The following is a 256,547-nucleotide window of genomic DNA, read 5'->3' on the forward strand; positions in this document are numbered from 1 at the left end:
AAGTTGTTGTAAATGACAAGACCATGTAGTTTTTCAAGTATGAAATCAGTCACCTTGTTCTATGGTGTACACCACTTTCTAGTCAACAATTGTCCACTCTTGTGAAGCGCTGTGGAGAAAAAGAAGCTACATAATTGGGAATAAGTCTTATTTCAAAAACTAAGAAAAAATGCATTAGGTAGATAATCCATATGTGATTGTAGAGGTATTTTAAAGGGTAGATTACATTTAGCAGAGTCTCTGAGATAAACGCCATTTGTTTCAGCAGAGCTGCGCAAGGGATGACTGTGACTGGTAGCTTCTAGGCAGGACTGGGTCTGCCTTAATAACTGGCTATGCTAAGCAGAGGGGAGAAAAACCCCTCTACATTACACGCAAACGACACTGATGCTAGATACGTTCTGACTATAAACAAAGAACAATTTTTTAACACTGAGAGCATTTAAAGGTTGCAGTTACTTGCTCATTTCTGTCATTTTTAACATAGAATCATAGAATCATAGAATCATTTAGGCTGGAAAAGACCTTCAAGATCATCGAGTCCAACCATCAACCATGCCCACTAAACCATGTTCTGAAGTGCCTTGTCTATGCACTTTTTGAATACCTCCAGGGATGGTGACTCAGCCACTTCTCTGGCCAGCCTGTTCCAATACCTGACAACCCTTTCAGTAAAGAATTTTTCCTAATATCCAACTTCAACCTCCCCTGCCGCAACTTGAGGCCCTTTCTTCTTGTCCTATCTCCAGCCACCTGACAGAAGAGACCAACACCCACCTCACTACAACCCCCTTTCAGGTAGTTGTAGAGAGCGATAAGGTTCCTCTCAGCCTCCTCTTTTCTAGACTGAACAGCCCCAGCTCCCTCAGCCGCTCCTCATCAGACTTGTGCTCCAGGCCCCTCACCAGCTTGGTTGCCCTTCTCTGGACACGCTCCAGCACCTCAATGTCTTTCCTGTAGTGAGGGGCCCAAAACTGAACACAGCACTCGAGGTGCGGCCTCACCAGTGCCCAGTACAGGGGGATGATCACCTCCCTGTTCCTGCTGGCCACACTATTTCTGATACAGGCCAGGATGCGACTGGCCTTCTTGGCCACCTGTGCACACTGCTGGCTCATATCCAACCAGCTGTCGACCAGCACCCCCAGGTCATTTTCTCTGCTGGGCAGCTTTCCAGCCACTCTTCCCCAAGCCTGTAGCGCTGCGTGGGGTTGACCCAAGTGCAGGACCCGGCACTTGGCCTTGTTGAACCTCATACAGTTATCCTCAGCCCATTGATCCAGCCTGTCCAGATCCCTCTGTAGAGCCTTCTACCCTCCAGCAGATCAACACTCCCACCCAACTTGGTGTCATCTGCAAACTTGCTGAGGGGGCACTCGATAACATCAAGACAGGATATTTGTGCTCTAGTTTAGACAACAGCTAATGTCAGGCAGCCCTGTAGCATTTTATGCAGGAGGTCATACTACAATGACAAAATGGTTCTTTCCAGCCTTGTGAACAAAGAATATATACATCTGTAACTGACAGATGCTAGAGGTGCATAGGAAGAATGGAGCCGGCTCTCCCTAGACATCCAGAACTAAGGGAACTGCTTTCCCTGTCTTCTCCCTGCAAATGGAAGCCCAGTCTGAAGGATCTTCAGGTTCAATGCATTATATATCAGGCACTGGCTATCATTGACCTTATCACTTAATCAACGAGGAACCTATATACAACATTTCTCTCCAAACTTCAGTGTAAAGCTTTTACAGGCGTAAAATACTGAGTTGGATGAATTCGAGTAGAGGTGGGGTAGACAAAATACCCATCCTTATTACTCAGTTTGACGATTTAACTCCACTACAGAATTTAAATTATTTAAGCAGCTATATGTTAAACTAAATTTTTAATTAGTCACCTTGAAGACTGTATAAAGTAGTTGCTCATAAGCTTTAGAGAGAGCAAAAAGATTATGTCCACAAAGTGCAATGAAGTTTTGTAAGAAGCTTCCCAACCTCTCTCTGACTCAGCTCGTTCATCTAACTTGGTAAGCAGCATTAGCATGCCACTTCTGTGGTTATGACTGGCAAATTGCAGGCAAATTCCACTTCCTTGTCCAGATCTGCTCCTTGCCAGTCATTGAACTGGCTGAGAAATGGTATGCACTTCAGAGCTGGTACATGGCTGAAGGGAACTGGTGAAGCCTGGAGAAAGTTGGGAGCATGGGTTTGTTCAGCAACATGAGCCTGCAGTGAGCTCATTTAGAGCTAGCTTTAATATCCCTGTGCAGCAGAAAGACTGATGGAATGGAAATTAAGAATGCAAACCTAACTTTTATAGGAAAAGATCTGCATCATCTGGTGGGCAGAGTGCAAAGAAGCATCCTGCATTTTAATATTGACAAATAATTTAAGAGAATGAAAGGTCATACTTGTACAGAAGGGAACAGCAGCCTTGAAAATGCTAACCTTTTAAGTGCCTGCAAAGCAGCAGTTACAGTGAGTAACAGTTGAACATCCTGTTCTGTAAAGAGGTTGTGACTCAAAGTGTTCAGACACCAAATATATCAATAGATGCAAGAACTGGCATTACGTTTGCTAGGCCATGACTGGAATAATGGGCTAAATACTTCTTCACATCACACTCCAAGCGTCTCACATTATGTGTCTAAGAAATGAAAAGCTCTGATCAGTTCCACTGCTTGCAAGTATTTGCCCTAACTATCCATGTACCTCAGGTTCTCCATCAGTTAAAGACTAGTAAGACAGCTGTCTATATCAAGAATTGCTTTCTTCATGTACTTGACATGAAAGAAATGTGGGAATACAAGTGCTGAATATTTGATTTGATAAGGTGCATTATGTTTTCCCCTTCAAATGCAAAGTAGGTTTCCTCTGTACTCTCTATATTTTTATTTTGTTATTGAACTCATGTTCATTTTTACAAGATTGCTTTGCTCTTCAAGTATATTATCCATGGATGATCTGCAAATTGCATTGGTTATGATCTCAACCAAGTAAACTAGTATCTGAAATGACAGATATGTGGCCGTGTTAATCATTTACATCACATTGTTTTTATTAAGGATAACCGAATTGATTAATCCTTGCAGCACATGACAACAAAGTGCTTACAATACACAAAGGAGCTGCTATAAAAAATTCATTTTAGGCTCTGAGCAACAGAAATGCATAAAGAATGTTGATGGAGAATTGCAGGGGTGTGATACAAAAGGACAATTTTACATCATATTAGAAAACCTATCAAAAGACTTTTGATGCCTTGTGGATTGAATTTTTGGAAACAAGTCAGTGGTTCACAGACCATAATTAAATCAATCAGTTAATGCATATATAGCTTTCATAATGGATGATGGCTCTGCTCATACAACATAAAGTGTACGTTGTGTAGGTGACTTGTCTACACAGGACAGGGATTTGTGCTTGTTACTCCCTTCTAGCCATTGGATTTCACTGTCTAGCCCATTGCCATTGCTGCTGCAACCAGCCGTGACTCATACAAAATCTGCCTCCTTCTACCAGCTCTCTGCCAGCGATCCTTCTCAGGTGAGCATATTGCATCCACCTTTCGGTGTCCGCACTGGCTGCCATTATATATCAATAGGTGATTTCAAGGACTCACATTCATCTGTCTTTCCAAGAATCTAAGTTCTTTTTCAAATCTCTGGCTGTAGTGGCCTGAAGCTGATAGAGTCCAGCAATACTGCCCAAATTTGAAGATTCCTGTTTGAAATCGCTAAGAAATGCCCATAAAATTAGAAACATCAATGTAAATTCTGTAAAATGATAAAGAAATAACTTTGTTCTCATAGAATGCGCAAGTAAAAAACTACAGCAAAGTACTAATGTAACCTATATAACTCATCAGTGTTAGAGGACTTCTCTGTATCACTGGAAGATAGAGCTAAATTTTTACAATTAACTGGAAAAAGCTAACATGAACGGTTGGATGATCAGTATTAAATAGCATTTGCCTTCTGTATCTATTATTATATTGCTATCCCCTGGACATCTGTGATGATTCAAGCATATGACATCTAAACAGCTATGTTTTATACTTGTACCAGAAATAAAGAGCTTGTGTTAATATATACTTCTAAAAGAGTTTTCACACAAACAGAAACACACAAAAAATGAGTTTTCCTTATTTAGGAGACTAAAGTAGAAGCTTTATATAGATGAATAGTTGCATTGAATATGGAAAAATTACTTATCTGCATTTAACTAAAACCTAATCCTGCAAACGCAGTGCTTAAGTGTGAATTAAGATGCCTGCTGACCAAGTTGCAGTACAGCATCGCAGTATTGATAGCGAAGTTACAATATTAATCGCATTTATGTAACATCTGTTGCCTAAGTACCTCCAAGCACTTTACGAATGTTAACTAACGAGAAGCCTGCCCATGCTCTTTTTTAAGTCAATGGCAGCATTCCAGTTGTCCTCAAAGGGAGCAGGCACAGGCTCTGAGCCTCATAATAACGTAAAAGTAGGTTAAGGATCTCTGTGTTCACTGGAGAAGGGAGGGATAGCAGAGCTGAGGAACAGAACCCAAAAGGCTTTTCTCTAACTGTAGGGCTGCTTTTCTCTGGAAGAAAAAGTAATATAATTTACTGGTGAGACCACAAAATGAACCATAAAGAAGGAGCTGCTCACAAAGGCTTAAACTATTGTTGCCTCAGACTGTGACCTTTTTCTTATTCCAAAAACAACAACCGGAGACAAAGCTGGGCTTCCCAGGATGTTCCTCTCCAGGGGCTGCAACGGCCCTACAAATAGCTGCTCCTTGGAAAGGCATTTTTCTTTCTCTCTGAGGCTTTCTCTACAGAAGTATACGACATTTCTAGAAGTCTAGTTACTTTGCCTCTAAGTTTTCTGTGTCCATAACTGACATGTTTTCAAATCAATGCTCTTGGCTTCTTGAGCCATGGTAAGTAATCTTATGAGGAACAGAAGTCAATACGTATTTGCACTTTCACTCTTAAGCACTTTCCTGGTAGCCGTCCTCAGCACCGATTCCCATTTCAATCAAGTGCTCTGGCATCTCGTCTTCATTCAAATTCTCACAGGCAGCCGGTGGTGCCTCTTTTGTATCGTACCTCCCTACAGAGGTCCACATGGAGGCATGAGGGTCATGACTCTGTCAGAAGCTGTAGGCTTAACTGTCCCTTGTGCAAAGATAAATAACATTTAGTTAAATAGCACCATTTCTACAGTAACTGGAACACAGCCATACAGAGGATATTATCAGAGCCAATAAATAAAAGTGGGGGCTTTCACAGCTGATTTCAATGTTGTTTCAAAACAAAAAAGCCCCAACAACGTATCTGAAAAGAAGGAACCAGAAGATAGCCTGTAGTAATTTTCCTTTAGTCTGCCTATATTTTAGAAGATTGAATTAATTTTTTGCAAACGATGCCACCAGGAAGCCTATGGCCTGTTTCCAGGCAGCTATCCATAAAACACCCGTGTGATGTAGGCAATACATGTGAAGGCACTGGCAGGTCCTGTGATGCCATGTGTGTCACATTGTCCATGTGGTTCAGTGAGACTGCTGTAGCAGGTAGGACCAATATAGATTAGATTATCTGGACTTTACAGAAGACATCCTCACAGAAACTTGTTCCTGCTTAGCAGTGCTGTGGAAGGAAGCAATGCTCATAAGGATTAAGCACCGTATTATGAATCATCTGCACAAGGAGATTTAAATGGACATTTTATGTGAGTACAGACAGGACCATCTTCCTGCCTTACCAGTCACATCATTCCTTTTCTTTTAATATGCTCTAAATGGCATCAGCTTTAGAGATGTAAAAGTGTTACTTATCTCTGCAATATGAACCCCCCTCAATTTCTGGCCACATTTGCTTCCTGCCTCCCAGTTTGCATTCTGCTCACCATCCATCTTCATTGACTTTTCCCCCACACCAACGCGAGATTAGAACACCACAGGAAATTAAACACAGTGCACATAAATCATGTTTATTGTTGCCTTGGATACAGAAAGATAACAAGAATCAATAAGAAAGGCACGATGACTCACAGTTTTATTAGTATACTCAGTTTTTCATGAGCTGAGTCTTCATAAAGAAAATGGTTTAATTGGACCACTGAGATCTTGAAGAATTCATGTATTCCTGGCTATTTATCTTCTGAAACCTCAGTTTCTGATTTTCCATAGTACTTACAATCATGAGGGAAAGAGCTTTACTTCTCTCAGAGAACCTGACAAATTTCTAAAAGCTGGAGAGGTTTGTGAAGGCAGAATTCATCTTAGCTGTGGTACCTGAAGCAGAGAGGCCGTGCTCAGGTCTCTGAGGAGCCTTAACTGGGGAGGAAGGAGACTGCCAAAACAACAAACAGAACTGGTGGTTCAGATGACTGAAGTGTTGTCCTTCTGTCTTCTACCCTCAAAAAGCATAAAACCCCCATTGTTCACAGAACTACCAATTTCTCTCTGCCTAATTACAGGATCAGTGGATCAGGAGAACCTTATTTTGACCATTCCTCATGATTATTGGGTCTTTTATCGCAATCTTTGATAACTTCATTTCTGTGAAAGAATCATTGTCTTTTTTAAATTTGTTGCTACTATTTTTCTGGAAAATGTTATTCAAATACAGTTTAACCTATGCATGTCAGAATATGGACTCCATACAATTATCCCTAATAAAATCAGACACAAACATGTTTCCTTGCTTACAGCGTAGTCCTTAACCATGGTTTTCTTCTGGCAGGAAATAGGAGGATTTGTTTCCTTGACTGCTTCAGACACTTCACCTGCATCCTTTTGAGTTGTTCAGACTGTACCTGGCTTTTATCCCCCTCCCAGAAGTAATCCTTTGCTCTCCCCAATGTTGTACAATAGCAGGTGTTTCTCTCTGGAGCACATAATGATACAAAGGCAAAGGCCAATCTCTAGCCTTGCTGTAAGAGACATCATTTCTCTTTCAGCTTTTCAAAAGACCATCCCACAGACATTCAACAGTCCCTTAGGTTATGGCTAAACTCTTTTCTAATGGGCTAACAACTGTCACAAACTATGGAAGCAAAATCTCCCCAAATAAGAGAATATTCCACTAACGTGCCCAATAGCCTGAGGAGCAGATATTTCCTTCCTTGCTCATTTGGGTAAATGGGCCCATGTTTCCACACAGCTTGTTACCAGGGAGCTTTATATATCATTCCCACCTGAGTATTGGCTCTGTCTTCCAACACAGCCAATAATGAGCTCCCTACCATGGATTTCCCAGTTTGGTGACTGGCAAATTGTGCTGCAAACCCCTACTGTACCACCCTGGCAGTTGATTTACCATGACCGAACTTATGTGCTAACAGAAGCAGTCAACAGTGATGGGTGCGAGTGCTTGGGTCGTGCTGTCAGTATGCCTTTCCACAGGGTTGGTCTGTCACTGCATTTCTCTGCTTATTTCTGGGAAAATGGCTTTTATCATCCAAACTTCCTGGTTGTCTCTTTACTGCCTCATTCATTACCTTAACCCACTGACCACTGCAGGCTGGCTAGTGTTAAGGATTGATAATCAACAAGATGAAGATGCTCTAGGTATACTTTTTCCAGAAGCGACTCCTTTGTTACTTTCTTCTGTTCCCTGTAGTAGCTGCAGGGGCAAATACATTTGCGTCTTGGGGACAAAATGAGGGCTCTTAATCCATAACCGATCACCATAACAAAGGTTAATAACTTTAAAAGCTACTAAATCAAACAAGTTTTAAAAAGAATATGTACTTCTCTCTGTAAAAAAACAGTAGTCATTTCCTAGCACCTGTGTGTCATGCTAGGACATAAAATTATACAGCTATTATTTTTCACTGAAATTTGTTATTTTCTGAACTTAGAAAACAGTAATCTGTTTTGAAATCATAATGGAGGTTCCCACTAGTTCTGCTGAAGAATCTAATTTTCATGACAACCAAGCTCATGAGCAATACAAAGAAGTAACATTGAAACATAGGATCACTCAGTACCCATAGTCTTAACTCACAGCTGGAGGCTTCCTTGTTCAATCCGTGGTTTATTTGTGTTTTTACCTGACACGAAGGGGAACTTACTATGCGGATCAAGAAACACACCTGCTAGATGCCTGTGGGTATTTTATTAAGGTGGGGAAAGGTGGTGCAGCGCTAATTTAGCAGCCATGAAGATCTCAGCTTTTTGGGTCAAACATCGGCGCAACTGCTCATGTTGGAGCACTTCCAGCAAACATCAGAACAGTGGCAAAACTGACCAAAAATACACGTTTCTTCGGAAAGTCAGAATTTCTTCAGAACCTCAAAATGAAGCCTCGGAGCTTCAATTGTCATAATGGTGCAAGGCTCTACTGATCATGGGAGAAAACAGATTGCAAATGTGAGGTTTTGCAGCTGAGGCTTCCACCTGCCTGGTGGTGCTCCCTGAACTGGAGTTCAGCTCTCCCCAATGAAAGGTGACAGTGACAAGGCTGCTGATACGTCACGATCCAAGGCAGCACTGGAAAGCAAGGATGAGCAGTGTTTTGTAAGACACTGAATGGACACTGGAAGTGGGATGGCTCACAGTACTTACTCTGCACAATGCAAATGTCCTTGGAAATGCAGAAGGCCCCAAACCAGACATGAGAGGAGCACACTGGCAGCTTCTGGAAAGCCTGCTGCCTGTGCTAAAACCGGTCCAAGCTATCAGTGAGTATTTGTCAACTGAAGCTGCAACAACATCATTCAATGTCTATCTCAATAGGGCTTCTCAGTAGACATTTGATTGCAAAAGACGATGATATCCCAGCAGTATGCAAGTTTAAAACAAATTTATCTACAGAACAACTTTTAACTCAACATGAATGCTACAAGCTGCCAACTTCATATGCTCATTAAAGCTATTACGCTGGACTTGCTCCACAAACATAATCTTGTTTTCTAATAAGCTCAAGAAAAAAAGTTGTACAGCTTCATCTTCAATATGTTCAAAGATGAGATTCAGCAGCTGGTCAGTTAGGAGAGAACATGCAGGAAAACAGCCGTCAGTGAGCGAATACAAACATAAGAACTTGGAGGTGTTAACTTTTACTATATAGCAAAGAGCTTTGGAGATTTTGACCGATACTTCACACAACAGAATGTTAAAGTGCCCTGTAGTGTTGGGCTGAAAATAAAGCAGCCAAACTGGTGGCTAGTGTCTTGACATTCTGGGGAGAAATGTTGCATAGGACAGAGTGTTTTCCATTGCTGTAACAAACCTATAACCAACTATATTATTTGCTATAATAAACCTCTTTTGCTTGAAATGGTTCATTTTTAATTGCACTCAGGGAGAAAATCTTCATAAAATCACAATTGACTTACAGTTCTTTCAGTATTTTTCAAGTACAAATTCTTGAATATTTTGGCCAATTCTTTCTAGCAACTTTTCTTATTTTTCCACAACAAAGTTTAGTGACTGCAGCTAAAAGCAATTTATTACTAGATTAATTACTGACTTGCAGTGCATTTCATTCAGAACAATTTGTCATAACTATATCAACAGCCTAAGAAGGGGCCACCTAGCTGCATGGCAAAAACTGTCTACCACACAACATGCGCTCTTGCTTAATAAATACCAGAATAAAATCATTATAGTATTGGAGTTATATTGGAAGATGTTAATAGCAGAAGATGTTGAAAAACATCTAAATTGCATGAGGCATGCACTGGAATCTGTTAAGCTTAGGACTTACCTGCCTAGTGGCATGGAGTCGGTCACTGGCTGGTGACAGGTTGTGATTTATGTCAGGTAGCACTGGAAACTCTTGGCTTGTTTTTCAATCACATTTTATATTTGATTTTTAGCTGTACTTAGAAAGCAAAATTAATAAGCTATTCCAAATGCAAGTGCAACATTTTCTTCTTAAGAATAGCAGAGCTCAGCAGTAGATTCCCCTGGCTGTCTGACAGTGGTTTGAAAATGATTTAAAATGGATTGAATGGCTGAAATGACTCGAAATGTACAGCATTTATTTAATACCAGCAAAGGAAATGTACAGCTTTTTGTTAATTTGATCTCCATTCCTTCTGCTAAGAATCCATGAACATTGCCAATGGAAAAGAAAAAAATCCTGTAATGCAGGGCAGGACAAGTGGACACTGAATTCTGGGCTGTCAATCCAATCCAGCATGCTGAGTAGCTAAATCAAAATAATGCAGAAAGGTATCAATGGAATAATTAAGGAAAACATCTTAAACACACATAGCAAAGTGATGGCAAATGCAATTCACTGCAGTGAAATTGTTGCACTTAGGGCAAATTAGTTATACTGATTACTTTAGGGCACTGGCAACAAGTGAAGAAAATAACACATGAATGACTCAGAATACTGGAAACAGCAGCAATGCCAGGTGCTCCGTAAGGGCAGCTCCCAGTGCAGGACCATCACTGGGAATGGAACTTTAAAGTAATTTTTTAGTTAAAGCAGCACATGAAAGGAAGTGTGCTCTTCAAATTAAAGCACACAGTGGGTATCAAGGTACCCAAGTTGGTTTTTACTGACAGTAGAACAAACTAGTGAGCTTCTGAAAAAACTTTCCAATGGGAGTTATAAGGGCAAACAATGTAACAGTGCTTATAAATTGATTTGATCAATTTATAAAAGGAAATATGGTGGTTGTCAAATAAAGCCAGAGTCTGGCTTTGCTGAGGCGATACTTGCTGCTCCAGCGTTCCTCTTATGCTTTCTTCAAATCTCCCATCTCAAAGCAGATGCAGTTCTAATATGAACAGATGTTGAGCCCAACCTGCTCAATGACACAGTCAATGTAACTCGTCCCTTTCTGGAATTTGACAACCATAAAAAAGAAATAAAGTGAGGAAATACATATCAATTCAAGCTTTCTGCCTTGTGTTTACAGTGTCCCGCCCTAGCAAGCCCTTCTAGGGAGTACAGTGCTTGCCCCTTGTCCTACACAGCCACTCCCCAGTTCCTTTAATGGGGTTTTGGTTACAAAGTGAGTCAATGGGCTTAGTAAATCAGCATAAACCATTACATGCTTTCATTACACACATGTATTACCAGATTTGTTTCATGCTGAGTGCCCAAATTTATGCTTACTTACATTTTCTTGGCACTACAAGACTGACTCCAACAATATTTGTAAAAGTGCTATGCACTTGCTGTGTAAGAACTGTACACATGCAATTAGTAGTAATTACTGTTGCTTATCTTTAAACAAAAATCAGCATTTAAATCTGAACTCCTGAGTAATCCTGTGTTCAATCTAGAGACTTACTTCAGAACACTGAAAAGAAGAGGAAAAACTAAAAATAAGGACAACGGTTTTATGGTAGTGTCAAAAGTACATAATTAGATCATATGTTAAATTAAGAAATCTCAAGCTTAAAATCTGTGGGAAACAAGGGTGTAGTCACATAGTGAAAACATGTGCTGGATGAATCAGGATGATGTAGGTACTTGGTTCCCCTCTGCCATACATTTGCTAGTTGCTCTCTCAGCCATATCTTGGGAAGGTACCAGGGCCGCTCCATGAACAGCTCACTCAGGATAGTGCCTCTCTTCCTGGGACACTGCAAGAGCTACACAAATAAATAGAATGTGTGTTCGATTTTATGTTTAAAATCTTGCTTACGGGCAAAAAAGAAGGATTCCTTATATGTATAAGTAATGGCAAGAATTTATTGTTAGTATAATGCAAATCTTCACAGTTTAATTCAGGAATCATCATTAGTCTAGATCTAATTAGTACAGAAAAACAAAGAATAATAATGCAGGTAGGATATTTACGTATGGAAAAAGTTATACAGTAACAGCAATCTTCCTTCTGCTTAGGGTCATATACGTATGTTTGCTAACACACATTTACATCTTTGTCTTTCTTAATTGGTCTGTAGGTCCAGGTAACATCCAAATTTACTATATATGGTCCCATTTACGTATATTAGATACCATTTCTTTGTTGTCTTTGTTACTCCCAAAACCAGCTTTGTCCAGCTCCAGGTCTGCAGGTTCTTTTAACTGACTGTTACGGACCTGTTTATGGCTGTGGGGTCTCCAGTGCCAGCCTGTGCCCCATCTCTTACTCCTGCACACCTCTACGCCACATCTCGTGTCTCCACTTCTCGACGCCTCTGCCACCGTACCAGCCCTGTATTGCTCTACAGGACATCATGGTGTCAGAGTTGTAAACATCTCTTTCTACCCAGAACAACTGCTTGTTACTGTTGTCTATATAAAACTGCTGGTCTACCGCACAAAGATAAACTAAAAAGTAAAACACATTAGATACAGACACCTGGTCACTGACAGAAATTGCTGCCACAGCTAATCGAAGTAAAACAAAGCTGCAGGCAGGTCAAGAGAAGTTCAGGCAGAGTCTGAGGCCTTGCAGACTCGGGACAAAGCTGATGGCCGGTTACTGGCCATGGCGATGCTGTGCTTCAGGGCTGCACGGTCGCAAGTCTGCCTGACAGCACTCCAGCAGCTCCGCAAGCGCTGCCGTGGCTGGGGCTCCTTGAGCACACACGGGTAACTGTGTGCCTGGTCCGTCTTGGGTGTGGGCTCCTGCTCACGCTTCTGTCCGGATCACCCGAGAAGCAGCCCTCTGCGCTCCTATATTTGTTCTGTGGCGTAAGGGCAGCCTGACTTGGGGAGCTCAGATTTCACTCCTACACCTGCTTCAGCTGCTGTCCCCACTTTATCCTGCTCGTTTGCACTGGGGCTGCAGCAGAACCACAAGCTGTTGGAATTTAAGCCAGTCCATCCTTCACTTGCCATCCCCAAATCTCCCGCTCTTCTGCCTTTTGGACAAACTTTCCCATTCCACTGCTTTACTGAGGCAGTATTGTACAATTCTGTGTTTGGTCTTCAGCCTCTCATTCCTGTGGGCTGCCCCAGGCTGGCAGCCCGAGTCATACGTGTTCCTGACATACAGCTGATGGCTAGGAAGTGTGCAGTCAAATCCTGGTCAGATCCCGGCAGGGACACAACAGGCCTCATGACTTCAGCCGATATATTAAGCACATTGCAGCAATGCCATTTTCAGGGTGGTTGAACATAGCAATCCGAGGAGAGCAGCAGACATTTGGCACTAACTTCCTGAAAGGCAACGGTCTGAACCGTGCCTGGACATGTCGTGGCTTCAAGTCTTTGCTTCGTAGAGCCTAGTAAAGTGCTTATTGCCTTCAGCACAGAACTTTCTGCAATCCTATCTTTTTTCACAAGTCACTTTTTCAGAGGAGAAAAAAGGGAGGGGAGTAGAAGGGCATGCCTTGAAGTGTTACCGCAACACAAACGTGGCCAGGTGTCCCAACACACAATCTGGAGTAACTTCCGTAACAAACGGTTCCCCCAGATGCCAGAAGAATTCTCGGGGGGCCTGGTGCACTGGGAGAAATCCTTCTGTGCTCTGAATGAGACCCTCGAACAGCAAGTGCTGATTTTGTTACTGTTTGAGGAAAATTTCTGTACAACGGGGAGGAGATTTCTGGATAGACGGCTACAGGGAGCCTTGCTGTTAGAAAGGATTCTGTCCTCCTCACAGATTGACTGGGTTTGATCTATGGAAGAAACCAAGTAATGGGTTTATGCCTGCTGCTTGCATGGATGACTGCCAACAGGAGGTGTTTTTATATACATAAACTAAGCAGTTGTATCACTTTGAATTGCCATAGTGTGGGGGGTTTTTTAAATTATGTAATAAAACACATCTCAACAATTGCCACACAAAGGTTAAAATATTTTTAAATATGCAATTATGTGTATAAATATTCAAATAGCAAAAAAAAAGGCTGTTTTTGTCATGGTTGCAGTGTTTGCAGACAAGTACACTCAACTGACATGTAAAATAACTTTCAGAAGCCGCTGACAGCTTGTGCTGCATTACTTGGTTTGACTGCTGCCTCCACACAGGTGTGGTATAGTGATCTGCAAAGGACACAATCTAACCCAGTATTTTTCCCCTAAAAGAAACTGCCTTGGATACTCGTTGGCCAGTTTCTTCACAGTGAGACATCATTGGTGGATCTGCTGTTCCAGAACCCCTGAGAATGGCAGAGCAGCTTCTCCGACACTGTCTCAGTGACCCAACCCGAAGTCATGTAACAGCACCAATGCTGCAGAACTGTTAAGTCAACCTACTCCTTAAACTTCTTTCTCCTGGGTTAATTTATACTAATGATATCTGTTTTCATAGAGGGTTGTCCCCTAAGCGAAGAGGGTTTGTGTTGTGTGGGAAATGCTGCAGCCTGTACTTCACTAATAATAATAAAAATCATCATCATCTGCATAAGCACAGTGCTTGTGAATTAGTCTAAGGAAAAGTTTTAGCAAAGTTAAGTTGTCATTTAGCCTTTCAATTGTGAAGCTGCTTTAGTTGGTGACATTTGTTAATGTTAAAAGTCACCAGAGGTCTGTACTGCTGGTCTGTTTTAGGTGGAAGCTGTCCCAGGCAGTGCGGCAGCCAATGCTTTTTGGCAAGGGTTCCTTTGAGCATTCACAGTTGTAGAGCTGTATCATGGGAGATCCTGGTGATAAACTGCATAGCGCTCACTTCTCCCTCTGCTGTGGCAGATAAGCTGTCCTTGTGGGAAAGCTGGTTGGCAGGTATCATTCAAAAAGTAGTTACTTCCAATCAGCACTCTTCCAGATCCAGATATAAAGTAATAATTGACAATATTTAAGGGAGAAAGCATTTTAGGCAATGGATTTGGTCAATTAATAGCACAATTTGTGTTCAAGCTCTTGTAGTTCAGAATATTTCTCATTTTACTTACACATTATGTGCTCATAAGGCTATTAAAAAACCTTGCATGGCCTGAAGAGAATGCTCAGGCCATGCTGGCCTTGGAGATTTCCTCTCTTCCCCATTCAGGGATCTCTAAGACATTTATATCACCAGCGGGTTGCCCAGGCTCTGAGAAAGTCAAACAGGCCCAAGGCTGATTTAGCCACATTAATGCTGAGAGGCAAATCACTTTCCATTGGAAGTCAGTAAGCTTGTAAAAGTGATTTAAACAAAGCAACAAATAAAAAACACCTCCTCACAATATGGTCTGTTGTCATCTTGATATGTTTTACCAGAAACCTCTGAGGACTGCTGAGCTCAAAGGTGAAATGACACAAAATTAAATCTGCAGTCTGTGATCCTGTAATGTAATTAATTCTCGCATTGAAAATCCATGTCTTGCTATCTGAAAAAGAACACTGAAGGGACTGTTTTTTCCCATTGCAGACACTGTAAAAACACAGGAGCATGAGCACATGGTCACCATAGTGTGAGGCCAGGAGAAAATGCACCTCTATATCCAAATTAAGAGGCAAAAAATCGCAAAAGTTGTTGCAGGCATGTGGGAATTGCAAACCCTGGCAGGGTTCTTGAAAGAGAAATACTTTGGTGGAGGTAGACCAGAAACACTTTGAGCATTGGTTCAGTGATGAAGGTGCCTAAACACTCATGCAGGAACAATAATATGTGCAAGTCCCAGCACTGGCACTTTTGCCAGGCCTCTGAGAAACAGCTCCTACAGACACAAGGACACATGATCCTCATCTCACAAGTTTCCCTCCAGGTTCAGAGGCAGGCATCCCGAACTCTTCTGAATCTTTGGTCTGTTGCTTCTCAGAGAATGAAAAAGGCAAAGACGAGCATTTTGAGATGCTTGTGTGACCTCACATAGTGGTAAGCCAACCTCTTTAGTCCATGCCAAATAAAGAAGAGGTGTACGGGAAAAGAAAACCGTCAAATGCAGAAGAAATCACAATTCATGCCCCAGTCCTAGCATTTCAGAAGTTGAATTTTGGCTTGTTTGCATACATTCCCACAGTTAACAAGTATATTTACTTTTTCTTAGCCATCTGACGGGACTCCTTAAATATCTTCTCGTACACTTTGTGAATTTAGTACAGTTCTCTGTTTAAACATGTCCTGTTATTCCCACAGTAATTAAATGCTTGCCTAATGAAGTCCAAAAATTAATCTGTGACAAAACACCCCAGGCAAAAGAACAGCCACAGACACTAGAAGCTTAAGTAAATATAGACCAGACATCCTGCAACAAATGAGGGTAACACATTGCAAGGTATTTTGCAACTTAACACTGTACATGGTTGCAGGCAATATTAAAGTACCTGTAAAGAGCAGGGAAGTAAACATGTTCAACATTAATTTCACTAGCCTCTCTTGGCCTAGGTCAACATTGCTTACATGATTGCTTTATGACTGTGGAACTCTGCCACCTTTGAGCAGCTATGAACAAAATGTTCTGCACGTACCATGTTGTGTGAGGTTGCTTTCAGGCCGTGTCAGAAGATGACAGGCTCAGTTCCTCCTAAACTGTGACAGAGCGCTATACGTGTGGCATTAGGTTTCGGCTGTCCAAGGGAGTGAGTGCTCACTTGTGTCAGAACATGTTGAAGTGGAGCCTTCATCCAAATGGGTGTTTATGAATGTTTCCCAACAGTCTCCTAATCCTGCAGGACAAAGGAATACTACTTTTTGAGGTTAACTTGGCTCTTTCAATTGGTGCCATCAAGTGGACATTTGTATCCTTTTAGAACATTCTAAAAGCTAGCTAATATTTGAGGTGTGTTCCTGATAAAAAGTGGTTTATCTATTGAGTCTAATAGTTGACTTGCCAACCCCAGTCCAGGGTAGTCAATCTCTACCATTTCTTGACTGAGACACTAGAGATTTGAGGCAGGGTCCTCAGGCAGAGGTTCCGGGATCATTGATATTGTTCTGTCTGCTGGGAGAGGTATGAATAATGTAGGCAATGATAGTTACCCTGCTCTGAAAAGCCCACTAGGTAGCCATGTATTCAATCTTCCACATCTGTACTGCTTCCTTCCTTCCTGCTTTATCTCCCCCTCAGTGCTGTAAAGCCTCTATACAGTATGTCTCTGCATTGTTCCCCAAAAAGAAAACATGACTTGCAGACATAAAGAAGATCCATGCTTCCCCCCCCCCCCCCCCCCCAGCAGCAAGCATGAAAGTCTGAGTCTAGATCAGTAAAATGCAGACTTTGGAGGATTAAAATAGCATCTAGCTTTGGGCTAATAAAGAAACACAAATCACTTTCCCAAAGGGAAAAGGCTGCTCTGTTGGGTCCTGTAGGAAACCGGCAATGCTCCTCCCAGGATAATACAGCCAAAAGTTCCAAGCAGCACAGCATGCACATGGGTATTATGACCTCACATAAGTTTCAGAAAGCAGCATGTGGTAAAAAAAAAAAACCAAAGAGCTTTGCCCTTCCCAACTTGCAGGACAAACCCAAGTATATACATGAGCAAGTGGGAGAATGTTGCAATCGTGCAGCATAGACCTTGTAATCCCTTCAACACAAGCAGATCTGTCAACAGGCTTTTTCTGTCAGGTGTAAAACACATACATACGCTTCTATTCTATAGTGCTGCAAAATTTAATATACGAAATTTTGACAGGTTTTTTAGGATCTATGGGTGGAATTGTATACACGAGATATATAATTATGTCTTGCAAAGATTGAATGGCTGAGTATTTTCTATCTTACGTGATGCAGCTTTATCCCTGTTAACTTATACACCTATGTGAAGCCTCAATGATTTAACTGATTTTCATGGCATTTCTCTCTTTTTACTGGAAAATTTTAGAGCCAGAACCATGCCTTTTTGTTTATGTAGAACCATCATGCTGCAGACCCTGCTAGTCCTCTTCCATAACACAGTATAAAGAAAGAGGTCATCAAGGAAGCAGATGGCTGAGAAATACAGGTCCAGCCTTTATCTTCTTTCCCAAACACGCAAGCACCCATCTGTTACTGAAGAGAAAAGGGAAAGCCTTTGCAGTTGTTCTGGACAGACTAATTGCATGTTGGCCAAGAATTGGCTATTGGAGCCTATTATGAAAGAAAAGGGAAGTTGCTGAATCTCTGCTAAGGCCCGCAGAGCTGATGATGCAGATGCAAGAGAAATGTCTGAATTGTTGAAGAATGGCTGTAGAATCTCTCATCCAAGGGAGAACCTGAAGCTTAAATGTGGTGTGTCTCCAGGTACGTGCCACGCCATGCCCCACAAGGAGATGGGAGGGGAAATAAAGGACACAAAAAAAAAGAAAAAAGGGGAAGAGAACTTAATCCAAAGTAGGTGTAACCACAGCTAGCAATGAACTGCAGAAAAAGGAGTGATTTACCTGAGTACCACACCTAGCACTATCCAAAACACAGCATCAGCCCAGGCAATTCCGAAAGCCAGAACGTGTACGTAAGCTACTAACCAAAGATTCAGTAAAAGGGTAGAGAAGAGCATCTTTATGCTATTTCCCCTTTATTTAGTGACACTGTTGCACATATACGTAAAAGCTACAACTTGCAATTTCTTGGACTTGGCGGTTTAATCAAGTTCTTCAAACACACGTTAAAAAAACAAGTCTGTGCATGGTTGAATCATAGGGTTTCCCAGCAGGTTCCTTGAATTAACAGATTTCAACAGAAATTGAAGAAGATTTTAAATGACTTTTTCATTCAAAGGTCGCTCTACAATTGGAAATTCCCATCTGGAAGACGTCTATTAGCAACTTAGCATAGAGTGCCAAAATGAACTGTTGAAGTCTGTTCTGCAAGCATTTGTCCTTTTATAAGTATTTCACTCCTGATATGCACAAATCCTGTATTGTTAGAATCATAGAATGGTTTGGGTTGGAAGGGACCCTAAAGATCATCTAGTTGCAACCCCCCTGCCATGGGCAGGGACACCTTCCACTAGACCAGGTTGCTCAAAGCCCCATCCAACCTGGCCTTGAACACTTCCAGGGATGGGGCATCTAGAACCTCTTCCAGTGCCTCACCACCCTCACAGTAAAGAATTTCTTCCTAATATCTAATCTAAATCTACCCTCTTTCAGTTTAAAAAACTCTTGCTCCTTGTCCTATCACTACAGTCCCTGTTAAAGAGTCCCTCCTCATCTTTCCTGTAGGCCCCCTTTAAGTACTGGAAGGCCACTATAAGGTCTCCCCGGAGCCGCCTTCTCCTGGCCAACAATGTACCTCGAGGCTTTACCTGGCTTCTTATGCTCTTATGCTCCATTTATAAATGATGGAATTTATCTCAAACCTTTATGGCTACGCTAATTTGATAGAATCACAGAATAGTAATAGTTGAGGCACTATCAGCTCCCCTGCTGAGGGACCTCATCAGACTATCTATCTAGTTCAGGCCCCACCCTGCTCAAAGATAGGTCAGCTACAGCCAGTTGCTCAGGACCTTACCCAGCTGGGTTTCAAGGATCCCCGAGGCTGAAGACTCCACAACCCTTCTGGGAAACCTGTTTCAGTTTTTGACCACCCTCACTGTAAAGAAGTTATTTCTTATATTTAAGTGGAATTTCCTGTCTTTCAATTTGTGCCCATTGCCACTTGTCCTTTCTGGGCAGCAGTGAAAAGATGCTGGTTCTGTTGTCCTTTACTACCTCCATTTTGGTATTTACACACATTGATAAGATCTCGGGAGCCTTCTTTCCTCCAGGCAGAACAATTCCAGCTCTCTCAGCCTCTCCTTGTATGACACATGCTCCATTCTCTTAATTGTCTTTGTGACCCTTCACTGAACTTTCTCCACTACGTGCATGTATCTCTTGTGCTGGGGAGCCCAGAACTGGACACAGCACTCAAGGTGCGGTCTCACCAGTGCCTCACTAGAGAGGAAGAATCACTTTCCTTGACCTGCTGGCAATGCCCGGGATATTGTTGGCCTTCTTTTCTGTAAGCACGCATTGCTGGCTCATGGTCAACTTTTTGCCCACCAGGAGCCCTGGGTCCTTTTCTGCAAAGCTACTTTCCAGGCTTCAGTGTGTACTAGGGCACAGGGTCAATCCTCACCTGCTGCAGGACTTGGCATTTCCCTTTGCTGAACTTTATGAGGTTCATGAACAGGAGTTGGCCCATTTCTCCAGCATGTCAAGGTCCCTCTGAATGGCAGCGTATCCATGTGGTCTATCGACCACTCCTCTCAATTTTGTATTTTCTGCAAACTTGCTGAGGGTGCACTCTGTCCCCATCATCCAGGCCCTTAATGAAGAGGTTAAACAGTACCGGCCCCAGTATCAACCCCCGTGGTACTGCACTTAGGACTGGCCACCAGCCGGATGCTGTACCCAGCCCAACCCTTTAAGCCCAACAGTTCAGCCAGTTTTCAGTCCACCTCACTGTTCATTTATCTGCTCTGTACTTCATCGGTTTGTCTATGCCGATGTTACAGGAGGCGATGTTGAAAGCCTTGCTAAAATCAAGATAAACAACATGCACCGCTCTCCCTCATCCGCAAAGCCAGTTGTTTCATCACAGAAGGCTATCAGATTGGTCAGGCATGATTTCCCCTGCTTACATCCATGCTGACAACTCCTAATCATCTTGTCCATGATACATTTGAAAACAGCTTCCATAAGGATTTGCTCTATTACCCTCTTGGGGACTGAGGTGAGGCTGACAGCCTTGTAGTTCCCTGCATTCTCCTTCTTGCCCTTCTGGAAGACAGGTGGGACATTTGCTTTCTTACAGTCCCCAGGAACCTCCTCCAATTGCCATGACCTTCCAGATATAATTGAGAGCAGCCCTGAATGCAGGAATCCCACCAAATCCTATGGATTTGTGTATGCCCTATTTGTTTAAATGTTTCCTAACTTGATCCTCCTCTACTGAGGTCAAGTCTTCAGAGCTCCAGACTTCCACTGATCTCCACAGCCTGGGATCCCTGAAAGTAAATCTTACCAGTTAAAACCAAGGCAAATAATTTAGTTCTGCAGTATAAATAATTCAGTTTTATTTAGCCGTACTATTTCTTTTATCTATATTAGAAGTAGCAAATGAATACAGGCAGTGACTGAGGGTTGCCTCTTGAGCAACCTGCACCTGAACAGTATCCGTCTAAAACTACTCTTCTTGGTGGTGAACCACATATGGATATTAAAAGATTAAAAACCATTAGAAGTAGCCGAGGGCATTTTCCTGCAGAATCATATTGTGATATTGGCAACATAAATCTAGCCCAGGGAAAGAAAGAAAAATGACCAATCTCTCACAAAACTGGAACAATATTTTAACAATCATAAAAAAACGCAGATTCCTCCTTGTGAAAAGGATATGAGGAAAGCATTTTTTTCCAAACAAAACCTGTAACTTTTATACCTAAATACTGGAGATAATGCAAGAATGAAAGCAATCATCTTCATGCTGTCGAGAACTGAATTTTGAAGTTTCTGATCAAATTCCTGTTATTGTATTGTTAAGGAAGTGGCCTTGTTCACTGAACTGAAGCGATACTGGAAGAGCTTCCTGTTTAAAACAGCAGGGAGTGCAGCCCCGAGAACATCAATCACATGGTTCATAATATTAACTCAACTGGAGCATTGCAGGAACAGGGCTCTGTTCAGCTTCAGGGGTCCCCTGCAATGTTATATACTGCAGGATCCTGAAGTTAGTATTTCTTCACTGCGACACAGTAACTCTCTAATAGAAATGGATATAGTTAGGAAGAGATGGAACAACTTTACAGCGCTAGGGAATCAGGTCAGTGGTGTAGCATCATCTCTCTCTCTAGAATCTTTCAAAAAGGTGCAAAAAATCTGACGCCAATTACATCATAACCCACACATAAGTTTCTTCCACAGAACAGATAACAATTGCTTAGCTTCATAACTAAAAGTCCAAGGCTTAAAGATTTATATCCCTTGTAATTTTAAACTATGTCTACAGTTGCTGGTGTTTTTTAAAATACCTTTAAAATGGCTTTTATTTTCTAGTAGTTGTTTCCACAGAATAACTACATACTTTTAAATTTGTTTTCTGTTCTACATTCTTTCACAGAATTTCACTTCAGTGTGGTACTTTTAAAAGAAAAACAGGAACAGTTAAGCTCTTCACTGTTCTCTCAATTTTGTAATAATTGTACTTCACATTTAAACAAGACAAGGAGATATAGCCAGTGCTCCTATGAAATCTTCAGTACTCACAATTCCTTATAAAAAGTAAATGTAATCACAATTTGTCAATAACAAGCAGCAATGACAGACATATTTGCTCTCTACAACTAAGATATGTGGACAAAACATTATGAAGTGGACTATTCTGACCTCCATAACAGAGTACAGCAAGTTGATGTTATGATCAGTTTCTGTTATACGCAGACATATACTCTAATCTTCACAGAAGTGATAAAGGTGCTACAGACTTAAAGCAAGAGATGGAATACTGCCTATTCATTCAGGCTCTTTAACCTTTCACAGCCCTAAATATCCCCTCCAATTAAAGTACAGTTTAGAATCATGTTCAATTTACTATCATCATAAATATCAATTTCAAAAATCACGGAGGACATAATAGCCAAACTCTGCTCTTACATACAGTTTAGGGGGTCAAAAGAACAAAGCACTGTATGGAATACAGCAGGATAAATGTATCTAATGTGATAATCATTTAGCTGAACTGACAAGGAAAAAATTTGTATTTATATATATTGATTAGTGTACTCAATTTACTAAAATGCTTCTTCAGTTTCCTAGATAGGTTGTCTGAAAAAGAAATCTCTATCCTAGAGCGTTTCAGGTTCACATAGTACAATTTTAGAGAGACTGCTGCTTGACTGTATGGTTGAACAAACTCATGGCTTTCTTATGCAAATAACACCACTTATATAAACAGAACATACATCTGAAATTGTGTATGACTTGAAGTAACTCTCAGAAACAGGAATACTAAGATGCATCTTTGGCTGCTGTTCCCAGAACGTTACTCATTAAAACTTTGGGCATGTTGTGGTGCGGACTACCTTATGACTATTAGCTCACAAATTTGTGTTTGAACAATGCTCACATACTTGCAGAGGGACACTTAGCAGACAGGACATCAAGCTAAGATGCAACTAACAAAATTAAATCTCAAAAATACGTGGCTGACCAGTGTGAGGCTCTAGGTTCATATCCTCTCAGATCTCTAGATCTCTGAGTTGAGCAAAGCTTCCCCTATCCCGCTGCTCTGAAAAGCGAAGGCTTACCCACTAGAACAGACAGCAACAGTTTCTTGCTTGTCGTACAAAGCAGGAGAAAGGCATTGGGGAGGCAGGTGGGTCCTGGAACAACTGCAGAAACATTCAGGCTCTGACCCAGTGACAAGTTCAATTGCACTGGGCTGTTCCAGGCTGTGGCTGACAAGTCTGACATCCAGAGTATCTACTTTCCATTCATTACCTGACATTCACACCGACTCCGATGCACACCACCAGTTTTGGCCGCTAAGCAGTCCAGCATGACTTACTGGCTGATAAAGAGGAGGTAGCTCAAGCTGTGCTGACTGATGCTGCTGGACTTGGAAGCAGCAAGGGAGGAATTTTAAGAGCAGCAGCCTCAAAGTTGTGTGTGGAGAAGGAGATAGTGGGAATGATGAGAGGGGTGGGAATAAAGTGTTGTACAACCAACCCTGTCTTTCTAGTGTTGATATGTGCAATTTTTATAAAGAACTTAAAATAAATGGCAGACAATAAAGCTAATAAGATGCATGGACACTGAAGATGTCTTATGACAAAAACTTACAAAATGTTCCAAAAATAGGAGGGTAATTTAAGCTCAAATGAACGCACAAGGACTAACCCCAGAAAACCCCTCAAGGAAAAATTCCTACTTCTTACTGAACTGAAATACGATCAGGATTGAACATGGTAATTCACAGGAACAGGGAGAACCATCCCGAACCAAGTAGCAATGACCATATGGACTGAGAAAGCTATTTAGGGCGAGCCAGTCCTGAGGGACAGAAGAAGAAAATTCCGTAGTCCTCCCTTTCTCTCCCTTAAGTTAACTGTGAACATGAAGCAATGGAAAGGAAAACTTATTTGGTAAGCTTAATTTTAAATTGCATTTTTGTTATTTACTTTGCACCTGCTCCTACACTTCAATCTTTGCTCTTAGAATAAACTCACTTTACTCTGGAAGCTTATCTTGGCATTAAAAGCAACCCTTAAGCAACTCTGGGATGAATAAGGTATGTTACTATTTCAGAAACAGTTAATCCAAATAAAGAAGAGTCTTAGTCCTATCTTGTTGCACTCACCTAGGGCAAGTGGGAGGAACCTTGGGAAACTGAGCTCTCTAAGCAGCAAGGATCAGTTTGAGAACCTCTAACATCAGATATTGAGACAAGTCAGGTCTCCCCTTTCAGCCAAGGAGACACAATACAAAGCCCAGAAACCCAAGAAACTTGTTGAAAGCAGATATTTCCATGCCCTGCTGTTACAGTACAACAGGAAATTAAACTAAATCATGTATTTACTGTACATTCATATGCATTTAATATGAATTTGCTTTTTTAAATCTTTTTTTTATAGTTAAATCAATAAAAAAGGTAGACTTGTCAGTTCTTCACTTCTGTTTTATAGTAGCAGGTTCCTTACAAGGTTATCACCAGCCTCTCCCATCCACCATATTTCCCATAGTCTGGTAAATACCTAATTAAGGTCAAAACAACTGTTCTTAAACTCATAACTTAGCTTTGAAGTTCATTGCTTTTATTTCAGTCCTGAAAAAAGGGCTTCTATTCCCCAAACTTTTCAATCATCAGAGTGACAACAATACCCCAATTGTATGTGGCACTAGTTATCACACTTTGAAATGCTGTACACTGCCAGTTTGTATTGTTTCTCCATAAAGAACTTTAGAGTAGAATTTGCTTTGAAAAGGCAACTCACTCATTTATCAGAGTAACTTCTTGCTGAAGTCAGTTGTTTGTCCTTGTCATGAAAGCATGAAGTTCCTTTAGCAAGGAAATTATCATTTCTAAGATCTGTACCTGAGAGTTGATATTTACAGCTGAACAGTAAAGTGAGCTTTCACTCATCCTTCTTTAGCAGCTCTGCCTGATTTTGTTAACAGACTTCATGTTACAATTGAAAACCAAAATGGTCTGAGCTGAACATGAGTCTATGTTTTTGAGAGACACAAATGCATTTCCCCATCACAGAATTTACAAAACTTAAGCACTTAGAGGAAAGAAAGTTGGACCAAATCAGTTTTATGATAGAAACTGATTGCTGCCTTCTCTGCAAACAGAGAAGCTTGCTCGCTCTCAAAGCAGTTCTAAGACTAGAACAAAAGAACAAGTCAAAAATCTAAAGCCAAAGTGTTCAGCTAAAAGAGCCAAAGGGAGATTTTAGCTATCTTGTAGCTAAACTGTAGAAAGGTATTTATATTTTTCCTAATAAGTAGAGAGCCAAACAAATGTTACTTGAGCTGGCAATCAACAGTATCATCATGAAGAATTCCTACTAATATTAACAAGAATCACACTGGGCACTAAATTACTAATATAGCAGAACTGGCTAATTAAAGATTATATTAGTTCAGAAAACGGGTGATGCATGTGAGGCTTATTGTGCTGTACAGAATATTTGAAGGGATGGCAAACGACTGCTTTGGAGGAAGGGCGAGACAAAGATACAAACAAATGCCAAAATTTCAATAGTAGATTTTTTATGAACAGTAATTCACTTTGACTGGCATCAGCTTTTGCAGAAATATTCTTCTCTTCAGAATGAAGTCTCAAATATTTTAGGCTAAGCAAAGCCAGATAGGTAAGGCTAAAATAAGACTTTACTGTGGCAAAGCAGTCACCTCTCTATAGCTAATACTGAAACCCATTTTCCTTTTCATCTGTTTTGCTAAAAAGAGTTTCAGTAATTGTTCCTATTTTCTGTTAATGTGTTCCCAGAAGGACCTTATCAAACAAACAGAGGAACAAGAACTGTACACAATGGTGCATCTAGTAACTTTGTCCCATTGTCCCTTCCTGTCCTCTGCCACAGCTCTTCTCTTTTTGTTCTTTATTGTATATTGTCATATGGGAAGACTGGTATTGTAAACACCCGAATATCTTAAATTGTCATTCAAATAAAGTTGACAGGAAACCTCTAGTGTTTGTTACACCATTCTGACAGATGAAGTAATCTCTGCAGGGCTGAGAGATGCCTTTGTGATTATTTTTGTGCCTAAGAACTATGAGCACTTATGGGACCATAAAAGCTTAATCACAGACCGTCAGAAGTTCATGCTATGCCAAGCCACTCTCCAGGGATTATTAAATCAACATGTCCTCCTGCATTTTGACTGACAGCCTTTGGTGGAAAGAATTTCCTTGTGGAAGTACTACTTCTTGTTCACTTACATGCAAATATTTAAAACAGTAGGAAAGGAAGTAATGTTTAATGAAAACTGGCCCACTTACATGAAATGTTACAGATTCACTACTCTGGGTACATTAGCTTCTTTGTATCACTCCCCAGTCTTCTTTTTCACAGCATGATTTAACTTTCAGGACTAATTGCACTGTTACCGTGTCAATGGGATGTAGAATGCTACCTGTTGCCAGCCAATGCTTCATCTTCCCCCACACAACACAGTATTCTCACAGAGGCAGGAAGTTCTCTGAAAACATATGTAATGAAATCTTTCAAAAAAAAAGAAAAGCAGAAGACCTAGTTTTACTGCAGTGCCTGTGAAAGCCCTTACCAAACATTTTACAGCAGACATCAAAGACAAGCTACTTTTTCTCTTGCAGAAATTGCTTATTTTCCTGTTACTTTCGTCTCGACCAACTTTTGTATGCTTCAGTTTTAATTGCAAACATAGATTTTAAGCTCTGTGGGGCAGGATCTCTTTTGTTCTTTCATGTAACCAACCTCCCCTGTCACTACGAAGGGACTATTATTTTGTGACTATTTTCAAGATGTATTTCCTTGATGTTGTCTTCCCCAGCACACACCTTCCTAAATAAGAGCACAAGAACATCTTCCCAAAACACTGCATTTCTCCAGTGGAAACCTGTGAAAGATGTAATTATGAACCTTAATGCCATAGATGCAAACTATTTATAATGATACTGTGATTTACAGTATAGATAAATGTTCTCTTTTAAGTATGAACTCCTAAGATCCTAGGAGTCATGCAGGGAAGCATATTTTTGTATTTTCTGAGCATTGCAAGAACACATACATTGAAAAAAGAATAAAAATTACTAGAAAATTAAGGGCTGTGTTTTAAAACCAACTGACATTTACGCTGTGTTATCATGAGCTTGTTCTCAAGCATTTTGTTAATTGAAAGTAAGGAGTTCATTCAGTAGGTCAATTATTTGCTGCAAATGTTTCATGAAAGTCTCAGTAACACCACCTCCATGGATTTATATAGATGCACCAGAATAATTTCTTGTGACTAGACTATGATTCAGAATTAGCTATCAGCCTTTTCTAAAGCAGCTCTTTTGTGGCTTCATTTGAGAATGTTTAGGTTAAGATTTCGCAAGATTTGTGCGTAGGTATATGTCTCCCTACTAAAAGAAAATCAGATAAAATGAGCTTAGTCTTTATATACATATATACATATGTATAGTGTAATGCAGACTGTACTGAGCCTAGTGGCACTGCACTCCTATGAAGTTACTCACATCTATATATAATTTGCAGGTTTAGATTTAAGGGAATGACTCAGAATTGATTGGGAAAAGGGTTTTGAGGGTTTTTTTTCCCCTTTCTGAAAGCAGCTCTCTTTGCTTTACTACAAAAACATGCTATTGCTTCTGAAGTTGCAGATGCTACCACAATTGTAATTGCCTGTCACACAGTGAGGAAATCTAATTAAAACCACTTATTTGTACCTATTAACCAGTCTCTTTAAATGTAGACAAAAGACCTTACCACAAGCTAAAACATAAGTACAGAGTGTGGTCTGCAATTCAGTAAGAGAAACAACGGATGTTTTTAGATAATTACACTTACCTCCGTTTTCCTGCTACTACCAATTAGCATTAACTGTGAACTTAAATGGCTATATAAATCACTATACCTAGCCACTACTCCAGACATGGTTCAGACTGTTAGCATGATATTGGACAAGGCATTTCATCTTTCATGTACTTAAAATGGTGAAATTTTTGTGTTGAGGGTAAACTACTGATCGCAGCATGGTTTAGAGGTATAATATACAATAATTATAAAAAAATGTTTAATAAAGTGCAAGGAATAACCTGCAGTCTTCTCTCAAGACACCCGGGATTCTCGAGCAGTTTTATAGATAAGAGCAGTATATTCCTTTGGAGCCTCCTTCACCACATCATTTAGAACAACTAAGGTTACAGTTCAGTTATTTCATCAGAAAAAACTCTACAGAAAGGTCCAACGTGAAAGAGGCAGACAGGGCACTAAACCAGAATGGTTTACTAAGTAGCCTACTGCACAAGCTCATCTGGTAGAGTTTGCTGCACTTCCTAACATGAAGCCTTCACTCAAGATGTCACTCTATTTCAGACTGGATAGTGTTGACTGGACAGGTAGAAGAGTTGTGCTGCGTACCACCTTACTACTATTGGCATCACCACATCACTTCTTGCTGTCTTTAAGGAACCTGCACTGCTAGGCTGAACCTACTGAAAAAGTACTTGTGCTTGTCCCATTTCAGGTTTCTCTACGTAACAAACAGGCCATTAATAAACTAAAACCTGTGGCTTATAGCCATGATAGACAGGCTTCCTTAAGTCAACGGGTGGCTGCAGGAACAGTGGTTTTTTTACTCATTTTTCAAGACTTCTTCAGGGTGCCAGGCCGCCCTCACGCCCTGCGCGTATCCATCACTCATCCACCGTTGCGTTCGCAGCTACTGAGTGCCGAGCTCCCTCCCTGTCCCGGCAAAGGGGAGACGGTTAGGAGCAGAATGGGGGGCTGATCTCTTCATTACCTCAACATAACGCCTGCGCCCAGATGGTTTTGGGCTACCCTCGGTTTTGGGCTACCCTCGGTTTTGGGCTACCTCCACAGCTGCCACCTGGCCCCGACCCGGCCAGCGCTGCCAGCACCCCGCTTCCTTGGGGTGGGCTGGGGGGCTCCCCTGTCAGGCTGTCCCTGCTTCTCCGCCCCCGTCCGCGGTCAGGAAGGTGCCATTTCCCCTCAGGTGCCCCCATCCGTCCCCCCCATCCCCGCGCCCTCGGCGAGGTCGCGCACACCGGCGCAGGTAGGCGCTCCGCACGCCGCGGAGAGGCGAGGCGAGGCGAGGCCGGGCCCCTGCCCCTCGCAGCGCTGCCTGGCGCCGGGCGAGGCCGCGCCGGGCCCTTGCGCGGTACCTGCGCGCTGCGCGCAGCTTCTGCCCGCCTTCAGCGCGGAGCGGCCGCCGCCGGGCCGCTGCCATCCCCGCCGGGCCGCCCCCCTGCCCTGCCCCATGGTTTGCCTCACCGGCCCCCGTCCGCCTGCCCGGGCACCATTTTCCCCCTCCCGCCCCCCGAGCCGGGCCGCGGCCGCCGGAGGGGAGCCGCCTCGTCCCGCCCACCCCGGCGAGGGGCGGGGATTGGGCGAGCCCGCCTGTCACTCCGCGGCGGCGCCGCGCGCGGGTTGGCCGCTGGTGCTGTCCGTCAGCGGCGGGGCCGCGCCGGCCCCTTGTTGTCACGGCGCCGTGCGGGGCTGGGGCTCTTCGCGCCGCCGCCGCCGTTGTTGCCGCCGCCGCCGCGGGAGCCCGGGAGGGGAGCGGTTCCTCGGCCTCGTCGCCCGCTCTCCCGGCGCGGGAGGAGGAGCCCTCGCCATGGCCACCAGCACCACGGGCTCCACGCTGCTGCAGCCCCTCAGCAACGCCGTGCGGCTGCCCGTCGACCAGGTGAGGATGGGGAGGCGCCTGCTCCGCCGCTGCCTCCCGGGGGCTCGCCGGGGAGGGGCGGCGCCGCGCCGCGCTGGGCGAGCGCCCCCGCTCCGCGCTGTCCCGCCTCGCCCCATTCCCCCCCCCCCCCCCCGCGGCCCCTCCGTCCTCTCCGCCTCCGCCGGGCGGGGGGCCGGGGGGAGGGTGGGCAGCGCCCGGCGGGGCGGCGGCGGTTCTCCTCACGCGCCCGCGGCTGAGGGGAGAGGGGGGCGCGGCCGCGGCCCACGGGGGGGCGCCGGGGCGGGGAGCTGCGGCCGCGCTCCGCGTGCAGGTGCGCTCGCGCCGCCGCCCGCCCCGCCCCGCGCCTCGCCCGCCGCCGCCCGGTCCAGCGGAGCGGCCGCATCCCGGGCCCGGCCCGGCCCGGCCCGCCTCGCCTCGCCTCGCCCCGCCGGTACGCCTCTTCGGGGCGTGCCGGGGTCAGGCCGCGGGGGCTGCCATCGCGGCCGGGCTGGCCAACTTGTTGGCATCCCCTCCCTTTGGCCAGATGTGGCTCCGCAGCTGGGAACGGGGCCGGTATCGGCTCAGCAATGCAAAGGTTGGGTAGTAATTGCAAATGCAGAGCAGCGTGCTGCGCCGAGGCGCGCCTGCCAGGGGTTTTTAAATGCAGCGTTAAATAATAACGTGTGCTGCGCGCAATGCTGTTGGGTATTCGCACGTACTTTGTAGGCAGAGCGTTTCTGTGGTGTCTTTTGTCCGAGTGATCTAAAAATTCCTGAAGGTTGTTAATCCTGTCGCCTGCACAGAACCTCGGAAGATTACAAAATAAGATTGGGAAACTGAGGTTTGCAGAGTTTAATGACTGAAGTTGTACAAGAATGTTTGATCATGGGGGAGGTGGTCTAGACCTCCTAAATCTACAGAATATCTATGTGTTTATGAGTACATACGTAAAGTAACCGCAAGTAACTCCTCCTAGAAATTTTGTGGCACCAGGAAATTTCATTTGAGGAATTCCTATTTAAAAAAAAAAAACAAAAACCAAAAAAACCACCAAAAAAACAAAACCCCCAACTCCATTAATGTATGAATGAATGAATGAAGCGCATCAAGAAAAACAGTCTGTGCTTATGTAGAGGGAGATTTTGATGGTTTGGTTTTACAAAATACACCTAATAAGTGAGTAAAAGTAACCAGAAGCAAAATACAGAGGAATGAGCATGTCTAGTGAAAGAGTTTTGAAAGTGACTGAACTACACGCTCTTCCTTTTTTTCTTCCCCCAGCATTTGTTTGAATGGAACCTTAAGTTAAGGATACAGATAAAAAAGTATCTTCTAGAAAACTGACAAAAGTGGGCAAGTTGAAATTGAGCTTGCTGTGATGGAATAGATACTGCGCACAACTTGCAATGATACCTGTGGCTGGGATCAATGGCACCACATGGCTCAGTGCCTCATATGTGCAGGCTATAAGCTGCTCTTGGCAGGTGCCGTGTATTTATTTCCATAAAGTGTGTAGCTTCTAAGGGTACTGTAAAACAAATAACAGATAACCATCTTTTTATGGCATGGTGCTGGCGTTGTATAATTACCTATTCATAATAATAGTCATAAATTTAATGGCTTCGTGACATAGTGCAGCTTCTACCAAATTTATTTTAAATGTTGTGGATATGGCATTTTGATGATAATAAAGTTACTTTTTATCAAAGCCTGGAAAACTTCCCTGTATTGAATGTTTCACAACAGGTGCTCCTGTAAAGCTAAGATGTTTTTATAAAATACTGTTTGAGCTCTGTTGAAGCTTTTGGGAATAATCACAATGGAGGGTGGCTAAACACATGGTTTAAAAGATTTGTTATAAGCAGTTAAAAATCATACATACTTTGTTTTTAGACGTCAGTGGACTGTGCGTAATATAGGTCCAGTTGTGTATAAAGAGCACTGATTATGACTGGAGTATGAATTGCAGAGTTACAAAATTATGCTGCACTGAGGAGAATGCATCTGTAACTGATTAAAAAAAAGGCAAAGTTAGAGTTTTGTAACCTCTCAGCTTAAGAGTCTATCTTGATAGTAAGTTTGTAATACAGGAAGAATATGAAATGTGTTCAGTGTAATCAAATCAAAGGTATTAAAAGAGAATGAGGGCAGGGAAGAAAAAGAAAGTGCTGATACTCTTTGGTGTGTGTCCTCGAAAATTATGCATGACATTCGGTGATACTATACGCATGCTAGGTATGAAAATGTAGCAGTGCTTTGGAAAAAAAAAAGTTTTCTGATTAGTAGGTTGTTTCTATTACTTGATCCAAATCTGTACTCTGAGTACAGTCATACCAGTACAGCAGGTACTTGAAATGGGCACTCCAGAATAATAGTAGCACTTAGAACTGATGGAGATGAATGTGTTTTGTTTCTCCACTTCTATATTTCAGTTTTGATCACAAGTAGATACTAACATTTATATACAAAATGTTGCGATTGTGATTTACATTTAAGCTGTAACTGTCTAATTATCCTGCTATAAAGTTTCAGTGAAGGCAAAGGCATGTAACTCTGGGAGGACAAATCCAGGTAGCTTGTGTCAATGTTACTCTACTGTCTGGGCATTCAAACAAATGGACAGAAGAACCTTGCCTATTTGGCAGTGAATGGAAGTAGAAATTCAGTTAAAGGTGAAGCTGTTATCTCTAAGATTGAACTAATTAATAAGATCCACATCTGTGGATTGAGTGTGAGAAATTGATCACTTTTTGACTTAGTGCTTGGTAGAACTAGGGGCACAGATTTGTTTGAGAATGGGGTTGGTTATGTGCTAGTTGGAGATCAGTGTAAAAGATGGAGGATGATAGCTCCACCAGAGCCATTTGACACACTTGTAAGAAGAACAGTCTCCTCTGTGCCCAACTGTATTACAAGAGCAGAGCTTTGTTGCCTTACCAAATTGCTGCTCCTAGACCTTTCTTCTTGGTATTAGAGTACTAGTTAGCTATAGAAATGGAGAAGAACTTGTTTTCCGCTTCTGTGTATGTCCCCCAACAAGGTATTATGTGACAACTTGTCACTATGTTAACCCTTCCTTTGGCTCTTATTTTGTCTTGCACCAAGTTAACTGAAATGGCTACTTGGAAAAGGTAATGTGTTTTTGATAGGCTTCTTGTTCCAATGTTTCTGTTGCTATTTTTGGTCATTTGGTGCAAGGGAAGATGCTTGGTGTGAACAAGAACCTACGATTATCTCTGTAGATTTGGGAAGGCAAACTTGCACACCTTTCTTTTGTATTTTGTTATGGGGGGGGGGAGAATCACTCCTTGGGGTGAAAAGCCTCATAATAACAACTGTGTCACCTTGGGTCCTCAAAGTTAATGAATGAGTGAATCAATGTTGATGTACTGCAGTATTCCTTCTGTCTTGTTAGGGGAGAGAGGGAATAAAAGTAGTTATGTCCTTCCCACCCTGACAGCTATAGAGAAGTATAGGAAGGATTATCATAAAAACTTGTCTGCTAGAGAATCATGTGTTGCATAGTGCATCGAGGTTGCAACTTAAATTATTTTATTATAGTTAAAACTCTCACCTAGCCTTCTGTTTTTCCTGTCTGTACTCATGTCATATTTGTGTCTCTGCTGTTTTCTTCTTTCTCTGAGGTGAAGCCTCACAAATAGCATGTTGGACCTTGATCCATTTCTAGTTCTGGCACTGTCTTGCTGATTGTCTATTGACAAATGACTTTTCTTGATGGCAGGTCAGCTTACCTGTCATTAAATTGGAGGTACTTAAATTTGCTGTGAGATGAGAATTATTCTAGGAAAGCAAAGCTTTCTTCTTGGCTTTAGGTCTCTGCGGGGTAAGGTGAGTTCAGGAAATAATCTTTGCTTTCACTGCTTCCACCAGAGGGAGCAAAATTTTTATCTGAAAACTGGCAAAAATTACATGGGTTATTACTGCCCTTCATTTGCCATAAAAACAGATAACTGTAGTAGAGGAATAGCTGAGCAGGGGAGATGGGAGATTGGCTACGGCAATATGTGAGCGTCAACTTTTTGCATGGGTTGTCAGAGATTGATCTTGAGATCCTGAAATATGGTCTGAACAACTGAATTGACTAAGCTAACTTGTCGTCATAAGAAAAGAAAAAGCGTGGCTCCAACTGCTAACAGTATAGCTATGTGAAGATGTGTGGACTGAATAAAATGTCACGCTTGTGGTTATGCACTTTGCTTAAAATCCAGGATGTAAAGATAAGCAGTGTTTTTTCAACAAAAGTAAAAAAAATTCCTTGCTGTTTCCATACTTCTCTTGGGTTTTTTCAGTCTAATTTTAGCTGTTATGGGAATAAATTTGCTCATTTGTGTAGAATAAATATAATTTTCTACATGAGTGCCATCAACCTTCAAAGAATCTAATCTGACCTTTTTTTTAATAAGAATAGGCATAAAAATCCAAGTCCTTCTAAACATGAACTGTATAAACCGTATGAAATTCCTTAATTTAGTGATCACAGGCCAGTCTGCTGCATCTACATCTTTGCATTATTTTCTGCTTACGCTTCCTTGTGCAGAGCGTTAACCCGAGTTGCTTTCAACATGCCCTTAACCCACTCAGTTTCACATAAAAGCAATTATCATTGACGTATGTTGAGCCTTCGTGTTTCACCTTGTTGCCTTCAAGGAGAGTGGGCAAGATGGTTTCTTCCTCGTATATATGTATGAAATGTTTGTTTCTTACATGTGTGTGATTGGCAAGATGTATCTGCAGATTTTCTTACTTCATTTTGATGCTTTGGACAAGAGACACAGCTGGAGTTTAGGGAGATGGCCAGGCTTGGAGGTGGCATAGGGAATAATTTTGCTGAGAAGCAGTATGTGCCTGATTTGCCTGCAGGGAGCATCTGGATGTGTCTCCTAGTTAGATCTCTGTTATTTCACAAAGTTTTGGGCATTAGTGATGCCTTAGCCTCCCTCGTTTTCTGTCAAGGCAACCTAATGTAGCTTCCTGAGGACTAAAATGTTTAGATGGCCTAATACTTGTCTTAGGCATTATGAAACTACAAAAAAGAATAAAGCGAAGAGTGTCCCAAGTTTTATTCTCTTTCACCATTGATTCTTAGACCCTTGTGTGCAGCTGTGAAATACAGAGCAGCATGTTACTGATTTTTCTGATGTGACCCAGGAAACTTAGGAGTAGTAGAAGTGAGTGAAAGTAGCATTCATGGGTGTGTAAAATGCAAACACTGAAGAGAAGGGAGTGGTAGGATAAGAAAATTGTGCCCCTGCTTTGCTCTGTACTTTCCTTATCTGCTGCTAGTAGCAGTCAGAAGAACGAAGGAATAGCAAAGCATGATCTCCCATGACAATAGATGGAGACTGTAGTGGGTGAAAAGAAGCTGGAACAAAAAGTCCTGTTCTCCATTCTGTATGTGCTGTTCTCAATGATTGGATGTTTTGAATTGTTTGGATTCACTAGCAAAGTTTTTACTGGTTTCTTAACTTCCCTTTGACCTAGTGGAAAGGAGGGAATATATCATCAGAAGGGTCCTAGTCTCTGTGGTGACACCTTGCCCAGATTTTAGTATTAGTGTTTAGGTGTTGACTTAACTCTCCACTTATTGTTGAAATTACTCTGCGATAAAAAATGTGTAGAGAAGGATGAAACTGTTGGGATAACAGAAAAAATTGGCAAGAGAAAGGTCTGTCTTGAAGGAAGGAGTGGAAGCTGTAACGAACAGAGTTGGAAAAGAAAGCAGACACTGGTTACAGTGTTGGAAAAGATGAGCTGTCTACCAAGTTGTAGAAAGATTTAGTGCAAGAAATATCTATTGAATTCAGGTTCATGAATATTGTTGTGAGGATGTAACATATAGAGCTACTCAAATTGTTTAATTTTTAGGGAGCCAGCAGTGAATTTTCATTCTGATATACTCTTGCACATTTTCATACTGGGTGTGTTTTCTCCAGGTTTTTGTGAAGCAGTGGAAGAACTCAAATGTAATTACAGTCCAAGGTTTCTACAGTAAACATCTAAAATAAACAGTCTACTTGAACAGCCTATAGTCACCTGCTTTGTTTTGTCAAATTGTTTTTCCCATCCTTAGGCAATTCATTTAAGTGGTGTGTGAACACTTACTGACCTATGTTCACTACAGTACAAGCCATTTCTGAATTCAAAATGCAGTTCAGAAATTGCTACAAAAATACTGCAGTCCTGGGATGTTGAAATACTGGAGTGCCCAAAGAACAGCCTAATAAAAAACAGTAAGGTGTAAGGAAGATGACAAGAGTCACTTATTTGCTGAGTACATGGTTATTACTGTGTTGCTTTCTCTTTGTTCTTGAGGTGTTACTGCTGTAAATCTATTGTACCGCAGCAATGTAGGTCTTTTCCCTCCGTGGGCTTTTTCTTGGGTACAGTGCTGACTTAAAACAAGAGTTCTGAAAACTGATAGAACTGAAATGAATGAGTCATCTTTATCATTTATCAGCCCTGATATTTGTTGACTTTAACTCCTTTTTACCTGTTCCTGTGTTGACCTAATGAAGCAGTGTGATACATCCTTTGCAGCTTTGATTACAGCACATTGTCTTCACATTTATTATTTTGACTAACGTCCACTTTTCCGAAGTAATGGTTGCCCAGGTTTTTTTCTTGTTTTCCAAGCCTTTGAACAAGGGAGTTTAGACTGTGGGGTTTTATTTTTTCCTGGAAGGTGAGAAAAATTACATGTACCCAGGTGAAAACCTGTTTGCTTAATGTGTGCATCTTTATAGTGTTTATTTTACAAAGAATGTTGATGCTGTTCTTCAGTATGCATATTTCATTTTCCTTCTTTCCTTTGGAACGTACTTTACATTCAACATTAGTTATCGTTATTAGTCTTTTAGCGCTCGTTCAAGTGAACTGAGCTGTTTGGCAATTTCAATTTGTCTGCAAATTTAGATAAATGCTAGTTATGCCTGCTTGTTTTAGGTGATGTTTTTGGTAGCTAAGCCATCTTTTGCAAAGTAAAACATCTATAGCTCTGCCTTTTATTCGGGAGTAATATATGCAAAGGTGAAGAAGCTGTTTTGGTTTGGCTGTAATGGTGTAATTTGCTGTAGTTGGGATTTTGGTGTTTCCTTTTACTTCTAGTTAAAGTGGCCTAAGCTGAAGAAGCAGCAACAGTGACTCTTACTCTGAAACCTGGCTTGTGAGCACACTGGTTGTATAACTACAGTGGTATATTCTATACTGCTAATGCTACCTGTATAGATCATTCTTAATCTTTCTGACCTGCCTTCTGGTTGAGTAATGCTTTTGATTTTACTGCTTCCTGTCAATCGTTCATACATATATATATATATATAAAAATAATAATTCAGTGAAGACTAAGCATGTCACTCAAAAAGTGGACTGACAGTTCAGACTATAATGAATGGGTTTTTATTCTTCATGGTGGAAAAGCTAGAAAGAAGTTGAGGCCACCATGAAGCTGTAGGAATTTATTAGAAGCCCAGTGATGGCTACCAGATCTGTAGAAGGTCTAGCCTTAGAATAGGTTAACAAATGGTTATCTGTAATGGGATTGAATGTAAGAAGTTAGATTAAAATATTTTAGTATGGAAGCATAATTCTAAATGTTACTAAAATATTATAAAAGAAAATCAAATTAATTTGAAAAGCTGTAACAGCTTGAAGTAGTGTCCATTATTTCTGCGGGTTGCTGTGTATTGCAAGTGTTGACAGGGCTGCTGTTATGGTGCTCGGAGACTTTGTAGGTGGCTCTTTTCATGCAGATGATTCCTGAGTTGGGAAGAGCAGGAGGATAATAGACATGGAGTAGCAACTGTCCGCGTTGAACAGTAGTTCATTCAAGGGAGACCATGGTGAAGTCCTTTTCTTTTTTTTTTTTTTTTTTTTTTTTCCCCCCCATGGAGAACACAGAGAAGCTGACAGTTTTAAAGATGGGGAATATTTTACTTGCTAATTAAAATGACTACTACTGTTACTGGATTTCTGCGGGCTATATGGACAAGAGAGTGTTACTTTCTGTGTTTTGTTGCTTATTTTAAGATGGATTTCAGTTTCTCACTTATGAGCAGAATATAATAGTACTGAGGTAGATCTTAATGGAGAAAGTGTCTGTTTCTGGTTGCATTTGAGAAGGATACCTCCACAGATGTTAGTAATTTTGCTTTATTTTTAAAAGGCTAGGAAAGTGAGTAACTTGTAAAGTTTTTACAAGATTTCAGGCACTGTAGTGGTTCTCTGAGCATTAAAATAAAACCTTGTCATTCAAATACACATTTGAATATCCTGTATGCTGCTGATACTCATGTGACAAAGAATAGAGATTTTGAGGTTAATCACTATGTGCATGTGCACTGTATGTGTGTGATAAGTCATGCTTCTGAAAAAGCAGTAGCTGACTTGGTCTTTCTTTGGAACTGTGTTTTGCCAACATAAAGCCAGGGCGTTGTGTTTTGATGTTGTACACCCTTTTTCCCTGGTAGTCTGAGTTCGGCAAGCCTTAACTGGCCAAACCAGTTTTTGTTCAACAGAAGCTAGTGTTTTAGGTCCTTATTGTTTTTGAGAAGAAAACAAAACGCACAAGCAAAAAAAACCCCAAGCCAGCATTCTTAGTCCAATTTCACCTTTGAACCAAACTTGCTTCCTAGATTTTGGCTATTCCTGTGAGTAAGTAGCTGTTATGTGTGACAGCTCAGTATCTATAATGCTGAATCCTTAAGAGCCCATCAGAGAGAACACCCTTCAGCTGACATCTTCCTATCCTTTAATGAATTTGTTTTGGTTGTTTCACTAAAATGTGTACATTGATGTTTCATTTTACATCTTTAGTCATACAGTTTTTCTTAGAGTGATTCTGAGTAATGATTTAGTAAGCCCTGTTGAAAAAGCTTATTGGATTTGATGGTCATTTATTGCACAAACCAGATTATTAGTGCCTACATCATGTCTTCATGATGTTCCTCACTCTCTCCAGCATACTTAAGAACTACAAGCTAGAAATTGGAATTTAATACTGGAAGTAGAAATACTATTATTAATGCATGTCATGACTGACTGTGATGTTTTGGACTGAAATCAGCTTGGAAAGAAAGCATTCAGTATCTGATGAGAAGGTCCTTACAGCTGCCAGTAAAATCATATGAAGTATATTCGCACAACATTAAAAAGCTTTTGCCAATGTTGTTCAGGTTTGACTAATAAATGGTTAGAGTACGCACCTCAAAGAATTGGCTGCTATTAGAGGTGCTGTGTTTAGAAGTCTTATCTGGAAATGAGTGTCCCTTCACATTGGGTACTGTATAAACATGCAGTCTCTGCTACAAAGACCACACTGCCTTAACATAAACATCTTGCATACTGATAACTACCCAAAAATGACCACTGCTGCTTATCCTCCATTTCTTTATATTTCACCCATGAAGTGAGGTAGAAACTTCAGGGCGGAAGTGTTAATTAGTTAATTTTCATCATGTAAGACACTGGGTATTATGTGTATCCAAAAATGCATTTGAAAGCATTGCAACAAGATTTATGAGCTTTGAGTTGAAAGAGGAATACCTGTTCTTATCAGTTAGAGAAGAAATGTTCTCTGAATTACTCTCAAGTATCCTTTAGCATTATCACATACCTGTGCCAGTCTCTGGACTCGTCTTTCTGACACTTCCCAGTAAATTGAAGAAAATTACCAAACAATTTGATTTTGATTCTTGTCATGGAATTGCCTTTTTTCAGCTTTACAGTGGAAATTGTTGTTGTTGTTCTTTTTTTTTTTTTTTTTTAATATCAATGCAGCAATTTTCAGGAAATAGTTGGAAAATTGATTGTTGGTTTCAAATGATAGTTATTCTCACTCTTCAGTTCTTAGTGGTTTGGCAGTAGGCAATTATTGGATAATTGTACAAGCTGTTTCTTCTTTTTATACTGGATGAATGTTAGAAGTTGGACAGAAGAAGATCCATCTATACTGCTGTCTCGTTGCTGTGGAGAAGCATCAGCTCTCCTGTGTTATAAGTAGCTTTTTGTGAACATCTGCAGATGTTTTTAATTCCTCAGCTGACTGTTCTGGTGGAAAAGGGAAATGGTTTTGACCTAACAGGCAGCAGGAACAAGAAAATATTGACGTTTGAGAAACAAGGCACAACTGAGGCTTCATTAATTTTGATAACACTTGGCAATTTTTGACAAGCATGTGTCAAGAAATATGATGCTTGAAGGGGTTTGTGTTTAAAATGTTACTGCTAAAATAGCTCTATAGATTTAGAAAACAATCAAAGCCTCAGCTTGAAGTTCAGTGCTTCTTGTTAAAGAAAATGTACATTATTCTGTCTTGATCTCCTAGCTCTTGCAAGAGCTCTTTTCAAAGTGTTTTTGTAGTTCATATTCTAAAATGTTTTTTTAAATGTCTTTTCTCTCTAATAACTATAGTTGTTGAAAAGTAGGGCTAAAGGTGGAAGAATAGGAATGCTGCTCAATGCACCTTGCTCACTAGCCCTGTCAGACAAAGCAGAGAGCATGTGTGATAACGTTGTTTCTGTTGTGGACTGGGGGACAAAAAATGGCTATAGGCAGGGAGACAAGTAATGCTGGCATCTTGCAGCTCAGAAAAACTGAATTCCACGGAAGAAACATACCACAGTGTGGCAAAATTGGGAAAAGCCCCTAAATCTCTGGCTGCAGAATCATTGTCTCAACAGGTTCTTGACTGTTACCTATGAAGCATCTTGCTTCTAAAAACTGGGTTTTTTAGGCTCTGTGCATGATCACGTAGGCTTCAGTGCTTCTGCTTATATTTGGGTAATCTTTTTCCACAGCCTATTTCATCAGCAATAAGAATTAAACTTCCACCTTCTTTTTTTGAAAAGAACAGCTTAACCCCCCCCCCCCCCCAAAAAAAAAACAAACAACAAAACAAACCAACCAACCAACCAAAAAACCCACATGGGCTTTAATTCACCCAAAATGTGTTATTGAGGCTACAGGTATTCACTGCAGTTTACAGGTTTGAATACTTTTTTCTTCTGATGAGAGAAGATTTCTTTAAAATGAGAAAATAAAGAAGCACAAAGACAAGGTAACTTCCAAAGACTTTGTGTGGGTCATTGGTGGAAGAAAGAGTAAAATGCAGTATTCCTGAATCTTATTTGGTGCTCCACCTACTAGACCACTGTTTTTCTTGTGAGGTACTTTATAGTCCGTGTTGTTCTTATGAGTGCCTTGCTGGAGCTAGTAAGCAAAACTTTATACAATCATGTTGATACTTCTCATTGAATTCTAGGCTGTGTGGGCCTGTGTGATTAATTTGTGCCATCCAGTTAGGAATTATCTATATCAGTAAAATTCCCTCTCTGCTTTGGCTGCTTTTCTGAATGCAGGAAATGACTTCTGTGCTGTGAAGTAGCAGGATTTGGGAGGTCTTGGCTGCAACGATTGGCTTTTGATATTAAAATGTAGCTGATATGAAGAAGCAGCTTAGCCTAAAATCTGAATTAGTGGATACAAATTGCACGTATTAAAAATCAGTTTCATAGGAGAAATAATATTTTCTTCTATATTTCTTTCTAACATGAGCTTAAATTTCTTTAATGGTTTATTAAAGAAGCTGCTTGTGTTGGAAAGTTGGAAATTTCTAGCTGTTCAAATGAAATGTTTTGCCAAAACTTTCTCTTAATGATGAAAATCCTTGTAGCAGTCAGTGACCTTTTTCTCCTTTTCTTTTGCTTTATGTAAAGAATTGATCGCTCAAACACTCTTTTTCCTAAGAAATAATTTTGTTTTTAGAAATGCATGGCATAAATTACATTTAAATTTTAAAAAGACTAGAATAAATGTCTTTAAAAGTTTTATTACAAACTTTCCATTGACTTTTGCACAGGTCATGCAAATAGAAAATCTGTTATGTAGATAGCTTAATGCAGTTAATGATATAATGGATTTGCATTTTATGTAGCTACTCCAAACACTGAAACTGAATTTGTGCTCATGTCTTACTGTCACACACAAAGTGTGTCTGTAAACTGCACTGGCTGTACAACTGGTCTTGCACCAAAATAGTGGATTTAATTTTTAAATTGCTAGAATACATACAGCAGGTTTTGTAATAGCTTAGTGTGTCTAAGTGGTATTTAACACACCTACATTAATCATTGCTGAATAACCAGTGCTGATAATTTGCATTATCGTTCTAAGTTTTTTATTCTTATGTGCACATAACTTTCCATTACACATTTGTGTCTATATGGGACTTTGAGGTGTTACTCTCATAAGCTGAACTGTTGATATGACCCGCATCTGAGGAGGTAAAAAATTCTGTGTTTTTCTTATACATGTGCTAAATTATAACTATTCAGGGTGAAACTTGCCATTCCATGCATCTGCATCAAAATTTTTTTCCCCTGGGAAGTCTCAGCTTTAAGTGGATCAGTTGTTGGGGTGGTTTTGGGGGGTTTTGTTTTTTTGTTTTTTTTCTTTTGTTTAGTTTTTTTTATTTCTTCTATAAAACTGGAGCTGCTTATTCGAACAGGTTTTATGACTTTGGGGAGGCATGTCACAATTTAGTTTGAGGAATGAATCATGCAGCTTTTAGGAACGTGTCGTCTTTGTTCTTTGTGGGTGTTCTGCTCACATCTGACCAAGTCACGAGGTGCTTAACAGTTGTATTTTGCCCATACTCACAATGTTATAAGAGCTTGACGTAAGTTTCAAAAAAGTATGCAAGTATACCACTCCCAGATGTTGAAGTTACTGTATATAACATTTGCCAACAAAATAACTGCTTGGTTAAGCGCCTGGGTTTTGTGGAAGCTTTCAAGACGGTGATGTCCAGCTCTGTCTTTGTTCCTGCTCGCTTGCTATCTGAATGGCTGTTCCGTTTGTTTTCTAGGAAGCCGGGTAATTTTTGTGCTCTGTTGCAAGGCAAGTTGTGTATCTTCAGTTCTTCATGTATTTCAGTGTGTGGATACAGTGGAGCTGTATATGTCAGCTCCACACTGGTCAATGTGGGTAAAGATGGGAGATGTAATTAAGAAAAGGCTGAATGTTAAATTTTGGCTTTGTTTACTTCAGCAAATATATATATCTTTCCTTTAATGGATACAGAAGGGAACGTAGCAACCAGTGATGAGGAAACGGCCGAGGTACTTAATGCCTTCTTTGCCTCAGTCTTTAATAGTGAGTCCAGTCATCCTCAGGGTACTCCACCCCTTGAGCTGGAAGGTAAGGATGAAGAGCATAACATACCCCCCTTAATCCAGGAGGAATTAGTTAGGTACCTACTACGCCATCTGGACACTCACAAATCTATGGGACCTGATGGGATCCATCCAAGAGTACTGAGGGAACTGGCAGAGGTCCTTGCCAAGCCACTCTCTATCATCTGTCAGTGTTCCTGGTCAACAGGGGAGGTCCCAGAGGACTGGAGGCTTGCCAATGTGACTCCCATTTATAAGAAGGGTCGGAGGGAGGATCCAGGGAACTACAGGCCTGTCAGCCTGACCTTGGTACCGGGGAAGATTATGGAACGGTTTGTCTTGAGAGCACTCACACGGCAACTCCAGGAAAAGAGGGGGATCAGGCCCAGTCAGCATGGGTTTACGAAAGGCAGGTCCTGCTTGACCAACCTGATCTCCTTCTATGACCAGGTGACCCGCCTAGTGGATGAGGGAAAGGCTGTGGATGTTAACTACCTTGACTTCAGCAAGGCCTTTGACACTGTCTCTCATGGCATACTCCTTGAGAAGCTGGCGTCTCGTGGCCTGGATAAGTGCACTATTCACTGGGTGAAAAACTGGCTGGATGGCCGAGCCCAGAGGGTTGTGGTGAATGGGGTGAAATCCAGTTGGCGGCGGGTCACAAGTGGTGTTCCTCAGGGCTCGGTGTTGGGCCCTGTTCTGTTTAATATCTTTATTGATGATTTGGATGAGGGGATTGAGTGCACCCTCAGCAAGTTTGCAGACGACACCAAGTTGGGAGGCAGGGTCGATCTGCTGGAGGGTAGGGAGGATCTACAGAGAGATCTGGACAGGCTGGATCGATGGGCTGAGGCCAATCGTATGAAGTTCAACAAGGCCAAGTGCCGGGTCCTGCACTTCGGTCACGGCAACCCCATGCAGCGCTACAGGCTTGGGGAAGAGTGGCTGGAAAGCTGCCCAGCAGAGAAAGACCTGGGGGTGCTGGTTGACAGCCGGCTGAATATGAGCCAGCAGTGTGCCCAGGTGGCCAAGAAGGCCAATAGCATCCTGGCCTGTATCAGAAATAGTGTGGCCAGCAGGAGCAGGGAGGTGATCGTCCCCCTGTACTGGGCACTGGTGAGGCCGCACCTCGAGTGCTGTGTTCAGTTTTGGGCCCCTCACTACAGGAAAGACATTGAGCTGCTGGAGCGTGTCCAGAGGAGGGCAACCAAGCTGGTGAGGGGCCTGGAGCACAAGTCTGATGAGGAGTGGCTGAGGGAGCTGGGGTTGTTCAGTCTAGAAAAGAGGAGGCTGAGGGGAGACCTTATCGCTCTCTACAACTACCTGAAAGGGGGTTGTAGTGAGGTGGATGCTGGTCTCTTCTGTCAGGAGGCTGGAGATAGGACAAGAGGAAATGGCCTCAAGTTGAGGCAAGGGAGATTTAGGTTAGATATTAGGAAATTTTTTTTTACTGAGAGGGCTGTCAAACATTGGAATAGGCTGCCCAGGGAAGTGGTTGAGTCACCATCCCTGGAGGTATCCAAAAAGTGAGTGGACAGGGTACTCCAGGGCATGGTTTAGTGGGCATGGTTAATGGTTGGACTCGATGATCTTGAAGGTCTTTTCCAACCGAAATGATTCTATGATTCTATAAGTAGTGCAGTACAGGAGGAATGTTTCTGTGGAATGAACTGGTTGGCACTGGGGAGCCAGCACTGATGCTGTAATGCTTTTGGTAAATACGGCTTTTGCCTAGGTCAGTCCATGGGCTACATGTCCACTCACCTTTGGAGCAGATCTTCAGTTTAGCTTAAAAGAAATCAGGTTTGTGTGTTCGGACACCACTGTACAACACACACCACAGCATCTGAAGTGAGGACAACTGGAATTTGGGAGCCCACAGAGTCTGTTTCTCTTTCTATCCCCTATAGTATTATTGGCAAGGGATTAATCTTATTTCTGTGTGGAAATGAGTACATATTTCTGATAGCTGAAGTGGTAGAAGTCTGTGCTTTGGACTGAAAGCCACAGGTAATAGCAAATGGCTAAGCTTTGACTTTGTGGTAGAAACGCTGTGTTTCCTGTTTCTTTTTCAAATGTAAGAAATCAGATATTCAAAGTGTTTACCAAGTGAATATATGGCCTGTGATAGCAGATGCTCAAAAGTCAGAAAAAGTGTCAGATAAAGATTATCTATGTGACTGTAACACAGCCCAGTAATCGTCACAAACTCTTCCATACGAGCTCCTTCCCTTATTTGGAATACAAACCACTAGTAAAGCAGAGTTTTGGTGACCTGGAGAAACAATGTAATGAAAATAAGTTGTTGTGGTGATTTTCAATTTTGCTTGCATTTTGAGATACTTTGGGCCTGATTTATAGGCATGCTGGATATTCAAAATAGCAGCTGAGGTTATATTCTCAAAGCACATCTCCAGTTAAATTTCTGTTAAAAATGCTGACTGAAAAACTAGGCACTGGGTGTCTGAAATTGGGCAGTCAAAGTTAGTGGACATTTATTATACCCTTTGGGCTTTCATCATTGCATGCCAGTCACCCACCTTTAAAACAGGAATAGGAATACTGATCTTGCAAAGTTATTGCAAAGTTTACATTTATTGTATGTAGTCTTCCCACGTTACAGACACATCTGCATATACATGTATATGGGAAAATGTAAGGTTTTTCTATTCGGTGTAGGATGCAGATAGTAAGCATTTAATGGGTAGTAGGATGAGGGCAAAACTGGGCAATGTCCATTTGCTGAATGAATCAGAAATCCTGATGGGGAAAATGGAATAAAGCAGCAGAAAGAGTATTATCAGAAGCAGGTATGTATAAAGGCTAAACTGAAGTTGCATGGCTTTCAAACCTTAACTGCTGCATAGCTTGGTTTTACAAACATGTATTTAAAGCTTTGGGAGGATTTGATGTGATACAAGTCTGCAAAACCATTGGTGCTTTCTAATCTGGATTTCGGTGCACTGTGAGGCAAGTGTAAGGATTGGATTGGTAAGAGTAGAGAAGGAGTGCAGGGTGGTGTGTGAACATTGTGGTGATGTCTTTTATGTATCAAAGTATGCATGTGTTTGTGCACTTTTTGGGAAGAGCAGTTTAAAAATACCCACTAGTAGTTTTGGAGTCACTTGTGAGGAAGGCTTTCAGAACAAGATTGTGTTGCTTGAGTCATTTAGTTGTGTGTCCAAAACACCAACATCATGAATGTTTCAAGAGAAGTGTTCTCTGTAGTATACATAGCATAATTTTTGTAATAAATATCCCAAACCAATGTCGATACTGAATTCATAGTTAATTACTTTGGCTTTAATTTTTCTTTCTTGCCCTCTTTTTAAAATGTTATCAGTTTGTTTCCTTTTCAGTGGTTCATTAAACTTGACTGTTTTGCATGAAACTTTTCCACTAAATCCACAGATTCATCCTGAGTTATAAACCTCGCTCCATTTCATTTGCATCATTGCTTATAAAGGAGAGAAAACAGGTCAAGTTATGCCCTGAAAGAATGTCTCCTCATTTATTTAGGATTTTTCAAATACTGTTAAAAGCATAATGGAAATGTGGGAGTAAGAGAATGGATGGCAAAGTGTACATGATTGTTTAGTTCAGGGAACTGCTCCTGTTAAAAAGAGCAGCCCTGCCTTCCGAGCCTCTTTCCCTGTTAGCACTTAATGCTTGTGTAACTTGGTATTACAGAAGGTTTTAGAGTGGTTCCAAAAAAGGGGAATTATCCTTGGATTTGCAAATGGGGAATGTATGCAATTGTTATGAAGATGAGAGTTCTGTAGGTATTTTTTTGTTATTTAGCTTCTACTTTAAATATAACCGTGTTTGCATACTGTCATCCTTACCTGTTACTGCCTGAAGCTTGGCTGAAAAATGATGGACTAGCTGAATTACAGTACTAGAGGTGTGCACTGTGTTGCTGCAAACATCAGTACTATGCCTGCTGTCATGAACATAAAAATAGTATTGTCATTGTACCCTGTGGTATTAAGTATATATTTCAGCTAAGTGACATCAAACAGGCTAAAACACTGTTGTGCTAAGGATTAGTCAAGCATGCAGGGTGTGTAAGTTTCTTGCATTGAAGTGCTTATGACCTGAAGCAGTGGTCCCCAAGCTGTTGCTTGTGATGACTTGGGATGCTGCTATTGGACACAGAAAGTTGTTAGGCAGTTTTCTATGGAAGAAAAAAAATCCATGGAATGGGAAATGTTCTTTTCTAAATAAAGAAATTAATCTGGCTTTTTGTAGCTTAAACCAGTTTTGGTAGCAGTTGCTGTATTTGAAGAAATTATTTCGTTATCATGCTCTTACTGTTAAATTTTTTTCAGGCCACAGAACGATTCTTTTTACTCTGGTTTGCTTTTTTTTAATTCCGCTTTTGCTTTCAGTGCCCTAATGTCTTTAAATATTTAATATACAAGAGATTTTCTGTCTTCTAGAATAAACAGCCTGAAGGGAGGAGGAATCTCTGAAACTATCCTACTTGAATGTACAAGAAGAAAATCCAGTGTGCAACCAAGCTGTTTATCTGATTGCGTACCACTGAAATGCACTTCATTGAGCCCTGCTTCTGCACAGGCCACTGAAGTGATCTCCCAGTGATTTGTGTAGCTGATATGTATTTCCAAGTCATGCTCTCTTAAAAAACAAATAAAAACCCAACCCAGACCTTCACATTGCTGGGAGAGTAGAATTGATTCCATGGTTGATAGAGTAGTTTGTACATAGAAAATTTACAGGAAAATATGTAATTTTTTTTTTCTTGATTCATGGACAGACTGCCTCTACAGGTTTGATATATCTTTTCTTCTTAGCTGCTCAGGGGAGCTGCTTAGCTTCTTAGCAGCACATGTTTTGTGCTTTAGGAGGGGAGGGGCCCTCAAGAGAAGCTCTTTGAGGCTGACATGCTGTGGGAAGAGCCATGGCAGAGCCAGAGGTTCTGCAAATTGCTAATAGTGTGTGGATATATCTGTTTATTTTTGATACACAAGTGTGTGAGAACTTTTTTCTTTTCTTTTTTATGCAGGTCAACTTTGTAGTGTGCCAACTGTTTGCCTTGCTTGCGGCCATTTGGTTTCGAACATACCTTCATTCAAGCAAAACTAGCCCATTTGTAAGACATGTTGTTGCAACCCTCTTGGGCCTTTATCTTGCACTTTTTTGTTTTGGATGGTAAGTTGCACTTAAATTCACTTTTCAGGGACTAGTACATTTTCATTTCTTGTTTGCAGGGAAGCAAAGTTTTGTTATGAAGAACCTTATTACCTAATTCTGTGGTTTTTAGCTGCTGCAAATGTACAGAAAATAGCTTAAATTTTCTGATGTGGTGAACAAATTTTGAATGATCTTCCATTTGCAAACTGGTAACTAACATACTGTCTGCCTGTGGTTTTGGGAGGATGGAGCAGGTGCAGTTTGTCAAACTTGTACCAGTTTTTCTGTAAACTTGCTTAAGAAGTATTTTCTTGAGGCGAAACACAGGTGTGATGACTTAAGATAATTTCTCTTAAATATTCACTGCATGAGAACTTGCTGTGTTGTCTTCTGAATATTGAATATAATCTGACTTTTTGTAGGAAGAGTGGCCAGAACTGCAGTACTGATGATGCTCCTAATAATAGTATAAAACACCTGGAAAAGAGCTAGCCTTGACTTGAGAGTTTTTGGGCTGGGGGGTGGGGATGGTGGTGTGTGTGTCTTTTTTATGTTTTGGATGGAGGATGGGCTTTTTATTTGTTTGTTTGGGTTGTGGTTTTTTAATACAAGTTTGCTGTGACTGCTGTTTTCACATCTTGATCTTTTAACAGCATAGCAAGCCAGAATGTTAGTAGGGCTAATAAAGGGTATGCATTTAGTTTGGTGACATTTTTTTTTTCCCTTCAAAATTAGCTTTCTAAATGGTTCTCTTCCTCCCAAGATGGTTTAAGATTAATTAAGTGCCAGTTTTGTTTTATTGCATGATAAACAAAGTGCTTGCTCAGCTCTAAGCGTATAGAAGACTTATTTATACTGACTATTGTTGAGTACTACTGAACTAGGGGGAATTATCAAGCTGTTGTGCAGGTGGGAAGTTGCACACAGTGTGTGCACGCATGTGCCTGCGCACACAGTGTGTGTGTAAATAAATCTTGGAATTCTAAACCACAGATTTGGCCTCTACATTGGCATGTTGCAGAGGCTTCTCAACATTAGTTGATATGTAATACTTTTAAATTTAGGAAAAGAAAAATCAGTAAGTCTTATTCTTTGGATTTACACGTGCAATTTACTTGTGTATATATCATTCCATAACTCCCATGCATTTCTTAAACTTTTGGCCATGGTATTCTTCTTTGAGAGAATGATCTGATGTCAAAGACTTCCAGTCTTAGCACCAAATGAGGAGGATCATATGGGAGATAAGTGCTGCTGTGTGTGGTTTTTCTGAGAGCTGTGTAAGCTTTAGAAGCACATTCTGTATCCATTGTTTTGAAACAAATTGTTAATTGTAGCTTGTAATTAGAAAGTGTTAACAATATATTCATACCTGAAATTTGGGGATGCGAGACTTTAGAAAGAAACAGCCTCCACCCTCAACAGACATAAGTAAAGATTTGCAGAAGCCTCTCACTGGCAATATGCCTTGGAAAAGAAATCAGAGAGAAATTTTATGCCATAGTAGAAATCCAGATTATTCTACTTTGCTTTGGATTGTACTTAAAGCAATTACTTTAGCAATGAATTTCTCTTTTACTAAAAGGGCTTTTTTTCTTACAATCATGGAACTAGAAGCTTTTTAAAAATGCCAAAAAGAAAGAACATAATTTGAGATGTTGAAAGTATGCATTCTTTAAAAAGTTGGTACTTCTGTTGCACTTGTGCCAACTCCTTTTTCTGTTGCTTAAGTAGGTATTATATAGGCGTGTTTTTTGAGAGTTTTGTTTTGTTTGGTTCCCCTCACCCCTCCCCAAGGAATCAAGTATACATACAGGTTACAATCCTGTGGTACACCTTCAAGGACTCTTCAATTGTATTATAACGTGTGTATACAAAAGGGAAACTGTTACTGTTTCCTTTTGTAGTGTTTATAGTAAATGTGGATTTGCAGATAGTCTCATGCAAACCTAAATGTGGGAAATAGTTTGGAATCTGCACCTTTTTAAGAATATTTATTATTCATTATGTTGTCCATTTCAATTTCAGGTGTGTTAGTTTTCAGTCACCTCTGTAGTTCTTGTGATGGTGATATGGGACAGGAAGAGAAGGGATAATTCCCTTGGGATAATAGCAAATAGCATGAAAGGCCTAGAATACCCTTTGTATGTAGCTAAAATTTACTACTTCCTGTTGTATTTAAATGCATCCCTTTTAATTTTTGAATCGGAGATCAATCATATTGTTACTCTTGACTCTGAAAGAGAAATATTTTCAGAGACTGTAATCCTGATATGGTACTCCCATGTCAACCCATACTTTTTCAGCCTTTGATATCTTATTATGTCCCTTTCTCTGTTTAAGAAGCAAACCTCTTAAACTTAATTTTTTGTCATTTCACTAATGCCTGTCTTTGCTACACAGTGTTCCTAATACGTGGCTGATATGAAAACAAAAAGTGAATATTTTTTTTAATTGGCAATTGCTTATATTAAATGTGCATTTGAACTTTAGGTAGTCATATCTTAGATGAGACTAGCTAGTAGTGAAGCATGGGAGCATGTGCAGATTGGATCTGCCATAAAAAGTCAAGATTTTCAAGGTCAGTTAATATCCAAGTGAATTGTTTTCCCTCAGTTCATCTTGTGTAGACTTTGTAGGATTTTAGCTGGATAGAACTCACTTTCTTGTTGAAAGTCTTTGAAGACATTTCCTTGTGAATAGATGAGGAGTGAAATTAGGAAATAGCTGATGATAAGCTGAAAGAAAACAGAATCAGTATAACAAAATAGTAGCTGCTTCTTATGGGAAAAATTCCGAAACTAGATCAATGTGTTACTTGAGCACATATAAGTATGCTACTGAGGCACTTGAAGTACCAGAGTGAGAGAGAATCAACTTACTGAGGATCAGATGCTTTTCCCCAAACACTGGCAATGGTTTGCCACCAGTGCTCTACTAGCTTACTGAAGTATAACTCCTTCAAAAAAACAAAACAAACCCAAAACAACAGTGGTGTGGTAGCTATGGTGGTGAGCTGTGGAAAACAAATAAGGAGAAGAGGTTAGAGCACCTTTGTGAAATAAATCTGTGGGTTGTTGGCATGTAGGTTTTTTTGTTTGTGTTTTTGAGACCATCATCACCACCATCCCTTTATCAGTTATTGATGACCCAGGGCAAAGAGACTGGCTGGACAGTGTTACCATTTCTATTGACCGGGAAATCTTTCTATATACTGATATTGTGGATACTAAGATATTGTTGGCCTTATCTGAGATACCTATTGTTGCAAACAGGTAAAAAGATGAATATGGAAATTGAACCACAAAACATTCATGTTTTTTACACATGAAATAATGCCAAGTGGAAGTATTATAAGACATATTCTTTGTATTTTAAGGATTATCAGCATTTACTATATTGTTGTTTATGAGATGGAGAATTGTAGCTAAGTCTAGTTTTTGTTCATTACTGCTGTCTGCTATGCTAAAGGAGGAAGCTCTCAACAGAAAGGAGTGCTGCAGAAAACCTGACTAGAACAAAAGGGTTTTTTTGGAAGCAGTGATGGAGTTAAAATTTGAACCTCTTTAATTTCATGTTAAATAAATACATGCATGCAGTTTATTGTCATTAATTAAAATGCTGTCAGGGTTTTCTTTTTTTTTTTTTTTCCTAGGTATGCCTTACATTTTGTTATACAAAGTGGAATTTCCTACTATATCATGATCATAATAGGAGTGGAAAATATGCACAAGTAAGTTTCCATTCTAAAATATTTTTTTGTTTGCTTTTACAAGAATGCTACTATTTAGGTTTTTTTGTAACTGCATACATATACCATACTTCTGGTTGTATCATAATATTTAATTATCTGAATTCTGCTAACAATGGTTTTATTTCCAGGAGAGAAAATGGCTTATTTGGATATTTTTGCCAACTTTTTGGAATATCTAAAGCTTGTTACAATTGGTAATATTCCACTGAGACTTCTTTTGTGTTCTCAGCATTCTGATTTTTTTGTCATTACTTAATCATAAATAATTCTAGGTGTCTAACAAACAAGTTAATTATAAAAATGTAATTTGATAACAGCCAGTGCTAGCAGAAGGAAGATGTCTGAAGGCAACAGAATTTGTGTGAGAAATTTTTTTTAGGTACCAGGTGTTTGTAATTTCCTCTCTTTGTTTCGTTTTGTTAGAATAATACAGTGTGAATGCTGTCTTAGGTTAAGAATACTATTGTAAATTTATATATGTAGGGCATTATTTTAGGTTTGCTTGAATGCGTGATTAGATTAGCAGTATCTGAATCCATATAGAATGGCACTTGTTTCTCTTTTTCAATCATTCTTAAGAGCAGGAAAGACATTTATTTTATTACTGTATGCATATGTTTTACTATTCCACTAGTGTAGAGATTGGAACCAAATTAGGTTCCCACTGTGTTAATTCCTGCATAAATGTTTAGTAAAATAGCAAATCCTTTCTTGAATAGGTTCCTGAAGTATGTGAGGCTGTCAGGAAAGATGCTGGTAAAAGAACCAAAAAGGAAAATTACTTTACACAGAAAGTATAAAGCCAGGGTGGCCTTAGTTCATGATCCTGCCTGTTACAACACTCTACTTCTTTATACTCTGTTACTGAATATAATTTTTTTGTCTTTTGAAATAGCCCATATTAGGCTCTTGTTTTCAGGATTTTCTACAAAGGCTGGCGTATTCAAACTACTGCGGATGTGGGAGAACTTCATCTGGTTGGATGGCTGGTTTATATTCTAATGGTTTATTTGATTAGAAGTTGTGTTAAAGCAGCTTGTTCTTATCAATTTCTCTTTAAACGTGTAACAATGTAAGTTACAACTTAGGTAGCTTAGTATTTTAAAAGAAATTATTAGTGTAGTTAAATGCTGCAAAGGGAGGTACTACGCAGGATTACTTTGGTCTTTATCATAAAAAAATTACATTGGTTTCTCATAAAAGGAAATCTAGCAGTGGTTTACTTCCCTAATAGCGAGAGGCATGTAGGCATGTGTGTATTTAACATTTGTGCATTGAAGCAAGGAAACTTGCTAGTTCCTGTTCTTCCCAATTCATACCAGCTGGTTTAACTCCATGGTCTGATCTGCTGAAATGTTTGCTGTGCTAACATTGCTCTTAGTTACTGCCCAGTTGGGAGGGTAAAACCTAGATTTGACTACTGAGCTTATATTGCTCTATCACAGTATGAATTGATATACTGTTGGATAAAACTAGAAAGCTCTTCTTTCAGTGGGGAAAAAAGTGTAACAAATGGAGTAATTTGTTACTTCAAGTTGCGGACAAGTGCTTGGATGCTGTATGGGAAGCTCCAGGAGCCATTTCTAATAGGTGATACAGGCAAGACTACAAGGTTTGCTCCCTCTATTGCCACAGGATGCCAGAAGGGGTGATGCCTCTTGGTGTCCCTGTATGTCTGTACCTTTTACTGAAGGAATGCACCATGTACTCTTAATCTTCTTTCATGAAAGTGCTACTTAGAGCTTTCTGTTTGGCAGTCTGAACAGAAACTGATATGAATGACTCCCCTCCCCACCTAAATGTCTTCAGGGTACAAATGTGTCACATGGAGCCCAGGGGAGATTTAAAGTTAAGGGCTGTATAGTAGGATGCAGCTGGTACCACGTGACTTCAGGATTGGAGAAGACCCCTGTCAATGTTTTACTGGGGTGTGTGTATATATACAGCTAATCAGAGTACTTACATATACCTGCATAGCCCAAATTTTGGGATTTACTTTGTATGTTGTAGAGGGACCCATTGGCTGGCAGTCCTAGCTAGAGGTTATCTGCATTGTTCATAAGCTTCTTAAACTTGGAGGCTGTAGAACATCAAATACCTATGCGTGATGTAAACATGGTTTCAAGTGACTTTTGTATTGGAAAAGCACTTGTGTATTGTATAAAATATTTTTGTCTATTATCTAAATTCATTCACTGAAGTAAGTTTGCCTCTTCTTTTCTCTGCCCTGCTTGCTGTCCTGCAGACTTCATGAGTGTATGGATTGGGAACATCATTATCCCTCTCCTTCCTGCTTCCCCCACCCCCTAATATAGTTCCTCAGTCTCTCCAGCCTCTCTAAAAATTGTTTAAACAAATAAGAGACAACTGAAGGTCTTAGACTGCTTATCAGTTCAGCTGCTATGTGCTGGGTATACCAGCTTTCCTTATCTGAAGCAAGGAGAGGGGTTTTTTTTATAAACCAAAGCAGACTTTCAAGTCTGATACTGATGCTCTTCTAAACTTCTCTTGCTTTCCTAATGTACTTTCATTGGATCCTAAAAGTCTCTGCTCTACAAGGTTCCTACCTTTGTGATTTTCCCAAGGGAACCGAACATTTTGCAGCTCTTGCTTCTAGGTTGGTTTTGACAATACATGGTATGTTAAAGATGAAAGCCTTACTTGAACAACAGAAAAGGGAGCAGGGGAAAAAGAAAGAAAAAAGGTAAAAACCCAGGGGAGGGGGGAGCAGGAAGAACTGACCAGAACTGATCATATATTTTAGCAACTTTTAGAATAAAGTTAATTAGCAGAAAATTAATTACCTGAGACTTGGATTTAACTAAAATTGATCAATTATTTTTATACTTAAGTCTTATTTAAATGATGATACTTTAAATGAAAGATGGAGTGATAACACTAGCTCTCCTAAATGGTTCAAAAGCTCATATCTTTTAATTTATGACTAAGCTATCTTAATACTTATTTGATGCTTTCATGGCTCAGTTAATTGTGAAACTGAAAAATGTGTTTAAGCATGTTCTCAATTCCAGTGAATTTGCATTTGGTAACTGATGTGGTGCTAATTTTTTTTTTTTTTCTTATAAATTCTTCTGTTTCTTCTATGGTTGTGAAATTGCTACTTGTCTTAGAAGACAAAACCCCAAATGCCACAAGGTTTTTCCTTAAAGCATTTGGCTACCATTAGCTAAGAACTATGTAAGGAGTGCTTGCACAGGTGATTTGATGACAATGTTTTTAAGGTTTCTAGGTAACTCTTTCTCTTTTGACTTGATCATTCATTTTATGGTTGGTAAATAATGTCACTTAGCCTGTGGGGAAAGGAGAGTTAATTATAGGGCTCACAGGTGCTTCACTGAAGTCAGTAGTTTTCTCAGTGATTTCACTGACAAAATACAGAAGTCCCAGCTGTGTCAGTGTAGAAAATAAATCTGTTAATTTAAAATCATTCCTGTTAAACTGTTCACTGAAATTTCTTAGATGTGCTAATGTAAAAACAAGTGATAGACATGCTATTCATGTCTGATATCCTCTGTGTTATGCTTAAAGTTGCAGGATGATACTTTTCTTGTTCCAGAAGTCTAGAGTTGAACTGTTAAGACTTAAGGAGGTTATTTCTGGCTTTAGAAAAATTAATGAAGGACCCAGAGACCTGAGATAACTAGTAGCATTAAATACATAATGAGCTGATGTGTGTGTGCCACAAGGGCCACAAAGATGATGAAGAGACTGGAGCATTTCTCCTATGATGAAAGGCTGAGAGCTGGGACTGTTGAACCTGGAGAAGAGAAGGCTCGGGGGGATCTCATCAGTGTATATAAATACCTGGAGGGAGGGAGCCAGGCTTCCTTTCAGTGGTGCCCAGTGACAGGACCAGAGGCAATGGGCACAAACGGAAACACAGAAGGTGCCCTCTGAACAGCACGAAACACTTTTTACTGTGAGAGAGGCTGTGGAGTCTTCTTCCTTAGAGATACTCAAAAGCCATCCAGACATGGTCCTAGGCAGCTGGCTCTGGGTGGCCCTGCTTGAGTGGGAGGGTTGGACCAGTTGACCTCCAGAGATCCCTCCCAACCTCAACTCTTCTGTGGATCTATTTTATTTTGATGCATATACAATTCTTTGTACTGTACCTACACTCATGTATGGGAGCTGTTTGAACATGGTAATGTGAAGAGATACTTGAATTTGAGTAAACAAACTTTGGTTGTAACTGGTCTGGCCCCTGTTGAGATGTTTCCTGGTCATCCCTTTCCTTGGGATTTGGGAATGTTAGTCTTCATTAAATTCCCTTTCCCCTCCTAGCCAGAGCCAGGACAGAGCAATGCCTTGCTCCTCTTTTCCTTCACTCCTTGCTGTGGCTTTGACAAACAGTGGGAGACTTGATGATTTGATCTTGGGAATCTCAGATTAAGAAACAAATAAGTCTTGTTCATCTGAGTGAACTAATTCACTCAGCATGTTAATTGAGGCACTTAATTTGTCAGTCAGGTGTTTAATAATGCTGAATGTCATGACTTATTGATAGGTTTGATTGCTAGTTAGCCTACAACTTAGATTGCTGTGAAAATTAAGTTAGGTATTTTTTAAAAGTTATGGTTTCAGTGAAATATGAAATGGATCAAGCAAACTACTCTCTCATCCTGTGAGTTATTGGCAAGGTTTTCGTAAGCATCTTTGTATATTCAGAAGTGAGAGCATTCATAACCTGAAACAATTTTTCAAAATGGGAGTTAGGCTGGTTTTTGAACTTTTGTCTTTTCCAAAGGTCCTTGATCAAGGTAAATGTAAGTTTGTTGGTTTGTGGGGTTTTGTTTTTTGTTTTGTTTTGTTTTGTTTTTCTGTCTGCTTTTGGTTTGATAACAGGTGTCTTAGTCTATGAAGAACATATGTGATGTGGATAAAGATTTTTTTTTTTAATCTGCAAAAGAGGATCTGAAGCAACATCTAAAATTAGTCATCAAATCAACAGACTGAAATAACAATATCTAACAATCGTTAAGGGTTTGACTAAGAAATGCTAATAATTCTAATATTTCTAATAGTAATTTTTAACAAATCTAGGATTAGAAGCCTGCCAATATAATTACAGTTCTTTGAAGGCATGAGGGCATCGAGACAACTGTAAGCTAGCTGGTGTAACTTCTCAGTTACAAATTTGTAATTAATTTATGTAACGAGTAAAAATGTCTGGTACATAGGTAGCTGCCAAAAGACAGTGGGCACAGCACTGAGAATACCTGGATTTGTAATTTGAAGTATTAATAGCTGTGAACTGTTCTGCATATGCAAACATACTTTTTCTGCATTTCTGCTTCTACAGTTAGTGCAAATAAGATAAACTTATCTGAGATTAAGAAACTAATTGAGAGCTGAAAAATCTTAAGTATGTTCTTATTCAGCCAAGGATAAATACAAGATGGAGGAAGAGGAGATCTGCTGGTTCTGTAGCCTTAAATAATGCAAAGACTGAAAAAACAAGTACTATTCTGTCACTGCAAGCAATTTTTGTTGTCTTATCAGATCTATGTTAAATGCAAAAAAAGCCCCAAAACCCCAAACCTGTTACAAACTTTATAATTATAAAATTTGATTTGATCAAAAAACAATTTAAAATGATTCTCATCTATACAGAAAATACAATACATATTAAACAGTATCATTTCTACAGGATGCATAGAAATCTTATCCTCCCCTATTAGAAATAAACACCAAGGCTAATGAATGGCTGTATTTAGGAGCATATTTCAGTAGTTATCAACTAAAAAGAATGAGTTTTCCATTTTGAAGTGGTATGTCTTTTCCCAAAGAAAAGGGATTGCACTTGTTGATTTCCCTCTACGAAAGGGTAGATGGTTATTATATGTATCTGTCTCAGCATGAGCAGTGTTGTAGCTAAAATAGCTAATGTGAATCTTCAATATAGTAAAGATTATAAGTTTGTTTTTTATTCCCCAAAGTAGTGGTGAGATTGCAGAATTTTGTCCTGTTTTAGTCTTGTCCTCCCTTAATCCTGTTAAGGAACGATTTGGCAATACTGAATCTCACATGAAGAGCCATAGCAATGATTTGGGGAACTGAAACCAAGTATTGTTAAGAACCTTATTGGGTTCTTATCAAGGAACTACAAGACAGTGAAGTGTTTATATTGGAGATAAAAATGCAGAGAACTTCTATTTTAGCAGACAAAGCATTACAAGAAGTCGAGTTAATGGTATTGAAAGCAAGATTGCTGTTTTCCGTTAGATGGAAACTCTTTTCTGCTATCAGAAATACTATTATGGCTCTATGCAGAAGGATGCTTCACCTCTCTTGTTGAATTGGTTAGTACAGTTTTAAATTTTTTTTAATAGCAAAGCATATGGTCTGGCTGCTAGATGGTCTTTCTAGTTAGATAAAATCTTTGAGGTTTTGCTTGTGTAATGGCAAAGACTTTTCTTATTTGTTTTCAAAGGTGAACAATTTTTTTCTTCAAGAATGTAACTTATCTTGTACACATATATTAAAAAGGTAAAACCAGAGTTAAAATAGAACTATCACAGATAACCAAAATTGTGATCTGAAATAGGCTTCATGTTTTCATTAAAATTTCTCATGGCTGTTAATTTTGTCCTTAACTGCAAAGTTTCTTCTTTATATGGTTAAATCAGATGATCTACTTGAGAATGTCTTAACTTGAGTTAACTGTGCAGATGAGAGCTCTGCACAACTCAAATTCTTGTATCCTGCTGCTGCTACCTTGGTAATGTGTGGGGATAGAATTTGCATGAGGCATATCCTATAGTTCTTTGAAGTTTGATATCTGCCTCCCACATGCTCTTTGCATCACTTCTACATCAAATTCCTCTTTAAAACCACTTACAGTTTAAAACTGACCTACCAAATCTAAAAAACAAAACAACAACAACAAAACCCCCTATATCCCTGTTTACTTCTGTGGAGCTTGGAAATTGAGATTGATAGTGCTAGAGGTTTGGGGGCTTTTGAGTGTGCTTTATTGACTTATTTATCTTCATAATTTTTTATATGTTTGATTTTTCTGATGCTTACCTAGAGAGCAGACTTTTGTATTCTGAAGAGTGTGAATGGAAACACTGACTAGCACCAGGCAGTGATTCTCTGTATGCTGAAGATCTGACCATTACAAAAATAGCCATGTAAATGGATGACTGTCTTCAATGACTTGAAAAGTGAGCAATTGTTGAAGTAAACAGCTGTGAAGGAATTTCCTAGTAATCCTTATGAATTTCTTTTGAAAGTATTTGTTTTAAATGGCTATTATAAGTTCATCCACTTTGATAACTTCCTGTAACTCTCCTGGCTGTGCTTGGATAGAACATAATGCATTACTTAAAACAATAAAGGTGTAGGTTGAAAAATAACTTGATATATTATCCTCCTTAAAATTGGAATGTTCAAATGGAAAGGCCTGTATTGATCATATTTTTTGTAATTACAGAAATAGAGTGAAAAGAGAACTAGAATTTTCTTATCTTTAGTGTCTGTCACTTTTGCCTTATTTTTTAAATAAAGATTAAATACATTTATTTAATCTTTGGTGTATGTCCCCCATGTATATATAGGGAGAAAGAAGGAAGGACAAAGATCACGTAGTGTCTGCAGCTTTTTGTGAAGGTTGACACTTATGTAGAGAGGCTGATAAAAGATAATAAACAACAATGCAAAATAAGGCATTTTTGAAGTGTTGTAGCCACTTCATTTGCTTTGGTACAAAAGAGGTATATGTTGCCTTAAAGTAACTAGAAAAAATTCTGATTGTATACTTTGTGTTTCCAGGGAGAAGAGTCTAAATTAGTCCGTTTTTAAATCCCCTCCTCCCCGCCTTTTTTAAATTTTATTTTTGACTTGGTTGCTGATGTTATTCAAAGAACGGAGTTCTCAGAAGAACAGGCTTTTTAACAATGTTGTTGGCATATAAAACCTCTATTATCACACTTGAGAGAACTCAGGTGAAAAAATTTCTGGACTTCTGTTTTATGAAGTAGCTATACATTTTTGAGTATTGATGTTTACCTGAAAGAGGGTTCTTTTACTTCCCTAAACTTTAAATTGATAGGTAGTTTTTTCACACTGTGTACTTGGTTTCTATAAGCATATAGAGGACAACCTTTTCTTGAAGGGCAGCAGTAGTATAAAATGGCTGGGCGTGTTAGAAATCCTTTGGGACTGAGTAGCTGTTGCTTTTTGGCTTGCATAGACCTCAATTTTTTTTTAATCTTTGTGCTCTAAGTGAAGCTGAGCATGATCAATCAAGCAAAAGAAAATTGACAGAGTAAAGTCATGTTTTCTGGGCTCTGTATTTGTTTGGTAATCTCTGAAAGCTGTAGCACCTATATAGATATTTCTTCAAGGCACATTACTCTGCCTGTCATGCTGCCAAGCAACTTGACTGCTAGCAAATGAGCTCTGAGTCATGGTATCATTGCTGCATGGTTTATTACCTCAACAAACTATTGATGTCAAATAAATCAGGCTCCCTACAAAATGAAGTGGCATAATAAATTGTACCTAGGAGAGTTCAGTGAAAGCTGTGTTCTTCTTCAGCTCCTGGCAAAGACTGCCGCTAATAAGAGTTGATTAAAAATTCTGGCTGCATGGCATTGTCTGAATTGAACCAGTGGTGTTTGTGATAGAGAGATTAGATGCAAGGATTCTGTGTATTATAGTCAACTTTCTTCTCTAAGTGCATGTTTCTGCATAGTTTGTTTTTTTTTTTATTTATTCTTTGGTGAAATATCTTGTATTTGAGACAAATTTCACTTGAGTAATTATGACAAGCTCAGCAAACAATCATTTCATTGTCCTTAATGGAACTGTTGGCTGTAAATTATGCAAGATGCAAGTCAGTTTTGCCTGCAGAACTGCAAGTGGTGGTGTACAAAGTGCCTGGCTTGGAGCTAAAAGTTGTTTGAAGAAGTAAAAGATGAAGACCCTTTTTGTTATAGATGCACAACAAAACACAAAAAATCTATTTGTGTTTTGTTTCCTTTAAGGGAAGGTGGATGTAAATAAAAAGCATTGATATTTTAAAAATACAAATTTCTTCATTTTAAAATCCAGTATCTCAGTTAAACGTGTGGATAAGTTTCATATAGCTTTTAAAGCTGATGGGTTTTGCAGGTCAAATGCCTTTACTGGAAGTCAAAGATGAGATCGCAGAATCATAGAATAGCTGAGGAGGGAAGCATTTCTGAGTCCAACCTCCCCTGTTCAAAGCAGGAACAACTAGAGCAGGTTGCTCTGTGAAACCCAAGTCTTCCTTAATACGAACATGATCCTGGATAGCTCCAGTTGTCATAAGCATGCTAGCCATTTCCTTTTGGTGTCTTGCTTCAATGTCTGTTATAGCTTAAAATTTATTTGAGGTGACTTCATGCAGCTTAGTTTTCTGATCTGATCTGGACTTGCTACAAAAGGTTTTTTATTTTTTAATTCCCCCCCGCCCAGTAATCTCACAGTATTGTCAAATTTCAAGGAAATTGCACAGATTTAGCATTGTTAACTTAAATCTATTAGGCTCATTTCAATTTAAAGTGAAATAAAACAATTGCAATTGAGACAAATATTTTGGTAGGAGGAGACCACGTTAGCCAACAAGTAGTAGTAGTCTGTCTTCCTATCCCTCTTTTTTTATAAGAGAGAGTATCAATAATGAAAAGGGGGGGTAGGGGTGAAACACACAAAACAAAGACTGTGCCAAGAGAAAGTATGTAACTCCTCTGTCTTGAAGTCACTAGAAACAGGTGGAATCCAGGCTGAGTAAGAAGGAAATATCAGAGGAAGTATTTGATGCTTCAAGTTTGGTTTTACTTTCAATTCACTTTTCAATTGTGTTGGAAGACAAATGTCTTTTCAGTATTAAAACAAGAAAACCATTCTTTTTTTCTATGCCATGAGAAGATATGTAAAGGGTTTACTTACGCTCTCTTCAGTATGGATGAATTGCCTGGAAGTTTTAAAGAGGGCTATGTGCAAGAAGTCCTGTTTCCTTGTATGTCAGTTGGCATAGTTTTTAGCTGGGAAGCTTACTGTTTTATGACAGGAAATTTCAAACTTTGCTGATAAAAAGTGGCACCTGATTATGTTCGAAGAGAAGTGGGTAAATAAAGATATTGTAAATGAGACTGATTCCCATCTTAAATCTGACTTAAGTGATAGTGGAGCTTTTGGTGTGCTATTTTCTGGGAAATTTTGGCTATATGTTACTGAAGCAGGTTTGCTGTGTGTCTACATCCGGTAGGAAGACGCAGGTACCTTGGACAATGTAGTGTGGTGTTAATCTTTAAAACTGGATGAAATAGAAAATACTTAGTATAGCCAAGTGCTAAGCACTTTGCACAGTCATTACAGTCCTGTTGTGCCTGTGATTAGTAAAGTCAGTAGGCTTGCAAAAGGAGGCTCTGAGTATTTCAGTATATGATTCATTAAAGACTGAATAGTCTGTTTTATGAATAGATCATATCACATGGAAATGCACAATGCATACAAGTAATGCATAATTTCAAACAACAGTCATGTAACTGGCTTTCTATTTCTTGGTATTCTGCCCTTTCTAGGTGTGTCTGTGATGTTTTAAATCCCATATCCTGGAAACTCCTTAGTAAGTCTCAGGCTTTTTGGTTCATCAGGTGTCAGTCTTCTTTTTCCCTCCACCATGGTATCCATTTGTGACACCACATTAATGTATGCTGCGGCATCATCCATTTGTCTAATCACTGTCTTCTGGCTTTGATATCGAGTGCTAATTTTTTGTGATTGGTGTTATTGCTTCTGTAGAAAGCTTTTCATGTTCAAAGCAGCTCACAATCTATTGAATGTTTTAAGGACATCTTGTGAGGTACGAATGAGGTGGTATGTGTGTAGTGAGAACTAGTAAATTTCTGCCATTTCCCTATGTAAGGTATACAGGTGCCAGCTGAAACTTGGTAGATGTATTTTCATAAATGAAAAGAAAAACCTGTAGAGCCTTTTTTTTTTTTTTTTTTTTCTTTCTTTCTCCTACAAGATGGAGGCAGGTCGCATTGATCAGCAGTATTCACATTTTGTCTCCAAGTCCAGGCTTCTCTGGCTTTCTTTCTCTGTGTGACCCTGGTGCTCTGGAAAGCTGACCAGTAAATGCCATAGGCACATTCTTCTGCAGACAGAGGACATTCGTGTAAAACCATGGTCTTCAGGGCATTGGTTTTCAGTTGTCTTGACTACAGTAGTTTCACTGGAAGGTTTGCTTCAGAAATTCATGTAAGCAGCATGATCGCAATTTCTTAAGAATTGTCCCCACAGTAACTTCTTACCACTTTATATGGTAACAAAGTTAGAATTGGTCTATGTGAAGATGATGTGGTATGTATATTACTGGGCCTGAGGGAGCTTTCTGGAAGAACGGGCCTTGCTACCAAGCTGCTACCAGAGCTGTAGTCAGAAGCCAGTGGCTTCTTCATCATTCCTAGCTGCTGGAGAGCACAATCACACATTTTGCTGTGTTTTATAGAAATGTCTGAAGTAACAACATCCGTATCCAGGCAGGATATCTCCAAACTGAAATAGCTAAGGCTTTCTAAACCTTTCAAAAGGGTGTGAAAGCAAAATTGGTTCATAGGTGGCTTCTGAAAAGTGGGTTGCAATAAAGCTTTATTCTGATGTTGGTTTGATATGTGGCTTTGGAAGCTGCTTAGTTTCTCTGGCATTTTTCCACACTTCATGTGTGAGCAATTAGTGTATGTGACACAATCTGTATAAACAGTAGAAGGGTCTAAATAAAGGAGCCTAAGGCACCTAGAAACAGATTGAGTTTAGTTTGTTGTGCCAGCTATGCTTTCCTAGTCATATAACTATTCAGTGCATTTTTCAAAGATCTTGCAAAGGTATTCCCTTTGCAGTGTAGAAGTGCCTCAAGACCATGAAATGATTTCTGCTCCTCAATGCTACCCTCTTATGAATGAAGGCTGAGATATAAAGTACAACATCAATCATCTAAAACACACACAAAAATCAGAACTTCTGAGGGGCTGGAAGGAATGGAGTGGCTAGGGACTTTGGGCTTGTCTAGTTTGGAGAAGAGGAGGCTGAGCGGTGACCTCATTGCTCTCTACAGGTTCCTGAGGAGGGGAAGTGGAGAGGGAGGTGCTGAGCTCTTCTCCCTGGGATCCAGTGGTAGGACACATGGGAATGGTTCAAAGCTGTGCCAGGGGAGGTTTGGACTGGACATTAGGAAGCATTTCTTTACCAAGAGGGTGGTCAAACACTGGAACAGGCTTCCTAGAGAGGTGGTCAATGCCCCAAGCCTGTCAGCATTTAGAAGGCATTTGGACAATGGCCTTAATAACATGCTTTAACTTTTGGTCAGCCCTGAATTGGTCAGGCAGTTGGACTAGATGATGGTTGTAGGTCCCTTCCAACTGAAAGATTGTATTCTATTCTAGAAGAGAATTCTAGATGCAGTCACTGTCCAGTTCTTAAGGTAGAAGAGATCCTTTTTCTGGAAGTAGTAAACCCCACATATTTTAGCAATTAATAATAATGCATTGGGTTGTGAGGCAAGTGATGCTTTCTAAAATTGGTAGAATGGTGTCAACCCTTGCTGGACAGACCAGGGGGGTTGTGGTGAGTTCAGAATTCCTTCTGGCTAAATTAAAGAGAAATGACACCAAACGATCAGTTAAACATTTTATTTATGGCAGAAGCAACCTAAACTTCAAAGGAGTAATAGTAGGTGGCGTGGTTCCTATTGAAATGTCGACAAAGGTAAGGAACGCGATATCACCACCCTTGGATCCTGTGATGAAGTTAACGGTCGATGATGCTGACGGTCATGGTAATCCTCCGGTGATGAGTGTGCACAGGGCTCCTCATGTCTGTGTCTTTTATAGCCCAGTCTCTGCCTTTTCTCATGTCAGTCACGCCGCCCTTGGTTTTCTGCGCACTGCCCCTAAGGACTTCTATAGCTCTCGATTTTCTGTGCAGGTGCCATCATGGGGAGTGGTCGTGAGACCCTTCCCCAAATAAGCTCTGGGTGACCCCTGGCCAGATACAGTGAGTTGTTCCGCCCAGTTCATCAGGATAGAATCATTTAGGTTGGAAAAGACCTTCAAGATCATCGAGTCCAACCATCAACCATGCCCACTAAACCATGTCCTGAAGTACCCTGTCCACTCACTTTTTGAATACCTCCAGGGATGGTGACTCAACCACTTCCCTGGGCAGCCCATTCCAATGTTTGACAGCCCTCTCAGTAAAAAAATTTTTCCTAATATCTAACCTAAATCTCCCTTGCCTCAACTTGAGGCCATTTCCTCTTGTCCTATCTCCAGCCTCCTGACAGAAGAGACCAGCATCCACCTCACTACAACCCCCTTTCAGGTAGTTGTAGAGAGCAATAAGGTCTCCCCTCAGCCTCCTTTTCTCCAGGCTAAACAGCCCCAGCTCCCTCAGCCACTCCTCATCAGACTTGTGCTCCAGGCCCCTCACCAACTTGGTTGCCCTCCTCTGGACACAGTCCAGCAGCTCAATGTCTTTCCTGTAGTGAGGGGCCCAAAACTGAACACAGCACTCGAGGTGCGGCCTCACCAGTGCCCAGTACAGGGGGATGATCACCTCCCTGTTCCTGCTGGCCACACTATTTCTGATACAGGCCAGGATGCCGTTGGCCTTCTTGGCCACCTGGGCACACTGCTGGCTCATATTCAGCCGGCTGTCAACCAGCACCCCCAGGTCTTTCTCTGCTGGGCAGCTTTCCAGCCACTCTTCCCCAAGCCTGTAGCGCTGCATGGGGTTGCCGTGACCGAAGTGCAGGACCCGGCACTTGGCCTTGTTGAACTTCATACGATTGGCCTCAGCCCATCGATCCAGCCTGTCCAGATCTCTCTGTAGATCCTCCCTACCCTCCAGCAGATCAACCCTGCCTCCCAACTTGGTGTCGTCTGCAAACTTGCTGAGGGTGCACTCAATCCCCTCATCCAAATCATCAATAAAGATATTAAACAGAACAGGGCCCAACACCGAGCCCTGGGGAACACCACTCGTGACCCGCCGCCAACTGGATTTCACCCCATTCACCACAAAACACATGCCTCCAGCATCCCACATGGTGTTGCTATGCAGAACTTACCTTGTTGCAGTGCCTTGCAAGCAAGTTCCATTCCTTCCCTCAACTGCAAAAGCCAGGCCCTAGTCTCTGTCCATCACGATGGGTGTTGGAGGTGTTAACTCTGTCCAGCCTCTCACAAATGGGTGTCCTGGTTTCAGCTGGGATAGAGTTAATTTTCTAGTAGCTAGAATAATGTTACGTTTTGCATTTAGTATAAGAAGAATGTTGATAACACACTGATGTTTTCCATTGTTGCTCAGTAATGTTTAGACTAAGTCAAGGATTTTTCAGCTTCTCATGCCCAGCCAGCAAGAAGGCTGGAGGGGCACAAGAAGTTGGGAGGGGACACAGCCAGGGCAGCTGACCCAAACTGGCCAAAGGGGTATTCCATACCATGTGACATCATGCCCAGTATGTAAACTGGGGGGAGTTGGCCTGGGGAGGGCGGTCACTGCTTGGGAACTAACTGGGCATCGGTCGGCGAGTGGTGAGCAACTGCATTGTGTGTTACTTGTTTTGTATATTCTAATCGTTATTATTATTATTGTTGTTGTTGTTGTCATTTTAGTATTGTTGTTGTTATCATTATTAGTTTCTTCCTTTCTGTTCTATTAAACTGTTCTTATCTCAACCCACGAGTTTTTTTTCCCCGATTCTCTCCCCCATCCCACTGGTGCGGGGGGAGTGAGTGAGCAGCTGTGTGGTACTTAGTTGCTGGCTGGGGTTAAACCAAGACAATGGGCAATGGTAGAAGTAATGCTAGTGTTGGCTAATACATCCATTCCTCACAAGCATCACCTTGTATTTATGAGCAGAATCAATGAAGAAGTAAAATCATTCTTATTCTTTTGAATCTTCTGCTATATAGGTGTTAACTAGATGTAGGAACACTTGTTATTCAAGATATTTCTTGGAAACCTATTCTTCAGATCAGCACTGGTAGCCAGTTGTTTAAAATATCTTTTATCAGAACGGTAATGACCTGCTGTGTACTTGTGTTCATTGTGAAATGAAGCCATTATCTGATTATCCATAGTGTATTTCTCTGGTGTTGCATAATCACATATTTGATTTTGTTTCCTCATTTTCTCATAGTAAGAGTGAAAACATGTGAGCAATCAGCAGATAGTTTCTGTGTCTTAATTGTTGTTTTTCTCCTTGACCATCTGCAAACACACAGGAACATTGTGGCAGACTCTGGTTTGTTCTGGATACACTGCCTCAGTTTCCATGTCGCAGGACATTTAACAGTGATGACATATGTTTGAAATGGCATTTGATCAAGTCACTGAGCAGATACGTGACCAACCTGTATAGGTCACTTTCCTTTGCTCTCCTTGGCAGTGAGAATTCTTGCAGCGTTCCTGTTCCTCTGTGCAGGTGTGCTTAAGAATTGCAGTAGGTAGTGATTAACAGGTAACTCTTGCAACTTGTGGTCCATTTGGTAGTTGAGTGAAGATGGGATGGGAAAGAGGAGACCAAACAACCTAAGCAGCATAATTAGTACTTGAATTATGGACTTTGTGTATTTATTGTTGTCCTGACCTGTTGGTCTCTTATCTTTGAGTAATCAGGCTTTGTCATTGGGTAACTTCAGCAGACAATCCTTGAACTATCAGTGTGGTCAGTTAAGGATTCTCTGTCAAAGGGAATCTTTTGCAAATGGAAATATTGTTTAGTTTTGCCTGAGAGGTTCAGAGTCCCGCATCTCTTAGAGGGAGCCTGAAAGATTCCAGAATGGGACTCGTGCCAGATGAATGCTGGCTGCTGGGTGCTTTAGATGCCAAGGATCTGAGGAGGCAGAGGAAGAAAATGGATGGTAACCTCAACATAAGCCATACAGTTCTCATTAAAGGCTCAACAGTGAACCTTCCCCTGCAGCAACTGGTTGCTTTGTGTGTTCTGCCAGCATCTTATTTTCTAATGGCAAAATTTTGAGCTTGGGGTTCCAGGATTGACTCATGCAGGAGCAAGTCCTAGTTTTCTGATGCTTACCTGAAATAATCTTTTTTATTAATTGTAATAGGCTGAAAGTCTTTGCAGGATCAAAGAATGCTTGAGGGTGGAAGGAACCTCTGAATGTCAGGCCCCTGACCAAGCAGGGCTACCTAGGGCCACTTGTCCAGGACCATGTCCAGATGGCTTTTGAATATCGTCTAAGGAGGGAGACTCCACAATGTCCCTGGGGGACCTGTGCAAGTGCTCAGTCACCCTCACAGTAAAAAAGTGTTTCCTGCTGTTCAGACATCACCTTCTGTGTTTCAGTTTGTGCCCATTGCCTCTGGTCCTGTCACTGGGCACCACTGCAAAGAGCCTGGCTCTGTTCTCTTTGCACCTTCCCTTCAGGTATTTACATACATTGATGAGATCCCCCTGAGCCTTCTCTTCTCCAGGCTGAACAGTCTCAGCCCTCTCAGCCTTTCCTCCTAAGAGGGATGCTCCAGTCCCTTGTCTTAGTGACCCTTGGTTGGACTTACTCCAGTATGTCCATGTCTCCCTTGTGCTGAGGAGCCCAGAACTGGATGCAGTACTCCAGGTGTGGCCTCACCAGTGCTGAGTAGAGGGGACTGGTCACCTCCCTTGACTTGCTGGCAATACTTTGCCTAATGCAGTGCAGGGTACCTTTAGCTAGCTTTATGGTAAGGGCACACTGCTGGCTCATGACTGGAGTGGGCTGTTATTGAAGTAGAAGGAACTTTTCTTTTGGAAAACAAACATCTGAGTGTTTTCCCTTAAGAAAACCTATTAAGATATTTAGGTCTACCAGCTTCAAAACAGTCCCAACTTGCTTTTGTACAAATTTTTCTAGTCACAATATTTATTTGCCTATTTGCTGTATCTGAGGCCATGCTGGTTTATCTTATTGCGTGTTTGATTTTCCTTTTTAACTTTTTAATTCTAAAGCGATACCTTAAGACACTTGCATATTTCCAAAGATCAGGTCCTCATTTTGGTATTAATGGGGTTAACTGTTCCTTTACAGTTCAATTCCTCTCTGGTCCCCTTTCTTTCTTAAAAATGGAAGTACTTGATGAGCTTTATGAGCTTTGCATGGTTGGTTGGTTTCTTTTTTTTTTTTTTTCCTTCCCTTCAGTTTCTTAGTGAAAGGATGCTAATGCTATGCTTGTGCATTGGCCAACTGGTTTGATCAACATGGGCATTAATTTGGCTTTCTTCAAGATAATTTCCTTTGCATGTCATGAAAATTGGATGCTGGGTGGAGAAGAGAGTACTGACTGTCCTAAGTCTGTAACGCTTTCAAAACCTTCACCCATCTCTTGCAGATTTGTTTTGTCCTGCAGGCTGAACTTAGCCATCCTCTCGTACACACGTGTTCCCCTTCACTAGCTGGACCTTACATTTCCATTCCAAGAACCTGTTAATGACTGCATTCCTGTGAACCTGTGCAGCTCCTTGCTGTTCTCCTTCCACCTATTGCCTGCCTCTCCTGTATTTCTGTAGAACACTGTGTGGTGCCTTGACCTTTTGTCCATTGAACTCCCATGCCTTTCCGTGCTCTCCAGTTCATGAATGGCATGTTCATCTTTCTTGAATTTGAACTGGTGATATTTATCTGTTATGTACCGTAGCGCTCTCATGTTTTCCTGTATCCATGTCTGTTATAAACATTTTCTGCAGGTCAACCTCTGATCTAAGTTTGGGCAGAGGAAGGCCCTCTTGGCTTCAGGCAGGAAACAAGTTGTTGCATGTCTTTTCCAGGCTTTTGTGGTAGTAAGTGTTGAATGGTATTAGTTAGAGCGCCAACTACTTCCAAATGATTTTAATGCTCATGATGTTCTTTTTGAAGGGATCAACTGCTCTCCCAAATACATTATGCTAGCAGAGCATGTACCAGCATCTCATTTCCTTTAGGGTTCTTTATAAAAGATCACTTTGTGATAATCTTCCTTGCTTGGGTGTCTTAGCTGTAGAAAAAACCCAGGCAAGCAAACAAACCCCAAACCCTCCCAAAACAAACAACAACAACAAAAACAAACCCCCACAAATCCTTGGGTGTTTGCTGTCATTTTATAGTCCAACATAGTTCAACATAGCAAAAGTTAAGAAGGGGGAAGTACAACATGAAAGGCGAGTTGGGAGAAGGGCCTCTGGCTTAATTACTTTATGTATGGACTTCGGTAGCTGTTACTTTTTTCTACAAATATAGTCTGTGGGTGTTTTAAAAAAATAATTTTTGCATCATGCTTTCCAGCTAAACCTTGGGGAGAGGGTGACTTAATTTCTAAAAGGAGACTAGCAGCTTTACCCTTTAAATGTCATAGGCTATTCTGGAGATTATTTGGCTGCAGTAATGAAAGATATTATATCATTCATGAAACTTCAGATCTCCCTGCTACTTGAACTAGATAAATACAATGAAATGTGATTTCCAGAGGTTGCATAAATAGAGCTCCAAATCCATGGGAAATGTCTCTAGATAGTAAGAGAGCATTTCTGGACTTCCTTGGTGACCTAGAAATTATTTCAGACATCTGGCTGTCCTAGTCCCAGGTATTCCACTGGGACACAAAGCTGTCTAAAATGCAGGGTGCAGAAAATCTACCAACCAACTACTAGTGTGGAGGTCACCATTTAAATGAAGCAAGTATAAACCTTCCTTTCAGATGAGCATAGACTTTTAGAAAGAGATTGATTCTTGATGATTTGTCACTATTAAAATGTTAATTGGAAATTGAAGACTTTTTCTGAGCTGAAGAATATTACAAGTACTTTTTTTTTTTTCCTTAAAAGCAAAGAAAGCTTCTGTATTTAACTGCTTTACTTTGGTTTTGATTTTTATACCCTTTGGCAGACTAGGTAGACATTGAAGAGACCAGCAGGAATAAGCAGGAGTAGACCAGAAACAATATTCCATTTCTTCCTACACTGTCTTCTCCCAGTTGCTGAAAAGGAGAAAACAGTAAGACTTATGTCAACAGATTAACACTCCTGGAAGTGCCTTTTTGAAGGAAGAAGCCTTTGTCTTTCTTCATGCTTCTCTGCCTGCTTCTTTCTTACTGTACTGATCAGGGCATGTCTTGTGAGAATCAATGTGCGGGTGCAGTTCTGCTGCGGAGTCCAAGATCGCTGCTCAAGGAGGAGGAGCAAAGCTTTTGATGGAATGTAACTTTCAGGTTTTTAATCCACAACTTCTTTACATCTGTTCCTGAAGTAAATATGCATATTTGGGTTCTTTTATGAAAGTTTTAGAAAAAACTTGTCTCACAGAGGACTGCTGTCAATGTTGCTTTGGCCACAAACTTTATATCCTCATTTAGGACAGTGCTGACTCAAATGCCATAGTTCTATTATTCAACTCGCATCTTGCTCCGCTTTTTACGGAAACTAAGGAATCCAGTATTTTAAGCATCGTATTTGTTTTTCTGAATTTCTTCAGAGATTGTCCTCTTTCTTGCAGTCCCTGCTTTCCTAAAGGTATTAATAAGAAATGTTCTGTCTGGCTTTTCCAGGAGAAAAGCGTGTACAGTACATGAGAGATACATGTAGAAAGAAAAAAAAACATGTGTGAGAACTTCAGCTCAGTTAAATTTTCTACATTGCTTGCATTTTATTTTTGCATTTCATGATGTGTTCTATGGCTTATTGAAAAGAAATTTGATATACAAAGTATTTGAACAATCTGTAAATTGGAAGATAGAAAAAAGATTGTGGGTTACCTCCCTCTTACCAAACAAATGTTTCTGAAATTACTGGTGCTAAAGCCTCATTCCCACTCAAAAATATTTGTCTGCGTCAATCAGGAGTTAAGAGGTGTAGACTGCCTGCCCTCACAGCATAGCTGAACTCCTTAATCAGACAATGTTTAGTGTATGGAATATGTGTTCAAAACCAGCTATGTGACGATATAATGCAAAATATGAAATCTTTGCAGCAAATGTAACCTTGATTTGGAAACATTTAAAAGAAATCTGAGTAGTACTAAAATGTTACAACACAGAAACAGCTCCTGTGGGTGTGTCTCATTCCTATTCTTGAGTTTGTCTTGCCAGATCATCAGTGTCTTGCCTGGGTCCCACAGCTGTTTTTCCTCTCTGTTGCATCTGAGCTCTTAACAGACTCTAAATTATAAATCTTTAAATATAGATATCTTTTCATTTACATACTGGAGAATTTTTTAGGTAGATTGCTTTTCTCTCATTTCTAAAACTGTTTATTTGGGAAACAAAACCCAATAATAGAATTCTGAAAAAGGAGGCTGGAAGGTATTTGAGAGTTTATCTGGACCTTTAATCAAAGCCAGTTTGAGATCTTTTAAAAGCAATAATAATTAAAAAAAAAAAAAAATCACAAAGAGTTTCCAGTCTTGTTAGGCCGTCTGTATAGGTGCTTAACTATGCTTGCAGTTAGTTTCTCCTAGAAATTAGCCTAAGTTTAGCCCAAATATTCTGTAGTTTGAGCCCCTTCATCTGTGTAGGGAAGTGTATTCCCTTGCTGTTTGCAGCAGTCTTCTATTTATATTGTCTCCTTTCAGTCAAGTAAAGCCTGTACAAGTCTATTTAAATCTCTCCTCAGGTTGTGTTTTCAAGGCCTCTTTCCATTTTTGTGTAGCTGCTTTTGGACTTCTTTCAGTTGTTCTATGTCACTTGGAGATGTGCTTTTCAAAACAGGTTGAGGTATTTGTAACGCTAAGCAGGGTAAAAGCTTATTCTGTCTTTTTTGCAATGCTGTGACTTTCCGCAGATCCTTTTCTGCTCTAATGCTACCTAATAGTTGGTTTCCATTACAGATTTGTATGGTTGATTATTTACAGCCAAAATTGTGCTTTGCACGCAATTTAGTTCAATTCCATCTGATGCTTTTAAGCCTTTCTTAATTTCTTTTTTTTTAAGGTAACTTGATTTTCTGATTGACTAAGTGTTTGCAGTTTTTATAATTCAATGTCCACCTGCAGATTTAATTAGTGTATTTACTGTTACCAAAATACTTAATAAATGTTTCCTGTTGTTTTGACACGTTTGAGTTAGTAGAACTGTATCTGATACATCCTTATGATTTGATGATGTTTCATCAATACCTTTTTTTTTTTGTACAATTTGGATATTGGCAGGTAGTCACCAGCAACTCCAACATTAGGATTAAGACAGAGTAACTGGCTGTATGCATACCTGTACCTCACACTGGCTGTGCTAATAGGGTAGGTTTGATCATGGCAGTCACTAGGCTTTGGGTGTGCATGGTGTGGCTCATATGGCAGACCATGTCTGTTAGTTGCAGTCATCTAGCCAAGTCATTAGAAATAGGCTATTTTGATAGTACTTGTTCTGGACAAGCTTTTGACTCAGTTGTGTTGCACTGTTTACCTTCTAGAGATTTATAAATATACACTGGGTAAAAAAAAAAAGCAAACCAGCAAAACCCTTTATAGTATTTGATATCAAGTTTATAGGTCTATGATTTTCTGAGTTCCCCTTTCTACTTTTAAAGAAAAAGTTCTGAAGAACCGTAGCCCTTTTCCAGTTTCGAGGAAATCTTAACCATGCTAAATTTTTCTCAGTGGTTAATCATAGAATGGTTTTGGTTGGAAGGGACCTTAAAGATCATCTAGTTCCAAGCCCCCTGACATGAGCAGGGACACCTTCCACTAGACCAGGTTGCTCAAAGCCCCATCCAACCTGGCCTTGAACACTTCCAGGGATGGGGCATCCACAACCTCTCTGGGCAACATGTTCCAGTGCCTCACCACCCTCACAGTAAAGAATTTCTTCCTTTAATCTAAATCTACCCTCTTTCAGTTTAAAACTGTTACCCCATGTCCGGTCACTACATGCCCTTGTAAAAAGTCCCTCTCCATCATTTCCTTTAGGCCCCCTTTAGGTACTGGAAAGCTGCTGTAAGGTTTTCCTGGAGCCTTCTCTTCTCCAGGCTGAAGAACCCCAACTCTCTCAGCCTGTCTTCCTAGGAGAGGTGCTCCAGCCCCCTGATCATCTTCATGGCCCTCTGGACTCGCTTCAACAGGTTCATGTCCTTATATATTATAATATTATATATTACTAAATAATATATATTATTATAATATTATATGTTATATTATTTTAATATATTATTACAGTATTATATAATTAAATCATTACCAAATATGACTCATTAAGCTGCATTTAACATAATCTCTTTTACATTTTACTTGTATTTTGATTTGTCAACTCCTTTCTCTCCACACTGTCTCTGAAACCTATCTTTGAATTTGTTTTCTGAAGTTGGCAATAATGCCTTTATGACTTACAGGCTATTTGATTTGCATGTTTTTGAATGTATTGTAACTGTTAGAAGAGATGGATTGAAAGCAGCTTCTCGTGAGTTGCTCTTAAGCATTAAGTATTTGTTAGAGGCAAAGGACTGCTGTCTATTAAGTATCATCTACTAATAGGAAGCTAGTAGAAATAGACTTTTTCTGGGTAAAAGTTTAGCAACCCCACAAGTCAGAATTAGGTGTATTAATGATCTGAAAAAGACATTAAAAACCACAGAATGCTTGAGGTTGAGGTTGAGGAGGTCACCTGGTCCAACCCCCATGCTCAAGCAGGGCCACCCAGAGCCATTTGTCCAGGTCCATGTACAGATGGCTTTTGAGTATCCTGAAGGAGGGAGACTCTACAACCTGCCTAGGCAACCTGTGCCAGTGCTCAGTCACCCTCACAGTAACAAAGTGTATACTGATGTTCAGAAGGTACCTCCTGTGTTTCAGTTTGTGCCCTTTGCCTCTGGTCCTGTTACTGGGCTCCACTGTGAAGAGCCTGGCTTCGTTCTCTTTGCAGCCTCCCTTCAGGTATTTATGTACACTGATGAGATTCTCCCAAGCCTGTTCTGCAGGCTGAACAATCCCAGCCCTCCCAGCCTATTCTCATAGGAGAGATGTTCCTGTCCCTTCATTATCCTTGTGGCCCTTCATTGGACTTACTCCAGTATGTCCATGTCTCCCTTACACTGAGGAGCCCAGAACTGGATGCATTATTCCACGTGTGGCCTCACCAGTGCTGAGTAGAGAAGGATCACCTCCCTTGACCTGCTGGCAATACTTTGCGTAATTCAACAAACAATTGCAGGTAATAGTGTTTTCTTCAGACAAAGGAAGACTTTGAGGAACTTCAGAACTATTAGAAGACAATAAATGGACAAAAAATGACAGGCTTAGTTCAACACTGAAAAAGTAAACAAAACTTGAGTTGAGGCTGTTCAACTGTGCATACAACATAGTTGGCTTGAAATTAGGAATAGGATCTGTATATCACAGAGGACCTCCAAGAGAAGCTTCATAAAGCAAGCTCTGTGAAGTGGAGAGTAATAGGGAAGACAGTGTTCTTAGTTGAATGGGGTATGTGGTATCATACAGAGCCCAGTGTTGAGGACTTTATTTCACATGGAGTACTGCACAATTACTGAGGATTTGGAGAAGGTTAGTAAAAAAAACCAAGAGGCGTGGAAAACTCAGATGAGAAATTGAAGACATTTGAGTTGGTTATCTTGAAAAGAAAGTTAATTAGAAGGGACCTAAGATCAGAACCTGCCTAAAGCTGTTTGCATAGGAGAAATTGCACTTCTGTTGTAGGACAGTGAGGAGGAGACTGGGAAGGCATCTGGGATTGAAAGCTGGATTTGATATTCCTATTGCTACTGAGAAAATACAAGAAGCAGGAGTTATGACTGTCATGTCCAATAGGGATACCCATTTCTAAAAATAAGTTGGTGGTTTTTTTTCTGGCAATCTGTTGCCCTAAGCAAGTACCTACTTTTAATGATATACCTAGTTTGGGCTATGAATAGAGTTATATATAAATAAGATAGGAAAGTCAGCTTGTTAACTTTTCTTTCATGAAGAATGTAAACCCAAATTGCTTTTAAAATTCCACTTCCAAAAGGTGCAAGGGTTTGCTTCTAACTCAGTTCATAGTGGAGATCTAGATTTTAATTTTCTAGGATGTTCCTGGGGCTAAGACCCTAGGAAAATGCCAAGAGCAGCTTCAATATCCTTACTAGAGAGAAAGGATTCTGGAAGGCTTATAAATGCATCAAAATCTAAAATGGTTTCCAGCTATAAGGAATTAAGGTAAAGCCTTCATGAGGTAAACTTTTAAAGGGATATTTTTAAGTTCATCTTACCTAGTTTCTGATATAGCACAGACATAGTATTTCCCACGGTTAAACCAATAACTTGTTTAATTAAATGTATTTCAAAATCAAGATTGGATGCTTTTCCTGAAATTCTGAGAGTCAGAAAATGTTTTCCAGAAAATGTTGATTCCCATAATCACTTTTATTGATTCTAGTCTGAATTTTTTTTAAGCTATATTCCTGGCACTATTTCTTGTTAGGCCCACCTGTTTTTTGCCTTTTTAATAGGTCTCCTAACAGACCTCCCATTCTTTCACTATGAAAGTAATGTTTGTCTTCTAACCAGGTATTTTCTAGTCTGAGCTACTGTACCATGTGGTTCTCACAACTGCTTCTGATTTATCTGCTCCTGACAAGGATACTGAGTTAAGTGAGCCATTGGTTCGATCCTTTATGTAAAAAAAAAAAATAAAAAATTGCCTAAGTACCACCAAAATAAATTGCAGTGAACAAAATGCATCGTGACTAGTTTCTTCCTTTTAAGACAAGGATAGGTGGATATCTTGTATGGAGGGGAAATTGCTTCTTCCTGTGAATGCTTGCTTAGGTATTAAGGGACTGAGAAATTGCTGAAGTTTGGCAAAAGGAGAGTTGCAGGGGAAGCTGTGGATGCCCATGGCTCGTCTAGAGGCTGCAAGGCTTCAGTGTGGGGGACCAGGAGAGCTTCTGAGGGACTGGGGTAATTGAGCAGAATTCGCCTCTGTTCAGAAAATAGTAGAATTGGCTGGAAGTACGGGCCTGTCTGCCAAGGACACAATGAACAGAGGGAGGGATGTGGTTTTTTGTTCCGTCTGCCCTACTTGCTCTCAGATTTTTCTGTTGAAAATTTAAGCTTTTACTTCTTGTTATCATAATGCATGTGCGTGTGTTGCTTTTTGCTTTGTTGTGTGTTGCTTTTTGCTTTGTTGTGTGTTGTGCACTCCCCCCCCCCCCCCATCCCGTCCCCTGTCCCCAATTAAGAAGCCTTTATAATGCTTCTGGAAAGCTTTCGGGGGGGGGGGGGGGGGTGTAGATCCAGACGTGTAATTTTAAAACTGTGGCTAACCCCAGGTGCTTTGCATAACTCCTGTCCTTCTTTAAGTGGTTTGGGGCACACATGTGTAGAGATTTTTTTTTAATGATATTTTCCCCACAGTAAATCATAGTGACTGGTGGAGCATATGGTTGTTAAAGTAAATAATCTTTTAAACTCCTTTCTTTCAAAGTATCTTTACATCTGTTTGGCATCATTAATAAAAATGTGCATTTTTCAACAATCTCTGCCACCTATACTAAAAGTTGAGACGACACCTTTGCTCTCAGTTACAGGCTTCTGCCACTTAAAAATGTGTATTTGGGAGTAAATAGTTTTGTAGCTAGAGCACTAAGAGAAATCTGAGATTTAACTGCGATTCTTACAGTGCAACAGAATCGTCTATTTAAGTTCACATTTTAGGAATTTACAAGTTTGTATAGGAGGTACGTATTTCTACTATTACGTTAAAGTACTGGGATTTTAAAGCTTGGTGCTTCCAGTACAATTCCATAAATACAGCAGTGTTTTATAACTTACTATGTGGTGATGTATAGAGACTGTACAGACAAAACTATGTGCAAAAGTATCGTTGTTGCATTTACCCCATGTGGCAACATCTCAGTTGTGCTCCAGTATTGATCAGTGCAATGTAACTTCTTTCAGTAAGGTCTGTTTCACCTTGCATCCTGTGGTGCTCTTGTGCAACTCTTGTCTCTTGCAAGTGCTAGGAAGGATTTTGATTATTTGAGGAAAATTAACTTGTTTTGGGACAAAAAGCTGTTAGACACTACTGTTTTATGCTTAGAATGCAGCTATGTTGTTATTTGATGGCTGTCCTGGTTTCAGCTGGGATAGAGTTAACTGTCTTCCTAGTAGCTGGTACAGTGCTATGTTTTGAGTTCAGTATGCGAAGAATGTTGATAACACTGATGTCTTCAGTTGTTGCTCAGTAGTGTTTAGACTAATGTCAAGGATTTTTCAGCTTCTCATGCCCAGCCAGCGAGAAAGCTGGAGGGGCACAAGAAGTTGGCACAGGACACAGCCAGGGCACCTGACCCAAACTGGCCAACGGTGTATTCCATACCATGGGATGTCCCATCCAGTATAGGAACGGGGAAGTGGGGGCGGGGAATCGCCACTCAGGGGGACTGGCTGGGTGTCGGTCAGCGGGTGGTGAGCAATTGCACTGCGCATCATTTGTACATTCCAATCCTTTCATTATTGCTGTTGTCATTTTATTAGTGTTATCATTATCATTATTAGTTTCTTCTTTTCTGTTCTATTAAACCGTTCTTATCTCAACCCACGGGTTTTGCTTCTTTTCCCGATTTTCTCCCCCATCCCACTGGGTGGGGGGGAGTGAGTGAGCGGCTGCGTGGTGTTTAGTTGCTGGCTGGGGTTAAACCACGACAATGGCAAACTTTAGGAAAAAGTTGCTCATTTTCTTTACCACATTTTATCTTAAAAAATTAACAGTTAAATAAACTGAATAAATTCATAGAATGAGAGGTTTCAGGTGGAAGGGACCTCAAGAGGTGTCTGATCCAGCGTCTTGCTCAAAGCAGGGTCAGTGATGGGGTCAGATGAGGTTACTCAGAACTTTATCATGTTGGGTCTGGATAACCATCACCATCCTATGCTGTTCTCCTTCAAGCTGATAATCAGCTAGGAGTAAATCTATAAAAGATCAAAGTGGACCTTGAGAACAAAAACCTACCCTATGCCTCATTGTCCACATTGAATTAAAATTCACTGCAGTTAATGTATTTTATTACCACTTCATGAAACATACCTTAGGCTAATAAAAAAACTGCAAAGCTGTGGGCTTCTTAACAGCAGTTCTGATAGTCTGAGGTTTCCCTCTCTTCCTTGCAAGTCTGATCTCATGGGTTTTGCAGCAGTCCAGTGTGATTTGGGCAGTGATGAATAACTACTCCTTTGGATTAAAATCTTTGTCCTTTTATTCTTGCAGTCATAGATTTCATAAGAGACATATGTTCATATTTTTTCTACTCCATTACATTCACAGGCTTTATTGCTTCACTGTTGAAATAATTTGAGAAATTTGAGAAATTGAGTCATTGCAGAGGTGTAGCATGTCTGTATCTAGTGGCAATAATGAGTTTAGGCTACAGGTGTGCCAATATGTTCATGATCTCCTAAAAGCACCTTCTCTGGCAAAGCTACAAATAACTTAAGGCGGCGCTGCTAATTTTTTAGGTATGTCACTTATTTTGATTTAGTAGTAACTGAAGGCTAACCTACATGCTGCTTTCAGTTATAATAGAAATATCTGATCTGCATGGTAGAGCCTTCATATAGACTGAAAATATTTCAATAAACCAACAACTGAAAAGTTTAAGACTATTGTATTTAGCTATTAAGTAATTAATTCACTATGAATTGTGACAAGACTGAAGCTCCCTCTTGTAGGTGTTGTTTACAGTTGATGCTGCTTTAAGTAGAATGCTTTTTCTCATGATGACTTCTGTTGATTCTTTTTTTCTCCATCCTTTTTCACTCTACACTTTTCTTGTTATTTTTGCATCTCCAGAGATGAAGTATGACAAGGTTCTGGCATTCAGCTGAACTCACCAAAGTAAAATATGAATCTTACAATCTGTTGGCTTGTTTTTAATTCTGTGCTCTTCTCGCAAGACTGCCACCAACTTTTTTCTTCCTCTTGCCTCTTTCTAGTTTGAGTGTGTGTGCTGGTGTAAGACTATGTGAAATGGTGTTACAGCAAACAGTATTTGTCCCTAACACCTAGCAGAAGTTTGAAAAGCATTCCATCTTGACATTTTTTCAAATTAAAGCTGTTTAAATTTTCTCTTCTAAGTAACAAAAAGGCCTAAACAGACTATGTCTTCAGACTAATACTGTCTTTACAGAATGCTTTCTCAACTATTCCAACAACTAAAAGTGGGAGGAGAGTGATTACTAGTAGAGCAAGAGCGTTATAAATGGTTGCAGAGCTAGGACTGAGTATTTAATAGTAATTTAAATTTAGCCCTGGCTGGAGGGATACCTGGTGGTCTTAAGATCAAGAAATGAGGTTTATTCACATTTTGAAAACATAACTGATAATCAAATAACTAAGGCAAGAAATAGGAATATAAATATAGGAATATAAACACAGTGTGTTTTGTTTCACATTAATAGAATACAGCTGATTCAAGCCCCTCATGGGGGAGTTCTCATTACTCTGGTCTGTGACTATATAGATACCTATGGATTTCAGTGGCCAAAACAGTATGAAATTCTGTTTGCTTAAAAGATACAGTCCACTTCCCCTCACATTCTCGAGTCACTAATAAGCGTCATAAACCCCAAACATGTAAAACTTGGTTTGTTTTTTTTTTTTTTAAGGCATCTAGAACAGGGCATGCAAGTTTAGCTGAAACTTTTCTTCAAATCTGGTTTATAATGAAAACACAGAAGGAAGCTTAACTGCAGTGACACTGCCAGGCATCACAGTAATGAATAATCAGAGAGTGTGCACTGTGTGCTTGTGTTACAGATTAGTTTGTCTTGACTGTTATAATATATGTGACTTTTCAAAGTCTTGACATTCCTGGCAAGTGCAGCGTAGGAGCTTCTGGATGCATGCTAAATTTCTGGCTGACTGGCAATCACGCTATTTTTAGGCTTGAAGGGTTACAGTGTGGAGTTTAACATGCTTAGAATTAAATTAAAAGTTCTGTTCTATCTGAAAATTAGTGATTTTAATTAACTTGAACACAATATACATATGTTGGATGCTTTCTAACAAAACTTGTTTTGGAGAGTAGGCAAGTTTAGTGTTTAGGTGTTCCTATAATAGTGACCATAAAGCAGTTCAGTGAATCGTAATCTTTAATGCACTTACTCATAGAATGCTCTTCTGAACTAGGTAAGTGTTCTATTCCTGTTTTATAGATGGAGCAGTCAGAGGGATTGAAATAGCTCTGTAAATTTAGGTCCTAAATATCAAGGTTCTGTGGATTTATACAATGGGAATTTGAATACCTAAAGAACAACTATATAAATAGGAACACTTGCATTTGTGGATCTTGGTTTAAGTCACCCATTTGTAATCGTACGATGAGTCTGTGATGGGTCTCCCAGGCTGTTGGAGTTCAGTTCTTTTCCTTGATTGTTCTCCCTGTCTGTGCTGGCTGTTGAGCGGTGTGACTGTAATAATAGTAATCTGCTTCTATATGTATGTAATGTGTATTTCTTGCTATGAACAAATAGGTATAAACTATTTCATGTAAATTACTTTTTTGATTGTTGCTCTATGTTTAACAAACTGCTGGCGGAGCTTAAACCACAACAACTAGGCACCAGGCAGCTGCTGCTCACTCTGCCCCCCCTCCCACAGGGATGAGGAGGAGAATCAGAGAAAAAAACCTAAAACTTGTGGGTTGAGATAAGAATGATTTAATAACTAAAGTAAAATAAAATCTAATACTAACAATAATAATAATAAAATATAATAGTAATAATAATTGTAATGAAAAGGAATATAATAAAATAAATAAAAAATAAAACCCAATAAAAGACAAGTGATGCACAATGGATTTGCTCACCACCCACTGACTGATGCCTGAGCAGCTATCTGTGCCTCCCGGCCAGCTCCCCCAGTTTATATACTGAGCATGATGTCCTGTGGTATGGAATACCCCTTTGGCTAGTTTGGGTCAGCTGTCCTGGCTATGCTCCCTCCCAGCTTCTTGTGCACCTGCTTGCTGGCAGAGCATGGGAAACTGAAAAATCCTTAACTTAGGCTAAGTGCTACTTAGCAACAACTAAAACATCAGTGTGTTATCAACATTATTCTCACACAAAATCCAAAACACACTGTACCAGCTACTAAGAAGAAAATTAACTCTATCCCAGCCAAAACCAGGACACAAACTTACTTCTAAGTGATAATATTTGGCTTTTAGTAGTCTAAATACAGAGTTTTTCACTGCATAATATCTGGAATTACGATTAAAAAGAAATTTGAGTGTATTTCCTAATTCATACTAGTACCAGTCAATATACAAATACAAATAAAGACAAACTCTCTTCTCAGTCTCTTTTTTTGTAGTTCAGGTTTAAAATTCGTAAATGTCTCTTTAGAATTCCCTTGTGACTTTTGTGTTACCTGTAGATAAAGGAATTTAAGTAATGAAAACTTTCACAAAGGAAGCTTTGAGCTGCCAAAATGATTGCAGATACCTTGTATGTAAATTGCAGCCTCCAGGCAGTCCTGCTAGCAGCAAAAGATTTTGTTCATTGATAAGTCAGTGTTACAAAAGATTTGGGAGTGCGAAGTTCATTTGCTTGGACACCCTGTTTGTGATGAGAAAAAAACCCTGGTCTTAGCTCGCATAAAGAATGGCTCATTGTGTTTGGTCATATCCCTACTTGTACAAAACAGAATAAACCAGTAGTATGAGGAAATTTCCAGATAGTCACTGAGTATGAAAAGTGTTTGAATGCTGGGAGAAAGAAATTATTGAAGTAAGATTTATTATTATTTATTCCCTTGAGAAAATTTTAAGTGACTGTTCTCAGTTATATAAATTCGGTGAATTGAAAGGTGAGGTTTGTAGTGAGTTTTAAAAGGAAATATAAGAATAATTCAGGAAGGTAATGGAACACCTTAATGAGGAGTGATAGACAAAGGGCACTAATATGGGTGTACATATAGGTGAATAATTCATGATTTTGATTTCATATCTCAAAGGATAATTGATGAACAACTTGACATTCCTTATCCTTCTTAGCATTGACATGAAAACTGCATTTATACAGAAATGTAGCCTCTTCCACTAGTGCATATTGTGATTAAATCTACCCAAAAGTTTCTGCTAGTTGACTTTATACAATATGTTGTTAGGGACAAGTCATATGATTCTTTTGTCTGGAACAAACTGAGTTAGTTAATTTAGCTAGTGAGATAATTTGATTGCTCTAGGCATTTAGAGGGAAACTTTTGAAGGGCATTAGAAGATCATGAACACAAGTGGGTTTGTACATCTTTACTGAAGAGCATGGAGATTACAAAGAGTGCAAGCAGTTCAGTGGCTAGCGTAGGCTGAAAGTGCAGCTAAATTCAAATGTGTGTGGAGATAGGATCAAGACAGTATGCAAGTAAATTAAAACTAAAAAAAGTATAGTTTATATCATTATAAATACGTGTAATATATAAATATATACTCTGAGAATACAGTTAATTCCTAACTTAGAGATCATAAATGTAGTTTTGACTAACTATTGTTTGCCTGGGGTTAATGTATGACACTTCCATTAGTGATTGTGCCATGACTTGGACTGTCATTGAGTAGTTAACTTTCTTTTTTTGGTTTCTCATTGTTAACTGGAAGAAGGAAAAATGTTCCAAAAATAAATGCAAAGCTTTTTTCATAATGGCTTCCTTGTGTACTTGCATGCAGTAATCTACAGGTACTGATTCTTCCCAGCCATCAGTCTGAAGTATTTCCTTATGAGTGTACAGTAGGACTACTCTATGCCACAAATAACCATTATGCATAGAGTTCACTTTTGCTGAGGATTGGTTTCTTGCCATGCCATTTCTATTGCATATCACTCTTTTTGTGGAGTATCTCAAATTCACCCCTAGAAATATTCAGTAGTGTTTTTGTCATGTGGGAGAAAAGAAATCTGCATGAAAATAGAAGTTACCGTCCTGTATTCAGGAGTAACCTGTGTGAGGCTTCACCATGGAGCAAAGAAAATGGAGCTACCTACCCGTTTTCTCCTGGCTGGGAGCAGGAGACAGCTGACTTAGATCTCTACATGTGATTCTGCAGGAGCATATGACAAACACTGTGGCAGTGGTGAAGTTGATGCATCATGTGAATGTTATATACATTGCTATGCATTGATTAAAGGATGTAGAAGATATGAAATTGTTGTGTAGTTGTGGTGCTTTAACTTAGCTTGGTGGCAGGGGGAGGAAATTGGACAGAAATTAAACAGGTCATCTGAAGGGATAGGTCTTTCCAGGTTAAAGCAATGTTAAGCATTGGAGCAAAGCAGGCATTTCATTTAAGCTATATTTTAAGTAAATTGGATTTTTCAGAAAAGCTTTATTCCAGACGTTGTGCTGCTTGAGATGCGTGTGTGATTGCAAGATGGTGTAAATAGCTCAGGAAGGAACAGGGCTGCAGCTTTGGTGCAGGTCAGACCAGCTGTGGGGCTTGCGGTTGACTCAGCAGCCAGATGAAATCAAAGAACTGTTTGATTCCTTCCTGAAGGCGAAGCAAGAAATAGGGGGGGAAATAGAGTACCATCATCCCCTCTGATAAAGTACCTCTGTAAAAGAGGGCATTTTGTTTCGAGAAATGGTTTAAGAGGAAATGCAGCTGTGTTAAGTTGTTAACACAAACTCCTGGCTTTCCTTTGATATTGGAATCATTCAAATACTCCGTTCCTGTAACTAAACTTGATCCCTGTGGCCTTTCGCTTTGTATACTCCACCTTGCAGGGATTTGGGTTGTTTATTAATCTGCTAGCTGCCCCGTGTGCTGATTCTGGTGCACAACCACCTTCTCAGCAAATCATATCCCGTATGTTTCCCAGCTGCTGCCATCCTTAACACATGCACAAAATGTCTCCTGGCTGGCTGAACACAAATTCCAGCTGGCATCACCTCCTGACTGAGCAAAACTCCCCCCTCTCTCCCAGCGGTGTTTCAGTCGTGCTGTTTCTCTGTCTCAGGTGTTGTGTCTCCAGGCAAGGATGTAGAGTTGCAGGAGAGCTTGGGGGGCTGAGACAGCTGGGAATCTGTTCTGCTCTGCAGCCAGGAAGGAGCAACAGCTGTGGCACGTGGGGATGTGCGTGGGGTACGAGGGGGGGTGTCTGTCTAGAGCAGGGTGATGAGTGGGTGAATGATAATAACAGCTCACTCTTATCTTTATCCAAGATGATACTTGCCAAGTACCGAGTTTACGGCAGTAACAGGTTTAATGATTGACCTCACCGTGGTTTTGCCAGCAGAGAACTTGTTCTGTTTTACTGGCTGTGAGTTCTTGTATGAAGCTTTACGGTCCACTGAAACAAAATTATTTAGTCTTGCAAAATATTTTGTATTTGGCAGTTCTAGTTTACAGTTGCTAAACCATTATGACTAGTAGGGCTGTACTTCAAAACAGTCCTATTATTGTCAATGTTCTGTAATAACATCTTTATTTCCTTAAAAATATTCTACAGAAGTTGTGTTGCCGCCTAGTTACTAAAAGGAGACTGTTTTTTGGCTATGTACTCTATGGGTTTCTGCTGGTTTGCAAAAGCAAAGATAACCAGGCATGGTTCTGATGTTTGAAAGAATGTTACTTATATATCACATGGGAGAAAAAGGCAGGATAAAATCACTTGCATGCTGTGATGCTGAAACATCATACAGCTAGGCCAATATTATATAGAAAAATGCATTAAAAAAATAATGGGTGAACAGATGAAAATTCATGGTGCCAGCATAGAGGTGTTTGTGAAACTTAGCATCTATTTTATTTCTGAGTTGTTATGAGTACTCATCTTTGTCAGAAGATATGTCAAGAATCTCCTTCCTTCATCTGGGCTTTGTAAGGAGGATTCCAGCATCAGGGAGTTCTGCCTTTACATATTTTGTGTTGTGAAGCTGTTAGGCTTTCTTCTTTGTGCATGTTTTTAAGTGCTATGTACTATTGTCAACTTTAAAAAAAAAAAAAAAAAAAAAGGTCAGATCTGGTGTTCTTATCTGCATTGTTTACTGTTACACTTTCAAGCGATTGCAGAAATAGGGGTTGATATGACACACTATGGTTTTTCAAGTGACAGAGAACTTGGGTGATCTCTCATGTCTCATCTCAGTTTAACATTAAGATTTTGGACACGGTCAACTTCAGCTCTCAGCTTTGAGTCTGATAAGGGATAAAATAAATTTTTCTATTCCCATTCTTCCTGGCTCTGTGTTCCTTTGGAGACTTACAGGAAGAATGGAGCGCACGTTAGCACGCTTCCTCCTGCCCCCCTTTCAGTCGTAGATGACGTTTCTCCCTTGTACGAGAGCCTGAAGCTGATCTCTTTGTCCTTGACACGTTGCAGATTTGGAGGGGCAAGAGGTTGGAAGGCGAGAGAATGTAAACTTAGGGAGCATGTGAAAAATACCAAGTTTTTAGTATGCATTTTTGACAAGAATATCTGTGTTCTATTTGTTACATATTAATGTTGCATTTGGAATATGGCCTATAGCTATGAAGAAAACGATCGTTTAATTTAGCGTGGTTCAAGATTTACTTTACCAAGCTGTTATGTTGCCATTATGTAGCAAAACATCAAAATACATTAAGCAGGTGATAATGTCTACAGCAAATCTGTAGTAAACAAAACTAGCAAAACCATTGCAAATGGTTCTGGGTGCAGTTGAGCTAACAAAGCCTTGTGTCCCATGGCTTTGTGTGTCTGATTGTATGCAGGAAACTGATGGGCCTGGATCGCTTTTTCTCTACTGGCTCAGCAAAACCCAACAGAGACACTAGCGATCCGGAGGTGTGGGCCTGGCGTGTGGCCAGCACGTGCTGACCGGCTCAGCAAGCCGCTGTGCTGCAGCAACAGGCAGGCCAAGCAAGGGGCATTGGAGGCCGCGTGCAGCCATTGTGCCATATGTTTCGTAGCACTGCTGCTCCATCTAAATGTTGGAGAACTCTGTCCACTTGTTAAATTTGCTTTAAAATGGCTATCAGACCCAAAAATCTTCAGCTGAGGATTGAAGAGGGATGGGATAACCGGATTGCTCCTTACCAAAGCATAGTGGTATGAACGCTTCCTTCCCTGGAAATGGGCTCATAGGTAGTCTGGTTTTGTCTTTGTTTTGTTTTGTTTTGGTTTTTTTTTCCATGCATTTTGGATTTCTGCTTGAAGTTATCAGAAGGGACAGACTTGTGTGTGGATCAGAAGGCTACCAACTGGCTCAAAAGGATTAATATTGCTTACATTTTAGAGAGTAGTCTCTTGAAATACAGAGAGGACTGGGACTTGGTTAAGACCACACACTCTGTTACTGATTACATCATAAAACTGATCCATGTTATAAGTAATACTGATGATGTATGTCAATAGTTGCATAGTTTGAACAGGAATGGCGTAAATAGGAATCTTTTCTTGGTGTAACAACAGCAGGTTGGGGCAGGCTAGTTTACCTTGTGACTCTTAAACAGTCAAAACTAAGCTAATTCTAATTCAAAACTAAGCTAATTCTAATCAGTATTTTTATTGGCTTGAACTTGATGATTGCAGAATTAGATAGATGTTTAGCTTTGGCACTTTAGACCTTTTTGCTTGATGTATATTTTTCCCCCTGCAGTTTTGCAAACAAATATGGTTTGTTCTAAGTGCATAGAGTGGAATTTCTCTGTGTGAACCATGAAAACTAATTATGCTCATTAGAATTAAAACAATTAATATAGCTGCATTTTTATAAGAATTCAGTTCTGACCCGGCAGACAAGAATTTACTTTTTTAGGTTTTTTATGTTGGCACAAGCAGTAGGAAAACCAAACAAACTCAGGCAGCAGCTTTCAGCACAAGGCATGGGAAAACTCAGAGGCTATTCTGTCACCTTTTCTAAAAATCAAAGCAGAATGATGTTACATGATGGACAGGTCTGCTTTTTGGAACTGAATAATTACACATTTTAAAAAAAAATATTCCTAACATAATGGAAGGAGTGGATCTTGACTGGACATGAAATCTTTATCTCAAGGCTAAATCTGTAGTATGTGCCAACTAGCTGGTGGAAAAGTGCCCTGCCTTGATTGGTTTATTTAACTTTCTTGCAGCAAAATAGCATACTGTGCTGTTGTCCCTCCACTGCATGGGAAGAGCCTGAAGTAACAGAAGCTGTTATGACATCTCCCAAAGTGTGCCTTTGTCAAGGTCACAGTTCTATTTTTGTTGCATTTTGTGCAAACAGAGATAGGTATGGTAGGTACTTGACCAAATATTTTATAACTAAGATGCTGAGTGCCCCCAAAGTATAAAGCAAACAAAAATGTAACTCCCACCCTTGGTTATGCAAATACAATCAGCTAATATATGTTATGGTTAGCCTGGGCCTGTGTGCAGCCCAGCTTGCCCATCAGTGGACACAAAGCTCTAGAATTAACCTACAGATGTTCTTGCTCTGTCTTGGGCAGAAACCCAAAATTTCTGAGGGACACAGGTAAAAGCTGTGTGTTCTGCTGTCAAATCACAGAATATAAAGCTACAGAAGCTTTATATAAGCAGGTTCTGCTGGCTTATTCTGTGCTATCAAATTTGTACATAGTTATACTGAAAATTTAGAAATTAAGAGCTCTTCCTCAAGTGTATTTGGAGCAACAGAGTGGTAAAGATGAGGGTGCACTTTGGAGCAAAAAGCTGACAGAGGAGTAGTATGCTGAGGGTTATTAAATGCTTGCATGCCATGTTTGAATCCAGGTCTTTAAGGTGCTGATGTTTTGAGTCTGGAAGAGAGTTGGGAAGTAGTTTCTTTGCTTGTTCTGCTCATCTGCTTTCTTGGGCATCTGTGTGTTAGCTGCTGCTTTGGGGAGGACACGGTCCTGGATCCTGGGCTAGATGGAGATGTCGCCTGGCCTAGTACTGTGACTCGTGTGGGGCCTTTGTCCTTCTCTGTTATAGATGATGTGGTTGGCAAGATAGTAGGTGTATGACATGGAATGAATTTATGAGGCAACGCTGGATAAAAAGGGTTTGCCTGTAGGAAAAAAAAATAGCTGTTCAAACAAAATCAGATCACTTGGCACTGAAGTAGATGAGCAGTGCTGGTGTGAATGTTCTGTTGGCTCTGCTAAGCTCGTGAGGATGATGAAAAAGAGGGGTAGTACAGGGATGAGATTAAGGCTTTCTGCATTAGCAGAAATGGTGCTTCAGAAGTCTATTTAATGCAGCTGCTCCAGTTTAGCAGTAGAAAGTGTAATAGAAAATGTATATCGAATTCCATCAGGATGTTCAGAAACTAAAAGAAAGTTCATGTAATGTGAAAGAACTGAAGCCTGTATATCCATACGTGTGTATGGATATATATACACACACATACAGATACAAGGAAGCTTTTTGGCTTTGTATATATGCAGGTAAAAACACTAACGTTTATGTTGATTAATGTTACTTGACAAAAAACGACTGGACAAGAAATGATATAGGGCAATGTATTTTCTTTGCTAATAAGAGATTCTTTTGCCTTTTTTTTTTTTTTTTTAAGAGAATTAAACAGAAGTTCTCTTGATGAGCACCTTTTGTAGACTACTACATGGAGAGACTGCTGTCCTGGTTTCAGCTGGGATAGAGTTAATTTTCTTCCTAGTAGCTGGTATAGTGTTACGTTTTGCATTTAGTATAAGAAGAATGCTGATAACACACTGATGTTTTCAGTTGTTCCTGAGTAGTGTTTAGACTAAGTCAAGGATTTTTCAGCTTCTCATGCCCAGCCAGCAAGAAGGCTGGAGGGGCACAAGAAGTTGGGAGGGGACACAGCCAGGGCAGCTGACCCCAACTGGCCAACGGGTTATTCCATACCATGTGACATCATGCCCAGTATATAAACTGGGGGGAGTTGGACTGGGAGGATCGCTGCTTGGGAACTAACTGGGCATCGGTTGGCAAGTGGTGAGCAATTGCATTGTTCATTACTTGTTTTGTATATTCCACTCCTTTTATTATTATTATTGTCATTTTAGTATTGTTGTTATTATCATTATTAGTTTCTTCCTTTCTGTTCTATTAAACTGTTCTTATCTCAGCCCATGAGTTTTACCTTTTTTTTTCCTGATTTTCTCCCCCATCCCACTGGGTGGGTGAATGAGCGGCTGCGTGGTGCTTAGTTACTGGGTGGGTTTAAACCATGACAGCTGCTTACTTAGTATTTCCTGTATATTATAATATATATGTGCATAGTATGTTATAAATTATATTTTATGTATAATGTTAGAACGTACATTTTTAAAAACTCTTTGATTAGTTTACTTGATATATTTATTTTTAAAGGAATGATAGAATTTTATGGACAGACTATATTAAATACTATTTTTAGTGCTCTGGGAAGGTCAAAATAGTAAGGAATTAAAATGCAGTATGGCAGACTTGTAAAAGAAAAGCCCTTCTGTATAGTAGGTTATCCAGTATTGCTTGCTTAATATCGTCTTTTTTTTTTTTTTTAAGTTGAAATCAGAAGTTAGACTTATCAAACAATCTGTTCTGCTTTCTGCTACTTCCATTACTGCAGTGTCTCCCAGACATGTCTGACTTTGTTGCATCTGTTGATAAAGTAAGGTCATTTAGACAAACATCCTGTGAATTAGTCTCAAACATATTCTAAATGAATGTCTCTGTGTCTTTTTCTTATATATGGTACAAAATTCATTACAGGTCAGTTTATCTTAAAGTTATTCGTAATAATAACAACAATATTGTGGCTTGCTTCTAGTTGTTCGTGTCCAGTGTGAATTACTTCTGTCATTCTGCTCACAAGAACATTATTTACGGAGTAGCAGGTATAGAGTAACATTGACTTTTAAGACCAATTGCTTTGCTACTGGAGGAGAAAATTTAGCCTTGGGTAGAACCGTTGCATTCATGTACAGCCTGTAATTAATTGTTGTAGGCGGATAAAACTTCCTGTGATTGAGGTCTGCAAAACCTTACTCAGTTTTCGGATCTAAGGGGTGTTTTCTGGTGAATGGGTCTTTGAAGAGGGTAGGAAACATGCAGTAAGAGTACTTTAGAAAGTTTTCAAAGCATTTTCAAATATGTTTTGAATTTTTTAAAGTAAAGCTGGATTTGTACAAAAGTTAAAGTGATCAGCAAGTTGTACCACAAACCCACAGGAGAAACAACAGGAATGACGCAAGCTGTTGTAAACCTTTTAAATCTCCTTTAGGGAGAACGTGTTGCTGTACTTTACCTGGTTAAATGACATTTTTCATCAACAAGGGATGTGATGTGACATGGCAAATATGGAGAGATGAACTTGGAAGGTGAAAAGCATTGTATGGGTTGCAAGTTCCTGTGTTTTCCTCATCAGTTAAAAATTTGAAGTCTTCCAAGCTGTGTGTAACTTGGAGCTGGTGGCTGACATAGTTGGAAGGTAGTTAAAATTCATAGTTGTGTTTGGTGAATGCAATATAGCAGCAAGTTTCACTGCTCTGTGGGAAGACAGCTTTTGTTTTAGATTGTAAAATGGAATCTGGAATCTCAGCAAGAAGTTTAAGGTTTGGGGTTTTGTTGCTTTTTTTTTTTATTTTCTTCCATTTCTGCACTATAACTTCAGTGTGGATATTAACCGAATGTTGTGAGAAATCTCACCATGTTGGTCATGATGGCTAACATCTATTTTGAAGGATATCTGGAAGTGCTTAGGTGGCTGACATTTTGGTCAGCAGATACCAAAACCAGACAAATGCTGTATAAAAGTGAAGGAAAGAAAGGATGCGCTCATTTTGTTGCTGTTCTTTCTAACTGGACTTTTCATAGTAAAGTTAGGTTTTGGTTTGGAAGAGGGTATTGGGAAGGATGGTAGATGCTAGATCTGATAGATCTTTCTGGCCTTCCTCAAGGCAGGGTGCCAGTTGGGCTCCTGCTCAAGTGTCATAACAAATGATGTTTTCTCCTTCAAAGATGTTGGGAAAGCTCTCTCCCTGCCTACCTTGCTTTCTTTACTGCAAGAGTGTGTTGCTGGCTCATGTTCAACTTGGTGTCCACCAGGGCCCTCAGGTCCTTTTCTGCCAAGCTGCTTTCCAGCTGGGAGGCTACCAGCATATATTGGTGCCTGGGGTTGTTCTTCCCCAGGTGCAGGACTTTGCACTTCCCCTTGTTGACCATTGTGAGGCTCCTGTCAATCCATTTGTTTAACCTGTCAAGGTCCCTCTGGATGGTAGCAAAACCTTCTGGTGTATTAGCCGCTCCTCCCAGTTTGGTGTCATCAGCAAGGTTGATGAGGGTACACTCTGCCCCATCATCCAGATCACTAATGAAGATGTTAAAGAGGATTGGACCCAGTATTGACCCCTGGGGTACACAGTTAGTTACTAGCCTCCAAATCAAATTTGTGCCACTGATCACCACCTTCTGGGCCTGGCTGTTCAGTCTGTTTTCAATCCACTTGACTTCTCATCCCAGCCCACACGTCATCAGCTTGTCTATGAGGATGTCAGGTGTCAAAAGCTTTTATGAAGTCCAGGTAGACAATATCCACTGCTCTCCCCTCATCTACCAGGCCAGTCATTTCATCATAGAAAGTTAACTTGTAGAAGGTGGAAGGCGTTTAAGCCACAGGAACCTGCAAGTGAAGAAGTAACCTTTAAACTGCCCTACACATTTCACTGTTCCATAATTGGGTAGCATTGCTGCCTCAGTCTGTTCTTTAAGTGCAGGACACTACAATGTGGTTTCAACTACTTGCATTAGCTACAAATACAATCTTTCACCTTTTGTGGAACACCTGTGGTTAGATTTGTGGAAGTACAGAGCACTTGTGTGCGTGTGTGTGACTGAAATGTACCGGTGATGTCCTTTCTGTCAACTTTAAAAAAGATAAGTTAGCCCAAGAACTGACCTTGCATCTCCAGTTTGGTATTCGGACCCACGTAATCTCTTTATTTCGCAATTTCCTCACACACACACACACACACACACATATATATATATATAGAACTGGGTAACATTGAGTATCACTAAAATTCATCTCAGAGAGAAATGCAGTTTTTATGAAACACTTGAATGCATGGAGAATAATTGAGGAAATGCTTATGGGGAAACCCCGAACTTCTCGAGTGCAGCATGTGGAAGGTAGCAATGAGTAAAATCTCTGGATGTGTCTTGAACTTGAATGCAAAAACCTTTAAAAGATATCAAGAATAATGACCTGTTTCTTCAGTGAGACAGGAATTTGCAGTTGCATATTCACATAATGCTGCAGGGCTGTATCATAATGACTATATAGAAGAGAACCTAAGGTTTCCTGACCTCTCAGTGCTTTTCTTCTTTCAGGATATTTATTAGTTTTTCTTCAGTTGTACTTATCAGCATAGGTTTTCTGCTTGCAAAAGGAAGTCTTCATAATGCCTTGTTTAAAAACAGTGTAAATGTTTTACAATATAAACTGTATGAGGTGGAAACTGGTGTCTGTTTTCTTCCATCTGAGGGTGTGTACCTAATCCACTAATGTATTAAGTGTGTTTTTTGTCCTAACAATATATGTATTGCTGCTATGGGTAGCATTTTAAGTTATGAAAGCTGTAGTTAGCGTTACTTTTGTAATTCTGTTTATTCTAGACCTATTGCAATATACTGTTGAATAGACTGTCGTTAAAAAATACACGATCTTACCAGTGGGGATAAAATGAAATTTTCTTAAAGAAAACTACAGTATTTTAGTATTTCGTGGCTTTTTAGTATTGTATCTATGTGTTTTTAATCTGGGATTGTTTAGTATGTAAATCAAGAGGCTGGTAAAGCTGAAAATCATACTGAATTTTTAGTGAATGGAAGAACTGGAACTGATTTCAGTGTGGGCAAACTAAATCCAGATACTTCTCATTTGTGTGAAACCTGGGTGATTTTGGGGGGGTATTTTTTCTTTAAAATATCTCAGCAAAATTTTAATTCTAAACTTTTTTAAAAAGAATTCAACATTATATCATACTCCTGATATCTGCAGTCCACTACATACTACTTCATTGTGTTACATTGTTTTTCTTCCTGAAATAATTTGGTATAATTATGAGCCAATTATTGTGTAATTTTGTCGCATTCTTATCATAAACACTTTTGTACCAATTAACCACCCAATATAATATTGTTTCTAGATTGTTAATATTCATGAAAACAGAAAATAAACTATTGCTAAAACAGGCGCCCTAAACCTTTTTTTTTTTATAAAAAGTAACAAGTGTGTTCTTTAAAAAAGGAACAAGCTGCTGATTTATAAGGTAATCTATTTTGGAAGTTGGATGTTTTAAAATATTAAATGGTTTATATCTAGCACAATTCTTAAAGGTTAAACTGCAAGTGTTCTGTGTGGCAACTTCCAGACTGAAGAATCATTTCTAAGACTTTAGAATTTATTATGTTAACACTTTTTTTGCAAAAATATTTATTTGGAAAAGAAAGGAAAAGCATGTTCTAAGGTTTTCCCGTAGTATCCCTCACTATTTCACCTAAATCCAGTCCTAGTCATAATTTTCTATTTGGTGTATGAATATTTTCATTCTAACTGGTTTTTGAATGTATAATATGGTCTGCTGTAGGGGTTGCACATTAGTCTTGTGAACATGAAACAAGTGCTTGATTTCATTACCATGAATGTTTCCTAAGTTATGTGGAAATGTTCAAGACTGTCAAGTTCGTATGTAAAGTCCTAAACGATTAATTAAGTTCCTGCTGGCATTCACCCTCCTTTTTGACTGCAAAGAATATCTGGCAGATTCTGCGAGGTTTATTGGCAAATCAGTTCTCGCTAGTGTACTGTTGTACATCTTAAAAAGGGGCTGAGGGGGGGGATCCCAACCCTGACCTGAAAAAATGATATGTAAAGTTAAATTTATAGTACTTATATAAGGTGATTCTTATCTGTGTTTTTCTTACATTTGCTAAGGATCAGCTTTAACAGGAGGCATAAAGGCATCCTGTTCCTTTTTTACTCAGATATGTTTTAATATGCGTATTTGAAAATTAATTGCCTTTTCCAGGTCCTTTTGAAAACAGCAGCAGTGGGGTTTGTGGTGCTGAATTTTGAATGTACAGAAATACATTCAGTGGAAATGATGTTGATGTATAATGCAAAATTTCTATACTCCTATAGACAACAATTAACTTTGAACTAAAAAAAAACCCAGAAAACCTTAACAGTTTCATTTTCTTTTTATAGGACTTCCAGTTTTTACAGTGGTGCTTGAAATTATAAATCCTATGCTTTATTTATGTGAATAAATATTTTGGCTAATGGCAGTAGTTTGTAAGTTAGTACCGCACACTTTAAAAAAAAAAAACCAACCAACCAAAGTCTATGTGCTTGCATAGAATGTGTATTACCAAAAACCCCAGTCAGAATGAAGGTGTCATTACACACTCCAATTATGTAATATTTGCTAGAAATAATTGGAGACTAAACTCTACTTAAGAGGTAGTTTATTCAGTGGAGAAATGTTTATGGTTTTTAATTGAAAAGCTTTTTTTCTATTTTCCTTCCAGGTATTGCTTTGTTTTTGCTTTGGGATACCTCACTGTGTGCCAAATTACTAGAGTCTATATCTTTGATTATGGACAGTATTCTGCTGATTTTTCTGGGTAAGGAGAAAAATAATCTTTCCATCTTGTCCTCCTTAGTGATACTGTATCTGTTATTGGGGTTTTTTTCCCCAAGTGTGTCAAACTTTGAAACTTTGGGAGAAAGCTGGGCATGTGCATGCATATTGGCACACATACAAATATATACGTACCCATGCTTTAATAATGCAAACTGAGAATTTTGGGAACAGTTGTGTCTGTTAGAACCACGAATGTGTTATCTGCTGCCTCCTGCTCCTGTCTGAAGGGCTTGAAGGTTTTGGTGGCTGTGGGATTTTTTTTTTAATTTGCTTTTGCTTTTTCCCCTGAAATCTTTGTTACCGCCTATGACAACATGATGAAACTTGAATTGTGTCTGATGTACTTGCATGCCTGGCACAGTCTGATACAACTTTGTCAGGAAAATCTGAATGTTTTATGGAATTTAGCTTTTAGCTTCTTTCTTTTTTTGGTTTTATGTTAGATGTTCCAGAATGAAAAAGCTAAGGAGAGAGGTGCCTGTATGGTGGAGTAGTCACACAGCCTTTGGAAATAGAAAGTTTTGTCTATGTGTGTTCTTATTTTATATAATTAACTTAAACCTGTATTTGACTTGAGCTGTATAGGAGCAAACCAGAATTAAATAGGCAAAGGAAAAATAAACCATATTGGTGATTCTTTGTACTGCAGACGCAGAAGCGAAGCACAAAATTTCTGACAAATAAGTTTGCTACTCTGATGGTACATTTGTTGATTTAAAGGAGAGTATGTATTTTGGAAAAAAGAGATGGGGAGTGTTTGCTGGTCTGCTCAAAAAAAATGCATTAAATACTTTTCAGCAATACTATGAATGGCAGTGGTCTTTGTAGTTTAGTATTACCTGTCTTGTGTAGTAGAGTTGTGCTTGTTAGCCTTGTTGCTTTGCAGTCTTTATTGGTAACAGGCGTGTAGTCCAGAAACTTAACTTCCAGGCTGAAGCTGAAAGCTTTTATGTTTAAGTTCATCTTGCTGTCATTTTTAGTTGGGTCTTACCTTCTGAAACATCTTTCTACGTTTACACCTACATCCAAGTGTCTGCCTTCAAGCCAGATATCCAGGTTCAATTGGTAGTCAGTGGAGATCTGATCGATGTACACAGTAGAGCCTGGAGGGCATTTCAGCTGACCCACTGCTAAGTATCTACCTTAGCATGAACTGGGTCACGTGCTAGATGCCCCTGACTCTGTTGACTAGATCTCCACTGGCTATAATGAGAGCTTGCAACACAGACATATGCATAAAGACACTTTAAAACTAGGTTTACTGATGTTGAATTAAATTTCACCATTACAAGTGGAACTGTAATCCAAATGCTGTCCCTTCCAGTTCACTGTAGGGCCAAGGTGTACAACCTTGGCAGTGATCAAAGCTCTGAGCTGACTCTGGAAACAGTATAATTGCACTTGTTTATTGCTGCTCTCAAAACTAGTAGTAGAGCTTGAGGACATCATTGCTCAAATGCGACTGCACTGCTTTCAGATCGCAGCTGTCTTTGTGGCTCTGTTGGTTTGGCGTTAGCGCAGAGATTTCTGCTAGGTCTAAACATGTCCGAAGATTTATGAGATCTGTGCTCTGGATAGAACTGTTCTGAAGCATAGATCTAACTCTCTGTGTTTGAGCTGCCTGATTTAAACCACATTTTCATGCACCAGTTTGGGACCTTGATGTATGCATATCACATTAAATCTGTGGCGTATACTGTATCAGCTCCCTTGAGGCCTGAGACAAAGGTTATTTCCAAAACAGGAGGAGAAGGAAAATAAACCAAACGGTGCTATTTTCTGTCAATTTTGTCTGGTTCCAGGGGAAGAGAGTAAGTTCAAGAAAATAACAAAAGTTGCTTAAACAGCTGTTGAACCCCAGCACCAGCAAGTTTTTCCAAAGATATTGGCATGGATTCATATAGTGATTAGCCCCAAGAGAGCTTTGAGTGTCTGTTTACCTAGGTATTTCTCCTAGCATGCCATGCCCCTCTGAGGTGTCCAAGCCCAGGGAATCTGCAAAAAGTTTGAAGGAAGGTATCAATACACTGACAGTGGAGAAAGCTGAGGACATCTCATGCTGGAGGTGCAATTGCTTGTGCAGAGCTGTGTGGTCTTGGCTTCAGCAGTAACAGATCCCAGCTGCCAGTGAGATTTCTACCACCTCCTTTGCCTTTCTGCCAGCACCTAAAAGGGATCGTTAAAATCCTGATTCACAGCCTCACTGTTCCAGGAAGGACTCTTCCTCTTTTAGTCTCTAGATTGTTGTTCCTCAGCCAAATCCCTGATGATATTGGAATAGCCATTTGAGAAGGAAAAAAATACCAGGATCTGCTATAATAAAAATGACAGATGTATCAGCTAGAATTAATGTAAGGTCTGACTGAGCTCCTCCTGGGCTCCATCCTCCTACCAGGCAGGATCCATGCGGTCACATGTCCAGTTACAGAAGGAAAACCCATTATCTTCAGAATCAATCGGGGATTTCTGCCAGCACCAGGCAGGTCTACAGCTTAAATGCTAGAAAGAGATATGAGGGATTTCCTAGGCTGTCTGTTCTTGTTTAGTTTTCTTCCTTGCTGACTCTTGCCTGTCACTCTAGTCTTGATATCAGGATTTTGGGGCACTGATAATATGGTAGAAAAAACTTTTTCCCTGATTGCATTTTGAGGACTGGAAGTATTGTGTGCTTTGCAATAGCCATAACCTAAAAAAAAAAAAAAAAAAATTGACAGACTGAGCTATCTGGCAAAATACTGGCATAGCCCTGTCAGTGAAGGAGGACTTGATGGCTCTTCGATTTGTTTTTCTGTGCCAACTTAAATATGTTATAAAAAGGCAAAGTGCAGTCAAAAGGCTTGAACAAAACGATGTGCCCATCCTACAGTATGATTATTTTTTTGTGGGTAAAGTTTTTTGGTCTCCAGCTCAGATACTACTAGGTAAATACAGTCCCTGTTAACTTTGAAATCAGATTTCAAAAATACAAATTTCTGAATTCTGGTAGACTATGTTTTCCCCCATCCCCTCCCTCCCTCCCCCCAGTTAGGGGGTTAGCAATGCTGGGATTTACATCAGTCAAAAACTCTTAGATACTACAAAGATGGTATAATTTCTCAGTATAAAGCTGTCTCACTTAGCTAGGGAAGAATATCTCTTGAACAGTTTAACATCTGCTCAAGTGTACCAAATTCAAAACAAACTAAACTCTATTGGAGCCAGCATAATTATGGTGGGTTTTTGTTTTGCCAGATATGTTTACTTGAAGCAAATAATAATTCTAGATGGAAAAATTAAGCATAGGACCAGGTGTTAGTAGAAACAGTGGAAGTGGTCTGCAATCTAAATAAATTATAGTATTGTTCAACTTTGGTATATTTTTATTGTCCTTTGCTTACTGCTGCTGTAACTTAAAATGCATATAATTGCTCTTACTGCCCCTTTTTCTGTACTCTTCCCACTGTAAAAAAAAAAATAAACTATGTTAGTGGAAAATAAATGTGAAACACTTTGGCTGTGTTTGTGGAACCTGATGCAGCAATGAAAGGCATGGGTTATCAAATACTATATCTAAGGATTAAATTATTTTCATTACATTGAAAACTCTGTAATGGTTTGAGCTCCAAAAACTAATCACTTTGTCCTTGCATTGAAAATCTTCCAGTTGAGAGTAAGTAACCTGGACTATTAGTGTAAACTTTCCCTGATATTTACGTGTGAAAGAAAATCCTGAACTTCTTTCTAAAGTATTCTTTCTTCCTTTTTTGTAACAGTCCAATGATGATAATTACACAGAAGATCACTAGTTTGGCATTTGAGATTCATGATGGTAAGATTTCTTTAAACTGTGTTTAATTTTCCATAAAAAATTAAATTTAAAGAAAGTCATGAGTCAATGCATTACTTAAGTCCAGTTTGTCTTTTAAGCAAAATATATTTTTGTGTCTCAGTTGATTCTTATGATGCTTACTAATGGAAGTATCAAGAAATGTTGCTCAGACACTAGAAAAGCTCTGAAAATGCTTACGTTGTGCAGAAGATACTACTTAGAAGACCAATGACACTTCGGGGGCTAGTGATCAAAGACAACTGATGTTTTTTTGGACTGGGGTATTGATCTTGAGAGTTAACTAAATAATTTCCAGAGATCACTGTTGCTGGCAGATCAGTAGAAAAAGTACATGTAATTTCAGTTGTTGAGCACCTCTTGTTTTAAAATGCTGACTGTTAATCTCCCCCTAATTTGTGCCATGTATATTGATTTTTATAAAACCTTGTCTATGTTGCATTTTGTTTATTATCGTAATTACACTCACTGGTAACATATCAGTGTGAACAGGGAGATTGTCTAATTGTTTCTGTCTTTTCTCCTGTCAGATTTATCCATCAGATAAGTGGGCCCTAGTTGCGACAAAAATGAATATTAATGTCAGCTTTCGTGGGTAGGGTGTCTAGATTTTTAGTTACTTTTAAATTCAAAGGAGTAATTTTAATTTTGAAGTTTGAAAATGTCATCTGATAAACCTAGCCAATTAGCTTGAATCACTTGGAGCTACAGCTGTCAGTTGAAGATTTGGGAGTGTTGCCCCAGACACCTGGATCAAGCCACCGGTTTTTCTGATATTTCTTTAGTAACATTATGTATGGAGTTATGGAGTTTAATAATGTTTTTCTCATATGCGTCCTAGCTTTAGTGCTGTTGGTGTTTCATTTTTTTTCCATTCTCATTAAGTTATACTGTCTAGAGAATCTTGTAGGCAACAACATTCATGGATATGAAAAGGCAGGAAAACACCTTCTTGTAAGAATTCTTGATTGAATGAAAATAAATAATGCTGGGCATATCTAGTTGGTCAAAGGAGTTGATGTCTAACTTCCAGAGAAAATATATTCAGAAGTATTGTTCTTACAAGCTATAATCAGAGTAGAGAGTACACAAGTTAGAGGAAACAGCTTATTATAAGGAAGTAATAATTCTAGTATCAAAGATAAATGCTGCTTCTTACTATTATTTTGCTAGGGGAAAGAGCTTTTTTCGATTTGCTGACATCATGCACAAATAGTGGAGTTGTGCTATGGGACAAGCATGTGAGTGCTCCTTGTAATCTTGAAACAAATGTTTCATTTAGCTCTATTTTTAAGTTTCATCACAAAGTAAACTAGATTTTTTTTCCTACTTTAATTCAGATAATTTGTATTTTCCTCATAAGCCCAGCTTATTTTCTGTCTGAATTCCTTGTAGATATCATTGAATTATGAGTATCAATCTTGCAGTTTTGTTCCTTGTTGACTTCATATCAGAGATCCTCTAGAGTCTTTGGCAGCCTGTGGGGTGTAGCTGATAATATATTGGAAAACTTTTTTTCTGGTTGCATTTGCAGTTTAGCAGAGTCCTTGACTTGAGTTGGATGATCACCATTGCTGGGAGCACAGTGTGAGCAAGACTTTCAAAAGCTGATGTGACCAATGTGAATCCAGGAGCAACTGCTAGTTTGGTGTCAGGAGATGCTAAGAAAAGATATACAGGGGAAACTGAGATTGTATTAAAGCAATGATTTTTAACCATAGACAACTTAAAAGGGGTCCATCATGAGAAATTAATGAAAACAAGCCTGCTGTCAGTGGGCTTTTGTTCACTGTACAAAGGTCCATGCTTCCACTGAAAATACTTTAAGAGGTAGACTGGTGGAGGAGGAGATAATGTTGAAAATCAGTTTACTAAGTAATTAATGGCACTCTGAGCCTCTAGTCACAACAGCTTGGCTATATTAATCATCAATTACTTTATTTCCCCCCCTCATTTTTTACCAGTATGTCCAAGGCAATGTAATGAAAATAAACAGCTGAAAGAAATGTCTTGGTGTGTTGGAAGATGTAGTCATGAAGGCTGCTCACTCATGCTGCATATTAAAGAGTCTGTCTAGCTAAGTGGATATGCTTGATTCTACGTTGAACACTAGTATGGAATTCCATAAAAAAATAACAACTACTCCTATAACTGTTACAATCCTGTGCCACTTACTGTGGGCTTTTTTTTAAGCAGGAAAATTGTATGCAAGTTGCATAGGATTAATTTAAGCTTGCTGTATAATACTGACTTTTCAGAAGGTTGCATCAATCACAGATTTACACCTGAGTAAATTTGGAATATGCTTTTGGTGTACTCTGATTTACATTTTGAACTTAAGCCCTTGATAGTTCTTGCCTTGTTACAGTTTTTTGTTAGTCAAATGAGCACTGCCAAAAATGAGTAGTCAGTATGTTAAGATTTGGTTTGTATTTCTTGCTGATTATCTTTGGCATCACACATCTATATGCTAAACGCAGAAATGTTTTTACATGATTTGGAGACTGCTTGTGTCCATATTTATTCTTTACGGCAAGATTTAGATTTATTTATTAAACACTTTAGGCTAGAGATAGAGTTAAGAGAGAAAAGGAGTTTTTTGTACTTCAGATCCTATATTCCGGAGTACCTTTTCTTCATCAAATTTTAGACTAGCATATTTTGGAAAAGGAAAGGTGCATAGCAGTTATTCTAGAAGCAGAGGGCTTGTCTACAGGTGCAGTTTAGAAGGGCTATTAAATGGAGGATTGTACTTGCATGAGAAATTTCTAGCCAAGAGATGGTGGCAAGTAGAGAAGCTTTTGCAATTATAGTTGTAAGGTACTAAAAGTAAAGCAGGAGAGAAGAGGAGGGATGCTGTCACTGCTTAACTCTGTACCTTGCAATGAGTTCATACGGCGTTCTCTCTTTTTTGCATATAACCCACTCATCCCCACAGAGCCTCACTCATTTTATTGCAATTCTGTATGAGATCAGGGATCTTTACAGGAAAGACCCATATCCAAATCTAACCTCACTAATCTGTGTGCGCTTTGGCAGCTTGTTTTTAATTCTAGTGCTTAATGAATCTTAAACAAAGAGTCTCCTCAAATGTTTATATTCATAACCCATTAAAGTTCTGGAGCTCACAGTATATTTATTTTTAAATCTCCAAGAGATTCAGCCAGCAAAACTAGGGAACGTTAGACTTGATATTTGATATTTAAAAGGGAAAAAAAAATCCTCACAGCTTCTTCCAACCTTGTTCTTATTTCTTTCTCTAATTTAAACTAAATAATACATAAAACTTTTGTCCTGGTTTCAGCTGGGATAGAGTTAACTGTCTTCCTAGTAGCTGGTACAGTGCTATGTTTTGAGTTCAGAGCGAAGAATGTTGATAACACTGATGTCTTCAGTTGTTGCTCAGTAGTGTTTAGACTAATGTCAAGGATTTTTCAGCTTCTCATGCCCAGCCAGTGAGAAAGCTGGAGGGGCACAAGAAGTTGGCACAAAACACAGCCAGGGCACCTGACCCAAACTGGCCAACGGGGTATTCCATACCATGGGACGTCCCATCCAGTATAGGAACGGGGAAGTGGGGGGGCGGGGATTCGCCACTCGGGGACTGGCTGGGTGTCGGTCAGCGGGTGGTGAGCAATTGCACTGCGCATCATTTGTACATTCCAATCCTTTCATTACTGCTGTTGTCATTTTACTAGTGTTATCATTATTAGTTTCTTCTTTTCTGTTCTATTAAACCGTTCTTATCTCAACCCACGGGTTTTGCTTCTTTTCCCGATTTTCTCCCCCATCCCACTGGGTGGGGGGGAGTGAGTGAGCGGCTGCGTGGTGTTTAGTTGCTGGCTGGGGTTAAACCACGACAACTTTAACGAAAAAAAATAATTTTTTAAATGCAATACTCATCTACTAAACATGAAATCTAATTCTTCCAAATTATTTCTTCATACTACTATGTTGTACTTCTCCATAAAAATATGTGGCGAGACACAGGTAAGAAACGAGAACCATAACACTCTTCTGTCAGATGCTTCTTGGTTCCCAGGGGCTTCTCTCACATGCTTTCTGACCACAAAAGAATAAACTCTTTGTTCCTGTGTGTGCCCTTCTACCACCCCTTATGCCTTGGGTTTCAGCTCTGTAGTTGGTAGTTTTTAAATGTGCTTTTCCTGGAATGCCGCTTGCTTTTTTTTCTAATTATTATTTCCTCCTATGTATCTGGCACTCTCCATTTTTAAAAGCAATAGAGTGTACTTTGATGCTGATCTGGTAAGGCACTGCATTTACTGTGACAACTAAAAAGAGATAGAGTACAGTGAATATGCAATTTGAAGGGGTTTTGTTTTGTTTTGTTTTTTAAATTAGAAAGTAAATTTCTTGTTGGTTTGCAGCTAATAAGCAATCTCATCCAAACTGCAGTACCTGCTATTACGTTAGTAGTAATGGTTTTGTTAGCTGTTCTTGAACAATGTAATAGTGTGAGAAGTATTGAAGAATGTTTCTTGATTTAGTTGCTATAAACAGTTCTTCTGTATTTTCAGTTAACTAGATTCTTTGCCTTTTACTTTTCTCAAAGGCAAATAATTCCCATATTCAGCAGAAAGACACTACACCTTTCTAAAGGCTTGCAGAAAACTTTAGTATTGGTCTGGTCTGCCCTGAAGCATGGAAATGTGGATGTACTGACGCGTTGAACAGCTTATGTATTTCTGTACATTAGATGTGATATTTCAAATTTATTTTAAATAAATACCTACAAAACCAGAACAGAATTACCGGGCTGAATTGCTGATTGTCACAATGTGACCCCATGGTAAAAGGGATTATACTGTGTTTTGGCCAACTTACTTTTGTGATTAAGTGATAATTTTTTTGGTTGTAGTGAGAGGTGGTCAGTTAAGAATGTTGTTATGTTTATGAAAATAGTCTTGTAACTATCAATGTGCTTTTCTGATTTCAAATAGGTCTTATTATTATTATTATTATTATGTCTTTTAAAAAGTGTATTTGGATGGTTGCTGTTGCGAAAGTGAGCAAGAGAAAATTGAACAGCTCTTGAGACAGAGAAATGTGCGTTTATATATGTAGAACTAAATATTCTTAAGGATTTTTGGTAGGTCATCATGACCCAGTTCCATTTTAAAATGCTGGTATTACATCAAAAAAGTTGCAGCTGTTTAACCAAGAATGTTGTTTTCTAATTCATCTGTTAATTATGCCAGTGAAACTGCCATGGTGTGGTGGTGGGGGTGTGGTGTTTTGGGGGTTTGGTTGGGGTTTTTTTGGTAACTTGATGCTTTCTTCTTATGTCTAGGAGTTTCTTTTAATGCTCTCTCTCCAATTGTCTCTTGATCTATATTTATATATTATTTTTAAAGTGCTCCCTCTTGTGTTAGTGACAGCATGGTCATTATTGTTTCAGTATCAGTTACCAAATCACTTTCACTGCAGTACAAGTCATTAGTGTTTAAAGGAATTATATTGTATTTTTCTCCTCCTAAGTCTTCAAGTGTTGTTCTGGGCTACATTTGCTTGCATGACTCTCTGGGTATCAAGACTTCCGATTTTTCTTGCTTTTTGTAGTTTCTTTGCCATTTTTCTCAGCTGGCATCTGTGTCTGTTTTTGTTGCTGCCAATGTGCTGGTAACAACTAAAACTGTTATTGTCTGTCTGTCTTCTCCAGGTCTTGAAATATTTTAATAACAGCATGCATTTGGGCTCAGCTGGTGATCCATTTCAGAACCTCAAATTAAAATTTACTGTAATTACAACAGAGCCTGTGATATGATCTCCATGTTTAAGTATTATTAATGTAATGTGTCTAAGCATTATTATTGAGTTAATGATTAGCCAGGTTTCATGCAAATACAAAGGTGGATATATTCAAGTAGATTAACCACAAAGCTGGGGTGGTGCTGTGATATGATTGTAAACATTGTGTTGTCATAGTGAGAGCATGGTATTAGTCATAATATGCCTTAATAAAGCCTATATGGTGGGATATTGGTGTGTACCTAAAGATGTTGATTTTGTTACCATTAGGATGTGATCTCCTGAGGAGGAATGAAAAGATGCAACTTCCTCATGATGTAGACCACTGGGGCTAAATTTTCCTACTTTATGATTTAAAAAATTCTTTTACCAAGGAAGGAATGTAGGAGTATTTCCTACTTTACAGATGAGAAAACTGAGTTATAGTTGCTGAGTGACCAAATGATCTTCTACAGAATCACCTATTTTCATAAAGCACGTTGGGATTTCATATCTATCTATCTATTTTCATATCTACCTCTACTCTTTCATCACACTTGGGTAGAAATTGGCTGTTGGGTTTAGGCACTCCTAGGGAGGAAGATAATTGAAGTGGGATTCCATAAACTTCATTTCCTTTAGGAAGCTATCCTCATAAAAATAAATTTTTTAGTGCTTGCGATGGCAAAGAAAACTTGCAAATGTGAATAGCAGGGAATGAATGCATGTGCTAATGTCTGAACCAGTGGAGAGGCTGCAGAAGGAGCTGAAGCAGTCATTCTGGCAAGCAGTGCTGGCTGGTATAAACCAGGGCTGTCTGAAGGAAGGAGCGCTGCTGCTTCTGTGCCCCTGAATTAGTGTTTTTTATAATAATTTAAAGTGGTGAAGGTCATATTTTTTACTTTCCTTGTTTATGGGATGTTGTGGTTTAACCCCAGCCAGCAACTAAGCGCCACGCAGCCACTCACCTCCCTCACAGTGGGATGGGGGAGAGAATCAGAAGAGTAAAAGTGAGAAAACTCGTGGGTTGAGATAAAGACAGTTTAACAGGTAAAGCAAAAGCTGCACATGCAAGCAAAGCAAAACAAGGAATTCATTCACTGCTTCCCATGGGCAGGCAGGTGTTCAGCCATCTCCAGGAAAGCAGGGCTCCATTGCAATGGTTACTTGGGAAGACAAACGCCATCACTCCAAACGTCCCCCCTTCTTCCCCCAGCTGAGCATGACGGCAATATGGTGTGGGATATCCCTTGGGTCAGTCGGGGTCAGCTGTCCCGGCTGTGTCCCCTCCCAACTCCTTGTGCCCCCCCAGCCTGCTCGCTGGTGGGGTGGGGTGAGAAGCAGAAAATGCCTTGGCTCTGTGTGAGCACTGCTCAGCAATAACTAAAACATCTTGGCATTATCAACACTGTTCTCAGCACAAATCCAAAACATGGCCCCATACTAGCTACTGTGAAGAAAATTAACTCTATCCCAGCCCAAACCAGCACATGGGAGTACAAATTTTGAAGCCTGTTTTTCAGGGGTAGGCCACCAGCATTTCAGAAAGCGCCATGTATGACAAGAAGGTAAATTCAGTCTTGCTGCTGAACTTAGACTTGGCTTGTCCCCTTCTCCTAGCAGGGGTTAGGGCTTCTCCTTAGTGCTCATGAAAAAGACTTGAGCACCCTTTACTGTTGTGCCTGCTTCACTGGATCTTGTTTACAATCTTTACTTGGAGCATGAAGGTGGTCTTGAAGTGTGCCTTAAGTTTTGAAGTGCTTAAATCTATCTTGGACTGTGTTCATACTGTCAAGTGCAATGACTAGTGTAATGTCGCTGGGTTGCTGCAATGTTGAAATGGGTTTGGGGCTTGTCCAATTTCCAGGACTGGGATTAAAGGGTTTTAAAACCTGCAGACTTTGAAATTTTAACCAATGTGGGGGAATTGTATTTGTCAACACTTATTACAAGCCTTCTTAATGCTTTCCTGAAATCCATGTGATTTCAGGTTTAGGCACTGTTGGATATAACTGAGGATACCACAGTTTGTAATTTTGTCAACGTTAAGAATTGTTTGATCCAACTCCAGCAAAAATGTTGTGTGACATAATACCTCTGAAATTACTTGAGGACTTAAGAAATTACATTGCAGCATGAGGCTTGTTCTACTGAGTAAAGAAACTGCTAGTTAATGTGTGGGGGTTTAGCTTTTCTTTATTTTTCCTTTTTCCTGTCATCTTCCCTAGGAATGTTTCGGAAAAATGAAGATTTGACTCCATCGCAAAGGTGTTTGGCTGTAAGGTAGGCTTTCAGACATCTCAGAGTCTACTTTTGGGGTTGGGGAGAAGCTGGTGTTTTGTATGCTTTATTAATAGTCTCTGGAACTGCTACAGTTCACATTCAAGATAGAGTGTACAAACTCATGTAAAATAGATCTATGCTTTTTGTGTTTGTAGCCTAATTCATACATCTGTTCTACTGGAAAATGTCACTGGAAAATGTCACTAGAAGTAGGTTTTATACTTATTTGAGAAAACCATTCTAAGTTCTATGCAATCTATACAAATTAATGCCATATCAGACAGGAGACTAGTTAACATTTAGTACACATATAAAGTAGCTGGTGAAGGAACATGCTTGTTTAATTGTTTTTCAGTATTTAACTTACCTTTTGTCCTTTATTCAGGAGACTTGAAAATAGTATGTTGTCCTGGGCAAAACCAGTCTTAACTTGAGGCATTCTCCTTAATTGAAATTATTACCAGTTAGCACAAACCTTTGTTTACTGATTCAGTTATCGAGGGGAAAAAAGAAAACATAAGCAGTTGAACAAACACTTAGGGAAACACCCTTCCTTCTCCTTCCCCAGGCTCAGCTTCAGTCAAACACTTCTACTGGGCAAGGAGAGAGTCACCAGAGTTCAGGAGATCTGTCTGAAAATGCTCAGTATGGATTGGAAAGAAATACTATGTGTATAATGTTTTAAGCCGTGATTACAAAAGACACACAAACTGCTTTTCTACGTGTGGTTTTTACCGCAGTTAGAGTAAGCAATAATATGGAGTATGACTTTTCCTACTGTGGAAATTCTGTAGAACTACACATGCCATCTCACAAGTTGCTTGTCTTTGAATTACAGACGCATGCCAAGTCTACTGGAGTATTTAAGTTACAACTGTAATTTCATGGGTATCCTGGCAGGCCCGTTATGCTCTTACAAAGACTATATTACTTTCATTGAAGGCAGATCATACCAACTGCAACAGTCTGAAGCAAATGGGAAGGAAGATACAAAATATGAACAAACGGATCCTTCTCCAAATGTAAGATGTATGACTCTTGCAGTGCTGATGCTTACGTAATCATTGCATGAAAAGCTTGGTTTGCACTGTTCATTTACAGGCATAACTTCTGAGCTGTATCTGGAGTTCATTCATCAACAGTATAGTTCCCTGTTCAAAAAGTTAAATACTTATTTTTTTTAAGGCAGGTTTTCTCCATGGTTTTCAGTCTGGATCTTGTGGATAAAAGCAGATTAAATTGGAGCTTCCTAACAAGCTTATATGGTAAAAAGCTGTCTTTAAATTAAAACAGTTCATGCATGTTTTCTTCAAAGCATATACTCTGCATAAAAAAAAAAGTCCTGGTAAGGATGAAGTGCACATTTTGTCATTTGAAAGCTGATGAGACTTAAAAGTTCCAGCAAGGTTTCATGAACATTCTCAAATTCTACTGTTTTTCAATGTCTTTTTGCAGCAAGTAGAAGACATTCATATGTTGTAAATTGAAAAACACTCATAGAAGTAGTTGTGTTTTTCTTGCTTCCATTCATGTAGAGAGGTATTAAAGATGTATTTAGATCTGAAGGTTTAGTAGATGTACTACCCATAACACTATGGCTAGTAATCCATACAACATATTTCTTTTTTCTCTTTGTTCTCTTGTTGGAAAAGAGACCAAATACATACAGAAGAAAGTCCAGTTGATCATGCCTTACAAGAGAGATAGTATGGCCTGAATTAAAATCAAAAGCTCCCAAAGCTTGTTATTTTTAAAATTTAATCTAGTTAGTTTAATGCTCAGGGTACTGAATCTTATCTTTCATTCTTTTCATATTCTCTTAAATAGGAGTGTATCAGACTTTTAAATTTGTGTGTGCCTAAGATAATTATTGCCACACTTAAAAAGCAGAATTATGGAGTGAACTGGAACACTTCAGATAAACGGCTTTCGCTAATTCCAGTGCCAATTACCTGTTTTCTGCTTATCTTGTGGACCGCCAACTGTTGCTGGAGCAGAGCAAGGCATTCCCACATGTAGCTACCTGTCTTGTCCTCCTATCTAGAGGTTACCATCCCCATAGCTAGGCTAACAGGGAGGCTTCCCAATCAGTTGTGTCATCTCCAACCACTTCCATCCTTCGAGTGTGGATGAGGACTCTGCACGTTGCATTCCACCCGTCTTCTGTGGTTGTAGTAACTTGCACCACAGGAATGTAAACTAGTGGCTGGAGGAGGATAACACTTTAAACTGCTCCACATGTTGACAAGGCACATAAGCTCATAGAAGTGTGCTGTGGAGCAAGTAGTTAGGAAAGGCAAAAGACACAGGAAAATTCCTTGCATAGTTTGGCACCTCATAGTCTGTAGTCTGCATGAATGTGTTGTATTGACAACGTTGCTGACACTTTTGTTTTTAAACATTGTTTTGGCTCAGTAAAGGCATCACATCTTATGTACTAAAAGCCTATTTCTGCAAAAAAATATTATGTAGTAAAATTACTGCAAATAAATGGAACTAACCAAGTCTGCCAGTATCATTACTTCTGGACATGCATCTACTCATTGCCTGGTAGGACTTCCTAGCTTTTTACCACATAATCTTGCTAGTAATCTGAATAAAGTCAGTAGAAATAAATGTAAACCTATGATGGATTCTTCTTTCAGGTAAGCGGTTTTCCTTAAAATGAATTGCTCTTAAGATGCTTGAAACTTTTTGCAATTTATGCTGCATTAGCTTTTGACATAAAAATAAAGAGAAGCTGTCTATGCTGTTGATACTTCATCTCCCAACTGGTGTTAGAGAAATCTGGCTGCATTTTATAACACCAGCAAGTATTGTGTGCTTTTGGAGATATATCTATGATACAGTTTTACTGCATTTGCTGCATCAGTTAAAATATTCATTGTCTTGTTCTAGAAGAATATTTAAATACCATTAACTTCATATTAATACTTTAAATTTGTTCCTTGGTTCTCATGTTGTTATTTCAAGAATAAATTGTTAGGTAACTCAAAAATTAAATGTAATGGGGATCAGCAAATGTTAATGTAGTAAATGAAAAAAAAAATCCTTCAGCTGAGATACAGTAAGTTTCATTTCTTCTTAAATATAATTACATAACCACAGTAGTACATCAGCCGCCTCCTCTATACTGTGTGTTGACTGCATGATGTTAACTTGGTTTAGTATATTTGCTGTGTTCGTTGCATGTTAAATGAATCAAATCAACATAGTAAAACTTATTTCTTAAATCCCTCCTATTGTGCCTTTTTGCAAGCTATCAATTGTTGGTGCTCAAAGTGGTGTCAACTCTCAGAAATTAATAATCTGTCTTTGTAAGTTTCTTTTTATTATGGCTACCCTTAAAATACAAGATTCCTGTCAGCAGATATCTTCTTTCTTGCTTATTATGCCAACTTTTCCTATAAGTTAAAGTTCTTTCTTAATTATGTATAATTTTTACCTGAGGTTCTAACCTCCCCAAAATAATATGCTTTAATATAGTTCAATATTATATCGAGCTCCTTACTGATTCTTTATCAACCAAGTTGATTCAAATAAAAGTTTTAAAGATCCTTTTCTACTTTTTGTATATTTTTAAAATATACATGTTTATACAGTAATATATTTATAAAATTCCTGAGCTCAGTGAGTGTTTTACCTTTATTGCTTCAACTAGAAAGCTGTTCCTGAACTCCTTTCTATGATTAGGTGTCTAGCTTTCAACCTAACTATATTCCTATCTAATTTATGCACATTTGGTTTTGTCCTGGCACTGTCTTTTAGCTTCCCAGTGTTGACCATATTTGATATTTTTATACAGGTATGCCCAGTTTTTGTTCATTAAAACTAAATGATCCAGGCCTTTCTACCTTTTTGTTGTAAATTAAATTGTATGTTATACTTCATATGATGTCAAAGTTATCCTGCAGCTTATGGTCTTTTAATTCCTTAACAGAACAGTTATTTTGATATGTTGAAAACTTTAAAGAGTGAATTAAATTAAACTTCAAGCTTTTAAATTAATTACTTCATCCTTGTAAAAACTGACCAACCCTCCTGTGAATGTGCAATCCAATGATTACTCATTTATGCCTTGGCAAAGAAGCTTATATCAAGAACCTAGTTAATTAAGCAATAGAAAGTCAATTAATGTTTTACCAAACGCTTTTCTATAGCTAGTTGAACTATAGGTTATTTTGGTGTCAGGTGAGGACTTTTATTTCTGTGTAAATGTGTTTAAAACTTGAGTGCTATAAATAAGCCTCAGGCTGTAGTTTAATAATCTATTTAGGCCCACCAAAGTATAAATTCTTGCTGAATTATGGTAGGTCCTGGCTGTGGGTTCTGGGTCCTCTGCTTATCCTAGCAGTGCTAACATGCATTGCACTGCATTGTGGTCTGATTCAGATAATTTGATCCAGCCTAAAACTAACTTTTCATTAAAAAAAAGGGGGGAGGGGGGCGCCCCCCCCCCCAACAACACACCACCACCCCAATAAAAACCCCAAACCCTCACCCCCCAAAAAAACCCAAACCCAAAACACCAGAAGTGTAGTTTTACACCTGCTTTGTTTTTTCTAATCTGACTCACTAGAAGGAAAAAGAGCAAAAACTTGCAGCCAAGGTGAGGAGACAGAGCAGGACTGCTTCTTTGCATTCCAGCCTGTGTTTGGATTGTCCTTCAGAAACTCTGCTTAAACCAATCCTGAAACTGCAGCTCCCAGTCTTTGTAGAGGCAGGAAGTTATCTCCACCACCGTTTGCTAATATCCCTGATACTGATCCCTGTAAGTGGTATCGGAATGCTTGATCGGGGTTCTGGGATTTATAATTATTGAGTGAAGTAGTATAATTAAAAAAAAAAAAAAAAAGTCATGCTGTTTCTGGCTGTAGTTATGCTTGTCCCTACACCTAAATGTTGCTGCTAAAAAAAATTGTAGAAATACATCATTTAAAAAAGTACAATTTATGGCAGAGCCCTGTGTAAGTTAATTTTTTTTTTCTTAAGATAAATTTTGTCGAAACTCTGCTTTTCCTTAAAAGAAGGGCTTTTACCTCCACAATTTAGTTAAAAACCTTCAAAGAGGTACTAAGCCTATTTTGGGTTGAATAGGCAGATTAATGATTTCTGTTTACCAATAGAAAAACTGGTAAATAGTGGCAGTGGCAAAAGGCAGGCCTTTAAACATAACATTACTTATAAGTTGCCAAAACATATTTTGAGACTTTGTAGAGATCTTCCGATGGAAAACATCTATTTTATATGTTTATGCTTCTATTTTAAGTTGCATGTTAATGTTACCAGCCTATAAGTACTGTTTCTCATGCTAAATTGAACATGACTTTTAATTATGGCTTAGACTTTGAAGTTAAATCCTTGCAGCTGTCTTCAGAACTCTGGGGTGATGCCTTCTGGTATTTACAAATATCTAACTTTTGCATGTATCAGATATTGCATACCAAAATTGAAGATTCATCAGTGTTAATAATAACTGATTTTATGAACATTCATTTGTATTTAAATTCCTGAAGAAGTTAAACCAACTGAACTTTCCCTCTGCTCTGGCAAAGAGAGAGATGGATTAATAGGTGCTAGAAAAACAAAGGAGCACTTTTAGAAAGTTAATGCCCTTTACTTTGAACTCTTGTAATAGAGTAAAATATTAAAATGAAGTTTATTAGAAAGCAAGTAGAAATAAGTAATTAAACACCAGCCTTAGCTGTTAATAGGTAGTTGCCTTCTGAATTATCCAGCTGGTTTGTTTAATTAGCTGGGTTTTCTCTTTGTCTCTGAAATACCTTCTGAGATGAGCCACGTGAAATATGCAATGTCCAAAGTTACCCTCACCATTTTACAGCTTTTCCGAGACTAATTTTTTATCAGTTGTACCACCTCTTACATCTGGGTGAATCTTTGATACTGTGTATCCTGCAGAAATCTGCGTTTTCAGTTGGGCACTTAATGTTCCATTCTGCATCATAGAACAGAATTACTCTTTATTTTGGAACTAGGTATGTGGAGCTGCACTGTAATTGAAGCAGGACGTTATCTTTAAAAGTTTGGGCGGGTATACTGAAAGCAGGATGGACAGAAAAAGGATTCTGGCTGTCTTTTTGTTCTGATGCTTCAAAGAAAAGTAGCTAGATTGGTTGTTTTCTTGTCAAGTTTAGTGTCTGTATAATTGTAATGTAAATTAAAACTAATGTTTAAATATTGAGATTACTTACAATCAAAACTTGAAAATTACATTTAAATGAACTAGCTCTCAAACTTCTCTAACTAAGTACTCTAGGTGCTTGGTTAGTGTGTGTTACTTCAGGAACTTGCACAGAACATGGTATCTGCCCTTGGGATGTGGATCAGACTAGTGACTTAGTAAGTCATCCATTATTGCTCTGTGTGTTTTATAATAGAACCTTAGAAATGTTTTCCTAAAAATACATACTCTTTAGTGTGGTGGTTATAGCAAAACTGAATTTTGAGAAAATAGGAGTCCGGGTCATACCTTAACAATGTTTTTTTACATGTCTGTGAGCATATTTGACCCCTTATCGCTTGATCACTCTAGTTGGGAAAACAGGTCTATATAGAACTGAGGTATTTTGACTGAAAACTCAAATTATTTTGGTAGTTTAGTTGGTTTAGAATTTGGATACTGTAATAATCTAACAGAGATGATTGGTATATTGAGTTGGGCAGCAATTGAACACCTGCATTATGACAAAGATTACCAAAAATGAACTGAAGCTTTGCTGTTGTCTTTGGAATCTCTACAATAATTGTACTCATCTTGTCCTAGATTATTTGCTTTGTGCTATGATGTCTTAACAACTTACTTGCTTTGGTAACTTGACAATGAAATAATAAAAAAAATGCAGTTGCAAAAGGTGTTCCCATTATTGCAAGGGTTTTTAGAGGCTCACTGTAGTCAGATTGGATTTGCTGTGTTTGCCAGAAGAAGTGGTGCTCACAACTTAAGATAACAATATTCCCTGAGCCTCTATAAAATGTTACTAACTATTTTAAAGTTGGTAGTATATATTATTAGCAAATTGACATACATATATACACATCTGTTTAAGGAAGGAAGATTATAACTTGCCTTTGTTTCCAGAAAACTAACAAAAAATGAAGCTTACAAAGTCTCCCATCTTAAACTTTTCAGATAGCCGTGGCACAGAAACTCCTAATCTGTGGACTGTCCTTACTCTTCCACATGACTATTACAAAAACTTTGCCTGTGGAATACAACATTGACGATAACTTCAGAGCTACAGCGTCATGGCCTATAAGGTTTTTCTACCTATATGTGTCTCTTATGGCTGCCAGACCCAAGTATTATTTTGCATGGACTTTAGGTAAGCATATATATTAAAAAAAAAAAAAAAAGAAAAGCATATGTATTGAGTTTCATTTGAGATGCTGCATACTAAGCATGTATTAAAAAGTGACAGTGCCCTCTTGAGGCCTTAGGTAAACATTATTACATTTAAGTATTATTAGGTATTGTGAAATGAATGTTTTGAGAAACAAAATTTGCCATAAATCTAAGCACAGTGTTGTGACTGTTGCAAATGAGATCACGGTCTCCTGAACAAATCTGAGTGAAACACAAGGTTTTTTGGAGAGTGATAGTGTTTTAATGAGAAATGACTTTCTCGTTTTTTAAAAATTGTAGTAAATCTAGTCTGATGTACAATCCCTGATTTTTTTTTTTTTGATACCTTGATTTTGGCATACCTGAAAAGTTATTCTAAGCCTCTTTCTGTGGTAAGTTATCAGGAATTTGCTTGATGTTATTCAAGCATGAAGGAAAAATTAATCTATTGTAATTCAGATACATCATAGTGTTGTTAACAATAGATGGCATTCACAGTAGTATTTTCAGAATTTGATGGGTGACACTTCAGTTTTAGTCTTTGTTCTAATGATCAACATGATAACACCCATAGTCACTGATTTAAGACACTGAATATATTATATAGTTTAAAGAACATTTTGTTTTTCATTTCATGTTATTTAAAAAAAAAAAAAAAACCAACACATACAACAGCAAAATGCTGTATTTATGTAAGCTGACATCTTGGAAGTGGCTCACAAAACAGATTTCATCAGCTTCCTCCTCCTCTCCAGTTTTACATATTTGTTTCATAATTCTTTTGAGAGAGAATCTGTGGGAAACAATGCAATAAAGAAAGCTTTAGTGTAGCAGAGCAGCATGACTCATTTACAGCTGCTGGTTTCATTCCTGATCAATGAATGAAGTGCTTTCAGCTTGTCTGGATATAGTAATTCTGGGACTTGTTGTGGAATGAAATAATTTCGAATATCGTGCCCTTACAGAGCAGTATCATCATCTGTAAAGAGTAGGAGTCATCTGAAAAATGAATAATCTTCATTGTTTTTTTTTCTCTGTAATACTTCAGATGGATTTCTCCTTATGTGCTTGCTAGCAGTGTAGAGCTAGCATTCCTTTGGTAAAATACTGAAGAAAATAAACTTTTAATTTGCTAAAAAGCTTTTTTTTTTTTTTTAATGTCTTCCTTCTACTTTACCTCATCTAAACTTCTAATGGTATGAGTATAATGTGAGGGGGCCTTAACAGATTTACTGGATATTACGCTTTTGAGTTATACATTACTATACACTTAGGTGAAAAACAAATCTGTTCATAAAATGAATTACTTTAAGATGAATACTTACTAAAATGCTAGCTAATAAAATGATCACTTACTCTAGCTGTAGTCTTTGTACTCTAGCTAGCAAGAGATTATGGAGTTCGTGTCTTCAGCTGTTTCTGAGCATAAAATCATTGTCTAATGTTTGAACTTGACATCAGTGATATCAGATGTATGGCAGCAAATGTTGTTGCTTCCGAAGATGTTTTTTAAAAGTGTTTTTGATGAGGAAATAAAAATATTATAAATTACCCTACATTAAATCAAATGTCACAAAGCCCTCTTCCATACTGGTAGATGACTGGAGAAACTGAATTTCAGGAAAGGAACTGTTTGAGTCAACTGTTTCTTTTACTTTCCAAATACACTGCATTAATGTCTTGAAAAAGTTGTTGAGAAGAAAGGAAAATGCAAAAGATATTAATTTATGTTAAATGTCACAATTGTATAAAGTAAATTCTTTTTAATATGGTAATACAAACTGAGCAATTTCTCTTGCCTTGCTAGTTATAATTTAAAAGGTGACAGTCTAATTACAGTGCTTTAGATGAATTTTGAGCTAACAGAGAGGGCTCATGCCCTGTAACTAGAAGACTAGATCTGTATTGCTTCTGCAGAGCCTTTTGCTTACTTTGCTTCCGATTTCTCAGGAGTACTCTGAACTGGGAGAGGAGCTGGTATTCTTCTCCCCATAGTCACTTATTTATCCACAGAAGTGGATACATGGTTGGTTTCATGCCTTATGGATGTGTGTCCATGTTCGGGTGCATGCAACCAAGCGCCTGGCTCAACAGAGCCAATATTTGGAAAAAAACTTGTTTCCTTGTATGTGGCCATCCTAATCTGAGAAGTACAGCTGAGGGAATTTTAGTGTCTGAGCTAACAAAGCTAAGGCAAAGGCAATGACTGAAAGTGACAGGCAGTGTTCAGACTGAGTTGCCTTGTATTTTCCTGCATAGTCCAGATGATGGTAGTGGCTTTTTCTCGTAGGGAAAAATATTGTTTGCTTTGAACTGTTTGACCTTTGACATGCATTGTAAACACTTAACATTCAGAAGTGTTGTTAACAGAGGCCTTATGCCATTAGTGGAAGTCTAACAAACTCTGCATCACTTAGTAAATTACTGTTCTCTTCTATTAGGTTTGTGCTGCTCTGTGTGTGGTGCTGTGAATGTGCACCTGCTCAAAGTGAATCATACCATTTTATCTTTATGCTTTAAACATCACTGTTGCTGCATAAGGAAGCCCAAAGACATGCATTTGAGTGTTGAGCTGCTATCTCAAATCTTTACAACCAGCCACTGTTTCATAGACTTGATGCACCTTATCGAGTTTGTTTTTCTGTCAAATTGCTCAAGCAAGTCTAAGTAGGTGGTATGAGAGAGAGGGGACATCTGTACTGTGAAGTAGATAGTGCTACCTTTCATTCTTTTGCTTTTGTACAAGTTTTTGAATTGAAAGCCAGTGTGTTGCTTGGATTATTTTCTGTTTGTTCAAATGTATAATACAGTGGTCGTCAGTATTTTAAAAAAAATAAATACGTAGCCTTTAAAATGTGATAAATATTTTGAACAAACTACATGTGTGATGCACAATTTGTAATACGTGCAGTTTATAATGAATTTGTTTCTTTTTGTTTCATTGCAGCAGATGCAATTAATAATGCAGCAGGGTTTGGTTTTAGAGGCTACGATAAAAATGGAGTTACACGTTGGGATCTAATATCAAATCTGAGAATCCAGCAAATAGAGGTTTGTTTCTGGCTCTTTCAAATAAAATGCATGCCCATGTAGGCAGTTGCTTGTAATTTCAGTAACTTTTCCTACACATTTTGTACCTCAAGATAGTGAGTATGTTCTAAGTCAAAAATGATGTGTTCACACCCTTAGGAAAGGGTGGAAAATAGTCTGTTTTGAATATGTTCTACCTGTCAGCTGACTTCCAAAATATTTTGTGGTTAACTAGTTGAGTAAATACCTTATTCAACTCATCACTTATATGTCAGAATTTTGAAATGTTTTGTAACACTTTGCAATTACAGAAATAATTAGTTTGTTTTTCCTTTACAGTTTTCCACAAGTTTCAAGATGTTTCTTGATAACTGGAATATCCAAACAGCTCTTTGGCTTAAAAGGTATTTATTTCTTTAAGGAAAACTTTTCTCTGCTGAAGTTTCTTAGATATTTCTTTGAAGATAGTTCAACATCTAAAGCTAAACCCCACAAAATGTCAGTTATTTAGCAACTGCATGGGGCATTTTTCTTGTAATACTTGAATTAAAGCCTCTGAATTTAGGACTTCTCTGTTAGTGTAAACTATAAGGTTATGATAGGAACTTTTTCTTCACTGGTCATAGGGAACCTAAAACTATTAATCTGTAGAGGCGTCTTTTTTCTTTTTTTTCTCTTTTAGCATTCAAAGCAGTGTATGTTGCTGAGAGCAGCACGCAAAATGTACATCTTGGCCTGTTGAAGCTCTGCGTTATTTTTAGCCACACAGTGATGCAGGAACTTACATACATTCTGTGAGAGAACTTTCTGCGCTCCTTCCATAATGAGGGCATGGCAAATATCAAACCCTACAGTGTGCTATCAACAAAAAATGCGAATTAATATCCCTCAGATGCACTTTTTTCCTTGTCTGGGAAACGGCTATAGTGCCCAGTAAACTACATCATTCTGCTTTTACTACTTCTTTGTGGTAACTAGAAAGTAAAAAGTGTTCTTGAGTAGTGTGCAGGTGTCGTTTCCCTTCCCCTAGTCTCTGTTTAGCTGATCTTTTATCAATAGGTGCAAGTTTAACTGAGACTCCTATCTTGGGATCACTCAGAGGACTTTATCTCTTATTCTAGGATGGCTGGCAATAGGATGTTTCTTCCATTAATTCTCTTTATAGTGTATTCTTTCTTCCATAACTTCTTTCCTAAATATTTTTCTGACCCAATTAAAAACAGAAATTGAATTTTATGTGATTATTCTAGTTGGCTCAATAGGCAGTAGAATCTATGGCTAGGACAGTCAGCAAGGAAGAATTGCATGCTTGCAGGGATTGAAATGTATCATTTAATAAAGCAAATAAGCTATTTAGCTGTTTTAAAATGCATTTTAATTTAGTTACAGAAGTTTATCAGTATTAAACTTAGTAGAAAAAGGGTTGTTTCAACAAACTTTCAAATCTTCTAAATGGAATGTTTCTAAACAAAAACTCCTTTTAGTGGAGAAGAGTAACATTTCTGTTAAGAATTGAAAGAAAAAAATTTGAATCAATTGCTTAGGGTGACATTGAAAGAAGATGTGAAGAAAAATTAAAGCATTGCCTTTAATAAATATTTTTAAGAGCAATTATGGAAGAATCTTTGAGGATAGGCTAAATCCATATTGATTTTGCCACAGTGAAAGGGAGAAGGGTGGATGTTTTCTTCAAGTTTTGTTGCAAGTAAAAGATTATTTTAATGATTATATACGAGGACCATAAATAGTGGTACAGAATATATATTATATTGCCAATCTTTTGGTTAGTTGCAATGCTACAGGAGTTTGAATAGAGGACAAGCCCATGTATTACTTTAAACATCCACTTTTAATACTTCACTTGTTTACCATTTATAGAAGTACCTAAAAATCTTAGCCATTTACCTCACATGAAATACCACACATCAGCATTTGTTCTGTACTTTTCTGATACTCTTTAAAGAGAAACCAAACCATCAGAATTAGAGGACTTAAGCCCTGATTGTGTGTAAAAACAAATTCCTTGTAAAAACACAGTTAACAGATCTACAGATAATGAAGAAGCTTAATAAACATTTAACGTAGATCACAAAATACAGCAGTTCAAAGGTATTATTGTTACAAGCATGCAAGTTAAAATAGGTATTTACATAGTAGCATATATCAACAACATATATCATGATGATCAGAGGGCTGGAGCACCTCTCCTAGGAAGATAGGCTGAGAGAGTTAGGATTGTTCAGCCTGGAGAAGAGAAGGCTCCAGGGACACCTTACAATGGCCTTCCAGTACCTAAAGGGGGCCTACAGGAAATGATGGAGAGGGACTTTTTACAAGGGCATGCAGTGATAGGACAAGGGGTAACAGTTTTAAACTGAAAGAGGGTAGATTTAGTTTAGATATTAGGAGGAAATTCTTTACTGTGAGGGTGGTGAGGCACTGGAACAGGTTGCCCAGAGAGGCTGTGGATGCCCCGTCCCTGGAAGTGTTCAAGTCCAGGTTGGATGGGGCTTTGAGCAACCTGGTCTAGTAGAAGGTGTCCCTGCCCATGGCAGAGGGGTTGGAACTAGATGATCTTTAAGCTCCCTTCCAACCCAAACCATTCTATGATTGTGTGATAATGTTTCCTGACTGGGGAAGCTGTTATGTTCCCCCTCAGTGTGTTCATTCTTTTTTCCAAAGAAAACATCTAATTCCATGTCTTTGTTCATGTCTGCAAAACCTCTGTGGTTCTTGTTGCTCTCTTCTGGCATCTTTCCAAACTTCCTGTCTTCTTACAGTGGATGATGTACTTCTGCTAAGACCTCCAAAGTCTTTCCCTGGCCTGTTATGGGCAGAGTTGAATGGAGTGGATTAATTACCTTTATTTTCTTCAGATAACAGTCTTTCTAACACATCACAGTATTACATGTCTTTTTGCGGCAGCAGTCTACTGTTGATTCATGCTCAGCTGATACTCAGTGTTTCATACTGCTGATTCATATTCACACTCAGCTATACTTTTTCAATAATGTTACAGGAATGGGTACTGTTTTGTATCTTCCACTTTTTCTATTAGATGTTCTATACTTTGGACTTCATCTTGTTGATTTCAGAACATCATTCAAGTCTGTCAAGATCATTTTGGATTCTAGTGCTCTATCTGCTAAGAAAACAATGCCAATCTCTTCCACCCCACCTCCCAACCCCAAAATCGAAGGGAAGGCAAGGTGAAAAAATATACTTCTCAGTCTACCACCCAAGCTAGTAATGAAAGTATAGAACCAGACCAAAGGCAGTACCTTGCTGAACAGTTGATGCAACTTCCCATTTCTAGAGGAAATTATGGATAAGATAACCTGAACCACCCGTATTTGAATAGATTTTCTCAGCCTGTTGTGATGACCATATTTCCTTGGTTTGCTTTTAAGAATGTCAGGTGAAGCATTTCAACAAGATTTATTATTGACAAATCCATGGAGGAGTTTAAGCTTACTTTTTACTTTTTGAAGTTGAAGCCTGATGATTTTTTTTCTAGTATATATCTTACCTGACTTGCATTGATATAGCTGAAATTTGGTTAGTTAATTTAGTTAGTTTTGTTAGCTCCCGAAAGCTTTGCAGGGGAAAATTTGCTTAAAATAGTTTAAATCAAATAAAGATCGAAGCCATTTATCAATTTATTAATGAGACATAGTTAACCACCAGACAGTGAAATATATGTTCATAATTAATACCCACACTAGAACAGATAACATTTTGCATGTGTTTAGTGTTCTGGTTTAATAAACATTTCTAAACACTCTTCTGTAACTAATCCCAAGGAGTTTAAAAAGTGCACATACACGCACACAGTTATATGCAAACTGTGCCGCCTCTCCCAAGGACATGTGGGATACAAAACCACACCTCCTTCTGGAAGCGTGGGCCCCCTGCTTGTATGCACTGCCTGTGGGAGATGTGGGTGCTCCAGCTCTATGTGAACCCGCTGATTCACATGCCAGTTAGAAAAGCATGCCAGGAATTCATATGCATGCAGCTGATAGGGATGAGATGCTGCTCCCTGTGTATTGCATACTGCACCAACAGTCCCCCAGCGGGATGCAGGCTACTCAGTGTCTACCAGGGAGGATGCTCTGTCTTGGCTGAGACAGAGGCCGTGATGCTGGTGGGGTGACTTCTGGCAATGTCAAACCAGGTTTTGATGACTAGTATTTTGCTCCAAGATGTCTCCCTGACTTGTTACAAGTTTTCTTAAAGCTTTTGTACTTTCTAGGCTGACTGATTCTTTGTCTCAGAAGTCTCTTTGAAATTCCCTGGTTACTGTTTAGTCTGGCCAATGTTGCTTTCCTCTTTAAGGTGGTCTATTTTGGGCAAATGTCCTCAGATAGTTTTGTGTATTATGCATATATGCACCTGCACCCTACTTAGCCCCATGTTCTCATCTTAATGGCCATTGTTAGCGAAGCCCTTTGGTAAAGGGAGAGGGTTGTGCTGGTACCCTGTGCAGAAGACCTTATAAGACAAAACTTACCACATCTATTTGACTGGAATGAACTAAATTAGCAAAATACACGTTTGATCTTTCCCTATTCACATCCTGTCTTTTTACCTTCTGCTCTTTCACATTGACTGTGTCATTCGGTCTCAGCAATCTTTTGTATATATGGAAGTTGTAGTTAAAGTAGTTACATTAGTAGTGAATGTTTTGGCTCTGTATCATTAACTTGTTGTCGTCTTTGAATAACAGATGTGCATTCTCTTCTCTTTCTCTGTTACTTGCTATGTGTTTATAAAACTTTTTTACATATTAATGTCTATGGCCTTTTCTAGTTAAAACTCATTTTTGTATGTTAGCTTTAGATTTGTGTTCATGCATGCTTGTGCTGTTTATTTTTGCTTCATGTTAGTGTGTATCTGTTTCCATATTTCCTATTGCTTTTTGGTTTTCAGATCATTAAAGACATTAAAGAACTCTTGATGAAGCCATATCAGGACCTTACCATGTTTCCTATCATTCTTCCACATCATGATGGTTTGTCATTGTGTCATTTAATGTTGTCTTCTAGAAACTACCTTTCTTGGATTCCTTTTTCCCTTCTTCCTTCTAGAATTCCTTACTGTAGGACCTTGCCTAATAATTCAGAGTCTCAATTTTTAAATAGCAGAGTTCAGCATTCTCCTTATTTGATATTTTCAGATCCCTAGAGTCATTAATTATAATTTCATCGTCACGCTCACCTGATTGCCCTACACAAACATGTTTTCAACTGTAGTCTCTCTATTACTCAAAATTGAAGGTCGTTGTTACTTTTCCCCTTCTCCTATAAGCTGCTTTCATTTTATGAAAACTATATGTCTGACTCATCGCAATAGTTTGTAGGGTAGTCTGTGCCTTCAGTGTAGCTTTTCAAACACACTCTTGGATGGCTCAAGATCCCTTATTAACACCAACACCTGTCTTTAGATGCTTGCTTATCACTTCATTATAAATAAGTACCATACGTGATGGCACTGAGCACAGGTTAGCACTGAGGGGTTAAATTGGGAGCTGTGAATAGCTTTAAATATTTTGTGTAAGTCATAATATAGTGGCAACATTATTAAATAATAGTAAACTGCAATTGCATTGCAAATGATATGTTGGAGATGAAACTGCTAAAAGTATAAATGTATAAATGATAACTGGGAAGATTATTGGCTATTTGTCTCATTATTTATCTTGAATTGTCTTTGACTTGCTAGAGTGTGCTATGAGCGAGCCACCTTCAGCCCAACGATCCAAACCTTCATCCTTTCTGCCATCTGGCATGGGGTTTACCCAGGATATTATTTAACATTTTTAACAGGAGTACTAATGACACTAGCAGCACGAGCTGTAAGTACCAACCAAGTATCTTCTTAAATAATAATAATTTTTGTAAAAGAAAATTGATCATGTTCTCTAGTCCAAAGATGCGCTTTACAGTTGATGCACAGCCTGTCTGATAGTGGTGTTTACTTTTTTAGTTATGAGAGCAGTGGGAATGATTAATTATAAGGAGGGGGTTGATCAGTGGAAACAAGTGAGACTGTATGCAGTCTGCAACATCTTTGTAGTATATCTTTTGTGGAAGCTCTTCCTCTGTATTAACTGATAATATATTACTATGCCATGCTGAACAGGATGATGTTGTCTAAGACCATTTTGAAAAAACTTTCTGATGATGAAAAAATCACTGATGATGAGTAGCTTAAAATTTGGGGGTCAATGCTATATATTTATAGAGTCTGCCCCCTCCCTGATTTCTGTCCAGTACTACTGTAAAGATGGTAACTAAGAATGCTCCCCCTCAACCAGCAGATAAAAATCTCTAGTGCAGTTACTATTCAAAATTGGCCAGCCAGGAGTGCAGTCACATTAACACGCTTTTGCGGCTGCTATTCAGAACCATATGGAACCAGCAAATCTGCCAAGAAATCTCTCACAGTTCTGCTTGAGAAAGCTGCATAAGAACAGAGGCAGGTTTATCAGTTACTCAATGGGAAAGAGGAAATAAATTGGATGTCAGCTCAGAGCAGCATAACAGACCACTTTTCTGTTGAAAGGACCAGGAGAATGAGAAATGAAGCAGACTGCTCTTTACTGCTATAATGGCTAGGGGAAGGTGGTACTTTAGATTTAGATTGTTACTAACACTAATAAAACAGATGCTCCTCCTCTTTCTTCAAAAAGATGTGGGTATAGCCCTTGTTTGACAGAACTGACTCCTTTCTTTACAATAGGTATAGCTCCCTTCTCCTTTCCAGACTCTATCACAGTGAGCTTTTGATATTTATCAGCCAGAGGCTGGTGCAAAGCCAAGGTTCAGGGACAGTTCACAGGTAAAAGTTGTTCTGCTCTCAGTGAGGTGAGTCCAGTAAATCGGAGTGCTCACTGCACTTCGTCCTGGCCTTCGCTAGTAAGCTGCGTTGTATTCACATTTCACATGTATCAATCAATAGGCTATTAAATAAAAATATTTTGAGTTTCTGTGTTAACAGGTACTTAATATTAACTGATAAGATATGTTAGAGGTACTTCAGGATGTTTATTATTTAACTCTGCTAGCCTTTAACTGCAAAGTTTGGCAGCTCTGATCCACATTTTCTTTTCCTGTCATGCCTAAGCATGTATTCAACTTGTTTTACTTCCTTTAACCATTACACATTTCATAATCAGGTGTTTACTAGGGGCAATTATAGATTTATTTTAAAAGTTGTCCTTCAAGTCCTAAAATACTAGATTTCTCTACAAGAAATTCTGTGAAACTTCATCCAAGTTTTACAGAACTCAGGAACAAGTCACTGCACGTGACCATAGGAGAAAACTAGGGGAAGATGGCAGTATGAAGGGTATGTGGCTAGAATTACTATTTTTACTTAGCTTAACTAAACAAAGGCTGAGTGGGAATGCAGTATCTACAGGGGTATTTGGGTAAGAAGGACAAGAAGGGTAAAAAAGGTTTTTAATGTAAAGAATGAAATCAGCAGGAGCTAGCCTTGGATATGTTCTTTAGAAGCAGGAGTTTTAAAGAAACTGAAGATTGAAGAAACTAAACTGGGTACTTTGGTGTGCAGCTGTTCAGAGAGAACTACCTCAGTGCAGATGACTGGAAGGTTGCAACTGTGATACCAAGCTACGCAAAGGCTGAATTGAGCCTGTCTTGGCTTGTCAGCAAATAAGACCATGAGCAAGAAATGACAGTTCAGTCAAAGGAAGGAGGGCTGAAGATCTACTGGTGTCTTTATAATTATAGACTAAAAATTGAACCCAAACCTGTGTGGGTTTTGGATTTTTTTAAATACCTTTGGTATGCCATTGTTTGAGCAGAATTTTACAAACAAAAGAAGACTCAGCATAGAAAATTGAGTCATTTTATAGTAGTCTCACTTGATATTAGTTGCTATTAAGACTCCTGAAATACATCATTAGAACTGATATTGTGTGTATTCTGATTTATAGCCCACTTATCCTAAAATGTATCTTATTAGCAAGTATAAGAAAATGGCTTCGCATATAGAAGCTTTCAACAGAAGAGAAGCATTCTGGTTTTCATTTACTCCAACACTCCATATTTATAGAACGGCTTGATGGAATAGAATGTCTGCCTCATTCAGACAAGCAGTCCAAAGTTGCATTGGATTTAGGAGGGATTCATTTACTTAAATTCTGCTTAAATTCATAAATACTTAAATTCCTGTGCTGGATGAAGTGCACTATCCTAAAAGGCAGGGAATTTGAACTGACTCCTAGTGAAGTTGATGGGCATTTTGAGTAGTTCAAAGATACTTGACCAGACTGTAGCACTTAAATTCATCCTATGAATTTTGTGGAAGTGCAACAAACTCTGTACAGTAAGATAGCTCTCAAAGTTTATTCCTAAGCTAACTTACTATTATCTGCTTTTCCAGATAAGAAACAATATCAGACACTATTTTGTTGAATCTCCTGCTGTTAAACTGTGTTATGATATTATAACATGGATGGCAACTCAAGTAGCAATAAGTTACACAGTCGTGCCATTTGTACTGCTCTCTGTAAAACCCTCTTTCACCTTTTACAGGTAAGCACATTCTATCTGTTTCCTTCTTCTTTTCTTTAACTTGAATAGAAGTATTTTCTGTGGCATAAGATTTCTGAAGCTATTTCAGTGATATTTATAAGATTGATTTGTTAGCTGAGCAAATGGTATTTCTGTACAAGTGCTCAAACGTAGTTTGTGTTGTGTATGAGAAACCATGAAGTGCTCTTGTTTTCCTGTCATAATAGACTTATTTTCCCTGGGGCAGAGAAAAAAAAAAAAACCACCAAAACCAAAACCAGAGGGTACCTTTGAGATTACTATATGCACTTGAACTATTCTATAGCAAGTCTAGATAATGACTTCCCAAAAGTAACTTGTGAAAAAGAAAGTTGAAAGCAGACTTCTATTCACTTTACATCTCTGTTAGAGCACTAAGTACTGTGGGGGAAGATTTCATTTCTGACTTCCCCTTCACTGCTTTTCTTAAAGTAAATATTAACATCTTCCTGTCTTAGCAAAGTACTGTATGCAAGTAGGCTTATTCCTTAAGCATCCTCTAAGAGTGTTCAGATTTTTATTGAATTATTATTTTTGTTTGTTTTTAGCTCCTGCTATTTCTGTCTTCATATTGCCAGCATCCTGGTGTTGTTGGTATTTCCATTGAAAAGAACTCAAAAAGGAAGTAAAAAGCATGAAAGCGTCCAGCCTGTGTGGTCCAAAAAACTAGAAGAAGAAAATCTTTTGCAAAAGAACAGTTATTCCACAACAAATAATAGTTTCAGTCAGAAACAAGAAATAACCTGCAGATATCAAGCATTAAAACAGTGATTGAGGAAATACTATGATGAATATATTTTGTATGTTTTCAGAAACCCATTTTTAGCACCTTTTAAAGGGGTTTGTATTTGTTTGCAAAGATGTTTAGTAAGAAAAGAATGCGTTACCTAGGAAAATCACATACAATAGCAAGACTGGAAACAAAACAAATTAACCCCTCCCATGCCATGTCCCTGTGGGTCACGCCTTATATGAAGATATTACCATTATTTCAATGGGCACTCAGGACTTGCAACGTATGTCCATAGGGTCATATGTGTGCCCTTTGCTGAATGTACGTTGTGTATCCCAAGGCACTGATGGGGTGGAACAAAATTGTGTCAATCTAGCATTAACAAATGGAAATGAATTTTTCCAAATGAATGACTTGCCTTAAACCCTCTATTTACTGAAATATTGTTTCTAAGTGGGTATTTTCAAGTTTGATTTTATGTGGAAAGCATATTTCAAATATATAATACTATATGCTATAAAGAAGATAAAAATAGGAAATGCAAAGTCATTAGAAGGCTTTTGAATCTTTAAAAGGGAATTGCAATAAGCATCTCAGTATTTGGAGGGTTTTCTTAAAGTATCTCAAACTATTACAGTACATTACAGAACTGTAAACATTACTGATGCCAAATTATAGTTAGGTTTCTTTGATAAAGAGTATACACATAGCCCTTCTGAATGGATTAAAAAAAAAAAAACAAAACACCTGAAGGTTCACCTTTTCCAGGGCTTGATAGCTCTAATCTAGCTTTCTTTAAAGTACCGAAAAACAATAAAACACTGCCAAGTGGGCTTTGCAGCTAGAGAAGGAAAGGCAGCCATAGGACACAGAAGACAATGTGCAAGCACCAGGATTTCAATGAAGGTGCATTTTCACCCTTAAATACCAGAAATACTTGTTCTGGAATAGAACTGTTCTACAAAAAATTATTTTTAATACTTAAAGTTGTTTTGAATTTTCAGGCATACAGTAGTTAGTTGATGATGCTTTCAGTATAAAATAGCAAAATTACCTTGAGCTTTAGTGCATAGGTAGTCAAACATGAAATTGCTATCATAACCAATTTCTGTATGCTTGATAATTGATGGCCCTTTATCCAAAGAAGTATATCAATTTGAGGAAAAGCTTTTTCTTTTGAATTAGAATTTTAGATGCAAAGTTCACGTCATATTTGTGGATGACATAATGAAAGAAAGAAATCCTTCAGAATATCTGGCTTACTAAATTATGGAAGTGTGTCAAGGGAATAATGCAGTGGTTATATCTGTTCCAGGCCATTTATTGTGATGATGGTCCCTGCTAGAGTACTGCTGTTAAAGGGCTACATTTTAATTGCTTATATTCTGTATTTTCTTGTAATTTTTTTAAGTAAACACAAACTGTTTATCCACATGGATTTTTTTTAGCTTTAAAAATAACACAAAATACTACCAGAGAAAAATAATGCAGCTTGTTGATTAATAACCTACAAATGAATGAGAAAAATTTTGTCATAATATTTCAAACCTTAAATTTTTCATCAAATATCTGGCACTAGTGGGGTGAATATTCTTAGTACCAGAAGTGCAATGATGGTCCTCAGCTTTGGGGATACTACCATGCAAAAATAGTCACAGTACTTCTGGCTTACTCTCTAAAGAACCAGATCCTAAATCAGGTCAGAGTTGTTTCCTTGCTGTGATAGTTCTGTGTCTGGCCTTTGGCTCCTTGCCTAAAACTCCAGGAGGATAAAATACCTTTTCCATATACGTAGGTTAGCACTAATTTACACAGTTAGAAAGGGAGAACTAAATAGAAAATGAGACTAGATGAGTCCGTTTAGATGAGCGGGGATGTTTGTTGTTTCAGTAACAGCTGTATTATCTTTAAGATAAAATAATCTGACTTCTAAATCCTTACCTTGTTTACCCAAGTAGACCTCTGCTTACATGGGGTTGTGGTTGTCATATGTCTCTTTAAAATGGCATTATGGTTTTTTTTCTGTTGTTTATAAGTAAGGGCACACTAGTTTCTTTGTTTGATTATCCTTATTAGATACAGAATCAGGAAAGATATTTTTCCGCTTTCTGTTCTTGAAGGGACATTCACGTAAAATAACACATTAGAATTGCATATTTCTGGATGGGTGAGTAGAATTAGGGTTAATTCTTTCAGCATTTGTTGCTGTTGAATTTAAATTTATCTTGTTGGTGCAGTCTACATATCTACCCAAACAAGCACTTTTGGATGCTAGTATAACATCTCATGTGCCATTTTTCCCATTAATGTTTTGGTACTCTTGTTTTGGCATGTGTGCCCATATGTGTGATGGAGGCTTACTAATTCTTCGTTATGAAATATGAAAACAGTTGTAAGCACTCCCAGAAAAGAAGCAGGTTTAGCATAGCGAAGACTGGTACTTCAGTGTGAGTGAATTCACTGGTACGGTTTTGTTCAGAACTTTTGTATATGGGGAAGTTAAAACAGCTAAGAAAATATGTATGTGCTGTAGTTGGGCACAAGTGGCAAGATATGGGTTTCAAAATTGGATGTGACTGGTGTCTGTATGCAATACAATTACTCTTTTCTTCATGATTTGAATCCCTTAAATAATAGCAACACAAGAAAATTATGACAACTAATTAGTTCCACACAGAATTTATTTTTAAGTATAGTGTCCTAGAATTTACCCTTTAAATGTTATTGCTGAATATAAAAGTACTTTGAACCAAAATCTGCTCTTCATGCAAATGAATTCTCTTGGGGACTATGGAAAGAGGTTTTTTGTTTTAATGGCAGCACTCTGATTTTAGTCAAACAGGGGTTTTGTTGTTGTTGCTTTCCCTCTGATTTACTCGTTTTCTGCCTTGCTATCGCACTGGATGCTTTTTATCCATTCACTCAGAAAGTCAAGAGCAGCCAGCCCCGATGCTTTAGATAATTTTTAGGTTTTACACATGTCATTTTATAATACTGAATTTGAAAGGATGGCGGTGATTTGCTTTTGCTCTTGCTGAGAAAAATAGAAAGTAAATTTCCTAGAAATATTTCGGGCATGAAGGAAACATGGTTTTAAGTATTCTTTCACTGATTAACTGATGTGTATCCAAGAGGTAAAAGTGTTTTTTGTATTGCAGATCAGCGCGCTATGAAAAGTAAATACAACATATCGTTCATAATTTTATGGTGCTTTGCAGATATTTGCCTATTGTGAACAATTCATTCAGGCACTTAATGAGTTAATGTTAGTAAATGTAGTCACCCTGATAGTAACTATTTGCTTGCTTAACCTTTTTTAACTTTCACAATTCTGTATTAATGAAAGATGTATATTATACATTTAAATAATACTTTCAGTGGTGCCTACTACTGTTGTAATAGGGAAGGCTTTGTTACCTTTACAGTTACAGACATGCCCTTCTTATTCAGGAAACTTATTCTTCCATGGCCATTCCTTAAGTTGACATGTAGACAAGATTTCAGTAATAGGTGACATTTTAAAATATATTACCAGGTAAAAATATTGGTATGCATTTCAATATGCTCTTGATAACAAATCATACTTTAGTGAGAAGACTTTACAAAAAGATCTTTGTATATTCCCTGCTCTATGCTGACTTGTGGTATAAGTTTTACCAGTATAGTATATTATTTATTAGAAGAATTTTACACTTAAATAACTTGTTCTGTTTCCCCTATGGGAATAAGTAATATAAATATAAATACTATGCTTGTATGACAGGATGCACACTAGGCAGTTGTGCCTCTTCTGATGGCATTGATTTGGTTAGTGGTAAAATGTCCTCTGATGCAGAGGAGACCTTTATGAGATCTTTACCTCCTGTCAAATTCATATCAAAAGTAATTTTAACAGAGTCTGGAGCTTTCTCTCAGAAGCTGTGCAAACAAATCGTCAACAGATTTGTTTAAATACATGGTCAAATGTGTCTTCACATTTGCCTGCAAATGTGTCACTGTTCCTTACATGTAAACTTTCACATGATCAGCTTTATAAGTTGGCCTTGAATGATAAAGAAATTTAAAAGCACAAGTTACAGTAAGTTAGGCTTTCATTTCCCTTATCCTTAAGTCTTTCACTTTATAATTCTCATTGAATTCTGAAATCAGGTTTGAGAATTTTTCATTTTCAATAAATTGCCATTTATGTTGAAAAGTGATAAGCGTTAGAAAAACAGATGGAAATAAATTTAAGGGGTTTAGTACGATGCAGACTCTACATACAAAAAATACACATCGGTTCTGTGCTGATTCATCACAGCATTTCACTACATGATTAGCCTTTATGCATTTATTTGGGTCCAGTAATACTCTGAACAGCACTTGGGAGTATTTTCAAATTTCCTGTTAAAAACTCAATTGGCTGTAAGTACTTAAGTTAAACAAGTATTTAAATGCTATGCTGAATAAGTATCTAAGCAGATACTTTAGTGAATTGAGCCTACTCCCACTGGATTACCAGAGCTGTCTGGATCTAAGCTAGTTTGCACTGTCGGTCTTGATCTTGTTCATAGTCATGGTGGAAACACAGGCTGTGAAGAAGTCTCTGGTAAGAACATGTCCCGTCAGTGGCCGGGGGGGTTTGCCACAAGAGTTTCTGGGGGGAGCTAAGCCTACATGCAGAGCTTGACAGAGGATCTACTTGCTTGTGACCCAGGCTGCAGCTGCTCTATGGTACATCTACCTGAATTTTTGATGTGTTTGCTGGACATTGTGGAAACACCATGAAATCCAGGCATCCACAAAGTCACCCTGCAAGGTTACAACTGCAAATACTGCAACAGTTGCTTATTACAGTCAAAACTAAATGAAAGCAAAAAATTAATTTCTTAAAAACTTGTTTTCAGATGAGCTTCTTATGTGTTTTACAAAACCTAACCATCAACTTATCAATTTTCATCCTGTTAAATATTTAAAACATAATTTTGCTCACTTTAGGTGTACAAAAAAAGGCAAATCTTGCCACTTCATCATCATCTGTGCATTAGCTGTGTGTCCAGTGACTTAGGCCTGGTTTTGGTTTTAGATGTTTTTAGATTTTCTAAATCCATGTGCATATCCATACAAACATCGTGTAAACTTCATGAATTGACAAACTGTAGTTACATATAGTGTGCATAAATATACTTAAAATAGGCCATATCAATATTTACATGAGGTATTGTTGAGTTCTCCAGTTGTACACTACATCTGCTGAAGGCTGCTGGGCTCCATTCTCAGAGTACTGAGCTTTCTACTTCCTAAAGTGAAAATAGAATCCACTGGCTACACTTTAAGTAGAAAGTAAAGGGCTTCTTTCACTCTGTTTGCAACACCAACCCTTACAGGATATTCTGCTGCAGGCTATGAATACAAAATTTGACTTCAGATATATGACTGAAATTTGAGTTAGGGCCACTTTTGGAGGAAACTTTTTGTATTAATAGTGACTCAGTCCAGCACCTTATTCCAAACTAACCTTTTGGCAAAAGAGACCTCTGCACAATCTTCTTCCTTCCTTTTGTTCTCTGAGGAAGAACTACCCCAAGCTGGATTTTCATTTAGGTTTCACTACAGTATGTCTTATGAACAGATAGCTGTGGTCCATGCTGTAGTTGGATTAGGCTTCCAAACGGTGACAATGTAATCTGAAACAAAAAATAGAGAAACAGGGTGCCTAGAGACCGGTAATCAGAATAGTGCAACATCACATATTAAAGGTGCAACAATCTTTTGTCACAATAAGTTAAGAGTATTTGCCTATGCATATTTTGCCTTTCTATGTGTTTATCAGTTCTCTACATCTTTTCTTTGTACCTTCTTTTGTCCAGTGGTGTTGACTATTTCTATGAAGAATCTTCTGATGTGTCTTACTGTGACAAAGGTGTCAAAATGATACAATAATAATTAGGTAGTTATTCTTAAATCCCAGACCTCAGATGTGTTCTAGATCAGTTAGAAGAGAACATTCAAAATGTATTGAATGAAAAATAGTGTAAGATGGGTAAATATAGCATTATTCAAAGATGTTGTAATAAGTTATTCAATTTAAGAATTTAAAATATGGAACTTTGTTCTTTCCTGCCTTGGTTACACATTCAAGGGAATAGTTTTACCTCAATGCAGAAGTAGTTATGCCTCCAACTACCCATATGTTAAGGTGAGAAAACACCCCTAAAAGTGGATAGCTACAGTATTCCTAAATTTGCCTTTCCTGGTTCAGATTATAATGCATTGTCGGTGAATTTCATTTTTATTATTCCAAAATATATATTTTTTAAAAAGTGTTATTTTTCAACAGATCCATAAACTAAGTGTTGGTGTATGGTAAAATTAAAATACCACTGTTAGTTACACTGTGATTGTGATATTTTAATAATTACTTATTTCTAATTTGTCTCAGCAGTGCTGCAGAAGCAGCATGCTGTTATGTTTTAAAGGTGTTTTTAACTTGCCTATAAATGTTTTTTTCTAATTTGTGTCTTTCAATCTGATTAAACTGTAGTTTAAAAAAAGTGAACTTGTTTTTCTAAATTCTTTGGTGTCTGTGAGTGCTAAAGAACAAAATTATTTTAATGCAGTTTCTCCTTTTAGATTACTAAACATTACAATGCATGCATTTACACTGTTACTTGGACTGTTCTACTTCAAAATTGCTTTCATTTCATTTGTTTTCTAGAGCTTACATACAAATATATGTATATAATTGTTTTTCAGTAGAGCTGGTAAATAGAATTTCAAGTTTAGCCTCTTGTTACTTGGGAAAGGTACTTACACAACTTTAAACTCTCCGTCTCAAAGCATATTGCTGCCTCCTGTGCACTGCTTCTGAATATGACAACTCAGCTATTTTTAGCTTGAGAAATGAAAACCTCATAACTAACAAATCAAAATCAGTGTTTTGAACAAGCTGCTGCTTTAATTGATGATTCCAAAGGAGCAGGACTAAATGTGTACCATGCATGTGCATTTTTTTGCTTTTTGAAACTGGACTACTAGGACTCACTCCACTGTGATAGTTTCTGTTGGCTGGTGACAGTACATTAAAGCAGGCTGAGACTCCTTGACCTACAGGTTCTTCACCGTGTGTGTTTAGGTTGTTACAGAAAAGAAGGGCTATTACATGTCACTACTAAATAAGGGCTGTTTCCATCACTTCCTGTCTCATACTGAATCTTGGTTCTCTCTTCTCTTGATCTGGTATTAATTCTGCTTCAGTACAAACCTTGTAAAGCCAATGTAAGTTTGTGAAGACATCCTCACAAAGATCTGTTTCTGCAAGTGGTCTCACCCTAGAGGAATACTGGAATGTGTGTGTTGGTCTCTTGGAAGGCCCTACTGTAGTAATGATATTTTTAAGCCTTGTGTGTTTAGAATTCTTTTTTAGCAAGCTGTGTTGTGGGAGATAAAAATACTTGCCATTTCAACACAAAGGACTTAGAGATGCAATTTTAGAAGCTCTGGTGATTTCTGTCATTTCAACCAGAAGTTAGAGACTGCAGTGGAAATTGCCTTCTCAAATATGCATTCACAATGGAGTTGGTCAGGAGTATGAAAAGTATCTTCATGAACTAAACATTTACTACTGCATTTAGTGAAAAGCTCATTTGAACAGATTAAGATAAAACACAGCTTTCTGCTACTACTTTAGGATGCTAAGACTTGTTGGTGAATCTGATTATTCATATGATGGAAATTTTTAACTCTGCTCTTTCAAGGTACTGAACAGAAAGAGTCCTGATTAAGAACATCCTGGAGCCAGCAGATATTTTCCTGTGCCTATAATTAACTTAATTCCATGTGAGTAACTTCCTGATAACATGCAGGATGTTTTGGCATAGAATACAGAAATAGTTCTAGGGGAAGATGTCTTCAACCTACTGAATACATTAGAGTTGGAGACCTGTACCCTCAGCACAGTTTACCAGTACATCTTACAGATCTTCCTAGTATGGCCATTTATAGTAGCAAGAGAGTTATTTCTCTGTGGGGCTTACAGATTATCTTTACAAACTAAACTATGACAGTAAAAGGACTCTCCACACTTTTATTCTAGTTATTCTGCTGTCACAAGAAAAACATTCAAATACAAATCAAGCACGAGATAAAAAACAAAACACTCGTGTATTACACATGCTTAAAGCAATGTTTTCCCAGTGATTTCCTGATGGGATACCTAAATTACTTGACTGATAATTAATAACTTATTTCATGGGGGAGAATTCCATGCCAGCTTTCCTTTTGTTTGAAATATGGTGGTCTTTGTGTCAGATCCTCCTGGTTTGCCTTCCGTTGCCTACTTTACCATTTAGGTTGTTACACCATGAGTAACATGGCTGCCTGTGTACTCTACCCCATAACAGCCTCTTCCCATATTAATGCTTTTGTCAGGTGGCAAAAATACGCATTTTACATGGCCATGATTTTGTTCAATTAAAGTTGAGGAAATGGGAGGAAGGAAAAAAAACAGTTTTAAGTACTATGGTAATTATAATCAGAATAATAAGCTGCTTAATAATTAAAGCACAACAATAATTTTTAATTTATATCTTTATTGGGTAGATGTTGAAATCTGAAATATTGGGGCAATTTTGTGCCTGAGGCAAGCTTGGTTACTGCGACAGTCCAGTTGTTTAAAAATTAAAAGATTAAAAATCATACATCTATTATGAGGGAGGCTAAACAAAAAGGTTAAGAATTACTTGAAAAATGCACTTAATGTTTTTTTGTTTGGCTGTTTTTTTGTGAGTCTTGCTAAATTTTATCCACTATTTTGGAACATTGAATATCAACTAATCTTGGGGACAATTTCCAAGCACTTGAAGGACAAGAAGGTGATTGGAAATAGTCAGCATGGATTCACTGAGGGGAAGTCATGCTTGACCAACTTGATAAACTTCTATGATGAAATGACTGTCTCGGTAGACGAGGGGAGAGCAGTGGATATTGTCTGCCTGGACTTCAGTAAGGCTTTTGACACTGCCACCTGTAAGATCCTCGTAGAGAACCTGTTGATGTATGGGCTGGATGAGCTGACAGCAAGGCGGATTGGAAACTGGCTGAACGGCCAGGACCAGAGGATGGTGATCAGTGGCACGAAGTGAAGCTGGAGGCCAGTAACTATAGCTGTGTACCCCAGGGGTTGATACTGGGTCTGATCCTCTTTAACATGTTTGTTAATGATCTGGATGATGGGGCAGAGTGTACCCTCAGCAAGTGTGCAGATGACACCAAACTGGGAGGATTGGCTAATATGTCCAGAGGGTCATGAGGCTACCCAGAGGGACCTCAACAGGCTGGAGAAATAGGCTGATGGGAACCTCATGACGGTCAACAAGGGGAAGTGCAAAGTCCTGCACCTGGGGAGGGGTGACCCCATGCACCAGTATGCACTGGTAGCCACCCAGCTGGAAGGCAGCTTTGCAGAGAAGGATGTAGGGGTTCTGGTGGTCACCAAGTTGAACATGAGCCAGCAATGTGCCCTTGCTGTAAAGAAGGGACCTCCAGAGGTCCCTTCTAACCTCAACCATTCTGTGATTCTGTGAAACCCTGTGGGAGATGGAAAAGCTGGAAAGAGAAAAGAAAATTGCTTGGAAGAAATTTTTTATTTTGTCGGATTATATGCTCTAATGCAGCAGTTTACAAACATCAACATGTATTACCTTTTTATAAAGCATCATAAAAATCAAGTATTTCTATACAGACTCTGGAAAATTTTTGCTCAGAGTTAAGTGTCACTTAAACTATATTAATAATATGACAAAAGTTTTGGGGGACAACAGTTAACAGATTATTTGAAGTGTTTGATGAGAAGTGGACTGCTTTGTGTGAAATCATAACTCCATTAGATTCCAGTTTCAACCCTTCAGTGGAACTGTGTTTCATTGCCTATGTGAATTAATCACTGGTGGGAAAGTGTTGTTCCTAATGTAGGCGTAGGGTACAAGTAGAAGAGCACAAGTATGTCAGGAGTTGGACCGATCTGTAGCAAAAAGGGAAGAAGGTGAAGAACCATACAGAAAACTCTGCCTTCCCTGCCTGTGTATTCCCGGTGTGTGTACAGTTCCTTTGTACACAGGAGGGAAGGAGCTACTGGCTCTGCCTGATAAATTTGTAGCTGCAGGGTGAGAAGACAGCTAACACCTGATGGGTGGAAACACTATGGTACTGGAATAAGGATTTGGGTGATGAGGAGATAATGAAGTGAGAGATTAATGTACATTTTAGTATAAACTCTGAAAAAAGAGTAATATTTTGAAAATGTTTGAACATCCATTGTCAGACTGTCATTTCTCTTGCGTACATAAGATTATATGGATGCTTGAAACATCAGGACTGCTCATCCTTTAGCAGTGGCCCCTGCGTACACATTCAGGTAGCAGAGAGTGAGCACTGTTCAGCCCAGCAGTAACTGCAGGGATTCATTCATCCTCCATCTGTTCACGTTGCACTTCTATTGTGTAAATAAGAAGAATGTCCTTTATGTCCTTACTTTCTCTTGGTTTTTTCAGCTGAATCAGTGTTTTGGTGCAAGATCTAAGTGGATTTAGCTTTTGATTTTCAAAGCTTGCTCTTTTGCCTTGTATTATCAACTTCTGTGTGTGTAAGGAAGTTGTTTATTTTATCTGGGTGTGAAGAATTTCTTAAGGTAATAGGAGAAACCATGCTTAAAAAAGTGAGCAAAAGCACTTGTAGCACACTTCCTGGTTATAAGTATTCACTTCCTGGTGAGTGATAATATAATTATTTGGGATATACAAGAAGCGCTGCCAGATGTTTCTTCAAGAAGCTAACAGTGATGGCTCTTTAGAGAGATGGAAGATCTCAGTGTTGTAAAGATTTTAAATCAGTGCTTTGACCCTTGGGGATCAGTAACCTTACAAATAAGCAGGAATATGGGGGCTGTACTCCTTTCCCTTGCTGGTTTGTTGCCACCCTTTGTTGCCATCCTGGGTTTAAGCTAGGTTCTGTCATCTCTTGGGGAGGTGTTATTGCTGTAGTCATTGGAGATCATCTCATCCGGTTGTCCAAATGAATTAAATGAAGATGCATCTGTTATCATGGATTTGGACTAGGCTGAAGATGGAAGTGACCTTTTACAGTCACAGGATGCGTTTTATCATCACAGAAAGTACAGATTGAAGAATTGTAAAACGTGTTGGAAATGGCGTCAGAAGGCCACAGCCATGCACACCCCGGCCCGGCCCGTGAGGTGGGTTTTCAAAATACCCGCAAAGCTGCTCGGGCACCTGGGCTGTGGGGGGAGGTCAGGGAGAAGCTGGTGAATCTCAAGGTTTGTGGTGTGGTGAGGTGAGGGTTTTTTTTTTCTCTCCCATATCTACCAACGGCAGTCCTCACCTTCCGTTTGAAAACCACGCTTTCCTCGGCTTATCCATCAGACGGCAATCGTTAACTTTTTTTTTTTTTTTTTAATCCCTTTTCTTTCGGAGAGCAGCCCCGGGGTGAATGCTAAGGCGGTCACTGTGCTCCAGCTCTCCCAGGGCTACCCATCCTGAGGGGAGCGGAGCCGGGCTCAGCCCGAGCCCCATCAGCCGCTACCGCTCGGCCGGTGGGGACGCCGCGGAGCGCGGTGACTCCCTGCCGGTCGGGGCTCCCGGGCAGGCTTTTTTTGGTTTTGGGTCCCCGTTATTAGCTGCCGGTACAGGGTTATTAGGCCGCCCGTCCCGCGGGCTGGTTGAGCCGCGGCTCCCGCCGCCCGCGGGCCGCCTCTCCCCACGCGGCGGCGCCGGGCAGCAGCCGCCCTCCCTCAGGGCGGTGGGCGGTGCCGCCCCCCAGCCCACGTGACCAGCCCGGTGAAGGGGCGGGGGGGGAGGAGGGCAGAGGGAGGGAAGATGGCCGCCGCCGGCGGTGGGTAGCGAGGAGCGCTCGGGGCCGCTGCCTCCCTGTCGGTCTCCGGCTGGGCGCGGGGAGCCGCCCGCAGGGGCCGAATCCCGCCGGCCGTGGGGTGAGTGGCGAGAGGAAGGCGGGGAGCGGGGAGAGCGCGGGCCGGGCGCAGAAGGGCAGGGGAAGGGCACGGGGGAGGGAGCGCTCCCGGCTGACAAACAAAGGGCGTCGCGGGGCCCCTCCTCGCCGCCGCGCCCGGAGCTTCCCCCTCCCCCCCCGCCGCCCCCCGGCCGCGGCGGGGCCGCAGGGGGCTCGCTGGGGAGGGGGATTAACGGTCGCGGTGGGCTGGCGGGGCCGGTCCCCTCCCGCCGCGGACCGGGCTGGAGGGCCGCGGGGCCGGGAGCGGCGGCGGCGCCCGGGCCGCTCCGCCCTGGCCAGCCCCTGGGGCTCCGGCAGCGCTGTGTGCGACGGGCGGCCGGGGCCCTCTTTGTGGGCGGCGGGGACATCGCACCGGAGATAAAACGGCCCGCGGGCTGCCGCAGGCACGGCCGGCTGTCGCTGTCAGCTCCGCCCCGGGGGTAGGGGAGCCGCCTGTACCGTTTTTCTCTCCTTTGCTTGACTCGGAAAGAGAGATAACGAGCTCGACCCGTCGGGAGAGTTTGGCGTCTGATTTCCGAGGTGAAGAATCGCGGAACGGTTGAGGTTGGGAGGGAGCTCGGCGGGTCATCTGGTCCAGCCCCCCTGCTCAAGCAGGGCCGCCCGCAGCTGGCTGCTCAGGACCGCGTCTGGGCGGCTTTTGTGCATCTCCAAGGATGGAGACTCCACAGCCTCCCTGGGCAACCTGTGCCAGCGCTGGGTCGCCCTCACAGTAACAACGTGTTTCCTGGTGTTCCGACGGCACCTCCTGTGCTCCAGTTTGTGCCCATTGCCTCTGGCCCTGTCACTGGGCACCACTGAAGAAGTTGAGCTTGAATAGCAAAATCCCTTAAGGACGGGGCTTTGCTACTTCTCGTATATGCTGAAAAATTCATTGGGGCGAGTGCATTCCCATCTGTAACTTTTGACAAAGGATTCATGCTGGAGTAATATGTTTTTTGCTGGAAAAGTGTTTGAATCACGGGAGTAATTATCTTGACACTCCCTCCACCCCCTTGTCAAGTAATAAAGAAATGGAAGGATTTAAAGGAGTTTTTTTATCACGTCAGAATGCATAAGAAAACCCACGTGTTTGTCTATTGACTAGACATTTGTTCTTTGTTCTGTAGTGGTGGTTATTTAAAGTAACTCAGTTACCAAGAAATTCAAATCTACCTGAAGTCCTGTGTGACCACAGCTTCTGAAACATGGCCATATTAGTTTTAAAATCTTTTTAACAAAGAAATCATCATCACAACCAACTTTTTCCTTAAGTGAAAATACTCCAGAAGTTAGATTTTGTCATAGACCTTGTGGCTGTGACTAACAAACCCTTGATCTTATGATACAGAGAAATGCCTTGTCTTTATGAGATAGTGTAAGATGATATTGTAGACTTTCTCGCTGAACTTCTGTGTGTTTCATACAGGTTTTGACAGAATTGATTTATATTGGTTGGTGTGATTTTTTTTTAAAAAGCATAATACTGATACCTGTTTCTGTTTACTTTCTTTCATTTAAAGTATTTGATACCTGAAATAGTATTTTGTAGGACTAAGTGTTTTGTATTTTTATAGGAGTGGAATTTTCTTTTGGAATTCAGATGTGCTTAGCAATACTTTATTGTTCATTGACCATACTTAAATTCAGTCTTAAAGGTAGACTACTTTCTCTGATAAATCCTACTGCCAGTTACTTCACAAAACCTTTCTTTTAACTGATCTTTTTAACCAGGGTAGAACGTAGACATATCTGATAGTTGCTATCAAATGACAATGGTGACTTTTTGTTTAAATATGTGTTTGCATCTTTCTGGTATTTTGGATGTAATCTCTAGTCTCGATTGTTGTATTTAAAAAAAATAAAAATCCCCTCACTACAAAATTTGGAAATGGCCATCGTCTTGAGTGCCTAAGATGGAAAAGAATGACTTGCGTATCTCCAGTTTTCCCTAATTCTTACAGTGTGCTGTAATAATAGTTACAACCATAGGGATCTTCTTTTGTGCAAACTTTTTTTAGTTCTATTTGTTATGAGTTTCAAATTAATAATGTCTGTGTCTCTTAGTTATCTTTTTGTGTCTTTTAATGTTTTTTAGTTATACTATTTGTTCTTTGATATAAAGTAATGAAAAATTTAGGTAGTCTATTAAAATGTTTCTCATCTGGTTAACAGGAGTGTGGCTGAGAGAAGTAGAATAAATGTTCCCAGATAAATAAGGAAGCTGAAAATCAGTATGAAGTCATTAGTCATACTGGAACTTTAGGTGTTGGAGAAGAGGTGTGGGTGTAGACCACTTATGAAAGCTTAGATTTGTTATTTCCTTCTGCCTCTGAATACCAGAATTAATATTTTAGAGGCTTGCTTCAACTGTTTTGAAAATTTGTTCTTTAAACAGAATCGTGGTTGACTCAGTTCCTATAGAAAGAGTAGTTAAAAATATTTACCGCTTCATGTGATGCCTGACTTGTGATCTCTTAATGTTTATGAAGTATGTCCATTTAGCAAGTAATTACAATAAGGTGTCATAAGGGGTGGGTAATACTTGTGTTAGCAAGATTCTCTGCAGCATGAGTAAAGGTGACGTTCCAACTTGTTTTTCATTTTTCATGCCATCAGAAAGTATAAAAATGTGTGATAATATGAAATTGACTTATGTTAGTCTTTTGTAACAAATTTGATATGTACAATTTGTCTGTATTCCATGGTTCTTTAAATTTTAATTTGGAAGCATGGCATTTCCAGTTCTTAAGGGCACAGTACTGCATGTTTCTGTATCTGATTTGTACATGCCCGGATTTCAGCAGCACTGTAATTATTTTCTTTTACTGTTAACTGAAAGATCTACCACAGTATTGCATGTTGGGAAGGTAGCTTTTGTACCTGGAAATAGAAGGAAACATGTTAATAAGAAGGTGACAATTTTTTTTCATTGTACAATGAAAACTATGAATTTTATGTAAGTCACTATGATCTTTACCTATTGAAAACAAAACGAGAAAAGAAAGTGTTCTCAATAATGCTAGTGTTTGTTGACCAATTTTGATATTTATTCATAAATGATCACAGCTCACAGAATTAAAAAAAAATGGGGGAGAATGATTAAAAAAATGGGGGAGAACGATGAAAAAGATGGTGATATTTGGAAAATTTAGCGTGTAGTGATATTTTTTTAATCTGGTTAGAAACCGTATGAGATTCTGAGGGTACATTAAATATTTGCAGATTTGAGTTATCAGGATTTCTGCAGTCAGTATTGGTGCAGTTGAGAGAAACTAAATTTTTGTAAATCAGCAAATTTTTGCCATCTTTCCAAAACAGTGATAACATCTGCTTCAGCTGGGGTGTGAGTGCCTTAAAAACAGGTTAATCCTTGTGCAAACATTGCCTTCACCTGAGCATTTGTGCTCTTAATATATCTTTTCATCATTCGTGGTGCATTGTTAGTCTTATAAAATACCAGGATTTGCAGCCCAAGGATATTGCGAGATTTCTAAGCTTGGAAGTTTGGATTGTGAATGAAGAGCTGGTTCGTGGGCTGGGAATTGGCTTGCTTTGGTGGGAGAAAAAGTAACAGCAGTAATCCTTGTTGAAAGGGGATCAACTTCAAAATGGGCTCCTGGTGTTGTTACAGATTGTGAAAATACTTCTGCTGTGTCAAAGAACAAAGTAAATACTGTTAATTGAGCAATTGAGGACCATATATGTGTTGGATGTTCTTGAATGGTACTAGTTTTGCACTAGATTTATGAAATTTGGCAGGGATTAAGTTGTTCTCCTTTATTTTGGTAGAGGATGAGCCATTGAGGGTTTTTTCTGTTCTAGGCTTGTTTGTTTTGAAAAGTGTATGAATATATATTTCAGGAACTTTTTCCATTGGAGCGACCAGAATAGAGTTACTTATCTAGCTCAAGACTGTACCTCAGAGTCTTGCTTCAATGCATTTGTGATAATTTAAAAGAAATCTTAAGCATTGGAAGAAGTCACACCTTAGTGTCCAGCACCCGCATGGACTTTGAGTACAGTGCTTAATTTTCATAACATAATAACATAAGTCTTGTTTAATAAAAAGGTGCACTGTGGCTGTGCTCAGTTTATATTGAGTTGCTGTCATGAGTGAAAATATCATGAATGAACTTCAGCCTAATTTCAGACATGTTTACTGTTTTTTTTTCTGGGTTTGTTTAAGTATGAGAAGAATACTAATACATAGATTAGCCTGGTGAATTCAGGTTGAATTTTAAATGGAAATTTCTGTTGCTGACTCCCTAAACAGTGCTTTCCTAAAGCCCTCCAGTGATCTTAATCTTTTGGGTGCTCTAAGAAGCTTGCCTGAAAAGTGGCAAATGAAAGCATGAGGATATAAAATTCATAATTAAGATACTTGGTTTTGTTTTTATAAAATAGACCATTATTAATTCTAAGAAGGGGATATTATGTGACAGTGTAGTGTAGGTGACAAAGTATATTAATATACTTGGAGATAGTTCACCCCTACAAAGCTTTTTTCATTTTAAAAAAGTAATATTAACATCGCGTTTGTAAATGCAGCTTGGGATGCGTTCTTTAGCATCAGGTATTTTGCTGTTAGTCAAAGGTTTAAGTTGCCTGTAAGGATTCAGATCTACGTTAAGGCAGAAGCTGTGCTGTCTCGATACCTGGGAGTTCAAGTAATGATTTCTGAAGCAGGATACTTATCTGCAGCGCAGCAGGGCTGCCTTTGCCTTTTTGAAATACAACAGTAGGGAACATCAAGGGAAGAATCTTACTTTGAGGAGGAAGCAATGCTGAATACTTTTTTCCTTTTCACGCTACCTAAGAATTAATTGGCAAATTTTGATAGCAACTGCAGAGTATAATTCACTTGGGAGACATTGTAGTCATGTTTTGCTGAGGATTTTTAATATAGTTTTCAATTTAGTGTTTGGTATGGAAGATAGTTTGGGGATTTAAGATACAGCTACAGGAGAGAAGCTGCGACACTGCACAGGGAAATGAGAAAATGTCTGTGGTAGCAGTGGAGCTAGTGGCAAGTCACGTTTCATGAATTTCTGTCAAAATATGTAAAAAATGATGGGAGGAATTTAGGTGCCTGCATGTGAATATCTAACATCATTTTAGGTGCCTGAGAATATCCAAGACATCTGCATAGGGCTGTAAGATACTGGCGCAGGCCATAAGGGAGGTGGCTGGTCTGGACTGGCAGCTGGATGCCAGGCAAGATGGTGACTTTTCTGGTATTTTTGTATCTGAAATGGCAGCAGAAGCCTGTGTCTGGGCACTGAGTCACTACAATCACTGTTTCTTTTCAACCTTTCATTTTTGGTGTGGTTTAGTTTTTTTTAAGTTTGCAACCTCTCAATTAGCTCTTCCTCCTAAATGAAGACAATTATATGACACCACTGCTCACCCCACTTTGCACGATGGTACTTTAACTGTATGGTAAACGTGACAGACCTTTTGTGTTCTTAGTTTATTTCTAACTTTCTTGTGGGAGAGACTGGCTATTTGTGCCATGCCTAGTAAAACTGTTGCTGTGCTTTGTATGTCAAATCTAGGGTTTTTTTTAACTGATTTTAGGTTTTGGTTTTAAATAATGTCTGAATGAGACAATTTGATTTGTGTATTTTTACGTGGTATGTGGCCATTTGGACTATGGAGAGTTAGATGCCTAAAACCTCTTTGGAACTTGTCCCTTAAACTGCAACCTGGATTTTAAGCCCAAATGTAACAGTGGGAATCACAGTCCCTCCTTTTCCTCTCTTCTCCCTCCTGCGTTCTTCTGCTTGCATACCTAAAATGTATGTAGCTTATGGTTTCTTTTGTCACTAGATATTTGTGTATGCTTAAGTTCTACATGTACCCAGAGCTGCTGTCATCTTAACTGAACTGGGCATGTTGGCTTCTTTGCCAACATTTTTATGAACAAAGCATTTCTGTATGTGGGTCATCTGATGCCTGTGGTGCTATAGGAGCGCTCAGATTGTGTCTAACATTGTGACAACAGGGTGTTCATCTATATATACTTACTTGCTAAAGGAGAAAGGATGATGTGATACTGTTACAGTCTGCCTAAGCAATTTAATAGCAGGGCTAGATTGTTTGATATAAATCTCTAAATTAACTTCCTTGCACTAAGTGTAGTGAAGTTCCTGCTGGCTTCCTCTTGTCTCTTTTTGGCTAATGTTCCGCTTCGGTTGGGAGTGCAGAAAAATTAACTGGCTGCCTTTATGTGAGAATAAAATTGAGAACATTTGCCTGGGAAAGCCACTGGTCTTTGGCTTCTGCCTGGTAGAGAATAGCCTAACCAGTAGGCTTTAGCTAACACTAAGCCTGAGTTTTAACCCTGTTGTTACACCGCTATCATGCAAGAAAAACCCACAGAGAGAACAATCATGTCATCTGCTGGTGAGGAGAAAGGTAGTGGGTGGATGGAGTCTTGCATTTAACCCCATGACTTGTTCTGCATCCAGTGAAACTTAATTTAGGTGCAATGAATAATTCAGCTTCTGGAGCCGTATGCGTATAAATTTGGTGCAGTAATACTACTGGTTCTCTGAACTTACTAGCCCACAGCCTTTTAGGAAGTCTTAAGTGGTTCTTAATGGTCTGCCTTAACCAAGAAAAACCTTTCTTGTCTTACATATTAGAGGTTAAAAACATACAATCAGTCAACGAAGCTATGTTAAGTTTGACTGGCAAGTTAACAACGTGCCATCACATGCAGGCATGTCTGGATAAAGTCGGTGATAACTAATTTAATAAATGGTGTTTCTCAGAGTTCAATATGGCTGCAATTTAGATATTATCACTGTATTTCATAATGCTGAATAGTCTCAATGTTCTGCTTATGTACATAAAGGGTAAGGGTTATATTGTAAATAACTAGCATATATGAAGTATGTAACATATACAGGTATACCCATAATGTTATATATGCAGAAAAAATTATGTAAATGAAAGACTACTATGCATTCCATTTAAAATACACATTTAGACAGTACCTAAAAATTAGAATAATTTCTGTAATTTTCTAAGAACTAGAAAGACTAAGCAATTGACTTTTCATTGAAATGTAGTACGTTTCAATGCATATGCCTCCACAGCGTTTTGTTGAGGAGGATGGTAGGTATTTGTACCCAACCAATAACTTACTGGCATGTACAATTTGTGCTTTCTAATGTCAAAGTTAACTCCCATAGCTTTTACTTACGATTTGCTTTTTTTTTGCCTTTCCTGAAATACAGATAAGCTTTGTTATAGAAGCATTTTAAATACGGTGTGAAGATGGCAAGTCTGATGAGTCAGAGTCTGTTGACCTACGTAGAAGAAGGAAATGTTCCTGCTCTGAAAGCGCTTCTTGAGAAATGCAGGGATGTAGATGAGAGAAATGAGGTAAGATGATTTTCTGAAAGGTCAGTTTCATATTGAAGCTTATTAGTTACAGAATGAATAATTAGTGAGATCACACCGGTTATTTAATGTACAAATTTCAGTTTTATTTTCAAGTGATTGCTTACCAGTGCACAGACTGAACACACAGTATTCAGTTTCTGTCGGCACCTCAGCATCTTTCATTGTATTTGTTTTCTGAGTGTTCTTCTGAGCTGGAAAATGCGGCTCCGTCCTTACTTTGCGAGTAGAGATTATACCTGTATTTCTGTGGCTAGGAATTGTTTCTTAGTTCACAGACCCAGCTGCATGTGCATTCTTGCCCTGTCCATTTTGGGGTGAAACCTGGGATGAGAACAACTCTTCCCCCACATCCTGGTTTCCAGGCAAGAGAAACTTTGTTACACGATCCAAATAGGCGGGTGTATTGTAATTAACTCCAAGCAGATGCTCATCTGGATGAAAAGATATGTATCCAAAAAGTAAGCCTAGATGTAACCAGGAGGATTAAATGACTACCAGGATTACACAGGAAGTCTTGATACATAGTAGGGAGTTTAAATGTGGATTATTTGGAATCCTGGGATAGCGTGGTAATTGTTAGCTTCTGTTTTGTCGTCTGATTTGAGCATATCACCACCAGCAATTTAAGTGAATGTGCTGTGGTTTCATTATAATGTCCTAAAAATACCTGAGAGTTTCTTGGGAGGTTTGATTCATGCAAATGTCTGTTGCTAGTGACTGTTTATATTGTTTTGCACAATGTTTAATATTCAGGTTATCTTGATGCACTATTGAGCCTTCTGTATATTTTACAAATAAGTTTAGATGATTTGACTAATTTCTTTCAACTTCTGTAGTAGATTTTCTGGTTTGTAAGCATCTGGACTTCTGTTTTATCTGGATGTACAGCTTGTATCATCAATTTTTAGTTTAGTTCTGATTTCCTAAATAGTGTTGTAGAACTGGAACCTAGTTGGCTTATGTAGAGAGTCAGATTCATAGCAAAATTCAGGGTAGAGGGGACCTCTGGAAGTCATCGGATTCAATCTCCTCGTAATTGCAGGACTAACTTCATTGTTACATCAGGCTGGGACTTAACAAGCAAAATTTGAAAGTCCTCAAAAGGATGGAGAACCTGCAGCCTCTCTGGGCAGTGCTCCAGTGCTTAATCACTCTTCATTTAAAACTATTTTCCTTATGTTTTACTGGAATATCCTTTGCTGCATCTTGTGACTGTTGCTTCTTCTCTTCTTGTTGTGTGTCTCTGAGAAGAATCTTCCTTTGTCTTCTAAGATTCCCCTTCTGTCTAGGTAGTGTAAGACTGATGTTGATGCCCCCTTACTCTTCTGTTTTCCAGACTGAACAAATCCAGCTCTCAGTTTCTGCTTGCATGTCTTGCGCTCCAGTCTCGTAACCGTCTGAGTGACCCCATTGCTGGACTCCGCAGTTTGTTGATCTCTGCTGTTGGGAGTCTTGCTCTTGGGAGCCCAAAATGGGGCATTGTATTCTGGATTCAGCCTCACCAGTGTTGAGTAGAGGGCTAGCTGTGCTCTTGTTAATGCAGCCTAGTATTTGATTTGCCTTCGTTGCTGCAGGGGCACACTGCTGACTCATGGCCTTCTTGTGTATCGGGACCCCGTGCCCATTTCTGCAGCATGGCTCCCCAGGCAGAGGCAGTCCCTAGCCAGTACTGTTGCCTGGGGTCTGTCTGTCCCAGTCTTTGCATTTGCCTTTGTTGAACTGCAGGGGGGTTGGCAGCCCATTTCTCCAGCCTGTTGAATTTCCTGTGAAAGGCATTCCTGCTCTCTGGCATATCAGCTGCTCTCCGTAGCTTGGGGCAGTCCATAAACTTGCGAGAGCGCTTTCTGTTTCGTGGTTCTGAGTGTTGATGAAGAGGCTACAATGTTAGTCCCAAATCAAACCCTCCCACCTGGGCACCAGTTACTGTGAACAGTTGACCATTACCCATTGAGTCTGACAGCCCAGGCAGTTTTTTTACTCACCTTGTAGTGTATGGAAGACTGGCTTTCCAATTCATACCTTTTTTTTTTTTAAGTAAGTCTTGGAAAATGCATGTTCTGTTGCATTATTTTTTTTAAACCTGTATAAGATGGAAAGAATATTTTTGGAAAGAAGTTGAATGGCATATATTACTCTAAACCAAAAAGCATCATGCAAATGTGAAAAGAATGTACAGAATTTAGCCTTACTGTAGTTATTAGGTCTGGACAGTTTTCTTTCATTGTTAGCACATTCATTTCATGCTGTGTATGCATGTATGCTGAGGTATTTGAGATGGGAGAATTAACTTTCAGGGCGTACACATGAATCTCACCACCTGGCATGCTGTGTATCTGAGAAGGGGAATAGTCTGTTCCCTCTGCTGGGAATTCCTCTCAACGATGTGGCCAAAATCAGATGGATAGTCTATGTTGACTTTACCAACAGTGTCACTGCTTTCACCTTCTTTTCTAAATTTTTCTTGTCTTCTTGATGGGACTAAGTGCACTCCTGGGTTTCAGTAACTGTCTTTTTTGCAGAGATCATTTCCCTGATACCTAATTTTTTCAGTCTTCTGATATATTGCATAGGAGAAGATAATTTCTGGAGCCATGTGTGGTTTGCATCAGTTTTAAACCCATGAGGGTGTGGGGTGGGGGTTCGTATGTATCAATGATATGAGTTTTTGTCAACCGCTAGCTCTTCATTGGAATTCAGTGGCATTGAGTGCAATTCTGTTTCCAGTTTCGGACCTGCCAAGACGTCTTTTCTTTTTGGGTAAAAACAAAATACCAAAATGGGAGTGCCAGTGGAGTAGGTCTAAAAACATTGCTGGTAAGCTGAGAGTTGCTAGGGCCGGGACCTCCCAGGCTGTGGTGACTTGTCCAATGGTAGGGTCATGCACATTTTTACCAATGCTTCATGTCTTGACTGTGATCAGTTGCCAGAAAAACTGGGATGTTCCGGTCAGTTTGCGTATGGATGGTTTTTTTGGGTTAACACCTGCAGTTTCACTTAAGTGGAGCGAGTCTCAGTCTCTCTGCCTTTTCCCTGCCCGTCCTTTCCCCTGTGCACATTCTTCTCTCTCATACCAGATACCTTGATTACTTAACAGCTAATGATAGATGCTTGCCTTGTATGATACACTTTGATCCTAACAGCCTCCAGTTTCCTTTGATGTGCCTTTCTTTCTGCTTTTCTGCTGTTGATACTGAAGTACCTTCTGCATCTTCAATTCTGAATCTTCTGTTCTCTCATGGACTGCAAGTAAGAGCTAATCTGTAAGCTAACACCACTGAATGATTTCCTAAAGAGATACAGGTGTGCCCCTTTATAATTTGGATTTTCCAATACTTAGACTTAGCTGTGTTGTACAGATATACAGTACTTGACATGCTTGTGAGAAATATGTGCATTTAATTGTTGTGGAGTGTCTAGACTCATTGGCAACTTTTGAGAATCTGGATGTCACAGACATAGTAATTATCTTTTGTTTCTGTGTTGGTGAAATCTTCATGATTTGCTAAAACATTGAACCTATGTTTGAGAATCTCCTAGCAAAGAGGGAAGGATGTTTTCAGTACCCATATAAAAAAGTTTTACATGTAAGAATACTAGAGCCAGTCTATAACTGTATGATACTTTCTACAGAAGGGGTTAATTTTCCTATCCACAACTTCTTCTTGCCCAGAGATACTTCTGTTTGGTTTGTGTTACCCTTTTGTGTTATCTGCCTGTGGAAGATGATCACAGTGATAACAATAATAACTGTTCAAAGAAGAATGCTCATGCTAAAATAGAGATTTTTGTATGTATTGCTAAAGCACTGCTTGGAAGGGACCTCTGTAGATTATTTAGTCCTGTGTCCTGAGGCGGGTTGTTTGGGGCAAGCTGGAATTGGCTGTGTCTGGCACAGGGCAGTCCCAGCCTCTCTTCACAGAGATCTCTTGCAGCTCCCCGATACCAAAACCTGGACACCTACACTCAGTACAATGGGGTTCCTGTTGGCCCATTTCTCCAGCCTGTCGAGGTCCCTCTGGATGTCAGCACAAGCATCTGGTGCATCAGCCACTCCTCCCAACTTTGTATCGGCTGCAAAGGTGCTGAGGGTTCACTCTGTCCCATTGCCAAGGTCCGTAATGAAGAGGTTAAACAGGACCCCGGTATTGACCCCTCTGTGGTACTGCACTAGTGACTGGCCTCCAGCTGGACATTGTGCTGCTGATCACAACCCTTGAGCCCAGCAGTGCGGCCAGTTTCAGTCCACCTCACTGTCCATTTATCTAGTCCATACTTCATTAGTTTGTCTGTGTGGGTGTTGTGGGAAGACTGTCTAAATCCTTGCTAGAGATGGGATAAACAGTGTCTCAGCTCTTCATCCACTGAGCCAATGATGTCATTGCAGAAGGCGGTCAGATTGGTGAGGCATGATTTCCCAAATCACTTGGCATGTGTATTCCCAAAATATTAACTTGCATATGAAGAAGTCAAAGAGCAAAAGTTATGGCTGTTCTGTCCTCCAAAGAGAGCTGTTCTCTGGAAGAAAGTAGTATTTTCCTTCCTTTTGATTTTTTGAGCATTTTTAATTTTTTTTATGACCAGACCTAAATACTACTGCTTGTTGATACAAAATATACTTTAGAATCTAAAAGCAAAGGTATCAGTTTGAATGTATACAACATGTAGTTATAACAACATAAACTTACGTGAGAGCATAATTTCTCCCTGTAAAAAATTGCACTGTTAGATATTATATTATATCCTGTCATGAGTAATACCATTGGTTATCCATAATGTCATGGGGAAGGTTCTGTGAAGACTAGTTAGGGAATAGCTGAAGGACCAGAAAGCTTTTTTGAAAGAATCAGTGCATTTCTGTGATTTTTTTTTTTTTGATTTTTTTTTTTAACATAAAGAGCAGAAAGGACTCATCAAATATCTTTATTAATCTTACAGTTAACCGTTCTACTAATGAAGATTAGTGATCTTACTCTATTCTGATTGTGCATTGATTTTTATTCTTTTCAGGGAAATTGCTGGTATATAACTCGTAACATAGCTTTTGCATTATTTAGAGCCTAGATAACTTGAGTTTTCTATATGTGTCGTGGTTTAACCCCAGCCAGCAACTAAACACCACGCAGCCGCTCACTCACTCCCCCCCCCCGCCCAGTGGGATGGGGGAGAAAATCGGGAAAAGAAGCAAAACCCGTGGGTTGAGATAAGAACGGTTTAATAGAACAGAAAAGAAGAAGCTAATAATGATAATGATAACACTAATAAAATGACAACAGCAATAATGAAAGGATTGGAATGTACAAATGATGCGCAGTGCAATTGCTCACCACCCGCCGACCGACACCCCGCCAGTCCCTGAGCGGCAAATCCCTGCCCCCCACTTCCCCGTTCCTATACTGGATGGGACGTCCCATGGTATGGAATACACCGTTGGCCAGTTTGGGTCAGGTGCCCTGGCTGTGTTTTGTGCCAACTTCTTGTGCCCCTCCAGCTTTCTCACTGGCTGGGCATGAGAAGCTGAAAAATCCTTGACATTAGTCTAAACACTACTGAGCAACAACTGAAGACATCAGTGTTATCAACATTCTTCGCATACTGAACTCAAAACATAGCACTGTACCAGCTACTAGGAAGACAGTTAACTCTATCCCAGCTGAAACCAGGACAGTATCCACCCCTTATTCTATACCATTGACGTCATGCACAGTTCCCATACCTTTAGTTACATCCTGATCAATCATTACCTTTCCATCCCTTTAAGACATATGAGCAATGAGATATAGATATATATATATATATGTATACACACACAGAGATATCATTCCTTTAGTTCATGGGTCATGTTCATAAAATGTTCATTGAGTTCATTTAGTTTCCGACTCTGGGCTCCATCTGTCATACCAGTCTTTCTGGGCAGGAGGGATGGTGCAAAGTCCTCTCAGTCAGTAGAGCAGAGTTGGGCTTCAGTGCGGTGTGACAAGCAGGTGACATTTGGCGCAGCAGGAGGATGGTGTGCACCGTTGGATTGTTGCATGCTGGAGTCAGTTCTGGTTCCATCACTACTGCGCTTTGCTCAGTTTTATCACAGTTCTTTTCTTGCTTGATCTAAGTGATTCTTACTACAGTACTATGGATATAGCATATACAGTTTAATTCTGGCTATTCTCACCTAAAATTAAATCCCCTTGAGGCACACATCGGACTTCCCCATCTTTTCGCATCACCCACCAAGTGCACCCAGGCCCTTGAGCAAAAGCAATCCCACGAATGGGTTTACCATTGCCTGAGGCAGGAGTAACCCAGACTGTCTTCCCTAACATATTTTTTTATGTGCACTACAGGGACTTTATCCCCTTCTACAGTATGTAAAAATTCTGACTGGGCAGGGCCACCCCGATTGGCAGATCCTCTGGTGTTGACTAACCAGGTGGCTTTTGCTAAATGTGTATCCCAATGTTTGAAAGTTCCACCCCCCATTGCTCTCAATGTAGTCTTTAACAGTCCATTGTATCGCTCAATTTTCCCAGAGGCTGGTGCATGATAGGGGATATGATACACCCACTCAATGCCATGCTCTTTGGCCCAGGTGTCTATGAGGTTGTTTCAGAAACGAGTCCCGTTGTCTGACTCAATTCGTTCTGGGGTGCCATGTCGCCACAAGACTTGCTTTTCTAGGCCCAGGATAGTGTTCCGGGCGGTGGCATGGGGCACAGAATATGTTTCCAGCCATCCAGTGGTTGCTTCCACCATCGTGAGCACATGGTGCTTGCCTTGGCGAGTTTGTGGGAGTGTGATACAGTCAATCTGCCAGGCTTCTCCATATTTATATTTCAGCCATCGTCCTCCATACCACAGGGGCTTTAACCGCTTGGCTTGCTTAATTGCAGCACATGTTTCACATTCATGGATAACCTGTGCAATAGTGTCCATGGTCAAGTCCACCCCTCGATCACGAGCCCATCTATATGTTGCATCTCTTCCCTGATGGCCTGAAGCATCATGGGCCCACCGAGCCACAAATAGCTCACCCTTATGTTGCCAGTCCAGGTCCACCTGAGCCACTTCAATCTTGGCAGCCTGATCCACCTGTTGGTTGTTTTGATGTTCTTCAGTGGCCCGACTCTTGGGTATGTGAGCATCTACATGACGTACTTTTACAACCAGATTCTCTAGCCGGGATGCAATATCTTGCCACAGTGCGGCAGCCCAGATGGGTTTACCTCTGTGCTGCCAGTTGCTCTGCTTCCATTGCTGTAGCCACCCCCACAGGGCATTTGCCACCATCCATGAGTCAGTATAGAGGTAGAGCGCTGGCCACTTTTCTCTTTCAGCAATAGCTAATGCTAGCTGGATGGCTTTCACCTCTGCAAACTGACTCGATTCACCTTCTCCTTCAGCAGTTTCTGCAACTTGTCGTGTAGGACTCCATACGGCAGCTTTCCACCTCCGATGCTTTCCCACGATGCGACAGGATCCGTCAGTGAACAGGGCATATTGCCTCTCATTTTCTGGCAGTTTATTATACAGCGGGGCCTCTTCAGCACGTGCCACCTCCTCCTCTGGCGACATTCCAAAATCTTTGCGTTCTGGCCAGTCCGTGATCACTTCCAAAATTCCTGGGCGACTGGGGTTTCCTATGCGAGCCCGTTGTGTGATCAGTGCAATCCACTTACTCCATGTGGCATCAGTCGCGTGATGTGTAGAGGAGACCCTCCCTTTGAACATCCAGCCCAGCACTGGCAGTCGGGGTGCTAAGAGGAGCTGTGTTTCAGTACCAACCACTTCTGAGGCAGCTTGAACTCCTTCATATGCTGCCAATATCTCTTTTTCAGTTGGAGTATAGCGAGCTTCGGATCCCCGATATCCTCGACTCCAAAACCCCAGGGGTCGGCCTCGGGTCTCCCCAGGTGTTTTCTGCCAGAGGCTCCAGGTAGGGCCATTCTCCCCAGCTGCAGTATAGAGCACATTTTTAACATCTTGTCCTGTCCGGACAGGTCCAAGGGCTACTGCGTGAACAATCTCCCGTTTAATTTGTTCAAAGGCTTGTTGTTGCTCAGGGCCCCATTGAAAATCATTCTTCTTTCGGGTCACTTGATAGAGAGGGCTTACAATCAGACTGTAATTTGGAATATGCATTCTCCAAAACCCCACGACACCTAAGAAGGCCTGTGTTTCCTTTTTATTAGTTGGTGGAGACATAGCTGCTATTTTGTTAATCATGTCCATTGGGATCTGACGACGCCCATCTCGCCATTTTATTCCTAAAAACTGGATCTCCCGTGCAGGTCCCTTGACCTTACTTTCTTTTATGGCAAAACCGGCTTTCAGAAGGATTTGGATTATTTTCTTCCCTTTCTCAAAGACGACTTCTGCCGTGTTGCCCCATACGATGATGTCATCAATGTATTGCAGGTGTTCCGGAGCTTCACCTTTTTCCAGTGCGGTCTGGATTAGTCCATGGCAAATGGTGGGGCTGTGTTTCCACCCCTGGGGCAATCGATTCCAAGTGTACTGGACACCCCTCCAAGTAAAGGCAAATTGTGGACGACACTCTGCTGCCAGAGGGATTGAGAAAAACGCATTAGCAATGTCAATTGTAGCATACCACTTGGCTGCCTTTGACTCTAGTTCGTATTGAAGTTCTAGCATATCTGGAACGGCAGCACTCAGCGGTGGCGTAACTTCATTCAGGCCGCGATAGTCAACTGTTAGTCTCCACTCCCCATTAGACTTTCGCACGGGCCATATGGGACTATTAAAAGGTGAGCGAGTTTTGCTGATCACTCCTTGGCTCTCCAGTTAGCGAATCAACTTGTGGATGGGAATCGGAGAGTCTCGGTTGGTGCGATATTGGCGCTGGTGCACCGTCGTGGTAGCAATTGGTACTTGTTGTTCTTCAACCCTCAGCAACCCCACAATCGAAGGGTCTTGAGAGAGACCAGGCAGGGTAAACAGCTGTTCCGTGCCCTCCATCTCCAAGGCAGCTATACCAAAAGCCCATCGATACCCCTTTGGGTCCTTAAAATACCCTCTCCTGAGATATCCTGCAAGGATGCACGGAGCCTCTGGACCAGTCACAATGGGGTGTTTCTGCCATTCATTCCCAGTTAGGCTTACTTCAGCTTCCAATACAGTTAACTCTTGGGATCCCTCTGTCACACCAGAAATAGAAATGGGTTCTGCCCCTTCATAACTTGATGGCATTAGAGTGCACTGTGCGCCGGTGTCTACTAGAGCCTTATACTCCTGTGGGTCTAACGTGCCAGGCCATCGAATCCACACAGTCCAATAGACCCGGTTATCCCTTTCCTCCACCTGGCTGGAGGCAGGGCCCCTCTAATTCTGGTCAGAGTATCCAGTATTCACTTAATTCTCGTAAAATTGGCTCAGAAGTCCCTTCAAGAGGATCAGAAATAAGATCAGCCCTTCTACTCTGTTTGGAAACCGGAGCGGCATTTTTCCTGGTAGAATCCCCTTTTGTGGTGTTTTTTCCTCGCAGCTCACGTACCCGTGCATTTAGGACCGAGGTAGGTTTTCCATCCCATTTCCTCATGTCCTCTCCATGATCACATAAGTAAAACCACAGGGCACCTCGCGGTGTGTACCTTCTATATTCTCTCTCTTGGGCAGAGGAGCGCTCACTCCTGATAGCTGAGACATTGGTCCTTACAGGTGGGCAACAGGACATCTCCTCTTTGAATTGCTGGAAATCCTCGGACAGCTTCTCCACAGCCAAAATGCAGGCTTGTAGGGAGGAGGAGAGATTTTCTTCGTATTGACGGAGTTGGCGAGCCACTTCATCCACTGTCGGTGCCTCTTCGTCTTTCCAGGTCATTATCGCCAGTGAGTTGGCATAGGACGATGGTGCGCTCCGTACAAACTTCCGCCACATGGGTCGTGTGCATTGGACTTCGTCTGGATCTTTGGGTAATTGTGGGTTGTCCGGATCATGATGAATTGTCTCTAGCACAGCTAATTCCCTCAGATATTGGATACCTTTTTCCATGGTTGTCCACTTGCTTGATTGACATATAACATCTTCCTTAAAGGGGTACCTTTCCTTCACACTTGACAGGAGTCGCCTCCAGAGGCTGATGGCTTGTGTCCCTCTTCCAATTGCCTTGTCAATGCCACCTTTCCTGGCAAGCGATCCCAGCTGCTTGGCTTCCCTACCTTCTAATTCCAAGCTATTAGCCCCATTGTCCCAGCATCGGAGGAGCCAGGTGATAATATGCTCACCTATACGGCGGCCAAAATCTTTTCGCATATCCCGCAGCTCACTCAAGGATAGGGACCGGGTTATTACCTCTGGTTCTGCCTCTTCCTCCTCTTCCCGTGATGACCCTGGTTCGCCTTCATCCTTCGCTAAGCGAACTGATTTTTTTGTATATTTCTTTTTCTGTACGGGGGCAACTGATACTGGTGCAGGTTGGTCCGCTGGTTCAGTTGCAGTACCGCTCGCCGGGTCTTGGATAACCGCAGTGTCTGTTGCCAAGGTTTGGGTAGCTGCTGTGCTCGTTGCTGGGGCTGGAGGGACCTCAGTGCCCGTTGGCCGAGGTTTGGGTAGCTGCCGTGCTCATTGCCGAGGCTGGAGGGGCTGCAGTGCCTGTCGCTGAGGTTTGGGTAGCCACAGTGCTCGTCGCCGGGGCTGGAGGGGCCGCAGTGCCCGTTGCCGAGGTTTGAGTGACCGCAGTGCTCATCGTTTTGTTGTTAGGTCCAGAGACCTTCTCTTCCCCTTGAGGGTACTGAGTGGTGTCGAACAGGGCTTGATAGGCATGGGCCAGGCCCCAGCACGTTGCAGTAATTTGTATCTCTCTGGAGCTGCCGGGGTGACAGCATACCTTTTCCAAATATTTTGCTAGTTCTTCTGGATTCTGCACTTGTTCAGGGGTGAATTTCCAAAACATTGGAGGTGCCCACTTTTCTAGGTACTTGCCCATACTACCCCACACACCCTGCCACTCATAATTATCCAGCCTTGGGGCAGATCTCTGGGTGATTTTCTTAAATAGTTGTTTAACCTTAAACGAGAGCTGAACCACATTCAGAAGCATGCTAATTCCTAGCAGTAGGGCTAGGACCATGCTGGTCCCAACATCCCAAGAGTATTCAAATTTTTCAAAATTCTCAAACACCATTGTAACTGGACTGAAGGAGAAAGGAGAGGGGAAGAAAGGTATCCCACCCATAGACTGGTTTTCCAAGGAGGAAAGGTAAATGGTATAATTATTAATAGTTTCCCACAGGTGGCTTCCACAGTATAAAGGTGACAATGCTGGGTACAAGTACCGGATTAATCCCACAGCCGACGACTTTATCATACCATAAACCGGTGTTATACAATACATCAAAGCGAAAACCTTAATCCACCTCCCACGGATGATAAGCAGCAGAAGAGGGACTACATACAGCAAGCGAGGTGATACATAACAGAACTTTAAAAACCAGAGCAACAACTCTAAGAACACATAAATCAACATAATGACCAGAGACTATTAGACCGATATAACGAATGCTTATAACAAATTTGTTTTAACAAGGTCTGGTCAGGTTTGTCATTATCTCAACCCTTCGTGCCCCACGTTGGGCGCCAAAAAGGACTGTCGTGGTTTAACCCCAGCCAGCAACTAAACACCACGCAGCCGCTCACTCACTCCCCCCCCCCGCCCAGTGGGATGGGGGAGAAAATCGGGAAAAGAAGCAAAACCCGTGGGTTGAGATAAGAACGGTTTAATAGAACAGAAAAGAAGCAGCTAATAATGATAATGATAACACTAATAAAATGACAACAGCAATAATGAAAGGATTGGAATGTACAAATGATGCGCAGTGCAATTGCTCACCACCCGCCGACCGACACCCCGCCAGTCCCCGAGCGGCAAATCCCTGCCCCCCACTTCCCCGTTCCTATACTGGATGGGACGTCCCATGGTATGGAATACACCGTTGGCCAGTTTGGGTCAGGTGCCCTGGCTGTGTTTTGTGCCAACTTCTTGTGCCCCTCCAGCTTTCTCACTGGCTGGGCATGAGAAGCTGAAAAATCCTTGACATTAGTCTAAACACTACTGAGCAACAACTGAAGACATCAGTGTTATCAACATTCTTCGCATACTGAACTCAAAACATAGCACTGTACCAGCTACTAGGAAGACAGTTAACTCTATCCCAGCTGAAACCAGGACAATATGGTACAGAGAAAAGACAGAAGAGACGTCAGGAATTCATTTATTAAGCTTGTTGAAATTAACAAATTTACTGTCAAATTTACTATGTTTTACTGTTCATCATGCAAAGTAGTTGTATCTCAGAAGTTTTCTGACACAGAAGTAGGCCGATGGAAGGGTGACAGATTGTAACTGACTTTTAAAACATCCTTGAAGGCAAATAAACCAGCTTTTCTGTCTTTTATCTTCCCTGAGATGAGGCTGCCTGTTAAGAACCTGTGTTGCATGGGACAGGAATGATGGCTGTATTTGGTACACTGTCAGATCAAAGTGTGGTGTATAACTTGACTGTTTTTCCCAAGACTTCAGCAATAAATCCTACTGTTACTCTGAATCAGTGTGCACGTTTTAATGGCCATTGTGGTTCCTAGGCTACATTGATTTATTTATTAATTTCTAAACAATGTGACTGAGTTACTTCAAGATGTAACAGGCTGTATTAGAGATGTCTTCAGTAGACAAATCATTCAGAAAGATAGATATTTAACAATGTAACTTTTTTTTGGTAGCCATTTTTAATGTCTGAAATGTTTTGGTTTTTTTTTGTTTGGTTTGGGTTTTTTTATCTCTTATGGGACAGGGTTTAATATCATGTTCTCCATTTTTATTGCAAGTTTACTGCGTGGTTTGAAAACCAGTCCTTCTCACTGGCAATTAAAAACTGGAAACAACGTTCCTCTGTAGTTTTTGGCCTTTTATTGTCAGTGTATGTGTGTCATTTGCATCACTTCCCAATGCATCACTTTTCCTATCATTTTGGTTTCAGAATGGCCAGACCCCACTCATGTTGGCTGCTGAGCAAGGCAATTTAGAAATTGTGCAGGAGCTTCTCAAGAAGGGAGCTAATTGCAACTTGGAAGATGCAGTAAGTATTAGTGCTTTATGTGATGGTACCTAACAGTAGAGGAAGAAGTTGTTTCAAGACGCAGGCAAAGAAAAGAAATTTAGGTTAGTGTTGAGGGGATGGAAGAAAAAAAAAGGTCAAATATGATGACATAAGAGAAATTTTATCCAAAATTGCTTGGCTCTCTATTCCTCTGATTTGATTCTTTATAAAGAATAGGGTTATTTAAGATGTTTTAAATGTCTGAGGGTCTCTGCTGAATGCTGCTGCTGTTTCTTCTGGGAAATTAGTACTAGAAAGCTATAATAATAGGATTGGTAGTAGTTGACATGAAAAGATAGGCAGAATAGAGAAATATAGCATCAGAGATGAGGTCCAAATGATTTTGCTTATCTCAGTGATGTTGTGGTATGTCAAGATTTTTTTTATTATTGTTTTTTTCTTGCTTGGCTTTGGTGTTTCTCAATAAATACTTAGGGAGAATTTAGGTTAAAGGATTATTTCAGGTGGAAGCCAGAAGAGTGGCAGAGAAGGGTTTCAAATTTAGGAATTGTCTTCCTGCCTTTGCAGAAGAGGTTGACCCTAGGTGAAAGATGCCTGGAAAGGGTGAATAGGACAGAGGTGGTGTTAAAAAGTTTTGAAAGGTCTGTATATTCCAGTGAAGAGTGATAAAGAGGAAAAGGATGTTGCTTGTGTGTTTTCTTTCTTCTGCACTTAGTTTAATTGTAGCAGTGTTGACATCCAGGAAAGGTCTGGTGTGAAACCTGTCATTTAAAAAAAAAAAAGTATTTTTGGAGACATTTTATTACATTTGCTCGAAGTGTTAGAGTTCCTGTACTTATAAGAACAGTTACCATATAAACTGTTGCTATATTTATATGTGTATAGCACACAAAATAGTAGTCCACACCTGGACATGTTTTGAGCAGTGGATGGAAGATAAGTGTAGTACAAGAGGAAATCTATTTCCTGAAATGATCACGAATCTAAGAAGCTGTGGTGCAAATTCCCCTGCATATTAGCCCCTTGGGTGCTGTCACCCACTGTATGTGGAGACAGACCACCACCATTTTCTGTGGTCTTGGTTGCCATCTCGTCCCCACCCAGCAGTTCTCAATGTGTTGACCTCATGCTCTAATCCTTTGTAGGTGTTCCTTCTTCCATAAAATTTTTAAGTTAACCTGCAGTGAACTGAGGAGTGGAGAGCGATGGATATTGGGTAGGTAGGGAGATCTGGAGTAGTTGTTGGTCTGTATTTTCATGTGTATAACTGGCAGGTAGTCTATGAGTTTAATCTTTTTTTTTTTTTTTTTTTTTTCCAAGGACAGCTTTTTTAATGGGTTGTGCATTTCCAGTTGTGGGTTAAACACTTGAAAAACAAGGTAATTGTATTGAAATATTGAATATCACTTTAAAATGTTTTTTCCTTTTTCTAGGATAACTGGACAGCTCTTATTTCAGCAGCTAAAGAAGGGCATGCAGCTATTGTAGCAGAGCTACTCAATTGTAATGTCAGTTTGGAGCATCGGGATTTGGTGCGTGTTGTAGTGTAAAAATAAAATAGTTTTTAGTAAGAAGAACAATTTTGGGAGTTGGAGATTTTCAGTTCTGTAAAACAGATTAAAGATCTTTTATTCTTAAGTACTCGGTGCTGTTAAAATGGAAAAGACTATATATTTAAATATTGTTTTTACAGCTGTAAAATAGTTGCTTTAGTGTTAATAAAGGCAACTTATTTTCTAGGGCTGCTTTTTTCCTCTTAATTTGCTTTGGAAAAAAGCTAAACTGAAGAACCATTTGATTTTTGGGTGTGTTTTGTGTGGGTGGGGTTTTTTTGGTGGGGTTGTTGTTTTGGGTTTTTTTTTTGTTGGGGTGGTTTTTGGGTTTTTTTTTGTTGTGGTGGTGGCATTTTTTTAAAGTATTCTGGTAAAAGAAATATTATCTTTTCCCAGAAGTTACCTGTCTGTATTTACTTTTTCTCTGGACAACTGTGATTATTTATATAACAGTCTTTATTCTCAATATCCTGGAATTTGTTTTCATTCATCTTGCCAGATTTTTTGTATGGGAAAGTGGGTGCTATAGTCCAGTCCACCTAAAGAATTACAGAAGTTACTTACATGATTAGAAGGTTAGATGCCTCTGAAGAGGTATAGACTTGTCTCCATTGACTGAAGAGGGAATTAGGTACCTGCAAGCGCTGATTTTGTTCTGCTTGAGTATGGAAAACCACTAGGGGAGAATTCAAGTGCTTCCTTTAATTGAAGTTCCACTCTGTCTGAAGGCTGAGGCATCTTGCCATGTCCTACTGATCTAGCTTTTTCGCAAGTGTAATGTTAAATACATCCACATGGCCAGTGGTTGATTTCTAGGCCTGTGTCAGTCTGAGAGGGATCTTTTACCTCCCCCAAAGTGTATTATGAAGAAACAAATAAAAATTGTGCTTACAGTTATCAGAGGCATACTGTTATTTTAAAATTAGTTTCGGTTACCTGACCTGTCAAATGCCTTAGGTAGAGAAACCTTGTTGTCTCCTGGTTTACAAACTTAAATGAACACACCAATGCAGTTTGAAATGAATTGCTCTTATCACTCCCTTAAGAGGACACAGGATTTGCTTCTTTTTAGTGAAGAAGCAAATCATTACATAGTTCCTTTATGAAGTGCAGCTGTCTGTTACACAGATCAAAAGTAAACCCTCCATGTTAATTGATTTGGATTCTAGACTTCTGTTTTAAGATAGTGCTTTCTTTTTGGTTTGTTTGTCCGGTGATCGGATTTGTATGCACTTGAAGTCTGAATTGAGTGTTTACAGCAAATTCAGGAACATTTAGGACATGATATTCTCCCAAGTTTTGCATACAGCAGGAAATTAGTACTTTCATAAGTGTGCTTATTATTTATCCTACATAAGTAGGATTAGAAGGTTGTGTAGTCAATCCTTACTATGTTTTGGACTTGCAAAATAGTCTTAGGACCAATACAAAATGAAATAAAAGTCACTAACTAGGTTTCTAAAGAGTATTTTTCAGTTTTTACATTTCTTTGAATTGTGCTTGCCAGGGAGGATGGACTGCCCTGATGTGGGCATCATATAAAGGCCGTACAGAAGTAGCTAAACTGCTGCTTGAGAAAGGAGCAAATCCAAACATCACAGGAATGGTAAGTTTTAGTCTTAGATGCCCCTTCTTCCCAAATGTTTGAAGTCCTGACTTGTATCCTCATCTTATTATCTTGATTAAACATTTTGCATTCTTTGCAATATAATATTAATCACTATAATTTATGTAGAAAGGGATTGCTTTAATAATCTGTATGACAGCCACTGGTTTTTTTGATTAATTTTAATTTTTTTTAATTAAAGCAAATGAGTGTATAGCTCTTAATAAGATTCAAATTAGCAGGAGAGGAAATAATAGAAAAGATAAGTAGTGTATCTAATGTTACTTGTATAACAATTGTCATTTTTCTGCTCCCGTAGAAGTTAATGGAGTAACTAATATGTGCAATTTCAAAGCAATTGTTTCATAATAGTTACCAAATGGGTTAGATTATATAAATATGTACAATACATGTGAGAGAGAAGAGAATTAAAAAAATAAGTTTTTGAGATCTATTTCATTTTATAAGCATTTTCTATAAAAGTATAGGCATGTTGAAACTTGAATCAACAATTTGTTTATACTGTTGGCTCTCTGGTGTTTGAGGCAACAGTGAACAATCAAGAAAGAACACTAGTGACTTACCTTTCTGATTGTTGATTTCATCTGGTTTGCATATGCAGCTTCTGCATGCATGACATGACTGATCTGCAGTCCTGATATTGCATAGCTGTCTGTTGCTTCTCTCTTACGTTGTAAATGTTTATATTAAGATGAGGATGTGAAGTTTTAAACCTTGTTTGTGGAGTTATAAACCAAAATTGATTCAGAAGAGGAGATGTCTTGCTAGATATCTAGACAATGTACTAGGCAACAGTTACTGATATATAGTTAGATTTATTTCTGTATATTCCTTCTTCTATGGGTTTATTGTCTCTTGGAGCATTGTGATCAATATTGTTCATGAAAAATAATTAAGACTGATTTTATTTCATATGGTGTGGTTTTTTGTTTTTTTGGTTTTTTTGTTTTTTTTATTCTAAGCAATACAGTGTTTATCCAATTATTTGGGCAGCAGGACGGGGCCACTCAGATATAGTACATCTCTTACTGCAACATGGAGCTAAAGTGAACTGCTCTGACAAAGTAAGTTATATTAATAAAATATTTAATTTCTTTAATGCTTGATACATTTTTTGTAAAAGTAAGTTTTATTAAAGAAATAAAAATCTATGAGTTTTTGATTGGAAAAACACCCGCTGTTATATTTTGTCCATGAGATTTGTATTAGTGTGCTAGAGTAAGTCATTATACTTGCAAGAGGTTTTTCTGTAGTATGCTGAAGGTGATTGTGAACATTTATTTCAGTGGAGCATATTTCTGTTTTCTATGCTATTGGAAATCTTGCTATCCTAGGTTGCATAGAAAAATAATTCTTACAGCTATCATTTACAAAGAAAAAGTTAAAATGGCTTTTCAAATGCTTGTGTTAATTCACAAGACCAAATTGTATCTTTGTAAAAACCTAAGCAATAAAGTATAGGATGAATACTAGATTGTAGGGGATACTAAATACAGAAAACAATACGATAAAATGTTATAAATGTTTTTGCAGTATGGAACCACCCCACTGGTTTGGGCAGCGAGGAAAGGTCATTTGGAGTGTGTGAAATACTTGCTGCAGATGGGAGCTGATGTTGATCAAGAAGGAGCTGTAAGTAAAAAAAACGTTCTTTTTCCAGTGATAAGGTGTGGGTACATACATCTGTGTGTCCTGTTTTATAATACAAATACCAAAAAATACATGAAACGATGAAATGTTGACGTTGGAGTACATTACTTTCCATCTATTTGCAAACTGCATGTAAGGATTATTTAAACTTCTTTGTGCCTTTTAATAAAAATATTATGTAACTAGGGAGTCGTATTGACAGTTGACACATTACGTCAAGTGTAAATTTTAATAAACATAAATGAATTTAGGTTACTGTTCTCTGAAGGTTGACGCTGTCAAAATTAATTCTGTACCCAAGCCTGGTATGTCAAACAACTTATTCCTCAGTGCTATTTGAAAAGTAAATTAAACACAAAGCATCTTTTGAAAATAATAATGGTTGTTGTGCCTTTTCAGAAGTTGGAAATTTTTTAGAGGTTTTCAGCTGCATATTGTTTTTAAATAAAACAGTGTTGTGATTTAACACCAGCCAGCAACTAAGTACCACGCAGCTGCTCACCACTTCCCCTCCCCCCCTCCCAGTGGGATGGGGGAGAAAATTGGAAAAAAAGTAAAACACATAGGTTGAGATAAGAACAGTTTAATAGAACAGAAAGGAAGAAACTAATAATGATAGTAATAACAATACTAAAATGACAATAATAATAAAAGGATTGGAATATACAAAACAAGTGATGCACAATATAATTGCTCACCACTTGCCAACCGATGCCCAGTTAGTTCCTGAGCAGCGATTCCTCCCCCCATGCCAACTCCCCCCAGTTTATATACTGGACATGACGTCACATGGTATGGAATACCCCATTGGCCAGTTTGGGTCAGCTGCCCTGGCTGTGTCCCCTCCCAACTTCTTGTGCCCCTCCAGCTTTCTTGCTGGCTGGGCATGAGAAGCTGAAAAATCCTTGACTTAGTCTAAACATTACTGAGCAACAACTGAAAACATCAGTGTTATCAACATTCTTCTCATACTGAATGCAAAACATAACACTATACCAGCTACTAGAAAGAAAATTAACTCTACCCCAGCTGAAACCAGGACAAACAGATTTTAATTTTTTTGTTATACAAGACACTTAAAATGCTTGTCAAAATTAAAAAAAAAAGTCAGTAAAAGTTAAGTGGAAAATTAGGGCAAATGTTGGTATTCATATAATTATTTCTGAAGTTCTTTGTGAGCGGTATTGGCAGACCTGGGTGCTCTGATAATACTATGTTCCCATATGACAAGAAAATTATTTTACTGTGCATGTGACATTCAGGAGTTAGAATAAACTGATCTGAGCTTTACTGCTTGCATTTGAAGTGTTCTCTCCTATAGTACGTGGTTTATTTCTTTTTTTAAAAAAGCGTAGCAGGTGCACTTTAAAATGTAAAACTGAAGTAACATTTGGGTGGTTAAGAAAGTAATGTCAGTGAGTGTTCTTTTGTTATTTAAACTGCTGATATAATGAGGATTTCTGTATCCACTGTACAATAAAATCTGTTGTTTTTGTTTAAAGAATTCTATGACCGCACTTATTGTAGCAGTGAAGGGTGGCTATACTGACTCAGTAAAAGAAATACTGAAAAGGAACCCAAATGTAAACTTAACAGATAAAGATGGAAATACAGCTTTGATGATTGCATCAAAGGAGGGACATACTGAAATTGTGCAGGATCTTCTTGATGCTGGAACTTATGTGAACATTCCTGATAGAGTGAGTAAATATTCATCATAATTGTGGTTTTATATATATGTAATAATAATATATATTTAAATACCAATGTACGTGAATTTGTGGGTACACGATTTTTCTGGCTTTCTCATTTTTCTGCCATCTAGGGGTATTTTTATGTATTGCTATTTTACAAGCCTGTTAAGTGGCAAATGTTGCTATGTGTAGGTAAAGGATAAAGTACAGAAACTACTCTTTTTCTTTGAGATTCTTGAATTGTGAGTTTCCACAGGGCGTGGAAATGATTTATGGTTGTATATTTGTCGTACATGTAATATAAGACTAATACTGAACTAACTTGCAGGTTTGGGGTGGGGTTTTTGTGCATTAATATGTGTGGTAGTGCTGTTAACATTGTAAAACAATGGATATTATAAAAAAGAATATATTTCATTCAGCATCTACCTTTATCTTTTACAATGAAACTTTTTAGTAGGAAACTTGCAAAGACACCAGCTCTGGGTTGACGTGTAAATGTAACTGTTGAAAGGTGTGCTGTGTACCTGAGCTGCGATTGCATTGTTCGGTAGAGGCATGTAGTACGGGCAGTGACCAGAGCATGAATCCGCTTGCTAGCCACTCAGGGATTTATTTGGTTGCTTATATAGGTGCCTTGGATTTTCTGCAGTGTCCTCTTGATAGTCAGTTTTTTCTGAAGTGCCAGAGGCAGGCCAAGCACTGCACCCTTGGGGCTATAAGTGGTTAGATACCTAAACTTAGGCGCCTCTGTCAAGTTCAGTGTTTTAGTTGAGAGCAGTAATATGGTTTTAAGGCCGAATTCCCAATACCTAAATTGAACTGCTTGGGGCTGTAGAGAAGAGAGGAAAACCTCCTACTATTTGCCTCATAATTTTAAAAGGATTTTTGGATGTATTTTCCTATATTTCAGCTGTCAGCTTAGTGCATTTCTTAGATGGTTATGTACGGAGCTGCAGTGTTGCATGTGACAACAAATTTGATCTGAGGCACGTATCAAAGCAAAACGTCAAATATTTAAGAAAATACATTGCAATCTCCCTTCCCACCTCTTCTGTCACAAAATTCTACAACTGTCTGCATTCCTGTGCCTTTAGGAAGGATAAATTACAGCTTCCAGTACAGCTGACTGTAATACAAAAATACATCAAACAATGAAGTAGTCTTAGTTTCAGATGCTAGAGTAGGTTTTGATAAGGAAAATTTCTTGGTTTGCAGCCAGGTTTGTAATGACTGTGATTGATAGGGGATCTACTACTACTGAGATTTCTAACTGAGTTCCGCAGCTGTGATTTAGCTATGCTTTTATTTATATTTCCTGTTTCTTCATAAAAGAAATATTAGGTAGTTTCAGGATTTCATTTTCTGACATTCCAACATATCCTTACGTGTGTTAAAATCAGATGCCTTAAGCAGAATTGTAACTTTATGTATGTGCAACTCCATTTACCACAGCAAAATGTTTTTTCTTTTGATCAATTTGAGATAAAATCAGCGTTTTGCTTCTTTTCTTTGTAACAGTGTAGTTTATGTAAACAGGATAGCAGTCAAATCTGCACAAAAAAAAGGGATAAAATTCTTTAAAATTCTTGAAGATCTTTTGTCAGCTGTGAAACATCTAAAGGGGACAGCCAACATTCTTCTCTGATTGTAAAGAGGTTATTACTGTGAGTGGTTGGTCTTCCTATGAACATAGAGAACAGCTGGATTTTTTCATATTCGTTATTAATTTGTGCTGTTATTTTTTAGGAGAGTGGTTTAAGATGGACCTATTTTGGGGGTGTTTGTTTTGCCATAAATATATAATATTTCATCCCTTTGCAAAAAAAAAAAAAAAAAGAGTCCAGAGTTTTTTCTTCTATATAGCTGTTTTTTGCAGAGATAGAACTATTTTTTGTATCTTTAAAATGAGTGCATATTTCTTGACGTAAATAGGCATAATGTATATTTTGAGGCTGTAATTTATTCTGTGTTATGTTTCTTTTTGTTAAATAGTATTAATTCATCTTCAATTTTCTTTCACAATTTTTCTAGAGTGGAGATACAGTGCTGATTGGGGCTGTTAGAGGAGGTCATGTTGAAATTGTGAGGGCCCTGCTCCATAAATATGCTGATATAGATATCAGAGGTCAGGTAAGTACAACAGCGTAAATGTTAGAGTAGTTCTTAAATAGGATGTGAATTCGAATACCAAACAATTATACCGTGTTTCTAAAACCAGGGCTTTAAAATCCTGCTCAGTCTACTCTGTAGGAAACTCGGATTCCCATCAAACATTAAAAATATGTCATGTTGCTGTGCAGATTTTAAGATACAAGACATATGTAATTGTAATGACTTAAGCAGCATTTTTTTCAGTTAATTTGTATAATGGTTGAAAAGCAAAAGATGTAAATTGAACTCACTTTATCTGCACTACTGAACAGATTTAAAATAATGAGATACTTTAAAAATCCCTTAATATTATTATTTTAATACTTAATATTTTAAATTTAATAACACTATATTAAAAAATGATACACCTTAGATTATATCTGTTGTCAGTGCAGTTCTGTCACTATGCTTGGTTGGTTCTTGTCTCCTTCACTAACTTCCTTTCTTGTGTTAAGCAGTGTTGTTGTCAGTGATTTCCATGTTTTCTACCGAAAGCTCTCTTACTCAGCATGGTACTTTTTATTGTTACATTCAACTTGCTTTCTTTTGCTTGAAGCTATTCAAATCACTCCGCTTGCAGGCACATATGTTCTGCCGAGTTTGAACATGAAACTAACTAGTCACCAAGAGCTGCAAAGATTCAGTGCCTGCTATTGTTGCAGAGCCTTTTTGAGAAGCCAAGCAGCTTTTAGTTTGGGGAAAAAGTAGTGTTTGGATGTCTTCCTCTAACCTGCCATTGCAAACCTGGAATTGTGTGTCTCAGCTTCTTGCTGACATGGGTCTGAAAATCTGGAGATTTTCAGTGTCTTGATATGACCAAGGCAATACAGAAACAGCAAGAGGACCCAACCTCCTTGGGGGCAGGGAAGCTTGTGACTTTTGGCAGTGTGAGGATATCTGTATAGCCATTTGCAGTGATTAATCTTGAAAATACATTTGTGGCCTTGTTGACACAGCAGAAGTGAGTACCATCAGAGGAAGGTTCTGGCTGTGCTCTTCAGATTATGACCAGCAGTATATAAAAAACGGTGACGAGCGCTAGTATTTAGCAACTCCGCTGCTGTTCGGCACTGCAGCACCTGTCTGCCAGCCAGACCTGTTCTGGGGAGATTTGCTGCCTGCCCAAATCTGTGATGTTCCAGAAAGACTGCTGAGTCTTGTCCAGCCTTCCAGCAACCGTGTTCCTTGCTGCTCATTCATTCATATGGACACTAGTCAGGGGAGACCTTGAGCAGATAAAACATGACTACAGGGCCCTGGGAGCAAGTGTTGGGGCAGTGGGGGGGCTCAGGCGGTGTTCTCCTCAGCCCTTCTGGTAAGGGGGAAGGGCCCAGCTGGGAGCATCTGGCAGACGAGTGCCTGGCTGTGCAGCTGATGTTGCTAGCGAGGAGTCAGCTTCCTCAGGCTGTTGGAAGCCACCTGACTGAAGGACAGAGCACATGAAACCCAAGTGACCAGAGAGGAAAGAAAATTTAGTGACCAGGCTTGTTAAACTGTCAAGAAAGGCTTTAAACTCAGTTTGCTATGAAGCCAGGTGGGAGAGGAAGAGCTGCAAATGAAAGAAGCAAGTGAGAAGGCTGCAAGTGGGATTTTGACATTCCTGCTTAGAAGCAGGTGTGCGTTCAGAGGCTTTTCTTAAATGTCTCTACACAAGTGTGCATTAAACAGAAAGAGTCGTGGTGCATTCACTAGGCTACAAAAAGATTACAGGCATGGAAACTTCCTGGTATAGCACACATCGCTGGAAAAAAAAAAAAAAAAGATGACACAAGCAGATTTGCAACTATCAACTGTTCCCCCTGGTTCAGTGGTACAATATATGGCTGATCTGCATTCTGGTACTTTGTGTTGACTTTCACGTCCATCTACTTTTACAGCTTTCCAGCTTGCATGGCCTGTTTTTAGGTCAGCCAACCAGTTCAACAGTTTTATTAGGCTATACTGTAAAATTGAGACAAAAATGGAATTTTTTTTTTTAAAGGCCTGGAGGTAGTTAGCACTTCCATGTTCTAATAGGAGAGAAAAAAAAAAAAGCCGCAGAGAAACGTGACTTACATAATAGGGGTAAAAAAGACAACACTCTGGAAAAAGTTGGTTTATTTCATTAGAAAACTTGTGTATTTGAGTTACAACTGAATACTCATATATAGTTTTGGAAACTGTTTCAAGGCAGGTTGAATCTGCTTGGATTGTTAAAGCTCTTAATATATTTTGCACAGGTTTTTAAAATAGATTTGTGTTCTCTAGCCAGATTTCCGTTCCCCCCGCCCCAAAGTTCTGCTGCTGTGCCAACTAGATTTGGTGGTGTTTCCCTTTGCCCTGAGCTGTGCTAAAATTTTCTGTATTATGTGCTGTTTTCTGTATAGTGGTTGTACTTTATATACAGTTTTTGAAATTAATCCAACTGAATGAAAGTACTGTTAACATTTAATACTCCCTTTTTTCAGGATAATAAGACTGCTTTATATTGGGCAGTTGAGAAAGGAAATGCTACAATGGTGAGGGATATCTTGCAGTGCAACCCTGATACTGAAACATGTACCAAGGTAATGATTAGAACTTTAACTGAATGCTTTGTTTAACATCTGTTCTTTTCTCAACTCCTATGTGATGTTAAAATCATAATACCAAATTCAGTTTTTGTGAAGTGTTGGTGCTTTGCATGCTGTAAAAAAAAAAAAAAATTCTTCTGAGACACGGAATTTATTTTCAGCAATGGTAATATCCCCTTTGTTGATAAACATCACCTACTACTAAAACTCGATAGCAGGGAAAGTGTGGATACTTTACCTCAGCATCACTGACATGACCAGCAATAAGGAGTAGAGAGCAGGTGCTACTGGAAACTGAGGAAAGAAGTTTCTGATATTACTAAGCGTGAAAGTTCAGCCCACCGTTTCTTGCATGTGCAGGAATAAAAACAATAGAGGAAGTAGTATGTACAGCAGTGAAATACCTTTTCAGTGAGTCTCTTTTCAAATACCTTGTATTATATCTGAGTCTTGTCTTTCTCTGTTTGACACTGTTATTAACAGAATTGTATTTTGTTCTGTGATTCTAATCTATCTAGAATATGGGGTCTGTGATACTTTTTGATAACATGAGCTGAAGTGTTGTTACTTGCACAGTAACATATTTAATTTAAAAATTCCCTTAAAAGTTCGGGATTTAATTTGTTATGCTATCACTAGTTTTTGCTTGGTTTTGAGTATACAGAGAAGATCTTTTTGTTAGGCCTACTTTTCCCTTTTAGGATGGAGAAACACCACTTATAAAAGCAACCAAGATGAGAAATATTGAAATAGTAGAGCTTCTTCTGGATAAAGGAGCTAAGGTCTCTGCTGTAGACAAGGTAAAGAATATTTGTTTACTTTAGTGTATTTAATCATTTTAGTTTTGCAGCAGAATTTTGTAGTGAGCTGTCAAGGCTAATACAGAAAGAGAGCTTCCCATATGCTTCATGATTAAATAGACCATAATACTTAAACACTTAGTCTCCTGTATGCTTAATAATTAAATAGATCAGAATACTTAAACGTAAATTAATTCCCACAATTAATATATTGATTTTTTGTTTGTATTAGGGTACTTTTAGTAATATGAAAAGAAAAAATTCCAGGTCAGGAATAAAAATTTCACAGATAAGAGTATTGATTCCTAATACACTTGAAAAAGAGCATAGAGAATGGTGGTTATTTGTTGCTGATGTTTGGGTTTTGATTAATAGACATTAAACTAGGCAATGCCAAGGACAAATACAACGGTTTATTGCTGTCCTCTTACGCGTTACCTACTTTGACTGTAAACCTTTTAAATACAGGAACGTTTATTTGATACTTTTTTAACCTCCTAGTATTATATTTAGGGCAAATAAGTAATAATGTTGATTTGATGTAATAAGGAAACTTTTACCAGAAAGCTTTTTGGAGAAGTCTCAGCAGACATTGAAATAATTCTAACAAGCAGTATCTCTTGTTCCAAACAAGTCTCTGAATTTGCTAGTAGACATTTGTTTCTAAATAGAGACTACAGTTTTCGTGAACCTTAAGATGTTGTTATTAATTTTTTAGGAAAGAAGATAGTGCCTTAGATTTAGCATTATAAGAACTGCCTTCTCACAGGTCTTTTCTGGAACTTTTGTAATGCTTTTTCAAGGGGAAAAAATGCTTGCTGAAGGTGTTAATACTGTTGAGAATACCTTAAGAGGTATTTCAAGTAAATACCACATCTGAAACGATGTGGAGCATATATTCTGTTCATAATCTTAGGAATTCATGTTAGATATTACTAGTTTTTCACTTAATTACAGAAAGGAGATACTCCACTTCATATTGCCATTCGTGGAAGAAGCCGTAAACTTGCTGAATTACTCTTAAGAAATCCAAAGGATGGTAGATTGCTTTATAGACCCAACAAAACAGGAGAAACACCTTACAATATTGACTGTAGCCACCAGAAGAGTATTTTGACACAGATCTTTGGAGCCAGTAAGTACAACTATTTATTTAATTTTATATTTTTTTGTAATCACTTGTATATTGAGAATCCAGTTTATTCAATTCTGTATTGAAAAATGGTAACTGTTTAGTTTTTTAAATGTTGCAACTAATGGGAGAGCCTTAAAAAAAAATCAGTTGGCAAAACCATTCACCATTTAAAAGCCTAACAAAGGTCAAATGTACCTTTTACTTTTGACATTGGATACTATGCGACTTCTGTTGATAGTTTTGTTTTTACTTAGATCTTGCTTATGTAGGAATTATTTTCTTTGACTTGCTCTGATTTGGGATTTTGTTTGAGTCTTTTGTGGTAAGCTCTAATGGTTTTGATAATTACATAACATTTATGTGGATGATTTAAAATTCCTTTGAACAAGAATGTACCAATAGTAACAGCTATTATATGGGAGGAGTATATATACAAATATAGGTGAACCTGTCATGATTTTGTGTATGAAAATGGTAATATTGAAGAGATTTCTTAAAGCAAAGTTCTGTAACACAGTATTTGTATTACAGGACACTTGTCTCCCACGGAATCTGACGGTGACATGCTGGGTTACGATCTGTACAGCAGTGCTTTGGCTGATATTCTGAGTGAACCAACCATGCAGCCACCTATCTGTGTAGGCTTATATGCACAGTGGGGAAGTGGAAAATCTTTTCTGCTCAAGAAACTGGAAGGTAGAGGTTAATTTAGCCTTTTCTGTAGGTTCAAATCTATCTATGAAAAGCATCACATGGGAGTTACTAGTTTTTGCAACAGCCGTTGTTTCCATGTGATGTATCCAGTCTCTGCTTCTGTAATGAAAGGATTTAAATTTTAGTGTGGTCAGTTTATCCATTGGTTGCTTTGTTCATTTATACGATGTCAAGACAGTCTTTGAGTGTTGCTGGCTGTTGTCCTCTGGGTTTCCTGTAGCAGTGAATCTACCCTTTAGGTGCTGCTGAAAGTATGGCTGCTGAAATATGCCTTGCTGGGGGTGTTTGTGTGTCAAATCGGGTTCAGACCTTTTGCTGCAGTATTTATTTATTGTGCCTCCTATGTATCATCTTATATTTTTTTGAAGTTTAAGACCAAATTCCAGGATATTAATATTTTTTTCTCTGTAGTGTATTTTCTGTTTCTAGTTTTCTTCCCCTATCTCCTTGTTTACTTTCGGCTTTTTGAACTTTCTGAAATGACAGAGGAAGGCAAACACACAGAGAGTCAATATTTTTCACAGTGCAAATAGGCATCTTATGTACAGGATGTTTTTCTGAGATGTTTCAGTATAATTCAAAATATTTTTACCAGTCTTGATGTTTCTTACTTTCTGTGATTCCTATGTTTTGAAAAGTTTTTATATTAGTCAAAATGGGGTCTCTGCGTTAATTTTGTTCACCTTGTGCCCCATGTCATAAACAAAAAACGATGTGCATTTTCGACGGTGATGTTTATTGCTGATGAGCTCTTACATTTTTAAAACACTTTTTCAGTATTTTCTTCCTGTTCCTCATTCATCTTTTTATTCTAGATTGTGTATTTAATGTTTCTTATTCAATAGATCCTAAATAAGTTTCTTCAGGAATTCCTGTTTTGGTAGATATGAATCAACAAACAGAAATAAATACTGAAGCTTTTACATTGTATTGTTATATCTGACTATTTGAGGAATGTGGTCCAGATTTCAATGATGGGGGTTTTGGTGTTAGGGTGGGAGTTTTTTTGACGGATATGTTGGATTTATTTTTATTGCTGTCATAAAATACTTTTTACAATTTTGAAGGAGGATAGGAAATGGCATGGCTTTTAATATGCCTTTAAAAGCAGAAAATCTGCAGCAAACAGTGCAATTATTACGTATTTAAATGGTTTAATTCATTGCATGGATGAAAACTTAGGGTTTTGCACTAATGTGTGAAGAAGAATTCAAGCATCATTGTCTGTTTTTCTTTTTTTTTGGATCAATAATGGGGAAAAGTTACACAGTAGTGAAAAAGTGTTTCTTTTCAAAGATGATCATTATAATACTTTTTTTGCTTTCTGTTCTGGAATGATTTAACATGTTAACTGGTCTTTGTCTTTTTGTTTTAGATGAAATGAAGACTTTTGCAGGACAGCAGATTGAACCTCTGTTTCAGTTCTCCTGGCTTATTGTATTTCTCACACTTTTGCTGTGTGGAGGTTTGGGTTTGTTGCTTGCTTTCACAGTGGATGCAAAGCTTGGAATAGCAGTGTCACTCAGCTTATTAGCAGTTCTCTACATTTTCTTTAGTAAGTCTTATTTTATATGAAGTTTGGGAAAGTTTTATCTATTTTTGGAATTCATTATTGTTTTGTAGACATGCTTTGTGATTCAGAAAAAATACTAAATGTTTTTGTAGCAAATAGGATCACTTCAGACCCTTTCCTTATGTTTTGGATGTGATTTGTGTGGGGGCATTCTTGAAATCAAAGGAGAATTTTGTATATTAACTTCATTATGTTACTCTTACCACTCTCATTCATTTAACAGCCATAACTGTTAAAAATTCATTCAGCTCCTTTTACGCAACTCTGTGCCTTATCTGTTCAAACTTCGTGGTTCTTTCAGTTCTGAATGTTGATTAAAATAGAGCCATAACAACTTTTAAAATTTTTAATATTTTAGCTGTAATTTACTTTGGTGGCCGAAGAGAAGGTGAGAGCTGGAATTGGGCCTGGGTGTTAAGTGCAAGGTTGGCAAGACATATTGGATATTTAGAGTTGCTTCTCAAACTCATGTTTGTGAACCCACCAGAATTACCAGAGCAAACCACTAAAGCTTTACCTGTCAGGTTAGTTATTTCATTTATTTACTCTTGAATTAATAATTCAGGTTCACTCTGATACTTTTCAAACTGCGTTTTAATGTGCTTGTTTATCTTCCTATGAAAAGCTGTTGAGATAACCTGTTTGAAAAATAATAGCCCTAGAAGATCATGTAGTTAAATTTTTCAGTGTGAAGAAGATAGTAGTGTTTTCAAGAAAACCTCTGTGCAAAAGTTGGTGAAAGTTACTGCTTTTTAGTATTAGGGGGTTTGACTATCATACTAATAAAAATTTGTAACAGACAAAATAAGAATTTAGTTTTCTGGTATAGCTTACTGTATATTACAATTAATGCTTGTTTCACTGATTACTTCTGTTAAGGTCTCTTTTTTTTTTTTTTTCTTTTTGTTTTTTTTTTTTCCTGTAAGTAGAGCATCAGACTGCTCAAAGTTTCTAGTTTACCTGAAAGCAAGAAAATTTGTGCCATGTGTTTTATAGTTTTGTTTATTCCTATTGTTTAGAGACGTGTATTTTAACCTGATGGTGTTCCTATGTGATCTTGCTCTTCTATATTTTTTTTTTTTTAACCCTCCATAAACATTTGAAAATAGCTCAGAATGCAGTTTTAAAAACACTTGTCAATATTATGTTTTGGCATCATAAAGATATTTTTATGTTTTTACTGCTGTGTGAGGTGCCATTAGCAATGTGATCATTTTTATCTTTTTAAGAAATCAAATTTTAGAATAGGAAGTGGGGCAAAGAAGAGGTTGATAACAGGAGAAGAAATAAATAAATACTTAAATTCCATGTAGAGTTTAAAAAAAATTAAGTATTTAAATATTTTACATTTTGTGCCACTTGAAAAAACTTTTAACTGCAGAGTCGCAGGAATATTTTTGTTTTGGTTGCCAGAAAATATTTAAAGCTTTCTGAAGTATACAAAATACATGTTTTTTCTCTTTCAGATTTTTGTTTACGGACTACAATAGACTGTCCAGTGTAGGTGGAGAAACTTCATTGGCTGAGATGATTGCTACCCTCTCTGATGCATGTGAAAGAGAATTTGGTTTCTTAGCAACAAGGCTATTTCGAGTTTTCAAGACAGAAGATACACAAGGTTCTTATTACCTGAATGACATTTTTGATTATTCCATTTCAATGCACCGTTACCAGGGTTCTGTTTTTCACATGATAAGCTGTTTTTAGAAACTGTTGTAGCCATGCAGAAATTCATACAGAAGGGGAAACTCTTTCTATTCTTTTGGAGAGAGGAATGCCCTGTTTTCTTAGCTCATCTTCATTTTATTAATATCATAAAGGAATATCTTTTGTGAAGTATAGTTTTCAGAAGTGTCAATGGAAATGTATTTATATTACATCCTTTTAGATGCAGCATGATATTTTTCCGTAGCAATTAAGCCATTGTGTGTGAGTCAGATAAAGGGAAAAGTATACTTCTGTGTATTGCTAAGAGAAGTTTCTGTTTAGTTGATAGGATTTTAATTCAGAGCTTTTATGAGTGACCACTACTTATTCTTGGAAATAGTAAATGTATAGAGCATGTTGGTCCAAAGCCATAAATTGCTGTGATCAGTGCTGATAAGATGGAATGAAATATTCCTACTTGATCCAAATGGAACAAATTTTTTTTCTTCTATGCCATCTGTACATCTGTAGATTTCTGAAAAAAAATGTGCTGAACAGAGTATGATATTATGAAGAAAGGGAGTTCTTGAGGGTAACTTTCAATTCATAGAGGACTTATTTCTGCTTTGAGTTCAGTTTCAGTCAATTACTTCTCATTTCATTTTGACCCTGACCAGAAATTGAGGAATCTGTTAGATGCTGTTTCTTGTCACAAAGGGAAATGTTTAGACTCTCCTGTCTTGCAGAGGGTGGAAAAAACCATGCTACATGCTGAACACAATTTGCTTTTCATTGTTCTTTGTCAAATTCACTGATGTTCTTTATGAAAGTGATATGTGGAGTTTTTCACCCTTATTTCCATATTAGACATTCTGCAGTTCTTCTCCTTAACCTCAGTGAAACAGCTTTCAAGGTACTGTAATTTGTCTCGAAATTGACTTGAGAATGTCAGTGTAGTGCTGGCTCTTGTGATTATTTGCAGTAATCACTTTTTCCCTTTCATTAGTAATCTTACATTTCTCTTGTATTCCTTGGCTCTCTTGCCTTCCTGTGCTCTTCCTTAATATCTAATTGATTATTTTTTAAAAATTTTATCTATTTGGTGATCTTGCACATCTTCTCCTTGTCTCCATATGTTTGTTAGGTCTAGGGTCATAGGTTTCTTGTCTCTAGATGTTCATAGAAATTCCATATCAGTTTCTTTTTAGTCTCCTGTATCTTTAATTTTTGTTACATCTGTAGACTTGCAGACAAGCCTATTCAATTGCCATTTCATTGCTGATGATTCCTAAGTCTCTAATGCAGTGCTATCTCTTTCTAGCTAGAGGAAGCTTACATCCCTACTTCAAAATGTCTATAACTGAATGTAATTATAACTGAGCTGTTATTCTTCTCTTCTTGCCCCTCACTCCTGTCATTATGCATTTCTGTTGCTTTGTCTTGCATCACAATCCTATCTGTCACATAAGTCAGTAATGTGAAAGACCTTTCCAGCTCATACCCTGGTCTAGAAAATCATACGTGGGCCATGTATAAACCTTGGATATTCTTTCCATATAGCATATTTAAAATTTGATTTTTCTGTTCCAGTTCAAATATTGACTTTTAGCTGTCATCGTTTTGCATCAGATTATCACTCTGTTCTGTTCTTTGTTATCAACAAATGTGTACAGAAGATGTGAATCTTCTAGATGAGTACATCACTAGATGTGTACAGATCCTAAAGGCAGAGGCTGCCACTTTGGAAAAAAGCTATTTCTTTGATCACTGCTTTATCTGTGCTAACCTCCAATTGCAGTATTTCTTTGTCTCTTCCTTATCAATCCAATTGAAGTCAGGAGTTCTATATTCTCTTCTGAGGCCCTTGTGATCTGTCCAAACCTTACATACTGCAGTCCTCCCTTTTTTGTGTATGTTTTAGCATGAAAGAAAGGATAGTCTCAGGTTGTAGCTTGCAATTTTGATTTAGTTCTCCAATGGCACCATTACTATTAGATTATGTAATTATCATGTTTCCGTTTAAAATGGAGTAGTTACCATACTGTTTTCCTAGGATTTACTTGCATAAATATACTTTACTAAGAGATGCCACAAAAGGGATGATACCACTGATATGAAATCTATTTAATAAAGATCATTTCCATCCAGTGTGGATTTCTTGAAGCAATGGAAATAAACTGAAGACTAAAAGAATATCTCCGCTTCATAATTTCCAAGAATTTTGGCAAATTTAGACCATTTTTTTCATGTTTGTGACTGGATGGTAACACTGCAATAACCTTTTGTGCAAGTTAGTGTTTTATGAGAAGTGTGCAAGTTAATAGATTTCGTACTAACTGTAATTACATTTTACATTCATTTTAACAGCAAATACTTGTCTCCTAGGTAAAAAGAAATGGAAGAAAACTTGCTGTCTCCCATCCTTTGTGATTTTCCTGTTCATATTGTCTTGTGTTGTTTCTGCGATTGCCCTGCTGGCGATTTTTAATGTAGAACCAGCCAACATGACAGTGAATGTTATTCTTATATCAGTTACCTGTGTTGTTGGTTTGGCCTTCATCTTGAATTGTCGCACATGGTGGCAAGTGATGGATTCAGTTTTGAATTCTCAAAGAAAACGTCTTCACAATGCTGCCTCCAAGCTTCACAAGTTGAAAAGCGAGGGGTTCATGAAGGTAAGCATTTATATGAATTGGCCATTAAAAGAATTGAAACAAAACCCTAAACCTGTAGCCTTCTTAAGATGGGGCAACATTTATTTAATCAGGCCAAGTCTTGCAACATTAGAATGAGCCTTGGTGAGTTTTTACTGAAGGGAACACTTCTGTTCCACTGGTAGTTATGCTTACTGTATGAGATCTGTCTGTTCAACCAGCAATGTTAAGTTTGGATTAAGTTTTCACTTTCTATTTTTCTGGGAGGAAGGTACTAGGAAAACAGTTGTTCTAAATGATCAGTATTTAGTAGAAGCTTACTTTAGACCACAAGATTAGAAAGAATAACTTTTAAAATATTCTAAAGGTGAAAAACCAAGCCTAAATTTGGCTGTCTGCAAGACCTCTTTACTAAGAAAGGAATGATAGCACTGAAAGAACATTCCAAAACAGTTCATATATTTCATGAAAAATGATACAAAATATTATTGTTTCGCTGGGTTGTATCTAAACTGATAAAAATGTACCCATCAGGCTGTCATCAAATATCCTATATGCTCCTATTTGAAAATAAACTTTAGCATCATGATAGTTACCTCCATAGTTTACAGCTAATACATTGTATAACAATATGTTGTGCAAGTATTTTTGGAGCACAGAAGACCATATCTGTATCTTGCTACTGTGTTTCTTGACAATTGTTTTTTGAGTGGTATTTATCTGGCATAACTTTAGCCATTTAGGAGTTAGGTTCACGCTTTGCAATCAAAGGAGAGAAGTGGGTATTTCTGGAGAGTTATTCATATGACTTATGTCATCATAATGTGCACATTCAAGATGAATCTAGTGGTGAATAGTTCAGATTTTAATGTCTACCTGTTACTTGCTGAAATTAGGGCAGGGAATTCCACCTTTGTTTCTAAGGGTGGTTGTTAAACGTGTAACTTAATGTTGAAAAACTTTAAAAAATCTTCAGATTGCATATCCTGAATAGGAATAAGTGATAGCATAATTTGCTTGGCTGGAAGGCAGATAGAAAATTTTAGTGTGCATTTTATGCAAAGCAATTTTTGAGGATTAAATGAAGCTACAAATACTCTTTTGTTTACTCTTGAAATACTGATTTACAGTGCATAAATATTACTTTCTTTTTAAATACCATTGTAGTGGAATTTAAATAAGGATAGTTTGTTACATTAAAGTGGAATATGCAGTTCTGCTGTACATTTTTGTGCAAATAGGAAATTAAAATTTTGAAAGTGGCATTTTAGGACTTTGGGTATTTATAAAGTGTTTATTTTTGTAATCTTATTGAAGTATTTTTGGGACAAGTAGCAATCTGCAAAAGTAATTATATGCATTTTTGTGAGTTTTAAGTATTATAGAGATGTCTTTTCCTTCTTTGCTTTTCATTTTTATAGGTTTTGAAATGTGAAGTGGAACTGATGGCCAAAATGGCAAAAACCATTGACAGCTTCACTCAGAACCAGACAAGGCTTGTTGTAATTATTGATGGATTAGATGCTTGTGAACAGGACAAAGTTTTACAGATGCTTGATACTGTGAGTTGGATCATTTTATAAAGATGATCTCTGGATCATCTGGATGATCTCTTCCATAGATGAGTTCAGATACATACAGTTATTGTGTATTTTCTATAGAAAGAAGGCATGTATGCAGAGTCTGTGTGTTGTAGTCTTTTAACATTTGTGTACATAGGCATAACTGTAATACTAAGAGCAACGGGTTTTAAAAGTTGAAAATTAAATCTCAGTAGGACTGTAAATGTTAATACTTGTGAAAAGTTTTGAAATAATCAGATGTAAACTATTGAAAATTAATATCCTTTTGAAACAAACTTACAATATTTGGAGAGTTTTTCATATTTTTGAAGCACTTTAGATGAAAACTACTTAAATGCTAAATATTTGTGAGGGCTAGGACATTACTGCATAATATCTTCTTGGTGATGACTTCCACTGTAACTACTACCACGAATTTATCAAGTACGCTTATTTCTAATTGTGGATAAGTTCCTAACATTAGTTATCTCCTATTGAAGAAACAGACATCTGTATATATCTCTTGTCCTCTCAAGTTTATAACTTGAACAGAATGAATATAAAATGTTGAGTCAGATGTTCAAATGACCTATGGTTACTATTAATTATTATTAACAAGGTGTACTGTCTACTTTTTTACAGGTGCGAGTCTTGTTTTCAAAAGGCCCGTTTATTGCTATTTTTGCAAGCGACCCACACATTATTATAAAGGCTATTAACCAGAATCTCAACAGTGTTCTACGTGATTCAAACATAAATGGACATGATTACATGCGAAACATAGTCCATTTGCCTGTTTTTCTGAATAGCCGAGGACTTAGTAATGCAAAAAAACTGATGGTAGCTTCGACAACCAATGGGGATATTCCTTATACAGATAATGCAGGTAAGGTTATGCAGGAGGATGATATGAAAGTTACAAAACCAGCATTCCAAAAATCTGGTTTTTGGAACAAACTATTTAAGTAATTGGCAGATCATCAGTGTTACTTTATAGATCAGTCAAATGTATGTGAATGGAGAAAATGCCTGCCTTTTGTTTTCCTTTCCATAGGATTGCATGAAGAAGTTGACAGGAGAGTTTCTCAGAACAGTCTTGGAGACATGACCAAGCTTGGTAGTAAAACTGCTCTCAATAGGCGGGTGAGAAAGATTTTGTTTGTTTGTTAGGGGATGGGAGGGGCAGGGAGGAGTTGTTTGTTTGTTTTACTAAATGGAGATACTGGTAATACTTTTTTCTTTTCTATTCTTTTTTTTTTCTTTCACATTTTCGATTATGTCAACTTGGAAGACTTAAACCAAACCATTCTTATGAAATTAACATAAATGGTCCATGTAAGAAAAGTACATTCTTAAATCAGTAAACTGATGCTCGATCAAAGGGAAAAAAGTTTGCTTGCTCACTGAAGTGTTCTTTTCCACAAATACTTAAATTCAACTCTCTGTGAATGCTGAGATGATACAGCATGCTGGTAGTAATTATGATCTATGTATGTATGTATATTTTGGATTTTTGTGTATAAGCCTGGTATCACTTGATCACAGGATGCTGCAACAATGGGCAGTAATTAGGCAAATCAAGGAATTTAGAATATTATAGTACTAGACTTCTACTGCGACACGTCTACCACACTTTTCTTTCCTGCTTTCTGTTCTGTTTTTCCATCTTTATGTAAAATCAGAAAGTGGTTGAATAAAAGGTATCTAGGAAGTAGTGAAAAGCAGCACAGAGTCTGAGGATTCTGAGGTTTTTGAGCTGCCATAGGGTAGAGGCTTAGGGAGTTTTGTAGGAAAGGGACCTGATGTTCACTTTAATTTTAAAATGTAATTAGTAAATGGATGGCATTAACTTTTTGTAGAGACAGTAGGAAACGATGATGGCAATGCTGAAATTAGTAACCTTTTTACAAAATATCTCACTGTGTCACTCTATTTTGCTCTCTCAGAATTGGCATGCAAGTAAAATGTGTAACTCTTACCAGTTCTTGGTTTACATGAAAATCATGTTCAACTGTTACACAGCTAAATCAGAATTAAATTCTGGTAAATATTTTTATGGTATTTTATGTCAACCTCACAGACACATAATCACAAAGGTTCTAACTTTATAATCAAGTAAAACTGAAGTATTTCAAATACATAAAAGTTTTTAATACTAATCAGTATTCCTTGCTTTTTTGTCTCATTATCAGGATACTTACCGAAGACGCCAGATGCAACGTACCATTACCCGCCAAATGTCTTTTGATTTGACCAAGCTGTTGGTTACAGAGGATTGGTTCAGTGATATCAGTCCTCAGACCATGAGGAGATTGCTAAATATTGTATCAGTGACAGGTAAGTGTGGCATGTTTGTGTATAGTAAACAGTATTGTGTTTTTGTTGCTTGTAGTTTACACTCAGACCTTTTAGTGTGTAAACTAAATTTAACAAGTCAGTCCATGTGTTGATTTTGAAAATTCTTCTGAAGCAAACTCTTCTAGAATGCAAGCATAGACTATTCTATGTAGTATTTAAAAAAAAAAAAAACCTGTTTGTTGTTTCATTAACTGCAGTTGGGAGGCAAGTGATTCTAGTCTACATTTTTAGGAAGTTTTATATTTTTTAATTTTGAAGTGGTATAATAAATACATTTTTCAATTTTGTAATACTCTAATGCGAACAAAGCTCGTAGTGGTGGTATCTTAACAGGTAAACTGCGAGGCAAAACCAAGTATGTATCCTTTACATTTTTGCTATGGATATTTGGACTCTTTTTTCCCTAAATGGTTGTCTGGGGCTGATGAAAACATTTTATGGCCTGTTTTCCTTCAACAAAACACAATCAAGACATTGGTATCTTTGAGGTTTAAAAACTGGAAACAACTGGAAAAGGACGTATGTAAGTCTAATAGAATCATGTTTGATGTAGTAAGTGAATGGGGGATGATTATTTACTGTCTTTTCTATTACAGACACTAAAAGACACTGAATAGCCTTACAGCTAACTGATTCAGAACAAACAAAATGAGTTACTTATCACAGTGTATATAGTTAAGTGCGTAACTCTGCAACAGTATCATATGGATGAGGGAAGCTTACGTGGATTCAGAAACAAATACCTGAAAAGTAAAATTCATCAAGTGCTAATAGAAAGCAAGCAATGAACCACAAATCACCAGGGGATATTATTTTTCCCCAGGTTCTGAAGCTTTTACACAAGCATTTGCTATTGTACAGTATGAGGCTTCTGGGCAACTTGGACCTTACTCAGTATTGGCTTGATCTTTAACCAGGAAAAAAATAGCCTGGCAAAAGCTTGAGCTTAATGTTGGTATCCTTATCTCATTTTTGTGTTGATGTGAAAGCCAATACCAGGTTTTGCGAAAGGATCAAATGTCATGTTTTCTCTGTTCCAGGCTTTGTATTGTGAATGTTTATAATGAGGATGTGGACCCTTGTAGAAAACTGCCAGGCAGAAAACTTACCAGGTGCTAGTGAAACACTTTCTACTATGAGGGTGACTAAGCACTGGCACAGGTTGCCCAGGGAGGTTATGGAGTCTCCATCCTTGGAGATATTCAGAAGCCATCTGGACATGGTCCTGGGCAAATGGCTCTGGGTGGTCCTGCTTGAGCAGGAAGGGTTGGACCAGATGACCTGCGGAGATCCCTTCCAACCTCAACCATTCTGTGATTCTGTGAAACAAATACTATTAACAGTTTCTAGGACTAACTGGAAAATGTAAGGGATTCACAGATATGTCAGATGTATTGACTTTAATACTTAAAAATATTTTAGTACTATCTAGCATGCATATTTAGTGTATTAAATTAGGTTCATTAGATAAGATGGGATGCAAACAGGAAGGTTAGTTCAGGAGAACTTCTTGCCACTGGTAAGCAAGGTTATTGGCTCATAAAATAATGAGTAGCATAATGATTGAAGAGACAATAAACAGTTGTTCCCCTACCTACAGCTGAGTTTGGGAAAGGACAAATAGTGCTTTTAGAATTTGAAATAGCTAGTTGGAAAAACGTTGCATTTACTATACAGGTATTTCTGCTTTTGTTTTGTTTCTTTATATCTAGACTTGTGTGCAATTGTAGCTTTCCCATTGACCCATTAGAGATCAGTGGTGTCTTTCAGAAGAAACAGTGCACCTTTGAGCTCTTCCCTAACAAATTGATCTTAGTTACAGCTTCCTACATTACACTTCAAGGAGGGTCTTGGAAGATGACATTAATCCTATTCTCTACAGCTCCTGTGCTGTAGAACTCTTCTCCTGAATAAAATGGATTACCTTTTATGCCACTTCAACTCTTTTAATCTGAGTTCCTTGTTTTATGATAAAGGATCTCACTAAATGATAAGTAGTACTACACTGTACAAATGGAGAACAAAGTGAATATTACTGTGTTTTGAGGAAAAGAGTTCTGCTCTTGTTTGTAGTGATTTCAACATTAACCAAATTATCACAAGCTGTGGGTTATGTTAATGAAAATAGAATCTCTAAAACTTCTGATTTCCATAAACCTAATAAAATTTGATTGCTAGGAAGACTACGGTACACTTCTACCAATAACACCAGCAATAAAAGATTATGTTAAATGACCTTTGTCATTTCTAGAAATATGACCTATGTCTTTCTATGATAACATATAATGCTTAAGTAAAAAAATATTCTTAATTTTCTAATGAGAGCTGTATCATTTGAGAGAGAGAATTTTAGGAAGAAAACTTTCACAGATACAGAAATATCGCAGTTGCCTGCAGGCAACAAGTATCAAGGATGGGTTCAACAGATTTGGCATTAAATTCTGCATCGAGTTATTGTAGCCATATTGCCTACACTGCGTGCAGTTCAGAAATCAGCCTGTCTCTATTGCACAGTACATAGCTGGAGCTAAGAAACCTGTTGCAACCACCTCAGGTCTCACTTAGAGTGTTTGCTTTGCCAATGGATGCACAGAGTAATAGTACTGGCCAAAACTGAACTGATTCCTGCTGATCCATTTGGTTGCAGAAACCTGCTACAGCATTATTGATGCTGCATCCACTGCCCAACTTAACATTGCATTTGGGAGTACTTATTTCCAGCAAGTCTCAAGTAGGCGGGACTGTTTCAGGTCTGGTACAGTGCCGAGGTGATCATCTCAGTAGGAAGTACGATACAAGGACACAGTTGTATGTTTCTGAGCTGAGGTTCAGCTCTGTCGAACCAACCTGGGTAACACAGAGGGGTTGGCTGTCTCTGCGGTTCCATTCCCAGTAGTATTTGCATAGTTTGGATTGTCCTAATTTACCTTCACTGAGGTTATGAAGAACTAAATGTAAATGCTGTTTCAAATTAAGTAAAATAACCCATGTCTTGTTTTGTGTTCCATTAACTTAACGCTAGTATCATTAATAGAAGAGTGTTAATGTGTAGTTTTCTGCATTTTCCCCTGCTTTTTCCCTTTTTTAGTGATCATTCATATATGACAACAAACCTAAAATTCTGAGCTAATCTTTTAATTAAATGTGCAGTCTTTTAGCAGTGTCATTACAATTTGTAGCATGAAGTGTCTGGTTTTGTCAAATTATAGTGCAGATGTGAAAGTATAACAATCACAAACTGTTAGTTATAAAAACAAACAAACAAAACATTTGCAAGAACACTTTTAGTGTACTATAATCTGTGGTTATATATGATAATTTCATGAGCAGAGCCTTCAGGCTGTAAGTTACACGTCATCACCAATATTAGTAATGCAATTCTAGAAAATGTGCTAAAACTTGAAATTCATGAACTGTAGCATTAACTTTCTCTGTTTTTTCAAATAAACTTTATTTGTAATTCATACCTTGCCTTATTAACTTAAAACAGTCTTTTGTTGATAGCTTTGAATTTTACTTTACTGGCTATTGAAGATGTCAGTTGTATGCTTAGCTTGTTTTGACCATATTTCCTATGTCAATGCACAGAGGATCTTTCACAGTATTAGCATGATTTTTGTGTTTAGATTGAGAAATAAATGCTGTGTGAAATTCTCTATTGAGTTTTGTTAAAGTAACTTAAGATTCACCTGTAACAGGATGATAGTAATTAGTGCTTAACCTGGAGCTGAAGTTGACAATTCTGGAGAGTCTCGTGTTCTGACCAGTATTTGCAAGAATTTTTATTAGGTTGTCAAATAATATTTTTAGGTGCAACTTGAGATGATTTTGAACTTAGCTAGCTAAAAATATAATACCAGAAAGTTCACAGATCAGGTTAAGTGACTTACATAGCTGTTACTTTGAGGAAAAAAAAGATATCTTTCAAAAGCAAAAAAAAATCCCTTGTGTTTCTTTCCCTCCTTCCCTGTTACATTAGGTCGTTTATTGAGAGCTAATCAGATCACATTCAATTGGGATAGACTGGCTAGTTGGATCAATCTCACAGAGCAGTGGCCGTATAGAACATCGTGGCTCATACTGCATCTTGAAGAGACTGAAGGTGTTCCAGATCAGCTGACTTTAAAAACCATCTATGAGAGGTAAGTGTTATTCTGGTAATGGTGTGCACTTTCTATTATTAAAATAGTGATCATTATGTCCTGGTTTCAGCTGGGATAGAGTTAACGGTCTTCCTAGTAGCTGGTACAGTGCTATGTTTTGAGTTCAGTATGCGAAGAATGTTGATAACACACTGATGTTTTCAGTTGTTGCTCAGTAGTGTTTAGACTAAAGTCAAGGATTTTTCAGCTTCTCGTGCCCAGCCAGCGAGAAAGCTGGAGGGGCACAAGAAGTTGGCACAGGACACAGCCAGGGCACCTGACCCAAACTGGCCAACGGTGTATTCCATACCATGGGACGTCACATCTAGTATAGGAACGGGGAAGTGGGGGCGGGGAATCGCCGCTCGGGGACTGGCTGGGTGTCGGTCGGCGGGTGGTGAGCAATTGCACTGCGCATCATTTGTACATTCCAATCCTTTCATTATTACTGTTGTCATTTTATTAGTGTTATCATTATCATTATTAGTTTCTTCTTTTCTGTTCTATTAAACTGTTCTTATCTCAACCCATGGGTTTTGCTTCTTTTCCCGATTTTCTCCCCCATCCCACTGGGTGGGGGGGAGTGAGTGAGCAGCTGCGTGGTTTTTAGTTGCTGGCTGGGGTTAAACCACGACACATTATTAATGATTATTAGACTAACATGGCTTTCAAACAGCCACCAAGTTGTAATCTAAAATTCCCACAATCTTATTCTCCTCTATTAAATTTTGGAAACTTAAATTACTTTCATTGCTATTTAATGCACCACATACGAATGTGTGCTTTATATTGAAAACAAAGAGAATTATACTGGAATTCTTTCACAGGTAGCTAGCTGTGCTTCTGTCTCGTGATGTAATTTTCATCTCTACCTTGGCCAAGCTAGAAGTTGGTTTTTTTTCCCTATTTAGAAATCTGAACTAAGCTCTGCAAAAACTGCCTTTACTGGTAAAGATCTCTGAGGGTTTGGTACTCGGCAAGTGTGTTTGCAGTTACAGAATATGGAAGTGAAGCATGACTTGCTCCATTGCTGATACAAGTTGCTGTCCAACAGAGCTGTCTAGGTATTGCAACTGGGAGTAAATGGTCCCTGTGTTGCCAGTGAACATGCCTTTCCAGCACCTGGTTGCTCATAAGAAAGGACCTGTGGATTGTGAAAAGTGACCTGATGACAGTGGGAGGAATGGAAGAGAAAGAATGTGACTGGGAGTTGGGCCTATAGGGAAAAAACCAGAATCTGAGAATGAAAGTCAGTAAGAGGAATGAAGGGTTTGACTTGGGTAAGAAATAACTGAGATCAGATGAAATGAACAGCTGAGGTAAAGAGGGAAGACTGGGATTAATTGAACAAGTTACCAGAAAATCTAGAGACTTGGCAGGATCCAGGCAAAGAATGGAGAGGAGAATGAACTTGAACAGAAAATTTTGGGAAGGTGCCCTGCACTAAGAGTCAAGGAATGAGAGAACTGGATGGAGGTCTGGGATGGGCTGGAAATTATTGAAGTGTTGAGAATGGAATTAGGATTGATTAGGAAAGATGACTGGCGTGAGTTGTATTAGGAAAGGAAAGTCGAAGTGAGGTTAAGATCTGAACATGGAGAACCAGAAGGTAGAGGGACAAGGGTGGACTGGACGTGATGAGGCTGAGGATTGAAGATGGACAAAGAGGGCAAGTAGTAGACTGGAGTGGCTTCAAGTTGCGGGGTTGTTTCTGAAATACCAAGCTTGAGAGGTAAAGCAGTACATGATTAGAAAACACTTTCTCTAGAGAATGGATCCAGTTTCTGGGTTTTGCATTTCCTCTGCGAGTGCAAGATACCTGTGAAATCATAGATAAAGTAATGGGAACCCACCTCTCCATTGTGGGTTCACACGGCTAGTGTCACAAATGTTTATGTGATCAGGTAAGTACAATAATTCAGAATCATCAGGGATTCCCTCTCCTGTTATGCTTTCTAGTACCCTTGCTGTAGATATTTCTAACTTCTTGTCCTGGTTTCAGCTGGGATAGAGTTAACTGTCTTCCTAGTAGCGGGTACAGTGCTATGTTTTGAGTTCAGTATGTGAAGAATGTTGATAACACTGACGTCTTCAGTTGTTGTTCAGTAGTGTTTAGACTAATGTCAAGGATTTTTCAGCTTCTCATGCCCAGCCAGCGAGAAAGCTGGAGGGGCACAAGAAGTTGGCACAGGACACAGCCAGGGCACCTGACCCAAACTGGCCAACGGTGTGTTCCATACCATGGGACGTCCCATCTAGTATAGGAACGGGGAAGTGAGGGCAGGGATTCGCCGCTCGGGGGACTGGCTGGGTGTCAGTCGGCGGGTGGTGAGCAATTGCACTGCGCATCATTTGTACATTCCAATCCTTTCATTATTGCTGTTGTCATTTTATTAGTGTTATCATTATCATTATTAGCTTCTTCTTTTCTGTTCTATTAAACCGTTCTTATCTCAACCCACGGGTTTTGCTTCTTTTCCCGATTTTCTCCCCCATCCCACTGGGCGGGGGGGGGGAGTGAGTGAGCGGCTGCGTGGTGTTTAGTTGCTGGCTGGGGTTAAACCACGACAGTCCTTTTTGGCGCCCAACGTGGGGCACGAAGGGTTGAGATAATGACAAACCTGACCAGACCTTGTTAAAACAAATTTGTTATAAGCATTCGTTATATCGGTCTAATAGTCTCTGGTCATTATGTTGATTTATGTGTTCTTAGAGTTGTTGCTCTGGTTTTTAAAGTTCTGTTATGTATCACCTCGCTTGCTGTATGTAGTCCCTCTTCTGCTGCTTATCATCCGTGGGAGGTGGATTAAGGTTTTCGCTTTGATGTATTGTATAACACCGGTTTATGGTATGATAAAGTCGTCGGCTGTGGGATTAATCCGGTACTTGTACCCAGCATTGTCACCTTTATACTGTGGAAGCCATCTGTGGGAAACTATTAATAATTATACCATTTACCTTTCCTCCTTGGAAAACCAGTCTATGGGTGGGATACCTTTCTTCCCCTCTCCTTTCTCCTTCAGTCCAGTTACAATGGTGTTTGAGAATTTTGAAAAATTTGAATACTCTTGGGATGTTGGGACCAGCATGGTCCTAGCCCTACTGCTAGGAATTAGCATGCTTCTGAATGTGGTTCAGCTCTCGTTTAAGGTTAAACAACTATTTAAGAAAATCACCCAGAGATCTGCCCCAAGGCTGGATAATTATGAGTGGCAGGGTGTGTGGGGTAGTATGGGCAAGTACCTAGAAAAGTGGGCACCTCCAATGTTTTGGAAATTCACCCCTGAACAAGTGCAGAATCCAGAAGAACTAGCAAAATATTTGGAAAAGGTATGCTGTCACCCCGGCAGCTCCAGAGAGATACAAATTACTGCAACGTGCTGGGGCCTGGCCCATGCCTATCAAGCCCTGTTCGACACCACTCAGTACCCTCAAGGGGAAGAGAAGGTCTCTGGACCTAACAACAAAACGATGAGCACTGCGGTCACTCAAACCTCGGCAACGGGCACTGCGGCCCCTCCAGCCCCGGCGACGAGCACTGTGGCTACCCAAACCTCAGCGACAGGCACTGCAGCCCCTCCAGCCTCGGCAATGAGCACGGCAGCTACCCAAACCTCGGCCAACGGGCACTGAGGTCCCTCCAGCCCCAGCAACGAGCACAGCAGCTACCCAAACCTTGGCAACAGACACTGCGGTTATCCAAGACCCGGCGAGCGGTACTGCAACTGAACCAGCGGACCAACCTGCACCAGTATCAGTTGCCCCCGTACAGAAAAAGAAATATACAAAAAAATCAGTTCGCTTAGCGAAGGATGAAGGCGAACCAGGGTCATCACGGGAAGAGGAGGAAGAGGCAGAACCAGAGGTAATAACCCGGTCCCTATCCTTGAGTGAGCTGCGGGATATGCGAAAAGATTTTGGCCGCCGTATAGGTGAGCATATTATCACCTGGCTCCTCCGATGCTGGGACAATGGGGCTAATAGCTTGGAATTAGAAGGTAGGGAAGCCAAGCAGCTGGGATCGCTTGCCAGGAAAGGTGGCATTGACAAGGCAATTGGAAGAGGGACACAAGCCATCAGCCTCTGGAGGCGACTCCTGTCAAGTGTGAAGGAAAGGTACCCCTTTAAGGAAGATGTTATATGTCAATCAAGCAAGTGGACAACCATGGAAAAAGGTATCCAATATCTGAGGGAATTAGCTGTGCTAGAGACAATTCATCATGATCCGGACAACCCACAATTACCCAAAGATCCAGACGAAGTCCAATGCACACGACCCATGTGGCGGAAGTTTGTACGGAGCGCACCATCGTCCTATGCCAACTCACTGGCGATAATGACCTGGAAAGACGAAGAGGCACCGACAGTGGATGAAGTGGCTCGCCAACTCCGTCAATACGAAGAAAATCTCTCCTCCTCCCTACAAGCCTGCATTTTGGCTGTGGAGAAGCTGTCCGAGGATTTCCAGCAATTCAAAGAGGAGATGTCCTGTTGCCCACCTGTAAGGACCAATGTCTCAGCTATCAGGAGTGAGCGCTCCTCTGCCCAAGAGAGAGAATATAGAAGGTACACACCGCGAGGTGCCCTGTGGTTTTACTTATGTGATCATGGAGAGGACATGAGGAAATGGGATGGAAAACCTACCTCGGTCCTAAATGCACGGGTACGTGAGCTGCGAGGAAAAAACACCACAAAAGGGGATTCTACCAGGAAAAATGCCGCTCCGGTTTCCAAACAGAGTAGAAGGGCTGATCTTATTTCTGATCCTCTTGAAGGGACTTCTGAGCCAATTTTACGAGAATTAAGTGAATACTGGATACTCTGACCAGAATTAGAGGGGCCCTGCCTCCAGCCAGGTGGAGGAAAGGGATAACCGGGTCTATTGGACTGTGTGGATTCGATGGCCTGGCACGTTAGACCCACAGGAGTATAAGGCTCTAGTAGACACCGGCGCACAGTGCACTCTAATGCCATCAAGTTATGAAGGGGCAGAACCCATTTCTATTTCTGGTGTGACAGAGGGATCCCAAGAGTTAACTGTATTGGAAGCTGAAGTAAGCCTAACTGGGAATGAATGGCAGAAACACCCCATTGTGACTGGTCCAGAGGCTCCGTGCATCCTTGCAGGATATCTCAGGAGAGGGTATTTTAAGGACCCAAAGGGGTATCGATGGGCTTTTGGTATAGCTGCCTTGGAGATGGAGGGCACGGAACAGCTGTTTACCCTGCCTGGTCTCTCTCAAGACCCTTCGATTGTGGGGTTGCTGAGGGTTGAAGAACAACAAGTACCAATTGCTACCACGACGGTGCACCAGCGCCAATATCGCACCAACCGAGACTCTCCGATTCCCATCCACAAGTTGATTCGCTAACTGGAGAGCCAAGGAGTGATCAGCAAAACTCGCTCACCTTTTAATAGTCCCATATGGCCCGTGCGAAAGTCTAATGGGGAGTGGAGACTAACAGTTGACTATCGCGGCCTGAATGAAGTTACGCCACCGCTGAGTGCTGCCGTTCCAGATATGCTAGAACTTCAATACGAACTAGAGTCAAAGGCAGCCAAGTGGTATGCTACAATTGACATTGCTAATGCGTTTTTCTCAATCCCTCTGGCAGCAGAGTGTCGTCCACAATTTGCCTTTACTTGGAGGGGTGTCCAGTACACTTGGAATCGATTGCCCCAGGGGTGGAAACACAGCCCCACCATTTGCCATGGACTAATCCAGACCGCACTGGAAAAAGGTGAAGCTCCGGAACACCTGCAATACATTGATGACATCATCGTATGGGGCAACACGGCAGAAGTCGTCTTTGAGAAAGGGAAGAAAATAATCCAAATCCTTCTGAAAGCCGGTTTTGCCATAAAAGAAAGTAAGGTCAAGGGACCTGCACGGGAGATCCAGTTTTTAGGAATAAAATGGCGAGATGGGCGTCGTCAGATCCCAATGGACATGATTAACAAAATAGCAGCTATGTCTCCACCAACTAATAAAAAGGAAACACAGGCCTTCTTAGGTGTCGTGGGGTTTTGGAGAATGCATATTCCAAATTACAGTCTGATTGTAAGCCCTCTCTATCAAGTGACCCGAAAGAAGAATGATTTTCAATGGGGCCCTGAGCAACAACAAGCCTTTGAACAAATTAAACGGGAGATTGTTCACGCAGTAGCCCTTGGACCTGTCCGGACAGGACAAGATGTTAAAAATGTGCTCTATACTGCAGCTGGGGAGAATGGCCCTACCTGGAGCCTCTGGCAGAAAACACCTGGGGAGACCCGAGGCCGACCCCTGGGGTTTTGGAGTCGAGGATATCGGGGATCCGAAGCTCGCTATACTCCAACTGAAAAAGAGATATTGGCAGCATATGAAGGAGTTCAAGCTGCCTCAGAAGTGGTTGGTACTGAAACACAGCTCCTCTTAGCACCCCGACTGCCAGTGCTGGGCTGGATGTTCAAAGGGAGGGTCTCCTCTACACATCACGCGACTGATGCCACATGGAGTAAGTGGATTGCACTGATCACACAACGGGCTCGCATAGGAAACCCCAGTCGCCCAGGAATTTTGGAAGTGATCACGGACTGGCCAGAACGCAAAGATTTTGGAATGTCGCCAGAGGAGGAGGTGGCACGTGCTGAAGAGGCCCCGCTGTATAATAAACTGCCAGAAAATGAGAGGCAATATGCCCTGTTCACTGACGGATCCTGTCGCATCGTGGGAAAGCATCGGAGGTGGAAAGCTGCCGTATGGAGTCCTACACGACAAGTTGCAGAAACTGCTGAAGGAGAAGGTGAATCGAGTCAGTTTGCAGAGGTGAAAGCCATCCAGCTAGCATTAGCTATTGCTGAAAGAGAAAAGTGGCCAGCGCTCTACCTCTATACTGACTCATGGATGGTGGCAAATGCCCTGTGGGGGTGGCTACAGCAATGGAAGCAGAGCAACTGGCAGCACAGAGGTAAACCCATCTGGGCTGCCGCACTGTGGCAAGATATTGCATCCCGGCTAGAGAATCTGGTTGTAAAAGTACGTCATGTAGATGCTCACATACCCAAGAGTCGGGCCACTGAAGAACATCAAAACAACCAACAGGTGGATCAGGCTGCCAAGATTGAAGTGGCTCAGGTGGACCTGGACTGGCAACATAAGGGTGAGCTATTTGTGGCTCGGTGGGCCCATGATGCTTCAGGCCATCAGGGAAGAGATGCAACATATAGATGGGCTCGTGATCGAGGGGTGGACTTGACCATGGACACTATTGCACGGGTTATCCATGAATGTGAAACATGTGCTGCAATTAAGCAAGCCAAGCGGTTAAAGCCCCTGTGGTATGGAGGACGATGGCTGAAATATAAATATGGAGAAGCCTGGCAGATTGACTGTATCACACTCCCACAAACTCGCCAAGGCAAGCACCATGTGCTCACGATGGTGGAAGCAACCACTGGATGGCTGGAAACATATTCTGTGCCCCATGCCACCGCCCGGAACACTATCCTGGGCCTAGAAAAGCAAGTCTTGTGGCGACATGGCACCCCAGAACGAATTGAGTCAGACAACGGGACTCGTTTCCGAAACAACCTCATAGACACCTGGGCCAAAGAGCATGGCATTGAGTGGGTGTATCATATCCCCTATCATGCACCAGCCTCTGGGAAAATTGAGCGATACAATGGACTGTTAAAGACTACATTGAGAGCAATGGGGGGTGGAACTTTCAAACATTGGGATACACATTTAGCAAAAGCCACCTGGTTAGTCAACACCAGAGGATCTGCCAATCGGGGTGGCCCTGCCCAGTCAGAATTTTTACATACTGTAGAAGGGGATAAAGTCCCTGTAGTGCACATAAAAAAATATGTTAGGGAAGACAGTCTGGGTTACTCCTGCCTCAGGCAATGGTAAACCCATTCGTGGGATTGCTTTTGCTCAAGGGCCTGGGTGCACTTGGTGGGTGATGCGAAAAGATGGGGAAGTCCGATGTGTGCCTCAAGGGGATTTAATTTTAGGTGAGAATAGCCAGAATTAAACTGTATATGCTATATCCATAGTACTGTAGTAAGAATCACTTAGATCAAGCAAGAAAAGAACTGTGATAAAACTGAGCAAAGCGCAGTAGTGATGGAACCAGAACTGACTCCAGCATGCAACAATCCAACGGTGCACACCATCCTCCTGCTGCGCCAAATGTCACCTGCTTGTCACACCGCACTGAAGCCCAACTCTGCTCTACTGACTGAGAGGACTTTGCACCATCCCTCCTGCCCAGAAAGACTGGTATGACAGATGGAGCCCAGAGTCGGAAACTAAATGAACTCAATGAACATTTTATGAATATGACCCATGAACTAAAGGAATGATATCTCTGTGTGTGTATACATATAGATATATATATATATCTATATCTCATTGCTCATATGTCTTAAAGGGATGGAAAGGTGATGATTGATCAGGATGTAACTAAAGGTATGGGAACTGTGCATGACGTCAATGGTATAGAATAAGGGGTGGATACTGTCCTGGTTTCAGCTGGGATAGAGTTAACTGTCTTCCTAGTAGCTGGTACAGTGCTATGTTTTGAGTTCAGTATGCGAAGAATGTTGATAACACTGATGTCTTCAGTTGTTGCTCAGTAGTGTTTAGACTAATGTCAAGGATTTTTCAGCTTCTCATGCCCAGCCAGTGAGAAAGCTGGAGGGGCACAAGAAGTTGGCACAGGACACAGCCAGGGCACCTGACCCAAACTGGCCAACGGTGTATTCCATACCATGGGACGTCCCATCCAGTATAGGAACGGGGAAGTGAGGGCAGGGAATCGCCGCTCGGGGGACTGGCTGGGTGTCAGTCGGCGGGTGGTGAGCAATTGCACTGCGCATCATTTGTACATTCCAATCCTTTCATTATTGCTGTTGTCATTTTATTAGTGTTATCATTATCATTATTAGCTTCTTCTTTTCTGTTCTATTAAACCGTTCTTATCTCAACCCACGGGTTTTGCTTCTTTTCCCGATTTTCTCCCCCATCCCACTGGGCGGGGGGGGGGGGGAGTGAGTGAGCGGCTGCGTGGTTTTTAGTTGCTGGCTGGGGTTAAACCAGGACACTTCTCTTTATTTAGGTTTTCCGTATAGCATGTTTCACAATTTTATATTTTCAGTATTTATCCAACAAGCTCATTACAGCCTTTTGATTATGAGCATCGACAGTAATAAATCGCTTTGGAGTGATCAAAATCCAAAGCTATCTTGAAGATGTAACTATGTTTATGTTTTCTGATAAAGCAAAGGTGGTATTAGAGACCTGATTTGTTCTCATAAATGGGTACTAGTAATTCCAGTATAAACTAACGTTAAATCTGTAGTAAACCAATGTGAAGAGAAGGAAAGGACAGTCACAATTGAATGTGAATGACTTATTTGGGTTCTGGATTATTTGTTGTTAGTACAGACAGTTGAGCTGTTGATATTCAGTGCCAACTGGAGTGTGTCAGGGTTTATTAGTTCCAGTGTGGAGGAGATGCATGACTCCTGCTATGCTGTTGTGCCTCTTGCTATGCAGGTTGTGTTTGGAAGTAATATAGCCACTAAAGTAGAGTGTCAATTCAGAATTGACAGTTATAAATGTATAAATAAATTTATAGTGCATAAAACTAGGATCTGTAATAAGAAACAGTGAAGAACCCTGTGCCGTATATTGGAAAAGGGAAGGTGATGATCTTCTTTTAAGTACAGCTGTTGGTATTCTACCTGCGATACCAGGAAAACAAGGAAAAGGAAGAGACGACCAATATTCAGGATTCTCTGTTTAGCAAAAAACCCCAACAGGATTATTTGATATGAAAATGATAAAGCTACAAAACTGAGTTTCTTAAGGTTCATAATAATAACATTACCGCATGTTCAGGAAGAGAATTGATGTGTCTCAGGCACTTCTGTTGAACCTGTGTAAGGCACTAAATATATAACTTTACTGATGTAGTGACAAAGCTGAGATCTCATCTGTCTGGTGATATGGGTGATCATCTCTACTGCATGCTGAATACGAAAAGGTCTGTGAACTCTTCTCTGGGATTATCTAATGCTCTAAAAATTCTGTTTTATCCAAAATAATCCTTTCTGTGTCATTGTTATTCTTTTTATCTACAACTGTTTGAAGTCACTTGGCTTGAATATCTGTTTCTGTATCAGTTCGAAGTAGAGTATTTACTTTAGTTCCTCTTTTAAAACTTCAGTTTCTGTTTTCTAAGGTTTTCTAGTTTATAGAGCAGCTTTCCCATTTGGAGTCTCATGAATAGATACCAGATTTTGATACTTTTATAGCTTCCATTCCTATACTGAGTTTGTGTTACTTCTTCCCTGCCTTTTATTCTGCAAGGATTTTTTTATTTGGGGGGTTTTTTTGGTCCTTTAGAACAGGAGCAAGAATATAATTTTCCTAGTATTGAATAGTTTGTGTCAAACTACTTTTTATTTTGACAGTGCAAATTCTTTTTTGGTTTTGCTGCATTTCTGAACTCTAAGTGTGTCAGGGGAGAGCGGTCTGCTTGGACATCTCCCTTGGAATAAAGGATTCTTGCAGGTTGTGTGTTAAGTGTAGGAGTTTCACACTCAATCACATTCTCTATATAAGGAGAATGCTTTGATATTACAGTTACTTTTCCAACTTTTAAAATATCATGTGTTAAAAAGCTTGTGAATCACCAGGGTTCCCCTGCAGTGAGAACTTTCCATTGCCTTCCTCTTAGCTGCTGATTGTGCAGGGCAGAGGGTTAACACAACAGCTGGATCTCTTACAGGTACCTTCAGCTGAAGAGTTACAGTAGATAATTTGTGTGTGCACTGAGGGAATGACAAATGGTAATAAACCCCATGTGGTTTTACTGCTGTATCTTTGGAGGCACATCGTAACCAGCTCCATATTACCACTACTGCTGATGCGCGGTACCTGTGTGTACGGCAGGGCTGTGACGGCAGGTGGCACTAGCAGAATGGCTGGCTGGCCAGTGTAGCTCTGACTGCTTCTATTCGCTTGTTTGGCTTAGGATATTCTGTATTCATATTTAAAGTTAGTGATCTTTTTCACTAGGTGCTTTGTTTTGCAGTATTTCAAAGAATAAGCAATACTTTCACAATGTAAAAAAGTATAGTAAAATGGAAAGAATCAAGTAGTCAAGCATTAAGAAATGAAAGAACAAAAATAGTCTGCAGTTAATTCCCCTCTGTGTATGCATTATGATATATGATTTATATGATCATATGCTATTTTGCACCCATAAGATTCCTGTCTTTTAATGTCCAGAATTTAATTTTGCAGACTGTATAGACAGGCTATGTAGTAAAGGGGAGGGCCATTTTCTGTCACATCTCGGTGCTATCTGTTATAGTGGAAAAGAATGTAATAGCAAAGCTAAACTAAGACAACTGAAAGCTGCTCTAGAACTATTTGTCAGAGTTTGTGTGATGCTGGACTAGTTAACTCTATTGTATGTTTCACTTGGACAGCATTTGTGCCTCTGTTGGGAGGTGGTATAGAGCTTATGGCTCTGTAGGCTGGTGTTAGTAAGTGCTCAGTGTTCAGAGCTATATCTAAAGCTAGTGGGAGCTCTGCTTTCAGGAGGTAGAGTACTCTGAAAAAAAAAAAGTATCTCAATTTGTTTATTAAATAAATATACCTATATCTCTGTGCTTCAATTTGTTATTTAAAAAAAAAAGCTAACTAATATATTCTTATTGTGAAGGATTGTTGGGGAAAGTAAATTTGCGAGTGCTTTTCTTTAGATGCTATGATGGATATGGAAGATAATACTGATGAATATGAAACCAGTTCTGTCAGGAGTAGTGTATCTTTACTGTATCATACTATGCAGAGATGGGAAAACCTATTGAATGTTACATTGGCAACATTTTCCCAGGGTCTCAAAAAAAAACCCCAAAACCAAACAAAAAAACAAAACACAAAATTAGGCTTCAATCTGTGGCACAGGTACACCTCTGTGAACAATCTTTATGGATTGGAGTCACTTAGACTTCTCTCTTAGTAACAGGTAGAGGCGCTATGTTGTAATTCTTTTGTCGAGGGGAACAAGCCCATGCTTTGTAATTGTGTCACATTTTGAAAATAAAAAAATGCTGAGCCTGCATTGTTGGCTTTCGTTCCAGATTCTGGAGAAAAATGTCTACTCTTTTTACTACCTTAAACTGACTTGCTGTATGATCTCGCTTCTATCCTCTGACTTCCAGCTTCTCTCTTTGCTGGTCTGGATCTTTGCTTGGTTTAGCTCCCAGTTGGTATACTTATTAGTACCAGTATTTACTCCTTTGGGTATATGTGTTGCCTTTTCAAGTCATCTCTCATCATCAGGATTTTCGTGTTTTCTTTCTCCTTGCCAGGCTAAGCTCCTAATTCTGATTTCTTGTCTATTGTGTTCTCCTTCCCCTGTCGTGTTTAGGTTGTTCTGTGGTCAAGCACACTATTGTCATTACCTACCTCTCCATCCTGGTCTACTTTAATTATTTTTACCATTTTATTTATAATTGTGACATGCAGTTAATATTCCTCTACACTTAAGTTGTGCTGCGTTCTCCTCCATGTTGCTGTAAAGAGTCTTGCTAATGTTAGTTTTGTGTAATGCCGAAATGGTTTGCAGAAGTTGCAAAAAGCAAATTTTTAAAGCCCTGAAGTGTAATAAAACACGTGGGCTTTCTGTAAATGAAGTTGTAAGAGAGTTAAGTTGTCAGATGAAAGCAAGTTTCTGTTGAATGTTTGCAACTGATACTTCTCAGACTTGTAAATTAGCCAGCTATGGGAATGTGTTCTCTTGTGAAGACTAAATGAAACATCCATGACACCAGAATGAATGTCAGTGCCAGATCTAAATAAATGATGTACTGGGAAAAGTCACTGTGGCTTTTGTTGAGAGAGGATGCGTTTCAAGAAACTGAATTCTCAACAGAGTGAACATGTAAAGAAGACAATGTAATATTTAGAAATCTAAGAAATTTTAAGCAACATCTTGATCTAAGAACATTTAAATGTATTAAAATTTAAGGTAATAACAGGCAAGATTGCCTCAGGAAAACAAAAGAAGAAAGTGAAAGACAGGAATAAGAGTCTTGTGAGAAACTTGCAGGTAAAGTTTCCAAAGATAATACTTGCGCTCTTTGACATACCTGTAGATGGTCTGGCAGAGGGAGAAGATGCAATGTGGGGATATAACCAGGACAGCTGTTTCACAGAGGGTTGTGGAAGTAGCTATGAATAAATTGCAGATCAAAGTCATTGTGGATATAGGTGGCATAACACACTGGTGAAAATAATCTCATCTATAATCCTGCTAACTTAGTAATGGGCTGTAAATCTGTATTGAGGAAAGAAATTCACAAATTATTGCTGATTTCTCTGAAAAAATATGTTCAGTGGTCAGCAACAGTCAGAAAATGAAACTGTCTTTAGAAGTTATTAGCCAAGCAATGGAAAGAAGGAAGGTCTTGTATTATACAAATCTGTGATGTATCTGAATTCTAAACACAATGAGATTCTGGTCATCACATTTCAAAAAGGCTGTACCAAAGTAGGAAGGATATTAAAGAGGATGAGAAGAGCCATAGTCTCACTTCAAATTTTTCTGTGAATATCATCACTGTCCGATTTCCCATGCAGTGAGGAGTCCCAGTTTTGCTTGATACTTTCTCCCCTCTTTTGGATTCTCAAGTCTTCCTCAGTCTAAGACATTTGAGTCATTTATTTCTTTTCCCCCAAGGCCTTAGTTTGTCATTTCAGTTTGAGGCTCTGAGTTTTAGTCATCTTTGTTTCTTGATACTTTCTACTGCTTAAGGCTGTAGATGGCAGTGATTTGATATTGCCACCTTGTTGATTAAAAATCGTGCTATTAAAGCTGATTGTATGGGAGGGAATGTCTTCTCAGTCCCTTTCCTCATTAAGTTTACTCACTAAATGAGATAATCTGCTGAACACATTTTATCTGTTTATATAATTCTTATCATGGCAGAAACCAAAGTCTGCAGTACTTTGTCTATTGGAAGATGTTCCTAGAAGTCACTAAAGTAATTTTGTAACCTCTTGCCTGTAGGCCTTTGTCCTTCTGAAACCTGAAGGTGTTAGGGAGAGTTTCTGCATCTAGAAGCCAACCAGTTCTCTTGTAAATATGGCAGATTTACCAGCCTGTCACTTCTTAAAGCTGTTAGTAGCTGGACTGTCTTTGCTAATAAAGTGTGTTCCGCATGTTAAGGTTCATGCAGTTGAAAGTGAAACTTCAGTCATGTATATGCTCCTTGAGTTCAAGAAGCAATTCAGAAAATGACTGACTAAACTTGTAAACACTGGAAAAACTATGGATGTCTGAATTTTTACCCCTGAAGTTCCTGCGACACCTACAGTTCTGCTAGTGTGAATGCTAAGAATTGCTAATGTGAGGCCTAAGTTGAGTCTCGTGGTCCTTACTGTGATGGGTTAACCCTGGCTGGATGCCAGGTGCCCACCAGAGCTGTTCTATCACTCCCCCTCCTTCTCAACTGGACAGGGGAGAGAAAAATATAACAAAGAGCTTGTGGGTCGAGATAAGGATAGGAGAGATCACTCACCAATTACCGTCACGGGCAAAACAGACTCAGTTTGGGGAAAAATTAACTTGATTTATTACAAATCAACCGGAGTAGGGTAATGAGAAATAAAACCAAATCTCAGAACACCTTCCCTCCACCCCTCCCTTCTTCCCGGGCACAACTTCACTCCCGGATTCTCTACCACTCCCCCCCAGCGGCACAGGGGGACGGGGATGGGGTTTACGGTCAGTTCATCACACGTTATTTTCTGCCGCTTCATCCCCCTCAGGGGGAGGACTCATCACACTCTTCCCCTGCTCCAGCGTGGGGTCCCACCCACGGGAGACAGTCCTCCACGACCTTCTCCAACGTGGGTCCTTCCCACAGGCTGCAGTTCTTCACGAACTGCTCCAGCATGGGTCCTTTCCACGGTGTGCAGTCCTTCAGGCACAGACTGCTCCAGCGTGAGCCCCCCACGGGGTCACAAGTCCTGCCAGAAAACCTGCTCCGTGGGCTCCTCTCTCCACAGATCCGCAGGTCCTGCCAGGAACCTGCTCCAGCGCGGGGTTCCCACGGGGTCACAGCCTCCTTCGGGAACCCACCTGCTCCGGCGTGGGGTCCTCCACGGGCTGCAGGTGGATATCTGCTCCACCGTGGACCTCCATGGACTGCAGGGGGACAGCCTGCCTCACCATGGTCTTCACCACGGGCTGCAGGGGAATCTCTGCTCCGGCACCTGGAGCATCTTCTCCCCCTCCTTCCTCACTGACCTTGGTGTCCGCAGGGTTTTTTCTCTTACATGTTCTCACTCCTCTCTCCGGCTGCCGAATACCGCCGTCCCAACTTTTTTTCCTTCTTAAAAATGTTATCACAGAGGCGTTACCACTATCGCTGATTGGCTCGGCCTTGGCCGGCGGCGGGTCTGTCTTAGAGCCGGCTGGTATGGGCTCTGTTGAACACAGGGGAAGCTTCCAGCAGCTTCTTACAGAAGCCACCCCTGTAACCCCACCCGCTACCAAAACCTTGCCACACAAAACCAATACACTTACCTATTCAGAGTAGAGCCTATTCGGGATCGTTGAGGGTTAGTAGCTGAAGCCCTTAAAAAGCCTGGACAAATAAACGTGGTTTGAGCATGTGTGCAGCAGGAGGAAAAGATTAGGTTTAGCACAAAACACAGCAGCAAAAGCTACTTCAGTTCGAAGATAAATTTGTTTAAGTTAGTTATACCAAGTGCTGGGGCAGGCTGTATGACAAGTTGCAGAAACCTTCTGGTCCTGGTGAGCATCGTGAGTTGTCCAGGCAGGCATGGGCACTGTAGTCAAGTTCCAGTTGGCCTTTGAAACAAAAATGGCAGGGAACACACTGCAGGCTACCAGAACAATTTAATGACCTGCCTGTTATGGTGGGCTCCTTGGAAAAAAAAAAGTCAGTATAAAGTTGATAATAATCCATGAGAATTTCCTCGTGGTCCTATCTGGATACCATTGGGGTAGAACATTCCCCCAGGAATTTGGTAGATCCATGGTAAGTATTGTCCTCTCTCTCATGGGATTAGGATCTAGATTCCATATCTTTCTGAATATAATTCTAGCCATTACCTGGTAAAACTATGAGAAATGTAAGGCTGGTGTATCTAGGGAGGTAGTACTAAGAGAGACCGTGACTCACTGTCTCAGTGCTTAAAGATTCTCATGGGGGAGAGGGGAGTACTTGTCCCCAGAACTGAATTTACAATTTGTTTAATGATACAGAATTCAGGTATTCACACAGCCTTCTATTCAAGTGCTTCTTACTGGCTGGTTTTGATGTTACTCTGCTTGTTGTGCCTGATGTCATGAGGGACAGTCTTACCTATCATTCTTTGCCCAGGCTTTGCTCAAACTGGGGTATTAAGACAGGGCTTATCATTTCTTTATGACGATATCAGCAGCTATGGTCCCTGAATTTCTGTGATGTGACTATTCTTATATATCCATTCAAAATATTAGAACATGAGAGCTTGGCTCAGGATAGAAGAAACTCTCATGAGCCATCTGTTCAGATTAGGATCTCCACCCTTACTTAATCTACTTGAAAACATGCTTTTCGGAAGGCTGAAGGAAACTATGAAAATGAAGAATCTTAAATCTTTGATTTTGAAAAAACATATATCTTCCAGAATGAGAAAATGGTTGTGCTTTCCTCAGAATCCTAAGTAACCATTATTTAAAACTTGGCAACTTATAATTCATCCATTGCCTGGGCTTAATTTAACCTCTGCAATAAAGTATTTGTGCACATATGCATGCATGCCTACCTATGATGGATGTCAAATTGGATGGCAAAATGATGTGCCAAAGCAGAACACACCAAATTTAGAAGAATAATGTAATAGCTTGCTTTTATTCAGGATTCTTTTTTTTTGAGTGGGGACTAAAGGATCTAAGCCAGCCATAGCTTATTTATTATTTTTTTAATGCTTTTGCAACTCTTACACCATTCTAAGGAATAATTTGTGAAAGATATCTGCTCTGTCTGATTTATCAAAAATAGAAACTGTTGGTGTTTCTCACTTCTTCAGTTCTAGATTTTGTCTTTCCAGTTTCAGCACTGGTATATGATTTTGCTTGCTTTTTTTCCAGTCTTTTTACTGATATTACACCTTTTTGGAAGCAACCACAGAAATAGTTATGTCTAGTAATGGTAACCAGAGAAATACTTAATTTCAGGTTACTAAACAACTCATCCTCTGTTTCTCTTTTCTTTCTTTCTTTCTTCAGATTAAACTAGTAAAAACTAATTTAGTTTTAAGTGGAACAGCAGTCAATTACTGCAGGTTTGGAGTTCTATAGTGTGGTTTCACTGGTGCTATGTTTTACTGTTAAGTTCAGACCTTTTGTGTGATACGCCCATGTGAATCAAATTAGGAAATCACTTAGGCAGGTTAAAACATTTTTCTGTTTCACATACAGTTCAATATTTCTACTTCATTGTTTACTACTTCAATTTAAGAAAGTGTATTTACAGCATACTAAAAATACCACCAAGGTATAAATGATATGAAATTATTTTATTAAAGAAATGGATTTCATAAAAAATCAGAAAATAGTATTCTGTAGCACTAGTAGTAAAATTTATTTTTCCCCATTTAAAGGCTCATTTATTTTTATAGCAATTTGATGACACATCTGCTTGCTTTATTCAGCTGAAAAGAAAATGTTGGTTCTTGGTGTTTTGTAAAATTGCTTTGTTAAATTATTTTCGAATAGTTCAACTTTTAACAAATGACATTTGATACTAACATTGGAAAGCAATTTCAGCTAATTAAGTAGATCCTTCTATAAACCATTGGAACATTAAGATGACAAACTGTTCATTCAGGATTATTTTAATTGGTACAATTATTGTAATTTTGTTGCAATTATGTGTTGAGCTAAAAGCTTTTGTCTAAATCATTTGAGGGTTTTTTGTTAATATACATAAGTAAGAAGAAAAGAAGTAAAATAAAAACTGAAGATAAGCGTTATCTGTCTACTTTTTCATTACAGTGCTTTAGACAAGTATCTATTAAATTATTCTTTTAAAAAAGTATGTTACATGTTTTCAGCAAATCTCTAGCAATGTTAAAATTGAGCAAGATCATTTGAAATGTAACTTTTCTGGAAGGTTATTATCTTAATTTCAGTTTTGACACTGTTTAAATACTTTTTAATAAAAAGGGTGAAATTAACTTTTGAGGGATTTGCAAGTTGTACAAAACCTATTGATGTATTAATTTAAGAAGTGTAGCTTTTTAGTGATTATAGAAATTAAAAATGAAAAAGCTGTGGAAGGTGCCACGTTCATCACTCTGGTTATAGTGTTCTCTGCAATCATCTTTTGCCCAGGCTAGGTTTAAATAAATCACATCCTTTTAAGTAGACAATTTAATATTCTTGTAGACCTCACAGTGAGGCATTACTTCTAAATATTTAACCTGCTTTTTGTTTTTCAGTTTCCTTTTATTGCCTTCTACTTAAAAGGCAGGGCACATAAAGTTACTGTGTTTCTTACTGTGCTAATAATGTGGTCTCAATGTTAAACGGCAACATACCAGTTGAGTAGCAGTTGGTTGTTGCCCAAACCGTCTACTAAATAGACCTAGGTGAGGCAAGGCATAAAAGAGAAGTAGAGTACCAGAGGACATGACAAGAAGGAAGTTCAGATGAACAGGTAATATGGAGAGAAAAAGGGTTGGAGTAAAAGCTAATCAGAACAAGGCAGAGGAGTATTTTTAGCTTTTTTTAGTTACCTTTGTAATATAGAGTAATAAGTCATATTTCTAAAATACTTTCCAGATAATTTTAATTGCTTCCAGTATAGTTAATGTGCATTAATGACATCTCTCAAAAATGCTCCTGTGTATATTTCAAATCCCTCCAAGCACCACTGATTGATACTAGTTTAGGGTAGAACATAGAAGCCTTAGTTTTAGCAACACTATAAACAATTTCAGGAAAGAAAACTTTTATTTTTAACCTGTGTAAGTCAATTCATGAGACTTCTGGACTTTTGGGGGAATTGATAAAGTTGGGAAATGAAATTGGAGATTATGGCTTTTTGTGTCTGCTGAACGTTTTTGTCAAAAGTGGAATATTTATTCAAAACCTGAGAAATGGGAAAACATTGTGAGGTGAGATGATAAGCTGGAAACGCATCTCTTAGCTACATACTGCTAGTGGCCCATATTCTGGCTTTTACCCCACAATAAATGTAATGTAATCTATCTCTCAGGAAAAAAGAGGAGATAAAATACTTGCTTCATATTCAGAAAAGGCTTGTGTCTCATATTGCTGTAAAAGCCTACCACTGAGCAGTAGCTTGGAATATCAAGTTCTTAGGAAGCTGATGCTCTAGTATTCCTTGCAACAACTTGCTCATATGCCCATACAATAAATTTGCCTCATTAGATCAACTCTATCATAAGAAGCTGCTTCAGAAGGGCAAGATAAGGAACAGATCAGGTAATCCAAATGCTGTATAAAGGAAGTAATATGTCTTTGATGCTAGTGGACTTGAATTTTGGTTATTACTCTATTAATGTAGTATAGCAATTGTACCTTTTTGCCTTCCATTTCTGGGTAGCATTTGCAACAGATTGATGGATTAGTCTTTGACTTACTCTGAGAAGTGGAACTCATGCTTCTGTGAGTGAAGTCTTTGCCATGGACTTTTGGAGGAGGAGTGTTGTTTTGCTTGGTCCTGAGACTTAACTGTACGCCATAATGTAGCCCCAGAAAAGAATCTTGTGCTGTAGACTAGGATGAACCATGGCCATTTCTAATGCTAGAGGACCTGCAAATATTTGCTGAATTTCTGGAGTCCTACAGGTGGAGGTATTGAATAAAAGAATCCCTGCATAAAGCCATAAAGTAGCTTCGTAACTGGCATTCAGTAATGAAAATACCAAAACCAGATTAATACAGTATTCTTGTATTTCACTTGTGTGAGTGATCTTGTTGGACTTGTCAGTTAGTGAGACATAATTACTTTGTTGTTTACAGAGCAGCTTTGAGTAGTCTTAAGATTCTTCTGTGCTGCTCTGTTTCCCTGCTTTTCCATCTGTGTAATAAATATATTGATTTTTTAAAAAATTCTTTTGCATTCTGTGATTCAAGTAGCACTGCAAAGCTGTGAATGAATCCAGGTATTTGTAATCATATTAACACTTTTTTTTAATTATAAAGAATGCTGGTGTAGGTGTATTCTGGAAAACTGTATTAAAAATAGACCTTTTTAATATGGCTCACTGACAGTGCATGATACTAGGTGTGGGAGATTAGTTTAATAAATACCAATCTTTTAAGGATCAAAATGTTTTTTCCTTCTGAAATGATCAAAAGCAGGAACACTCAGAAGAGGTGCTTTATCTCCTGTTACTTGAATTGGATAGTCAGTTTTGCAAAGCAAGCTTTCCTGAATACCTACGGTAATAGGAGTTTTTAAATAGCTATTGCATCTGTTCAGTGAAGTCTCTGTACTGCTTGATATGCACTGAGGGGTTTATAATTTTTGTCTAGATAGATATATCAAACTATAGCTTTTTTTTTTAATCTTTATTAAGATAAAAACATTGATTCCCTTATGTTTTAGTATTGAGTTTGTGATGACTTTTTATTCCTACCTTTATACAAGTGTGTATATGAGCAAATGTTATTTTTCAGTGTCCAAATAACCTGTTGCAAATTTCACTTCGAAATATTTGCAGCACTATTCTTGATATGTTGACAGTACTGCAAATCTTCTGGGGCATTTTGTGGGAGAGCTTTTAATCCAGAAAAAATGCACCCTTAAGCATGAAGATACTCTGTCACTATACTGACCACACGTAAGAAGATAGGATAAATAACTTCAGAGCAAAGCATTATATTGTTAGGATTTGATTATTAGGTATTAGAGATCAGATGTCTAATTAGCAGACTGTTAAGCATCCAAATGTCACATTGCATTCCAAAGTGGCCCAGATTTTCTAGTTTTCTGTTTCTCAGTATCAAACCTTTAGAAAAAATATTTTTGTGTCATTTTTAATGAGAAGTTATTTCATTATTTTAAGCAACATTTTTGTCTAAAAGTGTATAGAGAGAAATATTTAAAAGGCACATGATAGATAAATCACGACATGCCTTCATGCCCATGCCTTCTGTTGCTCTATTATTTCATAACAATTCATTAGGTCTCTTGCTTTTTATGGAGTGCAAAAGTTAAATGACTCTTGTCCACGTAGTTAGTTACTCCTGTAAAACACACGAGGAAAAAGAAATTCAGGTGTGCAAAGAGTAACTTGTAGAATTTCTTTGTTTTCACCTTCAAGGAGAGAGGTTTGGAAAGAGCAGGGAGAACGGCCCTTCTGGGTATGAGGACTTGCAGAGAAGTCAACCTGTCTGGGAGAAGCAGGGCAGGCTGCTCTATGAGAGAAGGCAAGCTGGGAGCTGAGGAGGACAGCAAGACAGGCAGGGCATTGTCCTCATGAGCAAGGGGTGCAGTCCCACGGTAGCTGAACAGGAAGATCAGAGCAGGTTCAGTGGCAGTAACCAGGGACAGCAGAGAGCCCAGTGGTCTGTAGCCATGAGGCATGTTTCAGGTCAAGCCGGGAAGTCAAGTCGGTGAGTCAAGGTCGTGACCAGTAAGGTATGTAGACGTAGCTCAGGCAAGGACCAAGGGCAAAGGCCTGAGCTTGAAGGTAGTTCTCGAATCAAGCGAGAGAGGCCTCCAGTGAGGCTTCTCGCAGCTCTTATCGCAACGGTCCGATTCCAGGTTGCTCAGCTGCACTGTATCAGAGCTGGCCTTGAGCACAGGCAGTGAAACCCTTGGCCAGGGGAAGAGGTGATGGAGCCTGTTGGTGTACTCCGGGACCTGACATAACCAACCAAACAGGCAATGTGGGCACAGCACAGCCTTCAGTGTGGATGAAGGTAGTTGATGCTGCTGCCATTTTACCACCACCTGGTCTGGTGGTGAAGGACTACGTCCTGTGGTGGTGACCATCTCCTGCAGTAGGTGGTGAATAGATAGACTGTGTCATGTATAGCCCAACAGCCTAGCATCTTCCTAAGCTATGCTGGCCACGTTCAGCGCTGGACCTGCTGTTGGACCATGGTGGTTATTTTCCAAGTCAGTTGTGGAAGTGCAAGGTGAACATAAACTAGAAAAAATCTGGAGCAAATTCACAGTCCCTTGAATGGAAGATGAGATGACGTACCTATATGTACTTGTAAATTATTTTTATTTGAGGAAGAAGCCAGAAATAATCCATCATTGTTGGAATATAACTTAATCCACACTGAAAGCAGTTTTTAATTTTAGTTGCACGTGGAAAGGACACATGCGGAATAGTGGAATGAATTTGTAAGGTTCTCTTCTGTCAATGTAATGTTCTGTTTTGGGCTCATTCCTTTTAAATTCCAGTAGTTTCTTGTGGAAACAGACACTCTATGACACTGACAGTTTTTGATGTTTCTGTTTTAAAGAATAATTCTTCTGCCTCAGGAAAATCTACCCCCAAAATGAGAATAAGGTGTTCACGGTGCTTTATTTTTAGATCTGCGTGCTTTTATTTTAGAAAAAGTGACTCCTAACGTGCTTTACATGCTAACCTCTTTTTTTATCTGAGAAGTACAGGCACATGCGATTTTTCTGGCTCTTTGCCAAAAGATTATCATTTACATAAATATTTCTTTCAAAGGCATAGTTTTAAGACATTGAGCTTAGGAGGTTAGAATAGAGACTTCAATCTGCGCACCAGCAGTGGGCTATTGGCTTCTGAACAGTAGCTTTGTTCATCATATTCAGAACACTGTTCGCATTCAGACTTAAGTAGAGCTGGCATTAAAATTCAGCTAATTTGTTTCATGTGATTCATCAGCTGTGTGTTTTATTTAAATCTATGTCACATTCTCTTTTGGCTTTTTATTTTGTAGATTTAAGTGTTGAAGTAGGCCACTCTTTTAACTCCTCAGTCCCTGACTTAAAAAGGACTTAATTTTCATTTTGCCAGTGTTGAACTCTTGTCTAGAATACTCACAGTAAATATAGATAACTAAAGTGTGCATTAGTGGTTTTGGTTTTTTTACATTTCTGATGTTTGAATAAAAACATATACATTTACAGTCAGTTTAGTCGTAGTTTTATATAAGGCAAAATAGAAGAACCTAAGGTAGTAGCTAAATATTAGCATAAGATATACACTTCTCAGATTCTGTTGAGTATATAAGTTTTACTTTGATACTGCCAATGTTGTTCTTTTTTTTTTTTCTTTTCACCATTCACTACTTGAGGTGAGGACTACTTTTAGCTCCTACTAGATTTCTTTAAACACTGTTGGCGAATGGACTGTTTCCATTCTTTGAAACTGTAACCTACTTCTGGGTGTCAAGTTTCTCTTCCTACAGAAGCACCACCTTTTATTCTTTTAAGGCTGGAGCCTGTGAAGCTTTACATGCATTGAATTTTTCTGAAGTGGATAATCCCACTGCCATCCGGACAGCTGCTTGTAATGATTTAGAAGATCAGAACCTTTGTTAGAATAGGCTATACTTGCTTTTACATTTTATATTTGTTACATTTTCTATGCTGTAGAAGTAACATCTCACTGTGAATAAAGTTATTTGTAGATACTGCTTATGACAGCATGGTATGGCAGTATCCTCCGTCTGTTAGGTACATGGTCCATTCAGATGTTTTCTGGTAAAATTTATAGGAATTTGTTAATTCTACTTTTAGTATAGGGCAAGACCATCCTAAAAAATCAGATTGAAAGATGAACACATAGTTAAAATACATTTTTAATGTAAAAGAGTTGCCCTTACTTCAAACATCTAGCATTGATCCTCAATTCTATTATTTCTCTTAACATTAAATGCTAAATATTCTGTGTAAATCTGCCGCTGTTGTCTCTGGAATAATCCCATGGTACATAAAATTCTTTTTATGGAGGATCTAAAAATAAAGATAAAAGAAGATCATTGCTTTTAAAAGGCTTAACAAATTGTGAAATAAGGTAAGATCGATCAGCTAATGATAGATTTAGTTCATTAGCTGTATTAAAAAAACAATTCAATTACAACCAGATTTTTTTTTTTAGTGTTACGTTCTTTTCTCTTCATAGACACATCAGTGTATAATTATTTAATGTAAGAGATTCTTGGCTGGACATTGATAGGTTACTGAGTGTACATGAGGGCTCCTTCCTCCCTTTCCATCCATGCATCAGTGCACTCCTTTCCCCCACGACAGCACTGGCAACTGCCTTAGCTGCTTTAATTGTCCGGTAATCAGAGAAAATTCTTACGCTTTCTTTGTGCTATGCTAACTTCTTAGCAAGTTACAGCAGCTCACAGAGCAGTCAACATGTCTATGCAAAGTCATCCCTTTTTATAGAACTGCGATTATAATACGTCTTTGGGAAAAGCCATTAACTAGTGAAATGCATAATTCATATTTATATAAAGATTTTTATTTTTATATTTTTTTCTCATAACTTTTTTCTATTTTTACTTTAAATACAGCATGGTTACTTCATTGGTATCCATGTAGAGTGCTGTCACAGTCACTTTATAGTCATTACTATAACCATGTCAACCATTCTCAGTGCATTCTTTCACTGTTTCTGTTTTTATTATACTGGGTGTCAGAAACATTTTTTCATTTTAGTAAGCTTTAATTTAGATTATAATTTCTAATTTGGTATCAGATGAGATACCAGTCATGATACTTTGAGATGAGATGTCAACAAGTCCATCTGACCCATCATGTCAGCCTCCATCACTTGCTTGCATTTAGTAGGAGCTTTTCATTAACTTCCACAAGGCTAACATTTAATCCTTCTCCTTGTTCCTTCATAAAACTGTCCTTTGTACTAGTGCTTACAAAAAACTCCCACCATTGCTTGAGAATAGTCATAATGCATCAACAGTCCCCTATATTATTGATCATGTCTCATTGTTTTGTTGTTCTCTTCTGTTTGTGGCTTCTTGTCTTAGAAGGTGAATTACTTGAAAGCAGACAGTTGTTTTTCCACTTTTTACCACGAAATCATGCACAGTTGGGTTTTGATCCATGTCTAAGATGCCCGAGTGTTCCTGTTACAAGAAATGGTAGTTTAAAAATGAGATTTTTAACCATGGAATTTCTGATTAGGATATCAGAATTTGAATGGATGTTTGAGGTTAATGTTGACAAATGTTAACTTCCCCTTACTTTGGATTTGATGTTACTGACCTATAAATCCCTGATCTGATTTTAGTCTTCTGTGTGGCTTCTTTGAGATTTCTCTGAAGCATACAATTAGATCAGATTACTTAGCAGTTTGAGATTTTCTGCATATTAGAAAATGTTAAATTGTTCTTTCTGCAGACGGTGCAGCTCTTCATGGGTTCTCTTCATTTTCCAGAAAATAGGGAGAGTGGATGCAAGCGCAATAGTATTGCACACCAGAATATCACTATGCAAATGGAAGTCATAGTGTAACAAACATGGTTTATGATTTATCTAATTTTTTTCCACCACAGAATTTCAAAGAATATTCCTACAACTAAAGATGTTGAACCTTTACTTGAAATTGATGGAGATATACGGAACTTTGAAGTATTTTTATCTTCGCGAACACCTGTTCTTGTTGCACGTGATGTAAGAACCTTTTTGCCATGTACTGTAAACTTAGATCCCAAGCTACGAGAAATCATTGCAGGTGAGTATGCTTTCAAATAAATGGAAAATGACAATTATATTATTTCTTTTCATTTTAGGTAGAGCTACTTCATGTGTCATGCTGAATTCCTGATTTGTTCATCAAATCAGACCTTCAGGTTGTCTGATTTGACTTCAGTAACAGGCCACTCAGCTTCACTTAGTAGCTTTGCTGTAAAAGCCAGATTGTACAAGACTAAAGCTTCTTTTTTGGAGGGGGGAATCCACTGTTCTTGATTTGAAGACTGCTTTAGCAGATGGAGGAAACTAATACACACAATGGTATTTTAGTAGTAGAGATGTGAGTTGAGTTCCAGATTCTTGTTAACAATTTTGAATAGTGTCAGTAAGGTCCTGCAGAACCGAAGCCAGTGAAACAAAGTGGAACATCTCCATTTGATGTATACCCCACTAGATACCTGTGCAGCTGGTACTCCTGAGTTACTTTTTAGTCTGCTATAGTATGATACTTAATTCATCCTAGGGCAAGAGTTGTTTATTGTGGAGTGGTTGTTAAGCAGTTTTCTTTACTTGCTTGTAGTCTGAAAAAAATGCAGTGAGGTTCAGGTATGTTCTGTTCTGCAAAAACACTCTGCTCAGCATTAAATGTTCTGACTGCCCACTGCTGCTGTGGATTGATTTGATGGATGATATGGCACTTCTTGTCCAGTCTTAGGAATTGCTATTGGCTCTAGAGTAAGGCTAAGGCATCCTAACATTCCCACCTCTTAAGAGATGCTAAAGCTTTAAAGAAAACCAGAACTTTAAATTTCAAATAGGATCCTTATGAATCTTTAGTATGACAGTCAGTATTCTAGGTGGGAACTGAATTCAGGTATTAATAGTTCCCTTTGCCTGTCTTTTCTGTCATGACACTTTTCTTCAGTCAACTGGAATCCTTTTTGTTCTTACTTTTTCCAACTTCCTTCTCTGTACTTGATAGCTGCAGTGGGATGGCCTAACTTTGTTCACAACGCTCTGTCTCATTAATCTCTTCAGAAATGGTACAGGTCTGACTATCACATCAGACATACTTACCATCAGAGACATACTTGGTGTGATGTATTCCTGCATTTCTTCCCATTTGGGTTGGGATTTGTAACTTGTTCTCTCTGAGAGAGAATGTTTAGAGGCATTTAATATGCTACATAAATTTATGCAGTAAATTGTCCTAACTCTCCTAAAGACTCCTGTGTATATGTGATCCTCAAGAGAAATCAGCTGAATGCAGCTGAAAGTGACATTTGACATTCTACTTGATGATTTCTGGTTGGAGCTAAACACACAAAAATGTACTGTAATGAATTGGCAAACAAATGAAAACTTTTTCAAATATTTCAAGCAAAATCTCATTCTTTTTTACCTTTTTATTTTTCAGATGTTCGTGCTGCAAGGGATCAAATGAATATTGGAGGACTTCCTTACCCCACGTTGCCTTTACATGAGGCACCTGCTAGAGCAACATCTCTGTTCAGTCAGCCTTCATCAGCTTGCTCTTCTACAACCTCTTTCAATGGGCCTTTCAATAGTGGAGTTTTATCACCACAACCTCATAGCAGTTACTATAGTGGTATGACAGGACCTCAGCATCCATTTTACAATCGGGTAAATAATCGAGAACCAGTTAACATTCTTCTGATTTAACCTGGTAATATTGCAGATGTCATCTATAAAATATTAAAAGACCCACGCAAGTTTTGTTAGGAATGGAGAAAAGTCCACAAATTGGTAAATTTCACAGTAATGTTCAGGCAGTGTAGTCTGGGGGAGAAATGTGGTAAATTGCATCAGAAAAACAAATTACACAAGGGGAAAAAAGGTCAAATCATTTTGAGACACTGCTCAATTGTAGAATATTACAGGATTTTTTTATTTTATTTTTGTGGGGTAAACTGTGCTCAATCGTTCACATACTTGCTCACAGACGACGGAAGGGATCCTGGCTTTTTCTTGGTGACTTTGGTTAAAACATACAGAAACTCAAGTGGGGACCTACATCACAAGAATGTATGTCTGTCTTCCCTTTTGTCTCTTTTTAAAGTTATTCTGGGATCTTTTCCCTAAACTGGTGTTGCACTAGTTTAAAGGAATTAACATAAATTGCATGAAAGATGTTTTTCAGCTATTTGTGGGCCTCAGGAAGCATAGTCCTGGGCATGGCTCACTTGAAAATTGAATGAAGTACTTTACTGTATAGTCAGATCAAATCTACACTTTCTATTTTTGTGGGATATATTCAGTATTTTTAAACTTTATTTTTTACTTTTTTTTTTTCTGAAGTATTATCAGGAAAAAAAACCTAGAAGCTGGTATAAGTCATAGCTTGCTTCTATGTACAGGAAATGGCCTCAACTTTAAGCAGATGTGACTGTAGGTAAATGTTTAAGCCAATAAGCTGGAAAGAAAATTGAGTTATTCCTAAATCAGTGTTTGTTAACCAAGACAGAAAAGAGTACACATAGCATAGAAGTTTTTAAGTTATTTGTTCTAACATTATTCTTATATACCCTCAATACAGTGACAATATACTGTTTTGTCAAAAATAACTTAAAATGACATATACTTTGAAGTAGTCCAACACTGATAAACGCTTGTCACATGAATCTTCATGCTGATACTAGCTCAGCTTTGTTCAAGTAGGCGTTTAATTGGAAGCCCTGTTTTTGTGTTTGTGTTACTGTACATGACAAGGTTTAAAGTGTGGGGTGATATGCAGTTGAAACTTGTATTGGTTTTGGCTCTAATAAGCATTACAAAAGCAATTATTGGTGAGTCATAAGCTGTTCTTACAATCAGTTTATTTTTTCATTTGTATTAACTGCATACACAGGCTTACAGGCATGCTTACTTTTTTGCCTGCTGAAGACTAAAATACTTCTGTTTTGACCTTTCTTTCTGGAATTTTATACTGCCCTTCTAAGGTATAATTGTTTTTAGTGTTTCACACTTTCAAATATTGACAAAGAGCTATATTCATTACTTTGGAGTCACAAAGGTACTGTCATGGACACCACATACTGAGGTAAGTGATGAGAACCTTATAATAGTAGAAAATTTAGACTGAAAGGCTGTTTCCTTCAGCATTTGTAATCATACTTCACTTCTCAGGTTTTTGTAAGAATGGTGTTTAAAAAAAGAGCAGCAACTGAAGAATAGGCTTTCCCCAGCAGAAGTTTCTGGGAGAGGTCTTGGGTATCTGTATGACACAACACAATGGGTTCAAATGCTTCTGTGGAAATGCCCTAATTTTATGCAAAACCACCCTAAGGTTTGGGGATAGGTGCCTTATTCAGACCAGTAAATAGTTCCTGTCCTGTAGTCTTTAGGGATTTGTTTGTGCTTAAGAAAAAAGCCCTTGAGCTGTTGGGGGAAAAAAACCCTCTGTTTATTTTTAGGAAATACAATTTTTTTTATTACGTGCATTTCTGCTTTGTTCTTTAGATGCTCCTATGTTACGGACCTTGAACTTCCAGTGACATAATCTATTCATTTTTGGTTTAAAACCCCATTCTCCCTCTGTATAGCTGTAAAGGAAAGATTATAGTCCCATTTAGCAGCTCTTCAACTTGGTGCTTTGGCTCTCAGTATAGGACTATGCTGGATGTGTACATTTTACCACTGTCTAATGGCCTGGCTACAAGTTGGATTCAAGTTCAGCTTCTCAAAATTGCTGCTATCATGGAACATTATGGAGATCATGTTTCTTCTGGGGAAGGTTAGAGCAGTAGGCAAGTCTAATTGGAATTTCCTAGGAGGGAACTAGAAATCATGGTATGTGAAGATTTTTTTGCAAAAGAGGAGCAAATTGTTTGATATCTTGGAAAACCAATAAACACCACACTTATGCTTTATAGGCTATCTCCAAACTTGGAGAACAGCTCTACGCTGGTTTATGCCCAACATGTATTTATGTTGATCTCATGTTTTCATATCGGTATTACCGTACTTCAAATGAAGATTGAGGCTGTAGAGTTCAAGCCTATAATGGAGAATTAATCCCACGGCTTGGAAGCAGTGGAGTAGCTGAAGTGGGCTCAAGGCATAATTAGAAATTATGAAAGAATTGTGGGATAATTGCCTTATTGGACAGGGTTTTTTCATTGCTTTGTAGTTTGATGACTTGCAACCAACAAACAGGTGCTCATTCTGTATTTCAGAGGATAGTCTTTGCAGTGAGAGCTAGGCACTTGAATGCAGTATGATCATTAAGCATTTCATGCTTGGGGGTTTACCACGTGGTTTAAGCTGTTAGTGGAAAACTTAGGCATTTAATTATTCCAGAAATAACGTGAACTTTTTTTGAAGAGAGTTTCATTTTCAGAAAATACCATAGAATCTGTGCCTTATGACAGTGAAATAGTTTTAGATCAATGAATTTTCTGACTCATCCTATACTAACCAATAAATGTAAAGCAAAGGCTAGGTGTTTTTTCTCCTACCTGTTTAAAACAAACCAAACCAAACTTCCACATTTAGACTAACAGTTACAATGAATATCATGTCACTTCATATGTTGGAAGAGCGTATGAACTTTTTGTGGTAATTGTGTGAAAGAGTGTGCAAAGACTACCTCTAGCAGCTAAGAATATGGAACCATTTCTGTTTTTCAGAAATTACTCAAACTTGTAACATATGCCATCTAAGTATTTGATGTACACAGGATTTAAACTTTAATTTCTCAGTTCTGAATGCAGAGGTTTTTCTTAGTCCTTATAGACAAATCCAAAGTGGAATACTTCAACAAATTTTACTTCTCCCTCATATATTGGCCATTGGGTCGTAAAATTATTTACTCTGTGCTGAATTTGGTGCAGTAGACTACCCAGAATCTTGTCATGTGCAGAGACACAAACCAAATACTATGTTCTGTTTTGTTAAATAGCTGGGTAATACAATTTTTTAAATGCTCAGTATAGAAACATCAGAAATTTGTAATACAGCCATGATTTTGAGATTTCTGTGTATTTGTTTTTAAGAACTGGATAATGAATTGAAAGCAATGAGCACTGTAATTCTGCTTTCTTAAAGGCTAAAGGCTCTATTGCTTTCCATTACATTGCCTTAAAAGAGAATTGATACAGAGATGAAAATCTTTATTTCAAAACTTAACTCAAATTCACAGATAGGTCAAAACAAAATTTCACAATATTGGAAAAGCAGTTTGTACTTCCTAACTGCATTGCCAGTTGTAAGGTTCATGACTTAAATGCATACTTGTGCATACACACACGGAGAGGTTTTGTTGTGTGCCAGTGGGTAGCATGTGAATTTCAGGGAATGTGTTTTTACAGTTGATTTTAAAACTTGAAAGATTGGAGCATATGGAGTCCACTGCTGGAAGTATATTTGTAATTTTGAGATCTCTGTATCTTCTAGAAGAGACTTTATTAAAAGCCTGAGTTCTCATTTAGACCCTTTACACTGCTGTGCTGATAAGACTTTTGGAAACTTGGATAGTGTTTATTTTCTTGAAAATTGTTAGTAAAAAAGTATAAAAAGGAACCTGGTTATAAAAATCATTATTAGAGTTAATTGATATTTATGGAGGGGAAAAAAAGTATTTCTGTTTCTAAAAATTATTCTGATATTTGGTTTATGATAATTAACGTTGTCCTTTAAAATGGTATTTGTATTGAACAACATGCATTGATGTATTTCCAACAAAACAAAGCTCAAATATTGTCTGCTATAAAAATCTGTTTATAGATTTATAAAATCTAGTATTTGTGGAAGCCTTCAGATTGGTTACCACAAATATGGGGAGTTCTAGTGATGCTATTATGCATCACCTTTTTTTTCTTTTGGTACAGTTGTCTTCAATATTATGAAACATTGTAAGTTTTACTGAGCATCCAGTTTTGGGTTTAGCAGGTCTGAGAGAGTGAAATTATCAGAATTATCCTTAAATTATCCTTTTCCCATACTCAGAACAGGTGTTAGAGTGTAGCTACCAAAACCACTCCAACTCTGTTCCTCCAGAATACCATGTGAGAGCACCCATTGGCGCTGAGGGATTTTGAAGAACTCACTCCAGAGCTTTTGACTGAATTCTGTTCAATGCAAAAAGTAAAGCAAGCTATTAGTAATTGCTATTTTTCACTTTATGAAACTCAACTAGAGGATGTGTTTTGTTGAAATAAGTTTTATTTTATTATTACATTTTGATTTGTGTAATTGTTTGTCCCTTTTTTGTTACGTTTTTTTTTTCCATAGCCATTCTTTGCCCCATATCTTTACATGCCAAGGTATTACCCTGGCAGTTCTCATCTCATCTCACGTCCACCACTAAAAACGAGTTTGTCCAGAGATCAGAACAATGGCCTAGTAAGTATTTTGAAGGATAATTCAAATACTAACCTAGACAATACATATAGTGAGTAATGAAAATGAAGGTTATTAATGATGATTCACTATTAGACAAGTACAAGCTCTATATTACAAATAGTTAAAGCAAAGGTGTTATTAACATGTAATGTAAAATGTATTTTGTTTTAACTTTAGAAATTACTTAGGAAAACCAATTCTAACATCCAGGTATCAAGATAGAGGAGTGTGACCTGTAATATTGGCAAGAAAATATTTTAATGAAAATGCCAGCTGTACTACAGTAAAGAAATTGATATAGTGTAATACTGTAAGAAAGACTGCTACTTGTAAATTTATATTCAAATTTTATAAGATAAAATGACAACCTTTAATGTTGTAGAGAATACTAGAAATTGGAAGGCCAAAGTAAAAAGTTAAAAGGAATGTTTTAAATACTTAAAACAAAATACATTTTATCTTAAGTATGCCTCAGTTATAGCTTGGTTTTCTAAGTACATATAATTCCACTTTATTTACCCATTGAAAAGGAAAAACGAGCAGACTTTTCTAGCTTCCTATAGAATAATAAAATGCCTATTTAACAGTATTTATTTTACTGACAGATGGCTGTTCAAATGGAATAAAGAACTAAGGGAAGCTTAAAAAAGTAAAAGACTCACTTGTCAATCAGTATATTTCTAGGATATTGGTACAATGAGCAAAGCTATTAAAAGGTGGTAAAATCTTTAATCACTTAAGGAAAACAAATGTGTTTCTGTTGAGTTATGTATTATTACGAGATCGTTCTCACTCACTGTTTACTTCATATTTTTTGTTAAGCCCTTGATCATTTTACCCAAACCATAATATTTTGTTGTTGTTAGGATGTTATCAAGGAGGATGCTGATGAGGGGCTTCCTGCACCCACAGACCCCTCAATGGTAAATGAGTAGTCATGTGGTGTGGAAATTTTAGCATCTCATTGCTTTTTCAGCAGTAATGAGTCTGCATTAATCATAACTGCAGTTCACTAACACTGCACCAGTGGCTTTGGTGGGCAAATAGAGTAGTTGAAAACTAATGTAGTTCGTGAATGAATTTAAGAGCTAATATTTCACTTATAAGATGTATTATATTTTTCCCCTGTAGTTTTCCCCTTGCCTTTCTCAGTAGCTATGGTGAGCTTTCAGTAAAAAGACTGTTGTGGTGGTTAAACAGAGTGAAGAATGACAGCTGGTCATTTGGTGCTTAGATTTTAGAATGAAGTAACTGTGTTTTTTTCCGCTTTAGTCAGCTCTCTCACCTGATCCATACTTCTTTAGTTGGTGAACATAAAGCTATTGCAGTTAACACAGTATAAAGCAACTTTCGATAGAAATTTAAAAAAAAATAAATTGCTGGTTGTAAGCTTATTCTATCGTAAGCTAACGTCTATGTTGTTTTATCCTAAATATTCACACAAAGTTGTCTTCTTTATGGGTTTCTGTTTTAAATCTAACTGTGGGAATCAATGGAAAATCATGATTTATTACCAAAGTGAAGAGGTTAATATGGCTGTCATAATTCTCTTAATGCTTGCTGCCAATAGTTGTTGGCAACAGTTATAGTTTGATCTCAGTTATTTTTTCTTCTAGTAAATCATTGTAAAAATGTCTTTCCATTGTTGTGCAATGAAGAAAACCCCACACAAATTCCAGGACTGTATTTAACTGCACATAACCTTCACTGAGCACCCATGTATGGGCAATGCAATGGAAAATCTACTCTAAAGTTCTCTCTTCCAGGTCATTAGCTACCTTGTGTGAAGGGATAACTTTGGACTAAGTTTTTCTGGTAGTACGTTTTTGGAGATGCTGTTGCCTCCCCTGTGTTTGATTCCTTATCTCAGTATCCCATTCTATTCCCAGTCCTTTGCAGCTTGTCAGTGCAAGAAGAAAAAGTAAGGAGTTTTGAGAAAGCAGTAGAGTGATGGCTGAAGTATGTGTGTATCTGTGAGTGTGAGAAGGGACATGGGACTGGAAAAGTGGGATTTAATCTCAGGGCAAAGTAGTGAATTTGCTCCCGCAGCAAACCTGGACCTGGTTCTCTTCTGCTTGCTGCTCTGAGTGTGTATCTTAAGCGCACATAGGCTGCAGTTTCAAGGAGCAATGACTCATGTAAATTATGTAGTCTTTTGGCTGTAGCAAGAAAATACAGGAGTTCAAACATTAAAAAGAAAATTTGTTTGAAATAACGATAATGGAGGATTTTTAGATCTATTTTTGAGTTTAATTTATACTACTGTGAATCTGTGTAGTACAACACATCAGATCATACACTTTACTAAGACTTAGCAATATTTAACCTACAGTGTAAATCTAAAATTTTGATTTTTTTTTTTTTTTAAATCCCTTGGGTAGTTTGTGAGAATGTTGTTAGTCAGGGTATGGTATTAGAATAGAACAGGCTATTTCAGTTGGAAGGGACCTACAACCATCATCTAGTCCAACTGCCTGACCACTTCAGGGCTGACCAAAATTTAAAGCATGTTACTGAGGGCATTGTCCAAATGCCTCTTAAACACTGACAGCCTTGGGGCATCGACCACCTCTCTAGGAAGCCTGTTCCAGTGTTTGACCACCCTCTCGGTAACGAAGAGTGTGTGCCTGACAGGATACATCATCAGGGTTTCATCTATTCTAAAAACACTTCTTTTGTAGACTTTATTGAAATTTCTTTGAAAGGAAACAGTATTATATTTGTTTTAGGTACTGCAATTATCCAGAGGTGATGGGGTACAATAATGTCATCCAGCTATTTAGGTAGCTCTTAACTGATGGCTGATTGCCACTATATAAATGATACAGCTTTTACTTATTAAATGTATTGGTGCATGCAAAGTAATGAAATAAACTAAAAAAATGTACAAAGTAATTAATGAACACCAAGATGTGTCACTGGTTTGATTGATGATTGAAAACAAGAGCAGCATGTAGAATCAAAATTATCTTTCATGCAAATCTGGCAAGGAGCCAGAAATGTTGCAATTTTCAATCTGCATAAAATAGGAGAATAATCATTCTTTTGAATGTTCTAAGTCTTACAGGGCAAAACCCAGTTTCTTTGGGAGTATTAATTTTTTTTACACAGCTCATCATTGCTACCCATTGCATGAGTTGGCAGAGCTATGTTGAGGATGTTATGTGAGGTAGTTAAGGCCCTGCCGTTGTTGTCATTCTGACACTGGAGTTGACCAAGTTCTGAAATTTCAGATCCTAATCATTAGTCTTGTAAAATCAGTGTAAGTCTAGGCTAGCTTAGTGGAAATCGGAAGTATTTTGAGAGCAGTCATCCTGTATCAATAATTTGACTTCTGCCACCTTCTATATTTGGATTCTGTTGCTGATGATAAAACTTGTCTATCTCAGACTGTAGTTTACTGTTCTTTACTGAATGGATCAAAACACAGAAGTCAAGCTGGTAAGTTTACAAATACCATCTATGTAGTTGTATCAATATGAAGGTGCATTGCACATTGTAGGGTATCGGCTTAAATCACTAATGAAAAGAGGCTTGACTTAAGATGTCAACCTTTGCACATCTGTGATGGAGGCAAATGTGCATTTCTGCTGACTTTACTGCACAAATGGTTATTTCTGAGAGGAACTGCAGAAACTTCTAGAGTGCTCTTCTGAAGAGTATCATTGGATTGTAGTGTCACCAATATCTGTTCGTAGTATCCCCTATTATGTTAGAAATCAAACTAGCATTAGCAGTGGTTATCTGTCATGAACTTAATTGTGTGCTTTAGTTTGCATTGTTAATTATGACTTGTTAGGATGCAGCTTGTTGCAATATAATTACTTTGTTCAAATACTTTTTTCATACTGCACTGAATATATAATACCTTAAGATGCAGTCTGTGTGCTTTGAATGAGAACTAACGTGGCCCAGAGCATGTAGTGTAGATAAACATACAGTACTCTCTAAGAAACTGGAAGTGCTTTTCAAAAGTTTGAGCATGAATGAAAGTGTGTGGCATGGGAGTTTTCTTATATGGATTTTCCTGGTGCTTTTATGTAGCATTTTTGTGCTTTGAATATTTGTTCTTAAAAGAAGTACCTTTTCAGTTCTGTGGGTGGTGGTGGTTTGCTTTTTGGGGAATGGGGGTAGGGGTGTGTGCTCAGATACAAGGTTTCGAAGTTGCTTGAGATACATTGGTTGGTATAACCTGATCTTGAAATAGCCGGAGAATGCTTGGTTAACAGCAGAGTTTTCCATCAGAAACATAATGTAAAACTTTTATGCAAACAAAATAAAGCAAGTGTCACTTTTTTGCGAGTGCAAAACAGAGTGGTCTGCTCATAGGGTGTAGTATTTGTACAGCATATACGAAATGTATATTCTGAAGGTCTATCTTAAAAGTTTCATCACATTATGAAAATACCCTGTTTCTGTCCTAACACCAATTTCCTCTGTTTACTTCAAAGCATTTCATATGTATGTTCAACCTTTCTGATGTCACTTTAAGCTGTTGTTTCTTTTCATTCTGTTTTGTCCTTTTCTCAAAGTCGTGTAAGTCTGGGTTAAACAAAAACAGACAGGTACAGCCACTTTCTGTGAATTATCATTCACTTATTTCAGAGTCATTTCAGAAGCTATCATACTGGCGCTTCATGCTGGGCTGTCTGTAAACTAATGCTCATTACTAGCCTTGAGGTTTGTTTTGACAAGCTGCTTTTAGCTTTTGCATGGCAAATACTTTTCAGACTAATGTTCTCTAAGCATCTCTAACAAAACCACTAAGGCTGAAAAATGTGTCAGTTTAAGTACAGTTTTAATTCACTTACGTGATGACAATATCCCTAAAGCTGTTACATTACTTATTCTTTGGAGAGTGCTTTTTATAAAGAATGATTTGGATTAATATGCATCTATTTCAAACAGTTCACAGTTTAACAAAAATAGTCTAAATATTTTAGCGCTTTTCTGTATTTTTTTTATACACAGAAAGAAGAGTTTCTAAACTAACTCTTAATGCATGCAGAAAGAATGACTTGTTCTTGATTGTTAAAAAAATATTTTGATTTCAAGGAGAACTGTTAAATTAGAAGTGTTTAAAAATTTTCTTCATTTATTTATAGATACATGATAGATAATGTATTTAATCAATTCAGAGAACAAAGGCGATTGCTCACACACATTACTTAGGTATAATTTATTTTAGTAGTGCCACAATGTAATTTGGCTGTAACAGTTTCTTTTATTTTAATTGATAAGCTTTCTTTCAAAAAATAATTAAGATTTGAATTAACTTAATACCTTTTCTTTATTGATGTATTATCTAACTCATACCAATAGTAAATAGTGTGTTTATGGGGAAATAATAGACAAAACTGATATTCTGAAGAAAAACTCAAAGTGATTTTTTAAAGAGGAAAAATAGACATGTACATAAAAGAAGTGTATGATAAATAGTCTATCGATGAAGCTTCTTGCTGTCATCTTCATCAATTTGATCGTTGGCTTACATCCTTAACAAGATAAAGATTTTAGCTGTGCTAAAAATCAGGCTAGATTAAAACCTAAATTTCCTCCTTTAGATGCCTAATATGATAACTAATTAGGTATTGTAGGCACCTAATTAGGGAGACATTCCAGAATCTGAAAAGTAACTGTCTTGTATTCAGAAGGAATACCAGGCCCCTATATTAGGTACCTAGACTGCAGAGGAATTACAATGCTTAATTTACGTGCAATAATTTAGGTAGACTGCCTACCCACAAAATGGGGTATGTCTTTTGCTTGTTTAGTGTCCAGTTGACATCATGTAAGAAAAAAACAAAACAAAACAAATGGTCAAAGGAACAACGATTAGTGCCCCAGCTCTGTTTTCAAGCAAGTGTGCGAACTGCTAGGCTTAGATTCCTCGCAACCTCCTGTAGTGTTCTTGAGTGAAGTTGATAGTTTGCCAGTTTTAAGTCCATTTCAAGCACATCTGGCAGAGAACTTTGAGGGAATTACATGTAATAGCATCTAAACTTTGAAACTCAGAGTAGCTTAGGTGGGGAGTGTGCCTACTTCCCCAGATCAGGATATCTCCAATAATAATAAGTTAGAAATAACTCTGAGGTTAAATGGTAGTAGATAATGGAATGGTAGTTGAATAAATTCTTCTTAAATATCCCAGTTTAGATAATTCAGATATGGTTAATGCCATTCTGTGTGATAATCCTTGGTTTTCATAAGCAATATATTTGGGTCTGTTACTTTATATTAATTCTGAAAGATTAAATAACTTTGAAGTAATTAAATGAAAATGGAAAAAAAGTATCACAAGTATAAAAACAGTCTTCAGTGGTGATTTGAGGAATATAGTCAAATTTGATTGACTGAACTCTGGATAGTCAAAATGCACTTCTACATCCCAGGGTTTATGCATGTGATGATGAGCTCTGAAGCTTTAGAGGCTCTTTTGCATTCTCCCAAAATGAGCTTTGCTTGGTGCATGGTCTACAGTGCTTGAACTCAAAACTTCACATTGAGAAAAAGGGGAGGGTGCAACTTCCCTCCCAGGAAGAGGGCATACAAGTATTTCATAGCTGATAGAACTGGTTCTCATTTTGCTTTTAGGAATTTGGAATCACTAGCATAACTGTTTAGAGCTTTGCACTTTGCTCCTACTTGATGCATAGGTCCCCATCCAGGGAGAACGTAGGTTTTTCTGAGAACGTACTGTCTTAGTATACTGACTACCTGCAGATGCATTTGTTTTGTTTTTCCACGCTTTCTTTGACATTCCCGGAAGCTGGCAACATTAACAGGACAACTTCTGTGTTACAGATCTGAGTTGTGAATAATTTCTACCTAAATCTTGCCAAAGTTTGAGATACATGAAGCATCCTCATAGTATCTTGGAGTGCAGTGGCAGTGCTGCTCTGTGGTTTTGTACTGCGGTACACAGCCCCGTGGCTGATCTTGCATACATGGAGCTGAAGGAACCTCTGGAAAATGGACAGATATTGCTAAAATTGCCCAATGAATCCAAATAATTCAGGAGTTACGTTTTAGGTCATCTTTGTCTGATAGTAAACCAGGAGGTTTTAAGACAGGAAAATCTAAGTTGTGTCTGCATTATTTAAAAAAAAAAAAAAACAAAACCAAAACCAAACAACAACAACAAAAAACAAAAACAAAACTAAAAAAAACCCACAACCCCCCAAAACAACCCCCAAACCAAACTAACTACTAAAATTGGGGGGAAACTCTGAGTAAAGGTGCATTTGAAATTGATTAACCCTTACTTAATATTTCTGATTTTTATGTTGCTTTTCTTAAATAACGTTATTTAAGAGAGTTATTTTCTCACATAGGCAGGACTCAAGTTGCTCTATTTTTTTCTCATATAAATGCCTATAATAAATGTTTACCAATATATAGATATTCTGATAGTAATTTAAAATACCTGTACATTCTTACTCTCCTATCTTAATTTTAAAATGTAGTTGAACACAGCTTGATTTGTGTTAGTGTATATTGTGAAATTCTGGGTGTACTGAGTATTTGAACAAAACTTATGTGCACATTTTCTCACTTCTTACAGGGAGCAGGAGCAGGCACAGGATCGACTGCAGGAGTATCACATGTGTCTCTGAGCACAATGAGTGTGGAAGCTGTGTGTGAGAAGCTAAAGCAGGTAGATGGTCTGGACCAGAGCATGCTACCTCAGTACTCTGCAACTATAAGAAAGGTATCAGCTGAATTTCATTTATGTATTTAGTACCTAAACATGGAGATACATAAGGAAAAGGAAATGTTTAGTTGTCTCTTTTCTCTGAAATGTTTACTGAAACATATCAAATATGTCAAAACAACATCCTAACTTCTATGTGTGCTAAGTTTGGAGGACATTTTAATGCAAGCATATATTTTTCAGAGAAAATGCTCTGTCTCAAAAAGGAAAAACAGACTCAGAAATATAATGCTGATGAGACTGGTTATTTTGAGAAAAGAAGCAAGAAACATGTTTTCAAAATCACCATGTGTAGATAAATAGGGTTGCAAATGTGTTCTATATCCAGGTAGCAACATTCCTGGCTTTTTTTTCCCCCCTGTGAGAAATTGGCACATCTCTTCTGTTGTAAATGAGTGGTGAAGATGGTTCCATTTCTGTCTTACCACATTCCACATCATCAGAAAAGGGCCACTGTACATTTTTCTGTTACTGGTCTTTTCTCTGAGACATTAGCACAGAATAATTTTTTTCTTTATTTTTTTTTCACTGTTCCACATGCTCCTTTTACAAAGAAAGAATGGAAAAAATACGACAGTTGTCATTAGTCAATGTTTTTGCTGACCTCACTTTGTGACGGTACCTATCATATCTTAAAAAATACAATGAGGATGTTGATTCGAGGATTAAGAGACAGGTTTTTCATAGAAGCTTCAGCAATGTTCCTTAAAGCAAGAAGCAGGATGTCAGATTGCAGCTCAGTAAGTGTAGCTGCAAAAAATTCCAGTTGCTTCAGTGGCTCTAGAGTGCTAAAAGAATGTGCTCATCCATTATCTCTAATGAGATTCTTCTTATTTATATTCTTGCACTTCTTATTACAAGTGATATCATGTCAAAAGGAAGAATGAAAATGGCTCAGCCTGGTCTTTTTCCTGGTTTGATTAAGACCATCTGCTGGGATATGGGAACAAAACCACTGAGATCCCTCAGACTGAGCAGAGCTCTCAACTTGGGTCTTCCATTTTGTGGCTACTCTCCTAAGACGTAGTTCCCCTTTTACGTTCTGTCTACCCACTGATACATGGTATAAAGAGAAATACCTCTCATTGTTACGTAATGAAAATGGTTCTGTATTGATTTTGGTGCTGTTGGAAGTTAAGCACTATAAAAACATCCCTAACATATGGAATCACCTTCCTGGAATATAGATGGTGTTTAGACACTTCTATGTTGATCTTTGAATTATGATGAAAATTAGAAAGAAGTCCAGTCTTCTGTCCCCAGGTATTTCTGATGATGGGAGGAATATAAGCCTGTATTTATGCAGGGAGGGAACTTGATGGAGGTAGTACTTGATGTTAGATGCCTTAAGCCAGGTGTCATAGGTTGCCTGGCACTTAATTGTCTGATTATCGTCAGATACTTTGGCATCCACAGTCCATTTGTGTTCTGAGTCTGAGAAATCTAGGCAGATGAATGTGATTTATTGTATGTGAAATTTTCTACCACTGATGTGTTGTTTCCTTATGTCTGTTTATAGAACACAATCATATTGCCTTTCATATATACATTTTTGATGGGTTTAATGTTTTCATTTTTTTCATGACATGTAGGTTCTTCTTGTCCATCAGCAATCATCAATAAATATTCTTTTATAAAAACACGTTTATTATATAGGATTGGACTTAAGAGTGATGTTGGGGAATTTCACTAGTAGTCCCCATCAATATATCCAATTTTAATTACCTTTTTAGTCTGTTACTGCCAGACCATAAGTCTTGTGTTGGTGATTTACATTATTTAGTTCTGTTGGTTTAGGCAAATATAAATGGCCGTGTCTTGGCTCAGTGCAACATTGATGAACTGAAAAAAGAAATGAATATGAATTTTGGTGACTGGCACCTGTTCAGGAGCATGGTAAGACTTTCTCTTCAGTATTCAGGTCATCATAAATTAGTCTTTTTCATTATGAACCTTATCTTTTTTTCTTTCCTGTTGCCTTCTTGTTATCATCATGTTTGAGATGATAAGTATTGTCTTAAAACATGCATGCATTTATTATTTTGTTACTTTGTCTTTTTGTCTTGAGCCCTTTAATGAAGAACTGGTTGCCTATGGATTTGCATCTTAATTGATTGTGAACTCTGAAGTTTTGCCTCCTCTTTTTGTAAGATCTGTTTTTCCTGTATGGGTTCCCTTTTCCCTTTTTAAATTTGCCTATTTTAATGAAACTGTCAGAACTTAATTCTTCTTTGAAGCCTCTGTTCTTCTGTTAAAAGTTAGTCAGGGAGTTCAGAGTATGTTAGTGCGAGGAAGTGGACAGCCAGGCTGTTAGAGATGCATGGCACACAATTGCATAAGCATAATTTTTAAAGGAACTTAAGCTAAAAATCAAGCCAATGAGATAAATGTACACTATTGGATTGGCACATACTTGTATAATGCGAGAGTGCTGCATTGAATACTATTATTGAAGCATATATATAGATATCTTATTTCCCCCATTTCCCTCCTCCTGGTTTGAGAGTAAATGACAGTTTTACAGTGAGGGATATGCATCACAGAGAACTGTGTTTTCTCCTAGGTATTTTTAGTATATTGCCAGTTTTCTTTCTGAAAATTACAGTATGTCTCTGAACTGCTAAATCAGTCTTGAAAACACTGAGAATTACAAGATGAGATTTATTGTTACATTCAGGTTGATTAAACTATAAAACGGAAGTGTTTGGTTTTGCTTTTAAATTTGTAATTTATCACTTATCTAGTTTTACAAGAATTTAAGTGTTTTGTGGCATATGAATTCTTTTAAGGTTTTAGCAGTAATAATAATTTGTAAATACAAAAAAAATCTTAAATAGTAAAATGTGATTTGTAGTAAAGACAGTGAATGCACTAGGTCTGTGAACAGATTTTTTTTTCATGCTTTCCCATGATCACAACCACATGTGCAAGTACACTTTCACAGTTGTGAAGTCCTTGTTCCTATTTTTAATAAAATTCTTCTTTAACAATTTTGAGAACTTTTTATATTTATATAATTACACTTATATTGTCTCTTTTTGTGTGTTAAGATACTTGAAATGAGAAATTCAGAAAATCAGGCTGTACAGGAAGATCCTCATGGAACAACTGAGCATGTTACTACCGCAATTCCTCATAGTGAGCTTACTCGTCGTCCTGGGCATAACACTGAGTTGCCTCACACTGAGCTTACAGGTCTTTCTGGTCAAGCTCCCTACACACTTAACTTCAGCTTTGAAGAACTCAACACAATTGGTCTTGATGAAGCTCCTCCACGCCATAGTAACTTAAGTTGGCAGGTATTCAAGAGAGAAATGTATTCTGCTTGCTTACCTGTATGGTAAAGGGTTTTTTCCATTATTGGATACAGAGAGGTCAAGAAATAAGTCTACTGTGACAGTTCAAGTACTTTCAGTTCTCAGTCTTGGCAAAGACCAGTTTTGCAGAGATGTAAACTAATCGCACTCTCTAAGTCAAAGTCTTTGTCTTTGCCATCTGAAAACTATTCATCTGTTTGAGTAATCACTCTTCAAGAGAAAAAAATTAAAGCTATCTTGCCTTTCTCATCTTGCTTAGGGTGGTGTCCTGCAAGATTTCTGTTTATCATAGTATTCAGACTTTGTGAATGAAATGTTTTAGCTATGTGCTAGCCAGATGTTATGCTATTCAAAGGATTACTGATAGTTTATTAGGTTTTTTAAAACAGACAACTGCAGTGCTCCATGACATCAAGAGCCTTGTCCTGACAATGCATAAGCTATTCACAGGCTCCAGAGCTGACATCCTTTTCTAGCTACGCTTTCTGCCATAGGTTATGGTCAATTTTCTTTTGTATCTTACGAAATCACCCGAAGTGTGTGATTTTCTTTTGCCCTTTTTAAGAAAGGAGACAAATCAGTTGATACCTAAATAGTGATTAGAATTAAAAAACAAACCAAACAAAAAAAACCCCAAATCCAAACATTTAGCAGCTTTCTCATCTCTGGTTTTAGAAGTCTGATTTACAAAATCTGGAAGGTGCATCAAAATAGGAAAATACCCCAAATTACTAGCTATAGGTAATACATTTAATATTCAAAATTGTTACTGAAAAGAGGTTTGGGATATATATCCCAGAGAGAGATTTCTACCCCAGATACTTCTGTGTGTGTGCGTGCACGCTTGTGTGTTTTTGTAGGATCCCAATTACCCTTACCGCCTATTTCCAGCAATGGAGTATCAATGTATGTTTTTCAAAAGTGAAGTGGCATGACTCACATTTGTTATGTCGTTTTTGTGTCAGAAACACAGAAAGAATTACACGAAAATCTTTTTTAAAACATTCTTTAAAAGGCAAGTTTATATAAATAGTGCTTCTGATGCCCATATAGTTATCTGAAGTTAAATCAAAAGAATGAGAAAGGTAGTTTGTCCTTAAGAAAACATTACAATTTGCCTTTTGGAATTTTTAAAGTCAGTATTGATTAAAAAAGAATATTGCTGCTTCTCTGTGAAAAGGAGGAGTACTCCTGGAAATACACAATAAAATTAAATACTTCTCTTTGTGGTGAGGAACGATAGCTGCTGTTAAGTATGGATAAATAGTAGTGAATATGCATAAATAATCAAGTGTTAACTATTTCTGAGATTCTTGCATTTTGCTTTGGGCATTGAATTGCTTAGGTGTCATGGCAGATAGAATTCACTTAAACATGATTTTCCTGTAGTTAATCATGTTCAGCTGTTCCCCAATATTCTAGTGTATATACAACATTATTGATCTTATGAAAAGTTGTCAGTAATACTTTTTTAGTCATATAGAGGGGAATAATGGAACCTGCAGATCTTGTGTGTGTTGCTTGCTGGGGGGATTATGAGCATCTTCTGAGAAGGAAAGAAACACGTTGGTTTGCATTGCATTCCAGTGCAGAACAAGAAAAAGGAAAGATGATGAACAGAAACAAGAAAGATAAGAAGGATGCGTATAAGAGCAGGAAAAAGGTGGAGGGAAGGGAGAAAAGAAAAATAGAGAGTGAGAAAGAGAAGGATGGACCAAGAGGTTATATCTATATGATTAAGCGTCCTGGTTTGTGGAAAACTTATGCTATGGGGACCAACAATAGGAATACTTCGTAAGTTTAGTGAATGTGTGTGATTGGATGATTATAGGAAGCATATTTTAATTATAGCATTGACAATTTCACTTGCATAATCTATTCACAACAAAAAAATTCATTTAAGCACATACCTGATGCTTTGAGTTATTTAATTTAAAAAGGTTAGTGAAAGTCAAAATAAATAGTTCATTTAACTGTTCTCTCTCTTTTTCTTTTTCTTTTTTTTTTTTTTTTCCCCAGTCACAAACTCGTAGAACTCCAAGTCTTTCAAGTCTTAACTCTCAAGATTCTAGTATTGAAATCTCAAAGCTTACTGACAAGGTGCAGGCGGAATACAGGGATGCATATAGAGAGTATATTGCTCAAATGTCACAGTTAGAAGGAGGTGCTAATTCTACTACAGTAAGTGGTAGGTCCTCCCCTCATAGCTCAAGTGCTTTCTATATGGGGCAGAGTACATCAGGGGGTTCCTTGCATTCCAGTGCAGAACAGGAAAAAGGAAAAGATGGTGAACAGAAACAAGATGATGGAAGAAAGTCATTCTTGCTGAAGAGGAATGATGTTGTTGATTACAGTACTTCAGGTGTTTCTACTAATGATGCATCTCCTTTGGATCCTATTACTGAAGAAGATGAAAAATCGGATCAGTCTGGTTCCAAGCTTCTCCCAGGAAAGAAGTCTTCGGAAAGAACAAGTATTTTCCAGGCTGCAGATTTAAAGCTTAAGGGAGTTACTCTCCGGTATCAGAAACTTCCAAGTGATGAAGATGAGTCAGGAACTGAGGAATCAGATAACACTCCTCTTCTTAAGGAAGGTAAAGATAAGAAAACAGATGGCAAAATAGAGAAGCAGCCCAAATCTCCAGAACATGGATCTGAACCTATTAGAACCTTCATCAAAGCAAAGGAGTATTTGACAGATGCTCTTTTGGATAAAAAAGATTCGTCTGACTCTGGTGTAAGATCCAACGAAAGTTCACCAAATCATTCCCTCCATAATGAAGGTGCAGATGATTCACAGCTTGAAAAGGCAAATCTCATTGAGCTTGAAGATGACGGTCACAGTGGAAAGAGAGGAATTCCACACAGCCTTAGTGGCCTTCAAGATCCAGCTGTGGTTCGCATGTCTATTTGCTCAGAAGATAAGAAAAGCCCTTCTGAAAGCAGCTTCATAGCAAGTAGCCCAGAAGAGAGCTGGCCAGCTTGCCAGAAAGTCTATAATTTAAATAGAACCCCTAGTACAGTAACCTTAAATAATAACAGTGCTCCAAACAACCGAGCTAATCAAAATTTTGAAGAAATACAAGGTATTAGAGATTCACCTCAAATTATCCTGCACCCTGGCTCAGGTTCCAATTCAACTGCTGTTCAGAATGAGAACCTGAAGAGCGTTGCTCACAAGCGGAGCCAGCGTTCAAGTTATACCAGGCTTTCAAAAGATTCCTCAGAGCTCCACACTGTTACAGCCTCAGAAGGGGCTGGTTTTGGAGAAGAAAGAGAGAGTATCCTGTAAAAAGCAGCCAGGTTGAAACAGAGTGTGCCCATGAATTGTAGCTTGCTTGGAATTCTTTCGGTGTGTCGTTACATGAAGCTCTGTAGTTTAAGCTTTCAGTATTGTAATAGAAGGTCTAGATTATTTTCAGTCATTTTCTTGGAGAGTAGTAGTAACTTTTACAAGAAGCAAATTACTTCAGACCTTCCCCACATATGAAAGCAGTATTTGTCATCATGGAAAACCAGTTCTTTTTTAAGACACTGTGCAAAGGTTTGGTCGGGGCAGATGTTACAGAAGTAAGTATGGTCTAATTATTAAAATTATGATGTGATTTTATTTTTCTGTTGGGATATGTATTACTTATCCCTTCTAAACATTCCAGTTAAGTCTGCATACTTGCAAGACTGTGCATCTTTGCCATTTGATGTAAGAGATGCCAGAAGATTAAATATCACAACCTGTGACACCCTTATCAAACTTTGCGTTAATTAGTGGATTAATGTGCGCAACATGTATTGCATATGTTGAAATTTGGAGTGTTAAGATACCTGTTTGGCTCTATGTACACTTTTACTTTCTGTATGTTCGGTAATTGCTGTTGACTTTGTGAACTTTGGGTAGAGTGGTGATAAGGTTTGTAAGGAACGTTGTCTTGATGTGTCATTGGAATTGGCAGTTATTTATAAGGTAATACCTTATCATTGATTTAGTGGATCCATTATTTATTATAGGTACATAATTTTACGGTCACTGGTCTAAATAGATGCAACCACCTGAGCTACATTAAAATATTGTAAGGATAAAGTATGAATGGGATGTCTGAACTTACGGAGTATCTGTTGCTGTGCATGATCTTTCCTTGGTACAGTGTTTATCATTTGGTTATGGAAAGAAAAATAAGCAGTGTTTGCCATTTTAAAAATAATGCATACTTTTTGGAATCTCATCAGATCTGTGTGCCAGCTTCTTTATTTCTGAAGTACAGTGTTTGAAGATTTTTATGTCATCTAAATAATGTACCTGAATGTCATTGTAGCAAATACTTGTACTGTCCAGTGAAACCTGCATGTTTTTGAGGAAGAATTGTTCAAACTAGACTCTGGTAGTACAAAGAGAATAAAAAATAAATTGGCATGTTGGGTTTGTGTCCAAATTTCTTTTTATTGTGGTATTTTGTTTCTTCACTTGATAAAAACGTTACATCCATGTTGTTTTGGTTACAGTACTTCATGGCTTTAATTAAAAAGAATACATTAAAACAATATTGTTATTAATACAATACTAAATAAGCATCAAGTATAAAAATACATTTGCTAAATGGAATTGCCAAAGCAGGCATTTCTAAAGGAAGTGCTGCGAGCTGCAGAGATGTGGCCACCTCCTGCTAGTCCAAAGCAGTAATCCTGCTCTTTGTGGCAGTTAACATGTGCTGGTAGTTCTGCGCAGCTTTGTTTCTGTCCTAGTGCATCTCCAAACAGATGCCTCCAGTGGGACCATGTGGTCATGGCGTTTGTTATCCAAATCAAGAGGATGCTTTTCTATGCCAGAGTCAACAGAGAAAAACTGGCTTTATCTAGGCTCTTTTATTTTTTCATTCCATGGACGTTTCATACTTACAGGACTGGAGATGTGATCTGTACATTTCTGGATTCTGTTAAATTGGTGTGTTATTTGATTGAATTAAAACTTACTTACGGGAGTGTTACAGAAGTACTGGGAACTTGTGTGCACATATCTTTTTATATTAGAAAAATTATTAGTTGAACCAAAAAGCCTCCCAAAACAAAATAAGAAGCCCCCAAAGCCTATGTAGTTTCATGATATTTTGCCGAATCTTTGGAAACAGTTTTTTGGTTTAGGTTCTTCCTATTTAAAAAAAAAGAAACCAAAAAAACCAAAAAAAAATCACTTTCTGGAATTTTGGGGATATGAAAACTTTTTACAGAAAGATAAGCATTGTTTTGTAAGAGAGGACGAGAAGTGTAGCCTTCTTCATTTAGACATATTCACAGTATTGATGACAGCTACCAGTTATTTCAAATCATTTTGTCTGTTAACGTCCTCAAATAATCCAAATGGATGAATTTTAAATGTTCATATGGCTTTGAGATTTTTTTTCTTCCTGAAAGTTTTATCCCTCAAGTCTTCATAAAATACCAAAATTGAGATGAAATAGGTAGTTGAGTGCAGAACTTTTCAGTGTTTCTATCTTGTATTCATTAATACCAGTGTAACTGCTTACCATCACTAAGAAACAATAGTTACAAGCAAAGTGTCTGTGTAAGATTGTACAGGGCTTAATGTAATACTCTCTCTGGGTAGGTAGATCCATGCCCCGCCTGGCATATGGGTACCTAAAATCATTTCAGTTCCAAACAGTGGTTCAGTCCTGCTTCCTTTAACTGCTTTAACTACATTATATAGTAATGCATGCTGTACTTCATATAATCAGATGTGTTCATGGGCTTGTTATTTAATGCCTTCCTAGCGAACCTCCTAGAATCAGCAAAATATGAATGCTTCCTAGCCAGTTCCAAGGACAGTATGCTACAAAAGCTGTTTGTTAATAGGATAGTAAATATAACTGACACTTAGAATCTACTTGCATAAAAATAACTAGGCAGAGTGCATTTTTCTTCTCTATTGAAGCATCTTTTTAATTTTTTTATACAGGTGTTCATAAGCAAACAGAAGAAAGTGTAGTACTCTGGTAAAGGGAGAGAGGAAAAGAGAAGAGAGGAATGGAGTACTTAATACAGCACAGTAGTAAGAAGTGTCTTTTAGTACATAATACATATATATGTTAGTTACTGTACGTGTTTAATGAATTTTTTACATGTGGAATATGAAAGAATACCATTTGCAAGAATTAGAAATACACTGCAGTTTCATGGCTGAAACTTGTTTTTTTTTCTCTACCACAGTTGCTATGGTTACAAGCTTGCTTAGTTTGTTGCACAATTCTTGGAGTTAAGAAACCATAAACAACTTCCAGTGTTGAAATATTAAATGTTAGCTCTGTGACTTGTGGGAATCATGGAACCCAAGAGTTCCATAGAGAATGGAAATGAATGAAGAGTATAAAACAGTAAGACAACTGCAAACTTATTTCTGGTACTCACCACTTTCCAGAACTCTTGTAATGAGAGTTTATGTATCCACTCCAATTTTGGATGACTGAACACTACAGGAACTTGAAACCATGACTTCTTTGCCTAACTGAAACTGAAAAGTACAGTTTGGCTTGTCCTTGTGTTCCGATGCCTGGATATGTTTGCACAGTAGGGTGAAAATAAATCATTCTTTAAAGGAAAAATTGGATGCAAGTAACATTCCAGGATTTATGTGAGACTTTTGTGGCTATTTGCCAGCTTTTTCCAGGATTACAGTTTATGATGAAGGGGGAGAGGGAAATTCTTACATCCCACTTATAAAACTTGCAACAAAATAATGGTCTAGTAAAATTCTTGGAGATTCTGGAATAAGGTTTCCATTTTGTGCCTTTCCTGGTCGGTTTGGGATATCTGATCACTCTATGTGACTTTGTCTATTCAGCAGAATATATATGTGGTGTTAGTAAGTTTTTAGTCCTTAGCTTTCTTAAGTTTTCTTTTCAAAAACTGTTAATTTTTTTGTTTCTTCTCTTATTTTTTCTTTATATAATCTTTGGGAAACTTTCCTGGGACACACTTAGCACGGATTTATACAGTAGGCTGAAAATAGGTGGTTTCTCTTGTGGCCTGGGGTTCAGCTATTCAATTCTGTCCACAGAATCCTTGGAGCCTGTTTTTTACCTTTGCAACTCTCGTGGGAAGCTTTCTGGACCTCATGGTAAGAATATGGGAAGTTCTTTGTACAGCCACGAGACACACAAGCAGAGGATCCCAATAGCATCCTAGTTATCCATAGTCCAGCATGTTGAACCCCATAGCCTTGGTGCTAGATAGCTTTATCGTCTGTGACAGGTTTATTTAAGTTTCTAAGTACATTACTAAGAAATTGCCAAATAAAATAATACCTGAATATTTGAGGTCTCTTAACTGAAAGCCACAGTTATGGTAAAATAGAAGTGTTAATACCTAGTAGTGAATTTTCAGACACGTGGGAGAAATACAGTGTGCTAATTAGTGTGAGATAAAGCCTGCTGTGAGGATTTTGGTCTTTTCTGTGCCAAATAATAGCTGTAGTGGGGAGAAGTTGGAGCAAAATTTAAATTCCAGTTAAGCAGAGAAGACTGGAAAGACTGTACTAACCTTACACAGTTTTCTGTTAGCCTTGTGCATTATATTTTCTAGATTTCGGTTATCTTTATTACAGCCCATTTCATCAGTATAAGGGTGGGGTGGGGATAATTTTACTTAGAATCTTTCTCCATGGGAATACAGAACAGTTTCATGAGTTTGACACGTTCTCACAGGTTTCTGAATTTCAAAAAAAAGGACTAAAAAAAGTAGGGAAGTGGTTGCTCAAAAATTTTAATAATATGGTTTGATATTATTTATACTTTATGTTTCCAAGAGAACTAGAATTTTCTGAAGGCTAATTGGCACATGGAGACCTATCAAACAGTGTTAAAAAGATTATTTTAGCTGTTTAACATCCAGATAACTTTTTCATTAAAGATGTCTATCATGCAAGCTGAATATGCTGTATGTTCTGCCCTTTGTTTAACAAATGGAAGCAGGTTATAGAAGTCAAAATGCAATTTAAAGCTGATGAAAAGCTGATTTATTTTTTTTTCTGTAGCATGTTTCTTGGCTTATTTCATTGATCTTATGCTTAGGTTGCTTATGATTGCTTTGTTAAAGTCTTCACATGGAATTCTCTAATAGAGGTGTGTATTCATTGCAACTTAGCACAGCTTCTGGCACTGTAATGATTCAGTTATTTTGTGGTAAAACATAAGACTGATGATAGAGGAGGTTTTCTTTTATTGAGCTTCAAGTCTAACATTTGTATTTTCAGTTGCAGGTCTGACTCCTGTGATGGACTTAGTATTTTAGTTAAGTTTTGTTTTAGAAATTTATGCCTCATCTTCCAGAAAGACTCAGAGCTACAGGTTTTTTAGCAATGTTTTCTCAGTCATAAGCGATGTAGTTCCTTAATAAGACTGATGCTCACAACACCAAATGTTTGGGCCTTAAAAAGCATTAAAAGGTGGTGTTTTTTCCCCAAAGCATGTTTTGTTATGATAGTGGCACTGGATAAACTTCTAAAAGAAATGCTGTTGGCCAATTTCCTTCTGTTAGTTTATCATATTTTAGGGTCACCTTCTTCTGAAGTGGAAGGAAAAAAAAAACCCTTGGAATATTTTAGAAGAACATGGTCTTTTCTAGGAAAAAAAAATAGGTGAGAGGCTGTGTGAGGTTTTATGTAACAAAAGGTTGTATTTGAGAGTTAGTGTATATTTCTTTTAAAGATGGGATTCTAGCAACAGAGCATACTTTTTGTTATGTGAATTCTTAGTGTTGCCACTACGTAGCACAGTGTACAGGGTTCTTCCACGTTTCAAGTCTTCTTTCTGAGTACTGTTATCATGTATCCTCATTGCTTCTTATAGAAGTAACCTGGACTGCAGAATTATCTTTGTAAGTAAACCAGAGTGTCTGTATGTCGTTACTTGAGTACAGTGTGTTTATTGTTTATGAAAGGAAAGGGGAGGAGAGGAATAATAGTGGTCCATTATAAGATTTTATTTGTGTCCAGGATTTCTCATGATAGAAAACAAAAGAACAAGGTTTGAATGGTTTCTATGTGTCCCTGGAACCTAGAAATAAAAAAACAGGCATAAAATACTGACTGTGGGGAACAGTAAAACTAAAATGGAAATTCTGTGATGCCTTACTGCCTTTCCTCACTAATTAAACTACAGGGAAGCAATCAGCAGAGATTTAACTTTTTTGTTTTTTAATATTTCTCCTCTCTGAAGTAATGTGAAGGTTTGTGCTTGGCTAAAGGCAATACATATTCTTGAATCTGTTTACATATCATGGCACCTTCAAATCTTTCTGAATTTGTCATAGTGCTTTTGAGAGGCAGCAAAATTTTGCTAGCCTCATTTTGGACACCAGAAGAATCCTTTCCCACCTCAGCAATGGTAGAATACAGAATTATACATATTTTCTAGGAGAGTCAAGAATTGAGTCCTGAGCTTTCATCTGCCAGTCAAGTTGGACTTTTCTTGATATCAGAGGCCCCCTTTATGTTCATTTAAACCATGAGAAGTCCTGAAATCTAAACTGAAGATTGCTATTAAGTTAGCTTTCTGTCATTGCTCAGCATTTTTGTTTTCCATCCTCTTTATGTTTCCTATTTGATTGTGGTCCTCTCCTTTCGGCAAAAAGTTAAGATTCTAACTTTCAATGCCTTTGGCATTTGGGACTAAATATATTTGCTTTCCCTTGTTCTTACTGGACATGCTTATGTCCTGTCTTGCCCCCACTCACCATGTTCAGTGCATGAGTACATTGTGTAGAATACCTGGAACTGTTTCAGTTCTGCCCCACCAACTAACTGGTAGTTGGGGCTTTGGTTGCTGACAGTGTAACTTAACTTCTCTTCAACTTTTTCATCATAGCCTCAGAACTGCTGTATGCTGCAATTTTTCCCACTTCAACAATGGCAGAAAATGCTGTTCTACTGTGGTGGTGGTGTTTTTTGCTTGGATGGGGATTTTTGTTTGGCCCGGTTTGTTTTTTTTTTACCCTAGGAAGGTTTTACAGCCTAGGTGGGGTCTAGGTTCTACAATCAATCTTCTTCATATCTCTCCATCCTCTTCCTCATGTCCTGGAAAATTCACAGGATATACATATCCACAGTCCACAAAACTGGTTTTAAAATACATTTTATCTGATGTCTTTGTTATGGGTAGTAATGGACACATCTAAAAAAAGTGCACTAGTTTATATCTACCAATGGAAAGAACCTTCAGACTTTATTTAGTGGGGGAAAAATCTGCTGCTTGGTTTCCTTACAACTCTTCCTGATAAATAATCAGGCAATGCTTGCTCATAAGGTAAGCACAGTTGTCAGCTCATCTGCTTTGTAAGTTGTCTGTCAAGACTCTAGAAGAACTTTAGGGCTGCACTCAGGAAGGGTTAATTTTCCTCATGGACCTCTGTAAGTTATGCTTGGTGCTGCAGGTCTGAATGGCACTGCAAATAACGTAATGTACAGGACATTTTAGCTCTTGCTTTGAAGTAATCTGACGAAAGACAAACTTTGAAAACTTATGTTCATGGGTGTTGATCTAATATGCCAGGATTTATGAGGTTCTACATTTGTTTAAAGACTCAAGAGCCAACCTTTGGTGTTCAGGTATTTTTACTCTGAAAGATAAAAAGAAACGTTGATTTTTTCATTTTCTATAAAAGACAAATCCTCAAACCATAAGCCTATTTAACCTCAGGACATATTTACACCTTTGGAATATAAAGGAGGGCTTAGAGGTTTTGTTGTTCCTGAATGCCTTCTGGTCTTAATTTTCAACATCATCTTTTCAGTAGCTCCTTTCAAGGTGTGATGAGGAACCATGAATAATTTCCTCTGTTTTCACCATCTGTGCTACCTTCTGCCTCTCTTCCATCTGATGACAGACTAGCTCAGTTTCATCAGATCTTTTTATATGCTAATATGAACTGGAGTCTTTAATTTTGTAGTCCATGGCTACAGTGTTCAATAATTTTTTTTTTTTTTTCTTTGTCCCACAGTCTTCACATCAACTTTCAGGCCTCTCTGTACGGTAATTTCTTTAAGCACCTGATAGGTTCTTTGCAATACTCGGACCCATAGAACTCATTTTTCTACATTTACAGTACACACGCTTTACTTCCAAGCAGAACGTACAGTGGTGATTCATCCTAGATTTGCAAGAGAAGGCATTTATGCTTAAAATTCAAATTCAGGAAAGTAGTCCCACTTCCATTATTTTCCAGTATAGGAAGGAGACTGTTATTTTATTCTCGTCCTTGAAAATATTTGGACTTTCAGAAAAAAATGCAAATTACTTTTGCTTGGACTAGTTCTTTTTTAGCAAAGACCCAACAGTGATGATAGCTCATCTGAGATGGACCAGGACTCCTTTGCCTGAATGACTGGCTTCTAAAAACATATTATGAGACCAGTTTGCTCAGGTTCTATAAACTACTTTATGGTTCTTAATTTTTTTTTTTTAAATTCAAGGGCCAGCAGACAAAAAAAAATCACCTGTATTTAAATATCCCCTGGAGTTCAAGGGAGGGCAGGGAGGAAAGAAACCTATCAGAGTTTTTTCTCCTCACGATTCATTTCAGGCTGTGAAAAGTTAGGTAAAGTAGTTGGACACTCATCCTCCTACTATGATAAGCTCCTTTCTAGTCTTTCTGTAATACCTGGAAAAACAACCTTCGAGCTTTTGTGTTTGTGTTCTGTGGGTTTTTTTTTTCTACCTATCACCACCTATTCTGAGGTCTAGCTGTGAACTGCATAATCCCATGGCATGCTTATAGAAGTTAAGAAATCCCTGACTATGGTAGTGAAACTCAGCCACTTTATGCAAAAAGTCGTCTCCTCCTATATATGTTCATTACAAGACCATAACATATCATTTCTCAGAGACATGCTCAGACTCAAGAGGAGGAAATTCTGCTCATCAGTATCTCAAAACTTATGTCTGAAACACGTACTGGGCATTTCTTGTTCACATTCAGAGAAGGCATGTTCAAGTCGCAACTGACAACACCAAAGTAATGTATTGTATCAATGTATAGTCTGGCACAAGGTCTACTCCTCACAGTCCAGAAGTCCTTGGTTTTGATATGTTAAGCACCATATTCATCTGCCCATTACTCTTCTGAGTGCTTTAAATATGTGGTGGATGACTTGAGGAACAGAATCCTAATTTCTCTGTCCTGATTTTGCGTGCATATATATATATATCCTGATTTATTTCAATACATATTTTTTTGTCTTTAATGTAAGAAGCAGAGCTTTCTGCTCCTAAAGTGTCCTTAACCTTAATCCCTGTCCACTATGTTTCTAGGTCTATGATCAGAAATGCAGTATGCACATTTGTGGGATTTCTTATATCACATTGTCAGGATTTTTTGCTCTGTCAGTAACAAATCTCAAAATAACATCTCTTTCTGGTCTCTGACTTCAGCAAGGCCTTTGACACTGTCTCTCATGGCATACTCCTTGAGAAGCTGGCGTCTCGTGGCCTGGATAAGTGCACTATTCACTGGGTGAAAAACTGGCTGGATGGCCGAGCCCAGAGGGTTGTGGTGAATGGGGTGAAATCCAGTTGGCGGCGGGTCACGAGTGGTGTTCCCCAGGGCTCGGTGTTGGGCCCTGTTCTGTTTAATATCTTTATCGATGATTTGGATGAGGGGATTGAGTGCACCCTCAGCAAGTTTGCAGATGACACCAAGTTGGGAGGCAGGGTCGATCTGCTTGAGGGTAGGGAGGATCTACAGAGAGATCCGGACAGGCTGGATCGATGGGCTGAGGCCAATCGTATGAAGTTCAACAAGGCCAAGTGCCGGGTCCTGCACTTCGGTCACGGCAACCCCATGCAGCGCTACAGGCTTGGGGAAGAGTGGCTGGAAAGCTGCCCAGCAGAGAAAGACCTGGGGGTGCTGGTTGACAGCCGGCTGAATATGAGCCAGCAGTGTGCCCAGGTGGCCAAGAAGGCCAACGGCATCCTGGCCTGTATCAGAAATAGTGTGGCCAGCAGGAACAGGGAAGTGATCATCCCCCTGTACTGGGCACTGGTGAGGCCGCACCTCGAGTGCTGTGTTCAGTTTTGGGCCCCTCACTACAGGAAAGACATTGAGGTGCTGGAGCGTGTCCAGAGAAGGGCAACCGAGCTGGTGAGGGGCCTGGAGCACAAGTCTTATGAGGAGCGGCTGAGGGAGCTGGGGCTGTTCAGTCTAGAGAAGAGGAGGCTGAGGGGAGACCTTATCGCTCTCTACAACTACCTGAAAGGGGGTTGTAGTGAGGTGGGTGTTGGTCTCTTCTGTCAGGAGGCTGGAGATAGGACAAGAAGAAATGGCCTCAAGTTGAGGCAAGGGAGATTTAGGTTAGATACTAGGAAAAATTTTTTTACTGAGAGGGCTGTCAAACATTGGAATGGGCTGCCCAGGGAAGTGGTTGAGTCACCATCCCTGGAGGTATTCAAAAAGCAAGTGGACAGGGTACTCCAGGGCATGGTTTAGTGGGCATGGTTGATGGTTGGACTCGATGATCTTGAAGGTCTTTTCCAACCGAAATGATTCTATGAAAAATTCTTTACCTATCCTAGTCCACTCAGCCTTCCTATTTCAATGTGAATACTGGATGTCTGTCAGTGTTAGAGTACTGATGTTCCTATGCTACTGGAGAGATCCTTATCAAGAGCATAAAGAGCTCTGTGAGAGTTATCTACAAAGCCTTCTGTCTGTTCTCTCTCTTGGCTGAAGGTCTAGTCTTTGGACTTTCTGTTGGAGCTAAAGCAGCTCAGCCATCCCGTAGTTTGCTCCACATTCACTTGGCAAAGTTGTCTTGGTGCACCAGCCACACGTGTTCATTCAGTATTCTCGAAAGTTCTCTAGGTTTAATTAAATTGTTTGCAGTGTGGAAGACCAACAGGGACAAAGCAGGTAATGATCAGGACTAGGACTGCAAGACAGAACCTCGGTGGTGTTTACAACAGTACCATTCACGATCACGTTTCTTTTCAGGTTGTTACATTGTTCAGGAGAGCAGGTGAAATCCACACTCAGGACTCTCTCTGCCACTTTCACTTTTTTGGATAAAGCATCCATGAAGTCCTATAGCTTTCCCTCTTCCCAAGTGATTCTATTTTAACTAGGGAACGTAATTTTCATGCAGCCTCCCATACCTAGGCCATTATTCCATGACCTTGATGTTAAGAAGGGGGTGTTTTTGTCTTCACAGGATCAAATCAGGATCATGTTAATAGCTGAGCAAAGCTATCTGAAAAGGCTGCTAAACAGAATAATGATACATGACATGTCTACGGTGGAACCTGCTCAGTCATAGTGGCACACTTCATCACAACTCCGGCAACCCTTGAGGAGAGTCTCCACTGTAGATAGTTGTCAAGCTCTTCTCTGCTTAAAGCCGAGATTCAGCAAGAGTTATGCCATCACACAGGTATCTAGGTGGTATCTTATCTTACACTAAGCTTGTAAGGTTGATCTGTCAGTCTTAGTATGAGGACTTGGAGAAGGACTTGGGGGTATTACTGGATGAAAAACTGAATATGAGCCAGCAATGTGCACTCACAGCCCAGGAAGCCAATCACATTCTGGGCTGCATCAAAAGAAGTGTAACTAGGAGGTCAAGAGAGGTGATTCTGCCCCTCTACTCTGCTCTCATGAGACCCCACCTGGAGTACTGCGTTTAGCTCTGGGGACCCCAACATAAGAAGGACATGGACCTGTTAGAGCAAGTCTAGAGGAGGGCCACAAAGATGGTCAGAAGGCTGGAGCACCTCTCCTATGAAGACGGGCTGAGAGAGTTGGGGTTGTTCAGCCTGGAGAAGAGAAGGCTCCGGGGACACCTTATAGTGGCCTTCCAGTACCTAAAGGGGGCCTACAGGAAAGATGAGGAGGGACTCTTTAACAGGGACTGTAGTGATAGGACAAGGAGTAAGAGTTTTAACCTGAAAGAGGGTAGATTTAGATTAGGTATTAGGAAGAAGAAATCCTTCACTGTGAGGGTGGCAAGGCACTGGAACAGGTTGCCCAGAGAGGCTGTGGATGCCCCATCCCTGGCAGTGTTCAAGTCCAGGTTGGATGGGGCTTTGAGCAACCTGGTCTAGTGGAAGGTGCCCTGCCCATGGCAGGGGGTTTGGAACTAGGTGATCTTTAAGGTCCCTTCTAACCCAAACCATTATATGATTCTAATGTAAGTGTATTTGTTTTTCTTTCAGTGACTGGCTCACATCAGTATGGCCTAGCTCTGCTTCCTGTTGAAGCTAAGGATCCAGTCAAAACAATCTATAAGACCATGATCAGTTTTCTTGGAGAAGAGGAGAGACAGCTGTATCATGGAGATATTGGCTATTAGAAGATAGGAGAGGACTACCTGGAACCATATTTAGGGGAAAGAGGGAGGGCCTGGGTAATTACAAATCATCTTTACTTTGATATCCGCAAGAACTTTATTCATCAAGCTTTTATTATTCATCAGGTGTTTAAACTTCAAGTATGAAAGTCAATATGGAGTTTTCAGGAAAGACCCTTATCAAATTGCTTGAATTTCCTCCTTTGGCTGAGTAACTGGCCTGCAGAAGATGGATACAGCAGATGTGATATGTTTGACTTCAGTAAGACTTTTATCATTGAAGCTTAAGCAAATCACATAATGAAGTGAAAGCAGACTGCTTGAAAAAGTAGACTTGGAGTGATTATCAATTATTTCATGTCAAAGTAGGGTCACATGGGGGTCTCTCTGGTCCATTTTTATTCAGTATTTTTATTAGCAACCTTATTGGTGGAATTTCAAAGTTTACTCTTGTCTGAACCTGCCTTATCCCAAAGGACAGAATTACTTGATACATAGAGGACTGTAAATTAACATGATGTCATTCAATAAAGGCAAGTATAAAGTATTGCAGTTATGAAAGCAAAATCAAATGCACAAATATAAAATGGAGTATAACCCACTGAAATACTGCAGAAGGTGATGGGGTTTTAGTGTGGCTAGTAAACCAGTACTAAGCTGACAAGGTAAGTGATACTGTTGAAGGTAGAGGGAAGAAAAGGAAATCTCTGAGGGATGTATTAATAGGAGTATCATACAATCCAGGGGAGGTATGCCCTGCTGCTGAAGGTGTACTGTGTCCAGACCTGAGCACCTTTAATAAGCAACTGGAGGAGAATGGCAAAAACGTTTAGAAACATGACTTAAAGATATGTATTATTGAAAGAGTTGGATTTGTTGAGTTTAAAAGAAGGAAGGCTGAATGGACATAGTTTATTGATACGTAAAATACTATTACAGAAAGATTATAAGAAGCTCCATCAGTGGAACACAAAGTAATCAGCTTCTAATTTGTGGTAGAAAAAAACTGATATTCTGAAAATAAAAACTTTCTAATAAAGTAATATCAGTGTTACATAGGGAAGTTGTGGAATTTCATTCACTGGGAGTGCCTGAGAGTAATATAAGTGAATGAGAAGAATCATAAGATGACATAGTTTTACATAGCAAAATGCACAGGAATTTGTTTCAAGCAGCAGTTGTCACTTCATTCACCACCAATGGGACTCCCAAAGGAAAAACAGCATGTGCCAAACCATTTATTTTCCTGGGAAATTCACTGATGGAGTAGGCCTGGGTGCACATACCTGTGAAAGAGCAAGAGTTGCAAAATTCCCCCTCAGAGGAGCGGAAATAGAAGTTCAAATGCAAAAGGTCACACTTCAAATCTAGAAATAGAAAGTGCCAGGGGACACAAAGCTGGTTGGAGGCAAAGAGGTAGTGGCAACAGTAACAGGGGAAACCCCAGACCATTCCAATTGTGTGGGGTACAGTGGATGCCAGCTCAAACAGAGGAGCAAACCAGTATATTTGGCTTATCGGATTAATAGGTTCTTGTTCATGCCCTTGACAGCCAGGCTTCCAGTCACAAGTGTGATTCCTGTATTTTGCACAATGACCTTACACCCAGCCTATCTTCATGTTGGGTTTTTGCTTCCGTGTTACAATGTTATTAACATCAATATTTAAATGTATGCATCTTGGAAGAGTCCAAGTAAAATGGTTTGCTGTTTCTTTTTAACTTCTTACAGAATTTTGCACTTCAATGTGCTGTCTCTCCTTTGTCACAGTATCATTCAGGCTCTTGCTTAATTGTCTCTTCACTGTTTACATTATGTTGTTCAATTCCTCAAGGGTCTGCTAAATTTAAATCATCTTTATACTATTATAGGATGGTAAGAAAGGAGAGAGAATGTGTATCTAACGTGCATGTTTAAGCAAAATGTAATCTACATAAAATCACATTACCTGATCTACACTCAGGCCCAAAGAAATGGCTTTTTCCTTACACAGAGATCTGTGGGTGCCCAGTGCTTTTGCTTTCTCCCTGGCTCTTTTTTACTTAGTAACGTAAGCAAAACTAGGGCTTGAATCTACATTAACACTTCCAACAGGAAAAGGATCATTGTTTGGCCTATTGCAATTGAATCTCTCCTATTGATACCGATACTCTCTTTAAAACATAATACTAAAAGCAGTGGTTACTCTGGGAGGCCTTCTAGGCAATGTAACTCGCAAGTCATGACTGGCAATTGTTTGAGCATGTGGCAGGTACAATTTCACGTCATAAATGACCAAGTTTAATGCCCAAGAATGTTGTTGCCGTTGTTTAGTATTACAAAGGTAGCCCAGTATCATACTATTTTGGACATGCTGGTTCATAAGAATTCCTGAGAGAGAGAACTGAATTTCCCATTTTTACAGATGCATAGAAACAAGGAGGAGTAAAATGACTTGCAGAGGTCATGTACAAAGTCCGTGGGAAATTGGGACTAAGAGCTACGTCTCATAACTCCCAGTTCAAAGTCCTAACCACGAGATCGTTATTTTCCCCCACATCAGTGAAGCCCTGTTTCATCACCTTCAACAGCTGATAAATTACTTGTTTGAGCTGCTTAAACACCAGAACTTTGAAGGAAAGGTAAGAAATGTTTGTAGCTTTCAAGTGTTTTCATGCACACCTTAAATCATTCACCAACTTTATAGGCATCAAATGAAATGGACTTTCTTTCCTGACTTGTAATTAAGTGCTTAAGAAACGTGTGGAAGCCATCAGTTGATCAAAAAACTTAAAAATACATTTCAGCAGTAGTTCAGAGACTAAGAGGTAGTAAACTAGTACTTTTAAAACTTGAAATTGATTACATTTATAAAGCTTTTTTTTCCTTTTCAGGAGATTGAAGAATGTCTGTAAATGCCTGGTTGGTGAAATAGTTACTTAAAGACATGTCTCTATCTGAAGGTATCTTTGCAACTGTTCTTTGAGACCTTCTTCTGTTATGACTCACATCAAATTGCCACACAGTTAACTTATGTTTACCTTTAGGTCCTACATTTCAATGTGACAGTGTCTCAGAGATAAGGATAGATATCCGGTAATTGATTATGTGAAGTAATTGTTCCAAGTATACGTCCACTGAAGCCTTAAGGCATTTGCTTTTGGGTATGTCTATACTGTAGTCTGATGGTGTTAGGTCAGCTCATGCAGGTAAGCTGTCTGAAGCATCAAGGCCAGTCAGGTTGTGAAGATTTAGAAGTCAGTACAGCGTTGTGTATTTTCCATGGCTGTCTCCTACTTGAAGTCTGTACTGGACAGTCTTCTCTGGTGTTGGTACCCAACCTAACAGGATGAAAGCTTGCTTAGGCTCATTTTCACATACTGCAGTCATGCTTCCCAGTTGTACTACAGATGTATCCTTTTTCAGGTTTGGAAAAATGCTGCATCTTCGCATCCGCTCCATCTCTAACATTTGGGTTGCTGCATGAATTAATGCCCCCCCTTTGTAAACCTGAAAATTGTGTATCAAAAGAACCTGCTGTTACTGTTTCTTAGTGAACGACTTTCATTGGCGGATCTGACTGATAGAGAAATTTAGATCACAGAACTCTTGGTTTTAGTGTCAGTCCTCCTTGGCTCTTTGTCATCTGCTCATCGCGTCTATTATTTTTGATGTAACAGTAGTCCTTTTTATCCTTTGCTGCATATAGATCTGAAGGAAAAAAACCCAACTTTTTCTTCCTTACTTAAACAGTGTAAAAAAAAAAATCTCCTAATTACTTATTATTTACATCTTTACTGATAAACCCCTGAAAAAATATATGAGGTCATGGGTGTTCTAAATACATAGGATTTCATCAGAAATAACACTATTCAATGAACCCAACTGTGGAACCTAAAAAAATAAGTTGTCAAAGTTGATGTATTTTTTCTTCTCCGTTTTAATTGAATTACATGCTTCCTATGATAATATTTTGTTGTTACAGTGTGCTTGGCAGGAATTTAGTTACTGAAGACGATGCATTTATAATTTTCCTAGCAAATAAACCTGCAAAAGGAAGTTTTTAAGAAATACTTTTACAGGTAATTATCTTATTTTTCCTTAAAAAAATGTTAAATTTGGTCAATTATGGCAGGCATAAGAATCAAGGGCTAAAATCCCAGTTTATCTTCCACAGGTTATTCAGTGTGAATAATCTACAAAATGGAAAAAAAAAAAAAATCATTTACATTCTGACTGAGGTTCAAGGCCAGCTGGAACTAGCATTTTATATTTGTAAATACTGTGGAATTACAATAGGGTTTTTTTAGCTCCTTGTTAAAACTCTTCAGTGAGGCTGGAGGATAAATCTGCCCATCCCCTTCCTTAGTTCACAGGACAAGTAAGTTTTCCATACCTTTGTTCTAACATCTCTGATTTTTTTCTTGTAGAATTTGTGACTGCACTCACTTTCTACATTGCAAAAATACTTTCTTCTGCCTCTTTCTTAGCTGGACAGTTCTTCTTTGTCTCATTCATTGTATTTTCCACTTTTTCATTACCTGTGATTCTTTGCATAAAACCTGCTTTACTTCCCTTCCCTTGGCAGAATCAGTGATTTTGTTCAGAGGGGGAAGGAGTACCATATCACTCATTCTTTCTGTCCTGTGTATCCTTTGTCTTGTTCTTCCACTTTTAGTCGCATTTCCATTGTCTTGTGACAGGTTGTTGCCACTTCACATTTTCCCATGGAACTCCAATAAATCCTAAAGTACTTACTTCATTTTGTCACTCTGAGTTTCTTTTTCCACTTGAAAGATTTCAGTTATTTTTAGGCTCATAACTCAGAAATCTGCTTTCTTCCAGGTCTGTCATAGTCCAGGTATATGTTTCTGCCTTTGGATATCTCTCTGTAAGTGCTTCCTTTCCCCTGGCAAGTCCTGTTCATCCACCTTTCTTTTATCTTTTTGGACAATATTGCTAAGCTCAGAGCCCCCTAAAATAGTAATAAAAATAATAGTAAGTACTCAAAGCTGCCAAAAAATAACATACCATTCAATATTAGTGACAACCTGTTTCAGATATTCAGATTATGAGAGTTTTCATCATGCTGTCAATAAACTGCTAATTGCATGTCGGATGTGGTATGTATATAACATACACAGTTTTTAGTTATATAACTAAGGTCCAAACTTCTAAACAGTTAAGCTTTTTTCCCTCTAAGCATGTTTTTTTTTCTAAATTAGGTTTAGATTGGAAGGATAGAAAGATCCTTAGGTAGGTGCATGAATCAAACAAATTCAGTCAAAAAGTTCAATCTCCAAGGAACTCTTAGAATTTTTGAATGACTGAAGAAGCAGATTTACAGTGGAATTTAGAAATTTAATTTTATAGGTACCATGAATTTTTACAGGATGAGGTCTAACTTTTTCTGTAAGAGTGGTAAGAACAATGATGGGATAATCTGAGCAAAACGGGAGTAAGTAAGGATTAGTAAACAGCATGAGTCCACATGTGTAGCACCTTACTTCGTATCTGTTGGGTGGAAACATCTATGTGCAGTAAACCAGCTTTTTAACAAGAGCTAGGCTGAGTTTATAGGTTTGGCATGTAATTTACTCAGCCTTCTAACTGTTACATCTTTTGAAAAGTACTAATGGGAGGTTTACTTAATGTGTTTTACACAAACTTTTTAATTAAAAAAAGCAAAGCCCTAGTAGAGGCACAGATTTTTCATATATTTATGAGCAGAAATACAAAAGCACAAGTGAGATACTTTTCCAAGAAGTTGTGAAATGTAGCTTAACTAGTTTTTCTGAAATAGCCTTCCCATCATGTTATTCCTGTATATTAACTCCTGTTGACACTGAATCTGAAGTTAAAAAAATTTTTACATGTTCATACTCTTGGTCTTTTTTTGCATACTCTTGCTCTGGGAGCAGATCTCTCCTATGCTTGACAAATGCAAGGAAGGTATCTTCTGTCGTCTTCCACATCTCTTGTAGTTAATGTCCTGCATAACAATGTCCATGAGTAACTTTTTGTCCCATTTCGAATGAGGTAAGTCTCTGTGCCTTTCTGATGCTGTACAAGTTTATGTCTTTTCTAGGGTGCATTAATATGTTACAGCTGGGTATGAAGCTACTGGTCTGAACACAGCAGAAATCTCAGCACCAGCATCTGTTGTGAGCACAAGCTCTCCTGTATTGTCTGCTCTCTACATTGGTTTCAGTAGACAATAATCACATTCCTTCTCTTTAAGTACTGCACAAATTTCTAAAAGATCACATAGAGCTTGTGGATGAGCATGAGGTTTACAGAAAATATGGCTGAAGGACACTTCCAGAGGTTGTCTAGTACATTGCATTTCCCTGGGGTGCTGGTATCAGATGTAGTGAAACCAATTCCGTTCTGTGGGGCGTAAGAAACATTATGCTTGAGTGAGATGGTTGGTCTGGGCAGGAGATTGGGCTCTCCAGGTGAAAGAAAATTGCATAAGACTGAAAACACAAACTCATTGCTTTTTTAGGGCAAGATATGCTGCTTTGATCTTGGCCAGTCTTACATGCGGGCGATACTTAGTCTTACGTTATCTCTGTCCTCCCCTTTTCTTCCTGCCCTGTCTCCCCCCTTTCAGACCACTATGCCACTTCTCAGGATGAGAAAAAAATAAGATGAAAGGTATAACTCAGGATATTCAAGTTCTGTATTAACAAACAGTACAATAAAGTGAATTTACATGCCAAAAATATCAGGAAGGCTGTTCTCAGAGACATGAGATGCTGAGAGTACATGGAGGAAGTATCACCTAATGCTGGTCTTACGCTCTTCCCTAGGCATCGGCTACTGCAGCTGTCAGCGAGAGGGCTGCATGAGGTGGGCTTCAGTGAGGCAATACTGCTGGTTCTATGTCTGCTCAAATGCAAGATGGTAAGCATCGAAATAATTTGTTCACTTCCAAATGAAAGAGAAATTCAACAGATTTACAGTCCAGTTCTGTTTAAAAAAAAAAAAAAGAGCTTTGTGTGAGCTTTTGAAGTTCTGCCATCAGTAGTAAAACTTAAAACTAAGAGCTTGAGCCAGCTCTTAAGTGGAAATACCTGATCTATTCATAAAACTGTTCGCCACAGACATGGTGTAATTTGTGGGGATATTTACTGGAAATTATAACGACGTACTCTTTTTGGCAAGTAATGTAGTTAGTTTAATTGTTTCAAATCTGGATAGGTCCTGTAACTTCATATAATGTCGTATTGTCTATTCATCATGTTCTTGTGAGGATAGACAGCAAGTAAAGGGCTATCTTCTAGGGCAGCCAGCAGCAGTAAGTCCACTGCAGCACTTTCTGTGCAATTCATTTTTCTTTTTTGGCCCTATTTACAGTCTTTGTCCTGTGTCCCCTCATTTTTAATGTTTTTAAAGGCAAGCAACCAACTGAAATATGAATTCCTCTCAGTATGATTGACTCCAAAAGTAATTGCATTTGTTTGTTTCTTCTGTTTCGTCCTTCAATTTACTTTAGCAAGTGGCTCACACAATCAGTGACTATTGCTGTGCAATATAAGCTTTGTTTTATTGAAATAGTGTTTGCATTTGGCTCTTACACTTCAGAATTATGATAACTTGGATGGCTGTTCTAGAGAGGGAAATGGTAATGTGGATAAAAGAAATGGGATTTCAAAGATCACACATTTTCATTTATCTGTAGAATCAGAAAATACTGATCCTTTTGCAAAATAGTAGTTTTAAGGAGTACATTTGTGAGAACCTTTTTCTGAACAAAGTTTGGTACCAGCGTTCATGTAGTTTATTCCATCTTTTGTCAGGCAACAGTTGCATTCTGTTACCCCTCTTCCTTACAGCTTCTAGTAAAAGCTGTGTAAATCATTTCTTGTTGCGTGTAAGTAAGCGAGGACAGTGGTAGGCAGGAAGAGATGCTTACTCAGAAATATGGTGTTTCTCATTAGTAAATGATTTTACATCTTTTCCACATCACATGAATTGAGCCAGTCTGCAAACTGTTGCATAGGAGAATCCTTAGCACGTACAAGATTGTTTAGAGACCGTGTTTTACTTGCCAGAGTCAAATACAAACTCTAGTGCTAATCAAACGGTGCTTTTCCCGTAACGGTACAAGCGAAGTGTTTATTGTTTTAATGCAACTCTTTCTTCAGACTTTGACGAACCACTTTGCTTCTTCGGAGGGCAATTCCCAGCTAGCAGAGCTGAAGTAGCTGAAACATCGTTTCCCAGATGCAGCTATAAAACGCGATTTTAAGGAGTCCGTGGAAGACGAGTGCTCCGATCGTTACAGCTGAAGCGAACAGCACCGAGCGACTGAGAAGCCCGTCCTGTCCCGTCCCTGCGAAGAGCAGCCGAGCGCGGCGCGACGCGCCCGAGCGGCTCCTGCTTTCTGCGCCCGGACCAGAGGGTGGCAGTGGCCCTCCATCCTCCCGCCCGGCCCGCCCGGGGGCACCCGCCTGCAGAGCAGGTACGGAGTCGGCCTTCTCGGTCGCGTTTTTCTCAAAATATTGGCACTCGTCCTTTAAGTGGCTTATGAATATTCTTTGGTGCGATAGACACGGTGCTGTTTTCCCAGGGGAGGGGAAACAAAACCCAGCCGCCTGCTCTCTGCGTTTCCCTTACCTGGCGTATATAGACCCGGGGGACTCCTACCACCCATGCGTGTGAGACGGACCATTTCTGAACTGTTGTAATATGTATCACCAGCAGTGCATTGCGTGCTTTATAATACAAAGACGTTCCCGGAAAATCCGATCGAGACATTTCAGTGCACGTTCATGGCGCGGGCTGGTCCGTGTGGTGTTAAGGGCAATACACAAGCGAAGCCAGGTTTGGAAACCTCTCATCTAGAGGGGAGAGTCCTGTTCAATCTCGTGTTGGATCCCTTTTTTTTTTTCTTCCCCGTGGGGAAGTGTCTATAGGTGCATTTGCAACTTTCATGCATCACCTGCTCAAAAAGATTTTACAGTGTTTAAATATGATTGTTGCCAAAACTATTTTGTTATCCCGTAGTTGAGTATGGGTGCCCTCGATCTACTGTATTCAGCTAATCAGTTAACAGGGCTGTTGGCAACAACTGTGTTCAGGGACAGAGTAAATGGGCCAGGGAAAGTGGTGAAAATTTCACAGATTTCTCTAATGTATTCTGGAGAGACAATGACAATGCTATAGAACAAAGAAATCCCACATCTTCAAGGAAACCTCAAGAATTAATGTTAAGGCTTTGGGTGCTCAGCTTTGACCTTGCTGTTTATCTTTGAACAACAAAATCTTAAGAACAAAACCAAAGAGTCTCTTGAGTAGAGAGTAATCTCTGAGTAGAGCACCTAGCTTAAGCCCCTAGTTCTGGTCATAGGAATGCATTGTTGAGACGATGAATTAGTTAATCCTGAAAGAGGAAAAATTTTTTCCTTTCTTAATTTACATTTTTAAAAACATGTTTGTTTGTTTTCCTGCTCAGCTCCCCACGCCTTGTAAATTGTGAATTTCTCTTTTGGCTATGCATGATAAGGAAATTGGTTTCATTCTACAAGTGTGTTATTCTACATCCTGTAGCTTAAAAATATCAAAGTGCAAATGCCTTAGTTTCTAAGGGGGTTGATCTTAAAATAATTACAATGATCAGACTGTTGCAGCTCTTTAGTTTCATAAACTGAACTGTGGGTTTGAAATTACACTTACTTTGGTCTCACCCTAAAATGAACAGTAGGGTGAAAAATTAGTTTTGAGGGAGAAATGGGGTGGCAATTACATTAGATTGTTACTGCTTTAGAAGCATGAAGATCTCAATACTGTGATTAAAACCCCAAATCTGCTAGTGTTCAGAGTTATGCAAAATATACACGAAAAGGAGTATTTTAGGGACTGAGGCGTGCCGATTTGCAACGATGAAATACTCTACTTACTGGGCTGTCAGGGTTAAACGTTCATGGCACGAAGCTGGAACAAACTGGGTGTTGAGACAGTAGCGAGGTTTGGCCACAGGAGGCACAGCCAGCGTGTGCTGCACGGAGAGATTTCCTTAATCTCTGCTGCGCTGGGGGGGGCATGGTGAGAAGCAGTATATCAGCTCTGTCCCGTGTGTGTGTCCCCCGCCCCTCCCCGTCCCAGCTTTTGCTAACCCTTCTTGTCTTCTGATTGCATTGATCCTCTGTGAGGGTGGGCTTCTGCTTGGGCAGGGCAGCTTCTGTATTAAGAGATCAGAGCTGGCTTTCTCCGAGCCTATGTGAATGGATTTGGTGTCAAGGGCAAGGAAAGGCAGCTGCTGCTGCCCCAGAGCACCACCTGCCCGCCGGTGAAAGTGTTACTGGCCCCAGGTGAGGCTCCTGCCTTTCACTCTGGGAGTCCCCAGAGCACAGAAACCTGAAACATGCTCCCTCAGGCCCAAAGTGTAGTGCCTGCCAGAGAGCTGTACTTACCCAAAGCATCAGTCAAGTTTCCTTCGTTCTTATTGCAAGCGATTCTCTTCAATTCATATGTAGGACTCAAAACTTAACTTCCCATTTCAGGCAAGTTTATAAATGAGCTTAAATTAGAATGTCATCTGATAAGGCATAGTTCCTGCATCCACTGGCTTATGCCAACTAAACAGATCTCGTGAATAGTTATAGTAGATTCCTAGGGTATAGTAAGTGTCCCTTGAATAAGTAAGTAAGGGATAGGGCCTAGCTTCTGAGGGCAAAAGAGGAAGAAAAAATAAACTGTTACTGGCTTTCAGGAATTTAGACTCCTAAAAAAAAAATTTCAAACTTAATTTAATTCTTATGGAGAAAGAGTCCCTTTAGGAGCAGCCAAAGTTTAATCAGGAACACAACAGCGATTTAGTGCAATTCTCAGTATCTTAGTCATACAGAGAAGCTGCTGCAACTGATTAGAAACCCCATTTCATTGAAATATTGCATGGAAGCATGAAAATTCCAGTGTGGAAAGGCAACAGTCACTTCATCATTCTTAGATCCCATGTTAACGCATCACCAACTCTCA

General features: G+C 39.0%; 2 protein-coding genes across 5 annotated transcripts; both read left to right on the forward strand.

Moving 5' to 3' along the window:
- The first annotated feature begins 29,398 nt into the window (after window positions 1-29,398).
- On the forward strand, window positions 29,399-133,393 carry MBOAT2 (membrane bound O-acyltransferase domain containing 2). Of its 2 annotated transcripts, XM_052809740.1 has the most exons (13): window positions 29,399-29,625; window positions 47,824-47,969; window positions 51,607-51,684; window positions 95,175-95,270; window positions 99,043-99,098; window positions 107,093-107,147; window positions 107,986-108,169; window positions 114,298-114,490; window positions 117,458-117,561; window positions 117,880-117,944; window positions 123,265-123,397; window positions 125,953-126,104; window positions 126,671-133,393. In XM_052809740.1, the coding sequence occupies exons 1-13, from the start codon at window positions 29,554-29,556 to the stop codon at window positions 126,891-126,893; spliced, it is 1,557 nt and encodes a 518-aa protein (XP_052665700.1). In that variant the 5' UTR covers window positions 29,399-29,553; the 3' UTR covers window positions 126,894-133,393. The 2 variants fall into 2 exon arrangements, with proteins under 2 accessions (XP_052665700.1, XP_052665701.1); XM_052809741.1 differs by lacking the exons at window positions 29,399-29,625; window positions 47,824-47,969; window positions 51,607-51,684 and adding an exon at window positions 74,821-74,871.
- Window positions 133,394-138,703: 5,310 nt separating this feature from the next.
- KIDINS220 (kinase D interacting substrate 220) lies at window positions 138,704-234,669 on the forward strand. Of its 3 annotated transcripts, XM_052809312.1 has the most exons (30): window positions 138,704-138,838; window positions 146,100-146,247; window positions 159,256-159,354; window positions 160,770-160,868; window positions 162,397-162,495; window positions 163,479-163,580; window positions 164,050-164,148; window positions 165,669-165,866; window positions 167,895-167,993; window positions 170,462-170,560; window positions 171,268-171,366; window positions 172,324-172,501; window positions 173,033-173,197; window positions 174,591-174,770; window positions 175,147-175,312; window positions 176,255-176,406; window positions 178,821-179,110; window positions 180,511-180,651; window positions 181,294-181,537; window positions 181,706-181,794; window positions 182,844-182,988; window positions 186,989-187,151; window positions 212,730-212,908; window positions 214,286-214,512; window positions 219,121-219,231; window positions 220,098-220,154; window positions 226,796-226,942; window positions 228,743-228,841; window positions 229,996-230,244; window positions 232,282-234,669. In XM_052809312.1, the coding sequence occupies exons 2-30, from the start codon at window positions 146,140-146,142 to the stop codon at window positions 233,551-233,553; spliced, it is 5,355 nt and encodes a 1,784-aa protein (XP_052665272.1). In that variant the 5' UTR covers window positions 138,704-138,838; window positions 146,100-146,139; the 3' UTR covers window positions 233,554-234,669. The 3 variants fall into 3 exon arrangements, with proteins under 3 accessions (XP_052665272.1, XP_052665273.1, XP_052665274.1); XM_052809313.1 differs by lacking the exon at window positions 220,098-220,154; XM_052809314.1 differs by lacking the exons at window positions 219,121-219,231; window positions 220,098-220,154.
- The last annotated feature ends 21,878 nt before the right edge of the window (window positions 234,670-256,547 follow it).

The sequence above is a fragment of the Harpia harpyja genome, chromosome 15, assembly GCF_026419915.1.
Source record: "Harpia harpyja isolate bHarHar1 chromosome 15, bHarHar1 primary haplotype, whole genome shotgun sequence".
Lineage (NCBI taxonomy): Eukaryota > Metazoa > Chordata > Aves > Accipitriformes > Accipitridae > Harpia > Harpia harpyja.

What these genes read in the sequence shown, in the direction of transcription:
- MBOAT2 (XM_052809740.1), top strand. Translation starts at nt 29,554, where the DNA reads ATGGCCACCAGCACCACGGGCTCCACGCTGCTGCAGCCCCTCAGCAAC. An exon ending in TTATTTTGCATGGACTTTAG is followed by an intron (nt 114,491 to 117,457) that starts GTAAGCATATAT and finishes GTTTCATTGCAG; the next exon opens with CAGATGCAATTAATAATGCA. An exon ending in TGAGAATCCAGCAAATAGAG is followed by an intron (nt 117,562 to 117,879) that starts GTTTGTTTCTGG and finishes TTTCCTTTACAG; the next exon opens with TTTTCCACAAGTTTCAAGAT.
- KIDINS220 (XM_052809312.1), top strand. Translation starts at nt 146,140, where the DNA reads ATGGCAAGTCTGATGAGTCAGAGTCTGTTGACCTACGTAGAAGAAGGA. An exon ending in ATGTAGATGAGAGAAATGAG is followed by an intron (nt 146,248 to 159,255) that starts GTAAGATGATTT and finishes TTTTGGTTTCAG; the next exon opens with AATGGCCAGACCCCACTCAT. An exon ending in ATATAGATATCAGAGGTCAG is followed by an intron (nt 167,994 to 170,461) that starts GTAAGTACAACA and finishes CCCTTTTTTCAG; the next exon opens with GATAATAAGACTGCTTTATA.